Source organism: Myxocyprinus asiaticus, chromosome 40 (genome assembly GCF_019703515.2).
Source record: "Myxocyprinus asiaticus isolate MX2 ecotype Aquarium Trade chromosome 40, UBuf_Myxa_2, whole genome shotgun sequence".
NCBI lineage: Eukaryota > Metazoa > Chordata > Actinopteri > Cypriniformes > Catostomidae > Myxocyprinus > Myxocyprinus asiaticus.
In genome coordinates, this window is record NC_059383.1 from 10,437,158 (window position 1) to 10,659,120 (window position 221,963).

Consider the following 221,963-nt stretch of genomic DNA (forward strand, 5'->3'; position numbering starts at 1 on the left):
ATGGTATTTACAGTATGTGATACTCCAAGGATTTTATTTGCCATTGCCATAGAACGATTGCCATGTCTTAAAACAAACACAATATTGCCATGGTACTATGTTGAAAAAACATGGTACTGTTATGGTACTTCTTTCTTAGTCTGTACTTTATGTTGGCTACTTCACACTGTATACTAAGACACTGATACACTGTATACATATACTGAAATGTAAATGAAAACAACAAAAAGTAAATGCAGGGTGCAAATTAGTAGTCAGAATCTGTATAATTCTGACACTCAGGAACAGAAGTTGTGTTCACAGAGGAGGTAACCACAGAAACCGTATGCAGTTTGCACACATGATTTGTATAAGATAGCGCATTGACAAAACCTAAATAATGTCATAATTTATCACTTTAAAGTATAGATTTATCACAAAAACATCACTGTTTTAAAATATATTTATTCTAAATGACATTAAGCTAACTGAGCTAGGGACACCAGAAGACAAGTCAGTTTGCGTACGACAAACCTCAACAAACTGCATCTCGAAAATTACCAATAGATTTTCCTTGAAAGACCCCCTGAAAGACACTGTATAATTCGCACACTGAGTAAAGGCAAAATTGTGTAAGGTTTGGGAGAAAAAACAGTGTGACACTGATAATGATGATGAATTAAATATTCTATGCTTTATTAAATTTTCACCCAGTAATATACAGTAAGTGTGTCTCTTCCGTTTTCATTCTGCCTTACCCACCATTTTTCTCTCAGTATTTGTAGGCCTCATCTAGAGACAGATGGTGTGACGCCATATATCAGAGAAGCAATCTGCACTCCCATCAAACATTTTCACCTCCCTTTCTGCAGAACACACACACACACACACACACGCACACATACATACACACACACACGTACATGTGCGTACTATCCTAGTGAAGTGTGCAGTTTATCCCAGTCCTGTTCTCACTTAGCTCTGGATCTCTGTGGATTCTCCCTGCCCCCCTCTGCAGCTTTCATGCCCACTCCCAGCTCCTGTGAAGCAAAGTGCCGCAGTGTTTGTGACTCCCCCATATGGGAATTGTCCTGAATGGGTCATTTAGAGGCCATCTACCTATAGGCCAATACGTAGTCCAATCAAATGAATACACAGCCATGTCTTTGGATCTGGATTGATCCATAGGACTGGCCACCATCAACTGTGCGCTTGTCAAGATATTTCTAATCCTAAGAGAAAAGTAATGTGCCTGAAAATGTGTCATTTGAGGCTGTAAAACCACTACAGACAAAGGCTGTTTTTTTTTTTTTTTTGAAGAATATATATATATATATATATATATATATATATATATATATATATATATATTTATTATTATTTTTTTTATTTTTTTGCATTAACATTTTTACATGCTACCATGCTATTACACACAAGATTTGGTAATACCAAGATATCTGAACACATAACATGGTATTATTATGGTTTCTATACACATACTGTAGCATGGTATTACCATGGTTTCTGGACACATAACATGGTATTGCCATACTTTTTGAACACAGAACATGGTATTACATGGTTTCTGGACACATAACATGGTATTACTAAAATATTTGGACACAAAACATGGTATTACTATGGTTTCTGGACACATAACATGGTATTACTAAAATATTTGGACACAAAACATGGTATTACTATGGTTTCTGGACACATAACATGGTATTACCAAAGTTTTTGGATACCTAACATGGTACCACCATGGTTTTTGAACATAAAAAAATGCATTACCATGGTTTCTGGAACAGAACATGAATGCACATGCACATGAAACATGAAACAAGACCGACCAAAGAGCGCACGGCGGGAAATCGCAACCAGACCTGTACGCTCACACAAAAGATAGCACACAAAACACAAGACAGACATGGGTCGATGATGCCACGGTCCTGTCAGATAAAACCACAGACTGACAGAGTGACAATTACCAACACATTTGAACACTTATCATGGTATTGCCATGGTTTTTAGATATTACATGTTATTACCGTATACTGTTGTTTTGGACACATAACATGGTATTGCCAAGGTTTTTGGAAATTACATGGTATTACCATGGTTTCTGGACACATAAAATTGTATTACCATGGTTTCTGAACATATAACGTGGTATTACTATAGTTTGTGGACACAACATGGTAAAGCCATGGTTTTAAATATATAAAATGGTATTACCATAGTTTTGGACACATAACATGCTAAAGCCATGGTTCCTTTTCAGATCGATCACTTTGATGCAGCGTCAGTAGCTGACGCTATGGGGAGCTCCACCCAGGATTGATGAAGTCCTTTACAATCATGCCAATTATATTGGCAGATGTCATTTTGCATCCCACCCCCTATGCATGTGTTACAACAAGCATATAAGCAGGAAAGCATTGCCATCGCACAAGAATTTGCTTCTTCAGGGTCACGATTCATCTCGTACTCTGGACACCAAAACCTGTGCTTCATCGTTGTTTTAGCATCTTTATAGCGAGTGGATTGATTATTTGCTTTTCTGTGGTCCTTCGACGATCAAGCTGCACTCTGCTTCACCATTGAAAGTGCACACCTTACATTGAGTGGATTATTTACTACCTCATGTGTGCCAGAAGACAGACAAGCCTTCGCGCGCTGCTGACACTATGCTTACACAGAGCAGATTATTTTCCATTTCCCTGTTGTGCTTTGGCGGATATCAGTGAATTCTTTCACGCTATTGAGTTGTTGTGCTGTGTAGTGTAATAAAGTTTATTACTATGTATACAAGCACTAAAGGAGCCATTTACTTAACATTTCACAAATGTTTTTCACTCTGCAAGTGCTATATCCCGCTCTCCAACAGGCATAAGTGCTGTGTTCCTTGCCTGGATCATGCCCATGCAGAGGCAGCACTCAGTAGGTCCAATTGCGTTAATTGCGAACGCTTGAGGCTCAAAACGCTTAGCTTGACCTTGCATTTCTGCGGGCAGTGGTTCCCCCTAGTGCAAGTGTCCAGGTGCGTCGTTGTAATGACAGACGCATCCAAGTTAGGCTGGGGCGGCGTGTGTAAAGGGCACGCAGCCGCGGGCTCCTGGACAGGGCCGCAACTGCGTTGGCATATCAATTGCCTTGAGTTGCTGGCGGTATTGCTCGCCCTGCTGAGGCTTCGGCCATTGATCCAGGGCAAGCACATGTTGGTCCAGACGGACAACACGGCAACAGTAGCATATGTAAACTGGCAAGGCGGTTTACGCTCGCCCGCCGTCGAAGACTGATGTTGCCACTCACATCCCAGGCGACCTTAACCGCGCAGCGGATGCACTGTCGCTGCAGGTCACGCTCAGGGGAGAGTGGAGACTCCACCCCAAGGTGGTCCAGCTGATTTGGAGTCGATTCGGCCAAGCGCAGGTAGACCTGTTTGATTCCTGGGAATCCTCCCACTGACCGTTCTGGTACACCCTGACCAAGGTTCCCCTCGGCACAGACGCGCTGGCACTCAGCTGGCCCTGTGGGCTGCACAAGTATGCATTTCCCCCAGTGAGCCTGTTTGCACAGACTTTGTGTAAGGTCAGGGAGGATGGGGAACAGGTCGTTCTGGCTGTGTCTGTGCTCTGCGCATCTACTTGGATCGCATGCAGAGCTTTAGATGCTCTGAGCAGCTCTTTGTCTGCTTTAGAGGACAGCGGAAAGGGAGGGCTGTCTCCAAACAGAGGATCGCCCACTGGGTCATGGACGCCATCGCTTTGGCATACCAGGCCCAGGATGTGCCGCCCCCTTTGGGACTATGAGCACACTCTACTAGGAGAGCATCTGTAGAGCAGCTGGCTGGGCAATACCCAATACCTTCACAAGATTTTATAATCTCTGGGTTGAGCCGGTTTCGTCCCGTGTGTTGTCAGGTATGAACAGGTAAGTATGCAGGGCAACTGGCCGGGTGTACCGCTTGTGTACAGCACCTTTCTCCTCCTGGAGGGGAAGACGTGCACTTTTTCCCCCATGCGAGTTCACGAGACTGGATGTCCTTCCTCCTTAGCCCTGTGGCAGGTGAATTAGGTGGAGAAATTCGATGCCAGCCCAGTACGTGCACTAGTATGCCCTGTACTGGGGTAGGTGCTCCACATGTGCTGGTTGCCCGTGAGTAACCCTCTGTGATGTATTTTCTGCGGTATGGCTTCCCCGTTGGTAAACCCGCGTAATCCTTCGGCAGAGCTCCCTCTGCCACCGGTCACTGTGTTTGTAGAGCTCCGTCCCCTCCGGGTAGGACCAACCACGGGGACTTCCTCCACATGCGATACTCCTGGTCAGTAAGTCCATGTGACGTATTTCCACACGTTACCTCCCCTTTGGGCAGGGTGTGGTCTCCGCGGTATCTTTCCCCTTGGGAAACTACCTTTTGGTAAGGGTAGTAAAACCATACATAAACCCTGCTTTTTTTTTTCTAAACAAAGTAATTAGCATTATGCATTATTTCTGCATATCATCATTGCAATGTACTGCAACTGTGCAATGTAGTGACATTTTCACATTATAATGGCTTATAAAAGAACCCATTAACATGGTTAAAATGTTGCTTCTCTGAATCATTTTAATAATATATGAGAGCATTCCATTCAATAGAAGAGCCTACAACTGAACAAGCCTTGATGTGTAATGACAATTCATGTTTAAGTTAAGCATGCTATGTCCTGGGCTACTGTGGGAGTGAGGCGTGGGATGCAGTGATACACAGAGTGAAGGCCTTCTGTCCTTGTGTGGGGTGGCATGCGGCGGCTGCAGGGGCAACGTGGGCAGGGTTCACTTGGCTGCATGCGGAACAGAGCGAGAGTGTCACAGTGAGAAGCATTGATGCATTCAGTCAGGCAGATACAGCACATAGATTGTAAACACAGCCTCGTGCCCAGGGCCAACTACAAACAGACACAATGCTGATCCAAAATCAGGGCAGTTGGACTGGTTGTGGATGAGCGATTTAGTGACTTCATGAAATCTAGATAATTACTGAACTTGTAAGCGCTGCCCTGTTATAGAATAGTAAGTGTATGTTTTGTTAAATATGCAACAAAGGTAAAAAGTGGTGACAAAATTTCCAGTGGATTTGCTATCTTTGCTCTGCCAAGATTATCTCAATGTTGACGCAATTGTGTTTAATCCCACTTTTTTTTTTTTTTTTTTTTTTTTTTACTTAGGTCAAGTAACCTCATTTTGCAACTAAAACACCTAATTAACAATAAAGGAATATTTCATCCAAATATGAAAATTCTGTCAAAATTCTGTTCTGTTTGAAAAAATATCGCAGTTCATCTTTTCAATGAAATGGCAGTGGACAGTGCCTCATTTTAAAGCTTAAAAAGGACTCAAAAGGATCATAAAAGTAGTTATTTCTACTCGTGTTTCATTTTCCAAGTCTTCTGAATGAATACAATATGTTTTGGTGAGAAACAAACAAAAATTTCATTTATTTTTTCAGAGAAAGTTTTGACATCTATTGCACATTCGTGAGCACTATGAGAGAAGCTTGTTAACAGTGGACTGCATGTTTACATGTGAATAAAAATGTTCATTTGTGGATGAACTATTCATTTAAATCTCAGTCTCCATTCTGCATATGCAAATTAGCACATAAAAAGAACGACATAAAGGGGAGAAAATAATGGTAGAACTGTAATTTTTGGGTGGAATATTCCTTCATAAAAGAATACGGACATCCTATAAAGACCTTAATCAGTTTAAGGATGCACCTAAAATCTATTATTTTAAACAGAATTTACATCCTGTGGCCTTTTGTTTAAATACTTTTTAATATGATTATCCTCTTTGACATTACACAAAGGAAAATAGATGAGCAGTAATGTGAGCTTCAGGGATCCATTTCTATGACAAAAGACTTGCGTTACCTAGGGTTACTGGCTTTTTCCAAGTACGGCTCTTATCACGTCAAACGGATGCCCGGCAAATGCAACGTAATCAAATTCCTGACAGAGGGTAATTAGTTCAGCTCCTGTGCTCAAAGCAGGGGCAACCGGCATACCGCCAGTTTAGCTACAGTGAAATAAGGCCTCAACATTGTTCACATACAGTATGTTATGCTAACATGGATAACGCTTCACTTTGCCACATTAACAAAAAATATAGCGTGTTCAGCTATGTACTACAGTGCCTGTTAATAATACTACCAATTTGAACTTTCATTGTATCAAACCAAAATCAATTCACTTCATGACAAACACATCAAATGTATCTCACCATAATAAAAATCTTCTGCTAAGTGTGTTATTAAAGACTTGAAGTCATTCATGCTCTTAGCAGATACTTTTTTACCATAGAGACTTGGCGTGTATTGCGCAAGTGGCAATTACCAAAAGCGGGTAGCTAAAGTGAAGTGCTAAAATAGGGCTTCTAGTGCCAAGAAGAGCATCAAAAACACAATGGCAAACAGAGCCAAAACTGTGAAAGTGCTAGATCAGGTCAATAAAGACGAGTTGGTAGAGTCGACTAGTACTAATAACACTGCAAATTTGATTGCGGAGGTTAATGGGGAAAAAAGTGTTATGTGCTATTGGAATTATTGCATAAGATGAGAAGTATGAGATGCACTTGGAAGTTGCACAAGAACGCCCCCGCAAACTGTAATTACAACTGGGAACTTTATAGATAATTTTGATACCTGAGATGAGATGGCATGGTGGAGAAGAGGACAGTTTCAGTAATGAATGGTAGGTAATTATTTTATTTTTTTCCGATGTATTCATTTTACTTTGTTAGCTGTTGCAGTTTTAGTAATTTTTTAAGTGTATCTGTAACCATTTGAATATTCCTAGTTTCACCGAAAACAAAACACTTTAACATGACATACGTTATTATATTCGTCATATTCACCTCTTGAGGTAAGGACTGTGGTGAGATCTCATGATGGTCATGGGTTAAGGTAAAATTTCCTGTTTTCCAAATTTGTGTAGTGTCAGTTTTTTCTTTTACATTGACAGCTACACTCAATTGTTGTATGAGAGAGTCTCTTGGCACTGTGATGACGTTTACATTACTATAGCAACTGATGTAGATTCACCGGATATTGACTACACACTCTGAACAAACGTATCTGATTTAATTATTTGCAAAAGAGTCCTAAAGCCTTACAATTGCAGTTTCATAGCTTTTTTGTTCATGCCATCTGTCATAGGTTCAGCAACATTGACTTGCCTGCAGAACTCCCCCATACCAAGTTCCCAGTTTGCAAATAGAATTTAGGCCAAGTGACTGCATAGTCATCCTAAACCACAGTGTGAATTACGGGGTGAAGGAACCGGAGAGCACCCGGAAAGAACCGGAGACCCCCCGGAAAGCTACCTGATTGGAGTTTTAGCCAATGCAGATCCGAGCAGATTCACTACTGTTCGCTGTAACTCCACCACGGCACGTGCTTTAAACATCGTAACTTTGCGCTTCCATCCCTTGCAAAACTGCCAATGTTCCTTTTTGAATGAGTCAAGTAGTGATGATGATTTTGATTCATTTCAGTGACTCAGTTCTTTTGATTCTGTTCACCAAGAAGATTAGTTCATATTCGTTCATTTACCATTGCTTTAAGTTATGCATTTACGCATGTAGATGGCACCAAATGATTGTCTTTTAAGAAATGCATTGAACCAAAAGCAGTAATTCATGACCAGAACAAGTCTAATTATCCTTTATTAAAATTTGCATTTGTACAATTATACTAAGAGACTTCTTCAGCACTGCAGAGTGTTTAAGCATCATAAGCATTTCCCCACAAATGACAACAAAGCATATCTATCATATTCTGAACTGCTGAGCATCTCTTTTATCAAGCTATACAGAAAAAGACAAAAATACTAGCCAAAAAAAATAAAAATAAAGAAAATAATGAGTTTCATCAATGTTTGTATGTCATTGGAATGTGTGGCCATCACTCATTTTTATTCCTAATTAATCTGGCCCGTTTTCTTGTTGAACAAGATTGAAGAACTGAACGAACGACATGCAGCTCCTCCTCTCATTCAGAGATGACTGATTCATTCAATTCGTTCGCAAACGAGTTTATCATTACATTCAGTTCCGAATGCTATTGGCTCATGCTATAGTCAGTCTTTACAAGTAGGACAAAGCGACACAACTGCAATTTGCATGTCTACAAATGTATGAAGACACTTTAAAAATAGAGTTTAAACACCATAACAGTTTCACCACAAATAGCAGGTCTTATTTTTCCTATATTTTGTCATATGCTGGGCTTCATTTTTTTTTTTTTTTTTACCAAGAAAAGGTTCAAGAAAAGCCTAATAATATCTCACACTGTGCATAAAAGCACAACACTTCCATCTGAAATTCATGTCATTTTAGCTGTACGTCTTCAGTCATTTTAACACATTCATAAATTGGGGATTTTGTTTTGTGCGTACCTATAAACTTATCTGGCATATGCATTTCACCCCTTTCTCCCCTTGTCAAACATGACTGACTCACATGCTGAACTGAACAAATGACATGCCTCCTCTCGTTCAGTTGTTCAGCAGATCCTTATTCATGAATGAGATGACTGAGTGAGTCGTTCATTTTATTCACGAACGAGTTTACCAGTACATTTATTTCATTCATGAACGAGACGTCTCATCTCGTTCAGACTCAAATAACCGACACCACTGGATCAGTAAAGGGGCGTATTTTTTCAGCGGGTCAAACCAATGAAATGCTCCTTCGCAGCCCGCACTCACGTGCTATTAGCCTGTGCTTTAGTCAATCTTTAAAGGCATGAAAAGCCATCAGTGCAGTCTCATGCTTCAAACTCGAGCTCATTGGCTTCGAAATGTAAAGACTTCAATGAACATGAAATATGAGTCAGTGTATGGAGGTGAACAAGAAAAGATTTGTTCACTTAAAAGATTCATTCAAAGAGACCGGTTTGTTCATGATTTCGCAATCTCATAAGAATTATTACGAGTTGTCATGAAACTATGTCGGCCTTTCTGACTGCTGTGACATCATGTGAATTAATTTGTTCAACATCTGTTTCACTTTGTATGTTTAAATGCACTTAAAAACAAAATGCATTGTGGTTGGTCTCTTCCTGTCTAAGTGGGCAGTCCTTGACTAGAATAAACTACAATGTGGACCAGACTTTGTCAATAGCCAAAAGTCTGTTTACATGAGACTACCTAAGCTAAGTCAACTTGTGTTATATCTGAAGGTCAGTTAATCTTTAGAGTCATCAGTGGAGTGGACAGATGCAACATATAATATATATAACATATATAATAATTTTACAAGTTATTATATACAATCATAAACAATCATATCTTACCTTACTTCCATTATTCTGCTACATCAACAATGCATTAGTTGTGCATATGGTAACTACCAAAGCAGTAATTACCATGACAACGTAGCAGGGCGAGGGGTGGGGGTGTATTCATGGCGTTGACCTCCATGTGATTCATAACCCAATGACTTCACTCTCAGAAACATTGTTCCACAGCTGGATGCTCACTTACAAGGTCAGACCACGGGGAGTGTGCTCGAGTGAGGCTGTCTTCCCCATTTGCTTGCCATGGCAACAAAAACGGTTGTATGGCAGCTAACACACTGGCTTTCGGAGGGTGGGGGGGGAACAGAGATGTGTAAGCAAAAAGAAGAACCATCTACAGTATACACTTCTTGTATGTATATCCATTTAAAATTAGGTCTAAGGTGTAGACTAGCACTATTATGTCTAAACCAAATTCAACTTTGAATTTCAAACATATTTGAAGACAGTGACAGACTCATGTGTAATAAATGTGACCAAAGGAGACAGAGGGCAGGACAGACTTAATTCAGAGTAGATAGAATATTTTATTTGATGCAAACAAAAATGAGCTGCACAGTAGCTGTATTGTTTACAATGCAGGCCAAAAAAAAAAAAGTCTGCCAAATGCATAAATGTAAATTAATGATCAACACCCAGATGCACAATGGTACTGTATATTGAATCGAGTATAATTTTGTCTTTGTACTTTCATTATAAATATAATATATCTACTCTAACTAAAGTCTACTGTGATCAAGGGGTCAGGGATTGGCTTGTTGGCCATAACTGCACCATTATGCAGGCAAAAAGCCTTTTACTCCATTGATGAAGCCTAATCTTACAGTGAAATCGGAAAGAGTAGGTCGACTTTCCTTTAGCAAAAATCAGTATGTGTAACACTTCTCAATGAAAGGAGGAGGCGAGAAGCAGATTTCCTGGTTCAGGTAGGCGTTTTATTCTCCTCACTGCAGCAGATACACTCTTTCAGGGTTTTCACGCTGTTCAATAATTCACTCTCAAAATAAACAAACTTCTTCACAATAATAAACTCTTGGCTTCACAATAGGATCTCTGGTACCCAGGCTCTCTCTCTCGTCTACTTGCGGTGTGGCTCTATTTATGCCGCTCTCCCCGTGCTCACTGAAATTAGAGACAGGTGTTAGACATAATTTAGCTCAGGTGTAAGCGCCCTTACCTCTTTCTCTCTCTCCGGAGAGATGCTTGACCACGCCCCCGCTGCCACATATCCCCACCGCCCGACTCAGGCCGGGGCGGCATCCGGCCTGCCTACCACTTCCCCCCCCATTCCTGGAAAGGAAGTCAGCCATCTGCGCTCCCGGTCTGTGGACCACCTTGAACTTAAACGGCTGAAGAGCCAGATACCAACGGGTGATCCGGGCATTGGCATCTTTCATGCGGTGGAGCCACTGGAGTGGGGCGTGATCGGAACAGAGGGTGAAGGCCCGCCCCAACAGGTAGTATCGGAGAGTGAGGACCGCCCACTTGAATGTGAGACTCTCCTTTTCCATGGTGCTGTACTTAGTTTCTCTCAACGAGAGCTTACGGCTAATGTACAGCACCGGGCGCTCCTCCCCCTCCACCACCTGCGAGAGTACAGCCCCCAGACCCCTGTCTGAAGCATCTGTCTGTAAAACAAAAGGGAGAGAGAAGTCAGGTGAATGTAAAAGCGCCCCCCTGCAAAGTGCGGCTTTAACTTGCGTGAACGCCCGCTGACACTGCTCCATCCACTGGACCGGGTCTGGAGCTCCCTTTTTAGTGAGATCAGTCAGTGGGCTGGTGACGTCCGAATAATTAGGCACGAACCTTCTATAATAGCCAGCCAGCCCCAGGAACTGTCTCACCCCCTTTTTGGTCTTGGGCCTCGGGCAGGTCGCAATCGCAGCTGTCTTGTCAATTTGGGGACACACCTGCCCGTGACCCAAGTGGAACCCCAGATACCGTACCTCCACCCACCCAATCGCGCACTTCTTTGGGTTTGCTGTGAGTCCCGCTTGGCACAGCGATCTCAGAACCGCCCTCAGATGTTGCAGGTGCCGCTGCCAATCATTGCTATAAATGATGATGTCATCTAAATAGACAGCGGCGTAAGCTGAATGCGATCTGAGGATTTGGTCCATGAGACGCTGAAACGTAGCCGGGGCTCCAAACAAACCGAACGGAAGTGTCACAAATTGGTGTAATCCAAATGGTGTGGAGAAGGCGGTTTTTTCATGGGAAATTGGTGTCAAGGGGATCTGCCAATAACCCATCGTCAAATCCAATGTCGAATAAAATCGAGCAGTGCCCAACTGATCGAGCAACTCATCAATGTGAGGCATTGGATACGCATCAAATTTTGACACCGTGTTGACTTTCCTATAATCCACACAGAACCGTACAGACCCGTCGCTCTTAGGCACTAGAACAACTGGGCTGGACCAATCGCTGTTGGATTCTTCTAATACCCCCATATCGAGCATTGCATCCAATTCTTCCCGAACGATTTTCTTCTTGTGTTCGGGTAATCGATAGGGGCGGCTACGTACCACGACCCCCAGCTCGGTCTCGATGTGGTGATGGATGAGGTTTGTACATCCCGGTAGAGGGGAGAACACATCCGCAAACTCCTGTTGCAACCTAGCAACCTCCACGAGTTGACTCGGTGAGAGGTGGTCTCCGCAAGTGACTGGGGTGAACTGTTTATGTTTTTAACTCACATCCGGTCTGAGCTCCGCCTTCTCGGGAACTACTGTAGCCAACGTCACAGGGACCGCCTCCCTCCACAATTTCAGGAGATTGAGGTGTTATATTTGACGTGCGCCCCCTCTATCGTTTCGTTTAACCTCATAATCGAGATCTCCCACTCGTCGTGTGACCTCAAAGGGTCCTTGCCACTTGGCGAGTAATTTAGAGCTCGATGTGGGAAGCAATACAAGCACTTTATCTCCCGGTGCAAATTCCCTTAGCTGAGTTCCCCTGTCGGCACTGTCGTTCTTGAGCTTGGAGCAAATTCTCCTGTGTTAGCTGCTCCAAAGTGTGGAGCTTTGCTCTAAGATCAAGAATGTATTGAATTTCATTTTTACTTTTTGAAGGTCCCTCCTCCCAGGCCTCTCGCAATACATAAAGCACACCACATGGGCGTCGCCCATACAGCAGCTCGAATGGGGAGAAGCCAGTGGAGGCTTGCGGGACCTCTCGTACTGCAAATAACAGGGGGTCGAGCCATTTATCCCAATTTCTAGCATCGTCGTGCAAGAACTTACGAATCATGTTTTTGAGGGTTTTATTAAATCGTTCCACCAGGCCATCCATTTGAGGATGGTATGCGCTGGTGCGAATCGATTTAATACTCAACAACTCGTACACCTCACGTAGTGTCCGTGACATAAACATTGTGCCCTGATCGGTGAGGATTTCTTTCGGAATCCCCACCCGGGAGACTATTTTGAAGAGTGCCTCCACAACACTGCGTGCTGAGATGTTGCGAAGAGGTACTGCTTCCGGATATCGCATTGCATAGTCCACTAGGACCAATACAAAGCGATGTCTGCGTGCTGACCGTTCTAATGGCCCGACGAGGTCCATTCCAATTCTCTCAAAGGGGACCTCGATCAAGGGAAGAGGGCGCAATGGCGCTTTTGGGGTGGCCGGTGGGTTAACCAGCTGGCATTCGCGGCATGCCACACACCACCTGCAGACATCGCCGCCAATGCCCAGCCAATAGAAACGGGTTATTAGATGGTTCAGTGTTTTCCTTCCTCCTAAGTGACCCGCCATGGAATTATAATGAGCTGCCTGGAATACCATTTCCTGACGGCTCCGTGGAATCAAAAGTTGGGTTGTATCCTCTTTAGCCTGAGCGTCCTGTGGCACTCTATACAAACGCTCATTTATAATCGCAAAATAGGGGTATGAAAGGGCGATGTCTGGCTGGAGTCGTTGACCGTCGATGACTCTCACTTGGTCGAAGGCGTGTTTGAGGGTTTCGTCTCGTGACTGCTCCAAAGGGAAATCCCCCTCAGGGAATTCCCTGAGAAGGGGAGGGGCTGCAGCCTCTCCCCCTCTCTCGTCATTATGACGCGGAGCTGTCGAGGACGGCCCAAGCTCCGCCTCCCCTGCCAGAGCATCACACATTGCACATCTCCCTAACTTCATACAGGACCCATCCGCGCAAATTCCCTTTAATAAAACTCTAAAATCAGGCCAATCAGTCCCCAAAATCAGCGGATGGGTGAGGCGGGAACTAACCGCGGCCTCCACTCTATGCTTTTCCCCCCGGAATTTAATCGTCAGGGTCACCACCGGATACTTGTGAATATCCCCGTGCACACATTTCACCCTCACCGTTTTAGTTGTGCCCAATGCCTCGGGTTGAACCAAGCGTTGGTGGATAATGGTTTGATTACACCCGGTGTCCACCAATGCTTGGTGAGTACCCCCCTTGACACTTACCGGTACCCGGTACGCTCCAGCCCGGTCGGGGGCAGCCTGTGGGAGTTCAGAGACCCGCACCACCATCCCCAGCTCCATCAGAGGGCACTGATCCTGGAAGTGGTCTGGGTCCCTGCACCTCCAGCAGGCTGGCCCAGGTGCTACGCCCACACTTGCGTTGGCAAGTGTGGGCTGCTCTCCCAAGGGGGAGAGCAGCGGGGCATCGGGATAGGGGAAGGTGTCACCTCTCACACCCGGGGAACTGGTCTCAGTGGCTGAAGTCCTCCTCGTCTGCATGGGGCAGGAACGGGACCTGGAGAGAGAGCAAAACGAGAGGAGAGAGGGGAGGGGAATGAGACAGGGGGAAGAGAGAGAGAGTGGGTGGGCTCTTCCGCCCTCAGGATCACCGCCATGTGGTCCTCCGCAAGCCGCCGGGCGGTGGCACTGGACCCACTCCGCCATTCCCTTTGGCAGTTGATGTATTAATTGCTCCAGTACCACCTGGTCGATGATCCCGTCGACGCCGCGGTCCTGCGCTAGCAACCATCTTCGGCAGGCGTCGTGGAGCCATTGGGCAAAGGCAAACGGGCGGTCGGAGCTCTCCAGCTTCAGGCTCCAGAAGAGTTGACGACTTTCTTCCGGACTCCGACCAACCTGTTGCAGGATGGCTTTCTTTAAGTCTCCGTAAGCCAGGAGGCTCGTCACTGGCAGTTGTTGAGCCACGAGCTGGGCTTCCATGGACAGTAGCGGGATGAGTCGGGCCACCCACTGGCCGAGCGGCAAGCCCCAGATCTTGGCGGTGCATCGAACAGATCCAGGAACGCCTCTGGGTCGTCCGCTTCCCCCATCTTCTGTAACGCAGGCGGGGGTAATGGCGTGTGGGTGTCCGGGGTCATGGCTGGGGATGCCTCCTGGCTGAGGAGGCTCTGGATCACCTGTCGGTCCTCTGCTTGAGCGCGCATGAGCTCCACAAACCGGCGGTCTTGATCTTGCCGGAGCTCAAGCAGGGATTGCTGGTGGCTCCGATGTAAGCCAGCGAGGGCTTGGAGGATCTCAGCCAACTGGGAGGACTCTACGGGGCGACTTCCGTCCATCTTCAAACCTTTTTCCTGGGTATCGGCACCAGTGTAACACTTCTCAATGAAAGGAGGAGGCGAGAAGCAGATTTCTTGGTTCAGGTAGACGTTCTATTCTCCTCACTGCAGCAGATACACTCTTTCAGGGTTTTCACGCTGTTCAATAATTCACTCTCAAAATAAACAAACTTCTTCACAATAATAAACTCTTGGCTTCACAATAGGATCTCTAGTACCCAGTCTCTCTCTCTTGTCTACTTGCGGTGTGGATCTATTTATGCCGCTCTCCCCGTGCTCACTGAAATTAGAGACAGGTGTTAGACATAATTTAGCTCAGGTGTAAGCGCCCTTACCGCTTTCTCTCTCTCCAGAGAGATGCTTGACCACGCCCCGCTGCCACAATATGTTAACCGAAATTTATAACACTACCCCCAGTGGCCAAAGCAGTAAGTTTTGTAGGGCATATAGGCACGTGTAAGCTCCATTTATGTCCAGGAGAGGTCAACAAAAGCTATTTGTGGAGCGAGTTCCTTTCAGCTGTACAGGATGTAATACAGTGAAGAGGAATGCATATTTTATGGACTTTAACCCCCCCCCAAACCTAAACCTAACCATTAGTGGAGAAAAAATGAAATGCTAGGGGGATAAGTGAAACCTCCGAATCACACTCGTCACTGATTAAGCGTACGTGATTACTTCCTGTTTTCAACGTGGATATGAACCAGGGTCTCTCACACTGCTAATGCAACGTGCTGCCGATGCAATGCACTTCCTGTCAAGCCACATTGGAAGGTAAACACGCTGAAACCGATGCAAAAATGTCTGGTGGGAAATGCCGCATGTCAGTGAGTCGGCATACTGTCGCCGATCCTAGGGTACCGGAACTTTTGGAAACAACATGAAGACTGATGGCCTTACTAAGTTGTCTTAGATTCTGGTGAAATAAGTTTTTTTGCAAGCAATATATAAATTGCATTTTTTTTACATGGCATTTATGGCTCAGGTGATTGACTCTTTAGCATCCAGACTGATCTCACAGTGAAATCGGAAACAGCAGGTTGTCTTTTCATTGGCTGAAATCGGTCTGTGCTCACCGAAATATGTAATACTGCTCCAAGTGTCCAAAGCTGTAAGTGTTGTTGGGCAAATGGGCATGTGTGAGCTCCATTTTCCAGGTGAAATGTCCACAGAGGGACACCAAAAGGGAGTTGTGTAGGGAGTTGTTTTCAGCTGTACAGGCTGTAAAACAGTGACGAGGAATGCATATTTTATAAACTGTACACCCCAAACCCCAAAACTAAACCTAACCAACAGTGGAGTTAAATTGTAATGTTAGAGGGAAAAATGCAACCTCAGAATCGTGCTCATAACTGATTATGGGAATGCAATTTCTTCCTGCTTGCTTGTGGTCGCGACACAGGAGATGTTCTAACACACTGGAGCCAATGCAAAAATGTCTGATATGAGATGCCGCTTGTCGGTGAGTTGGCATAATTTGGACGATACTAGGGTTCTGGAACTCTCGGAAACAACATGCCGACTCCCCTTGTGATCGTGTTGTACCATCCAAGAGAAATTATTGCAGATTTAAAATCAGGGTTTTCCTTGGGGTCCTGTGCCAACCATGTATCTACTGTACCATTGAGATGAATGGTATTGCTAACTAATAGCTTTCTCCAGGTATTATAAACCTCCTTGGTGTGTACTCTGACTAAAGTCTAATGGGTTTTGGAATGGTATGAACCATTAACCACCCAATGAACTGAACTGAGATTAAATTTAGTATCCCAATTGATAATTAAAGCATCAAATGTATGTAAAGCTAACACAAGAACATTAATAATGCTTCATGGTTATTGGATTCACTTTAATCCAAAGAGGTGTCTTACACATTTGCTGATCAAAGTACCTTTAAACATCTACACTTTGGTGGGCATGTCTGTCTGTGTTCTCTGAAGTGTGTATCCTTTGAGAGCAGCTTCCTGGACTGTGCTGTAGAGATGGCAGCGATGGTGCAGTGAAATTTTCTGAACAGATGGGGCATGTGATGGGTCACATCTGGCAGTGGGGGAGGATGTTGGGAAAGAGACAGAGCCTTTCCAGTGACCTGCACAGAAGTGAGAAGGTGCAGTGCTGGCAAGTTCACCATGGTAAGGGCGTGTGTCCATCAAAGCGTTTTTTGCCAGATGAAAATGCCAGGCACTCTTCTGAAAACACCCAGCTGGGAGCGCTTGGGAGCATTTTGGAGGCGCAGCATTTTTTCAGCTGAGATGCTTTAGTTGCTATGATACGGAAGTAATGTGTTGCAAGTGCCTAATTTCACAGATAGTTTGTGTTATCAACAAGTACTGAATGTAAAAATGTCGGCACAAGGAATAGTATTTGCTCTGGCCCTAGCTCTGGATGAAGGGAAGGCTGAAGCATTATTTTTCATATTAATATTGTGGCAGTCTGGGAATGTCATCTGGTACAGACATGAAAACTCAGAGACCAGCAAACTTCTCCTCCATTGTTGTTCAGTCGTTATACAAGTAGGATGTGATGGTTGGTCGGTGTGGTATTTGTCCCGCCCTTCCTCCACTGTGATTGGATGGCTGGGTACAAAGTGACAGTGAGGAGCGCTGCGTTTTACCCAAAGTTGAAATGGTTTTGAAGTCTCGGTGACCAGAAAAAAATGGCATGTGCGCAGCACACAACGTGGAATAGACGCTCAGTGTCTCGTCACGCTGCTGGCTTTTTTAAATACGCGGCGCTCCCATTGCAAACACTTTTTCAGGAAAAAACGCTTTGGTGGACACACGGCCTAATACCACGTTTTCAACAACTTGACTATTCTACAATTTAAAATGCAAGGTTTTATGCATTTAAGCATATAAAACTAGATTTTTATGTTTCCGAAGAAAATGTGATTATACTGCTTGCCTGTGCAAAATTCATCTCCACTGTGCTAGGGCATTGTTAGGTAATTGCTAGTAGGGATGTGCAAAACTGCATATTTTCGAAATCATCTTGCCTGTAGGTTGTCTGAACAACTAGTCAACTGATTAGTCTTAAAGGTATAGTTCACCCAAAAATGACAATTCTTTCATCTTTTACTCACCCTCATGCCATCCCAGATGTGTATGACTTTCTATTTTCTGCACAACACAAACAATGATTTTAGAAGAATATCTCAGTTCTGTCGGTCCTTGCAATGCAAGTGAATGGTGACCAGAATTTTGAAGGCCCATAAAGCAGTATGAAAGTTATTAAGGTGTGGGTGAGAAACAGATTAATATTTAAGTCCTTTTTTAAGTCCTTGTAGATTTACAGATAAAAAGGACTTAAATATTGATCTGTTTCTCACCCACACCTATCATATCGCTTCAGAAGATATGGATTTAACCACTGGAGTCTTATGGATTACTTTCATACTGCCTTATGGGCCATCAAAGTTCTGGTCACCATTGACTTGAAATATTCTTTTAAAGATCTTTGTTTGTGTTTTTCAGAAGAAAGAAAGTCATACACATCTGAGATGGCATGAGGGTGAGTAAATGATGCATCGCCTTGGCAATGATGTTGTAAAATTGGAAATAACTTTACACAGAAAAGGATAGTGAGTGATTTTATCACACTAAAATCATGTTAACAAGCATATTGTTAACGTTTTGTGGCTATACTTTTGAAACCGTGAGTATTTTAAGTTTACGGATGTGCCCCCTTCACTTCCATTGTAAAAGTCTCACTGTATCCAAGATTTTTTTCTTTTTTCTTTCTTTCTTTTTTTTAAATTTTTATATTTTTAAAGAAAATGAGGGACAAGTCAACATTAATATTTGTAGTAATCAACATTATGCCATAAATGTTGTTGATTGAACTTAACTTGTATTGAACCCGGAATATACCTTTAAAAATGCTATACTCATGGTGGGACAATCAAAATTCAGCCAAAAGTCCAAAGACGGTGTGACGCAACGTCCACAGACGTCTGAATATGTATGGCTGCAATGTTAACAGATGAATTTGAGCCCAAATATTGTGGAGTTTGATTGTAAAAATGTATAGGCCTATTTGTTTTACTATACTAACAATAAAGTATTATAAATAATCTGTTGTGATTTGATATTTGCATTAAAAAAAAATTCCTCACTGTTCACATCCATTTCAGAACAGACCTGCAACTAAATTTTGAGTCACGACCCATCACTTGAGAAATATTGCTTTACAGAATATGTCTCTACAAGGACAGAGTACCACAGGGCTTTGCAACAGTTTGAGTTCCTGTGTGAAAATCCTGCCACTTCATGTGATCAGACGGCTCCCATGACCGGATTATGAACAATGAGCTCCATACAGAGGCATCACTCGCTTTCCCCTGCGGTACATGCTTCAGCATCATCACCACACTCAGGGTGTTCCTCAAGGTTCTGTTTCAGGCCCATTTAGTTTTTCACCCACTCATTTTCTTATTTTCTTTAATCTGAAGCTAAATTGCAATTGCAATACATGCTTTGTGGCTCCTCTTGCACAACATACACTTATTAAACCTCATTGAGATAAAGAGTATTTCACTTGCGATTACTTCGAAATGGATTCCTTCATTTTAGAAATCATTTACAAGTGCACTCACAGAAACTACGCAAAAGTCACTGTTTAGCCTTCTTTTGCATTTCAAGGAGTCACACAGAACAAAACAATATTCCAGAGTAAAGGTTGTGGACTATGTTGTCATAAATCCTGTTGAATGTTTCGGGCCTTGTGCCATCCGTATGCTTATGTAATACGGAAGCCGCAAAGATAATATTCTGGGAAAACTAAGCATAGCACACTGGCATGTGGCCTCTCTTAAGATTGACAGAGTATTTAGTCTAGCTGTCACTGTCCTAGTTTGACCAACAGAAGTGAACATACACACACTTTGAGTCCACGAGATCTGCAAAGATATGTTTTAGATGTTATCAGCTGGTGATTAACTTTATAGGTGCTACCTTCTAAGGCAAAAATCCTTTTCTTGGTGAGCTATTCCTTTAATAACATCACACACTAAGCACCCAGTATTTTTTTAAAGCTGCACTGATGTAATATGTAGACATGAATGCACACACACTTGCAACAGGATCTGGATCTTAGAGTGAATGCGTGTGTATCCGTGTGACGGATCAATACAGGTTTTGTAAGTTAGAGGACACGCCTCTTTAAGAAGGACGGCGTTACTGCATCCAGCTTTTAGAACTTACAGAAAAACCCTTTGACAGATGCTGTTTGCAGTCTCCCATGTTGTTTATTTTCCCTTCCACAGTATCCGCCTTGCATTCATATGTACACACGCACTCACATGCAAACAGTGGTAAGTGAGAAGGCCAACACCTTTTCCCTTTAGAGAAGGAAACACAGACTGAATGTTCTTCTACTAAAGGCACTGAATCTCTTTCTCATTTACTCATTATTTCACTAGTTTGCAGTATATTTATTATATCAATGTACAAAGTACAATCCTATTAGTAGCATTAAATTCTAACTAGTCAACCTGAAATCAACCCCATACTGCCAGATACTGACATTTTTGCATCAGTTCGAACATGCTAACCTTATAGCCTGTTGTGTGTGCAATCTCTGTGACATCAGTTTTGGTCCCATGGAAACCAGGAAGTAGTTGCATTCACATAAACAATGGTGACTGTGATTTACAAATTGCATTTTTGCTCTAAAATTACTTTTTTACTCTGCTGGTGGTTAGTTTATGGCTGGGGTTTGGGTTAGGGAGAAGGGATAATAAAATATACATTCCTGTTGACTGTATTATGTCATTTACAACTAAACTAACAACTTACTTTTGTCAACACTCTCTGGACATTTCACTTCAACAACATTTCCAGCTTCAGCCATTTGGGGGCAGGGTTCGAATTAGAATTTCGATAAGCAAAGAACATTCGACCTCCTACTCCGAATTCACAGTGTGAATGATCGCTATGGGACACCAAGTGTCACGTGGTCTGAAGCCCTAATACAATCACACAAATTTATTGGCTGATGGCGCTTAAGCAACACCTCCTAGGGAGCTACATCATGGGCTTCATAAAGATGGTCGCTTTCGTGCCATCGAATCAGATTTTCTGTTCTTTAGTGCACGATTGTCAAAGCCCGTGTTTGTTTCTAGCGATTCACATCGAAGCGAGGATTATTTTTCTCCCTTTTGAGTGGCAAACACGTAAGGACATCGTTGACACACTGTACATTTCAAAGCAATTTCAGTATGTTTTTTCCAAACATTACAACGACAACAGCGCTTCATCGAGGCTCGCAATTTCTCACCACGAGGCATTATCTCCACTTGTTCCAGTTCCACGGCCTCCAGATTTGGAGCGCCATGTGCTGGAGCCATTTGGGATTTTGGCTTTGTGTCTGAGAAGATAGGAGTGCAAACGGACACCAGAATCCTCTTCGTGTTTGTCACCCTCCCCCTGAGCAAATGCGTGAGTCTCGTCGGACATGCTCTGAGGCCTAGCTCGGCAGCCATTTTCTGATGAACAACGTGTGCAAGAGACCATGCACATCATGAGCCGTCGCCATTAAAAACGCTGTATGAAAGAATTCATCGTTGGACAGTAAGGAAACAAAATGGCCCCTTTGTCCCTACTGTCTTTTTCTGTGTCGTTCTGGGAGAATGCACATGAATAAGGCAATGGAGGAGCGGCCTCGGCCTCTTTCTCTTTCCCCTCCCTGTTCGAAAGACTGCTTGTGGCAAAGGGGATCATGCATGACTGTTGAGCCTGGCCGCAGAACGAGGGGGCTGGAATAAGAGAATATTCCTCAACTGAGTGATGGCGAACCAACGCACGGTGTGCTTCGTCGGTTCCATTACTCTCTGGATTCTATCAAGAGATGCAAGGTATTTTAACTAGGTTTTTCTTTAGCCCATTTTGTGGATTTCACCCGTTTCATGTTCTGGCGAGAGAAGAGATGTGCACTGCTGTCTCTGCTCAATTTTTCGATGGCAGCGTGGAACCAATGGCAGCAGGGAACCAAGCTTACAGTGGGGATGGGGGTGTGGTCGTGTGTCTGTTTGTGGGAGAGAGGGAGTGGTGTGGCTCTTCAAACTGGTTGGTGTAATTTCTAACAGTTGTTTCTTGTTACAGTGATGGCGGAGAGAGATCTTAAAAGGCAGCCAAACACGCCAGAGAAGGAGAGAGAAAATGACATGAGAGTGCAACGTTGGTGTGTTTTCTGAGTGTTCCACTATTTTTGGGTGTTGAGAAGTTTATGTTATTAAGAAGTTTACATTTATTGAGTTTTGTTCCTGACCTGAGTGAGCTAAGAAAAGCACAGAGAAGAGTGCGAACAGTGTCACTGCTCCCTGTCTCCACCTTTCCATACCCGAACCTTGATCTGTGTTACACTGGTGCCGAAACCCGCGAACCGATCGAGGAGATACATCGTCATGGAATCTTCACCACTGGGCAAAGTGAACAAGACCCTCACCGGCATCCAGCAGAACCAGCATCAAGCCCTCGTCGACCCATGAGGGGGTTGCTGCTGCTACCCTGGAGCCCACCTCGTCTGTCCCACCGGTAACCCTAGAAAAAATGGGGCCTGCTGACGATCCCAAAGCCAACCTCAACATCTTCGAGAAGACGGCCGAGGTGTGGAGATGGCCGCCTGCCAAGTGGGCGGCCCGGTTGCTGCCACTACTCTCCGGGGAAGCAGAACTTAATAACAACCTGAAGAAAGCCATCCTGCAGCGGGTCGGCCAGAGCCCCGAACAGAGCCATCAACACTTCCACTCCTTGAGGCAGGGAAGGCACGGCCACCTGTTCGCGTTTCCGGAAATGGTTGCTGGCTGAGAGACCCCACGGCGCCCGAGACATTCTAGATCAGGTGGTACTGGAACAATTAATCTCCCAGCTGCCCCATGGTATGGTTGAGTGGGTCCAGTGCCACCGTCCGGCATCACTGGAGGAAGCTGTCCAGCTGGCAGAGGATTACATGAATGGCATTTCAGGGAAGCAGTGAACCGGAGTCTCTCACTCTCTTCTCTCTCTCTATCTCCCTCCTACTCCCAGTTCCCTGAAGGGGATTTCCCTCTAGAGCAGTCAAGTCCCTCAAACACGCATTTGACCAAGTGAGAGTAATTGATGGTCAAGAGCTCCACCCTAACGTCACGCTCGCATACCCATATTTGTCAGTTATTAAAGATCGGTTGGATTGAGTGACACAACACACTCAAACAAAAGAAAGTACGACCCAGTTATTAGTACCGAAGAGCCATCGGGAAACTCTTTTCCAGGCAGCTCACCATAATCTGATTGTTGGCCATTTAGGACAGAAAAAAAACACTCAATTGAATAATGGCCCTTTTTTTTTTTTTTTTGGCCGGGCATTCACGGAGACGTTCACAGGTGGTGTGCGGCGTGCCGTGAATGTCAGGTGGTGAATTCACCGGCCACCCCAAAAGTGCCATTGCACCCTCTACCGCTAACCCTTTGAAAGAATTGGCATGGACCTCGTCGGGCCATTAGAGAGGTTGACATGTGGATATTACTTTGTATTAGTCCTGGTGGATTATGCAGCACTATATCCAGAAGCGGTGCCCCTGCGCAACATCTCAGCACATAGTGTTGTGGAAGCACTCTTCAAAATCATCTCCCTGGTGGGGAATCCGAAAGAAATCCTCACCGATCAAGGCACTACCTTTATGTCATGTATACTACACGAGTTGTACGAATTATTGGGTATTAAATCGATTCAGACAAGTGTGTATCACTCACAAACAGACAGCTTGGTCAAACAGTTAAAAAAACCCTGAAAAACATGATTTCTAAGTTCATATACGAGGGAGCGAGGGACTGGGATAAGTGGTTGGAACCCCTATTATTTGTTGTCCGGGAGGTCTCACAAGCCTCCACAAGGTTTTCCCCCTTCGAGCTCCTGTATGGGCATAGGCCATGCAGCCTGCTTGACGTCATATGGGAGACCTGGGATGAGGGGCCTTCACAGAGCAAAAACGAAATTCAGTACATTCTTGACCTTAGATCAAAACTACACACATTGGGGCAGTTAACACAAAAGAATTTGCTCCAAGCTCAAGAACAGCAAAGCCGGCTCTATAATAGGGGAACATAATTACGAGAATTTGCACCGAGAGATAAAGTCTTTGTTTTACTGCCCACCTCAAGCTCTAAATTGCTCGCCAAGTGGCAAGGGCCCTTTGAAGTCACACTTTGAGTCGGAGATCTTGATTATGAGGTTAAGCAAACAAATAGAGGTGGGGCTCATCAAATTTACCACCTCAACGTACTAAAGTCTTGGAGGGAGGCGTCCCTGTGGCCTTAGCGACTGTAGTCCCAAAGAGGGCAGAGCTCAGGCTGGAGGTGACTCTCAAACCTAATCAGTTCACCCCGGTCCCGTGTGGAGACCACCTCTCACCGTCGCAGCTCACAGATGTGGCCAAGTTGCAAGCAGAATTCGCAGAAATGTTCTTGCCTCTCCCCGGTCATACAAACCTCATAGAGCACCATATCGAGACCACCCCGGAGGTGGTGGTTCGTAGCCGCCCCTACCACCTTCCTGAGCACAAAAAAAGGAAGTTCAGGAAGAATTAGAGGTGATGCTCGAGACGGGCATAATAGAAGAGTTGCACAGTGATTGGGCGGTTCTGGTACCTAAGAGCGACGGGACGGTCCATTGTTTGTGGACTATCAAAAAGTGAACTTGATGTCCAAATTTGATGCATACCCAGTGCCCTGGATTGATGAGTTGATCGATCGATTGGGCGCGTCTCAATTTTATTCTACACTGGATTTAACAAAGGGTTAATTGCAGATCCCCTTAACTCCAATCTCCCGAGAAAAAATGTCTTTTTCCACACTGTTACACCAATTTGTGACTCTTCCTTTCGGTTTGTTCGGGGCCCCTGCCATATTCCAGCGTCTCATGGAAAAAATTCTCAGGCCACATACAGCATATGCCACCGCTTATATGGACAATATCATCATTTATAGTAATGATTGGCGCCGGCACAATCAACATCTGAGACCTGTCCTGAGGTCGCTGCGACGGGCGGGGCTCACGGCCAACCCAAAGAAGTGCGCAACTGGGTTGGTGGAAGTTCAGTAACTGGGGTTCCACTTGGGTCATGGGCAGGTGCGACCCCAAATTAACAAAACCGCAATGATCGCTGCCTGCCCAAGGCCCAAGACCAAAAAAGGAGGTGAGACAGTTCCTGGGGCTGGCTGGCTACTACCAAAGGTTTGTGCCTAGTTACTCTGACATCAACAGCCCGCTTGTGGGTTCCTGATCCAGTCCAGTGGACGGAGTAATGCCAACAGGCTTTTCTAAAAGTAAAATCTGCACTTTGTGGGGGACCGCTCTTACATGCTTCTCTCTCCCCTTTATTTTGCAGACAGATGCATCTGACAGAGGGCTGGGGGCAGTACTGTCGCAGGAGGTGGTGGGGAAGAGTGGCTGGGGTTGTACATTAGATCATGCCCCACTCCAGTGGCTCCAGCGCATGAAGGATACCAATGCACGGATCACCTGTTGGTACCTGGCCGTTCAAATTTGAGATGATCCAAAGACCAGGGGCTTAGATGGCTGTGGCTGACTCTGTCCAGAAACGGGGGGGTATATGGGGACAGGGGCGTGGTCGTGTGTCTGTTTATGGGAGAGAGGGAGTGGTGTGGCTCGTCAAATTGTTGGCATAATTTCTAACAGCTGTTTCTTATTACAGTGATGGTGGAGAGAGACCTTAAAAAGCAGCCAAACACGCCAGAGAAGGAGAGAGAGAACGATACGAGAGTGCAGCATTGGTGTGTTTTCTGAGTGTTCCACGTTTTCTGAGTGTTGAGAAGTTTATGTTATTAAGTTTACATTTATTGAGAGTTTTCTTCCTGACCTGAGTGAGCTAAGAAAAGCACAGAGAAAAGTGCGAACAGTGTGCTAAAGGCAGAAAAATAAGTAGTGTCACTACTCCCTTTCTCCTCCTTTCCGTACTCGAACCTTGATCTGTGTTACAGTTATGTATGTTTTTCTCAATGCTAAGAATGCAGAGAACGGACTTGCATTCTTATGAAGACCAGTCTTACCAAGCTACCTTGGAAGAATGAACTTGAAAAGACAGGAGGACGTAGAACGCATCTCTTGCGAGCTTTGAGATGTGCTGCAATCCACCTGTCGTTCAAATGACCATCCCGGAATATTTGTAGCCAGTGAGAGAACTACTGGCATTATCACACAACAGTGACAGAACTATTATCATCACACCAGTGATGTTTTGCAGGTGGTACGTTAAAAAGTCGCTTAACACCCGTTTCCTCCATGTGTTTATTACTTTATGAAAATGATGCCCAAAAAACAAGAAATGTTGGCACAGTATGATGACTCTCAGGCAGGAATCTCTTGAAGGAAAACACAATGATAAATGTCCTTTGTTTGCCACCATACTGCTATGACTTCTGAGACTGGGTTCTTGACCATTGTAAAAGAGGACGCAAGAAGCAGTTTTCCTTCTTCAGGTGAAGCTTTATTTCCCCTCTTCCTCAACACCACTTTACAGTTACCTTTATACGCTGTCTAAACCCTAACACACACTGTTTCTACAAATAAACTTTCACTACTAGGGAATCGTTGCTCTGGCTTGGCTCTGTCATATCCAGTCTCTCTCTCCACTGAGCGTTGTGTCGCTCTCTTTATGCCGCTCTCCCCGTGCTCACTGAAATTAGAGACAGGTGTTAGACATAATTTAGCTCAGGTGTAAGCGCCCTTACCGCTTTCTCTCTCTCCGGAGAGATGCTTGACCACGCCCCCGCTGCCACAACCATAAGTCACAATCTGATGCATCTTCATTATTCAGGCTATATCAAGAACACATCCATGAAATTTTATGCACTCTTTGTACTTGCATTCTTGAGTATTGGAATTGAACTTCGGCAGTGGATAATGACGTTGTACGAGTCCGCCAGAATATAATAACACAAAAGAATGCACATTGAGAAACAGCTAGTGTGATCAGTTTGTACCAGCAGAAGTCCTGGAAAGCATAATGGCTCAAATATTAAGGCTACATAACAATATCTGTAAATATTTTGTAGAGATGTTGGCTAAGGCAATCATCACTATTACTATTCTACTACTCATATATAGGGGTAGGGACTTTTCAAAACCCCTAACCCTAAGTATCAAACTTTTGCGCATAACTTGTCTTTGACTGTTTGTGCTTGTGATGGACAGCCTGCAAATCAGTCTCCATCATGGGATTTCAATGTGTTCAATGGACATTTAATTGTTTTGTTAATTCTTTTTTTTTTTTTTTTTTTTTTTTTTTTTCAGTATTTATTGGTGTTTTGTGTAAATGGTTTTTATCCATCCTATTTATTGTATTCATTGGTGTTGTTTTAACTCTCATTTATCTCTTGTTCTTATATATTTATTCAATTATATTTTATTTAAAAATGGGGACGTGAGGGTTCATTTTATTTAAGATAATTGTACGGTAAAAATAGAAAAGACAGGAAAATTGTGTATTTAAGCCAGCTGCCACTGGGGGAAAAAACAAAGATGGACGACAAGTGTTTGGAGCATATGGACAAGGTTGCTAGCACTTCTTGAGCGCAATATACTCCAGCCTGCTTTGTTGAGGGAGGGGAGTTGGTACTGATTTAGTACCTAAAACAGGTCTAGTTTTTAGACTGTTTTTTAATGTAACTTTTGGTTTAAAAGTTTGGTTTTCACATTTTGCACCTCCAATAAAGTAAATATCTTTTTGGAATGCCATTCCTGCTTCCTGGTGTGATCTCTGCTTGTGACTGCCTTGGTCCCTATCACAGTACTACAGACAAGAACCATACCTCAAATCACACGATTTGTTGCAGAGAGCTGTGCTACTTCTGTTCCAAGAGGTCTTATGAACAGTTTTCACCTGGTTGACGATAAAATGGACTTGAGGTTGGGCTTTTTTGACATGGGACAGTAAGTGACCACCTAGCAACCACCCAGAATACACAAGAAACTGCATAGCAACACACTAACATCCATTTAGAACACCCTAGCATTGTAGTGACATTACACTCACATTTAGAAAATGTAATAATCTAGTTTCTTGATGCAGACTAGCATTGGGTGTCTTGATCCTCCCATAAAGATGTTTATTAATAACTTTATTTTACCTTATATTTAGGGCTGTCATTTAATTACATTTTTTATTGAATCAGTTACATGCCAATTAATTAATCAAATTAATTGCAATTAATCACATATATCAATATTTGCAGCGAAAAGCCCAGAAAAAAAGATAATTTAATATAAATGATACATAATAATTCAATTATGTAATTCAGATATATTGCATTATTGTGGTAGATGAGTAAGCATTGATTAGACAATACAAAAATTTGCTTTAGAAGTCATTATATTGTTAGTTTTATTCCCACATCATTGAACAGAAGCCTACAGTCAACAGCAATCCATTTTGCAGTTGAGTTCATCAATCTGTCCTGTTCTCAAAGGACACATCATTGCATCCTGCTGTACTATTTTTAAATGTTTGTTTATGTACATGTTTGTCAGATAGACACTCTGGAGAGTCTCAATGGTTTTCAGCGACATAAATGCCACTCTTTTAGGACGCTGCACCAAGTTCAAAGTAGTTGAATCTTTGAAAATCACATCCTGTGTGACCGTCTCTTGTTCTGTGGTTGCATTGCTTGTGAGGTTTGAGGAGCGTTCACTGCCCCCTGCTGACCCGGCTTGTAAAAACACAAAATTACATGTACTTCAAGCTTGAATTTCTCCGATAGTTGTAAAATCCATACTTTTATAATGGAATTAACATACTAGTCAGGAGACTTAATTAAATGTGTAAAAAATTGTAACGCATTATTTGTAAAATAACAATCACACTAAATTAGTGCGTTAAATTGATAACCTTAGTTATAATGCAGTTTATGTAGTGAAGGTGACAAGATCTTTGGCCTGTTTCACAGAATATTCATACATTGTCGCTCTGTCGTTCGAACAATGCAGCTACTGTAGGTATTTACAAGCCACTACTATTGCTGTAATACAGACTGCTGTTGATGTTTAAGGTAAAGAGGCTCAGCTAAACACACATACACACACACATTCAGCAGCTGCACATGGTAACCCCATGTGATCATACTCTCAGGCCATGTGAGTCTCTCTCTCACCCTCTGTCTGCATTATGACATGCAGAAAGGATCACAAACATTTACATATTGATGCAAACATGCATGTGCGCACACAGATGCTGGTAGGGAAGGTGTTGGAAAGTTCCCTGTCTGATATTGTAAATATAAAGAAAAAAAATAAGGAAACATTACAGGGCGAATTCATTTTTTCCTTTCTAAATGTCACCATCTACCCAATAAGCTCTCTTCACATCATCGTACCTTCCTGTCTTCTCTGCCAGGCTTGCACAACACAGGCCATTAGTGCACTGTTGCAAATACGGTAGCGTTCATCCATGCCAGGCAGAGGAAAGGATTACATCAGGCCAGTGCCTGCCTGTTCTTTCACCACCACTGACCTCTGCCAAGGAACACCATGTACTCTGCCCATTTCTGAATTATATTGGAAAATTTGGGTGGTGTGGAAGTAATGGTGGCAGTGCGGTTATGTAAAACACCTCAAAAAATATCCAGGCCACTAAAATGTTACAGATTTATGTATATGCATGGTCCAAAATTAAAGGTGAAATATGTAATTTCTGTGGCGCTTGCATTACCAAACAGAATTGCAAAAATAACTTGTTTTAAAACTAGTTTCCTGAACACTTCCCCATCTGCAATTGGTCGGACAAAGAGCCGTCCCACCCCAAACTCTCACCACTGGTTGAGCTAATGCAGACTGATCACAGTGAGAATTTGGCGACAGGAGGTAGAAAGTTCTACTGCTGAAATCGGTGTTTGCTTACTGTAATCTAAAGTGTTGCCCCCAGTGGCTGAATCTGGAATTGTTGTTAAGGTGAAATGTCCACAGAGTGGCGCCAAACAAGAGTTACATTTTTAGTTGTAAAGGATGTAACAGTATTGCATATTTTATTAACCCAAAACCCAGGGGCGGAGCTAGGGGCCACCATGAACCGAAGCCTGGCCACTCCATTGGCCACCCCACTTGCAATTGCCGTTTTGGTCATATTTTGTTCTGGGAACAATTTAGTTAGTCTTTCTACACCAACATGGATATATATATATATATATATATAATTATTATTTTTTTTTTTTTAACAATTAACATCTTACATAGTGCAGTAAACAAAAAAACTAAATCAATATTTGGTATGACCACCCTATATGCCATTAAAACAGCACCAGTTCTCCTAGGTACACTTACGCACAGTTTTACTTGGTTGTTGGCAGATAGGAAGTTCCAAGCAAACTTGCTACAGTTCTATGTATTTAGGTGGTCTCATTGCTTCTGTCTCTTCATGTAATCCCAATAATGTTGAGATCTGGGCTTGTTGGGGGCCATACCATCTGTTGCAGGACTCCTTGTTCTACATCTATTCTATTCTATTTGAAAAAGGAATGTTTGGAAATCTAAAATTTATATTTTCTATTGACACACTAAAGCAGAAAAATATAAAATAACCATCTTAAGACATACAGTACATAAAAGATTTACAGTACATGTAAAAGTGCAATAAACATACAGTATATGAATTACACCGTGTAACAATTTATTTATTTTTTTGGATCTTGGGTAGTAAGTGTTATTTCCTACTTGCTTATGCCTCAAAAGTATAGAAAATGGCTATTATTCCCCACAAACTTTGCTTTTGGGACCAGGATAGTGATATTTTGAAATTTACCTATTTTCCAGAACATTCCAGATAGATTCAGTGCTGAGAAAACTTGGAGTAACTTCTAGAACTTTCTAGAAATTTCCAGTAATATAAATAGTAGTATAAATACAGCAGCCTTAAGCCCACCAGTTCAATTTAGTTCCAACTGTCCAAGTGGATACATATCAAGACCTTGCTGGATGCCTTGAAGTATGTTGAGTACGGCTGGGAGGTCATATGAGACTTCAAAATGGTGGCACTCCTGATGGGTCTCCAAGGCGGTTTTACTAAGTTTCCCTGCTATCTTTGCCTTTGGGACAGCAGGTACACCAAGGCGCACTACCACAGGCGGGACTGGCCACAGCGGACCGAGTTCTCTGTGGGGTGGAACAACGTCAAGTGGGAGCCACTGTTTGACCCCTGGAAGTTGCTGATGCCACCACTGCACATCAAATTGGGCCTTATGAAACAATTTGTCAGAGTTCTAAATAAGGAGTCGGCAGCCTTCAAATACCTTCAAGACTTCTTCCCTAAGCCGGTGTCCTCGTCGGACCACAGATAAAGAAGATCCTGGAGTGCAATGAATTCCCCAAGAAGCTCACTAGTAAGGAGAAAGTGGCTTGGAACAGCTTTGTCGCAGTGGTTTGGGGCTTCCTGGGCAATCACAAGGCCGAAAACTATGTGGAGCTGGTTGAGACTCTGGTGAAGAACTATGGCACAATGGGCTGTAGGATGTCCCTCAGAGTCCATATCCTTGAAGCTCATCTTGATAAATTCAAGGAGAACATGGGAGCGTACTCGGAGGTGCAAGGCGAGCGCTTCCACCAGGATATACTGGACTTTGAACGCCGCTACCAAGGACAGTATAACGAGAACATGATGGGAGACTACATTTGGGGGCTGATTCGTGAAAGTGATTAATCATAATTATATTGCGTATAATCGTAAATCTCGAAAAACTACTCACTTCTAAATCTTTTGTAGTCATTTTTGTATTACTTTAGTATAAATCAATGTTAATTTGGATTCATGTGTTGTTTTTTTCCGACTTTATGTGAACGAAAGACACAAATTCACCAGTTTTCTCATTGGAAATAAGTAAATTTCAAAATGTCACTGTCCTGGTCACAAAAGCAAAGTTTGTGGGAAATAATAGCCATTTTCTATACTTTTGAGGCATAAGCAATTAGGAAATAACACTTACTACCCAGGAACAATAATTGTGTTACATAGTGTTATCAGAATCAGAATGAACTTTATTGCCAAGTATGCTTACACATACAAGGAATTTGTCTTGGTGACAAAGCTTCCCGTGCACAAGCAATACAACAACAAGACAGAGATAATATATTAAAATAATAATAATAATAATAATAATAATAAAAACACAATAAAAATAAAAAGTGAATATAAAATATAAGTATATATAGAAATACACAAAAAGACAATAAAAAAAAGAATGCCTATATATATATATATATATATATATATATATATATATATATATATATATATATATATACATTAGATATACTATATGTATGAGTCTTATCCATTTGTATGCCAATGCATGTGTCCTTGAGACAAAAAAAATATAGGTAAGGAGCAATAAAATTCAGATAGCACCTATATTTGAAAAAGCACAAAACATACAAAGAATTGCATCACAAACTCAAAGCAATTTAAACCTAAAGTGAGCTAAATTGAATAACGACTTTCATTTAAGTTCATCCAACACCTGTGATTTTCATGCCATTGCATCACATCAAAACATCACGTTGACTTTGCTTTCCTACAAAACAGCTTTAAAGCAGGAATTCATTTCATTTGCAGTTGGAATGTCTCACAATCAGTCACACCCAAGCGTTAAAGTGTTCCGATGGCCTTCAACATGTCTGTCAGACCCGTTGGCATGCCATCATGGAATCCCGCACCTATGATATCACTAACCAGTCCTGCACACTAGTAGATTTCTCTTTATACAAACACATCGGGGTGGCTAGTAAGAGTGCATATGCCATCAAGATTAGGTTTCAGAGGTTTGTGGAAAGTGATTGGATGAGAGCATTGCAGAGGAAGTCCAAGTCATTGTTCTGTTGTTTTATTCAAATTGCAAAGGTACATTCATGAGATTGCTTGTGTGTGAATGCATCACATATACAGGAAGCGTATTTATGGGATATTTTTTATTTTTTTTTAGCTGAGTAATAACAAAATGTTTGTTTTGGTATTTTAGATGGTCCAGATCAGTAAATAATAATTTATTTCAGATCCATAGAGCATGCTTGAGATGAAATATGAAACATGTTATTTGTGAAAAAAAAGAAAAAGAAAAAAAAATTCAAGATAAATATCACTTGTGGACAGAATATTTTTTATATTGCAGAATTTCCAATCAAGCTGTAATTTTGTCAAATTATGCAAAAAAGTTTTATTTTTAATTAAATTACAGTTAATTAATAATAATAAATTAATAATAAAAATACATAAATAAAAAATAATAGAATAAATATATAATAATATATAAATAAAAAATAATAATAATATTATTTTAATTAAGTGCATTTAGGATACTTAAAATGCTAACTATAAAATTATCTTAGCAAGACAAAGGAATCTGCCATTTTATTCCAAAACATTTTTTAAATAATTTCCATCACATAAATATTTTGTAAAACAATATCTAATTTGAGATGTTGTGGCAATTACATTTGTTGGTTCAGAAAAATTACAGAAATTACTCCCTTGTGATGCATGCAAATACATTGTTGGACATTAAATAAACCCATAAGAGTATGAAAAATATGTTTTAAGGGAGTTTAAGTTTAAGTCCACAGCTAGTGCCTATAGTTGAAGAAACAACCGTTTATGCATGAATGGCGTAAAAAAAACAACAACAAAAAACAACAAAAAACCTGTTGACATGAACAGGACCTTTAATAAAAGAATAATAATAATAAAATTAGGTTTAGTGGACTAAGCAAAACTGTGTGAGTCATGTTTATATGAGCAAAGGTGTGTGTGTGATGCAAAAAAGAGTGTAAGAAAAACGGTCTAGTCACGGTGAGTGTTATCCCACTGCCTTGTCTTCATCACATGATCTGTATGCGTGTGATAGTCAGGGCTGAGGAGTGTTTTCACTCTCTCACATGGCTGTGGAATGATGAGAGGTGGTTACACCCTATAGCTATAGATTTGTGTGTATGTACAGCCCTGCCCCACTCAACTTACTGTCCTCCTACTGTACAATACTCTGAGGAAAATACTATAATAAATAATTTACTTTTAAGAAGAATACTATTTCTCTAAAAATAGTATGTATAAGAGTATGCAAAATGCAACAATGAATGTAAATTTGCATTCTGAGTACTTGTATACATGTTGCACACAGCAGAATATTTACATTATGTTGTTTGTAGTAAAACAAATACCACTTAAAATAAAGACATGCCCTAACGATAATTAACCATGGTTTCACTATAGTAAAACTACAGCAACCATTATTGTAATAACCATTTTTTTTTACATGTACCACAAATGAACCATGGTGTAACTCTAGTAAAACGAACCTTTTTTTCTGAATGATTGATTTTCATTACCATAGCTTTCATTTTCCAGTGCTTTTACCACAAATATCATAGTTACTGTTACATGGTCATTTTTGTGGTTACTATGGTTTAACTACAAATATCATAGATGATCTATGGTTACTGTAGTAAAAACCAGGGTTAATTTTCAAAGGATGGATTAAGCTTTCACAAGGGAACCCAAATTAACTGTGAGGGAACACAGACTATTGCGAGGAAATGCAAAACTTTTTGTGAGAGAACGCAAAAATATTTCAAGGGAACGCAAATCTATTACAGAAAATTATTTTTAAACTTTCATTACAAGACAGGGAAAACTCCTACTGATTCATTGATATCAAACCTTGCACAATGCATCATAAGACGCAAATTTTGAACGTGCACAAATTTGAATGAGATTTGAGAAAGAATAACAACTTAAATTTTTATCTGTTTGTATGGCTTCAGAAGACATGGAATATAGCACACCAGTTATGTAAACAAGTTTTATAGTGTGTTTATGTAATTTTTAGAATTTCAAAGTCATTGGCCACTGTCTCATTTCATTGTATGGAAAGAGCAGCTTGTAAATTAGTAAATTTGTTATTTTTTTTGTGTTGACAAGTATTTCCAGTATTTCACTCTCCCATGGCAGTAATATTCTACAATCACGAACTCTTTATTAGGAACACTACGGTCCTAATAAAGTGCCCAACGTGGACTTCTGCTGTTGTAGACCATCTGCCTCAAGGTCTGACATGTTGTGCATTCTGAGATGCTATTCTGCTCATTACAATTGTACAGAGGGGTTATCTGAGTTACCATAGCCTTTCTGTCAGCTTGAACCAGTCTGGCCATTCTCCGTTGACCTCTCTCATCAACAAGACGTTTCCGTCCACAGACTTTTGTGCGTGAAAATCCCAAGGGATCAGCAGTTACAGAAATACTCAATACCCATGCACCAACAATCATGCCACTGTCGAAATCACTGAGATAAAAATTTTTCCCCATTCTGATGGTTGATGTGAACATTAACTAAAGGTCCTGACCTGTATCTGCGTTATTTGATGCATTGCACTGCTGCCACAAGATTGGCTGCTTAGATAATCGCATAAATAAGTGAGTGGATATTTGAAGCAGTACATTGGCTATTTTTAGTGCTACAAGCAGTAGTTCTAAAATTAATGCATAACTCTACACTTTCTCTTAGGAATACACATGAGCAAACACATTTTTTTTTTTTTATATCTTTGAAGAAAAGTCTAAACGAGTATGCAATACTTCCACAAAAGCGGTTGTTATCAGCTCTGAGTTGGTTTGTACTGTGTCCTTAGGTGTGTGAGAACAAACTTGCACACACACACACACACACACACACACACCCTCAAATAGTATAGAGCAGGGGTTTTCAAAGTCAAAAACAGTGGGCCTCCCTTGTGACACAATGTACATGATGGCACCTTTATTAAATCATTTTTATCATTTATTGTTTAACAAGAAAAGTGCAGAAGTTATTAACTGAATTATGACATTGAATATACAACTTTTTATATTATGTCATTTTTACAATGGTGGAGAAAAAAATGGAACAAAACAATGCTAGTTACTAGCAAAAAAAAAAAAAAAAAAAAAGAACATAATTTGAAATTCCAATAACGGTCCATCTCAGTTAAACCGGTCAAAAAATCTGTAACAGAGAGGAGGAGTGGGGGCGGGGGGGTGGGGTCAATGTCTCTTTAGCAGGTCACATGCTGTCATTAGCTAAAATTTCCTGACAAATGACACATAAAGGTCATGGTACATCAACTGATCCTGTCCATGTATATCCTAAACTTAAATACTGCTCATCGTATCATCATGAAACTGAAGGATTTGAATTTGGTGGTCTCAGAAACCGCTCCATTGTAATTACAAACTAATACGTCACGTCTGCTTTATTGGTGGGCTTGACAAATATCAGAGAATCTTCACAAAAGTTCTTGATAAATATATATTACTTTCAGAACTGTATAAATAATGTTTTAAATATAATATAATAGTTAAACTCAATAAATATATATACACTTGTGGCCAAAGGTTTGGAATAATGTACAGATTTTGCTGTTTCAGAAGGAAATTGGTACTTTAATTCACCAAAGTGGCATTCAGCTGATCGCAAAGTATAGTCAAGACATTACTGATGTAAAAAACAGCACCATCACTATTTGAAAAAAGTCATTTTTGATCAAATTTAGACAGGCCCCATTTCCAGCAGCCATCACTCCAACACCTTATCCTTGAGTAATCAGGCTAAATTGCTAATTTGGTACTAGAAAATCACGCCATTATATCAAACACTGCTGAAAGCTATTTGGTTTGTTAAATGAAGCTTAACATTGTCTTTGTGTTTGTTTTTGAGTTGCCACAGTATGCAATAGACTGGCATGTCTTAAGGCCAATATTACATCAAAAATGGCAAAAATGAAACAGCTTTCTCTAGAAACTCGTCAGTCAATCATTGTTTTGAGAAATGAAGGCTATACAATGCTTGAAATTGCCAAAAAACTGAAGATTTAATACAAAGGTGTACACTACAGTCTTCAAAGACAAAGGACAACTGGCTCTAACACGGACAGAAAGAGATGTGGAAGGCCAGATGTAAAACTAAACAAGAGGATAAGTACATCAGAGTCTCTAGTTTGAGAAATAGACACCTCAGTGTCCTCAGCTGACAGCTTCATTGAATTCTACCCGCTCAACACCAGTTTCATGTACAACAGTAAAGAGAAGACTCAGGGGTGCAGGCCTTATGGGAAGAATTGCAAAGAAAAAAGCCTCTTTTGAAACAGAAAATAAAAAGAAAAGGTTATAGTGAGCAAAGAAACACAGACATTGGACAACAGATAATTGGAAAAGAGTGTTATGGATCTTAACCCCACTGAGTTTTTGTGGGATCAGCTAGACTGTAAGGTGCGTGAGAAGTGCCCCACAAGACAGCCACATCTATGGCAAGTGCTAAAGGAAGAGTGGGGTGAAATGTCACCTAAGTATCTGGACAAACTGACAGCTAGAATGCCAAGGATCTGCAAAGCTGCCTGTAAGGGGGTTCGAGGGAAAGGAGGAGGCGAGAACCGGCTTGACAACTTAAATAATAATTTAATGAACAACTTAAACAAAAACACACAACCATAAACACACACAGTACAGCTGCCTGTAATTCTCTCTCTCTCAAACCGTCATCCCTGGCCGCCTTTATCCCTCGCGTGCCCCATCAGGCTGACTGGGGACCAGGCATGCGCCATTCCAGCCCTGCCCCGCCCTCCTCAGCTCTACACTCCTCCCGCCGTTGCCTCAGGCCAGGGAGCCCCCAGCATGACGTACATCCCCCCTTCCTCTCTGGGGCGCGTGCCTTGCGCTGTTGGCGGGTCATCCCCGCCTTCCTCGACCTGGGAGGAGACAGGAGGGGAAAAACAACAACAAAAAAAAACAAAATAGGCAGGGAAAAGGCCAACACGGAGCAACAGAGAGAGAGAGAGGAGAGAGAGAAAAAGAAACTCACTCACCGGTTCTCTGATGCGCCATCGCGTGGTCCTCGATCACTCCTCCACCCTCTCAGGCAGACGGCAGCTGCTTCTCCCTGGGCGGACCAGAGTCAGACCTCCGACCCCCAGCGGACAGAACGCTCCTCCGCATTCCCGGCGTCCCGTGGGGACACTTCTCTGCCCCTGGCAGCGGCCCTACCACTCCAGGCGGTCAGGGAGTCGCTTCCCTCCTCCCCCCGCAGACGGCGGTCTTCTCTCGACCCCTCCGCGTTCCTGGGGGACGGCAGGGCACTCCTCCGCCTCCGGCAGTGGCTCCCTCGCTCCAGGTGGTCGGGGAGTCCAGTCCCCACTCACCTCGCGGAGGGTGGCCGTTCCCCTCGTCAGGTTGGTCGGGCTACTCCATCCCCCGTCGGATGGCAGCGCCGCTCCCCTGGGTGGACGGCAGTGTCGAGGACTCTGCGACGGGAATCCCTCCTCTTTCCCGGGTTTCGGCACCAGTGTAAGGGGTTCGAGGGAAAGGAGGAGGCGAGAACCGGCTTGACAACTTAAATAATAATTTCATGAACAACTTAAAAACACACAACCATAAACACACACAGTACAGCTGCCTGTAATTCTCTCTCTTTCGAACCATCATCCCCGACCGCCTTTATCCCTCACGTGCCCCATCAGGTTGATTGGGGACCGGGCGTGCGTCATTCCAGCCCGGCCCCGCCCTCCTCGGCTCTACACTGCCATTGCTGCACGTGGAGGATTTTTTGATGAGAACTCTTTGAAGTAGTTTAAGAAGTTCTGAAAAAAAAAATTCACATTGTAATAGTAATTTTTCATGTTATTAATATCCTGACTATACATTGTGATCAGTTGAATGCCACTTTGGTGAATAAAAGTAACTATTTATTTCCATAAGAACAAAATCACCACCAGTGTATATATAGATATTAATTATTTAATAAATGTTTTAACCACTACTCGCGCCACCCCTGACATGCTCTAGCACCCCCCTGGGGAGGCGTGCCCCACAAAATTCTAATTTTCTTTTAGGGCTAGGGTTTGAGTTACAGTATTCAGTAGAATATATAAATGGCTTTATATTAAAACTAAAGCATTTTTTCAAAACGTTTTTTACATGACTTATTACATGATTGGCTGCAGTTTCCCAGTGAAATGTCCAGCACAGGCCGTCAAAAGCAGGAGAAATGATGTCGTAATCTGTTGAAGTTTTTTAGGTGAATATTAGATGGAGGTTTTTAATGAGTAAAACGTACCTGCCTAACCTAAAATTTTAACCTAAACCTAACCAATAGTGAAATGAGAGATAGACACAAAACAGATATCCTTACACAAAACCAACACCTAAACCTAACCAATAGTGTCCAAAAACAAAATGAGAAATGAACAGCACATTTTCTGAAGCAACCACGTCATTTCTTGTCACTTCTATGACACTCTCATCTCACATGTCAGCTTGCATGCTTGACTGGTCTGGAACCGCATACTTCAGAGTCCAAAGTGCAACACTCTATGAGGTGAGCAACCGCGGAAGCTAATCACATTGGAATAAGTGTGTAAATGTATGGTGAGTCTGTAATACAAACGTTAAAATGGATTGTTTTTCAAATGATGCATTATAGTAAAAGTGTTTGAAATCATAACATAACAGTGTGTGAGTAATAGTACTAAAAATAAATGTTTATAAAGTCATAATCAGCCGTTGTAGTCGTGATTTGTGTAAAAGTGTTTGTAGCACCTCTAGTGTTAATTTCACCAGGAATCTGCGACGAAATGTAGAATTCGGCACATAGATGTCAGTTTGCAGAAATGTAGTTATGGTAACATTCATTCTATGAGATTAGGTGGATAATTAGTGAGCTTCAGATGTGCTTGCTTCTCATCTGTGTCACTGCATGTTGATTTCAGGCCATTGATATCACTGAAGAAGTTCTGCATGCATATGTTGCCGGTGGTTGCAAAGAAACAACACAGGATACAAAAATATCTCTTTGGGGTTTAATTCTGACAGCTGTTAGAGAAACAAAGGAAAGACAGCAGTCAATGGGGCCATATAGCATTTAAAAAAAAAAGAAAATACAAAAACTGTGTCTTTGTGCTTATGAAATATGGTAATGAAATAAGGCATAATGAAATACAGTAATGAAATACGGTAGAGGCCATCTCTCACATGTGTGCACAGAACGTGATCAAACTCCACACATGCAATCTGTAGGAAACAGTATGTGTGAGCTAGGAATTAATTTCAGCTGTCCTTATTCTACATCATTATTATGTAAGGAAATGTATAATGGAATTAGTCACGTTCGACAACCATTAACAAGATAAACGACAAATAACTAGATTATTTGTCTGAATAAAATTCTCCATCATTAAAATCGTAATACAACGTCTCATTGTATCCGCTCACAATTTCTATTGTAAGGAATTAGCTTTAATAAGGAAATTATAATTCATTTATTTATTGGAGTAATATTATTCTCATGGCTTATTGAAAATAATATCACACATATTTAGGTATAGCTTTGAAGCAAAATCTTTTAAAAACAGGGATGAGATTATTTATCAAAATATACCACAGTCAAATTATCTTTGAATACAGACAAACTTTATTGCTATTCTAAACATAAAACTAATCTAACACATACAACATGAAACAGGTTGGTGAGTAATGACAGAATGTGAAGTAAATGATCATTACAGAGAAAATGAACTTTATGGAGTCTGTTGACAATGCCTTAAGAACCATTTATCTTTCTTTGAGTCTAAATCGATTGCAATCGGATTACCCAAAGTATTCAGCTAATACACCAGAACTTTGAGCAAAAGTCTGAAGATGTACTTGCGTGTCGTTGCATTTCCTTGCATTGCATTTCCTTGTGTTGCTTGGTTCTTTGGCATTTGAAGAAAGTTTGTTCCGTCGATGTCTTGGACATGTACTTACCTCTGTAATGATTGCTGATGGTTGTTTTCTGGATGGATGATGAGGTGGCTTTGAAGCGAGGCCTTCCGCAAGGAGGACTCACGACTCCCATTGGGTGTGTGAACCGTAGAGCAAAGAGTCTTCCTCAGGACTTCGAGTCCAGAGTTTTCCTTGGACTCTACATGGCACGGAGGCTGCGGAGCTGAAGAGCAAGAGACAGGCCCAAGAGAGGCTGTTCTAAGAGACAGTTTTTCCTTGGTAGGAAAATTTTGAACTGAAATTGGCCACACCCCAAAGGTGTCCTGAGCCAATCAGAAGTGGCTTTTCAGAGTCACATGGTCGACTGTTCTGTCCTTTTCAAAGTTGACTTACGATCCTTTGTGTGGTGGATTCTTACAAATTCCTGCTCAAAATGTTGCATGTTTAATCATGAACAATCTTGAAAACGGTGCAAGAGACAAGTCATTCGTTGTCATCAACATTCTCTACGTAAACAAGCAAGCATTTACATACTAAATATGATATTCTTTCATAAATATTATACGTGTAAGTAACAAAACATGAAAATCCCTGATTACAAATCATACTGGTTAATTCATTGGTTTTACAACATGGATAAAACATTACACGTTATGAGAAGCCTGATTGTCAGGGTATATTATCAGGTTAAGCCTTGAATAGTTATCATTCTTAGTGAATGAGATGAATAATACAATATTAATGATAATACTTATTGATTTGTTTGTTAGAAGTGATTACAAATCACTACACATATTTAAAAAGTACATCGGCTATAATCATAATTTGTCAGTTATAAATGTGATCACAGGTCATAAAGTCATTTTCATTCATTCCCTTTTAGCTGCTGTTTGCCGAATGAGGATCTCATGACTAAATATCGTCCAGAATAAAGAGTCATAGAATTGCCATTGTTTTGTTCATTGTAATTCAGGAGGATCCATGAGGTCTCTGCTGACCTAAGAGAGAATGTCTTTGGAATGTGCAGATGGGGAGAGGAGGTGTCCCAGGGAGAAACAAATGTCACTGTTTTAGGTCTATGTTGATTTCAGGCCTTGGGACTGTCTTAATGAGTCTCCGTTTCCTGATATGGCCGTGGATTTATGCATTAAGGTCACAAGGTGTTACTTGGCCATTTGGTCTTACAGAGGATTTAAGTTTGTGGAACAAAGAAGGGTCGTCTTTATTGGTCAGCTCTGTAATTACGAATCCTAGTTTGAGATTAAGCAGGCATGGGAGAGATGGTCTTCTTCAGCAATTTAGGCGTCATGGATTTGTTTTTATGACTCTCTAATGGCTCGGTGGGGGATCTCTCTGATCTGTGGAATGTGGTGTTGTGTTCATTTGATGGCTTCGTTCATGGATAATCCTACAAATCCATATGCATCCCAAAGAATTCTCGAACGATGAACAAAACCGGGAGATCTTTTGCACAATGTATGGACAATGTATGTCCCCAATGACGTAATACATATTTTTCACTTCTTTAACAGCTTCTCTAAAGAACACACTAACCAGGCTTGTTAATACCTGAGAGAAGACTTCAGGACCAAGCAAATGGGTTTGAGTGTATGCCAGCATTGGCTCTTTTAGTTCTTCTTGGTGCTGGTACAGGCTTTTCATCTCTGGTTCAGACACTCTAGGAGCCGTTTCAGTACCAGGCTCAACCTTCTCTGGACCAGGCACTCTAGGAGTTGTGTCATTGCTAGATTCAACTCTCTCTGGTGCTGAACCTTGTTGCTCAGTGTTCTCTGAAATCAGTGCAATTCACCTATAAGGGCTTCAGCGTCTGACACAGGGTTCACATTCTCTGTCCCTTGCAGACTTGGATTTGTGACCTATTCTAACAACAAAATCAGGTTCAGAATGCACAACTTCAACCTTCTCAGAAACAGATTCTCCCCTCAATTTTGGTGTTGTGGGAGAACGGGTTTCAGTCTTCTCTGGCTCAGGAACAGAGTTAATACAAGGGCGCAAGTCAACTCTATGGACTCTCTTTATAGGACCACCCTCAAGGGGCTCAACATTATGTGTGATACCCTGCACATCTATGACCCTGTATACAGTAGGACCCCATGAATCCTGTATTTTGTTCCTACCCAAAGGTTTGTAACACAAGTATACCTGCTGACCCACATTAATAACAGGGCAATAGACCTTGTCTTTCAAAGGGGCAAGTCTCTCTGCAGCCTTGTGTTCAGCATATTCCCTTTTTTCAATCTGTCTTGGTGAATCATTAACCAGTCATGTTTTCTGTCCACACTTTCCTCTTGACCTAGCAGTGCATCTACTGGAAGATGCGGGTTGACTTCAAAAGCAAGTAATATAATGAGTATCCAGTGGTTGCATGTGGTGTTATATTATAAGCATAAACCAACTCAGAAAGGTGTTTTGGCCAACGCTTTTTCTTTTCAGGGGGAAGTGTATGCAATAGATTATGGAGTGTTCTGTTAAAGTGCTCGCACTGAGCATTACCCTGAGGCTGATAAGGTGTGGTGTGGGTTTTCTTTACACCATACATCTTACATAATTCAGCAATCACCTCGCTTTCAAAATTTCTGCCCTAATCAGTATGTAATCATTTAGGCACACCATATTTCATGAACCACTCTTTTAGAAAGATCTTGGCAGTTGGATCAGCCCTCTTATCCTTGGTTGGAAACGCCTGTGTGAATTTTTTGAAAACATCAGTTACAATTAAAATGTTCTCACAGCCATCAGAGGCAGGTTCAAGCACAGTAAAATATACTGCCACTTAATAGAAGGATGTATCCTTGGCTGTGGCATCTTGTTTAAGATGCACCTTTGACACTTTTTGATCCACCACTCCACATCATTATGCATGCCAACCCAGAAGCATCATTGCCTCAACAGGTTTAGCATGCGCTCAATGCCCTGATGTCCCATACTATAATGAACACTTTCAAGGACCTGTTTTTTTACATGAGTGTAAGAGCAGCTGTTGACATTCACCACAATGTTGGTCATTTACAATGCGATAAAGAAAGCCATCCAGCTCTCTAACACACTTCCACAGCTTTATCAGTGACAGTACAGACTTTGATGGACCGATCTCTCACGAGTGGTGGGCTTTTGTTTACGTTCCCAAAAGGTTCTGAAAGAACTGAGAGTGGGATCTTTCAATTGAAAATCCTTCAGTTCAGCTGTTGTATAACCTGGCAGAGTAGGCGTACTTCTGTGAGGGTTTCTGTTTTCCTCTACTCCACACTCTAGAGCACGAATTTGTCTTACCATACAGCAATTTTAACCAACCATCACTAAGTCGGGCTCTAAGGCTGTTTCTTTGTTTATTTGCAAATGGCAATACAGTCGTCATATTCTGCATCCTCAGGAGTGGTAGGCTCCCCTGCTGTTGGCTGCCTAGAGAGGGCATCAGCAGCTGCATTATGCTGTCCTGGCCGGTATTTAACCTTAAAATCAAAGACGGCTAATTGAGCAATCCATCTTTGCTCAACTGCATGGAGCTTGGCCATTTTTAGATGGCACAGAGGGTTGTTATCTGTGATGACCACAAACTTGGAACCCAGCAGATAACCACAGAATTTTTCAGAGATAGACCACTTTAGGGCCAATAAATCAAGCCATGCTGCTGTAATTTCTGTCATTCCTTTCTGCTTTACAAAGTCTCTTACTGACATAGGTTATGACTCTCCTACACTCACACTGCTGCTGGTATAAGACAGCACCCAGGCCTTCACTGCTCACATCAGTCTCCAATGTCAATGGAAGATTGAAACCTGCATACCCTAACACAGGAGCAGAAGAAGGTTTCTCCTTCAATACCTCGAGCTGTGATCTGATGACCAAAGGAAGTTACTTCTTGCTGCAAGAAATGACACTTTTCAGGCTTAACTTTGAGACCTGTTACTTTTAGTATTTTAAAGACTACTTCCAGTCTCTGCAAGTGCTCAGGGAAAGTGGGCGAGTATACTAGTATGTCATCAAGGTACACTAGCATGATCTGAAAAATTAGATCACCCATGGAAGCCTGCATAAGACGTTGAAACGTCGAAGGTCCATTTCAAATCCCAAAGGGCATCCGAGAATACTCAAAGATCCCAAATGGAGTCGTAAACACAGTCTTATGTCTGTCTCACTCGTGGACAGCAACCTGATGATATCTACTAGCTAAATCAATGGAAGAAAAATTTTTTGCTCCTTGTAGTGCATCAAAGCTATCATTTATCCTAGGCAGAGGAAATGCATCTCGCTTGGTCTTTGCATTCAGCTGCCTGTAATCAACACAAAGCCTAAGACTGCCATTAGTTTTCCTAACTAGCACGATAGGTGAAGCATAAGCACTAGTGCTTTCTTTGATCACTTCTTTCTTAAGGAGCTTTGTGAAATGTTCTCCGAGTTCCCTACACTGAGTGGGTAGGATACACCTATAAGGCTGGGCCACCGGTACATCATCCACAACGTGAATCTCATGTTGCACTTTCTCTGTAAAACCTTGGTTTTCATCATCTAGAGCAAAAACATCAGTGTAATTCATCAACAAATCACTCAGCTCTGCCTGCTGTTAAGGAGTAGCACCAATGTGTAACTTGTTGAGAAACTCTTTGGAGCTGTCCTCCAATTATTGACTGTCTTTTGTATTTACAGTGATCTCTTCGATATCAGCTGAAATTCTTTGAAATCTCACCTCACACATCTCATTGGACTTCACACTCTCGACACTAGATAAGAGTACCAAGTCTGGTTCTGGCCTGTAACCAGATATATTCTGGGGAGAGGTTCACAACCTGAACAGGAAACAACAGTTTCTCTAAAGACACAAGAGAGGGAACAACAATCAGACCACCATTTAAGGGTGTGTTCACTGGTTCTAACAGGAAGTCCTGTGAACCATCATCTTTTCTCCCTTGACCATTACCGTTGTAAATGATGAAGCAGGTATGTGTACCATGTCTTTTCCAGCTACTCGAACTACGCTTTGCTTCTCTAGACTGCTAGCACTCTGCATCTGATGAAATGCCTCCCTCCAATCAGACTGCAACTCAATACCTACGGTATTATCAAACTCTGCTTGAACCAATTGTCTACATCTGCTAATGATGTTCATGCCAATGAGGGCTGGTACAGCAGAAGAGATTTGTGAGTCTCTGACTACTAGAAAACCACACTCTGGTAGGGTAATACCCATGGTTTCAAATTCCAACTTAAGATAACCTAGGTAAGGTATTTCTAAACCGTTGGCAGCTGCAATCTTCAGCCAACCTGCTGTGTACAGCATATCTTCATCCTCACCAGACAGGTGTTCCATGAAGAAACTCTCAGAAATAGTACTGACTTGTAGATTAGTGACAGGACATTTTTCCACAGCACGCTGGAGTAGTCAGTCACGACAAGTATCGATATTGGCTGAGCATATGGACTGCACTTGCACTGCCGATTTAGCATTTTCTGTGACAGCCTGTTTGTTTTTCTTCACACACTTCTTTGCTATGTGTCCTACACCATTAAACCAGAAACATAGTGCACTGCAAAGTGAGTTTATCAACAGCTTGTGTTAGCTCTCCTATAGCTTTTCCTTGCTCTGCTACAAGAGTAGCAGGGTTTTTCTCAGGTATACCAACAGGGCTTCATCTCACACTTCAATTAGTGTTGACTATGACTTGTCTCTCACAAGCTTATGAAGCTCCCTTCTAAGGCCTTCATCCCTAATCCCCTCAATGAATTGATCTCAGATTGCCAAATTCACATTTGTTATTGCATTTGATGACTGTGTCAGGATAGGACTCAGAATTTGAGACAAAGCATGAGTGTAAGTACGAACATCCTCGACTTCCATTTGTTTACGCTATAGAATGTTTGCAATAACTGAGAAACACTCTAGAAAAGCTTCTTTCAGGTACACAAAGAGGTCACATGTAGACTTGCCACGATGTCATAATTTTCAATACCGGTGTGTATCCATGTTCAAACATGGTTATACCGGTAATACCGTTAGTTGGACACTCAGTGGTGCTATGGTGTAATTTTCGTTGCTCAGTGGCCTACACAATAATACAAGGCAGCTTGATTTCAAATTTTTAATTTTATTTATTATTTAATTATTTATTATTTAACTAAATGAAGATGAAACTGAAAAAATAAAGTGCAATCAGATTAAAAGGTGTTTTGTTCAACAAACCTCAACCAACATGCCACACAGCAAACATAGGCTATGTACAAAACAAACATGCCAAACAATAAATATGTACAGTAGTCATGTAAAAACAATTGTTAAGAAATGGCATGTCCACCTTTTCAGGCTTGAGCAGTGATCTCTTTGGGAGGTCACTTTATTCCATGCCGTTTCTGATGCTATGCTTGTTGCGCAAATGCACAAACATTTTTTGCCACGTTTGCCAGCAGCGGGTAACGCGTCTAGTTGGCTTTCAATGAGAGATGTCACTCTACATACTGTAATGGGAATCATTCTGTACATATGTTCATTCCGATAATGGTCTTGGTGCCGAATGCACCCTTGAGCTAAAACAACGCAAGACGCATCAAGCAGAATGCATGTGTATCGAGACGCGTTTTTAAGTTATTTTTTCTAACTGACAAGCTGCCAAAGAGGTCCAACTAGAATGTAATTACACTGAAAAACAGCACTGATGGACACAAATACGCATTCGTTGTGAACAACCCCAACAAAAAGGCCTAATAGAAAAGGCTACGACCAGGGAGAAAGAAAAAAAAATTATATCCACGTTTCCTTCCAATAAACACTACCTTTCCCAAAAGAATGAATCAATGGAGCAAGTAGACTATTTTTTCCGTTAAGGGTTTTCTTCCCCATAATGAATATGCCTTTTCCGTTTTTAAAGCTCAACGAAAAGTGCTCTCTGTTTAAAATTGGGCTCATCCATTTATAGTTTTTGACTAACGTGCTAAAATGCTATCACTAAAAATGAATTTGGCCTTTAGGGCCACTGTCTTTGTACATGTTAATAATGTTTCTTTTTGTTTGTTTTTTTGCTTTTTGTTTTTAATAGAAAAGGCTTTTCATTAATTTAGTGTATTTCTCTTTATATTACAGTTTTTTTTTAAAGTGCTGCAGTTTTTCCTCACAGTCCTCATTTGAGTCTCTCTCCATCTTTAGTCATGAATATGTTTTTACTGGTGTTTTGGAATCACAATGATGGGAAACAATTATAATGCACTCGAATGCTATATTTTTGACTAAATATTAGACTAAATTCTCCTGCTTTTGATGGAAACATGACAGAAGACGTGCACAGAGTGGCACTGATCTTACTTGATCTTTCCCCCGCTATCGCTTCGGTCATGTAGCGTCCGTGTTATCTCACACAACTCACCAATAGTTGAACCTGATGCGAGTATGCAGCTGGATGCATCTCCAACTCACGCTGAAGGTGTCTGTGTTTCATGTCAATTTCTCAAAATATGCGAGACGTTCAAGTGCAGTTTGGGTGTGTGTGTCGCTAAAATACGGGGCAAACCATGTCCCACCTCACACAGTTGTTGCCGTCAACTAAAAGTAACATCTTCTCTAAGTGCACATTCACAGTCATTTTGATATGTTGATAAAGAACATCTGGCTTTCAATGTGTTCATTTAGGTTTATTTATGAGTCGCAAACTCATTAGGCGACTTTATGTAGGCAATTCTGTTAGTTTGGCTATTGATATATGAACTGTATCATTAAGTACATTTCTTTCATAATGTTTACCCATTTTACCGGTATAAAATTTCGCACCAGTGTTGTCCTATGTACCGAGTATAACCAGTAGCACCGTACAGTGTACCGTGGCAAACCTAGTCACATGGTCGCTTTGGTTCGTTTCCATTCGTAATCTGACCTCTTCTAAGGCTGCACTCTTTAAGATAGAGAGAGTATGAGGTGTAACTGGTCCTCAGTGGTCTGACTTCCAGCATGTAACACCCTCTCTACTTCATCAATAAACTCATCAATATGTCTCCCATCTTTGCTGAAATCACCACTGAATGGTTGAATGTGACATTCTCTTAACACATACACATAAGACCTGGTTGGCTCTCTTCTCATATTGGTGATAGCTGCCATGGTCTCCTCATTCTTTCTTTTGAGTTCTTGAATCTGTTCATGAACATCATGCCAGTATTGTAGTACTCGAGATCGGTCTTCGTCTCAAGACCATTTTTTGAAGGTCTCGGTCTCGGAATCGACTACATTTTTACTCAGTCTTGTCTCGGTCTCAGACAAAGAGGACTCGGGATTTTATTTCAAGACCGGTCAAGACCACAACGGCGGGGATATCACTAAATTGCCTGTGCATTGTCTGATTTATTTGTTAACATTAATACTGTGATTGGGTGTAAAACTTCCTGCTTCAAATGCAAGCAATAACTTGACTCATTTCTAATTTGAAATTTCTGTTACAGTTAACAGCTGTCTCCCCTCCCCGCCCCCTTCACACGCACTCCAAGAAAGTGAATGCAGGGGACAGGAGAAGAAACTGTGGCTGTCTGAGAGATGTTAGCCAAATCTTCTGTAATAAAATTTGGCTACCTAAACCAGTGTTTCCCAACCACTGTGCCCACTAGTGTGCCGTGAAAGATTGTCAGATGTGCCATGGAAAATTATAAAATTCCTCAAAATAAATAAATATTTTTTCCCCCCGATATTTTAGTGAAGGCATGGAGACGGTAGAAGAGTTCTGAAGTTGCCAATTCAGTACATTTTCCATTACAAACTATTTTATGCAACCAGTTTCAATATTTTATCCATTATAACATTATTGTTCTAACAAACTCTAGTCTGCTGTCAAACGCAACTCCTCACATGTCCACAAAATGATGCTTCTTCATCACACTTGTTGTAAAAACATTCAGTCAGTGAACCGAATGAATGAACAGAATACAACAGGTATATTGTTTTACTCAAAGACCAAAAGCTGTTTATTTGTGCACAGCATAGTTACAGATGATATGAACAGATGTGGCTTACTTGTCGCGTTTCTTTCATGAAACATAAAAAGAATATGAGAAACTGTTACATATGATTACTAAAAGCAAATTCTCCTGTTTTAAACAAGTCCAAAAACACAGTGATTCGATGTGTACATTCTGGAGTACTGTAATCTTCAAGGAGTGCGTTTGACATCTGAACCAGTGAATGGAGGCCGGACGGCTGCTCCTGGGTCATAGTGTCTGCCGGATCCAACCTCTGTCAATGCAATTATGTGTTTTTTTTTTCTCTCTATCATCAACGTTATTTTGACCCGGTGCGACTTATAGTTTATAGTTTATAGTTTTTATGGTTTTTCTGGAAAATACCGTAAATAAATAAAAAATAAAAAATGTAGTTGCTGTGCCGTTGCAAGAAATCATTTGCAAGAACAAATCTACAAATTGGAAAAGACACAAATTTGTTGGTTTTTCATTATCCAGTTAGCGCTCTTGGCATCTGTGACCTCATTATACAGCGTACCTATGTTACTTGTGTTTTTTGCATAGCCGAATTTCAGAAATTACTAAGACAGACAGAAAACATGGACAAGTTCTTGAAAAGGAAAACTATTGACAATTGTTATGTGGGATAGTGGTGTGCCATGGGATTTTTTAATCATAAAAAGTGTGCCGTGGCATAAACAAAGTTGGGAAACACTGACCTAAACCACAGAGTTCATCTGCAAAAAAGCGTCCAAAAGAAAACACACAGCAGTATGTAAATTCTACAATGCAATGCTTATCGAGATGGCTGGGACCACGTCAAACTTTTATCGGCACTTAAAAAGGAAACATAAAGAAAGGTAAGCTAAGTGTAAGTAATGCTAGCAAAGCTAGCTAGCTAACGTTAGCAATCTGCCTCTTGCTGCATTCCATTCAACTCTGAAAGTTACTATATTGTTTAAGAAAAGTGAAGACTTAAAGGAATAGTTCACCCAAAAATGAAAATTTGCTGATAATTTACTCACCCTCAGGCCATCCAAGATGTATCTGAGTTTCTTTCTACAGATGATATGAACAGATTGTGGTTCAGTTTTACCAGAGATAAACTGCTGAACATTCGACAGCTTATACCAGACAGTCTTTTCCCGGTTTTTGAATATTCAGACATTTTGCAAGGCATTTTAGTTGAAGGTACGGCTTTGTTGTTCAGGAGACACAGGCAAGGAAGACGAGCCGGTGCGCTGGTCAAACTCCATCAGCGGGGCTTTCGAACAATGCTGCTGAGCATTCATCTTGCTCTCCGCTCTCTTCCTAATAAAATGGACGAACTACATCTCCTCACCTGCACAAACAAGGACTTTTCAACCTCTGCTGCCTTGTGCTTCACAGAAACCTGGCTGAGTGAAGCCATTCCAGACAGCGCGTTACATCTGCCAGGCTTCCAGCTGTTCAGAGCGGATCACATCGTGGAGTTAATGGGGAAAACGAGAGGCGGTGGAACATGCTTTTACATCAATGAAAGTTGGTGTACAGATGTAACAACGTTAAAGAGGATGTGCTGTCCTAATTTGGAAGTGCTCTTTATTAACTGTAAGCCTTTCTACTCACCACGGGTGTTTTCCTCGTTTATTCTGGTGAGTGTGTATATAGCGGCAAACGCGTGTTTGAATGCGGTGCTGCAACAGCTGGCTGATCAAATCACAGACACGGAACAACAATACCCGGACTCAGTTATTATTATTCTTGGGGATTTTAACAAACGCAAATCTCACACGTGAACTGCCCAAATACAAACAGCACATTACATGCCCCACCAGAGACAGGAACATACTGGATCATTGCTACACAACAATACAGGATGCATATCGCTCTTTCCCTAGAGCAGCTTTGGGACTCTCTGATCACTGGTTCGTCTTCTTCCAACCTGCAGGGAGAAATTAAAATCAACCAAGCCAGTAGTAAGGACTGTAAGGAAATGGACCAACGAAGCAGAGCGGGAACTACAAGCCTGCTTCTGTTGCACGGATTAGAGTGTTTTTGAGGCTGCAGCCACAGACCTGGATGAGCTCACAGATACTGTTACATCATATATCAGTTTCTGTGAGGATATGTGCATTCCTACTAGGACTTATTTAAAGTTCAACAATGACAAACCGTGGTTTACAGTAGAGCTCAGACAGCTTCCTCAGGCCAAAGAGGATGCTTACAGGGGTGGGGATAAATTCTTGTACAATCAGGCCAGGAACACACTGAACATGGAAATCAGAGTGTCTAAAAGAAGATACTCTGAGAAGCTGAAAAAAAGTTTTCAGCTAACGACCCTGCATCAGTGTGGAGTGGCATGAAACAACTCACAAATTACAGGACTCCTGCCCCCAACCCTGTGGTGGACCAACAACTGGCTGATGACCTGAATGTGTTCTACTGCAGATTTGAAAGGCCCAATCTCACACCCCACACCCACTCTGACCTTCACTTCACACAAACACCAACACATCCTGCAACCCCCCTCCTCCCCCCTCCTCCCCCCTCCTGCTACTCAACCTGCACTTAAGATCTGTGAAGATGATGTGAGCCGCTACTTTCGGAAACAAAAGACGAGGAAAGCTTCAGGCCAGATGGAGTCTCACCAGCGTGTCTTCGATCCTGTGCTAACCAGTTGGCCCCCATCTTCACACAGATCTTCAATAGATCACTGGAGCAGTGTGAAGTCCCATGCTGCTTCAAACGCTCAATCATTATTCCTGTCCCAAAGAAACCAAAAATCACAGGATTAATAATTACAGACCTGTCGCCCTGACGTCTGTGGTCATGAAATCATTTGAGAGACTGGTGTTGGCCCACCTGAAGAACATCACTGGACCCCTTCTAGATCCCCTTCAATTTGCTTATCGAGCAAACAGGCCTGTGGATGATGTAGTCAACATAGGATTGCATCATATCCTGCAACATCTTGACAGACCAGGGACATATGCAAGGATCCTTTTTTTGGACTTCAGTTTGGCTTTCAACACCATCATCCCAGTTATACTCCATAATAAATTACACCAACTCTCTGTTCCCATGTCTATCTGTCAGTGGATTACCAGCTTTCTGACGGACAGGCAGCAGCTTGTAAGACAGGGGAAACTCACTTCTAGCACCTGTACAATCAGCACTGGTGCCCCCCAGGGATGTGTGCTCTCCCCAATATTCTTTTTCATCTACACCAATGACTGCATCACCAAGGACCCCTTTGTCAAGCTCCTGAAGTTTGCAGATGATGCCACTGTCATCGGCCTCATCCGAGATGACGATGAGTCTGCATACAGAAGGGAGGTTGAACAGCTGGCTGTCTGGTGCATTCAAAACAACATTGAGCTGAATACGCTCAAAACGGTGGAGATGATTGTGGACTTTAGGAGGAACACCCCAACACTGACCCCCCTCACCATTCTAAACAGCACTGTGGCAGCAGTGGAGTCATTCAGGTTCCTGGGCACTACCATCTCACAGGACCTGAAGTGGGAGACACAAATTGACTCCATTGTGAAAAAGGCCCAGCAGAGGTTGTACTTCCTTCGCCAGCTGAGGAAGTTCAACCTGCCACAGGGGCTGCTGATACAGTTCTACTCAGCAGTCATTGAGTCTGTCCTCTGCACTTCAATAACTGTCTCGTTTGGTTCAGCTACGAAATCAGACAAATTCCTTGTATGTGTAAGCATACTTGGCAATAAAGCTGATTCTGATTCTGATTACCTGTATTGATCCAATAAGCAGCCTTCAAATTTGTACATAGAAGTTTAAAAAAGCAGAAAATTTCAGTTTGATCTTGTTACGGTTGATGTTCAAACCTTGTTTGCTCATGTAACTGTCAGATGTAATAAATTATATCCCCATTAAAATACCATACGTAATAAAAGTAGATTTGATAAATAGTATATTTGCCCTGTGTAAATAACAATATATAGGAACTGTAGCTAAAATAAATAAGGGGTGATAAATAAATACTCATACAACAGGCTGGAAAAATAGACATTTATTCATTTGAATATCCTATATATTTTGTATGTTGAAACTTGACATCAGGCGATGCACCCTGAAAACTGTTTCATGCTGAAGAGCCACTTAAAAGTAATTTTTTTCTCTCTCGTAAATGTAAAAGAGTGAAAAAGTCAACATCATACTGTATGTTGAAAGAATTGATGCCTGTCACGTAAAACATGAGCTCATTGATGTCATAAAATATCAGTCTGCTTTTTTATTCCAACCGTTACTCCTGGTCGGAGGCTTCTGTAAATATTTTGTTTATACGTAGGGTTACGTTCTACCTAAGTTTAATGGTGCAACACTCAAATATTTAGTAGTGCATAAGTTGTGACTTATTGCCCATTTACTCTACTACAACTAGGCTAAGTTGTAACATACGTATAGATGGTGCAACCGGCCCCAGGAGAACTGTAAGGAAATTCTGGTGTCCCACATCTCACTCTGCTTTGAAGCTGTTGAGAGAGGATGTTTTTGGAACACCATCACACATTATACTACACACTGGGATGTCACCAAATCTCTCATTAACATGGCGAAATCAGCAAGAGGAATCTACCCCAGTGCCAAAGTCATCATCTCTACACTGCTGCCTTGCAGAGAAGTTCCACAAAACATCATCAATACCATTAATGCAAAGATAACTGATATGTGTGCACTCATGCCGAATGTACACATAGCAAATCATCAGCGCATCACACGAGAACCTTTATGACCGTCTCCACATTCATCGAGAGAGCAAGAGAATATTTGCTAAAACAATCAAGGATGTAACACTGAAAAGCTCTGAGAACACACCCCCTGACTGTGAAGAGAGGGTGAGACAGCATGCGGGCAGACAGACAGACAGCTACGCTGCTGTTGTGACAGGAAGAGGTAGTGCAGACACAAGCGTGCTGAAACTGTATCTTCTCTTTTTGTTATACAGTTGATATTCTAAGGTACCTCATTTAATTCTGTAAATTTCATAACATGATTGGGTCAGGAATCATACATTCTTATTTCTGGTAAATATCACAATGTCATCACTTAAAATCACAAGCTACAACATTCAGGGAAAGTTTTCTACTGCTTTTGGAGAAAGCAAGAACCCTGATTTTGTAAATATTGTATATAGTTCAGATATCATAATATTACTTGAGACATGGAGTCGATTAGAGTCTAAAACCTACACTCCTTTAAACTACAGAGAATTACATGTACCATCAGTAAAACACCCTCATGTTAAAAATCGAAGAGATTCAGGAGGAATTATTGTCTGGTTTAAAGAAAATATTTTCAATTACATTCAGCCTGTTAAAAAGGGAGAACAAATATTTGGATTAAAATAAAAAAGGAACTCAGATGAGGATACTTACCTGTGTGCCACCAACATCCCCCCACATGAGTCACCCTATTATAATGAGGCCTTCAACACATTACAATCTGAGATCATTCAGTTTCAGTCTCTAAGCTCAGTCCTGATAATAGGGGATCTGAATGCAAGGACTGGAAAAGAACTGGATTATATTAGTTCAGTTGGAGATAAGTATATTATTAACAATAATAAATATAACAAATATAAATCAAAATAAGCGTTCCACTAAACCACGTCAGAACTATGACAACACGATAAACAGAAATGGAAAACAAGTTCTGCAGAATAAAGGGTGATTCTCTGTGTCGTTTTACCTACTGCTCTTCTTTAGGTAGTAGCACAGTGGACTATGCCATCACAGATATAGACCAAAACAAGATCAATTACTTTTTGCCAAATCAATTGCCGCAACTACCTCTCTCAGACCACTGTCACATTATCATTAGTAACAAGTCAGCCATTCTTCTACCATTTTCAAATCAGAAGTCTAAACTGTATCCCCTCCCAACCAGATTCTTCTGTAGAAAAGAAAGTCCTGCCCAGTATGAAGCTGAACTTCACATCACTCAGGTTGAGAACACCTTTATAAACAAAATAAACAAAACCCCACCCAAAAAACTCTGAATTCCCAACTATATGATCTGGAACGCAAAATAAAGGGTCAATTAAATCATTTGGCAACTGAAGGAACTCAGTGAAATAATCAAATCCCTCAAAAATAAAAAATCTTGCAGCTCAGATGGAAATGTAATGAGATGTTGAAACATGGCAGCCCCAAACTGAATGAGGCCATTCTCAAATGACTCAATTTTCTCTTAAAATCAGGACACTTTCCTGAGAAGTGGAAAAAAAATCAAATCACTCCAATCTTCAAACAAGGCAACAAATATAACCCAAACAACTACAGGGGCATTTCATTGAGCAGCAACCAAGGCAAACTATTCTGTTGCATTATAAATGACAGATTAACCAAATATCTCCAAGAAAACAAGATTTACACAACTGTCAAATTGGATTCATGCCAAAACAGAGAACAACTGATCATATATTCACACTGCACACATTTGTACACAAACATGTCCACCAAACAAAACAAGGAAACATATTTGGCTGTTTTATTGATTTAAAAAAAGCCTTTGATTTGGTTTGGCATGATGGATTGTTCCCAAAACTGTTTCAGAGTGGATTAGGAGGAAAGGTTTATGATTTAATAAATGACATGTACAAAGACAACAAATGCTGCATTAAAATAAACAACAGACGAACTGATTATTTCAGCCAGAATAAGGGAGTTCTTCAAGGCTGAAGCCTAAGCCCAACTTTATTTAATATTTATATCAATTAATTGGCCACAATACTTCAAAACTCATGTAGCCCTGGACTCAATCTAGAGGACAGAGAAATTAAATATCTTATATATGCAGACGACCTGCTGCTGCTTTTGTCACCTACTGAAGAGGGATTACGTGAAAGCCTCTGAATTCTAGAAAATTACTGCAGTAATTGGGCATTACCAATCAACACAGATAAGTCAAAAGTGATAATTTTTCTAAATAACGCACAAGACAGAAAATATATTTTTACACTTGAGGGAACAATTCGTAACCATGTTACCAGTTACAGTTATTTAGGTCTGACTCTCTCGGATTCTGGACAATTTGACTTGGCAATAATAATCCTGGGACACAATTCCAGTTGAAATGTTCCACCTTGAATTCTGTAAAAATATCCTGGGAGTTCACAGAATTGCATGTAACCTGGGCTGTTGGGTAGAATTGGGCATTTAAAAGAGAGCCAAGTTTTGGTTCCACCTGTCAGACTCTTCCCCAGAATATCACCATCACTGTGCATTTATACACAGAGCAGCACACCCAGATAGTGACCCTTTACAGTATTTAGTGGACAAACACCAGCTAAATGGATCAATTCAATTCAGGCAGGCAGGCAAAACTAACAAATTCAAAACACAACCTTAGGATAATACATTCATCATTGGCACAGCAAACTCAAAGAAATTAACAAACTAACTTATTTCCCAAGAATTAAGACAGCATCTAAATTGGCATAATATCTGACCAAAATGAAAGACCTCCATCACAGGAAGCTCCTTACGAAGTATCGTGTGAGTGAGCACAGTCTGGCTATAGAGACTGGAGACCCAGAGAGGACAGACTGTGTTCACACCACACTCAAGGAGTCATAGAGGATGAACTACACTTCCTTACTGAGTGCAGTAAATATGAGAGCATTGCAAACACACACTTTACACTCATAGAACAGATACTGCCTGAATTCAGCAGAATGAGTAATATAGAGAAACTCTCATATGTTCTTGGAGAGAAGGCTGAATGTATTGATTTAGCAGCAGAGTATGTGTCTTCTTGTCATGATCTGAGGGAGAGAGGGTGACTCCTCACTAAATACTAAAAGTGTCAGTTTAATTTACTGTTACTCATTGCTCTCTGGTTACTTCTCTTTACAATTTGTGCACTTACCTGTATGTTGTTTTAAGTATGTAAAAAAAATGTTTTATTATTATTTATTTATTTGTATTACTACTATTACAGAATGCTTTGGGAACATTGTACATTGTATGCTGTCATGCCAATAAAGCTCATTTGAATTTGAAAGAGAGAGAGAGAGTAGTAAAATTTGTACTTCATTATGGAAATCAGTCGTTTTTGAAAACTTGAGGTAAAAGCTTTAAGGCAAATAAAAACGATAGAATAGAATAAAATGGAAAATCTAGAAGGGCAAAAATAAATGTTGTATTTCAACATTTGAGAGATAATTTTTTTTAAAACAAATAATAGAATAGAATAGAAAATCGAGAAGGGTACAAACAAAAGTCACATTTAAACATTTGAGTAATAAAATCTACAAGACAAATCATAGAATAGAATAGAATAGAAAATCGAGAAGGGCACAAACAAAAGTTGTATTTAAACATTTGAGTGATAAAATCTAAAAATATAACTGAATTGAAGTACAATCTTATGGTAGTATTACCATGGTTTTTAAACATGGTTTAAAAATAAAAAAAAAAATAAAAAACTTTAAACATGATTTTTAAAGATTTTTTGGTTTGTTTGTTATTATTTATCATGGCGACCTTTTATTTATTTATTATTATTGTACGCCAGTAATACCAAGTCAATAACATGGCAAATGAATCTGATAATAATACTTTTCCATGGTGTATTACCATGTCATACCACCGCCACAGTGCATTTTATGGGTGGTTTCACACCTCTTTGTCAGTTAGCACAGCATGGAGTCCACAAACAGAACATTGCTAACAGTATGTGTGTAAAACGCACACAAACAACCTTACACCACATTAAATATTACAGAAAAAACCCTCATGCCCATGCTAAGATCCACACATACCATGCACACACTTCATATATATTCAGCATTTGGGCACAGCGAGGGCTAACACTGTGAGCAGGAGTTTATACCTTAATTAGTCTTGGATTAATTTATTAAGTGTGGGAGAATGTGTAAAGACCCAGTGATCCGACTGAGAAGCAACTCATTCTGCCCTGCTGCAAAGTGTGTGTGTGTTCGTGTGTTGTTGTGTGTTTGCACTTGTTTCACTAAACGTGTGATTGCCAAATTTCTGAAAATGTCCTCAGAAATGTAGTCAAACCTCTTACAGTAAAACTGACACAAGGACAGTCCTCATTAGTTAAAAAGGTTTAAATGGACCAAATCTTTGTCTTAAATCTAAAAATGCCACAGTTCATCTGAATGGGTTAGGGTGAAGTAATTAGAATTAGCTTGATTGGAATAAACTAGAATAAACTTCTGAAGAAAATGTGAGTGGTGCTTGCATGTGCAAAAGTCACCTCTACAATGTTTGTGTAAATGTATCTTGAATTTGATGTATTCAGAAGTGAGAGTGTGTTTTAAATATACAACTTGAATGATTTTAAAAAGAAAGACACACACACACGAACATCACCTGGTTCTGAAGACTAGCTCTTGGGCAGATCTAGTGGTTAATGTGACGTTTGACCTCCCAGCGCCATTGATATGTCACCTCTTCATCACTCTTCCTGTCCAGGTCTCTCAATTATTCATCTGTTCTCCTATTCTTTTCATTTCTTTATTGGATGTTGAGCAGGAGAAGAGGATGAGGAATGAAGAGAGGTCTCAGGTTGCTCCCAGTTTAAAAATAAGTGTAGTAATACAAGGAAGTCCACACAGTCTGTAATGTGGGCACAAGCATGATGGATGTGTGGTGTCCAAAAGATTATAAAAATTAGCATTGTAGTTAATAAATATTTGCTTAGTTATGTCTAAAGCTCACTTGAAATAATGATCTTTGTTCTAGATCATTTAACATAATGTTGCAGTGTCTGAAACCAGCGTCCTTACAAGGTGCCTTGCTTTCAAAGACAGAATGCTGCCTGTGAAGTCAGTGACTGACTGGGCACTGAAGCAGCTGCCTTAGCTTTTAGATGCAGCCATGTTTACACCACTGTTGCCTCATCTTCCTGTTCTCAGTTGACGATAACAGAACCTGTTGTGGTTTTCTGCAAATGGAGGGATCTGATTCAAGGTTTGACAGTGCTGTAAACGAAGGGTAAATGAGTGTTTGTGGCCTTCCTGTCAGCTTCAATTCTTGGAAAATGGTGTTATTCTATGACGATGCGCTACACGGATGGCTTTCGCTGTTGCACACCATCTCCGTGTTTATATCACAGTCTCCTGCTGTGATGCTGCGAATGGGCAGTTAGTTAAGATCACCACACAGGCATGCAGAGTTATTAGCGAGCTGGTTCAAATGTGATTTTTTTGTTTTGTTTAATTAGTCTTCAAAAGGAATCAAATCTACTCAACTGCTCTTAAGTGCCCAAAACTTGTTTGATTACAAGGAAACTCCACAGGGTAAACTACCTTTTAATTTGATGTTCAAGAAGTTCACTCAGTTTAGGATTTAATTCTAAGGTGTGTGACCTCTTTTCGCCACAATATCATCATCTTCAGTGGATGTTTGACTCTCCTCATGGTCATTCATATTTAATTCTCAAAGATTGTTATTCTTTCTAGTTTTGGCCCGACGCATGTTAGCTACGTAACCCGTACATGACGGAATTTCCGTAGCCTAAAAGTCATTGCATCCTATCTGAAATACTTCTAGCCTGAACAGAACTTAAAAAATAACTATACTTTTAATTACTTTTAATTATTAATTTTGAATGTTAATGAATAACACCCGCAAATAGTCCCCAAATTTGCATAAGTAATGAGGTCGGTCTGACCTCATTACTTATGCAAACACAACAGCCAATAGCAAGTCCCCAAGCAAAAACCACATCAGACATTGGTCGAAGCAGCACATAAACGGCATCACATGGCACCTGTTACTTTTCTCAGCACTGTTCAGAATGCACCCGTCATAGTCGTTAGTGATTACCGCATGAAGATTTTTTTTAAAATGATTTTTCTGCCAATCACACAGGATTTATTTTTGTATCTTAGGTCCAATCCTTGAAATAAATACATTTAAAAAAGCATATTTTTGTTTCCTGCCTAAGTTTAAAAAAAAAAAATATAAAAAAGAGTTTTGCATATGGCCCAAAGGAGGATTCTGCTTTTATGCCTGCTTGAGGAAGACATTTGAAATTGAGTGACTTACTGTCAGATAATGAGGTGGAATAAACGTGCAGGATTTAAAACGCAAGTATAACTGGATGAAGAAATGATTGCCATCCCAAATTAAGTATGTTAGAGTCAGTTGTGCTGCAGGATATATCGAATTTAGTGATGTATCGCAGATTAACTTAGGCTATAATTTTCATGCATTTATCCATAAAGTTTATAAAGAAGTAAAGAGCAGAAAATATGCTTCTGGTATGTGTGTGTTTCTGTGATGATATTGGCATGTGTGAGAGTCGAATGCTCCATTCTCCCCATATTTTTTATCTTTGACACTTTTCACATGTAACTTATTTTATCCCACCATTTGTTTAGATTTTAATTTGTTTAATGCTGAATAATACATTTTACAGAATGTCACTTCATGATATAATTTTATCGATGTACTATAAATCTTGTTGAAAACAACAGAACTTGATTTTTATACATTAATCTTATGTTTGTTGCATTGCATATTGCTGCTACATTATCAATCAAGTTTATTGCATATGGCATTGCCCCTCCATATCATGCAGCCACTGGTCAGTACTAAACCAAATCAATCTGGATAATATTTAATATGGTGAGGCAAATAAATAGGAAATGAGACATGCTATTATTAAGAAATAGTGTTATTTTGCCTATATTACCAGACTGACTTTCTCACATTTTCTTAATACCAACATTTTGAATATTAGCCTGATAATATGTCCCTACCAACTTTCAAACCAAACCTATGCCCTTGATACAGACTATTTATAGACTTCACACACTATTGCAAGAATACATACAAACACATTATTCACAAGCAAACAAACACTTCTCATTGATTTTACCAGGCTTGGAGCTGCTGGCACACATTTCTGCTCTGATATTGGCTGACATTGACACAGAAATATGAAAAACATGGGCAGCTCCAGGGCTGGGCTACTGGGGCTTAAGCCACAAAAGTTTTCCGTAAAGCCCCGAATGTTTTGATCACCTTTTTGTAGTGCCATTATAAGTACCAGTGCTTGGATATCAAGTTGATAAAAACATATTACATTTTATAATTTTAACATTACATTTTAAAGTTAGGGTAATGTACTGTATATAGATGAATGATTCCTGTCTTTCTATGGTATTGACAACACCAAATACAGACTCAATTCAGTACCCATGTGCTGTCTTGTCGGCAGCTGCTTTCCAGCTCTCATGAAACCTTTGTGTGCGCATGCAAGAAGAGAGCTTGAGGCACGCGATTGCGGCTGTGTCTTGGAAACTGTTGAGTTGGTCCATCCAGATGCAGTAAGTACCAAATATTTAGATGTGTAACCCTGAAAACAAGGAGTAGCCTAATATATACAGATGTATTCGAGGAATTGCTAACTTTAAATTCAAGAGCCAGGACATTTGCGTGTTTAGCAAAACTCTTTATTAAGACACAACAAACATAGCAATAAACATAGCAAACTTTAGGTGATCTAGCTATTGTTTTTCATCTCTAGTACCAATTTAGCTTTCTTGTAAATTTACTTAAGCACCCAACAAATCAATGAAAATATACAGCCGTACAATATGTGTCAAACTATGGAAAGCCGAAAGGGACAAAATAGTGTTTTTTTTTTGTTTTTTTTTTATCACGTTTTGAAAAGCATGCAATTTCTGATCTTCGAGCGTATCCGAGACAATAGTTAGTGAGACTTTTTTAGTTTACTATATAAATGACATCATAGATGTATTCAGGTTATTATAAAGTGTATTATATTCTGATATTTCATCAAAGTATGGCCCCATATCCACAGAGGTCTGGGCTAAGCCCTGAATGTCTGCTGACACTAGTACTGCCCTTGATGGAAAAGTCAAGAGGGGAGAGTAAGGAAAAATGGAATAACAGGAATTCAGTAGGCTGGAAGAGACAGGAATGGTGGTTTGTTGAAGATATGGTGAATCAATGAAGATGACCGATGGAGAATGGGACTTTTTAAGAGATGTGCAATTGGACTTCCATGGATATTTATTTTTTATTTTTTGCATCCTGTGGCCCTTTTTCATCAAAACAGAAATGCACAATTAAATGCACAGGCATTTATTTTGGACAGAAATGAAAGTATCACTGGCTATGTTTTGAACAGCACACTACTGGTACTATTTCTGTAGTATGCAGAATGTACTGTATACTGTGTATACTATGCTAATTTTCTGTATGCATGGAATGCCATTTATGCCTAAATGTGCAGTAGGCTATACAATCAGAGAACACTTTGCGTAGTACTTTATATCACAATGTAAAGCACTTAACTTGATCTTCCATTTTCAGTGTGCTGCAAATTTCAACATCTTTTTCTTAACTAATTATTTGCTCGAGCTCTCAAAAGTTAAGAAATTTGTACACATAATTGAATAAAAATTTAAATTTACCATATTTATTTTTGAAATGATGACTGGACACCGCTTATTTATTAGGCCGTGTGACAACAATGTAGCATACTACAGTTTGAAAGGCCCCTGCACAGTTCCTAAGAAATCAAAGAACGAACGGCTGTGAAGACATTTAGAACAAAATGTACCCACAACAAAGGTGTTTTTTAATTCATTTCTGTGGTTCGTAACAGCTCGCCAAGGTGAACTTTCAGGAAAACTTTGTACCAGCTCTTAAACACATTCTTACTGCCACTGGACCACATCATGGTAGGTGTGACCTCGAGCTCCACCTACTTTTAGGCCAACAGCTCACTAATTCTTGAGACTTCAGCGAAAACATGTCCCATTAAGAAAAATATTAATTCCATTGAAAATGAATAACATTTTCTTATTTAAAATAATCAGGGTTGATCATCTGAGGGTCTTTTGCACAAATATTTTTGTTTTTAATTTTATAAATTATATGATTATATGATAGCCCAGTACCCACAAAATCAGTTGTCCTCAGACAAGAGATTATCATTTCAGTTTGACCAAAAACTGTGAAAAAATGTATAATATATATATGCTAGATGAAAGAATAGACTGAAAAATCTTTTCAAAGCAGTGAATTTTCAAAAACATTTACTCTTATTTTGTGGTTGCTCAGAATGTTTTTGTCAACACCGTCAGATATTTATAAAAAGGCAATAAAATCAGGCAACCACATGGTCAGCTATATTCCCAAGGACCCCCTTTCCACCCAACACATCTGCTAAATGCAACAAGGTCAAAAAAGCTCCTATACAGTGCATCCGGAAAGTATTCACAGCGCTTCAATTTTTCCACATTTTGTTATGTTACAGCCTTATTCCAAAATGGATTAAATTCATTATTTTCCTCAAAATTCTACAAACAATACCCCATAATGACAACGTGAAAGAAGTTTGTTTGAAATCTTTGCAAATTTATTCAAAATAAAAAATGAAAAAAAAAAAAAATCACATGTACATAAGTATTCACAGCCTTTGCCATGACACTCAAAATTGAGCTCAGGTGCATCCTGTTTCCACTGATCATCCTTGAGATGTTTCTACAACTTGATTGGAGTCCACCTGTGGTAAATTCAGTTGATTGGACATGATTTGGAAAGGCACACACCTGTCTATATAAGGTCCCACAGTTAACAGTACATGTCAGAGCACAAACCAAGCCATGAAGTCCAAGGAATTGTTTGTAGATCTCCGAGACAGGATTGTATCGAGGCACAGATCTGGGGAAGGGTACAGAAAAATTTCTGCAGCATTGAAGGTCCCAATGAGCACAGTGGCCTCCATCATCCATAAATGGAAGACGTTTGGAACCACCAGGACTCTTCCTAGAGCTGGCTGCCCGGCCAAACTGAGCGATCAAGGGAGAAGGGCCTTAGTCAGGGAGGTGACCAAGAACCCGATGGTCACTCTGACAAAGCTCCAGCATTTCTCTGTGGAGAGAGGAGAACCTTCCAGAAGAACAACCATCTCTGCAGCACTCCACCAATCAGGTCTGTATGGTAGAGTGGCCAGACGGAAGCCACTCCTCAGTAAAAGGCACATGACAGCCCGCCTGGAGTTTGCCAGAAGGCACCTGAAGGACTCTCAGACCATGAGAAACAAAAATTGAACTCTTTGGCCTGAATGGCAAGCGTCATGTCTGGAGGAAACCAGGCACCGCTCATCACCTGGCCAATACCATCCCTACAGTGAAGCATGGTGGTGGCAGCATCATGCTGTGGGGATGTTTTTCAGCGGCAGGAACTGGGAGACTAGTCAGGATCGAGGGAAAGATGAATCCAGCAATGTACGGAGACATCCTTGACGAAAACCTGCTCCAGAGCGCTCTGGACCTCAGACTGGGGCGATGGTTCATCTTCCTACAGGACAACGACCCTAAGCACACAGCCAAGATAACAAAGGAGTGGCTACAGGACAACTCTGTGAATGTACTTGAGTGGCCCAGCCAGAGCCCAGACTTGAACCCGATTGAACATCTCTGGAGAGATCTGAAAATGGCTGTGCACCGATGCTCCCCATCCAACCTGATGGAGCTTGAAAGGTCCTGCAAAGAAGAATGGGAGAAACTGCCCAAAAATAGGTGTGCCAAGCTTGTAGCATCATACTCAAAAAGACTTGAGGCTGTAATTGGTGCCAAAGGTGCTTCAACAAAGTATTGAGCAAAGGCTGTGAATACTTATGTACATGTGATTTTTTTTCATTTTTTATTTTTAATACATTTGCAAAGATTTCAAACAAACTTCTTTCATGTTGTCATTATGGGGTATTGTTTGTAGAATTTTGAGGAAAATAATGAATTTAATCCATTTTGGAATAAGGCTGTAACATAACAAAATGTGGAAAAAGTGAAGTGCTGTGAATACTTTCTGGATGCACTGTAAGTTTGTGATCATTTTTACATATTTATTGATGTTGCTACTGTCTCAACCATGAAATGTCAACATGGTCTCTTTTATATAGAAATAATTATTTAACATTATGACATAAATGTATGCATTTTAGAGGCCAGAGGCAGCTAGCAACAGAGGGAAAACAAGATGGCTCATGTGTACAACTCATGCATATCATGTAAAAAAGTGTATTTTTTTTTCACCACCGTCAGATATCAGCACCATCAGGTTTTCTGTCTGACAGGGTGACACATAGTTTGATGGTTGACAACATCCAAATCATCCTCAATGGAGGCTTGAATATAATTTATTATCACAATAAATAGTAATATGTGGGTGAAAAATGCCTCGGTGCCATCCCATAGGGGCACGAAATCACTGTCCCGGACCTACACCTTGGCTGTTCCTCGCTGGTGGAATGACCTGCCTAATTCCACTTGCATGGTGGGCTCTGTAGCCACCTTCAAAAAACAACTAAAGACACATCTCTTTCGTGAACACTTAAACCATTCATACTAACACACTACCCTCTTTCTCTTACTTTTCTCTCTGTTAAAAATAAATAAATAAATACATTTTAAAAAAACTTTCCCTTGGTACAAGTACTATTCTGGGCTATGTGATACTTGAATTACAGCACTTATTACATTGTTGCCTTTTTGTTGGATGTATTGCTTCTATTGTTCTCCTCATTTTGTAAGTCGCTTTGGATGAAAGCATCTGCTAAATGAATAAATGTAAATGTAAATATGCAAACATAATTAAAGTAATAGAAATTGCACAATTTCATAGTAATTCCTTAAAATTCTGACCTTCCTTTTATGTTTTTTATGAAGTTATGGCTAGGCAGCAGCTATCAGTGGAGGAGCAAAGGAGAAGAAACAGGGAATACCAAAAAAAGTGGAGAGAGAAAATATATAGTGAGCCAGAGTTAGAGGAGGAATAGCTGAGAAAGGAAAAGCAAAGATGGAAGAAAAGAGTAGAGTATGGGAAGATAAAAACTATCAGTGATTTGAATGAAAGGGGAAAGAGGAGTAAGAGAAAAGCATGGAAACGTAGACAGCAAGAGTCAAGAGAGTGAAAGAGAAAGGCCCCAGAACGCCCAGAAACTCCCCCAGATAGTCCATTGAATCAGACTATACAGAAACCAGCTCGCAGTAGGCAGTCTATAGCAGGGAAAAGGGAAAGAAAGAAAACAAGAGCAAGATACTCAAGAGATGAAAGCTTTGACAAATAAACTTCAAGAGATAATAAAAGATAGGAACAAACTGAAAAAGCGATGGCGACGAGTGCAAACTACAAATAAAAAAGCAAAAGAATCACCAAGAAAAAAAAACAGAGCAGATGCTACAGGAAAGCAAACTCAAAAACCCCTCCATCAAGAAAACCCCGCTCTCCCACAACTGTCTCTAATCAAAACAAAAACAATTTACAGCCGCCCCGTAAGTCTGCTCAAAAATCAAAAGAACTTGACTCTGTCAGGCAGGATTCTAAAGAAATATCGCCTAATACACCAGACAAAGCAGTTTGGGCTGACATACAACACACTGCGAAAGAGAAGGACTACTGGCAAAAACCCCACTTACATCTAAACAATAACCCAGATGGTTCAGTATTTCTACCATAATGCAGCACGAATGACAACTGACAAACAGGACACGATAACACGGAAGAAAATAAAGCATCAGAGAATGATTCTGACTGACACAATATTCAACCTTGACAGGGGAGTTCATCAAAAAGGAACCAACTGTAAAACTCAGCTATTCATCCTTCTGTGCTTTACGTCCATGTTACATCACCAAAACCATCAGATCGAAAGACATGCCAATGCCAATACCATGAAAATGCAAAGCTGATGTTTGAGGTCCTAAGAGCATATGGTATTGTCAAGTCTAGCAAACTGGAGGATAGTTTTGAATTTGTGTGTTGTTCTCAGACAAGCGAGGCATGTCTTCTGCGCTCCTGCACCCGGTGTCTCCACAAGCACACACTTCCCACCCCACAGCAAGAGTTGACCGATGTTGAGTGGCAGCAGTGGGAACGAGTTCAGGACCAAACATCAGATGGAATTCACTACAATACAAGACTTGTGAAGCACAATGGCACACTGGCAGAGCTCATCAAACTGTATGAAGACAAACTAAAGAGTGAAACAACACCACATGTGTGCTTGGTTCAGAACCAGTCCAGGGAATACAGGAGCATGATACAGAACTGCAACAAAAGCACTGTAATTGTGCATGTGGACTTTTCTGAGGCATGGAAATGCAAATATAGTTCTGAGGTTCAGTCATGCCATTTTGGTCAGAACTTCCCACAGCTCAATCTCCACACTGGCATGTACTATACAAAACAAGAGTAAGCAGGATTTTGTACAATATCAGAATCCAAGCGAAAGGATGCTTCTGCCATTTGGACTCACATGGAACCAGTCCTCAGAGATATTCGTTTAAAATTTCCAAAAGTTAATATCATTCACATTTGGTCAGATGGCCCCAGCAAGCAGTAAAAAAAAAACAAGAACTTCTTTCTCCTCTTCAGTGTCCCTCCAACACTGGGTCTCCAGAGAACAACCTGGAACTTTTTCGCCACTTCACATGGGAAGGGAGCTCCAGATGGCATTGGGGGAACTGTGAAAAAGACTGCAGACAGCCTTGTGCTACGGGGGAATGACATTGTGGATGGCAAGATCTTCCATGAGATGGTTCGGAGAAGCCTTTGCAGTACTCAGCTCTATCATATTGCTGAAGGTGACATGCAGACATATGATGCACTCCTTTCTCAACCACTAAAACCTGTACCAGCAACGAGGAAAATCCATCAGGTCACACCTTACAGAAACAGCATCCATTGCAGATCATTGTCATGTTTCTGCAGTGAGCCACAGATCAGAATCAGAATCAGCTTTATTGCAAAGTATGCTTACACATACAAGGAATTTTTCTTGGTGACAGGGGCTTCCAGTGTACAACAATACAAAAACAGCAGCAAGCATAGATAATAATTAAAAAAAATAATTATACATGTACGTACGTACGTACATACACACACAGACACACACATACATACATACACATATGTAGTGCGATGTACCAGTGTTTCAGCCCAACAGCATTTCAGTTGACTGAAAACACACATGCCAGGCTACAGACTGAGGAGAATGAAGGTCCTACCACAGTGGGAAAGAACAGACAGCCTTTGGCAATGCTGATGGAGGAAATGGAGCAGGAACCTCAGAGTGGTCCTGATGGGACTATGACAGATATATCTGCTGGTGTCATTAATTGTGGAGATTGGCTTGCACTCATTTATGACCAGAATTGGTGGTTAGCAAAGGCTTGTCACTGTGGATGCTCATCATCATTATGTTCAAGTTCAAGTGGGCCCAACACATGCTTCCATCCAAAACCAGGTGGAAAGGATATGTGCTTCGTACGAGTTGAAGATACTCTGGTCAAACTGATGGAGCAATCATCACCGTGTCGTGCAAGCAGGACGAGGGAGATCTACCACCTGTCTGCTGAAGTCATGGACTTCATAGAGGAACAGCATATTAATCATCCATTTCCTGATAAATCTGACTGAACATTTTTGAAGATTTTCAAGCCCAGAAATGGATGGCTTTTTTTATGTTTTCTGATGTTTATGCTTAAACATTGCAGTTGTACTATATTTTTTTATTTTGCTGTTCACTGTTGTAATATTTACAGAAGGATAAAAATGTACATGACATTGTTATTTGTTTTACCAAATTGTGAAATGAAGTTAAGCAAGGGAGCTTGACTTGAGTGGTGAGTGGTGAAAAGGTTGGAATTGTTTGTTGTAATTAGGCCACTGCCACCACCATCAGATGGAACTTTCTTTGTTTTAAAATAATATGCTTACAATCTGTACCTCCAAAACAGTTGATTAAAGTAATTCTCTTTAAAATAAAAAAAAATAAATATAACATTTGTCCAGTTTTGTTATTTTGTATATTTAACGCTAATAAAAGTTGCATGATGTAAGAGTTTTTAAAGGAGTACACGTGAAATACCTATGGTGTAGACAGTTATTTAAAAGCTCTAAATCTATAGAAGACTAAATAAATAGGAATAATTAGCTTTTTATTGTGTCTGACTGTTTTGAAAAAAACTAAGTAATGACAGGAATAACACATATTACAAAATCAGGTGGTTGCACCGAAATATTGCTTGATTGCTGATACTTTGTTCTATAAATATATAACATTTAAAACAAAAAAATCAAAATTTAAAAACTGTTTCATCCAAATTCCAAAGAATCAGTGAGCCAATTCCTGTTCATTCAGTTAACTTGAACACACCGGCGTGCAGGGTTATTAGAGAGCTGGTGCAAACGTACCTACATCAGTACAATCATTCACGTAGAAACATTTTACAAGAACGTCAGTGCTTGAAGTGGGCGGGTACTCACTACCTGCACTTCTGTAATATAGCCTACAGAGTACCAGCAGTTTCCTTGCATACCACCACTTCTAAGAGTAAATAAAGAATTTACATGGTATAATGTAATGTCACACTGGATGATTCGATGTGACCCCCCCCCCCAAACACTTATGAACCTCCAACTGATTTTGATAAATCAGAGCACTCCCTACACAAAACTCAGTGGTGAGTTTAACAGTACTCAACACGTTCAACAGTATCAGTGGTTGTCAGGAGCACGTGTTGAAGCTTTTCTGGGCAGAGTTAAGATAACACTGGTCTCCAAAACATTAACCAGCAACTTCTAAGTCAGCACATTTTATCACGTCTTATTCACTCAAATGTATTCATGCAAACTGCTTAGCTGCTGGGTCAAAACTACAGACTTAAAAAAAAAAAAATATCACAGCTGTTACAGAAATGGTGTCAGCTCATATGCACAAGCTTTTTCAACAAACAAAAAAATTAACTGTATTTTCTCTGAAGTTTCGAAGTTTGCTTTTATTTTCCATTCTTCAAGTGTTAATGACTCACGTCTCATCTGTTCAGCATCTTTAGTGCTTGTAAAAAGTGATAACGTGAATCATCACTGAAACTGCATACATGAATACTGTATATCCTGACTGTGTTTGGTTCAATACAGTATACAGATGTGTCAGCTTTCTCAATCCCGAACATAATCAAATCAGTTTGTTTGCAATTTACTAATTATCTACACACATATCTGGTTACTGTGTGCAAACTCACAATATATGCAAGAAAATGATAGGTTAATTTTCCCTTTATTTAATGGGAGGAAAAAAAGAACAGACATTGATCTCTTTTCATTTATATTTATTCATTTGATAGACACTTTTATCCAAAGCAACTTGTTACACTCCTAAAGAATACTGACCAGAAATATATATAGCAAAATCATCAACCATTTCAAATACAAGAGAATATATACACATGAACAAAAGTCAGTTTGAATGTTCCTTCTCATTACTTGGTCTGTATTCCAGTCCAAGCATTCAAAAGTCTTTTCAGGTGTGAATAAATAAAACAGTCAATCTCTCACCAAACTGTAGAATTCCAGGTAAAGAGGCAAGAAGGGTTTGAAGCAATATTGAAGTTCAGTTGTGGATAAAGGGTTTAGTCCCAACGAATGGTAATCCAAAGCATGAAACAAGAATAATCTAGGTTGGTGATCTCAGTAGGTGAGTAAAATTCTAAATCCAAAGAGTGATCCAGTTGAGATGTCTTCAGATAAATAAGGGGTGGGGGGCAAAACCCTCTAGACATAAATCACAAACAAACAAACACTGAAGTATGTAGTGAGAGCAAACATTGATCAAATATGAACCTCTCACATCAAACATTTATCTACAACAAGAAATAAACTACTTACATTGAGATGTAGAACAAGAAAGTCCCCTCAACATAGGGTTTTGTGTAGGGAAAGCCACCAATGAGCATACACTCACAGCCACTGCCACGTTCACGTTCACGCAGATGAGCAGGGACCCTGGGCATCTTTCTTTTGGTGTTTAAGTAAGTAGAATGGTCTCTTTAGTGTCCTAAGTTTTTATAACTGTGACCTTAATTGCCTACCGTCTGTAAGCTGTTAGTGTCTTAATGACCGTTCCACAGGTGCATGTTCATTTAATTGTTTATGTTTCATTGAACAAGCATGGAAAACATTGTTTAAACCCTTTACAATGAAGATCTGTAAAGTTATTTGGATTTTTACAGAATTATCTTTAAAATACAGTGTCCTGAAAAAGGGACATTTCTTTTTTGTTGAGTTTATATTAGTTTAAATAATAAATGATTGGGGGCCTGGGTAGCTCAGCAAGTAAAGACGCTGACTACCATGCCTGGAGTCACAAGTTCGAATCCAGGGTGTACTGAGCGACTCCAATCAGGCTTCCTAAGCAACCAATTGGCCCGGTTGCTAGGGAGGGTAGAGTCACGTTGGGTTAACCTCCTGGTGGTCACCATAATGTGGTTCTCGCTCTCGGTGGGGCATATGGCGAGTTGTGCGTGGATGCCGCGGAGAATAGCGTGAAGCCTCCACACGCGCTAGGTCTCCGCAGTAACTCGCTCAACAAGCCATGTGATAAAATGCATGGATTGACGTTCTCAGATACGAAGGCAACTGAGATTCGTCCTCCTACATCTGGATTGAGTCACTACGCCACCACGAGGACCTGTGCACATTGGGAATTGGGCATGCCAAATTGGGCAGAAAAGGGGAGAAAAATCCCTCCAAATAAAAAAATTATTATCAATGATTAATTAACACAGATTAATTAACTTTTACTGATCTTGTTTACCAATTTTGGTAAATTGTTTGCTGGGGCCTTTATTGTTATCTGTATACTGCCAATTATGTATTTTTTTTAACAATATATGAAACAGTAAGTAGTATACTAAATTGTTGTCAAATTACTTCATTCTGTTTATGTTTCATTCAGCATGTACTGTCCAGTTATCATCTTGGAAATATACACAGATCAGTCACAACATTAAAACCACCTGCCTAATATTGTGTAGGTCCCCCTCGTGCCGCCAAAACAGTGCCAACTCGCATTTCAGAATAGCATTCTGAGATGCTATTCTTCTCACCACAGTTGCATTGGTGCCAGATAGGCTGGTTTCAGTATTTTTGTAACTGCTGATCTCCTGGGATTTTCACACACAACAGTCTCTAGAATTTACTCCAAATGGTGCCAAAAATCATCCAGTGAGCAGCAGTTATGTGGATGGAAAATGGCTTGTTGATGAGAGGGGTCAACAGAGAATGGCCAGACTGGTTCAAACGGACAACGTTTTTTTTTTTTTCTATTACAAGTATGTGTAAAAACATCTTAAATTCTGGAAGTCCAATCAAAAAGATTGGAGTAAAGAAAATTTAGAGACTCTCATAACAATTAGTCATTATAGTGATGGGCCTACAGCCCCAAAATGTTGCCCTTGGTGCATATTATAAATGTCATGCTGAAGCCGTAATTCATTCTCATTTCTCATTTCTTCATAACAAATTTCTGAGGATTTCAATACCTAACCAAGACTTAACCCAAGTGATACAACAGCTTTGACATCAGTGATGTCAAATGTCATTGTGCAAACGGTCTAATGTTTGGATATATATTTTTAAATGAGATGTGACTGCCTACATGGTGAGGAACAATTTCAGCTCGGTTTCTTAAATGGCTGTCTTGTGACTTTGGATGACTTTAAGTGCAGCATAAGTCATTTAGAATACTTTATAGTAAATACTCTATAGTGTTTTTTTTTTTTGTTTTGTTTTTTTGGCAGATACTATTTGCACCCTGGTGCAGATAATGGTGTATGCTATTTACACCCCAGTGCAAACAGTGGCAGATATTATTTGCACCCCAGCCCTGGTGCAAATAATGGTAGATACTAATTGCAGCCTACATTTGCACAATTGCATCCAAAATTTCTCCAACAGGTGCCGGAAAAAGCTAAAGGTTTGAAAATGAAATGAGGAAAATCAGCACACTGTTTTATTCTTCCTTTTATTAATAAAAACAACAACAGCAACGTTTCAGTCTGAGATATCTTCATTAAATCTCTCAGACTGAAACATTGAAACAAATACTATTTGCACCACGGTCGAACCACAGTCGCTAGGAAAACAGTACACATTCACACACCGTCTTTACACCCCACACCACTGCAGTGACATCTATTGGTTAGTTTGTCGTATATTTCTGTGGTTCCACCAGACTATTGGGGTGCAAATAGCTGAGCTGTGTGGCAGAAGCTATTTACATTGTGAATTGTGACGAGGAGGAGGGCGGCAGTTCTACTACGCACGCCCAGCCCCCAATCGGGCTAATCAGCCGAGGAGAGGGATAAATGCAGCGGGACACGGCAGTTCGGGAGAGAGAGAGCTACATGCAGCTGCAGTGTGTGCGTTTGTGTTTATGTTTTTGTTTTAATTTCTCATTAAACATTATTTTGATGGTTCGTCCGGTTCCCGCCTCCTCCTTTCCATTTTAACCCTGTTACATTGGTGCCGAACCTGGGAAGGGGGAGGGATGCACTGTCGGTGAGTCCTCGCCACTACCAGCCAACCCAGGAGCAGCCACGGCTGTCTGCCCAGGGACAGAGACGTCACTGCCGGCCCCCGAGGATCTGAGGCACGCTGCCTTTTCTCCCCCATAGAAAAAAAGAATAGAGAAAAAAAAGAAAAGTGAGCATGACCATCTGCCCAGGGCCAGAGGACCCACTACCGTCCACTGGGGGAGGAGCGAGCTGTCGTCCGCCAGAGGTTGGGGAGTGGCTGAGGGCCGGGTGACAGCGTATCTGGGTGCCGGTGAACCAGGTATTTCCTCTCTCTCCTCTCTCTCTGTCGTTCCGCTTTGCCCTTTCCCTCTCTTTTTTTTTTTTTCTCCCTCCCCTCGTCCCCCTCCCCAGCCCTAGAGAGGCGGGAAAAAGCCTGCTGACAGGCAGGGCCAAAAGGGCAGCTCCCTCGGGGTAATCAGCCAAGGAGAGAAATAAATGCAGTGGGACACAGCAGTTTGGGAGAGAGCCACATGAAGCTGCAGTGTGTGCATTTTGCGTTTGTTTTGTCTTTATATTTTAATTTCTCATTAAACTTTATTTTGATGGTTCGTCCAGTTCTTGCCTCCTCCTTTCCATTTTAAATCTGATACATGAATAAATTATTGTGACTATACATGTGTCTGCATGTTACGTCTTTTCTAGTGTTGGTTGGTAATATTGTTGTTATATTAATAGAATATTATAATAATATATTAAGGTTTAGGTTGGTTAGGTTTATGTGCAGGGGTAAGTGTTAGGCACTCAAAAATATCTACATTATAGTGTAATGTAAATAAAAATTATTGTTACTACATTAACCTGTATATACTGCAGAAATAATAAGAGTACTATGGTGTGCTATTCCAAGCTTAAATTTCTGTGCTGTGTTGCTATCTCTCTCTCTCTATTTCTCTAGGAATGTCTCACCATTTCTCTCTCTCTCTCTCTCTCTTCATCCTCTATACAGGGGCAGACTGGCCGTCGGGAGCACTGGGCGTTTTCCCAGTGGGCCGCTGCGTAATTTGGGCCAGCCCGTTGCTGCGTAAATACAGGCCTGTCCTACAGGCAATATAGGCGGCCGCCCTGGGCTTCAACATGCCCGCACGGACCCCATTACAGAGTGAATATCAAAAGGCATATTTCCATATATGCGCTTTAACTCCATACTTCACATGGACCTCATTATTTGACATACAAATCACAATAATGGTGACAACCAAAGACAACATATTAAGTAAAAGATGAGATCTGAATAATCACAAAATGTAAAATAACTGCAAGTTACAACAAATAAAATAACAGCAGTATATATAAAATCTGTTAAGCTATGATCAGTTTATTTATACAGCAGGCTGAAGTGCGGCTTGCTGAATAATGACCACGCCTGATGAAAATAAGTCATGAAAAATATTACTTCGTGGCTATTTAAGAATTTGAGCCTTACTTTGTTTAAAGGATAGCACAAACAGCGCTTGTCAAAGCATTGGGCTATTCACTTTTTCTCAAGAATAATCTGGAGAAGGAATTAAAACCATGCAGATATAAAGATGCAACAAACTCACAGAGTGAAAATATGAGCAGATAATCTGCAAAGGTCTACACTTAAGGAGGTATGTTTATTTTGTTTTACATATATTTATATATGTACATATTCTGGCCAACTTTGTTTTCGTTGATTTTTTTTTAATAAACATTTACACATAGTTATGTGAGTAATTGACATGAAATTTTAAGCATTGTCATCAGTGTCCTGCTGTGTGACACTTTCTTCATCCAAGTATTTTAACATCATGTTATGATCTTGTATAGCTATATACTGTATACATATACTGTATATTATTATTATACTTGTTTCACAACCTCATGTTAAGACAATAGTTTATCTGCACTTCTAGAAACTTTGAAGAAATGCTGACTTGTCACAGCACCTAAAACACACACTTTCCCTTGTACTTTCATATACATTTTAACCTAACATCTGTATGTTGGGAAAAACGTTTTCGGACATGTTATTTGTCTGAGCTATAAAGTGCTTATTTTAGTGCTTTCTCTAAAAAAAATCTACTCATCACATTTACAGTGGTTTATATGTTTTAAAGTTATGACAATGTTTGCACTGTGGGGCCCATTGTCACGACTAGCAGTCAACAGAAATGTCTTTTTTTTTTTTTTCCCAAACAAAAAAATTTTAAATAAAGCCGGAAAATGAAATCAATGAGACTGTGTGTTGTGATGTGGTGTGTGGCGGGCCGGGTTTGGTGGCCGCTCTGGGCCAGAAGGTCCAGGGGCACTTTTTAGACCCAGTCCGCCCCTGCCTCTATAACTCACATTTATATTTTCCTCAAGGATCCAGAGTATCTGTCTCAGACATTTGCCAAGCTCTTACTTTCCTCCCACCATCATATCTGATCTAGGAGCGCTTTATTTTTTTAGACAGACCAGAGCAGATAATGAAGGGCAGATAGCAGAAGAATCACACATACCTCCATTATTCCCAGGAGTCTATAACTGCTCTGATGATGCTGGTGGAAGGAGGGTGTGTGACGTTGCACAGAGGGTGTGAGGAGTGAGGGAATACCCTCATAAAGAGAGACGCAAGTGGTGTGTGGGTGGACAACGAAGAAACGCCATCAAATGCCAAATCTCTCTCCCTCTCTCAGTGATGTGTGGTGGCGTGAGAAAGCTGAGCCTCTAACCCATGTTTAAAGATTCATGATGCAGAGCTCTGCATCTCAGCAGAGAGCTCCACTTACACACATACTGTACACACACTCCATATGCTTCTGTACCAGCAGAGAAACGCTAGCTCATATCCTTGATGGATAAGATGGCACTGCAGATGGCTGCTTTGGTGTGGAGCTCTCTAACATTTTTGTTGCTTTTGTTTGTTTGTCATGTTTTTTGTCACTCTTTCCCAATCAGTTTCACCAGGGATGAACTGCTGAATATTCGGCAGAGCATTCCTGATTTTTTGCCGGTGTTTGATTATTCGGACATTTTATTAGACATCTTAGTTTGAGGCGCAGCGGTGCTCTACAAGCGATCCAAAAGACGCACGTGAGGGAAGCGAGTCGGCGCACTTGTGAAGCTTCGTCAACACCAATTTAGGACTCCCCTGCCGAGTATTCATCTGGTGAATGTCCGCACCCTCACCAACAAAACGAACGAACTGTTTCTGCTCACTCAAACAAATAAGGACTTTTCTAACTCAGCTGCTCTGTGTTTCACGAAAACCTGGCTGAATGAAGCCATCCCAGACAGCGCATTTCATCTGCTGGTCTTCCAGCTGTTCAGAGCAGATCACGTTGCAGAATCACTGGGGAAAACGAGAGGAGGTGGAACATGCTTCCACATCAACGAAAGTTGGTGTACAGATGTAACAGCATTGAAGAAGATGTGTTGTCCTAATTTAGAAGCGCTCTTCATCAACCGTAAGCCTTTCTACTCACCATGGGAGTTTTTCTCGTTCATTCTGGTGAGTGTTTACAGTCCACCACAAGCGTACGTGAATGCAGCATTGCAACAGCTGGCTGATCACATCACAGACATGGAGCAACAACACCCGGACTCACGTATTATTATTCTGGGAGATTTTAATAAAGCTAACCTCACCCATGAACTGCCAAAATACAAACAACACATCACATGCACCACCAGAGACTTAAATATATTGGATCACTGCTACACCACTGTGAAGGATGCATATCACTCTATCCCATGTGCAGCTTTAGGACTCTCTGATCACTGTCTGGTTCATCTTCTCCTGACCTACAAGCAGAAATTAAAATCAGCTAAGCCTGTAGTAAGGATTGTAAAGAGATGGACCAATGAAGCAGAGCTGGAACTACAAGCCTGCTTTGACTGCACTGATTGGAGTGTTTTTGAGGCTAGAGCCACAGACCTGGACGAGCTCACAGATACTATGACATCATATATCAGTTTCTGTGAGGATATGTGCATCCCTTCTAGGACATTTTTTCATTCAGTAACAATAAACCATGATTTACAGGAAAACTCAGACAGCTTCGTCATTCCAAAAAGGATGCTTAAAGAAGGAGATAAAATATTTTACAACCAGGCCAGGAACACACTGACTAAGGAAATCAGAGTGGCTAAAAGAAGCTACTCTGAAAAGCTGAAAAAATCAGTTTTCAGCCAACGATTCTGCATCGGTGTGGAAAGGCCTGAAAAGCATCGCCAAGTACAAGACACCTCCCCCTCGCTCCGTAGAAAGTCAACTAATGGCTGATGAACTGAATGTGTTTTACTGCAAGTTTGAAAAGCCCAGTCTCAACCCCCCCGCTCTGATCTTCACTGCACACACACACACACACACACACCAACACCTCCTGGAACCCCCCTCCTGCTACTCAATCTGCACTTATGATCTGTGAGGAGGTGGTTTGCCAAGTCTTTTGGAAACAAAAGACTAGGAAACTTAAGGCCCAGACAGTTTTTCACCTGCCTGTCTGAAAATCTCTACTGACCAACTGGCCCTCATCTTCACAAAGATCTTCAATAGATCACTGGAGCAGTGTGAAGTTCCCCGATGCTTCAAATGCTCCACCATTATTCCAGTCCCCAAAAAACCCAAAATTACAGGACTTAATGACTTCAGACCTGTCGCTCTCACGTCTGTGGTCATGAAGCCATTTGAAAGACCGAGCAAACAGGTCTGTGGATGATGCTGTCAAAATTGGACTGCATCCTGCAACACCTCGACAGAACTGGGATATGCAAGGATCCTATTTGTGGACTTAAGTTCAGCCTTCAATACCATCATGCCTGATCTTCTCTCAACCAAATTGACCCAGCTCTCCATGCCCACCCCATTCTGTTGATGGATCACCAGCTTTCTGACAGATAGGCTGCAGCTAGTGAGACTGGGGAAACTCACATCCAGGACTTTCACTGTTAGCACTGGTGCTCCTCAGGGAAGTGTTCTCTTTCCACTGCTATTCTCCCTGTACACGAATGACTGCACTGCAAAAGACCCCACTGTCAAGCTCCTGACGTTTGACGACACCACTGTCATCGGCCTCATCCACGATGATGACTTGATCAGTGAGGTTGATCAGCTGGCTGTCTGGTGCAGTCACAACAACCTTGAGCTGAACATGCTCAAAGCAGGGGAGATGATATTGGACTTAAGGAGAAATCCCCTGCACCCCCCTCCCCCATCCTGAACAGCACTGTTGCAGCAGTGGAGTCATTCCTGGGTTCCTGGGCTCTACCATCTCTCAGGACCTGAAGTGGGCACCCACATAGACTCCATTGTGAAGAAGGCTCAGCAGAGGTTGTACTTACTTTGCCAGCTGAGGAAGTTAACCTGCCACAGGAGCTGCTGACACAGTTCTACTCGGCCGTCACTGAGTCTGTCCTGTGTACATCTAGAACTGTCTGGTTTGGTTCAGCCACCAAATCAGACAGAAGGAAACTACAACAGACAATCAGGCCTGCTGAGAGGATTGTTGGTGCCCCCCTGCCCACCCTCCAAGACCTGTACATCTCCAGAGTGAGGAAACGTGCAGGTAGAATCACTCTGGACCCCACACACCCTGCCCATTCCTTCTTTGAACTGTTGCCCTCTGGCTGGTGGTACAGAGCACTGAACTCAAGGACATCCAGGCACAAGAACAGTTTTTATCCTCAGGCCATTTTCCTCATGAACAATTAAACTGCCTCAGGACTCCCCCATAGTGCAATAATGTAAATAAATATCTCATGACATATGTGAATTCACATATTTATTTCAATAACTGTACATACCCCTACATTGCATATACATTACCACTTGCACATGTACATATGCCATTCTGTAATATGTCCTATTATTTGTGCCTATTTATACTCTTACCTTGTTTTATATTCTGTGTCTCCCTATATTGTTCTATGTGCACTTGTTTCTACTATCACCAAAAAAATTCCACCTCAAAATAAAGTCTGAACATGAGATTAGATTAGTTTCAACTGTACCATTGTGCGGAGTACAAGTACAGAGCCAATGAAATACAGTAGCATCTAAACAGAAGTGCAAATAGCAATATGTATTTAAATTATTGTGCAAGTGTTGAGAATGGCAGGTAAATTTTACGATGCAAAATAATAATGTAAAAAAACAGAACCCAGTCTTGGTCAAGTATGTAAAAATTTGTAAAGAGGCAGGATTGATGAGTAAAAAGGAGGTATAATACATGGCCAAATGAGGACGAGTAGATGACAGTATTGCCAGTTATCCCTTGAACATTGTAAATATTTTATTCAGTTTTACCAAAGCTTTTTTTTTTTTTAGGTCAGTAAGATTTTAAGAGAGCATGTCTCTAAAATAAAAGTGACTCAAAGGCAAGTATTTGTAAATGATAAAAAAAAAAAAAAAAAAAAAATCTCATCTGTCTCTTACAAAATCATAATACAAATAAGAATGTGGTATGTTTTTAAATTTTGAGGGGAAATTAGGTGTGTAGCTGCATACATTCAAATAAAATAAAAAGATAAAAAAGGATAGTTGCTAACAAAAGACAACACTAAATTTGGGTACATTTTACATGCACACACATGATTTTGGAGGGGTCGAAGAGGCTGATTGCACCACCTTTAGTGATGAAATACAGTGAGATTGTACAATTTGATACTCTGTTGTTTTGTGTCTTTATAATACCAGCTTCTAAACCTGACACAGCATGCAACAGGCATTTGGATCATACATGCTACATTAAGAATCAATATTTTGATGACACAAAAAGGTATTTCCCATGATGTAGCCTAGAAGTTCAGTTTAGAAACTTAGTTAAGATTAAAACAGCTGACTGACTGATGCCTAAAACATCAAACAACACAATTAAGTGTCATTTTAGCTAAAAAGCTAGTGCCATATAACACAAAAGTGCTGTAATCAAGACATTCACTTTTAGAATGATTTATTTTCAACTTAGAGCATTTGATGTGACACAATTCTTTGTATTAATGAGAGAAAATGAGACAAACCTTAAACCGCAGTGAGAGTTTCTCTGCTGTCTTAATAATCTTCACCTGTTCATGTTTGAGCAGGTAAGCCAGAGTTGCACTGGAGTGGTGTCAACTCTCCACTTTGATTGACTGGCTAGAGCAGTGGTTCTCAAACCTGTCCTAGAGGCCTCTCAACAGTACACATTTTGGATGTCTCCTCAATCAACACACCTGATTCAACTCATCAGGGGCCGGTTGCACCAGCTATACGTACGTTACAACTTAGCCTAGTTGTGGCATAAATGGGCACTAAGTCACAATTTACGCACTACTAAATATTTGAGCGTTGCACCATTAAACTTAGGTGGGATGTTACACTACGTATGAACTAAATATTTACGGAAGCCTCCGACCAGGAGTAATGGATGGAATAAAAAAGCAGACTCACTTAATGACATCAATGAGCTCATGTTTTGGTTGACAGGCTTCAGTCCTTTGGACATGTATGTGATGGTGTTGGCATTTACACTCGTTTACATTTACGGGAGAAAACATTATGAAAAAATCTTCTTCAGCATGAAACTGATCTAACGGTGCACTTTCCTGTGTACGGTGTCAAGTTTCAACATATACGATATATCTATAAGATATTAAAATGAATAAATGTCTATTTTTCCAGTCTGTTGTATAAGTCATTTTTTATTTATTGTCCCTTATTCGTTTTAGATAGTTATTAAATATTGTTATTTATATAGGCTAAATATACCATTAATTAAATCTTGTTTTATTACGTATCGTATTTGAATGGGGATATAATTTATTACAGTTGACAGGTACATGAGAAAACAAGGTTTGAACATCAACTGTAACGAGATAAAACTGAAATGCACGGCTTTTTGATACTTCTGTTTACAAATTTGAAGGCTGCTTATTTGATCAATTAATGTAAACGTAATATTATGCGACTACATTACGTTAAGGAGAGCTTATGACCTACTAGTTAAGTCTTGCCTTAAGAACAGGTGGTGCAACCAAATTAAGCACTGACTTAGTTACAAACTAACTAGTAGTTACTAAGCCCTTAGTGTGAACTTTATGTCCTAACTTACGTGAGAACTTACGCACAGCTGGTGCAACCCTACCCAGCTCAATAGTGGAGACTCCAAGACTTAAATTGGGTGTTTCAGAAAAGGGTGACATGCAAAATGTGTTGGGGGGGCTTTCAGGCATGAAACTCTACCTGCAAAATTTGGAAGCTCAAGAGAAGAATTTGGAAATGAGAGCAAAGAAAAACACAATGCAAGTGTGCAAAAAAAAAAAAAAAAAAAAAAAAAAACGTTAATATGAGCAAAAAATGTCAGAGAAAGTAAAAAACAGAGTGATATAACCAAGAAAAACATTATGTTGTTTGCAATTCTGATGCTTTTGCTCTCGATGTTTTTTGCAATACATTTTCTAATGTGTTTTTAATTTTAAGATACACGCTTATTATGTTTTGACCTGTGACCGCAATACATTTAACGTCATTTTGACGCCATAGTAGCCCACTTAACAACAAAACTAATATGAAAACTGAATTGCTACATTAGAGCTCATATTTAACTGTAGAAGATATTAGCTAACAGATTTTGCAAGCTAACATACACTATATTGCCAAAAGTATTCGCTCACCTGCCTTTAGACGCATATGAACTTAAGTGACATCCCATTCTTAATCCATAGGGTTTAATATGACGTCGGCCCACCCTTTGCAGCTATAACAGCTTCAACTCTTCTGGGAAGGCTTTCCACAAGGTTTAGGAGTGTGTTTATGGGAATTTTTGACCATTCTTCCAGAAGCGCATTTGTGAGGTCAGACACTGATGTTGGATGAGAAGGCCTGGCTCACAGTCTTCGCTCAAATTCATCCCAAAGGTGCTCTATTGGGTTGAGGTCAGGACTCTGTGCAGGCCAGTCAAGTTCTTCCACACCAAACTCGCTCACCCATGTCTTTATGGACCTTGCTTTGTGCACTGGTGTGCAGTCATGTTGGAACAGGAAGGGGCCATCCCCAAACTGTTCCCACAAAGTTGGGAGCATGGAATTGTCCAAAATCTCTTGGTATGCTGAAGCATTCAGAGTTCCTTTCACTAGAACTAAGGGGCCAAGCCCAGCTCCTGAAAAACAACCCCACACCATAATCCCTCCTCCACCAAACTTCACAGTTGGCACAATGCAGTCAGACAAGTACCGTTCTCCTGGCAACCGCCAAACCCTGACTCGTCCATCAGATTGCCAGATGGAGAAGCATGATTCGTCACTCCAGAGAATGCGTTTCCACTGCTCTAGAGTCCAGTGGCGGCGTGCTTTACACTACTGCATCCGACGCTTTGCATTGCACTTGGTGATGTATGGCTTGGATGCAGCTGCTCGGCCATGGAAACCCATTCCATGAAGCTCTCTACACACTGTTCTTGAGCTAATCTGAAGACCACATGAACTTTGGAAGTCTGTAGCGATTGACTCTGCAGAAAGTTGGCGACCTCTGCACACTATGCGCCTCAGCATCCGCTGACCCCGCTCTGTCATTTTACATGACCTACCACTTCGTGGCTGAGTTGCTGTCATTCCCAATCGCTTCCACTTTGTTATAATACCACTGACAGTTGACTGTGGAATATTTAGTAGTGAGGAAATTTCACGACTGGACTTGTTGCACAGGTGGCATCCTATCACAGTACCACGCTGGAATTCACTGAGCTCCTGAGAGCGGCCCATTCTTTCACAAATGTTTGTAGAAGCAGTCTGCATGCCTAGGTGCTTCATTTTATACACCTGTGGCCATGGAAGTGATTGGAACACCTGAATTCATTTATTTGGATGGGTGAGCGAATACTTTTGGCAATATAGTGTAGCTCATTTCACCAGTAGCAATGATCTGAAAATATTTAGGGATATCTATTGTTTGTAATATTGGTCTGCAAAGGTCTTGGTGATTTCCTATGGTGCTTGCTTTCGATACTCCCCAAAAGAAAAGACAGGCAAAATGTACATTTAAGAATTAAATGCCATTTACAGTTTCAAGTATGCTAAATTCAACTTTGCGTCCCCATTTCTTCGTTCATTTATGCCTCTGTGTTACATTAAAAGTTATACACAGATAAAATTGGGATAATTTTTGGATCACAGGGACAGTTTGTATATATGTTTGGCTAATTGGCATGTAGTAGCTGAATACTGAAAAATAATCCCCATCCTGCTGAAAAAAAACAAAAAAACAAAAACAGCTAAAACAAGCCTAAGCTTTTGGGCTAGAACTCCATCTTGGTCCAGCTGGATGACTGGCTTAAACCAGCTAAGACCAGCCAAACAGTTTAGACTGGTTGCAGCTGACTTTTTTTTAAGCAGGCACATCCTTATTAAGTATAAGTGTGTTCAGTAGCCAATCACACGCAAATACGCCACACATGCTCTCCCAAAGTTGCATTTTTATTTATTTATCATTTCTGTGCAGGAGGATAAATGATTACATCTTATGCTTGGCTCATGTTTCCCAAATCAGTATTCCATATCTTGCCTACGTATCTGAATCTGTTGCTTCAATTGATTTCAATGTAAAACAAAAGCCAAGCATCTTGACTTTGACAAAGAAATCTGCACATGTATACTGTATATATGAACTAGACTTGAGAATGGCTTGAGGTTGCTTTGAGATCCTGAAGAGTGATTATCTTTCACCGCTCTCATGTCTACATCTCACGCAGAGCCGTGTGGCTTCTCTGGAAGGAAAACAAATGGAAAACATCCTCAAGAGACATGGATAGATCCCCATCGGAATTCAATCTAGCACATCAGAGTCATGCAGAGAATGTAAATCTCTTACAAAATCACTCAAAGTCTGGTTGTCTTGATTGGTGTGCAGTGTATTCCAATAACAGAGGCACTCCAGGACATACTAGCTGCTGTATGCCATAGTGAACAATGAGATGGTGGGATTCTGTAACCATGGCAACATCCTATTAAAAATCCCATAAAATCAAAATAGGACTTTAGTGGCTTTTAGTCTGTTCCATATAGCTTTGAGGTCATCGATATGCTTGTGTACTCCTAAAAGTTGATAAAATATATTTTAGCTGGCAATACATATGCATTTAAAATTTACAATCTTTATCTTTCAGGAGAATGGACCAAGAATGATGACTCTGATCTTGTACTCAGGGGCGTATACAAATTTTACTGCATGGTATGTGTTATAAACGTCCTGGTTACTTGCATAACCTCCGTTCCCTGATGGAGGGAACAAGATGTTGTGTCGATGTAAACACTAGGGGTCACTCTTGGGAGCCGAAACACCTCTGGTCTTTGAAAAAAGGCCAATGAGAATTGGCGAGTGGTATTTGCATACCACTCCCCCGAACATACGGGTATAAAAGGAGCTGGTATGCAACCACTCATTCAGGTTTTGTGCTGAGGAGCCGAGACAAGGTCCTGGCCATTTCAGCAGGTAGTCCAGCGTTTCATATAGGGACCCCTAGTGTCACTACATCAACACAACATCTCGTTCCCTCCATCAGGGAACGGAGGTTACGCAAGTAACCAGGACGTTCCCTATCTGTCACTCACTCGATGTTGTGTTGATGTAGTGACACTAGGGGTCCCTATATGAAACGCCACAATTAGCTGAACTGTGTTACGTGAACTGGCGGTGCGAGACGGGCAGACCACTGTGTGCCTCGTAGCCAGCGCACCAGGCCGACACGTAACCTCCCCCAACGCTGTTATGAGCGTCGAACTGCCCTTCGGGAACAAGTCGACTGCCCAAAAGATAGGGACAGGCTAGCCCAGTTGTGGCCTCTTATCCTCTTTTTTTTCTCTCCCCAAAAAAAGAGTGAAATTTGTTAACCAACTGGGGTCACCAGTGTTTACGTCGGGGGGTTGTCACTACCAAGGGGAAGACACTGCGGAGACCACACCCTGCCCAGAGAGGGGGGGGGGGTATTTTGAGTGGAAATACGTCACATGGCCTGGCCGAGCCTTGTCGGAAGTATGTCATGTGGAGAAGTCCCATGGTAGATCCTACCCCATGGGGGAGGAGTTTCTTCAAACATGGTGACTGGGGCAGAGGGGCCTCTGCTCAAGGAAGATATACGTCGCATGGGGTCACCTATGGGGAACCAACACATGCGGAGCACCTACCCCAGTACAGGGCTTAGTTAGCACATGTACTGAGCTGGCAGCAAGTTTCTCTGCAAACTCATCTGCCACAGGGCTCGAAGGGATTCATCCAGGGAACACACTTTGTGAACACTACTGGGAGTCAACAGCTCACGTCTTCAGCTCAGGGGAGGTGAAAGGCGCTATGCGCAAGCGATACACCAGGCCAGCTGTCCTGGACTTACCTGCTTGTGCTTGCCACTACACAGGACGAAACTGGCTCAACCTGGAGATTGTAGAACCTCACAAAGGTGTTGGGTGTTGCCCAGCCCGCTGCTCTGCAAATGTCTGTTAGAGAGGCGCCACTGATCAAGGCTCAGGAGGCTGCCACACTCCTGGTAGAGTGGGCTCATAGCCCTGCAGGAGGCGGCACGTCCTGAGCGTGATATGCCATTGCTATGGCGTCAATGACCCAGAGGACGATCCTCTGCTTGGAGACAGCGCTTCTTTTCCGCTGTACACCAAAGCAGACAAAAAGCTGCTCAGAGACTCTAAAGCTCTGCGTGCGATCCAAATAGATGCATAAAGCACGCACCAGACACAGCAACATCAGGGCTGGGTCTGCCTCCTCCTGAGGCAGCGCTTGCAGGTTCACCACCTGATCCCTAAATTAGGTCATGGGAACCTTGGGCACATAGCCCGGTCAGGGTCTCAGGATCACGTGAGAGTAGCCCGGACCAAACTCCAGGCACGTTTCACTGACAGAGTGAAGGTCTCCTACCCTCTTGATGGAAGTGAGCGCAGTCAGGAGGGCAGTCTTTAAAGAGAGTGCTTTAAGCTCAGCTGACTGCAGGGGCTCAAAGGGGGCTCCCCCGTATACCCTGAAGAACTACAGAGAGGTCCCATGAGGGAATGAGGTGCGGTCTGGAGGGATTCAACCTCCTGGCGCCTCTCAGGAACCTGATGATCAGGTCGTGCTGCCCTAAGGACTTACCGTCCACTGTGTCGTGGTGTGCCGCTATAGCGGCTACATGCACCTTTAAGGTGGAGGGGGACAGCCACCCCTGCGGCGCCGCTCACAGCCACACCCCGCCCTGCCGCTCACAGCCATGCCCCGCCCCAGTTCCTTTCTTCCCAGAAGTGCACGAGGAGCTGACAAGGGAATTCACCGGGGGGGCTGTCGCAAGGAGCGTGAGGTCCGAGAACCACGTCTGGGTTGGCCAGTATGATGCTACCAGGACGACCTGCTCCTCATCCTCCCTGACCTTGCACAGGGTCTGTGCAAGTAGGCTTACTGGGGGAAATGCATATTTGTGTAGTCCAGGGGGCCAGCTGTGTGCCAGCACATCTATACCGAGAGGTGACTCAGTCAGGACGTACCAGAGCGGGCAGTGGGAGGATTCTCGGGAAGCGAATAGGTCTACCTGTGCCTGCCCGAATCGACTCCAAATCAGCTGACCACCTGAGGGTGGAGTCTCCACTCTCCCCTGAGGGTAACCTGTCGTGACAGCGCATCTGCTGCAGTGTTGAGGTCGCCCAGGATGTGAGTGGCTCGCAGGAACTTGAGGTGCTGCTGACTCCAGAGGAGGAGACGGCAGGCGAGTTGTGACATACAACGGGAGCGTAAACCACCTTGACGGTTGATGTATGCCACCGTTGCCGTGTTGTCTGTCTGAACTAACACATGCTTGCCCTGGATCAATGGCCGAAACCTCTGCAGGGCAAGCAGAATTGCCAACAACTCGAGGCAGTTGATGTGCCAACGTAGCCGCGGGCCCGTCCAGGAGCCGGCGACAGACTGGCGTGATGGCCACGTGATGTGTCCCGCGGCACCATGCCTATCTCGGGACTTGGGCCTGGAGCATCATATGCATCAACCTGAGCGGAGTGGCCACCGCTGAGGTTTCCATATGCCCCAGGTGCCTCTGAAACAGTTTCGGTGGAACCGCTGTCTTCTGTCTGAACGCCTTCAAACAGGTCAGCACTCACTGTGCGCGCTCGTTCGTGAGGCGCGCCGTCATCGAGACTGAGTCCAACTCCAAGCCGAGAAAAGAGATGCTCCTTACCAGGAGGAGCTTGCTCTTTTCCCAGTTGACCCGAAGCCCTAGTCAGCTGAGGTGCGAGAGCACCAGGTCCCTGTGCGCACACAACACATCCCGAGAGTGAGCTAGGATTAGCCAGTTGTCGAGGTAGTTGAAGATGCGAATGCCCACTTCCCTTAACAGGGCAAGGGCTGCTTCTGCGACCTTCATGAAGATGCGAGGGGACAAGGACTGGCCGAAAGGGAGGACCTTGTACTGATACGCCCGACCCTCGAATGCAAACCGCAGGAAGGGTCTATGTCAAGGTAGAATCGAGACATGGAAATACACATCCTTCAGGTCTACCGCCGCAAACAAATCTTGATGCCGGACGCTCAATAGAATGTGTTTTTGCATCAGCATCTTGAACGGGAGTCTGTGTAAAGCCCGGTTCAGTACTCGCAGGTCCAAGATTGGCTGCAACCCACCGCCTTTCTTCGGTACAATGAAGTAGGGGCTGTAAAACCCCGTCTTCATCTCGGCTGGAGGGACAGGCTCTATCGCACCCTTCCGTAGGAGGGTAGCGATTTCCGCACGCAAGGTAGCGCCATTCTCGCCTTCACCGAGGTGAAGTGGACGGCACTGAACCTGGGCAGATGCCTGCCGAAATGAATCGTGTAGCCATGTCGGACGGTCCGGACCAGCCATCGCGATGGTTAGAAAGCGCAAGCCACGCGTCCAAGCTCCGGGCGAGGGTGGAGCCTGAGATGCCACGTCATGCCGTGGCCGTGCTGAGTTCAGGGACATCGAAGCACTTACCTGGCTCCTTGTGACCACCCCCGTAACAGCCTGGGACGGGGAGGAAGAGGCCTGTCCTCATGATCCGTGGAGACCGTCACATCGGGGGCGGATTTGTGCCACAGCTGGGCACGCAGGGGAAGGGAGACCACCGCTGGAGCACCAAACCTACCGAAATGGAATGGTGGACGGTGGTCGTGATGACAGCTGTGCGCACCGGGTATGTGACCCCAGCCACTTAGGCATGCGGCAAAATTAAATGAAAAGGTAACAAAAGATTCTCCTCCTGGCCCTCCACTGGGGGATGGAGTGGTCTGCTTACCAGCTCCAGAGCAGCGGGTTTCCTCATCCCTGGGTCACCCGTCTCAGGGGCGCTGCGAAGCCTTTCTCGGGTTCTTGGCGGCCGGCCGTGAGACGGGTGGTGTCTGCTTCCTGCGATGGGCTCCACGCCGGGGCTGGGCTGTGGGGGCGGGCTGCGGCGGAGCCAGTGCAGTCACCGCAGGAGGACACCCTTAGCAACGAGCAGACGGGGTGCGGAATCTTGAGCCGCACCGGGGCAGGTTGTGTTGGATAGCTTCCGTCTGCTGCTTCACCACCGAGAACTGCTGGGCAAAGTCCTCGACGGTGTCGCCAAACAGGCCAACCTGGAAAATGGGGGCACCAAAGAACTGTGCCTTGTCGGCCTCTCCCATCTCGACCAGGTTGAGCCAAAGGTGGCGCTCCTGACATCACCCGCTTGAGAGTCCGTGCCGTGACCTTTGTCGCCTGGAGGGCGAGGTCGGTCGCCGAGCGCAGTTCCTGCATCAATCCCGGGGCGGAACTACCCTCGTGCAGTTCCTTTAGCGCCTTGGCTTGGTGGACTTGCAGGAGAGCCATGGCATGCAGGGCGGAGGCGGCTTGTCCAGTGGCACCATAGACCTTGGCCGTCAGGGACGACGTAAACCTACAGGCCCTGGATGGGAGCTTCGGGCACCCGTGCCAGGTGGCTGCATTCTGCGGGCATAGGTGCGCCTTATCCACCGGGGGGATCACCAAATACCCCTTGGCCACCCCACCATCGAGGGTAGTGAGGGAGGGGGAGCTGAAAGATCGGGACCGGGCAGTAAAAGGTGCCTCCCACGACCTTGTCAGCTCCTCGTGCACTTCTGGGAAGAAAGGAACTGGGGCGGGGCGTGGCCCAGGAACCAGTCATTGAGCCTCCAGGGTTCAGGGGAGAGCAGAGGGTTCCACTTTAGCCCGACGCTCGCGGCTGCCCGGGAAAGCATGTCCGTCATCTCCACGTCAGCCTGTGACTGGGCGACCATACCAGAGGGGGGAAGCCCAGCTGAGGCTTCCACGTCCGACTGGACAAGCCCGCTCTCCAATGCTGCGCTCGAGAGCTCATCACCTTTGCGGACTCTGAACAAGAGGTCGAACTCGCCATGAGACAAGCTGGCGGACTCATCCGGAAGCCCGATCAGGGCAGACAAGCGTGCTGGGGAATGGGAGGTCCATGGGGGGATTCCCGGCAGAGGTGGTCCCATTGAGGTCCCCAAATCGCCCCCAGTGCTAGCCGCGCTGGCCTCATACCCGTAGGTAGAAGGACTGAGGCGGGGAGTTGCTGGGGTGGCTTGCTTTCTTACGAAGGCAAGCCGCGACCGCAACGTTGCCATGGTCATGTTCTCACAATGAGTACATGACCCATCCACGAACACTGTCTCCACGTGGGTAGCACCCAGACATGAAAGACAGCAATCATGACTGTCAGAAGGCGAGAGATAACGACCGCAATCAGGAATAACACACAAACGGAAGGGCAAAATATACTCTTTATAAATATATTTTATTATATTTTTATAATTTTAAATTATATTTATTATTATAATTATATTTTTATAAAATAAATATATAATAAATATATTTATATTTTTATATAAAATATAATTTTTTTTATATATACTCTTTTATTTCTGCCGAAGCGCCCAGGGGCGTTCTCTGCAGTGCACCAGTGCAGAGGGGGAGAAGCCGCTGAAATGCGCCGTCAGATCCAGCAGAGGTGAATGAACAGGTGTGAGAATTCAGCTCAGTGAGCATTGACCGTTCGGCTCCGAAGAGAAAATCTGAATGAGTGGTTGCATACCAGCTCCTTTTATACTCGTATGTTCGGGGGAGTGGTATGCAAATACCACTCGCCAATTTTCATTGGCCTTTTTTCAAAGACCAGAGGTGTTTTGGGCTCCCAAGAGTGACCCCTAGTGTCACTACTTCGACACAACGTCGAGTGAGTGACAGATAGGGAACTACCGTTTAACATTTTGAGTTGAATTTCCAGCAAAAATAACTATATCCTGGTATTTACTGTACCGTTAACCGTGATGTAAAATTATTCATATCCGGGAAACAAGCTTTTGGACAAACAAATTGTCTTCTTGCCTATTACAGTAATATAAAAGAAATACTATAAATAAAAATTTGAGTTGTGGCCCTGGCGGTAAAGGGTGGGTTGTCTTAGAGCCAATGGATGCAGTTCAGATTACAGAGTGAAAGAGAACCGCTGAAAGGTTGGTTTGCAAAGAAAATATTTGTTAGTTTCCTATGCTGACAAACTCCCTCCTTATTTGCAGCCAAAATTAGATTCAAATGCATTGCTGGACGCAATATTATTTTTCCATATGCACAGTGATTTTGGCACCTCATTTGACTGGGTGACGTTGACAGTGGTCACAGTGTACTATACATTCACAAAGTATTCCGAGCAAGCCTACATCATAACCACCCATAGAACAGACAATAACAAATAAGATCTCTTTAAAATCTCAATGGTTTCTCGTAGACAGCAATGAGAGCAAATGGAGACTTTGTCGAAGTGTCTTTTAGAGTTTTAGAAGAGTTCAGTGTTTCAAACTGTGCTCAGATTTGCCAAGAAGCCAAATCAAAAGTCAGAGATTTCACCAAATTCTTCCAAGACGCAGTTATCTTAGCTATTCTATTCACATTAATTTTTATAGCTGTATACTCTTACTGAATGTCAACAATTGTCTCAGTTGTGTCTATTTTTATTTCTGCAAAGAAATTTTAAAAGAAACATCTGAAACAAAGTTGCTAAAAGAGCAACCTTCCGAGCAATAAAATTGTCTTCTTGGCAAACACTGCCATTGACCATGTGCATAAATCAATGTTTAGCTCCATCTAACAGTCATAAATTTAAAAGATTACTCCAGTAGAATGGATTAGCTCTCTGCAAAGTGTAGCTTTGCCCATATCTCTTAACCTACATATACTTCCCTACTGGCATGCAACTCTTTTACTTATTCATCAAGGCCTGCTTTCTGCTTTTTTTAATCCATGTATGAGTGACATACAACTGAAATTTCTAGTCTTTTAAGGAATAGTTCACCCAAAAATGAATATTGTGTTATAATTTACTCACCATAACTTTTTTCAAAACCGTATGACTGTTTTTCTAAACCACCATAAAATGTGACTTTTGCACTATATCCATGTCTTCTGAAGAGAAACAAAATTTGAGTCATAATTCTCTCTCAAATTAAATCAAATCATTAATAAAGCTCTTTAGTCCATATGGCATCAAACCTCATTGCTTTTCATGGCGTCTCGTGACCAAACTTGTGCCATGACGTCATGACGTTTGGTCACGAGACACGGTGAGAACCACTGAGGTTTGATGTTATCAATGTAGCCACCATATATGATTTAAGCACTTTGCTCTATTATCATGATCCAATGTAATTTGGGTTCTTCCTTCATTGTAAGTCTATGGGATTTTTTGGTCCTTTCTATTATCCACCAGGTTAAAATAATAAAGTATGACCACTTTCAAAAATAATAGTATACCTCACTTTAACAATCTGAACAATCTGGTGTATAAAGCATGTCTTTACCATAGATGGGGAGGGTTACATGGTGAAGTTTACTACAGTTAGGAGTTTAGAACACACCCCATCCCTAAGTATGACCAATAATAATATTAATACTTGCCTTAATATTTATACAAGCACCACTAACTAGATAACATGCAAATCAGTCTAGTAGTTATGGAAATCAGTTAAATCTAATTTGCTAATAAGCTTTTTGTTTTTTACTGTAATATGGGTTAAACAGAAGCGCCGGCACACCTAGGATACACTTCCTGCTGCTGTTCTACTCTGGTAACCATGCCGACCACACAGATGGCCAATCTAGTCTATTCCAATCAGAGCAGTGCCACTCTCGCAAGGAATTTTTAATAGCCGGCAACCCAAACCTCGCAGCAAACCTCATCATCTGATCTCTAATAATCATAAGGCTTGATGAAGCTCCTTTACGCAGAGCTCTCATGGATGTCAAGATGATTCTCTGCAGTGAAATGTGACCTCGGAGCACCTGAAGGTCTTGCCTAAAAAGGGCCCTAGATCATCCAACCAACATCTTTCACCTCGTGTGTGTGTGATAGTTTTGTGTATGACTGAGCGATGGCCTCTAGTCATGTTCAGTCAGTTCATGTCACTCTGCAATCCTGCGATAATGAGAATTTCAGTGTTGCCACTGGCTTCATATTTAATCTACATTTTATTTCATAGTAGGAGAGTTTCTGCTTTCCATTGGCAGTGAATTAATTGAGGGATGGATGGATGGATCATTCTGATGGATGGATATTGGAGGCATGGATGGATTGATGGATGGAGACATGAACAGATGGATACATGAATAGATGGATAGATGAATGGATGGATGGATATTTGAGGCATGGATGGATGGATGATCAAGGCATGGATGGATAAAGGCAACGATGAGGAGATGGATGGATGGATGGATGGATATTTGAGGCATGGATGGATGATGATCAAGGCATGGATGGATAGAGGCAACAATAGAGGAGATGGATGGATGGATGGCTGAAGAGATTAATGAATAGATGGCATGGATGATGGAGACATGGTTAAATGGATGGATGGATGGATTAATGCATGGGTGGATGGAATGATGGAAGGATGGATGGATGAATGAATGGATGGATGGCATGGATGATGGAGACATGGGTAGATAGAGGCATCTATGGATGGATGATAAATGGCATGGATGATGAGACATGGATAGATAGAGGCATCTATGGATGGATGGATGGACCTTTCTGATGGATAGATGAATGGATGGATGGATGGTGAAGGCATGGATGGATAGAGGCATCAATAGAGGAGATGGATGGATGGATGGAGGGATTAATGGATAGATGGCATGGATGATGGAGACATGGATAGATAGAACAACAATTGATGCATGGATGGATGGATAGATCTTTCTGATGGATGAAATGGATGGATGGAGGACAGATGGGTGTATGATCATGGCATGGATGATAGAGGCATTGATAGAGGAGATGGATGGATGGAAGGATGGATATATGGATAGACAGAGGGATTAATGGATAGATGGCATGGATGATGGAGATATGGATAGACAGAGCAACGATCGATGCATGGATGGATGGATAGATCTTTCTGATGGAAGGATGAAGGCATGGATGGATAGAGGCATCAAAAGAGCAGATGGATGGATGTACAGATGGAGTCATGAATAAATGGATATGGCTCAGGTCCCTCCTTCGATGTAAGTCTGGATGAGATTCTTTTCACATTTTATCATCTATCAAGTGAAATCGTAAGTTTGATCGCTTAGAAAAGTTACTAAATATTACAACTATCCTCAACAAGTAGCATGATTTGAAGTATCATTCTTGTCTGTAGCACAAATAGTGCGGATTAATTATTGACCTTTAATACTGAGGGTTAGGTGTTTGTTGATATCTTTAAAGGCAGTTATATAGACATATGTAATGAAATACACACCATCAATTTAGATTTCCATTACAGATGTCATGTGAGATTATAATTTCTGGAGTAAGGTACGTCACTTGCATCAAGTTATTTCATTTGTGTAGTTATATACAATTAGACAGTTGCCCTTTCAACTAGTTTATCATAATCCAACATGTTAGAGTCCTCTGCAAATACAGTGCATAGGAGCAAACATCTTGAAAAGCAATTACTGTATCTTGGCCTGTGAGAACAAGTATGAACCTGATATAAAAATCTGTTACCGTCTTACTGCTCAGGGAGAGAGTAAATGAGGAACAAGTTGCCTTGGCAACCGAAAAGACTTGAATGCTCATTCAGAGCGTCAAATTAGATTTTTGTGGCCAACTGGGTTCGTTTGCACAGATGAACAGCTGATGAGCTTCTATTACTGTGTGTTCAATATCTTTTGAGATGTCAAAAGGAAATCCAATACAGAAGCCCTGTGACTTTGTGTGGACTGAGTAGAGAGAGACAGGGAATGCTCTGTATTTGCCAAGCTTTATAATCTTGTATCCACTTTCATTCTTTATGGTCTCATATGGATTGAACAATAGGTGCAGAAGCCATAAATGGAGCCCACACAAAAGAGTGGGCAATAACTCACATGATCATTTGGGATTGTTCTACTGGTGCATACAAAGTTTTAGGGTGACTATAATGTAGTATTTTTCATTATCAAATAGGATGTATATTATGTTTGATATTTGCTCTGTTCCAAAACATAGTGAGCAAGCAGCCTAAGGAGGCAGCATTGAATGGCATCATCCATGCAAAATTGTTTAATTATATTTGATTTGTAAATCAAACACAAACTGGAGCCTCTTGACATGAATTGTTTTATACTGCTGTCTGATTTATAGCACTGAGGCAAAGAAAAATGCATTTAGAGGTCATAATCTGATTAATCCCTTTTGAGAATGAGATTGACACCTCAATATAAAGAATGAATATGTAAGGCTTGTTTCTGATAATATAATCTGACATGTCATTTGGATATGTCCTCCGGTCTTCATTTGCAACACTGTAAAAAAATATATATTGTTTTTACCAAAAACAAAAAAAAAAAAAAAAAAAAAAAAAACACAGATTTATTTGCCAGAATAATTATGTAAAAAATACAGTAAAAATGTAAACAACTTTACAGAACATCCTGTAAACTTTACAGTTTAAAACTGTTGTGATTTACATGACCACGCTGGCACTGTAAAAAAAAAAAAAAAAACAAATCTGTTAAATTTACAGTAAAACAATTATGACATGAAGTTCTCTTCCAGGAGCAATAACCAATAAACTTGTAGAGACGGTGCTCAGTGTCATTCACACAAACACTAAACACCATCAGGGTAACACATGCAAAATTAAAATAATGCAATAAACATTAACTAAACTACATCAAATATAACACAGAACACCCCAAAATATATAACTGATATTAAAAATAAAAAGAAACATAACTATTCCCATGAAATATGATGGGTCATGCAGGGAATTGTGGGAACGTCCGATTATTGTTTTTTACTGTAATTATAACAATAATGTACTGTAAAAAGTACATGTACTCTCTTGTTAAACATAATGTAAATTTTTACCATTAATTATACAGAAAAATCATACTTTTTACATCTACATTTTTTTTTACAACATTTTATTGTAAAAACTACTGTATTTTTTACAGTTAATACTCATTAATCAATTAACGTTTTTTTTCTGTAGCATTTTTCAAGCATGTTATATTTCCCACATCTTAAACTAAGCATTATACAACATCAAAAATACTATGCATAATCTTAGGGTTATTTGTTTGTAAATCTAAATCAGACAATATGCATTCTCCATAATGTGTGTGCAGATTCATACACTGCCATTCAAAAGTTTGGACACACCTATTTATTCTTAATTATTACAATTTTCCGCCATTTAGAATAATAATAATGCCATCAAACCTATGAAATAACACCAAACTGAGAATGGGAATTATATAGTTTCTAATAATTGTCAAACAAAGCAAAACTATATTATATTTACTGTATCTTCTTAAAAGATGCCACCCATTTTCAATATTACAGCTCTACACACTGGCCATTCTCTAAACCAACTTCATGAGGTGCATCCTGATATACTTTTTAAAGAGATAGTTCACACAAATATGAAAAATATCTCATCATTTACTCACCCTCATGCCATTCCAGATGTGTATGACTTTCTTTCTTCAGCAGAACACAAACAAAGTTTTTTAGAAGAATATCTCAGCTCTGTAGGTCCATACAATGCAAGTGAATGGTGATCAGACATTTGTAGCTCCACAAATCACATAAAGGCAGCATAAAAGTATCCATATGACTCCAGTGTTTATATCCATATCTTCGATAGCTGTAGGTGAGAAACAGAACAATATTTAAGGCCTTTTTACTCTAAATCTTCACTTTAACTTTAACTTTCAGATGTGAACGTGAAACTAAACAGGCACCACATGTACCTTTCAGATGTAAAAGTGAAAGTGGAGATTTAGGGTAAAAAATTTATTTTGTTCTGTTTCTCACTCATACCTACAATATTATATTGCTTCTGAACAGTGTTGGAGGTAACGCATTACAAGTAACGTGCATTACGTAATCAGATTACTTTTTTGAGTAACGAGTAAAGTAACACCAATTCTTTTTTATTTTAGACCATAATATTGGAGTTACTTTTTAAATAAAGTAACGCATTGCTTTTGTACACATCTACTTTCCCTGTATTGCAAGAAATCAGGAGTAAAAGTGTGCAAAATTCGGGGAGGAGACGTGGTGCATGATTGGCATTGTAGTTCTATAGAGCATGAGGCCAGAGACTATTTAGCAGAGACGAGTTACTTCTATTTAAATGAATGGGAGAAATTGGAACGCCCAACCAAGAAATTCTAGCACCCAACAGTCAATGGATGTAGAAAGGAAATCCCGCCTTGCAGGTAAAAGAGCCAATCACCTTTTAGAGACAGACATCCCCTGTCAGTCAACTCGCTAACGCTCATGCACATTAGCTATACAAGCTGGGAAAATTGTGTGTTTTAGCGCAATATGAGGTCAACATTCGATTGAGTGAAATGCAATTGATTCATGTGTTAATTCACACAGCATTAAAAAATCAGTAAACGCGTTTAGGCAGAGGGATTATAAGACTAGTCTTCTACTGGCAACGACATGACTCACTTATGCAGCCGAACTGCTCCGTGTTACAGCTCCCCATAACTGGGAGAATGGGATGAGAAAAGCTGACTCTGGATCAGTGGCTCCGAGCAACGTGCTACATCGATTGTGTATGCAGAGAAAATGTCTTAGTTTCTAAAAAGATTCTACATTTTTATTTTATAATAAACAAGTAGTTTGATTCATGAAACAAACCGTTTTTATGACATTTTGGTAGCATTAAAAACGATTCCATTCAAGATGTATCAACATGCATCTTTGAAGTTGTGGCGTCTGAACGCATCGTGGATCAATTCAAAACAAGCTTGCACTGAGATGACTTAAGTGAAAAATATTATTTTATTATCAGACACAATCCTTGAACATGTTAGACTGGCATTCCCCACTGAATTAAATCCTGACTTCTGAAAAATATCTCAAGTTGACTCTGGCATTGTCGATGGGCACAGCACATGATGACATGATGTAGGTTCAAGTGTTGGACTTTGCTGCTTTAGGTAAGACAGTGGTTATTCTTCATTATTCATATTGTCTGCCATGTTGATGGAAAAATAATAATGCATATTCCAGTTATTGAGTCTTTATTATAAATATGACGTGAAGACCTACTTTCTAAATATCTGTTTGTTTACTGTTTTGTTTTGACATGAGTGTTGTACAGTAGCTAGCATAACCTGTAATGTCTCTTGTATGCAGTGCATGGCTTATTTGTATGGAATGCATAGCATAGCAGAAGAGAGAGTGGCTGTGAGAAAAAAGTAACGCAAAAGTAACACAAAAGTAATGCTTTACTTTCCATAAAAAAATTACTTTTTAATTAATTACGTTACTTTTTTAAGGAGTAACGCAATATTCTAACAAGTTACTTTTAAAAGTAACGTTACCCAACACTGCTTCTGAATATATGGATTTAACCACTGGAGACTTATGGATTACTTCTATGTTTCCTTTATATCATTTTTGGAGCTACAAAGGTCTGTTCACCATTCACTTGCATTGTATGGACCTACAGAGCTGAAATATTCTTCTAAAAATCTTCATTTCTGTTCTGCTGAAGAAAGAAAGTCATACACATCTGGGATGGCATGGCGATTTTAATTTTTTGGTGAACTATCACTTTAAACAGTATTGTATTGTTCCAGTTTATGCTGGACACTTGTTAATCACTATCCAATCCAACTGATGCATTTACTGTTAAAAAAAAAAAAAAAAAAAAAACTGTTTTGAAAAAGACTTCATATGTAGACACATATTTGCAGATATTCAGTACAAATGCAGTCAAAAATTCTTGCAAACATGGCTCAGAAATTAGAAGTTAGTTCTGAGAAAGGCTCTTACATAATTTTTTGCAGATGCCACTTGGTGGTTTGTGACTGAATGCCATTAAAATCATATATTTGCAAGTGTGACAACTGTGACACCAAAAGTATCAACAATGTACATTGAAAAGAGTTGAAGAACTGAAAGTGCACTCTGTAGAAACTGAAGCTGTGAAGGCAGCCAGCTGAATTATGATATGTCTCCATCTTGTGGCAAAAGACATTTCCCTATCACTCAGGTCAGGTGACAGACTTCATTAAGTTACAATAATACTGGCAAACACTGCATAGATTAAAACTAGATCATTAGAGAAATGTAATTTTCCATTTAGAATGCTTAGGACTAAATTTAGAATGCCTGGGTGCAACACATTTTATACATTTAAATGAAATAGGAATATGTTGATGTGCTCCAAGGGTCACAAAACTACTATTGTTATTGTTACAATTAACACTATGAATTTTGTGAGTGAAATAGACACATGGTCATCTATTAATGAGGGGCCACAGGGGACATATTTGTTACATTTCCTCTTCAGTGTCACTATGGTTCCTCTCTGTTGTTGCTTGGCAACCATTTCATACCACAAATGCAGCAAACATTTTAGATTAAAAATCATCCAGTTACACAATAGCATCATTTGTGTGGAAACATTATCAGATTTTCTCTCATTATTCCATTTAATTATCACAATCAGAAAGAATGTAAGTGTGTTGCAGGCCAAGACAATTTAATCATTTCCTCTAAAATATTATAGAATTACACAGTGGTGGGCCATGAATTAAAAGTCTAGGCCTTCAGTGTGATTCATGCTATTAAGAAAACACAGTTTCACAATGAATAAGACACCCTATGCCTTTGGGCATCATACATTATGTCGCAGCTAACTAATAATACCAATTGACATTTTAAAAACATGTCCACGCACGAAAGCCAGAACTTGAAACGACAATGCTTAAGCAAGCCTAATTTTAACTGCAGCATGACTGTTTTGTGAAATGAACATCTCCCAAACAGACATTCAAAAATCATAAATTTTCATATGAATCTACCAAGGAGGTCTATAATACCTGGAAAAATCTATCTAATAATATTTGCGATTTAAATGTTGCTTGCAATAAATTTCGTTTCGTCAGGGTACACGGTTATTGGTACGATTCTCTGTTGTTTGCCCTGTGTGTCTCCCCTGTCATCTGTTTCTTCCGGACTACATTTCCCATAATTTCCTGCCCTCATCACTGCCAGCTGTCCTTGATTGTTTTCACCTGTCTTCCATTAAGTCATTATCCTTTGTGTATATAATGCCCTGATTTATGTTCAGTCCTTGTCAGTTGTTGTGTTTTGACATCCCCTTCTTGACCTGTTCCCAGGGTTCATGTTTTCTCTGTTCCTGTGTTTTCTCATCATGGATGTTTCTTTTGTTCCTGTGTTTTTCCTGTTAATCTGTACTTTTGTTTAATTTTGTTTAAATACTTTTATGCTGCGTCTCGATCCTGCTCCTGTGACCTCCCTCCTTGTAACAGTTATGCTGCGTTCCATTCAAGTTGGATGTGGGATATTCCTATGTGATATCTCCGACCACAAATGCATTACATTCCCCGATATTCGGAACTGCAACGCTCCCGTTAGCTTAGCAGGGGTTTGACTCTCAGATGTCTCCTAGCAACCCAACTGAAACAATGCTGCAGCACTAGCATTTGTGTTTCAAGTGTATGATTATCAAAAGAGATAATATTTTATACACCTGTTTCTGTAGGCATTTGTTAAACAAGCTTTAATATCATGTAATGTGGAAATGAACTCATTTATCGATATTACTTAAAGTGAATGTTTCACTTACTTTGTATATCTTCCTGAGTGTCGACATGTTTGTGTGACATCATGTCCCTGCATCTCGGCAAAAAAGAGTTGAGAATTTCTGTATGAGCCTACAAGTTGTAATTCTGACTTAAAGATGCATTCCATGGCACTTTTCCTAGTAGGAAGTTGTAAATCCGAATTTCTGAGTTGAATGGAATGCAGCACTACTTTTCAAAACTTGATCCGACACTGAATGCTCAAGCAGCCTAATTTACACTTAGAAATCTCCTGATGTTGCTATATCAATGCAAAAAGCACTTACCAATTTACTTGAAGTGAAAATCAGCCCTCCTTTCCTGTTTAATAAATTAAGCAATCACACAATCATGCAGCACATCTTAGGTTTTTAAATCCATAAGGATCTCTTTCTCAACGGCAATAGCGGCAGTGATGACAGCTGACTCTTCAGCAAGATCTCACGCTCTTTGCTTTCAATTTACGTACATCGCTTAAAGGGTGATTGCGTCACTCAAGGCCAGCTAGAAGGCCTTGACCGGGACGTATCCTAAAGATCACACCTACCAAGAACAAATAAATCAATCTGATTGGCTGATGAATCTGACAGTTTGACTTTAGTTGCCCATTCATTTGCACTGTTGAGGGATTCTGTGGAAATTCTGAAGGCCTGAGGGGGTGGAGCTCAAACTCATGTGCTGCTTTGGGCATGTGATTTGTGAAACAGTTGTCACAAATTCTGACTGGATAAACTTTGGTTTTTCTCTATTTGTTTGTAGATTAATTAAGAGTGGAAAGCGATTAAAAATACATAGGCAAAAAGGTGACTGAGAATGAAAGAATGAAAAATATGTATTTATTTGGCATGTTAGGCCAGCAGAGAATTGTTAGCCCTGAGAATTCGCCACTGGTATTGCAGGTAGGCCTATTGTAACTGTAAATTATTTTGAAAGTGTGGTACATTGAAATTAGCCTCCGCCATCATCAAAACAAGAGATGAAACAAAAGGGAGAAAGGTTCTCCAAGCTTACTACACTATTTGCATTATGCATTATGGCTTTATATTAGCAACTGTAAGGGTAATTGACAGAAACAATTATTAAAAGTGTAATTTTGGTGTTAACACTTTACAATAAGGTTCCATTGTTAACATTAGTTAAGAACTAGTTAACATAAACTAACAATGAACAATCATTTTTACACCACTTATTAATCTTGGTTCATGTTAATTTTAACATATCCTAATACATTTTCTAAAGTTATATTTGTTAACATTAATGCACTATGAACTAATCTAACTAACAATGAACAATTGTATTTTTATTAACTAATATGAATAAAGATTAATAAATGCTGATAAAATATATTATAAATTGTTTGTTCATGACACTTAATTCATTTACTCATGTTAACCAATGGAACCTATGTAAAGTGTTACCATTTTTGTAAGTCCACGGTGCTTACTACTTCACAACTAATTCAGCAAATTACAACACAGAAAACAGTAATTCTGATATAATTTTTTAATTGTTAAAGGCAGCATTTTGTTACACAAACCTTTGAAAAAGTTAAAGGGATAGTTCACCCAAAAATGAAAATTATCTCATCATTTACTCACCCTCATGCCATCCCAGATCTGTATGACTTTCTTTATTCTTCAGAACACAAAGATTTTTAGAAGAATATTTCAGTTCTGTAGGTCCATACAATGCAAGTGAATGGTGGTCAAAACTTTGAAGCTCCAAAAAGCACAAAGTCATCATAAAAGTAATCCATATGACCCCAGTGGTTAAATCTATATCTCCAAAAGCGGTATGATAGCTGTGGATGATAAACAGATTAATATTTAAAGGTGCCCTCAGTAACTTTTTGTTTGTGTCATCTTGGATTTACAGTGACATTGAGTGGTGTGGATGCAGCATCATTCATAATCAATAGTTTTCTGTTACAGATGCTGCTGTAGAAATGTACACAATCAGCCATGATAAATGTAATCCAAGAGTGAAAGTGTCCACTAACAAGATGGTTACTGAGATTAAGCGAGTGGTATTCAGCTGGTCATGTGAATCTAAAATGGCACATCTTGGATGGTATGAGAGTGAGTACATGATGAGATAATTTTCATTTTAAGGTGAACTATCCCTTTAAGATTGAGGCGTAATTCTCGTTGTGTCCGATAGATGGCGGCATACCTGCTTGTATGCCTCCAGACAGACCAACACAGAAGTAGACGAGAAAGCGCTTTGTTTTGTACTTTTGTTATGGTTATCATTCATGAACTTCAGTAGGGTTTTTATTATTATTATTATTATTTTAGGGGTTATATATTGCAATATAAACCATTTTCACGGCGAGAGAGCCTTCTGACACTAGCGGTTTGCGCTTGTTAAGCGCTGTTAATAACGATAATTATTCTTTTGATGGTAAATGATGGCAGAAGGCGGCAGTAATATTGCCAGTCTTCCTCCAGGAGACCCGCAGCTCATCGCGTTCATAGTGGAGCATCTGAAGAACAGAGGTCTGTTTGATGAGTTTAGACGAGACTGTCTGGCAGACGTGGACACAAAGGTGAAACAAACTGCATCCTGAGGTGCATTTGATGCTGTTTATGCAACAACAACGGTTGTGTCTCTGAAGCTGGTGAGCTGTCTACTTAGATAGCATTTCTGGGCATCGTCTGCGAATGCTGTCTTGGTAGGCAGCTCACCTGGTTTTGTGTACTTCTACGTCTTTAGCTGTTTAGTCCCCCTCACTGCCTTCATCATCTGTTTAATATAAACGGACTTGTTTTCATATCTCTCTGCAGCCAGCTTACCAGAATCTCAGACAGAAGGTGGACAGCTTTGTGTCCACTCATCTCAGTACTCAAGAATGGAATCCGTCCATCAACAAGAACCAAGTGAGGAATGTCTTGAGGCAGAGCGTAGTTCAGTATGTATCAAGTCCATTCTGCTGCTGTACAGTTGTATTGCTTTGCATCGTATATTACATTGTGTTTAATGTTAGGGGAAATTTAAATCAAAACAAATTAATTAAGTTGGCTGATAAGTCTGATAACCAATTAATATGTCAGTAGTTTTTTAAAATACTACTAATACTAATGACAATAAAATTAGTCTTTCTAATTAGTCAATGACGGGCACAGACATAGAGACTACAAATTTCCAAAATGAATACAGTTTCAGAAGTAGTTTATTGTTCAGCCAAAATGAAGATTTGGTGTGTAAGATGGGACTTTTAACTGTAAACACGCCCGCAAGATACCAGTGACTTTTATTTTGACATTATGGAGACTTGGCTCCGTTTCAATGCTTTGTGAAACAAATTAAGCTTTTTATAGCCTACATATTTACCAGATGAAGTTATATATATATTAACCAGATTAGGTTTAATGAAGAATAAGGGTTATTATTATTTATAAGATATATGAAGTTGGAGACATGATAGATGTGATGACCCAGCACGTTTCCATATAGTCAAATTTTTCTTCGCATGCCCTTGATATAGAACAGTGAATATTTGATCAAAATAATACAATATGCATTGAAGTGAGGATAAAATATGGATGAATATTGTCAATGATGAAAGATTTATATACAGCAAATCCCCGTAAGGTGTCACTAGCTGGGTTTCCATCCAAAATGTTTCCCATTTTTTTAAGCGCATTTCTAATAATTTGACTTAAGAAAATACAAATTGTTGCGCGTTTCCATCCACAACGTAATGCACATTATCATGATGGAGCAGCTGAATGACCTCTCCCTGCTTTGGGGACAGTTTTATTTGCAAGATTGGAGCAAGTATCTCATTGTATTAAATGCATCCAGGAGACACCACAGAATAAGTGTAATATCTGAAATAATGTGGGCTGAAATAGCTGCAATGCCCACATACAGGGCCGTAGCTAGTGGGGTGAAAGGTGGTAATGATTCTAGGGGCCCAAAGGTCCAGGGGGGCCTACGACAAATTCAAAACTGTATTATTTTAATAGGTAAGGGGCCCAGAGCAATATATAGTCAGGGGGCCCAGAATTACTTGCTACGGCCCTGCCCACACACTGCCAGTCTCAGCATACCTGGGAGCGCCCACTTTCAAAACTGTTCTGGTGGATTGTGAGGACCCACGTTATCGACCAGCCGTGGGTTAAACACTTCCAAGTGACAAGCGCTATGTTCAAAGTATTGTGTGCCAAAGTCGGACCTTTCGGTGTGCTAGTCACATCAAGCTATAGCACACTCATAACACATGCACGAATGGTCAAAACACGTCATCGTTCTGCGAATAAACCGTTTCCATCATATTAATGCACATTTTAACTAATGCGAAACTCTAGAAAATCCACCTCCTTCTAGCGCATTCAATTTTAAGCGAATTTAGAAAGTTTATTCGCATATCAAGCGTTTCCATTCAGGATTTCTTACGCACAATTTCAAAATGCACATAAAAATAGTTGGATGGAAACCCACCTTCTGATTGTTTTTATTTCACCTCTCGAGGACACTGTTATACTGCAGAACTAAGCCATTTTAACTGTAGAATCCTACAAAGCTGACTTTAGAAAAAAACTGTGGTTGCTTTTTGGAACTATTGTTATCAGCTAAAATGTTATGTCTATGCCGATTGTTGCTGATAACGAACAAAAAAGCAACAATTGGCGTGGATTAATCTGTAAAACCGATATATCGGTTACCTCTACTAGATAGGTAAAATTTGTCGAGATAAACTTGGTTGGCTTGTCAAAGCATTGTCTGAAAGTTTGAAAAAGTCTAAAAACAATTTGCAAAAGCAAGAAAGAGAGAAAGCAACTTAAAGGAGAATTAAGGCCGTGTGTGGGTTTGTTTGAATTTGATTGTTTTATTTTATTTATTTTTTTTTTAATATTCTTGGCCCATTTGAACATTCTGTCAGTGTAAGTCTATGGGGCTTTTCTGAGATTTGATCATCCGTTGTCTCAACCTAGAGTCCGACCAGTTAAAAACTCATAATTACGGTAATTGACCCTTCGCTAAGCCAGTGCGCTTCTGACCAATCCTGTCTTAGCAACTGTTTTCCTACCACCATTACTCTGACATGTGACAGTTTACAATGACAGCCTATGAGAGTAATGTGTGTTTGAGTACTTTTAAGCAGGACTTTATCAAAATAATTCAAAAATGTAAAACATGCTGTTGCTGGATCATTTGTGGGTCATAGTGACTCAAGTTACCCAGAGAGGATACCTGCAGTGTTTTTCTTTCTTTTCAAAATAATCTTGAGAAGAGCATGATTTGGATTAAACTGTGTCAGCCCTCATTCCCAAATTAACAAATAACTTCTGCAGTGACACCTACATTTGCTCCAAGGTCAATTAAAGCTAATAACTGTACGTTAATTCACTTATGTATTGATTCAAGTCATAGTAAAAGCGATAGTAATTAAACAGTTCACAGCATCAAAATGAGTGTGTTATGAGATGATATAAACAGCTCTGTTCACTTAAGCTAATGTTATTAGATGTGTAATCGCTATTAAATTAAGTTTTTCTCTTTTCAAGTGACTGATAATCGTTTGCCTTGATTCTGATTCACAGTCTCCACAGTTTTTAACCAAATGACTGTGTAATTTAACAATATCTTTTTCAAAAAACTTCATATAAATATGCATTACAATTACTCTCTTCATACCAGCCCACGTTAAAATATCATCCATTCCGTTTATGAGAAAATTTTGGCAAAAAAACACATTGTTCACGGCAGTTTCCCATTCATTCCAATGGGGAGTTCTGCAGAGCTTGTCAGAGTGAGCAACCGTAACCAGGGGGCGGAGCTTAGCGAAGGGTCAATTCCGACATGATGTGAACGCACCATTGGTTAAATCTACACTATGTAACTTTTGGCCCTCTTGTGGTTAAAAGCATAAAACTGCAAGTTACTTACAGAGGTACACTTTACGTCAGTTGTGATTCGGCACTGCTCTGTGTGGGATGAATCTCATGGATTGAGCGAAGACTCGGAGATTACCTGTAGAGCGGAGTCATAATGGACTGCGTTCCAAACGCCATAAATCACCCTCCAAGAACAGTCAAGATAGTCCTGCTGTAAGATCGCTTCAAACTGAATTTCCAACAAAAATTACTTAAAAAGCGAGTTCCGAATGACCGTTATTTTGAGCCCCACACCTTTTAGCCTTTCAAAGCTCTCAGAGTGGATGATAAAGTCTTCGAAGGGAATAGGGCATAGGGATGATCAGTTCTGAATGGAAAGCACCCATGATGAGCTATTTTCATATTATGTTATTCGCTTAAACATTTATAACCGATAGCCTATTACTTACTTTGAGGAAGATAAACAACACTCTTAATTATATTTTAATATGATTATTAAAGTGTTTTATCCACTACACAATACACATTCATGTTTGTATTGTACTACACGTATCAATTTAAGAGGTGAAACTCGTGAAATGGCTGATCTGAGTTCAGTTGAAGACACTATATTTTGATATTACAATCTACAGCCTCAGTGGAAAATGCGAGTGTAACGGAATAATACAAGTGTAGGTCTATGCACTGCAAACAATAACACTGCAATATAAAAAGGCAAAACAAGGATTTAATAATTATTAAATACTTTATTGAACATGCAAATAATTGAAATCTTTGAAATCGGTACATTATAAACAACTTGAGATGAGCATACATTCATGGGAATCTGTTTAAAGGGAAAAAATGGCAAGTGTCTGTACACTAATTTATTACTCCAAAAACACTTTATTGGCTTACATTGTTTGCATTGTTTAGACCATTATGTATTGGTCAGGCAAAAATAAATCAATAAATAATAATCTTTCAACTTGTGCATTTCTGTGACATGAGGTAAAAAAAAAAAAATAATAAAAAAAAAAAGGCTAAGAAAACAGAGGCACACAAATATTTGGAGACTCTCTTTGGGAATCTCAAAACTGCAGCAATGTTATAAAATACTCAGAAGTAATGAACATTAGTAAACATGTAACAGAAACTTCACAGGAAAAAACTAAACTTATAAACGCATTGCGATCGGTACACATTTGATTCGTTAAAGCATATCAACCCTACCAGAATACATACTCACTCATTACAGCAGGTAAACAACTTCACCAAACAGTTAAAAACAGTTAAAAATGCACGAGGAGAGTGATTTCTCGGCGCTGCTGAACAGCTGTTGCAATCCCTTCCCGCTTCTCCAACACTCGCACGAGTTGTCCACAGCCGAACTTTCTTTCTGAGCTTACAGGCATGACATAAACACGCAAGGACGAATGGCGTATGCCTGCGATTTCGTGCCAAATACGTCCGACAGCTCTAAATAAAAATCTCTATTATAGACATACCGTAGTGAATCGGGGTAAGCAAAAACATGGTTTGGAAGATGGGTTGTTAGTGTACTCGCTCATTAATCAAATACAGTACATACTGTGACAGTGCACGGTTTTGGACGCAGGGCATGTCTGTAGAATAACAGTATTTTGGGTTTGTCAAGCCAACATAGTCAACTTTAATATACTGGAGCCACACCCTATGGGCCCATCAGTTTTTGAAGGTGAAAATAAATTCATTTGTTTGTTATGCAGAAGACTCATAAAATGTATTGCACAGTGTTTGGCCGAGCAGTGGTAGATTCGGGAGTGTCTGGGTAACCTGTTTGAAAACTGTTATTATGTTTGCAGTTCAGTTTGCTTGTTGTAGTGGTGCAGAAATTACATGCTTTAATAAAGATATGTGAGATTGTTAACCTATGTAAAACTTTAAATATTAATTCAGTATTCATATTGGATTGAAAATGTGCTTATTTTCACAGATCAGGGATGTTGGAATCAGGGGTAGACAGAATTATTACTCAGGTGGTGGACCCTAAACTGAACCACATCTTCAGGCCGCACATCGAGAATGCCATTCATGATTTCCTAGCCGCAGAGAAGAAAGATGAGGGGCCGTCAAGTTCAACCCCTGAAGCTGAACAACAGGAGACAGCCAGCAATACTGCTGCAAAAACACAATAAGGTACAATAACTTTATGCCGAGGGCATGTTTAGTACTGTTAGCTCTGTCTTTTTAACATTAACCCTTGCATTATGTAGCAAGACAATTAGTCATTTAGTCTTTAATGTTACTTTAAGAGACAAGCTGAACAAATTCATAACCATATATTTTATTTGCATTACTATTTATTTAATACTTGAGCCCATGATTTTCTAGGTACAAGGATACTTTTTTGCCACCTCACAAGGGGATTAAAGGAGCATCAAAAGTTGTCCATCGATGATCGGGTACCATGGATGAACAATTGCTGAGCACTGGGATTTTGGGAGTTCTTGTTATTTTAAGGTGGTTGGGTTGGGTTGTTTTGGACAATTCATGTCTGTACAAAGCTTATTACATTCATGAAGGTAAGCTGTCCAGTTTGGTTTCTTTTGATGAAAGGCCTCATGAAGTCTTTAGAGGTAAAGAACTGATATTATTAGATTTAATTTAAAAGTATGTTGAAGAAAAAAAACATCAATATGACAAAATGTTTGGACTGAAGCCTCTTTTTACACATCTCGATTAATGAAATGAGTGCTTTTTTGTAGTTTTTTAATGGGACTAATTTCTAAAATAAATGTAACTCTTTTGAGAAAAAAATGCCAATTTTGTTGCATGATTTTTAATACCATAAATTCTTGCTGAATATATATATATTATTTTTTGTGAAAAACATGCTACCAATTGACTTGGCCATTGAGCAATGCTGCATTTTTCTGGACTCTTGTTAGCAGTAGCATTGTTGGGTGGAGGGAATCTTCACCAGCTTTTTTTTTTTTTCGATTCCATCTGGACATTAACAGGAGCATGTACCCTCAAGAGTTCACCGTGTTCCTTACCATGCTGACACCATATTAGATGATTGAAACCATTTGGGGCTAAAAGCTTTTTGACCCGGGACTGCATTCGAAACTCCAGTGTCCTCATGGCATGGACTTCCAGAGAAAATTTTGTGGTATTGGAAGAGCTTCTGGAGAGTTGTCCCAGCTTAGTACAAAGGTTGACTGCTCCAGCTTGTTTCTGTCTTTCAGCACCTCTCTGCTTAGAATATGTAGTAAAGTCAGATGCTCGACAGACTCTGGTCAGATTGCTAAAGAGCCGCAATAAATCTGACATTCGCTGCTTGTTGCAGTAAACCTCTTTGCAGTTGGAGGTGAATTCTAAATATGGATCCATATTCTTGTGTTACTGTCTCACAGTTGTTCAACTTATGGAAAATGTAATAAAAGTAATAGTAGAAAAAGAGTAGTAAACTGTTCTTCTGTTGTAAATAGGGTTGTTAAAGGAAGAGTTCACCTAAAAATATAATTTACTCACTCTCAGGCCATCCAAGACGTATCAGAAGTTTCTTTCTTCATCAAAACAGAATTTAAGACTTTTAGGATTTCATTTCAGTCCTCCTCCTCTAAACAATGCAAGTGAATCTCCTCCATTTTTTGACAGTCCAAAATGCGTATTTAGGGTGCATCAAAATAATCCACACGACTCCAGTCAACTAATAAAGGTCTTCTGAATGCAAACAATTGATTATTTTGAGAAACAAAACAATCCTTATATACTTTTTAACTACAAATGTTTGCTTCTGTACACCTCTGTGACATTGGCTCATGAGAGGGATGACGTAAGCTCGTTGGTAAGGTCACGCGTCACGTGGAGGAGGAGTCAGGAAGCGCGTCATTGTTTACATTGTTTTTTAATTTTTTATTATTATTTGGAAATGGTTTTATTATTTGTATTTTTTTTTTTTTTATTGTTTTGGTTTGTGAACGGCACAAGTTTCTCTTGTAAACAATGACGTGCTTCCTGCCTCTTTTTGACTGCATTGAAGGTTCCCAAGAGCACATTCGCCTCCACAATTCTTAACTGGAAGAAGTTTGGAACAACCGGGACTCTTCCTAGAGCTGGCCGTCCGGCCAAACTGAGCAATCAGGGGAGAAGGGCCTTGGTAAGAGAGGTGACCAAGAACCCGATGGTCACTCTGGTTGAGCTCCAGAGATCATGTATGGAGATGGGTGAAACTTGCAGAAGGACAACCATCACTGCAACACTCCACCGATCTGAGCTTTATGGCAGAGTGGCCAGACGGAAGCCTCTCCTCAGTGCAAGACACATGAAAGCCTGCTTGTAATTTGCAAAAAAGCACCTAAAGGACTCTCAGACTGTGAGAAACAAGATTCTCTGGTCTGATGAAATGAAGATTGAACTGTTTGGCCTCAATTCCAAGCGTCATGTCTTGAGGAAACCAGGCACCGCTCAACCCCTCCCAATACCATCTCAACAATGAAGCATGGTGGTGGTAGCATCATGCTGTGGGGGTGTTTTTCAGCGGCAGGGACTGGGGGACTGATCAGGGTTGAAGGAAAGCTGAATGCAGCAAAATACAGAGATATCCTTAATGAAAACCTGGTCCAGAGCGCTCAGGGCCTCAGACTGGGCCGAAGGTTCACCTTCCAACCTGACACTTACCCTAAGCACACAGGCAAGACAATGGAAGAGTGGCTTAGGGACAACTCTGTGAATGTCCTTGAGTGGCCCAGCCAGACCCCGGACTTGAACCCAATCGAACACCTCTGGAGAGACCTGAAAATGGCTGTCCATCGACGGTCCCCATCCAACCTGACAGAGCTTGAGAGGATCTGCAGAGAAGAATGTCATAAAATACCCAAATCCAGGTGTGCAAAGCTTGTCGCATCATACCCAAAAAGACTTGAGGCTGTAATCGCTGCCATAGGTGCTTCAACTAAGTACTGAGTTAAGGGTCTGAACGTGTATGAATTATGTCAGTGTGATATTTCAGTTTTTTATTTTTAATAAATTTGCAAAGTTATCAAAAATCAGGTTTTTGCTTTGTCATTATGGGGTATGGAGTATAGATTGATGTGAAAAAAAACAAAGCATTTTAGCATAAGGCTGCAACATAACAAAATGTGAAAAAAAGGAAGGGGTCTGAATACTTTATGAATGCACTGTACTTTGGGCCATGTATTTTATTTTATTATCTCTAGACATTCATTTTTATGTATGTCTTAAGTGTCCAAATATTTATAGGGGCCACTGTAACAACTAAAGTACAACCACCTGGCAGTTACACCCTGGATCCTCGTTCACTTTACTTGATAGCAAAATGTTCACTATAATAGCCCTGATCTTGGCAGTGCTACTGCCTACTGGCGACTCTGCCTGAACCCAGTTTTCACTCATGCCTATTAAGATGCTGTGCAATAGTTCCTCTGTCTGAAGAAACCTGATCCGAGTCTCATTTGAAAAGCACAATGTGAACTGAGGGACGGTGTGGAGCTGTTTGCGAGCTCTCGCTTGATCTGGTCCTAGTTTTTTTTTTTTTTCTTCTACTTAACAGAACATACTGTCCTCCCTAACCGATGCCCTCTACTTTGAAAAATAGTAGAAAATGTGTTCCTTTAAAAAAAGAAAGAAAAAAAAAATACTGTTGGTGTGATCACTCAGTGTTTTTCTTGTCTTTAAAGGAATTGTTCACCCAAAAATGAGAATTTTGTCATCAGAGATTCACTTTCAGTCACCATTCACTTTCATTGTATGAACAAAAGATGCAGTGAAAGGAACTGGTGCCTCCTTTTTTTTTTTTTTTTTTTTTTTTGTTGTTGTTGTTCCAAGGAAAAGGAAAATGCAGGTTTGGAACAACATGAATGTAAATGATAACAGAATTTTCATGTTTGGGTGAACTATCCCTTTAAATTTTGTGATTTAATAGTAGGGCCAGTAGGGGTTGTGGTTTTACTATGTTCAAAGGGTCACATGATAAGGAATAACATTTTCCTTGATCTTTTGAGATAAGAGTTTTGATGTACTATGACAACATACTTTAAATTCCTCTAAATTTCCTCCTCCATCCAAAAAGGACATTTACATATTGTTCTGAAGGATACCAATGTCAGAAAGAAGCAGCTTAAGTTTATTATTAAAAAGGTCCCTTATCATTTCAGTCTGACTTTAATTATACTGTATATGCTGTACATATTAGTGCAAATTATTTTGTAAATCTGTCTCAATGTAATGCAAGCTTTGCCAAGAGGCTGTTATTGAAGGATGCAGAAGTTAAAAACTTTTTCAGACCTGACAGCTGTAACAGTGCTGACAAGTCAGGAGCTGTAGAACCTAAGTTCAGAGTTTTATAAGAGAATGAGTATGTGTATCCAACACAATGCACAAAGAAACAAGGAAACGAACAAAGAACTCACCATGAAATAAGCATATTACAAATGGACAAATCTTGACAATGGAACATGGGCAAACAGAGGAGTTTATGTCCACCTTGTTTTTCAGCGTGACTAGGCGCCACCATTATCCACCTTGAAAGTGGACCTCTTCTGGTATAAGCCACCTCCAGCTATTTTAGCGCTACAAAAATACTACATTATGTTGCTTTATATTGCAGGCTGGCAATAAATGTCATCATATTATTATCATTAATTATTATTTTCATAAACACATTGGTTGTAGCACAAATAGTTTTACCGTTATTGCATTTTGCCATAGTTTTATCATACACTGTTGCACAGGCAGAATGAATAACAGATCAGGTGCCGATCGCCTTTTGAAATAAATAAAGGCAACATGGTTTACATGTAGGCATTAAAAACTGCATTGTCACGTTCTCTGTAAAGTAAGAAGCAGATTTTATTATAGTCTATTCTTCAATACAACACACAGCAACAAGTGAATGATCTACTTACTCTTTTACTATAAATGCTGATGTTAAAATTATCCAATATTGGCATATTATTTTGCTGTACATCCTGTGGTTGTGTAATAGTTTATAAGCCCATATCATATATCACTAAATTTTGGTCTTATAGGGAATCGAGACAGCTGGAAAAAATCGGGAAGGAAGACAAAACATAACTTCAAAATAAAATTCCAACTTAAGCTAGCACTTCTTTCTGACCAAAAGGGAAGTCACATTTCCACCCCCACCCCCCCCTTCCCCGACTTCCTTTTTGGTCAGAAAGAAGTGCTAGCTTAAGTTGGACTTTTATTTTGAAGTTATGTTTTGTCTTCCTTTCCGATTGTTTCCAGCTGTTTCTCGATTCCCTATAAGACCAGAATTTAGTGATATATAATATGGGGAATAAAAGATGGAAAAGGCAGGCAAAGAGCAGGCTCTTTTACCAGTAGTGTGAGAGACCACGGTAGAGCAGGAGACCACAGAGATCTGGAGGTGCTGGCGGGCAACCAGGAGACCAGGGCAGAGCCGGCGGATTAGCTGGAGGCCACGGGAGAGCCGGTGGATGGCCAGGAGAACACAAGGGATCTGGCGGATGGCCAGGAGACCACGAGGGATCTGGCAGATGGCCAGGAGATCATGAGGGAGCTAGCAGATGGCCAGGAGACCACGAGGGATCAGGCAGATGACCAAAGGATGTGCGAGCTGAAGACCAAGAAGGTGATAGTGGAAACCCAGGTAGTGGCCATGGACCAGAAGATCAAGGTAGCACTGACAGACTTGAGACTCAGGTGGTGGCCACGGACCAGGGGACTTTAGCTCAGGCAATGGCAAGGCAACAGAGGACTCTGCCAAGGTCAAAGCAGCTGGGGACTCTGGCAAGGGCAAGGAAGCAACAGGATCTAGCAAGGGCAAAGCAACAACATGGGACACAGGCGAGGGCAAGGCAAAGGCGGAAGGGAGATGATCATGGAGCAATGGGAAGGCATCCCCACCATCATGACTGGCCGATGCCTTTCTTCTCCTCCTCCTCCAAGAGCTTGCTGCCTCTGGTGAGGGACAGTTGGGTGCTAAGGTAGTTTGTGTGCTATACCCCACAGTGTAAGGGTAATAAATAAAGTGCATAGTCTATTATTGCAATAAAGTATATACACACCTGTTAACTGACATAAATTACCTAAGTGGTTCTTTCAGTCCAAAATGATAAAGGTATTTGAGATTTACTTCTCCCCAATCCAGACTAGTGGCTAAGGCACAAAACAGTTCAGTGTATTCCTCAGTGGAATCACTTTCCTGTCGAAGAGCCAAGATTTCTGTTGCTGGATCCATGTTAAATGTTCTGCTGGGTTCAAATGTGGTCAATCTTTCTGTAACAATGATGATGAGTCTGGAGTTGTAGAACCTAACTGCGTAGTTTAATAAGAGTATGATCCAACACAATTCCCAAAGAAACAAGGAAACAAACAAAGAACTCACCATGAAATAAGCATATTACAAATGGAAAAAGCTTAACAAAGGAAAATGGGCAAAACTGGGGTATATATACACACAGGCTACTGTGATAGGGAAACAAGACATAGTTGGAAACAGTCAGGAAGGAAACTGGTAATTGAAACAAAACAACAACTTCAAAATAAAAGTCCAACATTAGCTAGCTCTTCTTACTGGCCACCAGGAAATCTCATATTTGTTACAACACCAAACCCGCAAACCTTGTCATAGGGGTGGTTGCAGTGTTGTTCATTTCACTTGTGAAGGGGGTGTTTCTTAAAGGAATAGTTCACCGAAAATGAAAATTCTGACATTATTTACTTACACTCATGTCGCTCCTAACCCTTATGACTTTCTTCCATGGAAACAAAGGGTTCAGGTTTAAAATTCACAAATGTGCAACATTGTGATATTTGGTCAGGAGAAATGATGAGAACCAAAGAGGTTTGATATTCTCAACATAGCCGCCATATAAGATTTAAGCTCTGTATTAATATTAGGGTGTTGATTTAACACATTAGTTTAGTATGATTATGTTAAAAATAAAACATTAAAAGATTTATGCAATTAATCATGGTCCCTGGCCTGTACGTAAATTCTGTAATAAGAGCACATCTTTTCCCACCATCGGTGCAAACCATGTTTGAAGTGCTGTACATATAACATATCACGTCAGCAGGGCAAGTGGCGAAGGCACAGAATCAGAGCCGGTCACACAGGACGCGTTCTTGACAGCTGGACGAAGAACAACAGAAAACAGGGATCTTGAGATGTTTTTCAAAGTTTCAACTACTTTTTTTTTTTTCTCCCCAAATTCGAATGCCCAATTCCCAATGCTCTAAGTCCTCATGGTGGCATAGTGACTCACCTCAATCCGGGTGGCGGAGGACGAATCTCAGTTGCCTCAGACCGTCAATCCGCACATCTTATCACGTGGCTTGTTGAGCGTGTTACCGTGGAGGCATAGCACGTGTGGAGGCTTCACGCTATTCTCCGGATCTTGAAATCTCAACCTTTTCTCCTGTTTATATTTAATGCTCATTGATTGTGGAGATCAGTGATCTCCCACCAAAAACAACGATAGGAAAACAATGCTATTAGGGCTGTCAATCGATAAAAAAATTTTAATCAAGTTTCATACATGATATGCCGATTAATTCATTGAATAATTTGCATATCAATATTTTCCAGAAAAAAAGGTCCTCAAATAAATAATTATTGAATAAGGATAAATAATTATATTTTAATATTTATAACACAGAACTCTGTGTAAAGTTAAATGTAGTTTGAAACGCTGAAAAATGCACCTCGAGACTCCTGTATTCTGTTGTGTTCTGTCCAACTGTCATTTGAGTGCAAAAGCGCTTCTGTGGAAGGCTGAGCTTTCTGTCCTCATTGGTTTGACGAGGCATGTTGCCTGTACAGCTGGAGCGCTGACTGCTTACTACTGCATTAATATGGTACTTCAAGCTTTAATTGTTCTGATGGTAACAAAATTACTTTTTTTTTTTTTTTTTTATGCATTAGATATATATATATAGATAGATAGATAGATAGAATCACACTGAATTAATGTGCAATTAAGTCAACAGCCTTAAATATATTTTTTACAATTTAATAAACCAGGGTTGCCACATGAAAATAAAAGTTTACAAAAATAAAATAACAACAATAGATTTAATAATAGATTTTTACAAATAAAATTCTAGAGATTGCACTCCCAATTTTTAGCCTATTAAATATTTGAGCTTGACTTTAAAATTTTATATTCACTGTAGAAATTTCCATAAATGATTTTATTCATTTTTATAACTTTTCCAGGCCTGGAAATAAAACATTTACAGGTTCTGCGGGACTTTAGGAACCCTAATATACATTTATCATACATTTGTGTGTGTATGTGTGTAATGCATGTAAAATATACATTGTAAAATGAAAACATTATATAAATACACAAATGCCCACTCACTTCCTTGACCTGCTTCTCCTCCAGGAAAATGCTCCAATATGTTTATGTTCTTTGACATAACGATCATCATACCTTACCATAGTGTTTGTACAACATTTAAGCTGTTATGGCGGCAAGGTGACCATATAAAATAAGCGCTGCTATCAGAATATTTGTTGTAATTGAATTGGTATTCATCTAAGAATCGGGGAAAAAACAGAATATAATCTTTAACTTTTTATAGCTTTTACATAAACAAAGCAAAAAAATGTATATGGTAATTTTCACACAGAAGAGTTTTTTGAACAAGTAAGTTTATGCAGTTGAACCATATCTGCTTATATGTAAGCCCTTAGAATTATATTGAAGATTTCCAACCAAAACTTCTCCTCTTCAACATAATTATGCTGAAATACAGTCATTTCCTTGTGTGTACTCGTCAAATAGATGAAGGCAATGCCCTTCAAAGGCGCCATCCATGCTCTGAGCTACGTGTTTGTCACAACTGTACCGGTCATAACATAGTAGAGTACAAGAGTTCATGTGTACATGTATTTGTAGGAATGTGTCTGTAGGACAGAGGTCATTTTGCTATCAACAGTAGGGTTAACCGAGGTTAACGCCAACAAGTTGTGTATATCCTCTCAACGCGGTGTGTGGGGCAAGTGATCTGACATTTAACAGCACAAACAACGTGAGCTTCCTGAAAGTAAATGTGACTTCCCTCAGAAATGTCACCTGATGCAAGAGCGTAGACGGACATTCATAACTCCTCCACTTGGCCAATTGCATGGTGCACATGCTCTTATTGGGTCTCATTCACTGATAATCATGCGCAGGTTGCATACTTACACTGGCGGCCAAAAGTTTGGAATAATTTACAGATTTTGCTGTTTCAGAAGGAAATTGGTACTTTAGTTCACCAAAGTGGCATTCAGCTGATCACAAAGTATAGCCAGGACATTACTGATGTAAAAAACAGCACCATCACTATTTGAAAAAATCATTTTTGATCAAATCTAGACAGGCCCCATTTCCAGCAGCCATCACTCCAACACCTTATTCTTGAGTAATCAGGCTAATTTGGCTCTAGAAAATCACTTGCCATTATATCAAATACAGCTGAAAGCTATTTGGTTCTTTAAATGAAGCTTAACATTGTCTTTGTGTTTGTTTTTGAGTTGTCACAGTATGCAATAGACTGGCATGGTTTAAGATCAATATTAGGTAAAAAAAAATTGCAAAAAAGAAACTCGTCAGTCAATCGTTGTTTTGAGGAATGAAGGCTATACAATGCTTGAAATTGCCAAAAAACTGAAGATTTCATACAAAGGTGTACACTACAGTCTTCAAAGACAAAGGACAACTGACTCTAACAAGGACAGAAAGAGATGTGGAAGGCCAGATGTAAAACTAAACAAGAGGATAAGTACATCAGAGTCTCTAGTTTGAGAAATAGACGCCTCACATGTCCTCAGCTGACAGCTTCATTGAATTCTACCCGCTCAACACCAGTTTCATGTACAACAGTAAAGAGAAGACTCAGGGGTGCAGGTCTTATGAGAAGAATTGTAAAGAAAAAGCCACTTTTGAAACAGAAAAACAAAAAGAAAAGGTTAGAGTGGGCAAAGAAACACAGACATTGGACAACAGGTCATTGGAAAAGAGTGTTATGGATCTTTTGTGGGATCAGCTAGACTGTATGGTGCATGAGAAGTGCCCGCCACATCTATGGCAAGTGCTACAGGAAGCGTGGGGTGAAATGTCACCTGAGTATCTGGACAAACTGACAGCTAGAATGCCAAGGATCTGCAAAGCTGTCATTGCTGCACGTGGAGGATTTTTTTTATGAAAACTCTTTGAAGTAGTTAAAGAAGTCCTTTTTTTTTTTATTGTAATTTTTCACGTGATTAATGTCCTGACTATACATTGTGATCAGTTGAATGCCACTTTGGTGAATAAAAGTACCAATTTCTTTCCATAAGAGCAAAATCTGTACATTATTCCAAAATTTTGGCCGCCAGTGTATGTGTGCAAAAAACTACTCATGCAACATTTCCACTGAATTCGCAAGTATGTACGCACATAAGTTTGTTCCTACCCTTGCTTAAATGTTCATTAATTTTATCCTAAATTTAGAAATCATTTAAGAGCAAACTTTTCAATGAATCATGATTTCTGTGAAAACCTTTGCAGTTTTTATGCACATATACATGCATATGCACAGTTGGTGAATGAAACCCATTTAACTTAACCTACATTACTGTCACAAGTGCGATTAACAAAAATACCACACACCCCTATAAGGAGCGCAGGAACAGTTCCCTGTCTGGAATGATGGTCATGTTTTACCCCTCGCTCCCATAAGCGTGCATTCTCTACAAGGCTGCAAATAGGTCGGTGTTCACTCTCCCATTTCAGATTTATGAGCGGAAGCACTTTGAGAAATGTAAGGAAAATAGCTGTAAATTCATGGGCAGTGTTTGAAATATTTACTTTGGTAGTTGTGTAAATCTGTTGTCGTATTGACTAGTCCCCTGACCTTATGTAACAATGACGATGGAGAAGGTCCTATTTATGAAACATCTATTTAGGCTTTGCATAAACATTTGACTCTGTCTAATCCTCTAATACCAGGATAACCATGTTTCTTTTACCATGTCCTGCAAATTCAGTTAGTATTTAGTCCCAGCTTTAATTTGTAGATACTTTGAAGGATAAAATCGTACTTTTTGACCACAATGTCAGATGAAAACTTCTGAATAAATACTTGAATATATGTCTTGGATAATTTAATAGTTGGTGATACATCAAGGAGCTAGTGTTAATATCTACCGGACCGAAACTGACCATCTATGGGTTGTTGATGACCTGCAGTTTAATCCATGGATTGACTGTAGTTTTTGTAGAAGATACATCTATTCCCAAACCCACCCTGGTGGTTGATATAGCATACAGATCTTACTGTGAATTCGTTGACAGTAAGTCAGAAAGTTCTGCTGCTGTAATCAGCCTGTGCTTACTAAAAATCTAATCACTGCCCCAGTGGCTACAGCTGGAATTGTTGTTGAACGTACAGTAGGGGCATGTGTGAGCTCCAGTTTCTGGGTAAAATATTCACAAAGTGGTGCCAAAAGCAAGCTGTATCTTTAGTTGTAAATGATATAACATAGTCAACAGGAATGCACATTTTATTAACTTTACCCCCTTACCCAAATCCCGACCCTAAACCTAACCATCAGTGGAGTAAAAAGTTTATTTTACAGTGCACATGCAACCTCCGAATCGTGCTCAGCATTGCTGATGTGAACAAAATAACTTCTTGGTTTCCATGGGACTAGAACCCAGGAGTTGTTGGGTGAGAAACTAACTTTAACTACAATGTACACTTATTTTATAGATTTCTGTATTTGATCAAGGCAATTTTATGTGCTAAAACTTTCCCAGGTGTTCCATTATTGAGTTGAACTGATTACAAAGTTATCATTCTTCCATTGCCAAGTGGGCTGTAACTCACTTGACACTTGACATTGATCATACTCAGGACTAGGGATTGTAACAAACCTCAACCCTAAGAATTAAAGTTTGGTGTGTAAAATCAACCTGCATTTGTGCTACAGATATGAATAACACCTCAAATCGTGTGACTCCTGTGTGCCACTTTCTGTGCTCTACAATCATTTCCAAAATAAACATTCAGGGAAATAAAGTTAATCAGAGAGACATCTCAAGCATTTTAAACACCTGAGGCACAACTGCAGACAGTGCCTGATATCCTGGTGTACTGGAAGGGCTGCAAAACCCTTTGTGTTGTTTCAGTGAGCTAAAGTGATATCCACAAGTAGAACTGTATATTCTGCTTTGTTTTCCAGATGATGTCTGTTAAATAAGCAGTACTTATTTTGAGCCTGATCTCATGAAAAAAATTTAACTATGGCGACATTTTTGCAAAATGATATTACCTGTCTTCTTACACGTATCATGGCCATTCCTAGGTGAAATGTCCATTATGTGGCGCTAAAAGTGAGTTAATTTTTCTTCCAGACAGCTGAGGTTTTTAAGGTTAATGTTCTATCAAGTTTTAAATCAACAAAACCTACCTCCCCACCTTAAACCTTAAACCTAATAGATAGTGTTGAGAGTGTGAGAGGAAAAGCACAATTGCTGAAGCATCTACGTCGATTTATGGTGCTTCTATGACACTTCGACTCATGTATATATATATATATATATATATATATATATATATATATATATATATATATATATATATATACATACATACACACATACACACACATACATACATACATACACATATACACTACCGTTCAAAAGTTTGGGGTCACTTGACTGAAATGTTTCTCATGATCTTAAAACTCTTTTGATCTGAAGGCGTATGCTTAAATGTTTGAAATTAGTTTTGTAGACAAAAATATAATTGTGCCAACATATCAATTTATTGAATTACAAAACTAAAATTTTCTTTAAAAAAAAAAAAAATGTTTTTGAAATTGATGACTTGGACCAAATAATAAAGAACAGCAGCCACTAAGTGCCCAACATAGATGGGAACTCCTTCAATACTGTTTAAAAAGCATCTCAGGGTGATACCTCAAGAAGTTGGTTGAGAAAATGTCAAGAGTACATGTCTGCAAAATCTAGGCAAAGGGTGACTACTTTGAAGATGCTAAAATATAACACAGTTTTGATTTATTTTGGATTTTGTTTAGTCACAACATAATTTCCATATTTCCATTTCTACTATTCCATAGTTGTGATGACTTTACTATTATTCTAAAATGTGAAAAAAATAAATAAATAAATAAATAAAGAATGAGTAAGTGACCCTAAACTTTTAAACGGTAGTGTACATGCACACATACTTTGTATGAAAGGGAATAAAAGTAATTGTCTATGAGACCAGGTAGGTTTTCATTCAGGACAAACAGAAATCTGAAGTCTACTATATTTTGTTGTGTTTTTTGGAGTTCTTGGAGGCTAAGAAGCCATTATTTAAACATCTGTTTATTATTGTGGAATCATCTATTTCAGATAATCTTTCCCTCAAATACACATAAAAACAAGAAGTACTGTGATTGGGTGCTTCACATGTCAGTCAGACGCAGAGGTGGGTAGTTACATTTACTTGAGTAACTTTTTGGGTAGGTTTAAAAGTGGATACTTTTTACTCTCACTCAAGTAAATTTCTATTGAAACAAATGTACTTTTACTTCATTACAATGGGTGGCGTTCCTGTCGTCACATTACTGGGTTTAATTTTAGTTAATGTGTAATTTATTGAGAGATTACTGAATAGGACTTTTATGAGAGCGGAAGTTCACACAGCTGCGTGTGCTGACACAGACTGTCACTCAAGCCGAGTCCATCACTGCAGCAGAATCATGCTCTTATAACTAAGTGAAACACTTTCTTCACCCTGAAAAGATGTGCAGGCGCGAGGCGAACGTATGGCAAAGAGAGTAGCTGTGTCCGAAAACGTTCACTCATTCATGATTTCCTATTAGTGAAAGGCAGTGAGTGCACTATATCTCAGCAGTGAGTGAACGAAATGAGTGAGTGAATTCGGATGCTGATGTATACACTGAGCGTCAAAGCTCTGGAGTCACAGAAACAACATCACATATGCACTTTTAAAATACTTGGGCCTTACTTGTTATTCTTATTAAATAATATATTAATACAATAAATATTCATTCTGTTTGTCATTTTTAATATATATGTTAATTTAAAGAGTAAATAAATTTTATCTAATGTACATTATTGTATTTATTTGTTTTACTTTAGTATCTTTAAACTCCAATACAAGCTGGGTAGCGTTTCTGGGTGCATCGCGCCCTCATCCGACCAAAATTATCATAACCTACATGTTATAACCGAATATTTAAATCATCCACAGAATTATCATTTCCACTGTGTGCAGTCTCCTGAGTTAAAATAATATCACCTCAGTGAATTATTTAGTAAATAAAGAATTATTCAGACTTATTGCAAAATTCTGTATAAATATAAATAAAGAGTACATTTTAAAATGGATCTGTATGTTTTGCCTCTCTATATGTTATTATGTTATTTTAATCAAGTAATGATTTGTCAAAAAGTAATTTAATACATTCAGCATGAAATAAAATATTCTAGGAGTGAATGAAGCAGTGAACTGGTGTCTCTCTCTCTCTCGCCCACTCGCACTCACGTTTTCACTGTAATAATTACTAGAAAAGTTTCCAAACTTCTTTTCTTACTGACAAATTCATCCAGATCTGACAAGAGCCCTTAAAGGGATAGTTCATCCAAAAATGAAAATTCTCTCATCATTTACTCACCCTCATGGCATCACAGATGTGCATGACTTTCTTTCATCTGCTGAACACAAATGAAGATTTTTAGAAGAATTTCTAAGCTCTTTTGGTCCATACAATGCAAGTGAATGGGTGCCAACATTTTAAAGCTAAAAAAAATAATATAAGTCAGCATAAAAGTGATCCATAAGACTCCAGTGGTTAAATTAGTATCTTCAGAAGCGATGTGAAAGCTGTGGATGAGAAACAGATCACTTTCACATTCTTCTTCTTGTGTTTTTGGTGATTTACATGTCTAGCAGAAAAATTACAAATATTGATCTGTTTCTCACCCACATATGGATTACTTTTATGATTCCTTTATTTGCTTTTTGGAGCATCTCAATTTGGCACCCATTCACTTGCATTGTATGGACCTACAGAACTGAAATATTTTTCTAAAAATCATAATTTGTGTTCTGCAGAAGAAAGGAAGTCATACATATCTCGGATGGCATGAGGGTGAGTAAATGATGAGAGAATTTTAATGACTTCCCTTTAAAGTGATAGCTCAGCCATAATTTAATATTCTGTCATAATTTCCCTACTCTCATTTTGTTCCACTGTATTCTGTGGAACACAAAAGATGTTAGACAGGATGTTAGAGACTAACACTCTCAGTCACCATTCACTTTCAAAATATAGAGGAAAAATAAAACACATTCACCAAAAGTAAATAGTGACTCAGTCAAACATTCTGTCTGATATCTCCTTATTGAGTTGCATGGAAGAAAGAAAGTCATATGGGTTTGGAACAACATGATGGTGAATGATGACAGAATATACATTAATAATAATAATAATTCTGTAATACATGTTAACTGTGTATTATGTAATGGAATATAAGGGAGTTAACGTCCATTATTCCATTTGTGAAAGTAACAAGTTACTCACTACTTGAGTACTTGTAATTGGATACTTTCTTACTCTTACTCAAGTAATTATTAATGTTAGTCCTTTTACTTCTACTTGAGTAATAATTTTTTTTTAAAGTAATTGTACTTTCACTTGAGTATAGTTTTTGGCTACTCTACCCACCTCTGGTCAGGTGGTGTTTTCCTATCTAAAGTGGGGGGTTCCTGGCCAGCATAAGCTACAATGAGGTCCAGTTTGATGTTTTGTCAAAGGTCCAGTTTTTTTGACTAGTTGACATCTATTGAAAGTTTTGGAAGTTGTGCAATTCCGAGTTTGTGTTTGCAATTTCTAAGATAATATGAAAGAAAATGTTGCTGTCCCATTGTATTGTGGAACTTATAATGGCTACAAGTGCAGATTTCTCCAAATCAGCTCACTTTGACCTGTCATTGTGTGCTTGGACCACAAAATATTACTTTCTTTATTAGTTTCTTCTTGTGAAGAATAGTATGTACTAAAATTATAAACACAAGGGCAAACCCCATAGAGAATATAGTAAACATTTACATATTTCTAATTAATTCAGAGGGAATCACAGTGAAAAACACTGCAGTCATCATCTGTGCTAAATAACCTCTTGAAACTTCTTGAGCCATCGCATGATGTTATGACAATGGTGCAATTCATTTTTGTTTTTCCAACACAGAGAGAATTGTTTCATTGCACACATTGATTTGAGGAAAAACTTTAAAGACTTTTCCTATGATCAGTTACTACAAGCTGTCACATATAGAGGGGAATTTGTAAACAGTAATATTATCTTAACCAAATAAACAGTGACAGAGAGATTTCCTTTGTTATTGGCGAGGGCTGTTTGTATTCAGAGCAATGGATGACTAATGTTTCATACTAAACTCGAAACTCTCTATATCTTCTACCTTAAAAACTTTTAGCAGGAGGAGTGTTGGAAATTACTTTGAATTACAGTGGGCAAGGGTTACATGGTTAAGTGGTCTTAACAGGTGTCCAACTGGAGTTAGTTTTCTGCTGCTGTCCACTTATAAAGTCTTGCCCATGTAAGACCATAATCTCTGACATTTGTCTAGAATTATACAATTTTACTTTACGGTCCTTGTCAAATTTGATTTATTCTCAGATAATTATAGGCTATTCATTGTGTATTTATGTCACTCTACGATGATGCAATGCTCAACCTCAATATTAAATCATGTCATTAAAATTACTGAGGATGAATAAATTATATATGGTTATAATTAGAATAATTTCAACCTACAGGGAGTACATTTCAGTGCCCAATTTGGCCAGTAATAAGCTAGCTATTCCCCCTCAGCTGGGGTCTCATTTTCAAAGCTGCTGCACTGACATATTATGGATGTAGTCCATTGACTGCACTAATGTAAGGATGCCAAGGGGATATGTTTGCTTTGGCAGGAGGCCCCAGCGAAAGCATTCAGCTGCCTCGCACCTTGTGTTCCTCCAGTGCTCCAGCAGTGTATGAATAAATAGATCTTGATAAACGGATCATCCATTATTTATACACCTCAAGCAAAATATTATGGTGACTAAGTTTCTAAGTTTCTGACTAAGATGGAAAATAAGTTTCCATCTATAAAATTGTATCCAGTTCGCAAGTTCTCTTGGACTCCACAGTGGTTTTATGTGCTAATATATTGTCAAGTTCATGGAGACTGTTTTCTCCATCTGGATAAGGACCAGTTAATCAAGTTACTAAAAGTTAAAGGTAGTTGTAATGAGCAATAATTCTAAAGTGCAGATATGAATGTGAAATACAGTGCAAAAAGATTTTTCTGTCCCAAATAATATTGTGAACAGGGAGGAAAACAGCTAAATTGTTTGCGCTAATCAGTGTGTCACCCTGTCTGTTACACTCTGAGACCCAGCAATATATTTTTGTTTAGCTCTCTGAGACCATACTTCCCACTCATGAAGACCTGGTGTATGTCAAAGAGGACTTGGTGTGCTTTTCTATGATACTAAATTATTGGGGGTGTGGGCAATATGATAATATATGATCTAAAAAATATACAAATACAATAAATTATAATAAGTTAAAGTTAAAGAAAATAATTCCATAAATAACTGCACTTGTTAATGTGATATGTTTTATATGCACTACTTTACTACTTATGCACTACCCCCACCCCTGGATTTTCACAAGTTATCTTGGAGCACTGTTCAGTTATACAGTATATCCGACTGTAAAGGGGTTAGAGTGAAAGGAGAACACAGGGAAGCAGGTTTTCCAGGCTCAGGTAAGACTTTTAATCAGCCACCTCAGTGCTTTACAACTTCACAAACTCATCAGCTTCACAGGCACGTAGCAACTTCAACTCATCAGCTTCAGAGGCACGTAGTAACTTAAACACATCAGCTTCACAGGCACGTAGTAACTTCAACTCAATAGCTTCACAAACATAACAGAATAAATGTAACAGCTTCAGGAGCACCGTGGCCTTCCTTGTGCCAGACTCTCTCTCTCCCTTCTGCCGGTGGCATGGCTGCTTATATGCCACTCTCCCCATGCTCACTGGAAATAGAAACAGGTGTTAAACATAATCTAGCTCAGGTGCAAGCACCCTTACCGCTTTCTCTCTCTACGGACAGACGCTTGACCACGCCCCCACTGCCACATATGCCCACCGCCCGACTCGGACCAGGGAGGCATCCGGCCTGTCTACCACTCCACCCCCCCACCCCACCCCCCCATTTCTGGAGAGGAAGTCGGCGACAGCCATCTGCGCTCCCGGTCTGTGGACCACCTTGAACTTAAACGGCTGAAGAGCCAGATACCAACGGGTGATCCGCGTGTTGGTATCTTTCATGCGGTGGAGCCACTGGAGTGGGGCGTGATCCGAGCAGAGGGTGAAGGCCCGCCCCAACAGGTAGTACCGGAGAGTGAGGACCACCCACTTGATGGCGAGACACTCCTTTTCCACGGTGCTGTACTTAGTCTCCCTCAGCGAGAGCTTACAGCTAATGTACAGCACCGGGCGCTCCTCTCCCTCCACCACCTGCAAAAGTATGGCCCCCATCCCTCTGTCTGAAGCGTCCGTCTGCAAAACAAAAGGGAGAGAGAAATTGGGTGAATGTAAATGCAGCCCCCCGCAAAGCGCGGCTTTCTCTTGCATAAACGCCTGTTGACACTGCTCCGTCCACTGGACCTGGTCTGGAGCTCCCTTTTTAGTGAGATCAGTCAGCGGGCTGGTGACGTCCAAATAATTAGGCACGAATCTCCTATAATAGCCAGCCAGCCCCAGGAACTGTCTCACCCCCTTTTTGGTCTTGGGCCTCGGGCAGGCCGCAATCGCCTCAGCCTTGTCAATTTGGGGACGCACCTGCCCATGGCCCAAGTGGAACCCCAGATACCGTACCTCCACCCGCCCAATCGCGCACTTCTTGGGGTTTGCTGTGAGTCCCGCCCGTTGCAGCGATCTCAGAATTGCCCTCAGATGCTGCATGTGCCACTGCCAATCATCACTGTAAATGATGATGTCATCTAATTATGTAGTGGCATAAGCCGAATGCTGTCTGAGGATTCGGTCCATGAGACGCTAAAACATAGCCAGGGCTCCAAACAAACCAAACGGAAGCGCCACAAATTGGTATAATCCGAACGGTGTGGAGAAGGCTGTTTTTTCACCATAAACTGGTGTCAAGGGGATCTGCCAATAACCCTTTGTCAAATCCAGTGTCGAATAAAATCGAGCAGTGCCCAACCGATCGAGCAACTCATCAATGCAAGGCATTGGGTACGTGTCAAATTTAGACACCGCGTTGACTTTTCAATAATCCACACAGAACCGTACAGACCCGTCGCTCTTAGGAAAAAGAACAACCGGGCTGGACCAATCGCTGTGGGACTACTCTATTACCCCCATAGCAAGCATTTTTTTGTGCTCGGGCAATTGGTAGGGATGGCTACGTACCACCACCCCTGGCTCGGTCTCGATGTGGTGTTGGATGAGGTTCGTGCGACCCGGTAGAGGGGAAAATACATCTGCGAATTCTTGTTGTAGTTTGGCAACCTCTGTGAGTTGGTACGGTGAGAGGTGGTCTCCACAAGTGACCGGGGTGAAATGATTGTGTTTCGTATTCACCTCCGGCCCAAGCTCCGCCCTCTCTGGAACTACCATAGCCAGCGTCACAGGAACCGCCTCCCTCCATAATTTCAGGAGGTTAAGGTGACAAATTTGACGTGTGCCCCCTCTATCGGTTCGCTTCACCTCATAATTGAGATATAATCCTGAGGTTTAGACAGGGAAAGAAATAGAATAAAATTAGTGTAGATGCCTTTCAATTTAAAGCAGGGTTAAAGAATAAGAGAAGTGTTTTCGGTTCCGGCAGACCTAACTAAAGCAACATAACTATGAATTGAGGGATGAAATAAGGTGTATGCCTGGCAGAATAGATAAATCTTTAGTCTAGACTTAAAGTGAGAGAGTGTGTCTCTTGTCACTTGTCATAACTAGACTGGACTACTATAACGCTCTCATTGCAGGCCTCCCTGCATGTGCAATTAGACCCCTCCAAATGATCCAGAATGCAGCAGCACGTCTGGTCTTTAATGAACCAAAGCGAGCACATGTTACACCATTCCTTGTCTCTCTTCACTGGCTGCCGGTTGATGCACGTATCAAATTCAAGGCTCTGATGCTGGCATACAGAACAGTCACTGGGTCTGTTCCAGTGTACCTAAAATCATTTCTGCAGAGCTACGTGCCCACTAGAAGCCTGCGGTCGGCTAAGGAACGTCGCCTTGTTGTGCCAACACAAAGAGGCACCAAAACACTTTCCCGGACTTTCAGCTTCACCGTACCATGTTGGTGGAACGACCTTCCCATCTCCATCCGTGAAGCTGACTCACTCTCTGTCTTCAAAAAACGACTAAAAACACATCTTTTCCATGAGCACTTAACCAGTCATTAAAAAAAAATAATAATAATTTGTTGCACTTTATTCTGTTTTGAATACTATTATGATGCTAGTAATACTTTGTAATACAGCAATTTTCATACCACTGTCTCCTAAGATGATTCGCTTATGTTTTCCTCTTTTGTAAGTCGCTTTGGATAAAAGTCTGCCAAATGAATAAATGTAAAATGTAAATGTAAATGTGTCTGAGTTCCGAACACTGCTAGGAAGACTATTCCATAGTTTAGGAGACAAATATGAAAATGATCTCTCTCCTTTTGTGGATTTTTATATTTTTGGTATTGTTAACAGGCTGGAGTTTTGCGATTATAGTGAGCGCGATAGATTATAGCCTGATAGAAGGTCACTTAAGTACTTTGGAGCTAGACCATTCAAAGCTTTGTAAGTAATTAACAGAATATTAAAATGAATATGAAACTTAACGGGTAGCCAATGTAACGCCGATAAAATGGGGCTAATATGATCGCATTTCTTGGTTCTGGTTAGCACTCTCGCTGCTCCATTTTGAACAAACTGAAGTTATGCATCCACCTAGTAATGCTTTACAATAATCTAGTCTTGAGGTCATGAATGCATGAATTAGTTTTTAGGCATCAGAAATAGATAGCATGTGATGTAACTTAGCAATATTTCTGAGGTGGAAGAATGAAGATCTACAAATACTGGAAATTTGTTTTTCATAGTTTAGATTGCTATCAAATATAACACGTAAATTTATTGCTGTAGAAGCTGACGTTACAGTACATCCATCAAGAATCCGCCCGCCTGTCTGTCTATCCATCTGTCAAGATGAGACAGATGGTAATCTGTCTGTCTGTCTGTCTATCTTTCCATCTATCTCTATATTCATCTGTATGTCTGTCAGGGTGAGACTGAGGGAATCTATCTATCTATCTATATATCTGTCTGTCTGTCTATCTGTCAGTCTGTCAGGATGAGACTGAGGGAATGTCTGTCTGCCTGTCTGTCTGTCTGTCTGTCTATCATTGGTTTAAAAAGATGCAAGGAAGACTCACCACAAATCAGTTTGCAAATAAATTCAAGAATAAAACTCATTTAGATTATGTATGTAAATACTACAATTACTAAATAAGTATGGGTAACTTTTTGAAGGGCAAAGATTTTTTATTTAAAGTCAATTAGAGATTTTCAAACTTTAATCTTAAATCTCTTTAAAAAATAAATAAATAAATAAATAAAAATACAACCCACCAACCCACCCACACTGAAATGATCTACAAAACAATCATGAATGAATGTTGTTGAATTAAACAACTGAAGCTGCAACTGTTCGTGCTGTTCTGAACTTTGAATGGACATACAGTGCTTTAGTCTCCTTGACTGTGATTGGTCAGCACCTGTTCACCACCTTCATCCAAACTGACATGAGTTGAGGAAATAGAGGCAGCATCCATTCCCCTCTGCGCCTCTGGCTTACTCCCTTCACCGCATGTACCACTCTGAGCAATGCTACAGTGATCCAAACGCTCAGCAGAAGAGACACTCCCGTTTTACACACGCTTATCATCGTCATAACGAGACATGCATTTAAAATTGATCACAGGACTGTTTTTATTATTACAAATAGGCGCGATTGATTCAAGCAGCGCTCATGACACCTCACAAGAGAGATCACTGAACATCCAGAAGAGAAGACTGTCTCTGCAGAACACAGGTAACAGCAGTGCGTTTGCGCAGTAATGTGACATAGCACACACGGTGAAATGAAGTCTGCTTCAGTTGTATGTAAGATATGAACCTGTATAAAAGGTTTGTACCATAAAGCAATAACATTTTATATGTTCTTACTCCGTATAGAATAACAACGGAGACAAATAATGTATGCATGGTTCTTGAATATGGGAATTCTAATAGCCTACATAAAATTCAGATTGTTGACTATTTTCTAATTGAAGTGCATATCTTTGGCAACTATCAGTAACTCTAAAGCTGCTTTGTATATGAACATGCATGCATTTATGTTATTTCAAACAATTGTCTAAAAATCTTTCCATAACGCAATATTTAACACGTTCTAAACGTTTAATTTAGATTGCTATTATTTTCGAACCCAGAACGATGCAAAAAGTCCAAACACAAACGACACCACAATCCTTAATTTCATGCGTCAAACTTAACGGGCATAGAACGTTTTTGAATTATTAAAAGATTTTAGATTATAAGAACGTTCTAAAGCACAATGTTTTAATGCAACGTAGAATGATAGTTTTGGTAAAATTTACAGTATGCTAATTGAAGCAGAACGATGGAAAAAGTCTACAGACACACCACGAGACATTATGCGCAATACTGAACGTGCAACCATTTTGAATATTTCGAATATTTGAACGTTTTAATCACAATGTTTTAAACAATGCAGTTTTAATTGCAGTGTTCATGTTACACATATTACCTGTTACTATAATCAGTTACTGTATTAAAAAACAGCGTGCGATTACAAATAATTATACACATTAAGAACATAGATAGAACTTAGGTTTCTTGTAAGTTATTATTAGGTTGTCACACAAAAATCTCATGCAATTTTCTGCATATATATATATATATATATATATATATATATATATATATATATATATATATATAATATTTATATACAGTACTGTACAAAAGTTTTAGGCACTTGTGAAAAATGTTGCATAGTGAGGATGTCTTCAAAAATAATGAAATAAATAGTTTTCATTTATCACTTATTGTCATACAAAGTCCAGTAAACATAAAAAAGCTAAATCAATATTTGGTGTGACCACCTTTGCCTGCAAAACAGCACCAATTTTCCTAGGTACACCTGGACACAGTTTTTCTTGGTTGTTGGCAGATAGGATGTTCCAAGCTGCTTGGAGAATTCACCACAGTTCTTCTATCTATTTCGGCTGTCTCAATTGCTTCTGTCTCTATATGTAATCTCAGACTGGCACGATGTTCAGTAGGGGGCTCTGTGAGGACCATGCCATCTGTTGCAGGGCTCCCTGTTCTTCTATTCTGATCTTTTTTATTGCAAAAGTAATGTTTGGGAGTCTAACATTTATATATCCTATTGACACACTAAAGCTGAAGATATAAATAACCATCTTATGGCAAATGCTTTTGTGAAACATCTTACGTGCCGAAGATTTTTGCACAGTATTGTATATATATACACACTACCGGTCAAAAGTTTTGAAACACTTACTCATTCTTTATTATAATTCTTTTATTTATTTATTTATTTCACATTTTAGAATAATAGTAAAGTCATCAAAACTATGGAATAACATAAATGGAAATATGGGAATTTTGTTGTGACTAAACAAAATCCAAATTAAATTAAAACTGTGTTATATTTTAGCATCTTCAAAGTAGTCACCCTTTGCCTAGAATTTGCAGAAATGTACTCTTGACATTTTCTCAACCAACTTCTTGATGTATCACCCTGGGATGCTTTTTAAACAGTATTGAAGGAGTTCTCATCTATGTTGGGCACTTATTGGCTGCTTTTCTTTATTATTTGGTCCAAGTCATCAATTTCAAAAACTTTTTTTTTTAAATTACATTTTAGATTTATAATGAAATAAATTAATATGGTGGCACAATTATATTTTTGTCTCCAAAACTAATTTCAAACATTTAAGCATACGCCTTCAGATCAAAAGATTTTTAAGACCATGAGAAACATTTCAGTCAAGTGTTTCAAAACTTTTGACCGGTAGTGTATATATATATATATATATATATTCTGTGAACATTTCCAGAAAATTAGGAATTAGTTCCCCAAAACAACCAAATGGCAACCATACGCTAACGTTAGGGGAACCTTCTATATATGCTAGGTAGTTGACACTTACAGTAACATGTCCATGAACTTTTTTTATGCAATATTAAGACTGTGACTGTTTACCAGTTCCTTTTTAAGTTTTTAGCCATTTTTAATCACCCTTTTGCCTTCAGTGTAGTTCATTATTAAATAGTCTTTACTTGTACAAATACGTTTTTAAAAGTACACATTTTCCATTTAGTCTTTCAATTAATATGAGAAGATATATGTAAAAAACTGCATTAGTTTTGCCGAAAATGCTAGTATGTCAGTTACCTATTTGTTCATCTATAACACTTGCATAGCCTTTGTAAAAACACAGTAACATGAACACTGTAATGTAACCATTTTTCCATTAGGCGCTTTCAGTTCTCTCTCTCTCTGTGTTCACCAGCGGAGATGCAGCAGTGTCTGGTGAACGCGGGTGATGTGGGCTGTGGGATGTTTGAGTGCTTCAACAACAACTCCTGCGATATCCGTGGACTACACGACATCTGCTTAACATTCTTACACAACGCGGGCAAATTTGACTCCCAGGTTTGACCACTTATTTACTCTGATCACAAGGATTTTCTAAGCTTTCCAAATGTTATTGCTATAGTAATTAACTGTAGGTAAAGTCTGTCAAGACAAACTTTGATGTTGACTTGACAAAGCCTTCTCTGAATGTTCAAATTAGTTTTAAAAGTTTGATGACATTAAGACAAACAGCTACATAGACAGACAGACAGACAGACCCGTTAAAACATTCAATCAATGTAAGTCTATGGAATTTCTGAGATTCGACGGTCTGCTGTACAAAAGCCGTAATTCCAATCAGTTAGAAAAATCATAGCAACCCGAGTCAGAACAGCTTAAAGGTCTGTGCCGAGTTTGTGGGATATAGCTTGAAATCCGCTGGAGGAGTGAGTTAATTTAGTCTTGTTTAAGGATTTTGGGAAAACCCTAAACCAAGGGTCGGTTGCATAAATCTGTTTTAGACTAATCTTACAAGTTAGTTTTCTACTCTAAAATTTTGATCTTAACTTGAATAAAAACTTAGATCGGTCTAATTTAAGACAAAATTCAATTCATTTTTATATAGCACATTTAAAAACAACTTTGTTGACCGAAGTGCTTCACAATCAAGAATCTAGAAACAGTTAAGAGATTAAGAATGATGGAAACATCACCACACATAACATACATATAAACAATATAAATTCAACAGGAAAGACTATATATTAAAAAGGACAGTGTATGTGAAGCTAACTCCAGTTTAAGTTCCCTAGACTCAAAAGCAAGAGAAAAGAGATAAGTTTTCAGTTGAGACTTGAAGACCTCAACAGATGGGGCCAAAAAAGTGTAAGCCTGCAGAACCCTATTTTAACTTTTGTTTACATTCTATGTTGCCATGGAAAATAACTGTCAACTGAGCTAGTGGGGGCTTCAGTTTAAGGGCTGAAAGGGGCTGGAGTTGAGACTTTGTAGAAAACTTTGACTCTTATGATTGTAACAAAAATTCCATTTTTTTTTCTTCATTAAAATCACCTAATTTGTTCATTTGAATCGATTTTGAAGCATTGTATTCTTCTAATATGCAAATATTTTCAGTGAAGGGAAACTGTCTACTGTCTGACATTTTTTTTATGTCTTTCAGTGTCTTAAGTTTCCCACAATGCAATGTGAATTAGACTGTCTTACTAAAGACAGCTGGGAATTAGTTTTATGCTAAAAATGTCCATTTTATTTAGTTAGTCAGACTAATTGTTAGACGAAGTCTTAAGTAAATGGCTATGTTTATGCAACTGGCCCCAAGTCTGTAGACTTGTATGTTGGATTTTTTCAAGCCAACATAATTATAGTTACACATATATTACGGACATAGTAATGTTGTTTACCATATTAAGGTTCCGTTCTTGTGGAATCTAGCCTACTTACTTTCCAATGTGTATCTCACTGAGAACTGAGAGAAATATCATTAGACATACTTAAGCTGAAATTGACATTGTAAGCATTTTGCCATAAATTACATGTTCTAACAGCTAACTCTTGCATTACCACAGGGAAAATCATTCATCAAAGATGCGCTGAAGTGCATGGCCAACGGACTGCGCCACAAGATCAGCTGCGTCAGCCGCAAATGTCTGGCTGTTAAAGAGATGGTGTTTCAGCTGCAGTGGGAGTGCTTTGTCAAACACAACTTCTGTGCTGCAGTTAGAGAGAACATCAATGCCATGGTGGAGATGATCCACTTCAAAGACCTGTTTCCCAAAGGGTGAGTCATTCAATAACAGACATGCAGAAAAGGTCTTCAGAATGTCATTGTGTCCACTCAAGTGTATTCAACAATATATATTGTAATAACCCAGTTAAATTGCTTGACAAGGGTAGTGTTATTTGCTGTGTTGACATACTTCCTATTGTAACAGGACATAACAAACAAACAAAGGTCAGCTTTTAGTTTACATCACAGGTGTAAACCATGATTTTCTACATGCTATTGCTAGTCAGAGGCAGGTGGTATTAGGGACATTTTAATTCTAGAGAAGACTTTATTGGACAAACATCTGGAAACACCCAATATATTTTTACCAATATTTTTAATAATTTTTCTCAGCAGGAGAATTTTAAATGGGTAAATCTGCAATACATTTTTGTCAACTTTTTAGAGTACACTAGCATATATATGACTTCAAAGCTAACAGACATGAACGAAACCCACAAAACTCACTCATTTCACCCCCTCATCCATTTTTTTGAAATGAAGGTCCCACCTCTTTATTTTTCCTCAACCTTTCTCTTATGAATAGTGTAACAATGAAAAAAATGCCAAAATTGCAAACAAATTTTTTTCTAATAGCTTTATTATTATAAGTGTATAGGGTCATTAGTGATCCAAGATATGTAAGGTTGTCACCATACAGTATATAATATATATATTTTATATATTATTATTTCATATCTACATTTACTATCACAGGATATCTATTTATTTGTTTATTACAAAAGAAAGTAGTACTATACTACATACAAATGACTGCTATGAAGGTTTTCTGTGCAACAACAGTGAATTATCAATATCCCATATGCATTTACACATACGGTATATACAGTTGTGCTCAAAAGTTTGCATACCCTGGCAGAAATTGTGAAATTTTGGCATTGATTTTAAAAATATGACTGATCATGCAAAAACACTGTATTTTATTTAAGGATAGTGATCATATGAAGCTATTTATTATCACATAGTTGTTTGGCTCCTTTTTAAATCATAATGATAACAGAAATCACCAAAAGGGCCCTGATCAAAAGTTTACATACCCTTGAATGTTTAGCCTTGTTACAGACACACAAGGTGACACACACAGGTTTAAATGTCAATTAAAGGTTAATTTCCCACACCTGTGGCTTTTTAAATTGCAATTAGTGTCTGTGTTTAAATATTCAATGAGTTTGTTAGCTCTCACGTGGATGCACTGAGCAGGCTAGATGCTGAGCCATGGGGAGCAGAAAAGAACTGTCAAAAGACCTGCGTAACAAGGTAATGGAACTTTATAAAGATGGAAAAAGATATAAAAATATATCCAAAGCCTTGAAAATGCCAGTCAATACTGTTCAATCACTTATTAAGAAGTGGAAAATTCAGGTATCTCTTGATACCAAGCCAAGATCAGGTAGACCAAGAAAGATTTCAGCCACAACTGCCAGAAGAATTGTTCGGGATACAAAGAAAAACCCACAGGTAACCTCAGGAGAAATACAGGCTGCTCTGGAAAAAGATGGTGTGGTTGTTTCAAGGAGCACAATACGACAATACTTCAACAAAAATGAGCTGCATGGTCGAGTTGCCAGAAAGAAGCCTTTACTGCGCCAATGCCACAAAAAAGCCTGGTTACAATATGCCCGACACCTTGACACGCCTCACAGCTTCTGGCACACTGTAATTTGGAGTGACAAGACCAAAAATAGAGCTTTATGATCACAACCATAAGCGCTATGTTTGGAGAGGGGTCAACAAGGCCTATAGTGAAAAGAATACCATCCCCACTGTGAAGCATGGTGGTGGCTCACTGATGTTTTGGGGGTGTGTGAGCTCCAAAGGCACGGGGAATCTTGTGAAAATTGATGGCAAGATGAATGCAGCATGTTATCAGAAAATACTGGCAGACAATTTGCATTCTTCTGCACGAAAGCTGCGCATGGGACGCTCTTGGACTTTCCAGCACGACAATGACCCTAAGCACAAGGCCAAGTTGACCCTGCAGTGGTTACATCAGAAAAAGGTGAAGGTTCTGGAGTGGCCATCACAGTCTCCTGACCTTAATATCATCGAGCCACTCTGGGGAGATCTCAAACCTACGGTTCATGCAAGACCACCAAAGACTTTGCATGACCTGGAGGCATTTTGCCAAGATGAATGGGCAGCTATACCACCTGCAAGAATTTGGGGCCTCATAGACAACTATTACAAAAGACTGCACGCTGTCATTGATGCTAAAGGGGGCAATACACAGTATTAATTCAATACATTGAATTGATCATGATGGTGCCGCAGATGGCTGCCTCGGTATGGAGCTCCTCAGTTCTTTTGTTGTTTTTGTTTGTTTGTCCTGTGTTTAGTAATCTTTTTCCAGTCAGTTTTAACAGTGACGAACTGCTGAACATTCAACAGCATATACCAGACAATCCTTTCCCGGTTTTCGAATATTCCGAATATTTTGCTAGACATTTTAGTTGGAGGTGCAGCTCTGCTGTTCATGAGACGCAGGCGAGGGAGACGAGCCGGTGCGCTGGTCAAACTCCGTCGGCACGGATTTCGAACAGCGCTGCAGAGTATTCACTTAGTGAATCTCCGCTCTCTTCCTAACAAAACGGACGAACTACATCTCCTCACCTGCACAAACAAGGACTTTTCAACCTCTGCTGCCTTGTGCTTCACAGAAACCTGGCTGAGTGAAGCCATTCCGGACAGCTCGTTACATCCGCCGGGCTTCCAGCTGTTCAGAGCGGAATCACATCACAGAGTTAATGGGGAAAACGAGAGGCGGTGGAACATGCTTTTATATCAATGAAAGTTGGTGTACAGACGTAACAACGTTAAAGAGGATGTGCTGTCCTAATTTGGAAGTGCTCTTTATTAACTGTAAGCCTTTCTACTCGCTGTGGGAGTTTTCCTCATTTATTCTGGTGAGTGTGTATATCGCACAAAACGTGTGTTTGAACACAGCGCTGCAACAGCTGGCTGATCAAATCACAGACATGGAACAACAATACCCAGACTCAGATATTATTATTCTTGGGGATTTTAACAAAGAAAATCTCACACATGAACTGCCCAAATACAAACAGCACATCACATGCCCCACCAGAGACAGGAACATACTGGATCATTGTTACACAACAATAAAGGATGCATACCGCTCTGTGCCTAGAGCAGCTTTGGGACTCTGATCACTGTCTTCTACCTACAGGCAGAAATTAAAATCAACCAAGCCAGTAGTAAGGACTGTAAAGAGATGGACCAATGAAGCAGAGCGGAAACTACAAGCCTGCTTCTATTGCATGGATTGGAGTGTTTCTGAGGCTGCAGCCACAGACCTGGATGAGCTCACAGATACTGTAACATCATACAGTATATCAGTTTCTGTGAGGATATGTGTATTCCTACTAGGACTTATTTAAAGTTCAACAATGACAAACCGTGGTTTACAGCAGAGCTCAGGCAGCTTCGTCAGGCCAAAGAGGATGCTTACAGGGGTGGGGATAAAGTCTTGTACAATCAGGCCAGGAACACACTGAACAGGGAAATCAGAGTGGCTAAAAGAAGATACTCTGAGAAGCTGAAAAACAAGTTTTCAGCTAACAACCCTGCATCAGTGTGGAGTGGCATGAAACAACTCACAAATTACAGGACTCCTACCCCCAACCCTGTAGGAAACCAACAACTGGCTGAAGACCTGAATGTGTTCTACTGTAGATTTGAAAGGCCCAATCTCACACCCCGCACCCACTCTGACCTTCACTTCACACAAACACCAACACCTCCTGCAACCCCCCTCCTCCCCCCTCCTGCTACTCAACCTGCACTTAAGATCTGTGAAGATGATGTGAGCTGCGTCTTTTGGAAACAAAAGACGAGGAAGGATTCAGGCCCAGATGGCGTCTCACCAGCGTGTCTTCGATCCTGTGCTAACCAGTTGGATCTTCACACAGATCTTCAATAGATCACTGGAGCAGTGTGAAGTCCCATGCTGCTTCAAATGCTCAATCATTATTCCTGTCCCAAAGAAACCAAAAATCACAGGACTTAATGACTACAGACATGTCGCCCTGATGTCTGTGGTCATGAAATCATTTGAGAGACTGGTGTTGGCCCACCTGAAGTACATCACTGGACCCTTTCTAGATCCCCTTCAATTTGCTTATCGAGCAAACAGGCCTGTGGATGATGTAGTCAACATAGGATTGCATCATATCCTGCAACATCTTGACAGACCAGGGACATATGCAAGGATCCTTTTTTTGGACTTCAGTTTGGCTTTCAACACCATTATCCCAGTTATACTCCATAATAAATTACACCAACTCTCTGTTCCCATGTCTATCTGTCAGTGGATTACCAGCTTTCTGACGGACAGGCAGCAGCTTGTAAGACAGGGGAAACTCACTTCTAGCACCTGTACAATCAGCACTGGTGCCCCCCAGGGATGTGTGCTCTCCCCAATATTCTTTTTCATCTACACCAATGACTGCATCACCAAGGACCCCTTTGTCAAGCTCCTGAAGTTTGCAGATGATGCCACTGTCATCGGCCTCATCCGAGATGACGATGAGTCTGCATACAGAAGGGAGGTTGAACAGCTGGCTGTCTGGTGCAGTCAAAACAACCTTGAGCTGAACATGCTCAAAACGGTGGAGATCATTGTGGACTTTAGGAGAAACACTCCAACACTGACCCCCCTCACCAGTCTAAATAGCACTGAGGCAGCAGTGGAGTCATTCAGGTTCCTCGGCACTACCATCTCACAGGACTTGAAGTGGGAGACCCACATTGATTCTATTGTGAAAAAGGCCCAGTAGAGGTTGTACTTCCTTTGCCAGCTAAGGAAATTCAACTTGCCACAGGCGCTGCTGATACAGTTTTACTCAGCAGTCATTGAGTCTGTCCTCTGCACTTCAGTAACTGTCTGGTTTGGTTCAGCAATGAAATCAGACATCAGAAGACTACAAAGGACAGTTTGGACTGCTGAGAGGATTATTGGTTGCCCCCTGCCCTCCCTTCAAGAACTATACACTTCCAGAGTGAGGAAAAAGGCTGGAAAAATCACTCTGGACCCCACTCACCCTGCCCACTACCTTTTTGAACTGTTGCCTTCTGGCCGACACTTCAGAGCTCTGAGCGCCAGAACCGTCAGGCACAGGAACAGTTTTTTCCCTCAGGCTATCCATCTCATGAACAGTTAAATTGCCCCATTGAGCAATAACTATGTGCAATACACAGTTTAGTCTTTCTTATATTTATCCAACACATCCAACCTCTTCTGCCATTTCATTCCTCTGAAAAAATCAAACAAAAGAAAAAACAAAAAAACATTTGGACTGTACATAACAGATTGTATTAGATTTGCACTACCCATGTGTATGTGTGTATGTATGTATGTGTGTGTCTGTACGTATGTGTATAATTATTTTTTATTTTTTATTATTATCTATGTCTTGCTGCTGTTTTTGTATTGTTTTTGTATTGTTGTACACTGGAAGCTCCTGTCACCAAGACAAATTCCTTGTATGTGTAAGCATACTTGGCAATAAAGCTGATTCTGATAAGAACTAAGGGTATGCAGACTTTTGAACAGGGGTCAATTAATTTTTTTCTTTGTTGCCATGTTTTGTTTTATGATTGTGCCATTCTGTTATAACCTATAGTTGAATATGAATCCCATAAGAAATAAAATAAATGTGTTTTGCTTGCTCACTCATGTTTTCTTTAAAAATGGTACAAATATTACCAATTCTCCAAGGGTATGCAAACCTTTGAGCACAACTGTACATTATACATGCTATTTGTTCCATATGTTGGTGCTGTTAATTTGAATTAAACATTGCTGTTTGAGGTAGAAGCAATGTGGAAGTAACTATAGCAAGAGCAACACATGAACAGTATGATATGGCTTTTGCCATTGAGGTGTACCGTGAAATTAAAAAAGTTGTGTGTTTATTAAGACTCAATAAGTGCCTGAGAAAATACATATGTCTAGCTTATATGTAGTTTATGTGTTATGTGTAGCTTAATCTGTGTTTGACAGCCAGTTGCATGTCATAACATTTTAGCATGGAAGTAATAAATCGCATTCTATCATTTATCATATCATCTCTTTGATAGATGAAAAATAAAAATAAAAATATAATATTCAATTTTATTATTTTCTAATTGTTTAGAAATTCCTTTGAAAAGTTTAAACTATCTGGGCATTTTGTTGATCCATTTGTGATAGATATAAGTGCCCGGTCACTAAAGACACGAGGTTTGTAATAATGATTGGCAAAACACCCATATATTTAAGGGTTAATAAACTTGTTTCTATCTTGCTAACATTCATCATTTACATAATTCATAATTTCCATACATTTCAACGTTTACAAAACCGGTCAATATACTCCATATTTACATGGAATAACCTTGGTTTTATTTGCCTAATCTTCCTGAAAGGCCCCATGTGGAGTTGGTGAACATCCTGTTGGGCTGTGGCGAAGATGTACGCGTGGCCATTGGCCGACGAATACAGACTGAGTGTGAGCAAAACTGGGGAGCTCTGTGTGGGAGTCTGAGTCTCTGTGCGCATGGAAAGATGGAGGGCCAGGCCAGTTCCACCCTCGCCCCTCCCTCCACCCCAGTGGGAGCTAACGCCAACTCCCTCCCCCCTGCTGGCCTTGTTATCCACGAGGCTGATGTGGAAACAGTTTGGACACTTACAGAACAAGATGAAGATAAAAATCAGAGTCAGTCCTCAGGTCCACAGTCTCAAGACAATGTCTCTGATGCTGAAAAAGAGCTCAAGAGGTCTTTGAATGCCACCAAAAGGAGGTGAAGGGAAGGTGCCCATCAGTGCCTTTAGCCCACACAAACAAAAAGGCTCTCAACTACTCTATGGACATATAGGCTGCAGTCCCCAGTGATTCTAAATGACTTTTCACACTGTGCTAAACCCTAGATTAACATTACCTGGGTTTAGGCCACTGTTACCCCTGGGTTAAGCAACTTTTAAGCCTGGGTAAAGGCCACTTTTTACCCTGGGTTAAGCCACTTTTCATTTTGAAAGGGAGTTTTTAACTCCTAGTTCGAAACCCTGCTTCGGAGCACGTTAGCACAGTTTTTGTGGTGCTGGGAAGATAAACCAGGATTACGTAACTTCAAGTGTGAAAAGCCTTTAAGAGTACCAGTGATGACAGGGTATTTCAAAGTGATGTTACATATAGAGCGCTGCCATTGGTCATAGTTATGCTACATATGTTTATGATTTGGTTTCTTTTGTGTAAACATAGACTGAAGTCCCAAAAATGTTCGCAATATTTCAGTGGTATATCACCCATAATTACAATTAATTAGGGGCAGTGGTAGCTCAGCAGTTAAGGCTCTGAGTTACTGATCAAAAGGTCAGGGGTTCAAGCCCCAGCACCACCAAGAGGCCCTTGAGCAAGGCCCTGAGATATATTAGTAAACTATGGACTAAATGCATTCTTATGATTGCAGACTTTTCAGAATGCTTAGATGGAGTCTGTCAGCCAGTGATTCTGAGAAACCTTATTATAAAAACTGTGTTTTATGACGACATCATTCCATGAACTCTTTTTTTTTTTATATATATAGCTTTGAAGCAAAACTATTTGGGTGAATCTTACAAAAACATGCCTGGGTCAAACCAAACCACAATTATTTTGTGCTGTATAAATACTTGACAATTTAAAGGAATGTTCTGGGTTCAATACAAGTTAAGATCAATCAACAGCATTTGTGGCATAATATGTGACCAAAAAAAAGCACTTTAAATGAAAGTGAATGGTCCATAAGCATTACAATAGACATAGTTTCAAAAGTATAGCCACAAGATGTGAACATTATACTGTACGTGTTAACTTGATTTTAGTGTGATAAAATCATTTATTAACCTAATCTGTGTAAAGTTATATCCACAACTGTGTTGTCATGGAGGCAATGCTCTGTAATCTTGGTTTTGCATGTAACTTTTCAAAGATAATGTTTGTAAGTGATTTTATCAGACTAAAATTATGTTAATAAGTATAATGTTCAGGTTTTGTGGCTATACTTTTGAAACAGTGTGTATTTTAATGTTTATGGACTTGCCCCATTCATTCCATTGTAAGTGCCTCACTGTAACCCAGACGAGTCAAACATTTTTTTGTGGAAATCAACATTATGCCACAAATGCTGTTAATTGAACTTAATTCATATTGAACACACAACTTTCCTTTAAATAATATATCATTATTGTTATTTTTTTCCACATTACATTTATGAGAATGAGAACTTTTATCAAATTACTCAAATGAGAATTTGGGGTGTAAAATGTGCTTAACTGTCATGAAAATTATGTAACAATGCTAATGTCACAATCTTACCGGTCCTAAAACGAGGCCTTGTTTTCTTTAGGCAACGTATAATTTCCTATTCCTTTCTTTTGATTTTGTGATGAAATATGACCCAGACATGCATGAGATTCACCCATTGGACCTGCTTATAATTATAGAGCACAAAACATGTACGGCCTTAAAGCAGCAGATATAAGCTCTTAAATGCTACATGCTTCATGCAGGAGAGGTGCTCAGTCTCAGTCGACTGCAGTGTTTCTGTTGCCAAGACAATGTGACATATATCTAATATGTATTATAAGAATTTATATTTTCATGTTTAGCATTTTTTCATACATGATAAAACTATGCATTCCTATAAAGTAGATGAAATTTTAAAACATGATTGTGACGAGGAGGAGGATGTGGCCGGGCCGTGAGGATGCAGGAGAGAGATAAAGGAGGAGCCAGGGATGCCTGAGAGAGAGAGACACATGCAGCAGTTGTGTGTGTGTTGTTATGTTTCAGTTCAGTGTTTTATGTTGTAATTAAAGTCTTGTTGATTGTTAATCAGGTTGCTGCTTCCTCCTTTCCCGATGAACAAGAGGCTTGTCTGCCACACTGGTGCCGAAACCCGGAAAAGGAGGAAGTGCACGCTGTCCGGGAGAACTCGCCGCTGCCATCCGCCAGGGGGCGGAGGAGCCCGCTGCCATCCGCAAGGGAAAGGAGGAAGCAGGAACCGGATTAACAATCAACAAGACTTTAATTACAATATAAAATGTTGAATTGAAACATAACAACACACACAGCTGCCACCTGCGTCTCTCTCTCTCTGGTGTCCCTGGCTCCTCCTTTATCTCTCACCCGCTGATTGGGCAACTCAGCGCCAGGCGTGAATCCTCACGGCCCAGCCACGCCCTCCTCCTCGTCACAGTGACGTAATAGGAAGAGCATTGATTTTGGAACCTACCTCATTTCTTTAACATGCACCTATACTGATATACGGTAGATATATAATATCACATAAAATATAATGTGTCCCCATACTTTTACAAGGCAACTTGGAAACCCACTGCCTGCTGTTTCAATGTGTGTCTCATAGATATATATGTATTTTTTATTTATTTTAAATTCTCCAAAGTTATACATGACAATTAGCCATTTTTTTATTATTATTTGGAAATCAAGTTTGTTACAGCTATTACATACTGCAAAGTTGTTATCCAACTAATTTTTACATAAATCTTGTACTATTTATTTTTTGTTCTTTTACTGTTTTTTTTTTATTTTTATCAATTACTTAAATTTTTTTTTTTTTTTTTTTTTACAAAAAATCGTTTCTGCCACATGTGGGGAAAATTGTGCTTTGGTCATAATTATAAGATAAAAAGTCCTCATTATTAGATATAAAGTCATAATTATGTGATTAAAAGTAATACTTATTTGGGTCAAAGTCATTTATGATGTCAAAATTATAAGATAAAGTAAAAATAATGAGATTAAAAGTCATAATTACGAGATTCTTAACCATAATTATGACAAAGTCAAAATTGTGAGAGAAGTCACAATTATGAGATTCAAATCTAACAATTTTTTTTACAATAACTTATCTCATAACAATGACTTTTTATCTCAGAAGTATGACTTACCTTTTTTTTCTTTTTTATCCTGTGGTAGAAACGGGCTTCCATAACTATCAGTTATAAATAAACTATTAAGAAAACAAAACGATATCACCTCCACTTAGGTCATTTTTTACTCACAAACCAAGTACTGCAGGACCACAGTGCTTGTTTTGTGCAGTACACCCACACACTGGATTATTTTTGCGTACTTTGGACCTGGTGTTACTGCAAAGTATAGAATAACTGAAGGGCAAAAAGCTCTACTGACATCACAGAAGAAAGAGTCTGAAAAGGTCCAGCCTCTTTAATATAATCACAAACTTTTGGCCCCGAGAATAGAGGAGCCACTTATAAATCTCATCTGTGTTTATATCAGTTTTTGCTTTATGTACCCAAGCTGATTTACATCAATACAGAGCAGGTGGAATCCGTTCAAAGTAAACAGTGTATACTGTATACACTCATTGAGCACTTTATTAGGATCACTATGGTCCTAATAAAGTTCCCGACGTGGTCTTCTGCTGTAGTAGCCCATCCGCCTCAAGGTTCGATGTGTTTTCTATTCTGAGATGCTGTTCTGCTCACTACAATGATACAGAGTGGTTATCTGAGTTGCCGTAGCATTTCTGTCAGTTCAAACCAGTCTGGCCATTCTCCATTGACCTCTCTCATCAACAAGGCATTTCTGTCCGCAGAACTGCTGCTCACTGGATGTTTTTTGTTTTTCACACCTTTCTCTTTACATTCTAGAGAATGTTGTACATGAAAATCCCAGGAGATCAGCAGTTACAGAAATACTCAAACCAGCCCGTCTGGCACCAAAAATCATGCCACAGTCCAAATCACTGAGATCACATTTTTACCCCATTCTGATGGTTAATATGAACATTAACTGAAGCTCCTGACCCGTGTCTGAATGATTTTATGCACTGCTGCCACATGATTGGCTAATTAGATAATTGCATAAATATGCAGGTGTACAGGTGTTTCCAATAGTGTTCAGTGAGTAAAGTATATATATATATATATATATATATTAGTATACTGTATATACATAGACACACAAAAACAACCAGCTCTATTTTGTCATCTATTTGATCAAATCAAAGTGATACTACACCCCCTAGTGGTTCAGACACACAGTTAAGCATGAAGGGTCTTGTAAATTTTGCATAAAAAATGGAGCCCCATCTCAAAACAATTATTTTTTATTTATTTATTTATTTATAAATAAACACAAAATTAAACTGAAGCAGATAAAAAAAAAATGGCTTATACAAAGTACTTTCCCACAAATCAAAGTTTGAATGAAATGAAATAAGTCCTTATAAAGAAATTAAGAAGCAATAAACAATAATGATTAAGCCTTTTAGGTTTTATTTTAATTGCAATAAAGCACACTTTGCCACCCAACTGTCATTACCATAATGCGTCCAGGCATTTGACTTCTGAGGGTTTTTTTTTTTTTTTTGCAATTACCATTATTCTCAATGGTGATTCTTATCTCTGTAATACTGTAGATTAAATTCATACAATTGTGCATTTTTAATACAAGTACAACAAATACTACCATTATGATGTATAAACAATTAACAATTTATATATATATATACACACAATTATTACATAGAGTCATGGAAATTTGATTCTTTCTAGTCCCAAGCTTCTTGTCTTTTTGCAAAACATTTATAATTATTTTATTTATTTGTTCAGCTGAAACATGACCTGGACATGTTCTTAATACATTTTGTGTGAGTCACCCTTTCATAAATATTTAATATTGAAAACCTGACACAGTAGTTCAGAAAAAAACTAACATTTATATCTATAATATGTATGTATTATAATATGTTCTATACAGAACATCAAGTCTTTAAACAACTTTTATAAGAAGCGGCAGCATCTTTGTTAAGTTCATAAGGCATGGACATCTTGCAGAAAAGTTTTTCTGAGGTTTATCTAAAGTTTATTCAGAGGTTACCCATCAGGGTCTGGAATATTACAGAATTAACCTGAGATCAAACATCCTACATTTTCCCAAAGAAAAAAGTTTATTACAATTGCACAAAGGGTAAAATATGCAACTGAAATGGAAATGTAATCAGTAAGACTAATAATGAAAAATAACAATGAAGTGTCTGCATTTATTTCCTCTTGAAAATCTTATTCTAAGTTCTAAGACCTGAAAATTTTATAATAGCTCTTTAATGTCCTGCCTTATTGCCCTAGACAATTTTTAAGCCAGTTAATATGGACTGAGTACTTCAATATATTTTGTAGGTAATGGATATAATTTGTTCAGCAACTTTGGTCCAACATTGCAATCTAGTACAAGACCTGTTCAAAATCTCATTGTCTCGGTTGATATTTGCATCCTGTTATTAACTGAACCTCACTAGCATCAGTGCACAAATGTGCGTCTTCCTCCCTGGCAAGGAATTCTTCATCTCCAAGTCATTTTAAAGTTCATGCCAGGTCTACCGTGATAATTGTAGGGTCAAATTAGGTTGAAACATTCACAGAATGATTTTAAACAGCAGGCAGAGGGAGGCTGAGTTCCCTTTTCCATTAAATGAAGGGGAAGAGTCTCTTTTTCAGGATGTAGAGCACTGTTGCCAGAAACAGAGCGAGAGCTAAAAAGATCAGCAGTTTGTCGGTCAGTTCGCGCCGATTATATTTCAGGATGAGCTTTCTTCCCAAATGGATGGTGCCCGTCATGGACTTAAACTCTTCATTTGTCTCTTGCACAGTCCTTGAAGATGTAGCTGGAAACGGAGCCATTGGAGAAAAGAAATACAAACATGTAAAACTCACAATAGTCCTGACAGGACAACTGAAAAAGTGCAAAGTCATATTTTCCCCCGCCACATTAAAGGAATAGTTCACCCAACGTAGAAATTGACTCACACTTATATCTTTCAAAAAACACCAAAAAAGTAGTTCATACAACTAATGCGCTATATTCAAAGTCTTCTGAAGATCTTCGGAGCATACTGAAATTTAGGTTGTAATTGACTGAAAAACGTCCCCGCTACTGCAGCTCTCAAATCTCACTCTTGCGTATTTGAACTGGCACATCGCGTACGGTTAAGTTACGACACATGCAAGAAACGATGTTTAGCATCAGTCAGAGGAGGACTGGCCATCAGGAGAACCGGGACTTTTCCCAGTAGGCCGGTCGCAAAACAGGGCCGCGATATGCCAAAGTGGGCCGCGATAAGCTGAAGGGGGCCATGATATTGAATCACATTGCCACAATTATTTTTAAGGATTTTAAAATTATTTTGTGTAAGTGGTTGTTTGGTAACTTATATGTGTGAGAAAAAGGGGTAAAGATAGTCTACATCTTTTGTGTGGGTTTTTAAACAATAAATTATAAATAATTCTCATTACTGTAACTTATTTATAACTGACACAAGCACCAATATCTTAAGAATATAAACATACACGTAAAAAATATATACTGTATTACGTATATATTTGGATTAAGCTGAAAAATATATTAAAAAAAAAGAAAAAACAAGGTGCAATTTAGTTGATGTGTTCCCGTAATGAGATAAATTGTTTATTTATTTATTTTTGTTGGATTTTCCCCTTTTTCTCCCAATTTGGAATGCTCAATTCCCAAGTCCTCGTGGTCGCGTAGTGATCCCAGGTGCCTCAGCATCTGAGATCGTCAACCCGCGCATCTTATCACACGGCTTGTTGAGCGCGTTGCCACGGAGACATAGATCACGTGCCCCACCGAGAACGAACCACATTATAGCGATCACGAGGAGGTTACCCCATGTGACCGGGCCAATTTGGTTGCTTAGGAGACCTGGCTGGAGTCACTCATCACGCCCTGGGATTCGAACTAGCGAACTCCAGGGGTGGTAGCCAGCATCTTTCCCACTGAGCTAACCAGGCCCCCGAAATTGTTTATTCTTAACCAAATTTGGTGAGTAAAGATCATTTTTTTTAAAGCTTATACTAAATGTTGACAGGTAAATTAAAAAAATGTTTTACTTATTTTTCAAAACACACAGCTTCTCAGATTTTAGGCCAGGGTTTTGTGTGTTGTGGTAATGAGCATTCTTCTGGACATGCTCCAGAAAACGTTCTCCAAAATGTGGAAATTTTTTATTTTAAATACATCTTGATTATACTGTTTTATATGTCTTCATTATACTGGCTTGACTTCCCTTGTCAGGTTCATGTGAGAATTACCTCCTTTCAGCATTTGGGATTGTAATAACATGAGGGTGAGTAAATGACAGAATTTTCATAATTATTTTTTAATAGTGTCACTTAAAGGGGCAGTTCACCCAAAAATATTATTTCTCTTTTCAGTTACTCACTCATGTCATCCCAGATGTGCATCTTTGTGACTTTATTCTACAGAACACAAATGAAGATTTTTATAAGAATATTTCAGCTCTGTAGGAAAGTGAATGGTGACTAAAACTTTGAAGCTACAAAAAAAGCACATAAAGGCACCATAAAAGTAATCTATATGACTCCAGTGGTTAAATCCATGTCTTCTGAAGTTAAATGATACGTGTGGGTGAGAAACAGATCAATATTTATTTTTACTATGTATCTACTTTTAACCACATGTGTTGACGGTGTATTTTGGATTTGCTATATGCAACGCATAATTTAAATTAAATCGACTGAATACTGTTCACAAGACTCTACACTGTCATTTAAAAGTTAAACTTCTGGCACACTGCATCACGTGACACAACAGCATGATTTTGATTTCCTTGCAGTGCTGCTAATGGCGCAGCGCCAACAAAAGTGCCTCTGGTAAGAAACCTTAAAAGTTTTTTATTGAAACCTGTTTGGGTGTAAAGAGTAGCATCTCTAGTTTCGTTTGATATGCCGCTTGATGACCACATACGTGGATTTTGGGACATTATTCTCTTAAAAGTTGAAAAAACGTGTATCAACATTAATACATTTATGGGTCATTTAGCTTTATTTGAATATCAATTTTGTTATATTTTATTTTGTTATCACTGTAAAATACGGTTCTATTCATTAACATTAGTAAATGCATTCCTACTGTATATATTTACAGTGCATTTCACATGGAGAATAAATTATTCATTCAAAAGCCAAAAATGTTTGCTTTCAGAGGCTTTAAATGGAGTTAGGATTTCAAACTTTTCTGAGACCAGTGCAGACAGACAGCACACTGGAGCTTATGTCATTCACTAAATAGGGAGCAAGGGAGCAAAGGTGCATCCTATAGTTTCTATGCAGTTAAGTGCATTCACTACTAACATCCGGTCAAAAGTTCAGTTTCAGGCTGCAGATGATGTTTTGACTGCTCAACATGTTTGGCAGACATGGAACAATGATAATCAGTACATAGTTTCAGAATTGTATAATGCAAAATTTTATTTTAACATGGTTAGCAGTGATTGGATGATGCTTATTTTATCAGAATTATTTATTTAGCTTTATAGAAAATCAGCTGTAATGTCTATAACACTCCTGGAAACATAATTATTTGATGGAAAAAAAATGGACTTTCTATAGCTTGGTGTTATTTAAAATTTCACAACTTAGTCCCGTTAGATAACTTAGTGATGATATTACTGTAGGCCCTATGACCTAGAGCGCATAGACTCTTTTACCTAGAGTGCCGATGGTCTCTTCACTCTGCTGCACCTGCTGTGCCATCATTCGACTGATGCCCATCAGACTCCCTGTGATGTCACTGGAAGTCTGCACCAGACTCTCTTTAGTGGCTTTCCTAAATCCAAAGCAACATGATGAATTTAGAAATTGCAAAGTAAATGAATTTATTTCATGGGTTTCTGGAATACTTGATACAAGTGGGATAATGTATAGTCAGGTGGCAAAGAACAGTTTCACTGGCATGAAAGATCCAACAGCAGTAGCAGTAAGCAGTGTGATTTACCTCTGTCTCACAGAGTTGCCTCCCTGAAGCAGTTCATCTTTCTCCAGGTTATCGATGGCCAGCTTACAGGCCAGATTGGCCTTCCTCCATGCCATCTGGTTACTGAGACACAGAGGTAGTGATGACATTTTAATTAAAAGATAACATCCAACCAATGTTATTAGAAAAAGATTAGACCCAATGCAAACCAAACAATGGAATGTTTCTCTAACCTTAACATCTGCTTACGATGGCCTTCAGTTTCACTCAAGATAGCTTGCTTGTCGGTCTCTCTGTCTTGCTCTTTAGCCATCTGCTCCATGTCCTATCAAGGATATATGTTTATTTTAGTCAGGTGCCACAGAAGTCCTTGAGCAGCGTGTTAGTATCAGTAAAGATGAAAATTTCATTGTATACAGCCAGAATTTAGTCATGGGATAAAATTCACTACTGATGTTATCAAAGTTTTGCATAAAGAGGTGCCTACAACCAAAAGACGAGTGATGAGTTGTACTTGTTCCACTGAGAAAACCTGGTTTAAACCTTTTTAAAACTTTAAAACCTAATGTGTGTGTGTGTACATAGTACATAATGTATATATAAATATATACAGTATATAAATATATATATGTGTGTTTGTGTGTGTGTATGTATGTATATATATATATATATATATATATATATATATACACACAGTTGAAGTCAGAAGTTTTCATACACTTAGGTTGAAGTCATTAAAACTAATTTTTTAACCACTCCAAAGATTTCATATTAGCAAACTATAGTTTTGGCAAGTCGTTTAGGACATCTACTGTGTGCATGACACAAGTAATTTTTTCAAATTGTTTCACTTTTAATTGACTACATCACAATTCCAGTGGGTCAGAAGTTTACATACACTAAGTTAACTGTGCCTTTAAGTAGCTTGGAAAATTCCAGAAAATTATGTCAAGCCTTTAGGCAATTAGCTTCTGATAGGAGGTTGTAACAGTTCGTAGAAAGGAGAATGCTGGGGCCGGCTTGACAAAACATGTAGACATTTATTGTTGCACTTTTCAGTCGCACACAATAAGGCCGCTTTTCAGCTGTACACAAAAGGTTTGCTTTTCAGCTTCACTACACATAAACTCTGTTAGCTTTTCAGCTCAACACACAAACGGCTTCACGCATTTCTCCCTCCCGTCTGCCGCCATCTCTTCTCCTTAAGTACTCCCGCCGCCCCTCGCTGGAACGTGAGACCGGTGTGGCATGCAGGTGAAAGTCATTCGCCACTTATCTTCCTGGCCTCCCTCTGTCCAGACACCGCTCGGCTCCACCCTGCTCACCACATATCCCCATCGCCGAACTCAGGTCGGGGATTTCTCTGGCCTGTGACCTACTCTTCCCCGCCCCCATTTCTAGGGAGGGAGCATCGATGGGTCACACCGGTCTCCGGATCTGACCTGTGCGTGCCTGGGAGGGGGAACAGGATGAAAGAGAGGAGAAAGGGAAGAGAGGGGGCGGGAATAACAAAAGGGAGAGAGAAAACAGAGAGGGTAGAGAGAGAGAGGAGCTCGCCGGCCCCAGATACGCCGTCGAGTGGTCTTCGGCCCGCTGTCCCGCCTCCGTCCACGATGCCGGGCGATGGCACCAGACCCCCCAGCCGCTCCTTCTGGTTGCCGGCCAATGCGGGGCCCCAGCACCATCGGATCGAACACCCCCCCACCGGCGCCGCAACCCCCAGCCAGCGGCAAGGACCCCCTGGATGGCGCATCCTTCCATCCCGGGTTTCGGCACCAGTGTAACAGTTCGTGGAAAGGAGGATGCTGGGGCCGGCTTGACAAAAAACAAAGACATTTATTGTTGCACTTTTCAGTTGCATACAATAAGGCCGCTTTTCAGCAGTACACAAAAGGTTTGCTTTTCAGCTTCAATACACAAACTCTGTTGGCTTTTCAGCTCAACACACAAACAGCTTCACACATCTCTCTCTCCCGCCTGCCGCCATCTCTTCTGCTTAAGTACTCCCGCCGCCCCTCGCTGGAACATGAGACCGGTGTGGCATGCAGGTGAAAGTCATTCACCACTTATCTTCCCGGCCTTGCTCTGCCCAGACGCCGCTCGGCTCTGTCCTGCTCACCACAGAGGTGTACTCAATTGGAGGTGTACCTGTGGATGTATTTTAAGACCTACCTTCAATCTCAGTGCCTCTTTGCTTGACATCATGGGAAAATCAAAAGAAATCTGCCAAGACCAAGAAAAATTGTGGACCTCCACAAGTCTGGTTCATCCTTGGGAGCAATTTCCAAATGCCTGAAGGTACCACATTCATCTGTACAAACAATAGTATGCAAGTTTAAACACCATGGGACCACGCAGCCATCATACCGCTCAGGAAAGTGATGCATTCTGTCTCCAAGAGATGAACGTAGTTTGGTGCGAAAAGTGCAAATCAGAATGAGAATGAGCTTTATTACCAAGTATGCTTACACATACAAGGAATTTGTCTTGGTAACAGGAGCTTCCAGTACACAACAATACAAAACAGCAACAAGACTTTTAAAAAATAATTAAAATTGAATACAAAATAGATAAATATTGAAAATAAAAAAGTATATATAGAATACATATATATAATATTACACATATACATTATATATATATATATACATACATACATACATACATACACATACACACACTTACAGTTGTGCTCAAAAGTTTGCATACCCATGCAGAAATTGTGAAATTTTGGCATTGATTTTGAAAATATGACTGATCATGCAAAAAAACTGTCTTTTATTTAAGGATAGTGATCATATGAAACCATTTATTATCACATAGTTGTTTGGCTCCTTTTTAAATCATAATGATAACAGAAATCACCCAAATGGCCCTGATCAAAAGTTTACATACCCTTGAATGTTTAGCCTTGTTACAGACACACAAGGTGACACACATAGGTTTAAATGGCAATTAAAGGTTAATTTCCCACACCTGTGGCTTTTTAAATTGCAATAAGTGTCTGTGTATAAATAGTCAATGAGTTTGTCAGCTCTCACGTGGATGCACTGAGCAGGCTAGATACTGAGCCATGGGGAGCAGAAAAGAACTGTCAAAAGACCTGCATAACAATGTAATGGAACTTTATAAAGATGGAAAAGGATATAAAAAGATGTCCAAAGCCTTGAAAATGCCAGTCAGTACTGTTCAATAACTTATTAAAAGTGGAAAATTCGGGGATCTCTTGATACCAAGCCAAGGTCAGGTAGACCAAGAAAGATTTCAGCCACAACTGCCAGAAGAATTGTTCAGGATACAAAGAAAATATTAAATATTTCTCAAGATGGCGCCGAGTATGGCTGCTGCGTTGCGAGCTCCGACACAACATAGCAATGTTTTGTTTGTTTTGTTCACAATTCTTATGTTTTTTGTCTTGGATGTTGTCTGCCTTATTGTCTACGACAGACAAACACTTTTGGACATTGGTTCAGCGATCTCACACCGAAAACCGGACTTCACATTCCTCAATGCCGACCCGCTGTTTACAAACACGCAAGCGGAGCCCTTTGTCTGGGCAGCACGGCCGCGGAAACGCAGGAGGAAAAGGGGAAACAGAGCCGGCGTTCTCATCAGAGTAAGACGCTGCGCAAATCGACCCCTGCTACCCACAATTCTACTGGCAAATGTTCAGTCTCTGGATAACAAGCTCTGCGAGCTGAAAGCGCGGATCTCTTTCCAACGAGAGACGAGGGACTGCTGCATTATCTGCCTTACGGAAACTTGGATGTCTGCGGAGATTCCAGACTCAGCCATTGAACCCACGGGGTTCTCTGTGCACCGAGCAGACAGAGCGAAAGACCTCTCAGGTAAAACTAGAGGAGGTGGTGTATGTTTTATGATCAACAAATCCTGGTGTGATCAGAGGAACGTACATTCCATCAAGTCTTTCTGTTCTCCTGATCTGGAATTTCTTATGCTTCTGTGTCGACCATTCTGGCTACCGAGGGAATTCACAGCGGTCATTATCACTGCTGCGTACATTCCCCCACAAGCCGACACAGACCGGGCACTCAAGGAACTGTATGGGATTATAAGTGAGCAGGAAACCGCGCACCCTGAGGCCACGTTCATTGTGACCAGGGACTTTAATAAAGCCAGTTTAAAATCAGTCGCACCAAAATATCACCAGCACATTAGTTTCAACACACGAGGGGACCGGGTTTTGGATCATTGCTACTCTCCGTTCCGGGATGGCTACAAATCCCTCCCCCGCCCACCATTTGGCAAATCGGACCACTCTTCCATTCTGCTTCTGCCCGCTTACAGGCAGAAATTGAAACAGGAAGCACCCACCCTCAGAAAGATCCAGTGCTGGTCGGACCAATCAGACTCTACGCTACAAGACCGTTTTGATCACACGGACTGGGAGATGTTCCGGTCCGCCTCTGATGACGACATCGAGCTTTACGCTGATAGCGTAATGTGTTTCATCAGAACATGCGTAGATGAAGTGATTCCGACCAGAACTGTACGAATCTATCCGAATCAGAAGCCGTGGATCAATAGCAATGTTCGCGCGGCACTTAATGTGCGGACCTCCGCTTTTAATTCCGGGAACGCGGAGGAGCATAAACAAGCCAGTTATGCCCTCCGAAAAACTATCAAAACAGCAAAACGCCAGTACAGGAGCAAGATTGAAGGACAGTTTAACACCACCAACTCTAGAAGCATGTGGCAGGGAATTAACATCATCACGGTCTTTAAAGGGAATAAAAACTCCGCCATGAACACCGCTGCCTCTCTACCGGATGAGCTAAATAATTTTTATGCTCGTTTCGAGGGAAATAACACCGCCCTCGCGGAGAGAGCTCTCACGGCCGAAGCTTTAGAGGTTAGTTCAATCTCCGTCTCTGTAGCGGATGTAACCCGATCCTTCTGACGGGTGAATATCCTCAAAGCCGCGGGCCCAGACGGCATTCCAGGCCGCGTCATCAGAGCGTGCGCTTACCAGCTGGCTGGTGTTTTTACGGACATTTTCAACCTTTCCCTCTCTTTGTCTGTAGTCCCCACATGCTTTAAAACATCCACCATTGTGCCTGTACCAAAACAATCAAAAATAACTTGTTTAAATGACTGGCGTCCTGTTGCTCTGACCCCCATCATCAGCAAATGTTTTGAGAGACTAATCAGAGATTACATCTGCTCTGTATTGCCACTCAATCTTGACCCGCTGCAGTTTGCTTACCGCAACAACCGCTCCACTGATGATGCCATTGCATCTACAATACACACTGCTCTCTCCCACCTGGAAAAAAAGAACACTTATGTGAGAATGCTGTTTGTAGACTACAGCTCAGCATTCAACACCATAGTGCCCTCCAAGCTAGATGAGAAACTCCGGGCTCTGGGCTTAAACAGCTCACTGTGCAGCTGGATCCTGGACTTCAGGTGGTTAGAATAGGCAGCAACATCTCCTCATCACTAACCCTCAACACTGGAGCCCCGCAGGGCTGTGTTCTCAGCCCACTACTGTATTCCTTGAACACACATGACTGTGTGGCAACATATAGCTCCAATGCCATCATTAAGTTTGCTGATGACACGACGGTGGTAGGTCTGATCACTGACAATGATGAAACAGCCTACAGAGAGGAGGTGCACACTCTGACACACTGGTGTCAGGAGCACAACCTCTCCCTCAACGTCAGTAAGACAAAGGAGCTTGTGGTGGACTTCAGAAGAAAAGACAGAGAACACAGTCCCATCACCATCAATGGAGCACCAGTGGAGAGAGTCAGCAGCTTCAAGTTCCTGGGTGTCCACATCACTGAGGAACTCACATGGTCCGTCCACACTGAAGTCGTTGTGAAGAAGGCTCATCAGCGCCTCTTCTTCCTGAGATGGCTGAGGAAGTTTGGAATGAACCGCCACATCCTCACACTGTATATATATATATTTTTAATTTTAATTTTTATTGAATAATGTGTATATATATAGTAAAAAAAACAAAAAAAAAAACAAAAACAGCGTATTGTATACTGTACAGTGTATGTTATTATTTGTATATTGTTGAGTGTAATTATGTGTATATCAGATGTTTAAATTGTGTTGTGTTAATGTGATGTTATTGTAAATTGGTACTGTCTCATCACTGTCACGACTGCTATGTTGATCGGAACTGCACCCAAGAATTTCACACACCATTGCACTTGTGTATATGGCTGTGTGACAATAAAGTGATTTGATTTGATTTGAAAAACCCAGAGGTAACCTCAGGAGAAATACAGGCTGCTCTGGAAAAAGACGGTGTGGTTGTTTCAAGGAGCACAATACGATGATACTTGAACAAAAATGAGCTGCATGGTTGAGTTGCCAGAAAGAAGCCTTTACTGTGCCAATGCCACAAAGAAGTCAGTTTACAATATGCCCGACAACACCTTGACACGCCTCACAGCTTCTGGCACACTGTAATTTGGAGTGACGAGACCAAAATAGAGCTTTATGGTAACAACCATAAGCACTATGTTTGGAGAGGGGTCAACAAGGCCTATAGTGAAAAGAATACCAACCTCACTGTGAAGCATGGTGGCGGCTCACTGATGTTTTGGGGGTGTGTGAGCTCTAAAGGCATGGGGAATCTTGTGAAAATTGATGGCAAGATGAATGCAGCATGTAATCAGAAAATACTGGCAGACAATTTACATTCTTCTGCATGAAAGCTGCGCATGGGACGCTCTTGGACTTTCCAGCATGACAATGACCCTAAGCACAAAGCCAAGTTGACCCTCAAGTGGTTACAGCAGAAAAAGGTGAAGGTTCTGGAGTGGCCATCACAGTCTCCTGACTTTAATATCATCGAGCCACTCTGGGGAGATCTCAAACGTGCGGTTCATGTAAGACGACCAAAGACTATGCATGACCTGGAGGCATTTTGCTAAGACGAATGGGCAGCTATACCACCTGCAAGAATTTGGGGCCTCATAGACAACTATTACAAAAGACTGCATGCTGTCATTGATGCTAACGGGGGCAATACACAGTATTAAGAACTAAGGGTATGCAGACTTTTGAACAGGGGTCATTTCATTTTTTTTCTTTGTTGCCATGTTTTGATTTATGATTGTGCCATTCTGTTATAACCTACAGTTAAATATGAATCCCATAAGAAATAAAAGAAATGTGTTTTGCCTGCTCACTCATGTTTTCTTTAAAAAATGGTATATTACCAATTCTCCAAGGGTATGCAAACTTTTGAGTACAACTGTACATACATACATATATATATATATATATATATATATATATATATATATCATATACACACACACACACACACACACACACACACACACACACATACATGTTGGTGCAGCTGTCATTATGAGGACTCTCCATAGACATTAATGATTTTTATACTGTACAAACTATAGATTCTATCCCCTAACCCTCACAAAAAACTTTCTGCATTTTTACATTTTCAATAAAACATTGTTTAGTATGTTTTTTAAGTGATTTAAATTATGGGGACACAAGAAATGTCCTCATAAACCACATTTATAGCATAATACCCTTGTAATTACCAGTTTGTAACCTAAAAAAAAAAAGTCCTCGTAAACCACTTAAACCTGCCCACATATATACACACACACACACATTTTTAACTGTTCGTGAGATGGATAGCCTGGGGGAAAAAACTGTTCCTGTGCCTGACGGTTCTGGTGCTCAGAGCTCTGAAGCGTCGGCCAGAAGGCAACAGTTCAAAAAGGTAGTGGGCAGGGTGAGTGGGGCCCAGAGTGATTTTTTCAGCCTTTTTCCTCACTCTGGAAGTGTATAGTTCTTGAAGGGAGGGCAGGGGGCAACCAATAATCCTCTCAGAACTGTCCTTTGCAGTCTTCTGATATCCAATTTCGTAGCTGAACCAAACCAGACAGTTATAGAAGTGCAGAGGACAGACTCAATGACTGCTGAGTAGAACTGTATCAGCAGCGCCTGTGGTAGGTTGAACTTCCTCAACTGGCAAAGGAAGTACAAACTCTGCTGGGCCTTTTTCACAATGGAGTCAATGTGGGTCTCCCACTTCAGGTCCTATGAGATGGTAGTGCCCAGGAACCTGACTCCACTGCTGCCACAATGCTGTTTAGAATGGTGAATGGGGACAGTGTTGGGGGGTTCCTCCTAAAGTCCACAATCATTTCCATCGTTTTGAGTGCGTTCAGCTCAAGGTTGTTTTGACTGCACCAGACAGCCAGCTGTTTAACCTCCCATCTGTATGCAGACTCATCGTCATCTCAGATGAGGCCGATGACAGTGGTGTCATCTGCAAACTTCAGGAGCTTGACAGAGGGGTCCTTGGCAATGCAGTCTTTGGTGTAGAGGGAGTAGTGGGGAGAGCACACATTCCTGGGGGGCACCAGTGCTGATTGTACAGGTGCTGGAAGTGAATTTCCCCTGTCTCACAAGCTGCTGCCTGTCTGTCAGAAAGCTGGTAATCCACTGACAGATAGACGTGGGAACAGAGAGTTGGTGTAATTTAGTCCGCAGAATAGCTGGGATGATGGTGTTGAAAGCCGAACTGAAGTCCACAAAAAGGATCCTTGTATATGTCCCTGGTCTGTCCAGATGTTGCAGGATATGATGCAATCCCATGTTGACTGCATCATCCACAGACCTGTTTGCTCGATAAGAAAATTGAAGGGGATCTAGAAAGGGTCCAGTGATGTCTTTCAGGTGGGCCAACACCAGTCTCTCAAATGACTTCATGACCACAGACATCAGGGCGACAGGTCTGTAGTCATTAAGTCCTGTGATTTTTGGTTTCTTTGGGATGGGGATGATAGTGGAACGTTTGAAGCAGCATGGGATTTCACACTGCTCCAGTGATCTATTGAAGATCAGTGTGAAGATGGGGGCCAGCTGATTAGCACAGGATCTAAGACATGCAGGTGAAATGTCATCTGGGCCCTGTGCTTTCCTTATCCTTTGTTATCGAAAGACACGGCACACATCATCTCCACAGATCTTAAGTGCAGATTGAGTAGCAGGAGGGGGGTTGCAGGAGGTGTTGGTGTTTGTGTGAAGTGAAGGTCAGAGTGGGTGTGGGGAGTGAGATAGGGCCTTTCAAATCTACAGTAGAACACATTCAGGTCATCAACCAGTTGTTGGTCCACCACAGGGTTGGGGGCAGGAGTCCTGTAATTCCTAAGTTGTTTCATGCCACTCCACACTGATGCAGGGTCATTAGCTGAAAACTTGTTTTTCAGCTTCTCAGAGTATCTTCTTTTAGCCACTCTGATTTCCATGTTCAGTGTGTTCCTGGCCTGATTGTACAAGACTTTATCCTCAACTCTGTAAGCATCCTCTTTGGCCTGATGAAGCTGCCTGAGTTCTGCTGTAAACCATGGTTTCTCGTTGTTAAATATTAAATAAGTCCTAGTAGGAATGCACATATCCTCACAGAAACTGATATACTGTATGATGTTACAGTATCTGTGAGCACATCCAGATTGGTGTCTGCAGCTTCAAAAACACTCCAATCAGTGCAGTCAAAGCAGGCTTGTAGTTCCAGCTCTGCTTCGTTGCCCATCTCTTTACAGTCCTTACTACAGGCTTAGCAGATTTTAATTTCTGTCTGTAGGTTGGAAGAAGATGAACCAGACAGTGATCAGAGAGTCCCAAAGCTGCTCTAGGGACAGAGCGATATGCATCCTTTATTGTTGTGTAGCAGTGATCCAGTATATTTCCATCTCTGGTTGGGCATGTAATGTGCTGTTTGTATTTGGGCAGTTCACATGTGAGGTTTGCTTTGTTAAAATCCCCAAGAATAATAATAACTGAGTCTGGGTATTGTTGTTCCATGTCTGTGATTTGATCAGCCAGCTGTTGCAGCACTGCATTCAACACGCGTTTGGCGCGATGTAAACACTCACCAGAATAAACGAGGAAAACTCCCGCGGCAAGTAGAAAGGCTTACAGTTAATAAAGAGCGCTTCCAAATTAGGACAGCACATCTTCTTTAACGTTGTTACATCTGTACACCAACTTTCATTGATATAAAAGCATGTTCCACCGCCTCTCGTTTTCCCCGTTAACTCCACGATACGATCCGCTCTGAACAGCTGGAAGCCCGGCAGATGTAACGCGCTGTCCAGAACGGCTTTACTCAGCCAGGTTTCTGTGAAGCAGAAGGTAGCAGAGGTTGAAAAGTCCTTGTTTGTGCGGGTGAGGAGATGTAGTTCATCCGTTTTTTTAGGGAGAGAGCGGAGATTCGCAAGATGAATGCTCGGCAGCTCTGTCCGAAAGCCGCGCCGACAGAGCTTGACCAGCGCGCCTCCCTCGTCTCCCTCGCCTGCGTCTCTTGAACAACACAGCCGCGCCTCCAACTAAAATGTCCAGCAAAACGTCTGAATATTCAAAATCTGGGAAAAGATTGACTGGTATAAATAAATCCCAGAACAACAGCAAAGGGCCTTGTGAAGATGCTGGAAGAAACAGGTAGACAAGTATCTATATCCACAGTAAAACGAGTATAACCTGAAAGGCTGCTCAGCAAGGAAGAAGCCACTGCTCCAAAATTGCCATACAAAAGCCAGACAACAGTTTGCAAGTGCACATGGGGACAAAGATCTTACTTTTCTGAGAAATGTCCTCTGGTCTGATAAAACAAAAATGTAACTGTTTGGCCATAATGACCATCATTATGTATGGAGGAAAAAGGGTGAGGCTTGAAAGCCGAAGGACACCATCCGATCCGTGAAGCATGGGGGTGGCAGCATCATGTTGTGGGGGTGCTTTGCTGCAGGAAGGACTGGTGCACTTCACAAAATAGATGGCATCATGAGGGAGGAAAATTATGTGGATATATTGAAGCAACATCTCAAGACATCAGCCAGGAAGTTAAAGCTCGTAAACTTCTGACCCACTGGGAATGTGATGAAAAATAAAAACATTCTCTCTACTATTATTCTGACAATTCACATTCTTAAAATAAAGCAGTGATCCTAACTGACCTAAGACAGGGAAAGTTTTCTACAATTAAATGTCAGGAATTGTGAAAAACTGAGTTTAAATGTATTTGGCTAAGGTGTATGTAAACATCTGACTTCAACTGTATGTGTGTGTGTGTGTGTGTATATATATATATATATATATATATATATATATATATATTAGGGTTGCTCCGATACCAAAATTTTGGCTTCTGTACAATACCAGCCCTGGTGCCTCTGTATCGATATTAAATTGATACTATAATCAACAAATACAAATCCTCAGATTTTTTTATGAAATTACACAAATACTTACTTAACTAAAAGAACAGCATAAAGTCTTACAGCTACAAATAATTTTTTCTGGATTCCATGTTAAATGTTTCAATTAAATGTTATGATCAAATGGTGTTTAATCAAATTGATACATACAGATTTAATCAAATAAATAAATAAATATATATATAAAATTGCAATTTTATTTTTGGTAAATTAAAATGCTGCACAACAGAGCTTCACAGTATTAATGAAAATATTAATGAAAACAAAATCTGATTACCTGTGGCACAAGGCTGCTTGCTTTTGTGATATTGCTTACAGATAATAATAATAATAATAATAATAATAAAACCATTTAATATTACATAGTTGTTATGAGTATTATTGATACTTTTTGAATATTACAATTTATGCAGTAGTTATATTTTTCTGTCTTCAAATTCACGCGTCCAGTTGAAGAGCTTTCATGTTAGTGGGACTTTTATTTTGACAGACCTTTGAGTTCTTCCTGTTTTTCAGGTTAGTTATAAGTTATATCATAATTATATCATATGACAGAGCAGAGCGGCACCTCTTGTTCATTTTGTAGCATGCAGCGCATGTGACTGTATATTATTTAAATTACATCCTTCTGCTGTTTAAAGATCACACTGGGCCATATACAGAGGTTTTTTTATTTTATTTTCAAATTGTCACTGATTTCATCTCAAATTTGTCACATCTCATATAATTTAGCTAATTACAGCATACTGTAATATGGTACCGAAATTAGCAACAAAATGATATTGTACCGTTTAAATTTTTTTGGTATTGCGATACTTCGTTAGTACCGGTAAACCACGCAACCCTATTATATATAACTTCAGCAAAAAAAGAAACGTCCCTTTTCAGGACACTGTATATTAAAGATAATTTTGTAAATATTCAAATAACTTTACAGATCTTTATTGTAAAGGGTTTAAACAATGTTTTCCATGCTTGTTCAATGAACCATAAACAATTAATGAACATGCACCTGTGGAACGGTCGTTAAGACACTAACAGCTTACAGACGGTAGGCAATTAAGGTCACAGTTATAAAAACTTAAGACACTAAAGAGACCTTTCTACTGACTCTGAAAAACACCAAAAGAAAGATGCCCAGGGTCCCTGCTCCTCTGTGTGAACGTGCCTTAGGCATGCTGCATGGAGGCATGAGGACTGCAAATGTGGCCAGGGCAATAAATCGCAACGTCCGTACTGTGAGACGCCTAAGACAGCGCTACAGGAAGGACAGCTGATCATCCTCGCAGTGGCAGACCATGTGTAACAACACCTGCACAGGATCGGTACATTTGAATATCACACCTGCAGGACAGGTACAGGATGGCAACAACAACTGCCCGAGTTACACCAGGAACGCACAATCCCTCCATCAGTGCTCAGACTGTCCGCAATAGGCTGAGAGAGGCTGGACTGAGGACTTGTAGGCCTGTTGTAAGGCAGGTCCTTACCAGACATCACCTGCAACAATGTCGCCTATGGGCACAAACCCACCTTCGCTGGAACAGACAGCACTGGCAAAGTGTGCTCTTCACTGACAAGTCACGGTTTTGTCTCACCAGGGGTGATGGTTGGACTCGCGTTTATCGTTGAAGGAATGAGCGTTCAATGAACAAGTACATTTTAAGTAAAGAGTGCTGTTGAATATAAACACTGAGTGATGCTGACTCACTTCGTCACCAACTGGCTCATATTACCCACAAAAGTAAAGAGACAGATAACTCTTAACACATCTGCACTGCTCATACACTTTAGTTTGAAAGGCATTTATTGTGTGTATATATATATATATATATATATATACACATACATACATATATATATATATATACATACACACACACACACACAACAGTTAGTTCCGGTCCTCGAATCTGATTGGGTGAGAGACGTTCCATGATCCATGGTCTCACACCATTAGCACTCGGATGCTTCACTATGTGTATCACTCCGCTTGTGTTCGTGCCTTTCTAAACTGAAGTGTAAGAGCAGTGCAGATATGTTAAGAGCTATCTGTCTCTTTACATTTAATATTGTGACATTATATATTTTAGCCAGCAGGTGGAGGCAAAAGACCATTTTTGTATATAATATGAGACAGTGATGGGAAGTGAGTCAGTGTCAGTCAGTGTTTCATTCATCAGCACTCTGTGATCACTCGTTTTACTACTACACTACTAAAGTTAGGAAATAGCTTTAAACGGCTTTAAACTAACAACTTCAGCATTAAGGTTCATCACAGCTGAGAGACACAACAGACTGATTAATTACACAATCTCAAGGCACTTACCTCCCACCGGACTTTCCACATTGGAGAGGACAAAATGTCGGAGGAGACTGCGGTTTCTATAGTGAATGACTCTTGCGCACCGGCTACCGCAAAATAGGAAGGAATACCCCTGCTTGGAAGGCTATTTTTCCACTGAGAATATGGATGAATTTGACCAAAATGACATTACCTTCAGAAAGCTGACTAACGAACTACAGCATCATCAACAGTTGATTGCACACGCTCCATCTCTCTCTCGCTCTCTCTCACACACACACACACACATCCTTGTTTCTCCAATAACATGTTAGAAACAGCCAAAGCTGTGATACTAGTTCTAAAGTGATGGTTTTAATATGCTTGGATGCATCTTTGGTTTGAACCAGCAACAGCAGATTCTGATCCAACACGTAAGAATGTAGTTCCATGCACAAATGTGTTTTTTGTTATCGTACTCAGTTTTTCCTAATTTTTTTTTTACAATTTACTTGTTCATTTAACTGTTGTATATAAGCAATTTTACACTCGCAATCGTGCTATATGGCCCTAAATCAGCACTGCTGTGATTGCCTGCAGCCGAATCACAGCAGTGCTGGTATAGGGCCATATGGCACTCTTGCTCGTGTGATATTGCTTAAATAACACGTGTTATTTAATCATTTTTATATTAAAATATACTAAATATAAAATGTAAAACTATTTTTTTTACATTATTACACTACTAATTATAATCGATATTATAAAACTGCCCATTACAATAAAATCCCACGGTAACAATAGTCTGCCAAAATAATATTTTATTGCTTATTCTCTCTTTTTTTTTCAGTAGTTAAATAAATAAAATGACAAAGATTCTGTAGGCTTTTTAAACCGCTTGAAGGAGATCCCACATTATTTTAATATTTCACATTAGTAACAATAACAGCAGAAACAATGATACGGGTTATGAATGTGGCAGTAATGATCTGATAGTATGTTAAATTGTTGACTGTACCTCACCTGAATTCTCTGTCTTAACTGACTGAACTTTTCCTTCACTGTGGCATTCAGATCCATCAGCACTGTCTGCGGCCCAGAACATTCTCTGATGTCCTGAAACAAAACATCATCGTAACACTGGTCAGCTTTTGAAAAACAAGAACTTCCAATGTTTCCATCAAATGCTCACTGTACTGTTAGAGATGAAGTTACAGAAATACAACAATTAAGGCAATATCTTTATTTCTACGCTTAACTTGCTGACAGAATTGAGAATAAGAATGAAGTTTACCTGAATAATAGCTTTGATCTCTAAATCGTATTTAATAATTTCTTGGCCATATATTCGGACATGGACATCAGCGGAGGACGCCATGTTTGTTGTTTAACGGAAAATCAGAAGGTCCAAACCTTTTTTTCATAACGCGTTTTGTTGAGTCTGAAAAAACGGTTCTGGGAGCGATGAAGTGGCTTGAAAGGTGAAGTTCTGTGTGTCATGAAATCAACGGAGAAACATTCCATTGTATTACAGTCTTTGAGTCATTCCACTATAAGTGTTGTAAACAATGTCAGAAACTAGTTAAATAATCTTATGTCATAACTAAAATAAATACCGTAAATAAAATATAAAAGTATCATAATATTGGTGAAGCTGTATTTTATTTTTTTTACATATATATATATATATATATATATATATATATATATATATATATATATATATATAACATAAATATTTCACAATCTAAAAAAAATATTTATAAACCCTTTAATGTCAACACATTGTGGAAAAATAATGTATTTTATTTATTTTTTGTAATAATAAGATGAGTAATGTGACTTCTGGAATACACTGATAATTTAACTGAATAAATGTAAACTTCACAACATTTTTTTTTTTTTCAAAATATTTTTTATTTCAATCTTATATTTTATCCTTTTAAATAAAATGTTTTATATATAAAAAAAAAAAAATCAATTAATCAGTGTATAAACCATAATAAAAAAAATAGGTTTAAACAACTTTTTTTTTAGAAGCTTAAAGTTTTTTTTATTATTATTATTATTATTTTTTAGAAAAAGTCAAACATTGCATTTACCTTGAAAGCAAGGTTAGGTCTGATCGCTTTTATAATTTTAGTTAAATCTCTTTAATACTCTATTTGTAAAACTTTGTCACATTTTATTGTGTTTGTGGTATAGAAAATGTTAGTAAACATGCTTATGCTGTATGCTTGTACCTGCTCTCTAACATGTTAGCTAAAACTACTGTCTTTTTTGACAAAAATAGCATTTTTGTATGCTGATGTCTCTAAGGTGTCACCACTGGTCACAGTAAAAGTGGAGTAATGCTTTTTTTTTTTTTTTTAAGATATTAAATATATGGTAGACAAAAGGTAAAATGCTGCTTAGGTATATTTTATTTAACTTAAATCTAAAAGGTTCTTAGACATTTTTCAGCTGGTTGGTCATTATTATTGAATTTGTAATGATGACTAAGAAATGCATGACTGTTGCTGGAACTGAAAGTCATCCGAGAACAGAGTGAGGAAGAGAGAAAGAAAAGGAGGAAGGGAAGAACAGAACGGCATAGTTGGGCATTGGGTCAATCATACATGGGGTTTCTTTTCTCAAAAACACATTTATGTGTGCAAATCTACTGCCTGCACACTTTTAATTTTGTGACTTAACTCAGAGTTTGCTTCTTGTGTTCACTATTTTATGTGAACTAACCCATTTAAGGTGTTCTGATAAAAACACACAGATAAAGTGCTGCACCTTCTAATGTTTATTTCTGATAGTAAAATCAATAATAGAATTAGACTATCATGGTTACAAGCAGAATTGTGGTACCAACTCCGGGCTGATACAATGCAGTGACATAATTAAGGGTAATACAAAAATTGAAATCAAATAATAAGAGGCACAGTAACACAAACGGACACATTTTGAAGATCAATCACAACTGCTTTTAAGCCTGGACATTAACGAGGCTCAATGAGACCTTGCTACTTACTCTCCAACTAGTTGTGCCGAAAAAGAAAAAAAAAAAAGAGAAAGAAATAAAAGTGGAAGTAAATGTCATAAGCATGTCAAAAAACCCAGCACAACACTGAAACATAAATAGAACCACTGTCAAGATATTGTATTTGAACAAGCATATATGTGAACTACAAATATAGACATGTCTAATAGGATCAAGTAACTGTTAGTTTCAGTAGGATACACTTTTGCAGAGTTTTGCTTATATCACCAAGAGATCTATGACAGAGCACTTAGCAATGAAATACAGCCTTTCTACTGTGACTAGGAAAACAAAAGAGAGATTTTACACTTGGGGAGTACACACACAGTACTAGCTACTGAAGATTCCCATGCTAAATTATCAAGTAGACTACCATACAACATTAGAAGCACAAGTTTACGTATTGTGTAATTTTTCAATTTTTTTATTTTTTTAAATGGGTGACCATTCCTCAATTGTTGTAAATTGAATGTTGCATGTATTTTCAAAAGAATAAAGAACGTAATCTAAATAAAAACCTTTTGGTGGCCCTGGTTAAATTTCGCAAACTGCTTCCAATGTTGAATGTCAATTTAGTCGTTGAATGTAAATTTGGCAAAGGTTGGAAGTAGGTGTAAATCATTGCAGTGTAATCATTGTGAATGAGTGCAGTGATAGAACAGATACAAGAGTTCGTTGTTGATGTTTTTGGTAGCATTGGTTGTAGAGTAGAGAATCGAGTGTGTCCAGTGCACATCAGTGCAAACTAAAGAGATCTGGGCCCAGCAGTCCAAGTGACCCTACTAGCTCACCATGTCTTTCTCAAAATAAAAATAAAAACAAACAAACATACAAACAAATAATCAAAATCCGCTATCACCGCTACATTTACACGCCCCTTTTCCCACCCGACCACTGGTTCAGTCCAAGTCCAATATGAGGGCCCAGTATACAGGGCCATGTCTTGGCACAGGTGCTGCAGTGGCTTGAGCAGATGTCATAAGAGCAACGTTTCAGAACGGTTTCTAGCGCAAGATTGGGGTGGGAGGGGAGTTCATGACCCTGACAGCACATGCCAAGTCATAGCTCTCACGTCACTGAGGGCGTTCAAGTACATATTTTGAAATTCAGCACCATGGGCGGCAAGACAGGACTCCTACCCAATGTCCGAGGTTTTTTTAACCCAATAAAATGAAGAGCTTCTTTCCTCCATCGCCGTGAAAGGAGCCATGCAGCAGAAACCAACTAAAAAAGACTCTGAGGGAGTGACTGAGCGCAAGGTATGTATGTCCATCCCAAAAAACCGAAGATGAACATCGCTGCTTCGTTTATCCGTGAGTGGTTTGCCATGCCACCGACAGATGACTTCCCGCCCTCCATGACCGAATTCCGTCACAAATCGATCTTGAAGCTGAACAATGCGCACCTCTGTTTGTGTCGTTTTCGTGTGTTTTTGGAAAACCTTGATTATGTTCATGGGAGAACAACTGCTGAAGGCCATTTCTGTTTGTTGGTGAGTGACTCTGCTCCAAGAAAAGTCATAGCCAGCAATCTGAGGAACAGTAGAACCAGAAGAATCAGGAGGCACAATAATCTTGAGCATTGGTGAGGGGACACAATATTGACAGGTTTGACATTGCCTTTGCAAAGAATCTTCTACACTGAGGGCTCCTTATGCGCCACTAGGTATCAGTTATCTCAGATAAAAGTTACAAAGCATCATGTTAAAATGGAATAACCTGCTTCTACTAATAAACATCACTGTTGAGGAACCAAGGAAAGGATGTATGGCAAGTACAAGGTAAAAACAATGAACAAAACAATTCAAAACTTGTGCAAGAACCTACTGTTTTGAGCATAAATACAAAAGAAATCTCAAGACAAAAAGAAAACAGTACACATATGTAGATATAGATATTGAAGATATTAACATTTAAAAAGAAGTCTATGATTGCAGCACTCTTTGGATAGTCTCTCAACCAAAACAAATGGGACATTGTCTCTATGTATTGACTTGTTTAATCATATTGAACTCCACTGAAGGAAGACTACATTCATCTTTAAATGAAAACTGTATGAGGGCAAAGCAGCTACAGTTTTCATCTGAAGCAAGCTCAATGCTCGACACAGCAGAAAAAAGAGAGGAAACTCGTGTTTTAATTTCTTGGCATATTGGGTGAAAATCTCGTTGCCATAAAAAAGGTCAATAGGTCAAGTTTGGATTTTCATGTTTGAATAAGGCACCTGATTCTGCAGGCATCGTTTCAAAAATAACATTGGACATTTTTTTTGTAAAATCAAGTGCAATGCGTGTCATTTCAGCTTTTTGTACTAGCAGACAGTACGGAGAGTGATGGAGATTACATCAAAGTATGTGTACAACAAAGTTTTCCCACTTGTGCTCATTGGTTCGAATAAAGAATTCTTCTGCCTCAAAGTCCATCGCAGAAGCTCCGTGAATAGTCAGTTACACTTTACAATATCAATTTAGCGAGGTTTAGCATGCACGATAGTCATGCCGTGTATATGCAAACTCCACGGTGCTCCATTAATGGTTTCAAATATTACTATGAAAAGGGATCAAGTGAGGCATACAGATGTGTAAATGGAACATTTACAAGCAAAAGTTAAATTTAGAGTTATGACATGAAGGAATGCATTTCTTTAGTTCAACCTTAACCTCAAATCAACGTTACGCAAGATCTAAAGATTTCTCAGCTTAGTCACCATGTTGACTATGACCATCTATAAGAACAAATTTTAAAATCCACTTGTACAATACCAATCATCAATCAGGCACAATTGTTACAAAAAATAGCAGTGCTGTAAACTAAGCAACATCCTGTCTTACTACAGAGTAAAACCTGCATAGTGCACCAATAAGAGTAATCTTTCTTATTTACATCGAACACATTTCTACACAAAGATGCATACTTTATCCATATAACTAACAAGGAAAGGTATAAATGCTTGTTTGCCTCCTTTTGGATATATACTGTAATTTTTGGAAACATTGAAAGCAAGTTACCCATTGAAATCTAACTATATTGGATGAATTTGGGGTATACAGATAGTGGCATCTTTTGATAAATAATAGTTCAAATAAGCGTTGCTTGTAGCTTGTGAGTTGTGAATGCATATGCTAAAAATAACAGGGAATGGTGTCTGATTCTCTATACAATTTTACAAAGATTTAGCAGCTTTGCATCCAAAATTATTGAATTATCAACAATATGCAAACAATAAAAACAATCAAAGAATGGATTTAATAGCTAGCTTACTCTTTGTTTTTCAGTATAAATTTGATGTATTTTAAGAGAAATATCATATCATGGTTTGAGTGTCTCTAAATAATAATGTGCAGAATCCATAATAATAAGCAAATGTAAATGCAATAATCAAACCAAAAGACCACGCAAATATTTCAGAAATAGAAAGCTACATTATTTCCCTTCGAAAAAGTATTATGATATAAAATGCTGGACTATGCAAGAAACAACAGTGAAAAATATTAGATGTTAAATAATAGTTATGTAACAGATTTGTACTGTTTGTGAACTGGTATTTGTAAATGTTCATTTTAAAATTAAACACCAAAATAAGCTTAAATCAATGCATCGATCTGTGTTTTTGAAGGCAGAAATATATTCCAAAGCATTAGAAAATAATCGTCATTAGCATTTCTAACGTTCTTTTTGTCAATTACACTAATGTGATGTTGAGAGCCTATTATGGATGTTAATGTTAAATCAAGCTATATTTAGCTAAACAAACACACCTTTATAAATGTGCGTGTACGTGTGTGTACATGTGTTTTTAAATATCTTTATATAAACATGATCAGCAAAAAAAGAAAAACAGATAAAAAATACTGGCTTTAAATAGCAACCTTTTCCTTAACTGCTTGAATGCCACAGAGTCCCCTGGTTAAACACTACATGCACAGCTCACTACCATGTTGAATGTCAGAGCTTGCAACAGCATTCTACAATAACTAACAAATGCTCTCAATACAGCAGGCTGCCAACAGAAGGACAACATGCATTTCCATCTCCATATGCTCATTGTCACTTGCCATCAAGTTATTATACAGAACAATGGTCACTTTAGGCTAATGCCACCAAAATGCTTTTGAAAGCTTTAGATGGCACAAGAAAGGCCAGTCTTAGCAACCACATCAAATGGCTTTGTAGCATTGCTGTTTTTTGAGAATGGATGGGTTTTAAAGATAAAAACAAAGCTGAATTAAAAATGAAAAAGAAAACCTTTGTCCAATTGATTCCCCACGGCATATGGAACTGCCTTACAGTACAGCGATATAGATATACATTTTTTGTTTTCTGAGCTACTTTCTCAAATACCTCAGAAGTTTTTTATTTTTTTTATTTTGTTTTAAAATATCAATGACGACAATACCCATCTCTAGCATGAGAGAAAGTGTCAACACTGTACATCGACCTGAAGAAAAATCCAAAGCAGAATTTGTATTTTTCCATAGGAAATGTCTACTGAAGGCAAATGAAGATTGCGACGTCAGAGTCCTCACTACTCATTGAGACAAAGACTTGTCTCCATTCAACACCACTCGGTCACACTGCCCTGGTCAAGATGGTCAAAGTCAAGTACACACTGCAGCATTCAAACGAGGTCAGTTTAGCAGCAACTGGAAGTGGGGAAAAGCTTTTTTTTTCTTTTTTTTTTTCTTTCTTTTTTTGTCTAGACAAAGTGCTTATGCTTTTTTCCATGTAATATAGAACTTTCTTTACATACATATACATATACATATATATATACATATATATATATATATATATATATATATATATATATATATATATATATATATATATACATACATATATATATTCAATATTTAAAATAAATCTAAATTTATTTCTATGTAAAAAAAAAAAAAAACACACACACACACACAACAACAACTGAAATAACTACACGTTGGACGGTATATAGAAATTTTACTATGCTACCAAAAGCAAATAAAGGAAAATATCTTTACAAAACTCTTTTGATGTTAAAGGAAAAAATATCCTCCCTTCTTTAATCAAAAATGATATTGGAACAACAAACTTCAGGATCAAGAATAAAGTCACTTTAACACACCTTTAGCAAACTATACAATTGCACCAGGAGGAGATTTTTCAGAATGACCAAAGTCATCGCAGCAGCCAGAAAAATATGTCGACAAGGTAAAGCTATCCCTTCCAGATGTTTACACTTGTGACCTGCGAAAGTAACACCCCACTAACTTTACGGTTTGGGGCTATAACTGTATTTAATTTTCGTATTAAAAACTTTTTGGGATGAGAATTTGAACTGACCGTGCCTCTTTAAACAACAAAGAAATTTCTTTGCAGGGTAAGTGCTCTCAAAACACTTCAGAATCTTCTTATTCCTACGGGCAACACAGAATGGAAAGATTAAGGCAATCTCTACAAAAATATACAGAATTGAACTTTTTCTCTTTCAGTTTTTCAAGAATACTCAAGAGTAAGAAGACAGATCATAGAAATGTTTCATGCGGAGTAACATCATTTCAAAACGTGGCATATCTTAATATTGATGTACGCACGGATAAATGCGTATACAAATTATAAACAAGACAAGGACTTAATTTCGTATATGCATTCTCCTCTACAATTGAACTACTTAAGAATGGTACACAATTTGGTTTGTGATCAAGTCTTATATGGGCAAAAAAGAAGCATCTCCTGTAACTTAATAGTTCATTTACTTTTTTAAATTCGCAACAAAACTTCGGTGGAGGGGAAACTGAACTGCCGGAACTAACTAGGTACGATTTATTAATTTATTTCCAAGCAAGATATTTGATAACATAAGAACAGTACAAAATTCTACAAGGATGCAAATTAATGCTTCTTTCTGTAGAGAATTGGACCCAAACAAATTTCACAGTTCGGTAAAAATCCCTGACCCTACCATTTGTCCTACATTCAATACGGTGTCAGGTAAGCTGTGCAAAACCTTACTTAGACTGGCTAGTTGCCATTTTAAGTTGCATGTGTCTTTGGTACAAAAACAAAACAATCAAAATATAGTGTGCAAATCTTGTTTCTTTTTTCCGTATTTTATATGTGAATATTTCTTCGCATCTTAAATGAAGTACCGAAAACCAATGTAAATATTTGTCAGAGCCATCTTATGATACAAAGCACAGACTCTGTGGCATATATCAATTTTTTCCATGTTCCTATGTACATTCAGAGTATCTTTAAAGAGCTGAAATACATTACAAACCCCCAAGTACGACTTCCCCCTGTAATGACTCGACTTTTTGCCTTCTGCAAAATGGTCCATTTGCTTTCGACTGAGTTTTATTAACTCTGCGATTACAAGGCACAATGAATCTTACTTTTATAAAGTACAAATATAAACAGAACCCAATCTAGGAATCAATTTTAAGCCCCTTTCACTGAGAATTTGCAAAATAACATCAAGGGTGAATTGATGCGAGGGCACTTCAACCAAAGCTAATAAAGGAAAAGGTTTCTTATGGTTATCATAGTTATTCTGTCTATTTACAATATGGGGTTGAACTGACCATCTGCTCAAGTCAAAGAAAACATCAAAATCTCTCTCTCTCTCTCTCTCTCTCTTTCTCTCAACCCTGAGACAATCACAAGACTATGGAAAAGGATGCCCCAGGCCAATTTCCACACCTTATACCCTCTTGACGCACCCATGTCCTACTTATATACACAGAACATCAGCAAATACGAGCTGTTCTCGGTTAAACATTGATATTTACGTGATTCCTTATTTGCCTCGCCATTGTTATAGTTGCCGTGTAAAGGTCTATCTAGATTGATCCGCAAAATGCCTCGGTACAACAGTAGGAAAAACAAAGCCTAACAGGAATTCCACCTGGACACTTCTGTCCTTGGTTGAGTGTTTAATAAGTGAAAAAGCTAGGCCAAACTAGGGTGAAATTGTACGTGCCGTGTTAAACAACTCAAAGTCTGCATTTACACCTATTTTGACAGCTAAATCAATTGAACGAATGCCTCTGTAGTTTGTCTGCAGAGTTCGCCTCTGCTTCCTACAACTCTAAAAGGGATAGTTCACCCAAAAATGAAAAATCTTGGTTTCAATTTTTTCATTTTTGGGCGAACTATCCCTTTAATGGGCATTTGAGAGATTTAGCTGAACTCAAGAGATAAATGGCTTCAGCAAGAACTGGTGCTCATCGTTTTGCTTGTTTTCTCTCTCATTTTTTGGAGGTATGTTGTATATTGGCTTTTATATTTGCAACATGGCGGCCTGTTGATGGAGATACCAGCCACATGCACACATGGTAGGAAACAGATTACTAAGTGCAGAGGTTAACTACAAGTTTCATTTCCATCGGTGCGCTAGAGGTGAGTATATGCATACGCATACACAATCGGGCAGTTATCGTATGCATGTATTCACTTTACATGTGAGGATTCGTCTCCAAGTGACATGGACATGCAGAGATTTGGGCCGTTACAGTGTGGGACAAGAATGGCGCAGATGGCTTTGTGTGTGCTCCGAGGTGCCTGTCGGCTCGACTCTACACCTTCGATGTTGGCACACGCAACCCCACCAGGCCTCCGGTGGGATCCCCTTTGCCAGTGTTATCCAGGATCTGATTCACGAAGTCTGAAGTCTGGCCGGCCACTGGTGGCTGCACTGCATGAACAAAACAATTAAGAAGCCATTAGTTTTTTAGTTTTCAAAACTCTTATTTTGCCAATTTGTTTGTATCAGACAAGAAGCTAAGTGGAGTGGCACAGAACAACACTGACACCACTGTCAATAGTGTCTGTCAAAATGATTCTGAATGCATATATTTGTTGTGCATGCTTGCTTCTTTACAATTTTTGAAAAGTAACAATACATTAACAGTATTACCATTTCTGAAAACTCTTCCAACCTCTTTAATAGGTTTATTATAGTTTTGTTTTGCCTTTTAGTTTCAAGCCTTGGCAAACTATGCTGAACAAAAAGGAGTTTTCACTTTGTGTGGCTGCAGATTTCTGTTTGGCCCTATTTTGCAGAGTGCTGACCCTAGGTATTTTCTTGTCTTTGACAGTTAATAATGAATTGATTACTTTTGAATTAAACAACAAAATGTTGTTTCTTAGTCAAAATATGTCCTGTTGGTCTTTGTAATATTAGAATTGTAGAAAAAAATTTCTGGCATGGTGCACTGTGTGGCCACTGCACGTTTTTACTCTTGAGAACTGCCCTTTGTAAAGCAATTTTCAATTATTTTTAACCCAATGCAAAATATAATTTAAATTTGTTTGTGAGTAAACTTGAGAATTTGAGTCTTAATGATTATTTTATATTATGAGGAATTGCTTAAATGTGTTTGTTGTCTTGAAGCAACGTTGTGGGACAGTGGAATGGATATAGCTTGATTTGAATATGATTTGAATACTGCTGTTGTCATTTGTAATGCTTTTTTTTTTTGTATTAGCCATTTTTAAATTAAAATTTAACATTTAAAAGGTTCCATTTAACCAAAAAGTTACCATTTAGCAAACAGTATAAAGTCTATTATGCTTGAATTCACTAATATTAAGCATTGTTCATTAGTGTTTTTGTTTTTACAATTTTTGTATTCTGACATCCACAAAATGTGTAGTCATACTTTTTACTTCAAATAAATAAACAAATGAATAAATAAATAACTTGGATTAATTTAAGTTGTTTTAACTTTAAATTCAGTAAGATCAAGGTAAACAATTTCAAGAGCAACCATGTGGCGATGTACCCCAACAAGAATTTAAAATATTTTCAATAGAACAAAGGCTACGACACAGATTGAAACAAAGTGGAAGCTCTTAAAATTCTTGAAGACAAAAGGATAACAACTGTTGGAGAAGACACAGCTTGATCAAGTTTGTAAAACATTGCAGACTTCTTGCAACTCAGCTTGTAAGATACATCAAGTTGCTACTGGTGTCATAGAAGATGAGATTTCTGAATACATGCAGAAACCACCTGAAATATTTTGTGAGAAACTTGACAGCTTGATGACAAACGTGTACAGCAGTGGTTCTCAAAGCATGGGGCGTACTGTATGGGAGGCGCAGAACACTGCACTATTCTCAAATCGCGTTCACTTTCTCACAATCAAATTTTCCGCAGATACAGAAGAACGGTAGAACCAATGGTCGCTATTTCGTTTCCTTCGCCTTTTTCTTCTCATGTGGTGTCAGGTGCGCTCACTGAGCTGTATGTAAACAATGATGTTACCATGTGCGTGCCAGATTCAAATGTATGAAAAGGAAGATTTCAGTGTATTAACACTTACATTTCAGTCTGTTCTTCACAAAACTCTATCGAATGGCTTCTGTAGACTTGAAATATAGCGCTTATTAGCGTATGAGTGATATGGACAACCTTTACGGTGTTCTTATGTGCTTTTTGAGTTTGACAGATACAATCTATGATCCTCTCATTTTCACGGAGATTAAAAAGATTGGAATGAGAAGGGGGATTAAATTACTTTACTACTTAAATTGTATTTTATGGTGAGCTAATCAAAATATTAACATTGCTCCTGCAAGCACACTTTCATTTATTCTATTTTGGGGTGTTCTAAAAGTATATAAGCCTAGTTAAAATAATGTATTTATTTATATGACAGACAGTAAACTGAAAATAATATATGTAGGCCAAGTGACAAATTATATTCAGATTTGTATATAAAGATTTAGATTTTTTTTCAATTAAGAGTGTTACTTTTTTTTTTTTTTTTTTTATAATTTTAAAGGGTGTTTCTGGTGGTGGGATGGGGAGTTTTTCTAGTTTCAAAGGGTGGGGGGGGGGGGTGACAAAAACAAATTGAGAGCCACTGGTGTACAGGATCATTTTATACTAATACAAATCGCACTTCAAAATCTTAATATTTAATCTTCAAAATGTCAAAAACTAGAAGAAGGCTCATTATTGATTGAAGTCTGTCAATGTGTCAAATGTGATCATGAAGCTATTTTGCAGTAATTATATGTGGCCAGCCAGCCATTTACAAAATAAGCAAATAAAGATTTGCTTAATGGTTTTAGGTATCATTTTCTTATTTTTGGTCTTATTTCCACCTGTATACAAGTTATAGTTAGTTACAATAAGTTATATTAAGTGGCAGCAAGATGGCTCAGCGGTTAGCACTGTTGCCTCACAGCAAGAAGGTTCGAGTCTCGGCTAAACTGGGCTTTTCCATGTAGAGTTTGCATGTTCTTCCCAAGTTTGCGTGGGTTTCCTCCGGGTGCTCCGGTTTCCCCCACAAGTCCAAAAACATGCAGGTTAAGTGAATTGGAGACTAAAAATTGCCCCGTAGGTGTGAGTGAGAGTCCCACAGCCACTGGGGGTTGCATCAGGAAGGGCATCTGGTGTAAAACCCGTGCCAAGACAATTATGCGGTTCACAGATGGTTTGCTGTGGCAATCCCTAACAGGAGCAGCCGAAAGAAGAAGATAATAAGATATATTAAGTTATTATTTATTTATCTTTCGCGGAGCCTTCCAACAAAATATATTCAACAGTGAACTTGAACTTTATACCAGCACATTGCAGAACAAAAAAACAAAAAAACAAAACAAAAAAGACATTCTCTGGAAAACGTCTGATGTAAATTTGTCTGTCCATTTTTGTTTAATAACTCGGTAGAATTACGACTTCCTATTTCCGTCTATGATATTGCAAGACACGGATGTGATCTCAACAAGGCGGCCCCCATGACAGAATAATGAAAAACAGAATAAATGGGGGGAAAAAAGCTCTTTAAATTCATGTTGGTTTTCATTATGAACAAGAAGACTTTTCCTACCAAGAGTTTCCTCGATGAGTTTGTCCAGCTTCTCGGTCATGCTTGTTCCTTTGTCATGTGAGGTATCCTGAACTCTGTTGACTATTTCCTCTTTGATTGCATTGATCACAAACAGCAATCGATCTGAAAATGAAGAAAATCATGTAGTCTCTTTTTTCAGTATATATGGACATTTGATCAGTTAACACAATACATCATAAATCGTGTTGTTTCAAAGACTCACAAAATAGTTTACGTCAGCTCTGTACGAGACTGTCCCTGACAGATTCTATCTACAACAAACAATCTCAAGCATGTGCTTTCATGTTTAGTTTCCATTTCAAAACAATGTACCGTATTCAGTGCCAAGTCCCCATAACTTGACCTTGTTAGCCTCATACTGAGCTTTCTTCTTCAGTCTGCAGGCCCTGCGGGAGAAAACAAGCATGCAGAAAAATCAGGAAGTGTGGTTTTTCTACTGCATACTTCTGCAACGTGAACATTTTAAACTTCATTGATAAAGCTTTCACATTATTTAATGTTTGGCAACAAGATACAATCGTTGTGATAAGTGAACAAAGATCACAGATACATGATGTAAGGACGTAATGGTAAGATGGTAATGATGATGGCAAGAATAAGTTGAGATGGTGAAGTGTGCAATTACTAGATTAGAAATGTGAAATGCAGTCACCCATACAAAACTCGCCGCTACAGGGCTAAATAGTCCACGATTTCCCATGTATCTATTATATTCTGATGCCTAAATATGGCTGGGACTTCTGGTGACCCACACTGTGCCTATGTACTCTGCCCTAAATCAAAAGAGCCAACCCCCATGTCCAGACGTTGGGGTGTTGGGTTTGAGAAATAAATGCTGTATAAGCAGGAAGTGACGCAGATATGGCCTAACCTGGATGCAAGCTTGTTCTTCTCCTTTCGAGAGCGAGGGCGAGCAGTCAAGGGCAGCTCACTAACAGGCGTCAGGTCACTAATGACTTTATTGAGCTTCCGAAGTTCACTGCCAATCTGGAGCAGCTTTCGTGGGTTTGGAGTAAGATCTTCCACATCCGTCCGCCGTGATTTCTTCAATGTGTATTTTCCTGAACAAGTCATTCAAACATTGTTGTTAAACATCAGGTTTAAGAGGAGTCAAAAAGACTTGTTACTTGTTAATGTAAAGAGGGAAGCTATGATATAGACAGCAAATGTCTCACCATGGTGCAAGCCATTCTTTTGGTACATGTTGCTGGGCAGAGTGTCTCTGTCCCACTCGGAGGGTTTGAGCATGCGCTCTTGTTTGCATGGAATCAGCTGCTCGCTGTACTCCCAAAAGTATCGACGCTTACCCCTTTTCCGGGAAATCCCAGGTGTAAGGCTTTTGACATCTTCTGCCATATCAGTGTCACATCCTGTTTGAAGGAGAGGACAGTAACGAGATAAAGAAAGGAATAAACAAAGAAATATGAACTGTCCTTAACCTGCACTGAAAGCATCACAAAATCATTTAAAAAAGCTATCCAATTCTCAATTCAACCATATTTAGTCACAAGCTTGGTCTATACTATAAGTAGCTAAACAAATACATTTCAGTGCAACAGAAACAAAGGTTTTCACCAGGGATGCACGCTAAAACAAACTGATAGAACTGAGTACAAGTACTGATACTTCAGCTAAAAATATTTTTAAAAACACCATAATTTTCAGGTACAGTACAGCAAGACTGTTTTTTTATAAAGACAGTGTGTTATTAGCAAATATATATATATATATATATATATACACACACACAGTACTGTGCAAAAGTTTTAGGCAATGGTGAAAAATGTTGCATAGTGAGGATGTTTTCAAAATTAATGCCATAGTTTTAATTTATCAATTAATGTTATGCAAAGTCCAGTAAACATAAAAAAGGTTAAATCAATATTTGGTTTGACCACCTTTGCCTTAAAAACAGCACCAATTCTCCTAGGTACACCTGGACACAGTTTTTCTTGGTTGTTGGCAGATAGGATGTTCCAAGCTTCTTGGAGAATTCACCACAGTTCTTCTATTTATGCTCAATTGTTTCTATCTCCTCATTTAATCTCAGACTAACCCGATGTTCAGTAGGGGGTCTGTGGGGGCCATGCTATCTGTTGCAAGGCTCCCTGTTCTTCTATTCTAATCTATTCCATTTACAAAGTAATGTTTGGGAGTCTAAAATTTAAATTTCCTATTTAAATACTAAAGCTAAAGGTATACATAACTATCTTAAGATAAATGTTTTTGTGAAACATCTTATGTGCCTAAGATTTTTGCACAGTATATATATATATATATATATTATAGCTGAGCACTAACATATCATAACTCAGTAAGTTAAATTACAATGTTTGCAAACAAACCTTTTGCAACACATCCAGATTATTGAGACCAACCCGTGATTCAATTTGAGCTGGCTAACTAACAAATAAATATACGTTAACCAAAAGGTGTAGCTTCAGGCCCTTTTGAATTTGAAAGTAGTTTTGTCAATAGTTTTGAAAAGTAACCTTCATGTACTTTACACTATAAACTATGCATTCACAAACTTTCACAAAACTTCCAAAGGAACCAATTTGCTGAAATTAATCAAATTTGGTATTCTAGGAGTATGCACATGATGTATTTACTCAGATATAAGCCTGGGTGCGCTCTATGTACTTTGTGCACTTGCTTGGTGGCACTAAATTGTGTACCTTCAAGCCACTGAAGTGTCTTAAAGCTAAAGTATGCTTTGGTTTTCCATTTGCTATTCCGTCTCACGCCTAGTGCACGTGGCGTTAATTTCATCATCAGCGCAGTCTGTGCGGCGTGTACGCATGCAGTTTTTATAACATTGCACACGTCTACGTGCCTGTGCTTGTCATCTGCACATGCATCTGGAGTTGACTGTACTAAGGATTATCAGACAGCAGTCAAAGTACATATGCATTGACCGCATCCATATGGGCTCGCAGTCAAGAGTATACTTTGAAAGCACTAGATTGTGTGTAAAGGTACATGGAAAAGGGAAGCATACCCTAGCATTTAGCACGGCGATGTTTATGAAATTTGCGTACGGATGTCACTTGGCATTACAAAATTGTTCAAAGCTACCAGTACTTGAACAAAGTATCAGACCTATACCGGTATCAGTATCTGTGTTGCTGCATCCCTAGTTTTTACCATTAAAAGCATTAACAACATCAAGAAAAATTGAAATAAATATTAAAATGTGTAGTTTCGCACCTGGCTCTGAGAATGCATCGCTAACATAATCGTCTTTGTCACCCTCATAGTCCTCATCATCCTCGTCCTCTTCCTCGTCATTTTCGGAGAGCTCGTGTTCACTGCCGAACCCTTCATCGTGGTCTTCATCATCAAGGTCCAGCGCCTCCTCCTCTTCTTCCTCTTCTTCCTCATCTTCCCCTTCATCTTCCTCCTCTTCCTCTTCTTCCATGTCAGCAGTTGCTTTCCCTGCCAGCCTGGCCCTGGTTAAGAACGAGTAGTTGTGCTCTTCCTCCTCCTTTTTGTCAGCAGCAGAAGCTTCGGCTCCAAGGGCACTCATGGTGAGCAAGGTTTCACTGCCGGCAGCTGCAGGAAAGTGTAATTTGTGTGGCACTGCCCTCGGTGACCCTACCTCAGGGCCAGGGCCAGTGGGTACCACTCTTTTAGGGGTCTCCACTCTTTTTTCAGAAGCCAAGGAGCTGATGGAGGAAGCTGTGTTAGTGGTGGCGACCAGGTCCTCACTGACCAGTGAAGCAGTTGACTCGTGCTCCTGGACTAGAGGGGAGCTTGCAGAAACACTAACCTTCCTGGTAGAGTTCTCCATGAAAGGTTTGCGTGGTACGCTGATCCGAACCTTGGCTTTGCGTACATAATCTATGTTGTCCAGCCCGGGCGGGGCTTTGCTAGGCCCCTGCGACTGGGCCTTGGCCATTGTCTCAGTGCTGGAGGGAACAGGCCAGGTGGCTTTCTGGGATCCCTCGGCGAAGTCCGGCAAAGGGTTGCGACTCAATGAGGCACTGGTTGTTGAGTTTGTGAGTCTGTTGCTCTTCTTGGCCATGTTAGGAGGTGGAAGCAAAAGCTGCTTTTGACCCACCAACAAATCTGGATGGTAAAGAGTTTCGCAAACAGGCTGCGAGTCCTCACTGTTGAGCTGGGCCAGGGTGGGGGTCCGTCCTATCACCTCCTCATCCTGATAAGGGCTGGAGAAATCATCAAGGCCCAGGAAATCTACTTCCTTGGTGCCCCAGATATCACAACTGGTGAGGCGAGTGTACTTGGTCAAGTCCTCCCAGTATGTGTCCCACTGCTCAAAGTTTGAGCTGTAGGCTGGGTCGTTATCTGCCAGCTCAGGTAGATGATCCATGCTGTCCAAGTCTTTGCAATCCCCTACTGTGAAATTGTCTCCTCTTGGGCTCTGGCGACAAGTCATATCCCTGTCCTGTGAACAATTAAAAAGATCACTACTTTAATATACAGTAGCCAACAAGAGAAATGAAAGAAATTGTTAACACATAGTAATTTTTAATCTTGTTCCATGGTTGACAATCAGTATATTTACATGAAAGTTTGATTTCAGTCGCACTAGAACAATATTATATATATATATATATTTTTAAATGTCATGTAAAAGCTTTACGCCGACCGAAAACATCCGATTTTGCATCCGACTAACAGACCTAGATAATATGATTACAGCTCAGCTTCATCCAGAATGTATACACGTTATTTGGACCACAACTGGCCTTGGACAAAGTCCCTTTCAAGGCAAGTGAGTCCAATCAGCAGCCATCTTGAGAACGGTCCCAAGCAGCTGTTTTCTGTGGAAACAAGCGGCATAAAAGTACAGCTCCAATCTACTGAAATGGGGAAAGACCGAATCTCTAAAATGGGTGGTCAAGATTACGATCAAATTACTGCTGATTTTATATTTCATATCAGCAGTAAAATCTGACTTCAATGGAATCATAAATTGTGATGCTTTACACCATATCATACAAAAAAAAAATAAAAAATAAAAAAAATTAAAAAAAAATCAAAACAATTTATTTTTCAGGCTGGTCTAGCTAATTCACATGCACATTCTCAAATGTACAGTGTGAAATCTCGAAACCTGACTACCCAGATTAAATTACTTACCCAAGGTCATGTTTTTATTTGTATATTTTCGAGGAAAAAACATTAAAAGACAAATGTGAAATGCAAAATTACACGTTTTTGTAGGTATTGCCAAACCAGGGTTTAAAGTGGCCTTAAACTGGAGTTTAAAAAGACATTAGCCCAGGGTTAAGTGAAGTGTAAAAAGCCTTTAGGTATGAATACAGCCCAACAGTAGTGTTCTGGTTATGAACTCACCGGTTCATACATGAAGTCTGGGTCAGAGCTGTTGGCCAACAGGTCTGTGCTGGTCAGTGCCTGGTCAGCAAAAGAGCAGTTTTGAAAGGCATCCCCAAAGAGAGGGTCCATTCCGCTAATGCTGGGCTGTAAGAGGAACGCAAGCAAAGTTGTACCACAAACCACCTACACCTATTCCACAATATAATAAATTTGAGTGACAGGGCCCATACCTGAGGCATTGCCAAACACAGATCTTCAGTTTGTTGATGGAAACTTTTCTGCCACTTCTCCTGTCTAAGTCGCCTGTTTTTTTCCGTCAATCTCTGGCAGATAATAGATTTCAAATATTAAAAAAAAAGAGAGTTTTCGTTTTCAATATGGAGGCTTCAGCAGCACATTTAAGTATGGTTGGGTATTTCTCCTCTGTTGACTGTTGTTTGTGGGTAGAAGGTAGAACAGAGGGGAAAGAGAGGTTAGCTAGCTGAAATGTTACATTAACTCACATTATCGGCACAAACATCAGCACACAAAACACACGACTATGCCTGCGCTGTCTGGTAAACTAGCTCTGTGTAATCAAAATATCACTTACAAGCTGCGAACTGGCATAGACTATGAAACACTGAGAGGAAACAGCTGTCAAAAACAACTGTTTGCTGCCATTAGAACAGAAACGGGCAGGTTCAACACAGACGTCAATGCTGTTTGCATCGGCAAACATCCACAGAAATAGTGTAGTTTTTTCCGGAAAGGCCCGAAAAAGTCCAGCCATGGTCAAAAAAGTTGTCTGTGATCCATGGAGGAAGGGAAGGGAGCCCTAAATTGTATTAGTTTGATGGGCGGCAATAATGCAAGAGTGTCGAACACTGTCTGGAGCTATTTTTAAACAACCTTGGCAGCACCCTTTCCCCTCGGCTGACAGACAGCCATAGGCGGCGAGGCCCAAACATTCAGACATATGCTGGAGCATGTGAGGCTTGCGCTGGCCAGCTTCAACGCAGAGCAAACAAGCCTACCTCACTTGTGCTTGATGACATCATTTCCTCCTGGTGCACCAAGCAAGTCAAATAAGCATCTTATCACCCTTTGGCTTTGTGCACGGCAGGGTTTGCATACAGCCCACAGACAGAGGGTGAGAAGAAAACACAGAGAAGCACTTCCCTTTAGCGCACAACTCTTTTACTGCATACTCACTGATAGCTTACAAACCAAAAAACAATATGTTTACATTTTCTGAAGAAAATATGAGTGATGCTTGTCTGTGCAAAAGTTGCTGACCAGAGGCTAGGGTTTTGTTGGTGGTTGACAGGGTGTTGTTATGCGCTTCCAACGGTGTTCTGAGTGTTATTTAGCAGTTGCTAGAATGTTCTGGTTGTTTTCACTCACCATTCACTTTCATTGCACATTTTTCCATAAAATTGAACTGAATGGTGATTGAAGCAGTCAGTCCCTAATGTTCCTAACATCTTCATTTGTGTTCCACAAAAGAAAGAAGGTCATACAAATCTGGACGAATATTTGGAACGTATTTGATGACAATTTTCATTCTGAGTGAACAATTCCTTTAAACAGTTCAATGTGAGTGAAATGAGAATGTGTGTAACATAACCTCTCATTTTCTTTGCTGTTTTGTGTACATGGATTTTCCAGCTAGGGTATTCAATCCAAACTATTATTTCAAAATCTGCTATCATATTTCTTGTGATGTATAGATCAATCACTTCCAGATCATGTTCACTTGCATACATGAGAACAATGCTTGCTTGTTTACTACACATGAATATCAATGTCACAGTCTTTTCATCTTTTTCTCTGTGGTATGTCTGGCTTTCTGTATTTTCACAGCTTGCATCATCCACTGTGATGCTATTAGGATAGCAAATCTCAGGCTCGCCAATCAAAATGTGTATTTGTAAATAACTTACATGTGAAAACTTAACACTTCAGAGTCATTGTCTTCCAGAGACATAAGTGTGTTGGATTGAGGTGTCGCCCTATTCTTCTCCTCTAATTGCAGCCCTGCTGAGATGAGTTATCACAACTTTCCATGGATATATTATGGCAGGATTGCTCATATAGAAAGCCCATGTCTCTTTCTCATTCTAGTCGTCTGAGGAGTCTTCCAGACACAAATATAGAAATACAGCAGGTCATCCAAATCAAACTGAATTGCCCCTTACACAAGTGTCCAAACACTAACCAGACACAATCCAATGCAATGAATGATTCCAGTAGCAAAGAATTTGTCTGTTCACACTGAACACGAAACAGCTGTGTGACATGGCACAACCACAGCAAATCAGAAAAAATTCAATGTTTAAAGTGGCAGGATTTTGTGTTGCATTTGCCATTTTTGGTCTTTATTAGATAGGAAAGTGGAGAGGGCGACAGAAAACAACAGGGGAATAGGAGAAATGGGATGAGAAGTGGACCTCCAGCCGGAACTGAAACTTATGTTACCGGTTGCACTACTGCATCAAATGTTGGAGCACTGCCCACAAGGCTACATCTAAGACAGAAGCGGGATTTTGGACCAATGTGAGTTAACAGTGGGCAAGGCAACCTGAGAGTTAACAACGGCTCAGTAACTTCCTGCCACTCGTCGCCTGTCGCGGTAAGGGTTGGAAACTTCACGCCATGCAAATATGGGACACGTGCATTTAGCAGTTTCCCTCTCAAGCGATTCGGCGCTTAAATATGGGACAAAAGGTTTTCGGGCGTCTTTATTTCAGGCAAATTAAGGGATGTCTGGGCTAATATGGGATGGTTGGCAACCCTAGTCGTGGTCGAAGCTGGTTAGGACAGAAAATCTGACTAACATTGAAGAGGTCACTTCTTTTGCTTGCCACTTTATCATGTTGCATCAGGTAGTACACTGTGTTAATGCCAATCAAAACTAAATTAAGAATGTGCAGATGCAACAACCCGAGAATTGATCAGTGTGCTCATACTGAGGGTTAGGGACTTTAACAAACAAAAAAGAAATTTGGTGCCTAACTTGTGCACACCTGAAATACTGAGGCCTATGAAAGAGAGTTTGTTTACGCCTGGCTGCGAATAAACAGGGTGAAAAAATAAAACAATAGATTTACATTGAAGGAGTGACCAGTAAGCAACCACTAAGAAACCACCATAAACACCCTAGTAATTACTTAGTAACTAAATAGAAAAGCACATTGAAACACCTGAGCAATCGCATAGCAATGCACTGAAAACCATTCTGAATTGAAACCATTCACAACACTCTAGCATCGTGGCAGCGAATTTTGCACGAGCAAACATCACTCACATTTTCTTCATCTAACGTAAAAATTTTGTTTTAAGAATGCTTTTTCTCCACAAATATTTATTGTGGAAGCTGTACTTTATACACTGATAGCTAAAGGTTAGCAGTAACCTTTTTAAGTGCATTTATTTTTTTTTTAATCAATTATTATTTTCTACTTGGGTGATTTTCAAGAAACCTGTCTTGGTCGTATTTGACCCCAAATCAATTAAAATACATTTTTATCTTGTATAAAGAAAATGAAACCTACATTTAGGACCATAAGATTTTTTACATTGTGATATTATTTTCAGGACACTTAAGCACATTTTACCCCCCAATTCTCATTACCATAACGCATCCAGAAGTTTTACTTTTACTAGGCCTATTTCCATTGATTTTTGCGTGGTAATGAGAACTGGGTTGTAAAAAGTGTCAACATGTAAAAAAAAAATCTTAAAGGCCCCAAAAATAGGCTTAATTTACTATTTGCTAAATATAATTTCTTATTTTTTTGTCTTGATTTTGGGATAAAATAGGACAAGTTTTGTGAGAATCACCCAATTTTCTCTGAATAATTACAGCTTTAAAAACTTCAAGCACACCCCATGAAACTATTTTGAATAAATGATTGACTATACTGACTAAAGGGGCTCACCCAAAAACCAGACTGATGTTAACCTTAGACTACTGAACACATAAAAACAGTTATGAGCTTGTAAAACGGATTATAAGCCTGTAGACTCACTTGTACAATTGGATTTTTTGTTGAATAAATGTTCAGATATTTCATAATTCAATCACGCTATGGTTGAATAAACTGCCAGACAGAAACCGTATTTATTTGAAAATAATCAAAATCAAGACACTTGGAAAAAACCTTGCTCTAAAAAGAGACATGCTTGACCAAACTTGACCAACTTTTAGCCCTGATGAAGGCCTAGATGCCAAAACGCATTGGCAAAATAAAGTTTGAATTATTCTCCACTCCACAAGTGCTGGTGGATTTGCTTTTCAATTTTACTCTTCTTTCTTTTTCCAAGCACATTGTTGGTTTTGTGAAGCTGCGCCAGAATAACTCTACAACATCCACATAAAAGCCTACATATTAATTCAAACGTATTGCCTCTCATTTCTATTAACTAGGACTTCACTTTGCCACATATTTGTTTTTTTGCAGGGTGCATGTAGAGGCCGCCCGTTTGTTATGCACAAGCTGAGGAATCTTAAGCGTAGGCGTGCTGTGATCAAACTGGTGGGTTTTGCGCTAACGCTACAGACACACTGTGGCTAATAGACAGGAAGTATGAACGACGACAGAAGAGTGCTTATTACATATTTAACTCTGGCTGCAGTTTAGACATGGCTCCAAATCCTATTTCCGAAACGGTTTGCCAGCGCTGCAGCATCTTCACAGGACAGTCTGAGCTAATTACAAACACGCTTGCATTCTGCAGTCCAGGCTTCAAATGCAGAGACTACACTGCAAATATAAGGGTATCTGCTTGCTGAAATGACAACGACACACTGCCTGCACAGATGCAAATTATCTAGCACTTTATGAAAACTGAAACTGTGACAACTAGGTTAATGGGTATAACTTAATGATCCTTTTTGAACACACAAGCCTTCATTTAACAACAGGTAGCTGAGCAATTCAATCCTTTCACGAATGTTCCGGGTTCAATACAAGTTTCAATCGACAGCATTTGTTGCATAGTGCAGATTATGACAAAAAATATTTTTGACTCATCCCTCCTTTATTATAAAAAATTTGTTACAGTAAAGGAACTTACAATGGAAGCGAATGGAACCAGTCCATAAACGATAAAATACACATAGTTTCAAAAGTATACAGTTGAAGTCAGAAGTTTACATACACCTTAGCCAAATACATTTAAACTCAGTTTTTCACCATTTCTGAAATGTAATCATAGAAAACATTCCCTATCTTAGGTCAGTTAGGATCACTACTTTATTTTAAGAATGTGAAATGTCAATATAATAATAGAGAGGATGATTTATTTCAGCTTTTATTTCTTTCATCACATTCCCAGTGGGTCAGAAGTTTACATATACCTTGTTAGTATTTGGTAGCACTGCCTTTAATTTGTTTAATTGGGTCAAATGTTTTGGGTAGCCTTCCACAAGAAGTTGCTGGAATTTTGGCCCATTCCTCCAGACAGAACTGGTGTAACTGAGTCAGGTTTGTAGGCCTCCTTGCTCGCACACGCTTTTTCAGTTCTGCCCACAAATTTTCTATCAGATTGAGGTCAGGGCTTTGTGATGGCCACTCCAATACCTTGACTTTGTTGTCCTTAAGCCATTTTGCCACAATTTTGGAGGTATGCTTGGTGTAATTGTCCATTTGGAAGACCCATTTGTGACCAAACTTTAACTTCCTAGCTGATGTCTTGAGATGTTGCTTCAATATATCCACATAAGTTTCCTTCCTCATTATGCCATCTATTTTGTGAAGTGCACCAGTCCCTCCTGCAGCAAAGCACCCCCACAACATGATGCTGCCACCCCCATGCTTCACGGTTGGGATGGTGTTCTTTGGCTTGCAAACCTCACCCTTTTTCCTCCAAATATAACGATGGTCATTATGGGCAAACAGTTAAATTTTTGTTTCATTAGACCAGAGGACATTTCTCCAAAAAGTAAGATCTTTGTCCCCATGTGCACTTGCAAACTGTACTCTGGCTTTTTTATGGCGGTTTTGGAGCAGTGGCTTCTTCCTTGCTGAGCAACCTTTCAGGTTATGTCGATATAGGACACGTTTTTCTGTGGATATAGATACTTGTCTACCTGTTTCCTCCAACATCTTCACAAGGTCCTTTGCTGTTGTTCTGGGATTGATTTGCACTTGTCGCACCAAACTACGTTCATCTCTAGGAGACAGAATGTGTCTCCTTCCTGAGCGGTATGATAGCTGCGTTGTTCCAAGGTGTTTATACTTACGTACTATTGTTTATACAGATGAACGTGGTACCTTCAGGCCTTTGGAAATTGCTCCCAAGGATGAACCAGACTTGTGGAGGTCCACAATTTTTTTGCACTTCCAATTCAGTACACCTCCTATAAGAAGCTAATTGGCTAATTGCCTAAAGGCTTGACATCATTTTCTGGAATTTTCCAAGCTGCTTAAAGGCACAGTTAACTTAGTGTATGTAAACTTCTGACCCACTGGAATTGTGATATAGTCAATTAAAAGTGAAATAATCTGTCTGTAAACAATTGGGAAAATTACTTGTGTCATGCACAAATTAGATGTCCTAAACGACCTGCAAAACTATAGTTTGCTAATATTAAGTCAGTGGAGTGGTTAAAAAATGAGTTTTAATGACTTCAACCTAAGTGTATGTAAACTTCTGACTTCAGCTGTAGCTACTACGTTAACATTATACATATTAACATGATTTTAGTGTGATAAAATCACTAACCTCACCTGTGTCAAGTTAGACTATATCCAATACCAGGATTACAGGATTTTGTTTTTTCTATAGCAACAAAGTTGTGATATTAGATACAACTTTACACAAAGCAGGTAATGGTTACACTGATAAGGTCAGTAATCAATTTTATCACACTAAAATAATGTTAATACATATACCATTTACATCTTGTTGCTATATTCTTGACTGGCCCCATTCACTTCCATTTTAAGTACATTACTGTAACCACAATTTTTGCTTTTTTTAATAAATGAGGGACGAGTCTATATTAATTTTGTGGAAAACAACATCTCACAATTGCTTTAAACTGATCTCAACTTGTACTGAACAAGGAATATTCCTTGTTTAGTTGGTTATAACATCACATAATTGCACATTTATTCAAACTAGGGTGAGAAACCTTCATCTTTTATAAGACAAATATCAGATAAACTTTATGAGAGGGGAAGTCAAATCCACTGCATCCACAATCAGAGACCCGTTATTGAGTTCCCATACAAATCTGCTGTCATGTTATTGTGCTCTCACTGTTGGTCTGTGCAGCAAGCTACGTGCGTATTCATAATAGTAATGAATGTACAATAAGATCAAAGCCCTAAAGCTAACAGATGTAATGTTCTCCCTACTGTAGGTGACCACCCCCGCAATGTTTACATGAAGACAGAATGACCTACTAAATACATGCATATTTCTGAGGCCTTGCAGATTAAAGAAATCCGCAGACAATGTGTTACACAAACTGATCGCCACTCTAAATATTGAAGTAGCATGTGATAAATGGGCGAGAACAAATTGCAGTCTGACCTACTAACACTTTACAACACCCTGAACTCAACATGGCCCCCTTCGAAAACAAATTGCTTCAACCGAAATGCTGCGACATTGAGCCAACGCCCACGCTTTGTCTTTCTGTGATTGGTTAAATGCAAATGCTTAGCCCGCCTCCGCATAGAAAAGGTTGCTTACGCTCGCTGTCAATCAAGCACAATTTTCGCATGAACGCACGACCAACGGCGTTAGGTTGAAGCGACAAGCAACAAACAACATTGAACGCCTCCCCACGTTACGTAAACAGATGGAAAGCAAAACAGTATTCCCTCATAAACTTTTAGTTTACAGACAAACACTCATTCCTTAACTATTAACGGTACAAATTGCAAACGGACAACATCTTGCGGAAAACTGACTCGGTCAAACGGCTCAAAGATCATTAAAAGAAATAAAATCACATTTTAAGGATTCAGGTTAATATTGCTGCATAATTGAAACACACTCATTACAAACAGTTTGGATGGTTGTTGATGTGCCATAAGCATTCAGGATACAGAAGAAACTAACATGTTTGTTTCCAAATTCGCGTCGAGGTGAAGGGGGCGTGTCCCTCCTAGAATTAATGGGGTTAATTCTAATCAAACACTGTAAAGTCATTATGTTTGAGAAAAGATTTTTTTTAAAAATGCCACAAATCACTTGACCACTTAGACTGACATATCGTTTGTGTTTTTGATAAACAGGTGGATAAAACTTTTAAACAACATTATAAGCGCGTTTGTCTGTGATTTAAGGCTAATTTATTGCTAATAATGTCGCTTCATACTTCAACCAAGTGATTTTGTGGCTGTTCGATAAAACTAGCAAGCTTCTGTCTAAAACTTTGTCTAATAAATAAATAGTAGTTTCAACAGCAAATATGTATTCTTATAGAAGTGAAAGCTAGCGACCAGCATCTGCTCCTCTTACTCAGCACCAGTGACTGGCCATCTAAACAACTGCAGGAAAATATGTTGATCTGCAATGACAAGCGGGCACCTAAAGCACAGATACCACACACAATATCGCTCTGTCTGTGAAAGGAATAGCTAAGAATAGTTTAGTGTTGAAAGAGGAACTGCAGAGCTTTTTTCACACTATGGCCTCCGTGTCCCTCCCCTCTGCTAGCGAAACGTAGCCCGAGAGCTAACTAGAAGAGACAATGTTTTTATCATCCTTAAACCACTATCTTTACACACTCCACAACGCTGCTATAGTTAAAAAGACAACTCACCTTTAAGTTACCCATATACTAGTAAAAAAAGATTGCAACTCCGAATTTATTCGTGTTTAGGAAAACTTGATGTCATTTCTTCACTATCTACGCAGTGTTCCTCTCCGTTTTGTTTTGTTTATCTACTTCCTGACGGGTTCCTGGAAAGCGCGTGACTCCCCAGTCACATGCTTTTCGGCTGACCAATCAGGGCGAGCGCTCCGTTCTGACCCAAAATATGTTAATTTTATGATTGTACAGTATATCTTAAGATGTATGTATTTAAAATGACTAGTTGACAAAACAAAGTACATAATTTATCTTCAAAATTCTGATTAATCCTCTAAGACTAATATTTTCGACATAAAATAGAACCAATAAGAAGACAGAAACAGATTATTTAATATAAAAAAAATAAATAAAGTGAAAACACTGTACCACGATGCAAAATATTTTTCGTATTAAATTAACATTTTAAAGCTAAAATGCAAAACTTCTATTCAAACCAACATTTTTTACTTACTATATGATATGGTGCAATAATTTTACATTTCACAAATATTTTTTTTATTAAATTTATATTTTAAAGCTAAAATGCTAAACTTTTACTGAAATCAACATTTATTAGTTCTTACTATATGACATGGTGCAATAATTTTACATTTCACAAATATATTTTTAGTTTTTCAATATAAAATTTATTTTTAAATATTAAGTTAAATTTAATATTAAATTAACATTTTAAAGCTAAAATGCAAAACTTCTACTCAAACCAACATTTATTGTTGCTTACTATATGATATGGTGCAATAATTTCACATTTCACAAATACATTTTTAGATTTTTAATATTAAAATCAGTTTTAAATATTAAATTAAAAATGTAAAGCTAAAATGCTTAACTTCTAATTAAAACAACATTCATCGGTTCTTACTACATGATATGGTGCAATCATTTCACAAATACATTTTTAGATCTTTTAGAAGTTGTTAAATCAAAGCCAATGTATTAATGTTATTTGTCTAATACATTACAAATATTTTACACAGTATATGTGTATATATATATATATATATATATATATATATATATATATATATATATATATATATATATATACACACACACACACACACACTGCAATGTTCATAACAGATCTTTATTTGACTCAAACCTTTTAGATGATCTTGAAAACACTTGCTAAAACAGACAGAGGTTGATGTGCACAGCCTGCAAAAAATATATACTTGCAAAACACATGTTAACATTCAATATCCACTTGGTGTACCTGCTTTGTTAGAATAAACAGAGCTGAAATTAATTTTTTTTTTAAAAAAGGTACAGTATTTAAAAATCAGTTACTTGTTATCAGTTAAATCCAGTACAAATATAATACAATCTTTTCTCTATTTAATATAAACTAGACAAGAATCCATTTGAAAAATACATTTTAAAATATTGTAGTTCGAATAAATGTCTGTGTTCAAAGACAAACATGCACAGGATTCCATGAGAGGGAAGGGCCTGTTTGCTGGTTTAGGGCTGTGTGTGCATGGCCTTGGGTCCATCAGCTGGAATCTGTGATGCACTGCAGCTCAGATCTTCCCAAGGCCCAGGCTGCTCGCCAAGCCTTTTAATAAATAAAAGCATCTATTACTCCCAAGAAGGAAACAAAAGTGAAAATTTACAAGAAGATGAAAGAAGCTTTGCATGACTTGAGCAATTGCTGTTAGTGACCTTGCGCTCTGGAGGAACAGGACATGTAAAGGGGTATACTACAGTATATACAACACTCCTCATACAAGTGTTAGAATCAGTTCACTTTGAGAGCACATGTCCTCTAAACGTTTCTTGCTCTGTTGTTATCAACAGGTCTTGAAAATCTAAGCAGTTGCTGCATACTGAAAGTTTGCCTGTCTTCCTCATGCACTTTTGTCATTGTCCTTATAGAGGAATGAGCCATCCGCTACAGCCAGTGTTGCTGCAGGTACCAAATAGTGTCGTTGCTCAGTGCTGGTCCAAATAAGGGGTTCAGCTGGGCCAGGATGGCTATTAACCAGCTGTGAAGGAACAAGAACAATGACGTCAGAATAAATCCAAAAAGCTCTTCCTCACTTTTCTGCCAAACTCTGCTTTCTTTGGGATTCCGAAAGAATGAACGGTTCATTTTGTCACGGCATCAGATTTTACACAAACCAAAATGAAAAGACAAAGTGTACAACGTGATTACTATCAAGTATCAATGCGCAAACAAAAAGCAATCCTTCAGGGCATTTTGGTCAGTTACAAAATAAAAGGAGCATCTCCAAAAGTACTTGGAAATTTAAGCCACACATTAAAAAATATAAAAGTCTTTATATTATATACCATTATATAATGTCATACTAAATCCATTATATAATAAAATATACCATGTGGCATTTACAATATACAATTAACAATATTAACACAATTTCAAATGATAAAAATTATATATTGTTTTATAAATTATAAAATATATATTGTTACAAATTAAAAAAAAGTAGTGACATTTTTTGATTGTCTAAGCGGAACATTTTTTTTAAATTGCGGTTACAGTGAGGCACTTTCAATGTAAGTCAAAGGGGCCAGTCCATAAACATTAAAATACAGTACACACCATTTCGAAAGTATAGCCACAAGACATATACATTATACATGTTAACATGGTTTTAGAGTGCTAGAATCTCTGTTCTACATCATTTTAGTGTAATAAAATCACTTATTACAGTAGTTTTACCGGCGTTCCGTCATCGCGGCAACAAAGTTGTAATATTGGAAATAGCTTTACACAGAAAAGGTAAGGGATTTTATCACACTAAAAACATATTAACACATACAATGTTTACATCTTGTGACTATACTTTTGTAACAATTTGTATTTTAATGTTTATGGACCGGCCTCATTCATTTCCATTGTAAGTGCCACACTTAATACTTTTTGGGGCCACTGTTTTGCAAAATGTTACATCACAAAGGTAAAGATACAGGTGTAAATTCGGGGGGAAAATTTTTTAATATCTTTACATGCTTCGGAAAAGTGCTAAAGAGTTTTCAAGAATGTCTACTTTCCCTTCACACAGTATGGTTGCACACAGAACATTTGTTAGAAATCTTCTATTCTTACACCTCTCCTGGCTTTGTAAAATAGATGAGAAGATACCCACCTTTCAAACATCAAGTGTGACATTTAAACTGAGCCTATTTATAGAACACATTTCCCAAACTTGTTCCTGCAAAAAGGATATCTATCTTTTCATGTCTGGACTCAGTCTACCGAGGAGTTTGTGAACACAATGGCACAATGACAATCAGATATGCTTTTGAAATGGGCTCAATATTTATGAACAGGTTGCTATGTAAATAGATTCCGCACACGACTAAAGAGGCAAAAGGGTTCGCTGTTTGTCCATGCTGTTTCCTGGATCCACTTGTGCAAGATGGGCTGTTCTTTAATCAGTTCAGCTGTCAGGGTCGGCAGGATATCTGTTTGCATTTGAAGTTTTGATGCATGGTTATCTGTCTACCTCAATGCATTCAGAATATCAGCACAGGTCAAGATAGAAAAGAGCAGACGTGGTACAGAAACTGCAGGGCAATGTGAACATGGTACACACCAAAAGAACAACAACATATTTGAGAATAGTAGAATATTAAATGTTTTAAACATATACACTGATCAGCCACAACATTAAAACCACTGACAGGTGACGTGAATAACATTGATTATATCGTTACAACGGCACCTGTCAAGGGGTGGGATATATTAGGCAGCAAGTGAACAGTCAGTTCTTGAATTTCATGTGTTGAAAGCAGGAAAAATGGGCAAGGGTATGTATCTGAGCGACTCTGACAAGGGCCAAATTGTGGTGGCTAGACGACTAGGTCAGAGCATCTCCAAAACAGCAGGTCCTATGGGGTGTTCCTGGTATGCAGTGGTTAGTACCTACCAAAAGTGGTCCAAGGAAGGACAACCGGTGAACCGGCGACAGGGTCATGGGCGCCCAAGGCTCATTGATGCGCATGGGGAGCAAAGACTAGCCCGTCTGGTCCAATCACACAGAAGAGCTACTGTAGCACAAATTGCTGTCAAACTTAATGCTGGCCATGATAGAAAGGTGTCAGAACACACACTGCATCGTAGCTTGTTGCGTATGGGGCTGCGTAGCCGCAGACCGGTCAGAGTGCTCATACTGATCCCTGTCCACCGGCGAAAGCGCCTACAATGGGCACGTGAGCGTCAGAACTGGACCATGGAGCAATGGAAGAAGGTGGACTGGTCTGATGAATCACATTTTCTTTCAGATCACGTGGATGGCCGGGTGTGTGTGCGTCGTTTACTTGGAGAAGAGATGGCAGCAGGATACACCATGAGAAGAAGGCAGGCAGGCAGAGGCAGTGTGATGCTCTGGGCAATGTTCTGCTGGGAAATCTTGGGTCCTGGCATTCATATGGATGTTAATTTGACACGTACCATCTATCTAAAGATTGTTGCAGATCACGTACACCCCTTCATGGCAACAGTATTCCCTGATGGCAGTGGCCTATTTCAGCAGGATAATGCGCCCTGCCACACTGCAAAAATTGTTCAGGAATGGTTTGAGGAACATGACAAAGTGTTCAAGGTGTTGACTTGGCCTCCAGATTCCCCAGATCTCAATCCAATTGAGCATCTATGGGATGTGCTGGGCCAACAAGTCCGATCCATGGAGGCCCCACCTCGCAACTTACAGGACTTAAAGGATCTGCTGCTAATGTCTTGGTGCTAGATACCACAGGACACCTTCAGAGGTCTTGTGGAGTCCATGCCTCGATGGGCCAGAGCTGTTGTGGCAGCATGAGGGGGAGCTACATGATATTAGGCAGGTGGTTTTAATGTTGTGGCTGATCGGCGTATATATATATATGTATACGTATATACATATACACACACACACTACCGGTCAAAACTTTTGAAACACTTACTCATTCTTTATTATAATTTTTTTCACATTTTAGAATAATAGTAAAGTCATTAAAACTATGGAATAACATAAATGGAACTATGGGAATTATGTTGTGACTAAACAAAATCCAAAATAAATCAAAACTGTGTTATATTTTAGCATCTTCAAAGTAGTCACCCTTTGCCTAGAATTTGCAGACATGTACTCTTGACATTTTCTCAACCAACTTCTTGAGGTATCACCCTGAGATGCTTTTTAAACAGTATTGAAGGAGTTCCCATCTATGTTGGGCACTTATTGGCTGCTTTTCTTTATTATTTGGTCCAAGTCATCAATTTCAAAAACTTTTTTTTTTTTAATTAAATTTTAGTTTTATAATGAAATAAATTAATATGGTGGCACAATTATATTTTTGTCTCCAAAACTAATTTCAAACATTTAAGCATACGCCTTCAGATCAAAAGATTTTTAAGACCATGAGAAACATTTCAGTCAAGTGTTTCAAAACTTTTGACCGGTAGTGTATATATAAACTCAGCAAAAAAGGAAACGTCCTCTCACTTTCAACTGCTTTTATTTTCAGCAAACTTAACGTGGAAATATTTGTAACACAAAAAGATTCAACAACTTAAACATAAACTGAACAAGTTCACAGACATGTGACTAACAGAAATGGAATAATGTGTCCCTAACAAGGGGGGGGGGTCAAAATCTAAAGTAACAGTCTGTATCTGGTGTGGCCACCAGCTGCATCAAGTACTGTAGTGCATCTCCTCCTCATGGACTGCACCAGATTTGCCAGTTCTTGCTGTGAGATGTTACCCGACTCTTCCACCAAGGCACTTGCAAGTTCCCGGACATTTCTGGGAGGAATGGCCCTAGCCCTCACCCTCCGATCCAACAGGTCCCAGACGTGCTCAATGGGATTGAGATCCGGGCTCATCGCTGGCCATGGCAGAACACTGACATTCCTGTCTTGCAGGAAATCATGCACAGAACGAACAGAATGGCTGGTGGCATTGTCATGCTGGAGGGTCATGTCAGGATGAGCCTGCAGAAAGGGTACCACATGAGGGAGGAGGATGGCTTTCCTGTAACGCACAGCATTGAGATTGCCTGCAATGACAACAAGCTCAGTCCGATGATGCTGTGACACACCGCACCAGACCATGACGGACCCTCCACCTCCAAATCGATCCCGCTCCACAATACAGGCCTTGGTGTAACGCTCATTCCTTTGACGATAAACGCGAGTCCGACCATCACCCCTGGTGAGACAAAACCGTGACTCGTCAGTGAAGAGCACTTTTTGCCAGTCCTGTCTGGTCCAGCGAAATTGGGTTTGTGCCCATAGGCGACATTGTTGCTGGTGATGTCTGGTAAGGACCTGCCTTACAACAGGCCTACAAGCCCTCAGTCCAGCCTCTCTCAGCCTATTGCGGACAGTCTGAGCACTGATGGAGGAATTGTGCGTTCCTGGTGTAACTCGGGCAGTTGTTGTTGCCATACTGTACCTGTTCCGCAGGTGTGAAATTTGGTTGTACCGATCCTGTGCAGGTATTACATGTGGTCTGCCACTGCGAGGATGATCAGCTGTCCTTCCTGTCTCCCTGTAGCGCTGTCTTAGGCATCTCAAAGTACGAACATTGCAATTTATTGCCCTGGCCACATCTGCAGTCCTCATGCCTCCATGCAGCATGCATAAGGCACGTTCACACAGGGACCCTGGGCATCTTTCTTTTGGTGTTTTTCAGAGTCAGCAGAAAGGTCTCTTTAGTGTCCTAAGTTTTTATAACTGTGACCATAATTGCCTACCGTCTGTAAGCTGTTAGTGTCTTAACGACCATTCCACAGGTGCATGTTCATTAATTGTTTATGGTTCATTGAACAAGCATGGAAAACATTGTTTAAACCCTTTACAATAAAGATCTGTAAAGTTATTTGGATTTTTACAAAATTATCTTTAAAACGATAAAAGAAAAAGGGATGTTTCTTTTTTGCTGAGTTTATATATGTTTGTTTTTTTACACACAAATTGAAGTTATTAACACCATAAACCCATTAAATATCACAGAAATCATGCTGTTATTATTTTTCATAAAAAATAGAAGCACTGTGTAGCATCCTCGGAGTAAGAATTCAAGATACGGGGTACTGCTCAATGTATTCATCTGAAAACTGCTATATCTGTAGACAAAGGTCAAATTGTTAATGCTCCTGAGAATAACTGTCGTTTTTCACAGCGCTTTAACACAAAAGGCCTTCTTGTTTCCCAAGAGCTTAGGGGAGGCTTCACATTTTAAAACAGCGCCCTCTTCTGTTCTTGATACATTGAAAAAGTAAATGAAAATTAGTTATGCAAGTATCTACAGAAGCAATTTCCATGCACCTTGCGGTCATCTCTTGTTATTTATTTTTTCACCCTTTCAAGTGTCCAAATTAGTAATATAATCCCTCAAAGTATGAATGGAACAAAGGTACTATAATTTGGATTAAAGCAACTGTAAACACATTCAAATAATTATATGAAAACAGATCATGTAATGATGAAAATCTTCAACTTTGGTATTAGTGCTTTGATCAAACTTTATTCTCTTTCGCCATTGGACACAATATCTGCAGTGTTCCTCGTAACACAATGTTTGAATAGGTTTCTGCGAGGAGAAAGATTTTTTAGAAATATCTTCATTTAGTTCAAAGACATTCATACTTACAACAAGTAGCAGCAAACTGCTGTTAAGACAAGCATGGTTACGATGACCCTGTGCAAGGTAAACAAACACGTTCAGATTATTATGACTGTAGATGGTAAATTAATAAATTCATCTGTATAATGTGGGTGCAGAATATACAATAGTGCATGGTCAATTCGTATATATACACACAACAGGCAAGAACAAGAAAAGGTTATTAGCATATACAGCCTTTAATATTTAAGTATATTTCAGTATAACTGTATTTTGTTATATTAATAATATTTAAGTACTTTAATGTAATTAAATATATCAAGTAACATTATTCCATACAACACATTACAATAATAATTAATATTTCACATAATAATTGTGTCCATGTTGGCGTTTACATTTATATTTTTAGCATGTGTGCGCTCCATATATAACTCTGAATCTAAAATTCAACTTTCACTAAATATTTAGCTAATATGATCTCTTTTGTAGGTGTACATTTGGCAAGTTATTATTTGCATTCAGTATTTTCTATTAATGCATTCTGGTATCACAAACAGGAATGTTTATGCAATTTAATGTTATGATGTCACAGTGATGTAAAAATGCCTCAGCCTCACCTGAAAGTCTGCTGGACATTTTAACACAAATTTGAAATTGTATTTGTCATTGTACATCTTTCATCTCGAATGCTGACATGCACAAGAAATTTAAACTTGAGTTCAAATGACTTTATTTTTCATAGCTGAACTACTGAAACTCTCATGAATAGGCTACCATTAACCCTTGTGCATCAATTTAAAGAAGTTACTCAGAGGTCCTTAGAGGACAAAAATGTCTGCGTTAAAAAACTGCCATAATAATATTATATATTAATATTATTTTCCACTTTCAATGAGTTAATTTTTTTTTAAATCAACATCAGTCCTGATCATAACTACCAAATATTCATTCATTTTCAGGATTTTAACCCTTTAAATGCCAGTTTGTTTATTTAATGCCACTTGTTTTTTATGAAAAAAAAAAAAGAAAAAAAAGAATTATTTTTCATAAACTAAATGCTAAGAGGAAATTTTTTTTATTGGATTATCACAGTCTGGGATATGTCAATGATTAGCAACAACACTGATTTTGATGCATTATTATATTTTGTGAAGTGTCAGATTAACCAAAGAAAAAAACACTCAGGACCTTAGAGGACAAAAATGTCCGCATCATAAAACTGCCATAAAAATATTATATATTAATATTATTTTCCACTTTCACTGACTGATTTTTTTAAGCAACATCAGTCCTGATCATAACTACCAAATATTCATACATTTTCAGGTTTTTAACCTTTTAAATGCCAGTTTGTTTACATAATGCCACTGTTGTTTTTACACACACACACACACACACCCACACCCACATAATTTTAGCTGCATCATTTATTCAATTGGCCTGCAGTGCTCTATAATACAGCAAACAGAAAATAGGAAAAAAGCATGTATTTGCTCCATAGGCTAAACATGAATAATGGTGCCATCTGGTGGAAAATATTACAATTTAAAATTTTGAAGCCAGGGCTCCAGAATGAAAGCATAATATCATAGAGTTTATGCTTAGATGACACTGGGATCAAATATTGTAGTTTTAATGGGTTTCAATGGGGACATTTTTGTCCTGAAGGTCCTGAGTGTAACTTTTGTGTACACAGTGTATTATAGGTGTATTATAGGAACTGAGGTTGAAACATCAAAATCCCCCCAAAAATACACACCTTTGGCAAAATTTATGCCGCTGCATTAACACAGCCAAAATTATCGAAAAAACAAAAATTAAAATGACAAAAATGTCCCGAAGTTCGCACAAGTGTTTATCCGGGAAATACGTTATATGCTACATAGTTTCCCATTCCACATCATCTTTCAAATTACTATCAGACACTTTCAGTAATGGCATTCATGTATAGTTATTCAAAAGCAAGGAAAACAACTAGAAACCTTTTTAAAGCGAAATAAACAACTTTCACTAGAGATTCAACAACACATACCCTCTGTTCGGCCCTTTCGGAATAAACCACGGGACAACTCCACCAACAAATCCCCAAAACAGTGTGACAACAGCCATTGTGATTCCAAAATTATGCTGGACCATGTCGAATTTTTCACTGTTTGCCAAATGCAAAAGTTGAGTTATTGGTTGACGTATACCCGCGAGCTGCGATGAGGAAGAGATCAAACTCATGCACGCTTTAGTGAGGGCACGCCTACGTGACGTCACTGCTGTTGAGTTTGTTCATAACTGTTTTTTTATGCTAATTATTCTTTATTAATCGATTGTGAAAGTAAAAGGTTCTTAAATGTAGAATCAAGTATTATTTCCTGTCTGACAGCAGTATAAAAATATATGTAATAAAGATGTTTCAACTTTAACCTACATAATGTATAAAGTCTCGTTCTATATGAGTAAGATAAAGGGCACTAACAAGAACTGTTCCACGAGTCCATGTCTAAGAAAGAAAGGTGATTAACTGTCATTTCAAGAGACAAGAAATTGACTTGGGTGACAATCAGCAATCATTTATTGAAATGAGAAAGTTAAGAAGCCATCATAATAAATAAATATTTAATTTTAAGATTAATTGTCCAGTGTTGCAAAACACAATGCTTGATTTGGTGTAAAGAGCTTTTACATAACCAATGACGTTACACATAAAAAGCATGTAAAAACAAATAATAATAATAAAAAAGATAGAATTTGTGGAATTCTGAAATAATTAGACTTTTACAGCAAGCATTAAAAAATTCCACATTATCCAGAGTGTAGAAAAGGAATGGGGTATCACTTTCACATTTCTCCAAAAGTCCTTGACCTTTCTAGTTCTTCATGAGTAGCAAGCTTGCTTAGAGACATCAAGTCAGTCAATCATGGAGAACACGGCCCACACGTTACTGCTGCCTGATTGCATTTGGCCTGAGACCACACTGCTGTTCGTTTTCTCCACATAAACACTTCAACACTCCAAACATTTGGTAAACAAACAGGCATGAAACCTTTTTTGCAAGGCAATTGTCACAACATTACAAAACAAAATGAAAAAACAAAAGAAAAACATATATAGAAAACCTTAAAACCAGATAAATTCACCTTCTAAGCAAAACAGTGTGAGCAACTAAGACTTGTTTTCAGAGAATCCATCTGGAAAATAGTCTAGTTGTATTTTGCCTTGTGGCAATGGGAGATTTTTGCACTTGTTGAAAAAAATCTGCCAGTGGAACAAGACAAATACACTTATATTTAAGAAACAAGTTTTTCTGGTTTTAAGGGTTTGTAGTTATTTTAACTGAAAAAAAAAAAAAAAAACAAAACCAAAAAACAAGCCTAACATATTCATTAAGAACATAACTTTATGCAATGTTGTAAGTACACTGCAAAAAAAATATAAATCGCTTTCTTAATCAGTATTTTTTGTTGCCCAGTAAAAATTTCTAAATATTTGAAATAAACTGTACATTTACTTATCAAGCAAAATTACATGGGATTAAGTCTAATAATTACCAGACTGATCTCACAGTGAAATCAGAAGCAGAAGGTTGAAATCGGTCTGTGCTAACTGAAATTCGAAACACTGCCCCCCGTGGCCAAAGCGACAAGTGTCGCTGGGTGTATGGGTTCCATTTCCCGAGTGAAATGTCCACGGAGGGGCGCCAAAAGCAAGTTGTAAAGCGAGCTGTTTTCAGCTGTACAGGATGCAATACAGTGAAGAGGAATGCAAATTGTATAAAATGAACCCCCAACCCAAACCTAACCATTAGTGGAGTAAAAATGTAATGTTAGAGGGAAAAATGCAACCTCTGAATCACACTCGTCACTGATTATGCGAACGTGATTAGGGGAAGGTTAACATGGTGGAGCCGATGCAAACATGTCTGAGAGGAGAGGTCTCTTGTCGGTGGGTCAGCATACTGTTGCCGATTCAAGGGTACCGTAACTCTTGGAAAAAAACATGCAGATTTGTGTGATCATGCTGGGTTTTCAGAGAAATCTAACTAATTTTGTGATGTTAATGCTTAAAGCAAGAAACACTATTGTGTGTCCAGTGTGGTAAAAAAAATTATAAAAAAAAAAGTTCACTTCGATTTAAGTTCATTTTTCTTAACCATTGGCAAACAGTTTTTAATATCCTGTCATTTTGCTTCTCAAGTAAACGTATCTTGTTTAAAGGATGTGTAAATCTTATTTCTGGAAAACAAGACAAAAACACAGATTCAGAAAATGATTTTTGCAGTGTACTAAGTATTTATGTGGAGTAGAATCACAGATGGAGACAAAACATGCTTTTGTAGAAATCCGTATACTAGATCAATCTGGCATCAAACTGGTGTAGTCTAAGAAACACGTCTAAAGCAACTGGCAGTGTCACTCAGTCACTCACAGTTTTCTACTTCTGTTCAAGCTGATCCAGAATCAGGCAAGCATGTAAGAATTTTGACAATACTGTCCTCATAACATTGAAGAATGGGTCTGTCACAGTTCTGTCTTCACCTTGTGCATGAGATCTTTCTGGTCAATCATTTCCAATTGTCTATTCCAGCGGTGATAAGCCAACAGCGCTATGTTCTTAGCGGCCACAGAGCTCATCTCCATTGCACTCCCAGCCCATTCAATGCCATTAAGGTAGTACAAGCTTTCATGGAGTACCACCGGCGGCAACCCTTGTGTGCTTCCGTAGTGAGGGTATGCCAACCAATCTGTGACCTGCACTGAGTAGTAAGACTTAAAAAGGGTTTTCAGCTCATTCTTCTCCAGAGGTTTTGGAGAAAATACCTTGTAAACTCCAGCCTCCTGAGGCTGTTTGCGGCGGAAACCAGAGGTTATGTTGACTGGACAGACACTTGCAGCGCTGTTGAAGAAGAGTCCAGGAGTATCTGTAGTAAGTATGCTAGCAAATGGGAAGAGCTTGGGGTCGGGGAAGCCAAAGTAAGAGCAATTCAGGTAGCCATGGATGATGGAGGCAACAGTTTGGTGGTAGGAGCCCGCCATTTCTGGCAGCTGAGGCTCAAAGCCATGGAATGAGATGCCCGAGTTAACATTATGTTGGAGAGGCGTAGCTAGTACTACGATGTCATAGAGCTCCGATATCCTTTCATTTTGAGAGTTGTAGGTGATCTCATATTGGTGGTAATCTCCTGATAAAAAATAAATACAAAACAAAAAAAACAAAAAAAAATCACATTTAAGTATTGTTCCATGCTATTCAATAAGCTCCACTCTTCTTTTAAATATTAAAGGTGCGTTCACATTGGTAGCGATTTGCAGCTGAAATTTGCAGCAACAAAGAGATTGAACATTATTAATTTTAAATGAAAATGGCTATTTTAGATGACAGTAATCATTGCGACAAAGTTGAGCAGAGTTTAACTTCATGCAAATGAGCAGTCACATGATGTGGCGACTGCCAATGGGAGTGAAGACAGTGGAGCTCACCTGATTTGCCATTACGAGTACAGTAGTAATGCAAACTTGCAAACAGCACACTTGAGCCCCATTTATCCCCATTGGCTTTAGCTCCAAATATTTTTTTTAACAGGTTTTCTGAGTTTTCCTAAACTGATTATGAAATTGAATTTATGAAATTGGTTATTGGAATACCTATTGATTGGAGGGCAACGGTTTTAACCTGACTCTGGATGAGATTAGCCTTTGCCAGTTTTAGCAGGCCTGAACAAACCAACTTGTTCCCTCCCTCCACAGCCCAGAGATTGGCCTGTGCACCAGCCAGAGACACAGCACCTGTCAAAGACAAGTAGATGCATCAGCACAGAAATGAAACCAGGTGGTTAGAAGAACACTACTGGGTTTTAACATTGCCTGACTGATTGAATGTGACCACTATATTTTTTTATATAACAAAATAAAACAAGTTACTTCAGAATTTTCTCTTCTCTGGTAGCTATCTCACAAGACACAGTGACCCCAAAAAGTTTTTGATCATTTTTGGACACTTAAAATGTCTAAAATGGCATCTGCAAACAAATTATGCCAGACCTTTCTCAGAACTACTCTTTTCTGAGCCATTTTTAAATTTTTGGATATACAAATTCACAAAAAAATGTACCCCCAGTATAGTTAATCACATTAACTATGGGACTATTGACAGACTATATTTTCTACCAATTGCTGACAACCAGAAAGTGTCCAAATCCATTTTGTCTTAATTTTGAAGATTATATAGTTTCATAATTAGAAACCTCATAAACTTCTTTTTGTGCACTGTTTTGCTTGAAAAGAGCGTTTGTAATATATTTCGTTAAAATAAATGCCATTGTTCTTACAAAAAGTTTCAAAAAGTTCCCAAATCCTTTATGAGGGCACTGCATCGAAGAAGTCACATCATTTGAAATCCAATTTTCCTTTATATTTTGTAAATAAAATAGATAGTACTATATAAATGACTTTATAAATGTACTCTGTTTGTTTCTTAATGCCATGCCAGCTTCTATGGCTATATTCATGGCGAAAACCAGGTTAATGGGGAAAGAAAAAACTAAATAAAATGTCTATGATCCATTTTTAATAAAAACTCTACAATTACATTTGGATTGACTTTGTTAAAAACCTTTTCAAGGCTGTCAATGGAATAAAACCATTTTCTCCATGGAGTAAAAATACTACAACCCCACAAAATTAGTTTGACAGACAGTGAGGCCAAGTCCACACTAATACATTTTCGTTTGAAAACGTATCTTTTTCTCTATGTTTTGGCCATCCATCCAAACTGAGACGGTGTTTTTGTCAGCGAAAATTGAGATTTTAGAAAACGCACTCCCAAATGGATACATTTGAAAATGCAGTCTTCGCGTTGTAGTGTGAACTGGGAAAATGGAGATATCTGAAAAAAATGCCGTATTTGTTGTCATGTGATGCAGTCATGCGATCCATTCAACCAAAACAATCAAGATGGTGGCCCATGTTATTGACTTGTTTCAGTGACGTCACTTTTCCCCGCAGCCGCCATATTTGTGACCATCAGCGGGAGGAAACAATGGCGGTGAATGGAAAAACTCCCGAAAAATGATAAGAAAAACATCAACAATTGCTTTTGATCCATGCCAAGTCCCAGGAAAAGTTCATACAGGTCTGAAGACAGCACAAATACAGCCAAATTGAACACTCGCGGACATTTAAAGATATTTTATCCTCGATTCCTCTCCGTATGCAGGCGAGTTTGATGTGTGACCAAGGAGTACACACACGCCCACTGGTACATCACCGTAAACAGGTCTCATTTTGAAGTTACAAATGTTTTTGTGTTGTTTTCTGGTCTGATTTAGTCACAGTATCAGAAAATGTCTGTGATGATCCCTTCTGTATGAACGTAGGAGCTTCTTTTAACTCCCGAAGAAGGCTTTTGTCGCGTACACAGCACAGCACAATGAAGTTATATGGAATACTGGTCACAAACATGGCGGCGCAGTCATACAGTGACGTCACATGAAACAGGTCAATAGCGGTGATGTTGTGCATGATATTTGCTTTGATAGCGTTATTAAAGATATATTTTACTTTGAAGGAATGCAATGTGAATGTTGTACAGAGGCGACGGGAAGTTAACTCAGAATTGCTGTCCGTCGATGGAACACAAGATCAATTGCGTTACAGACCGTACATGCAACTACGGTTTTTCGCATGCACAGTAAGGGGATTTAAGCGTTTTCATAGGTTTCTCTGTGGACGAGCAACTTTTGGGATGCTCTTGAAAACGTGCAGTGTGGACTGAAAGCGTTTCAAAAAAATGAAAACAGTTTTCAAATGTATGTGGATTAATGTAGACATAGCCTGAGTTCAGACATGATGCACACATTGTAAAAACTTTCAGTATTTACTCTAACTTTCAGAACTTAAAACCTTACCAGGCCAAGAAGACCATTCATTGATCCTAAAATGATTTTTTCAGTCCATTACGATTGTTTCTTTTTAGACTTAAATATATGATCCCAGGGTAATCTTGTGTAAAGGCCATGGCACACTGTGCAACATTTTAGACAGACTGTACAATACACATCCTATCCAAGAGAAATCTTTTACAATCCCTGAAATTTGTCTCAGACGGCAAAATCAGGGCCACAATCGTCCAGTGTGAACCCAGCTTAAGCAGCAAAAGTTGTTTGTTCTGGAATCTGTGGTTTTGTGACATCACATGAATGGCTTTCACATTAACACATGACCACATTTACACAACAACACTTATTTGTGTGTTCAGAAACTTTGCTCGCCCTGTCACGGTGAGGTAATAAGGAGGAACACAATATAAGGGCTTGAGCACTAAGATCCCCCCTGGACAAGTTAACTAAAGCAAGGATTAGAGAATTTTGAAATACTAATTGATTTAGGTGACAATTTTTAACCCTCGGGGGTCGACGGCCACACCGGTGCATCCTGCTGGATTTTTTCCTCATAACAGCGGAAACAACTTAAAATATTCAGTCATTTTTGGGCATACAGATAAGTGTAAGACATCATTAGAAACTATAAAGGGTGTACTTTTATTTGTGTACACTCACAATAACAACAAAACCTTGTACTTTTGTAAAATAAAGAAATTAAACAGGGTGCGCTTTCAGCCGTGTCTGTCTCCGCAAGCATCTTTCTGAAACACGTCACAAAAATGAACAAACTCATCACACAAACATGAAACATATGTCTAAAGAAAGCTTAAAATATCTACTTTTAAATAAAACAATTCAAATTTAAAACAAATATTCTCCTGCAATGTAATCTGTATGAAACAAAGAGATGTACAGTTTTTCCTGGCTCAGCTCATTATCTCTAATGAGATCACACCCACCAGCAGAGCGCGCTATTCATACGGTTATCAATGCAAATAGTAAATGCCCCCGAGGCAAGTTATATACACATAGTTGTGCTCAAATGTTTGCATACCCTGGCAGAAATTGTGACATTTTGGCACTGATTTTGAAAATATGACTGATCATGCAAAAAAAACTGTCTTTTATTTAAGGATAGTGATCATATGAAGCCATTTATTATCAAATAATTGTTTGGCTCCTTTTTAAATCATAATGATAACAGAAATCAGCCAAATGGCCCTGATCAAAAGTTTACATACCCTTGAATGTTTGGCCTTGTTACAGACACACAAGGTGACACACACAGGTTTAAATGGCAATTAAAGGTTGATTTCCCACACCTGCGGCTTTTTAAATTGCAATTAGTGTCTGTGTATAAATAGTCAATGAGTTTGTTAGCTCTCACGTGGATGCACCGAGCAGGCTAGATACTGAGCCATGGGGAGCAGAAAAGAACTGTCAAAAGACCTGCGTAACAAGGTAATGGAACTTTATAAAAATGGAAAAGGATATAAAAAGATATCCAAAGTCTTGAAAATGCCAGTCAGTACTGTTCAATCACTTATTAAGAAGTGGAAAATTTGGGGATCTCTTGATACCAAGCCAAGGTCAGGTAGACCAAGAAAGATTTCAGCCACAACTGCCAGAAGAATTGTTCAGCATACAAAGAAAAACCCATAGGTAACATCAGAAATACAGGCTGCTCTGGCAAAAGACGGTGTGGTTGTTTCAAGGAGCACAATACGACAATACTTGAACAAAAATGAGCTGCATGGTCGAGTTGCCAGAAAGACGCCTTTACTGCGCCAATGCCACAAAAAAGCCCGGTTACAATATGCCTGACAACACCTTGATACGCCTCACAGCTTCTGGCACACTGTAATTTGGAGTGACGAGACCAAAATAGAGCTTTATGGTCACAACCACAAGCACTATGTTTGGAGAGGGGTCAACAAGGCCTATAGTGAAAAGAATACCATCCCCCCTGTGAAGCATGGTGGTGGCTCACCAATGATTTGGATGTGTGTGAGCTCTAAAGGCACGGGGAATCTTGTAAAAATTGATGGCAAGATGAATGCAGCATGTTATCAGAAAATACTGGCAGACAATTTGCATTCTTCTGCACGAAAGCTGCGCATGGGACGCTCTTGGACTTTCCAGCACGACAATGACCCTTAGCACAAGGCCGAGTTGACCCTCCAGTGGTTACAGCAGAAAAAGGTGAAGGTTCTGGGGTGGCCATCACAGTCTCCTGACCTTAATATCATCGAGCCACTCTGGGGAGATCTCAAACGTGCGGTTCATGCAAGGCGACCAAAGATTTTACATGACCTGGAGGCATTTTGCCAAGACGAATGGGCAGCTATACCACCTGCAAGAATTTGGGGCCTCATAGACAACTATTACAAAAGACTGCATGCTGTCATTGATGCTAAAGGGGGCAATACACAGTATTAAGAACTAAGGGTATGCAGACTTTTGAACAGGGGTCATTTCATTTTTTTCTTTGTTGCCATGTTTTGTTTTATGATTGTGCCATTCTGTTATAACCTACAGTTGAATATGAATCCCATAAGAAATAAATGTGTTTTGCCTGCTCACTCATGTTTTCTTTAAAATGGTACATATATTACCAATTCTCCAAGGGTATGCACACTTTTGAGCACAACTGTGTGTGTATGTGTATATATTAAAATGCAATTTATTCCTGTGATCAAAGCTGAATTTTCAGCATCATTACTCCAGTCTTCAGTATCACATGATCCTTCAGAAATCATTCTAATATGCTGATTTGCTCAAGAAACATTTATTATTATTATCAATATTGAAAACAGTACAGTGTACAATTTTTTTCAGGATTCTTTGATGAATAGAAAGTTCAAAATAACAGCATTTATCTGAAATAGAAAGCTTTTGTAACATTATACACTACCGTTCAAAAGTTTGGGGAGAGTAAGAATTTTTCTTTTTTTTTTTGGGAAATAAATTAACACTTTTATTCAGCAAGTATGCATTATATTGATCAAAAGTGACAGTAAAGACATTTATAATGTTACAAAAGCTTTCTATTTCGGATAAATGCTGTTATTTTGAACTTTCTATTCATCAAAGAATCCTGAAAAAAATTGTATATATTGTGTATATGCCCTATATCAGATGTTACATTTTATTCTGTTCCCAGGGGAGGGGTCTTTGTCTCCTCAGGTGTGAATCACATCAATATTCATGATCATTCACGCCTCCTAACACTAAAAGTGTCTTACAAAAGTTAAATGACTATATTGTTTTGTATGAATGAGTGATCAGGATGGTTTTCACTCATTTTGTAGCAAAAACTCCAGGCTACAAGATCCAGTTCTCAAAAGTCTTGTGAACAAATGTTTAGTATGTGATATATGGCCTTATTTCAGTGACTTAAAATTTGTATTTAAAAAAAAAAAAAAAAAAACACAAATAAACGTTATTTTCTCAAAAATACAAACATGTACATATGTTGCTCACATATTATTGTAGCCCAGTTTGCGCTGAATACAGTGTTATCAAACTTTAGCCATTAATATGTTTTTAAGCAACTGAAAAAAGCACAAATGTCAAGGCATGTCAAAACTTCTCCAGGGCCCAAAACACCCTCAGACCCCAGAGGGTTAAATTCCCTGATATTTCCAGGTTTTCCATGACTGTGGGAACCCTGATTATTCTCCAACATCTATAAAAAATACAAATAATAATACAAAAAAAAAAACATTATCCATACCTACAAATTCTGGGATGCTGATGTTCTGGCCATAGTTGACCCTCATGATTGGCGCTATGACTTCATCTATGAAGCGCTGGGAGACGCCCAGTTCTAACAGAGACTCAGAAAGAGAGCGCCGGGTCATGTTGATAAATCCTGTACCCCCCAGAGAGTGAAGCAGCTCTTCTACTGAACTGAAGGCATAGCCATGGGCTTGGTATTTATAGATTCTGGCAAGAAAAGGAAAGCAAAATGTGTAAAGCGAGTAAGCAAAGAGAGAGCGTGTGAGTGAGAAAAGGAGGATGATTGTGAGACACACTGATATGAGATATTAGATAATAACAAGAGAATAAGATCATGCAAGCATCCTTATGTTGAAAAAGGAATAGTACTTCTGCGGAACAAAAAATAACACATTTTTAAGAATTTACTGGTCACTTTTAAAATTGTAAAAAAGGATGCAAAAGATCCACAAAAGTATCATAAATGTGGTCCATGTGACTTGTGTGCTACATTCCAAGTCATTTAATATGTTTAATGTGGCACTGGTTTTAATGGGTCTCACTCACTAATAAATTGCATTCTTATGTGCACAGAAAAAGTTCTAAAATTCCACGTGCTCTCTAAAGAAGTGCTCTCACCTGAAAGCACATGCTGCATCAAAATCTTTGAGTAATGTCAAGTCTGACTTTTTCATAGCCAGTTTAAACACTAAAACACCTTTTACATAGGCCTACACTACACGTGATTAGCTGCATTTTTATGCCGAGCCAAACCCGATCTAGTTATAATGCACATTTTGGCTTAACACATGCCATATTTTTAGGGGCTTGTGATTCTGTGATTTATATGTGCGATCTCTGTTGGTTCTTAATTTTAAAGCACAAACGTACTGATGAATCATAACTTGCATTTGAAAACTTTCACCCACAGGTTTTAAATACGTGCATAGGCACGGTTAATATATGAAACCCGATGTTCCTAAAGCCGTGCCCTCACTACACAATTGTCAGGCTACCCGAATCGCTGTAATGCTCACATTACACAACAAGGTTTCTTGTCATCTCTAGTCTTCTTGAAGCAGCGCTCATACTACACAACAGAACGCAGACAAGGTGCACAAATTATGGGATCATTGGCACAGAGGCATGAACATTTTCTCATAAATTCACACAAGAAATTAGAGTGATCACAATATTTTTCCAGGAATAGATGCTCATGATCAGCTCGCTGTGCAAAAGTTGTCTGTGTAGCCTACTGATTTTGTCTGAAAAACAAAGACTAAAAAAGGAAATATGGCAGAAACAATAACTGGGAAGACAGGGGCAGGCTGACTGTATCTGTTTTGGAGAGAGTTGGAGGTAAATAAAACAGCACAATGTGAAGTAGAGTGCTCACACCACTTATTTATTTGTAAAAAAAAAAAAAAAAAAAACTTGTAAGTTTATTACAATAAAACACAATTATGATCAAATTGTGGCTTTCATTTCCCATACATAAAGATGCATGATACAATGTCATTGGCTGGAGAAGTTTGCTGTTGTAGCTGCATCTCACACACTACAAGATTATGTTGCGATAATATCAAACATGCTTGAAAATATTGCAGCATCAGCTCAAGACAGGCTCAGATTACATCACCGACCGTAGCGAGCACCAATTTGGCTGCGATCCTGGGTGTTGTCGAATGCGTTGGAAATCTGTTTGCGACAGCAAAATCAGACCAAAAATCGTGTAGTGAGAGTGTAATGGGAGCCAGCTGGTATGTGATAGCTGTGCAGTGTGTGTAAACCTCACTCCCCTGGCCTCAAGAGGCACACTAGCGACTGACGCTAGAGGCTGTAGCCTTTAGCCTCCTCGTTAGCGCATTGGCCTCCCATGCCGACTGATGCCGGTTCAAATACCCCTCGGAGCGGGTTGAGCAGGAGCGGTTACAAGAGCGTGGCTTAAATCTCCCCCTTACCTCATGAACTTTTCCATGATCTCTTCCACCCACATCTGCAGACGGATGAAGCTGATCCCATAGCGCCACCACAAACGAAACAAATCCAACAGATACCAGTCAGTTTCCTCCAGAATGAACTCCTCTCCATTGAAAACTGCTGTTTTCCCAGCCACACTTTTACGGTATTTCAGACCTATGAATGGGTGGGGGATGTGTTATGCGCTTTAGTTTTGAGACTTAGGGTTTTGTTCAAATCTTTAACACTAAGCTTCTCATAAAAGCATGAGCTATAGTAATTGTGATGCCTGACTTAGCAATCACAATTAAAGAAACAGTTCTGCAGAACACAAATTAAGACTTTTAGTCATATGGATTACTTTTTGCTGCCTTTATGTGCTTTTTGGAGCTTCAAAGTTCTGGTAGCCATTCACTTGCATTGTTTGGACCAACAGAGATGAGATATTTATCTATAAATCTCCATTTGTGTTCAGCAGAGGAAAGAAAGTCATACATATCTGGGAGTGAATGATGAGAGAATTTTCATTTTTGGGTGAACTATCCCTTTAATGACTGAATGATACATTTTATGCATTCAACTAACCCAGTTGTTGCACAAAGTCCTGCATGTGCAGGTTGAGGGAATGAATGATAGATCCACCAGACTCATAGTCTTGGTGGTTCACTGTGACAGTAGCCAGACGACCACCAACCGACCCCTTCTCAAACACATCAATTCTCACTTCTGGACCGAAATGTTGCCTCAGGAAATGAGCTGTAGCGGTTCCTCCAATTCCAGCCCCCACAACAGCTGGGAACAAACAACAACATAAGTGATTATTATACTGTATGATGAATACATAACGTAAGTGGGCATACAGTATTTAAGTATAGACTGTATCATGAATAAACAATATCAGTGATCAGCACTATAGATGTGTGGGCACACTGTATTATAGATCTATAATACTAATCAAAATAATTGATACACAACATGAGTTAGAGTACTGTATCACGAATACCCAACGCAAAAGTTGCGCAACATGCATGATCAATATTTCACACAACACGAGCGGTCGTATCAATGCATAATTCATAGCAATCATACCAATGCACGCATTTAATGCTACTAATTTATGCACAAAACATAAAACACACGCTGATTAATATGATAAACAAACATCCGGCCTACCTATTTTAGAAGGAGGGGCGCCATCAAGTTTAGCTAAATCCGAATCCGTCAATATGTGCACAAAAACAAGAGCAACGTATAGATACTGATGCATGTTTATAATAGCCAAAACGACATTAAAAGGTCAACGATAAACAGGCGATCATTCCATGATCAGAGACAATCGCAGATGATGCGCGTGCGTTCACGCCAAATGAATGCCAAGTCTCAACGAATCTCTTCCCATCTCTTAAAGATAATAAATCACAAATAAAAATATATTGATATATCAGAACTTGGATGGTTTGGGTTAATTATGCTACGGTAAAAGCTTTGCATATTCATTCTCTCGTGAACAATCTGGCAATAAGTGGGCATGAATCGTCACACACGCGCACGCCTCTGACCAATCAGAGTAAGAGAAGCTCTCCTCTGACCAATCAGACTCATAGAAACGCTATACTGGCCAATCAGACTCAAGCATCCCTCTTCTGACCAATCAGACTCATAGAAACGCTATACTGACCAATCAGACTCAGGCATCTCTCTTCTGACCAATCAGACTCATAGACACTTGATCAGTAGACGTGTGAGCTCATGGGTGAAATGGGTTCATGGAAACAAACCGGAAAAATGTTGTGATTGAGGGTTAATTTTTATGTGTTTCTGATCATTGTTTTTGTTAACTGGAGGTAAAAGGAAAATGTTAGTCCTATTGCTGACTCTTAAAAAAAAAACTGGTAATTTATCATAATTTATGCACGTAGAGAATCAGCATTGCCATAAACAATTATTATTTTACTTCTGCTCTCCATACACAATCACTTTAGAATGAAAAAGCACAATAAAACAATAATTCAATTTGAGAAAAGATAGAGGACAAATTAAAATATGGTTAAGAGAGAAATCAAAAGATTTTATTGGAAGTGCAAGGATGCAAACTACTCACCTTTTGGTTAAAGTCACCTTTTTGACGCTAATTTGCACAAATTGTTTGGTAATAGTTCACCCAAAAATGAAAATTCTCTCATCATTTACTCACCCTCATGCCATCCCAGATGTGTATGACTTTCTTTCTTCTGCAGAACATAAATGAAGGTTTTTAGAAGAATATTTAATCTCTGTAGGTCCATACAATGCAAGTGAATGGTGACCAAAACTTTGAAGCTCCAAAAAGCACAAAGGCAGCATAAAAGTACTCCATATGATTCCAGTGTTATAATCCATGTCTTCAGAAGTGATATGATAGGTGTGGGTGAGAAACAGATCTGTTGACCCTTTTCACAGACTGTGATGATGTGTTTATGCTTTATTTAGCAGCGTAAATCTAGCAAACATTTTATATTTGCAATTTATACATTATTTAGTGTAAATTTATAACCTTATATTTTGTATTATATCACCCTGGAATTTGTTTTAGAAAAGCAAGTTGCCACAGATGCGATGAGGTTTCTAATACAGCTTCTGAGAGAGTGACTGTAAATTTGCCATCTTCTCTCTTCTGACTTTCGTAGTCCATCGCTCTCAATTTGTTTCTTCATTTGGAAAATTGTGGAAACGTAATAGTGGCATCTTTCTTTTGATGTTGGAGCAAATGGGTAAAACATATGTATATATATGTGTATGTATATATAAATATATATATATATATATATATATATATATATATATATATATATATATGTGTGTGTGTGTGTGTGTGTGTGTGTGTGTGTGTGTGTGTGTGTGTGTGTGTGTGTATTTGGCATGATCACCCATACTATTAAATTTTGCAATTATTTTCTTCTGCATTCCAAAACCTGAAAGTGTGAAAAGGGTCCATATTTAATTCATTCTTTCCTATAAATTCCTGCCCAGTAGGTGGCGATATGCATGATGAATTGCCAAAAACTAAAAATGAGGAATGTGAAAGTGGAGATTTATAGTAAAAAGGACTTAAATACTCATCTGTTTCTCACCCACGCCACATCACTTCAGAAGACATGGATTAAACCACTGGAGTTTTATGGATTATTTTATTGCTTCCTTTATGTCCTTTTTGGAGATTCAAAGCTCTGGAAACTATTCACTTGCATTGTGAAGACCAACAGAGCTGAGATATTCTTGTAAATCTTTGTTTGTGTTCAGCAGAAGACAGAAAGTCATACATATTTGGGATGGCATGGTGTGAGTAAATGATGAGAGAATTTTCATTTGGGTGAAGTAATCCTTTAAGTTTAAACACTTAAAAAAAGCTTTAAATGCAACAAATAAACTGAAAATATACCCCTGGAACACCCGCTCTGCCTTTCTCACGTTTTCCACCTGTCATGAGTTTGCATCCCTGGAAGTGGTGTGTCATGCCAGTGTAATGTAGGTTAAATAGAGTGTTACCAAACTGATCTGGCAATGGTGTTAATTTTAAGTCTAGGTCAGGCAGAAATTCCCCTTTTGCCACCTGTTTTGTTTGGATTTTTCCAAACACAGATTTTCATATAAAATTGCAATTGCCAGTGCCAGGAACAGATCTGATGTGTTTGTGAAAGAAAACCAACGAGGCACTTGAGAGTTTAATTGGACAAATTGTTTTCTTTCTAGGCCTATTTTAAATTTATAGTGCAGAGATTAACAGGTAAAACACTAATACCTTTAAACTCATTTTGATTTTTCGGTCCTACTTCTGGCATTTAATAGCTTTTCTTAAAGTAAAATACATAAAGGGAAGAATTTTGTGTGAAAAATAATAAATACTCATTCCAGTCATTAACGTTTTTTTTAATTTGATAGTGAATAAACATGAAAAATACAAACATTTTTCTATTTTACAACATGCATGGTTTATTTCGCAATAATTAGTATCACTTCTTTGAGTTGTTTTTGGTAACAGGAAACATTAGCTTGTGATTTTGTAAATTCTAAAATATGATCGCATTCAAATGTTTATGCTTGCACTTTTAAAGGCCATTGATTATTTATAGATTATTTTCTCCTCATGAGTGGTGACTTTAGGTCATCTGTAGCCTTTGAGAATCTGACTCACTTCCTCTGTCATGTGAGGAGAGAGAATACTGTGGCGCAAGATGGGGGCACTGATATAAGATGTGTGTGTGCATACACACACACATATACACAGTCAGACACAGACAAAAATGCAAATAATACTTATTGAAACTCAGTGCACAATAGTTTTTGACAATAGTGTTTTTGTTTTTCAGTTAAAAGTATGCAATACAAGATTGCCCTACTTTCAAAGAAAATGTATCTCTAGGTCAAATATATAACTCATTTGGGGAAATAATTGTACCCTAGGGACATATTGTGTACCTTTAAAGGTCCATTTATATGTTTTGTTCCTCTTGGAACTTTCTGTATGCATGAATTATTGCGATGGGCTTGAACATAAAAGGAAGGGGCTGGGGGGGTTGGGGAGTAGATTCAGATTGCATATAATTATAATAAACACGTGTCAGGATGCACGCCATGAAAGCATAAAAACCTTCATTGATCTCCACATACTAGCTAAACCAGGTGATTGCTCGCGCGCATGTCTGATCATTTGCACTGTTCTGCAAGTGTAATAGCACTCTTGGAAACTCAAAGCATGAACAAATGAATCTCTCACGAATAAGGAAAGCGAAAAGTTCGTCTAACGGCCATATCACAGTTAGCAAGGACGAGATCTCGCGCTCTTGATTGGCAAACCGAATAGGGTTAGGATTTCCCCGTCTCAGCCCACGGACTTTACAGAGCGGAAATGGTGCATCAAATACTTAACCAACATTTCCTCCTCCTCTCGCGGTTGGGGGTTTCTCAACACCAGCGTTGCCTACACGTAGTCTAGTCTGCAATAACAGGCTATTAATGGAAAAACAACGTTATTCTATCAACCTTGATCCATTAAACATGATTGCAACACCATTTGCTGTTGTTGGTGTGACGTGGGTCTATTATCATAGGTTGTTTGTGTTGTGCAATTAGGCCTATCTTTGCACTTCAAGCAAAATTTACAGCAGTGGGACTTTCCCATGACTATATGTGTGTAGTGTGGAACGAACGCACATGCAAATGAGCGCTAATCGATCGGTTTATATAGAGATGCTGCAGTGAGCGAGTAGGCGGCAGTTGTTCTGCACGTCTTATCATTCACTGCAGGTGCATAACATAAGAGACATGATTCAGCATCCTTCATCTGGTACTGGAACCGAAATGACTCACCAGCAACAGATGATGTGGACCTGTGGAGAAAAAGAGGGAAAATAAAGGTAGGTTTAAAGAGGTGAGTGAGTGAGTAATAAAACGCAGATAAATGACTGACAGATGCGCACGTGGGTTGATAGACACGAATACGTAGAAAAGTGTCATGAATGATTTAATGGCAAAACCTACAATCAGCAGTCTGGAAGATGCAACAGCATTTCACTTTCGATAGATCTTTTTTGATTCTTCTTTTTTACCTGAGATGTTCTAAATTCAGAATTGTCAAAATGTTATGCCACTTGAAGGCCTTGCAGTAAAGTTATTTCAAGATGATGTGATCAATTAGTGTGGGCATAAATACATAATTTAGCTACATTTTATAGCCTGAGGTATTTCTGTAACACCTATTTATTTCCCTGAGAGCCTACAAACTTTCTTTAAAATGGTAAGATATATATTGAAATGTGTTTTCAGTGCAGTTTTAAACAGAATGTACCTATCAGTTGTAATGTGAAGTTAGCCATTAATAATAATAGTCAACAACAACAATAATGAAACTTGTATTGCAATTCTTATTTAAATTTTTCATTTATTTAAAAAAAATAAAAAATAAAAAAAAAGTGTATTAAAAAAGTTTTTATGACTGGCGTATTAAAAAAAGTAAAAACTTTAAAATGAAACACAAATGTTGAAACAGACTTAAATAAAAAAATACTTTTTTTGTGTGTGTTTTATTTAGTTTACTTGTAAGGAAGTTAAATGAACCTGAGAAATATTAGGCCAACACACTTGAGCATGCAGTACTTGAAAGAAAATACTCTTGAACAAACATTACTGGAAGTGTACTGTAAATCATACCTAAATGAGGAACGAGGAAATGAAGACAAATATTCCACTACCCAGGAAGTCAAATTGTAACCAGTTTTACTAACCAAATAACATTGATGAGGGCTCCTTATGAAAATGTGATATGATCTGATTTTATTTTTTATTGGATGATTGAAAATACTCTCTGTTTATTGACATATTACCAATTTTCATTTCTTTCTTTTTTATTTTAATAAGTCACATAGAACCATACCTGCTTGCTTGACGGATGTACATACGGATTTGTAAGGTCTTGGCTTTGAGAACTGAATTCCAAGGGTGTATGCTTTATATTCAGCCCACGGAGCTCAGTTCTTAAGTTTGGATGCTCACGACATCTGCTCTGACCCACGACCTGAACAACAAATGCCTGCTACAGAACTTTTGCTTACACAGTTGACCCATGAACATAAGGTACTGATACAATTCATTACAATTCTTGACCCAGTTCCCTTCTAATTTGTTTTGTGATGAGAAGAGACAGTTTAATCTCTGTTCTATAAAGCTTTATAATGTACTATAGGTAAATACTTTGAATTATTAATGTTGTCATCACTACATTACCTTTGTGTTAAGCATGCGTTGATTTTGTCATGATGTTTTCGATCTGTATGTTTCTACTGTATTTTGTTTCCTGTTCTATTACTAAAGAAGCCCTAAAAGTGTGATTATTTCTGCCATTGGTAGAATGCTGCTCATGTTTGTATCATATTTTAACAAAAAAAAAAAAAATTGCCTAGTTATAAGATTTACGCATGTCAATTATATAACACATTTTCATCAAATTTAATTTGAGAGTAAAATTTAACAAAATTAAGTTAATAAAACTTTAAATATTTTTGTTTTATTTTGTTAAAGATTACTCAATTAAATTTGATGGAATTTTGTTATGAAATTGAAATGCATAAATGTTTAAAAAAAAAATCTTAGTTGCTGTGAAGTAAGGACAATTACATTTTGTTTTTATCTTGCATTAATGCTCATTCTGTTGTTTTATTGTTGTATTAATTAATAATAATTAGCTTAATTAATGCTTATAGTTTTTTCCTCACTTTTTTCACTTTTTCAATCTTTCTTCATATTCTTAGTTACATGAAAAAATATGGCATCATTGAGATGTACTATCAAGATTAATGGAAAATATGTTAGAATGTGTTAAAATGATATTGCGACTATGCTTTTTAGATATGAAGGACAACTAAGTTTCAAAACGTTTTTATTATTATTATTAATATTCACAAAAACATTGAAAATCAAGGCATTGATTTTTATTGCAATATTGCTATTGTATAGTTGTTTGGCAATGTTATGCAAATGAACAAAAATGTGGCGTTTTAATTCTGATATAAAAACATTTATTTTGTATATTCAAAGAACTCCTATGGTGAAATTCAAACAAGCAAAATGTATACTATTTTAACTGAAAAGCATTGTTACTAGAACAATAGACATTGCCCTAGTCATGCCCAAGTGCCATCACATCAAAAAACCTTTACTGAAATAGAGGTAGTGTATAACCACTGTTCTTAAAAAAACACTCTGGGTCAGAACACTGGATCACCAATACTACTTTGAAGTTGAATTTATTGCCAGCCATCAGTATCAGTGTATCCACGACACTATATTTTCTTTGCCTTTTCTTACATTTAAAAGCTAAATTGTGCCAGGAGCTGAACAGGGATAGGCTAAACATGTTTATTCCGATTCATAATCAACAATGACATGATGATCGCCCTTGTATGGAAACATTATACTGTATTTGGCACATTTATCCAAAATGGCTTTAAGCATATTATGTGAAGTGACAATTCCTTGGACTGGCATCCATAAGATAAAACCAGCAAAAAAAACTGTATGTCCTAGATTTTGACACATGCGATATACATGAATG

At 39.5% G+C, this 221,963-nt stretch overlaps 6 protein-coding genes across 13 annotated transcripts; 2 read left to right on the plus strand and 4 right to left on the minus strand.

The window, feature by feature from the left end:
* Nucleotides 1-103,148: 103,148 nt before the first annotated feature.
* Nucleotides 103,149-142,243, plus strand: LOC127430514 (uncharacterized). Its single transcript, XM_051680344.1, has 7 exons — nt 103,149-103,519; nt 103,758-103,882; nt 108,769-108,968; nt 130,862-130,996; nt 133,530-133,672; nt 135,181-135,392; nt 141,828-142,243. The coding sequence occupies exons 1-7, from the start codon at nt 103,379-103,381 to the stop codon at nt 142,204-142,206; spliced, it is 1,335 nt and encodes a 444-aa protein (XP_051536304.1). The 5' UTR covers nt 103,149-103,378; the 3' UTR covers nt 142,207-142,243.
* LOC127431288 (uncharacterized) lies at nt 136,417-157,126 on the plus strand. The gene is made up of 2 exons (XM_051681668.1): nt 136,417-136,485; nt 154,165-157,126. The coding sequence occupies exon 2, from the start codon at nt 154,548-154,550 to the stop codon at nt 156,141-156,143; it is 1,596 nt and encodes a 531-aa protein (XP_051537628.1). The 5' UTR covers nt 136,417-136,485; nt 154,165-154,547; the 3' UTR covers nt 156,144-157,126.
* Nucleotides 146,684-166,404, minus strand: LOC127431292 (vesicle transport protein SEC20-like). Of its 2 annotated transcripts, none has more exons than XM_051681675.1 (6): nt 166,050-166,404; nt 165,774-165,871; nt 151,456-151,547; nt 151,244-151,345; nt 150,957-151,075; nt 146,684-148,094 (listed from the first exon to the last, which is right to left on the minus strand). In XM_051681675.1, the coding sequence occupies exons 2-6, from the start codon at nt 165,858-165,860 to the stop codon at nt 147,898-147,900; spliced, it is 597 nt and encodes a 198-aa protein (XP_051537635.1). In that variant the 5' UTR covers nt 165,861-165,871; nt 166,050-166,404; the 3' UTR covers nt 146,684-147,897. The 2 variants fall into 2 exon arrangements, with proteins under 2 accessions (XP_051537635.1, XP_051537634.1); XM_051681674.1 differs by having other exon boundaries at nt 165,779-165,871; nt 166,050-166,403.
* A 1,121-nt stretch (nt 166,405-167,525) lies between these two features.
* Nucleotides 167,526-192,822, minus strand: LOC127431284 (CREB3 regulatory factor-like). Of its 6 annotated transcripts, none has more exons than XR_007895558.1 (11): nt 192,695-192,822; nt 184,158-184,250; nt 183,946-184,071; nt 181,834-183,031; nt 179,799-179,993; nt 179,495-179,684; nt 178,936-179,009; nt 178,603-178,725; nt 175,342-175,454; nt 173,102-173,175; nt 169,183-169,314 (listed from the first exon to the last, which is right to left on the minus strand). XR_007895558.1 is itself a non-coding variant. In XM_051681661.1 (10 exons), the coding sequence occupies exons 1-10, from the start codon at nt 192,707-192,709 to the stop codon at nt 168,919-168,921; spliced, it is 2,523 nt and encodes an 840-aa protein (XP_051537621.1). In that variant the 5' UTR covers nt 192,710-192,822; the 3' UTR covers nt 167,526-168,918. The 6 variants fall into 6 exon arrangements, 2 of the variants coding, with proteins under 2 accessions (XP_051537621.1, XP_051537622.1); XR_007895556.1 differs by having other exon boundaries at nt 175,220-175,454; XM_051681661.1 differs by lacking the exon at nt 173,102-173,175 and having other exon boundaries at nt 167,526-169,314.
* Nucleotides 192,823-193,816: 994 nt separating this feature from the next.
* LOC127431293 (V-type proton ATPase subunit e 1-like) lies at nt 193,817-202,581 on the minus strand. Of its 2 annotated transcripts, XR_007895561.1 has the most exons (4): nt 202,360-202,581; nt 200,352-200,399; nt 194,576-194,733; nt 193,817-194,303 (listed from the first exon to the last, which is right to left on the minus strand). XR_007895561.1 is itself a non-coding variant. In XM_051681676.1 (3 exons), exons 1-3 carry the CDS (start codon nt 202,551-202,553, stop codon nt 194,640-194,642), a joined length of 336 nt encoding a protein of 111 aa, XP_051537636.1. In that variant the 5' UTR covers nt 202,554-202,580; the 3' UTR covers nt 193,817-194,639. The 2 variants fall into 2 exon arrangements, 1 of the variants encoding a protein (XP_051537636.1); XM_051681676.1 differs by having other exon boundaries at nt 193,817-194,733; nt 202,360-202,580.
* A 336-nt stretch (nt 202,582-202,917) lies between these two features.
* Nucleotides 202,918-215,416, minus strand: LOC127431291 (prenylcysteine oxidase-like). The gene is made up of 6 exons (XM_051681673.1): nt 215,051-215,416; nt 214,463-214,669; nt 213,880-214,054; nt 211,935-212,146; nt 205,962-206,102; nt 202,918-205,498 (listed from the first exon to the last, which is right to left on the minus strand). Exons 1-6 carry the CDS (start codon nt 215,142-215,144, stop codon nt 204,837-204,839), a joined length of 1,491 nt encoding a protein of 496 aa, XP_051537633.1. The 5' UTR covers nt 215,145-215,416; the 3' UTR covers nt 202,918-204,836.
* Nucleotides 215,417-221,963: the final 6,547 nt, after the last annotated feature.

Excerpts from the sequence above, each read along its gene's own strand:
- LOC127431284 (XM_051681661.1), bottom strand. Across the intron at positions 179,685-179,798 it reads AAAGAATGGCTTGCACCATG|GAAAATACACATTGAAGAAA; the intron begins GTGAGACATTTG and ends TGACTTGTTCAG. Across the intron at positions 179,010-179,494 it reads AAGAACAAGCTTGCATCCAG|GGCCTGCAGACTGAAGAAGA; the intron begins GTTAGGCCATAT and ends TTTCTCCCGCAG.
- LOC127431293 (XM_051681676.1), bottom strand. The coding sequence starts at position 202,553 with ATGAGTTTGATCTCTTCCTCATCGCAGCTCGCGGGTATACGTCAACCA. Across the intron at positions 200,400-202,359 it reads CCGAAAGGGCCGAACAGAGG|GGTCATCGTAACCATGCTTG; the intron begins GTATGTGTTGTT and ends TACCTTGCACAG. Across the intron at positions 194,734-200,351 it reads GCAGTTTGCTGCTACTTGTT|CTGGTTAATAGCCATCCTGG; the intron begins GTAAGTATGAAT and ends GTTCCTTCACAG.
- LOC127431291 (XM_051681673.1), bottom strand. The coding sequence starts at position 215,144 with ATGCATCAGTATCTATACGTTGCTCTTGTTTTTGTGCACATATTGACG. Across the intron at positions 214,670-215,050 it reads CGCCCCTCCTTCTAAAATAG|CTGTTGTGGGGGCTGGAATT; the intron begins GTAGGCCGGATG and ends GTTTGTTCCCAG. Across the intron at positions 212,147-213,879 it reads ATCATGGAAAAGTTCATGAG|AATCTATAAATACCAAGCCC; the intron begins GTAAGGGGGAGA and ends TTTTCTTGCCAG.
- LOC127430514 (XM_051680344.1), top strand. The coding sequence starts at position 103,379 with ATGATGGCAGAAGGCGGCAGTAATATTGCCAGTCTTCCTCCAGGAGAC. Across the intron at positions 103,520-103,757 it reads TGGCAGACGTGGACACAAAG|CCAGCTTACCAGAATCTCAG; the intron begins GTGAAACAAACT and ends ATCTCTCTGCAG. Across the intron at positions 108,969-130,861 it reads TACTGCTGCAAAAACACAAT|ACATGCATTTAAAATTGATC; the intron begins AAGGTACAATAA and ends CGTCATAACGAG.
- LOC127431288 (XM_051681668.1), top strand. The coding sequence starts at position 154,548 with ATGGCGCCGAGTATGGCTGCTGCGTTGCGAGCTCCGACACAACATAGC.
- LOC127431292 (XM_051681674.1), bottom strand. The coding sequence starts at position 166,133 with ATGGCGTCCTCCGCTGATGTCCATGTCCGAATATATGGCCAAGAAATT. Across the intron at positions 165,872-166,049 it reads AGATCAAAGCTATTATTCAG|GACATCAGAGAATGTTCTGG; the intron begins GTAAACTTCATT and ends GTTTTGTTTCAG. Across the intron at positions 151,076-151,243 it reads GGCAACTCTGTGAGACAGAG|GAAAGCCACTAAAGAGAGTC; the intron begins GTAAATCACACT and ends CTTTGGATTTAG.